Genomic DNA, 272,799 nt, shown 5'->3' with positions numbered 1-272,799 from the left:
GTCCTAACCTTGGGGTTGCACTTACTGCCTGGCTGTAGCTGCCTCCTGGAGAAGGAATTTGTCCTGTAGGATGCTTTTGTTCTGTTGTGAGAACCAGCCTGACTGCACATTTTTACTTCTCTGATGAAGTGTCAAGCAGTCTGTTTAGGACACAGGAGAAAATGCGTACAGTATCTCAGAATTCTGAGTATTGCAGGGGGTATGTTGCTCTCAAGAGTTGCCTGGGGAAGGCTGGAGTTGTTCTTTGCAGATTAGAGAAGTCTTTCTCCCACCCTTTTAGGAGCTGTAGAGGAATGACACTGATTGTCCTTAGGCTGGAGCCTGACCCAAGAGTAGGTGAATAGTTGTATTTTATTCTTTTTAAGATATTTTTTCCCCAATTCTGATGCAAATCCTGTTTCTTCAGAACTCCCTCAAATACCAGGAGAAGAAAGGTGAGTGATGATGAAGAAGCCATCCCTGAAAAGATCAGAGTTCCTGATCCCGTGAGCAGCTCTGAGAGCTCAGACAAAGAAGAGGATGAGAAAGAGAAAGCAAAAGCTGCAAACGGTAGGAGCGTTTCACCTCCCTGGAATGACAGAGTGGGATCAGAGGCTTGTGTAGGAACAGCCGGACTTGCTTGGGTAGAGAAAATGCTTATAAAGTGGTGGCTATTCCCTTGTGTTTAACTAGTTTAGCACCTCCTTCTCATGTGGAATTTCTGGGAGCACAGATGTCTGCTGGAGCTAGGAGAAATCTGTTGCAATTCACTGGGGAGGGATGAAGCATTGGGAACCTAATGCTGCCCACTGTGGGGCACCTTCTAGTTGGTCTCAGGTGTTTGTGGGCCAGGAAAGGAAGGCCTGACTGACAGATAAAGGAAGAATTTATTAGCTGGAAAGCCTTTGTCTTGAGGTTGGAATAGATCCCTGATGTAGCTGATGTGGCTCAAGTAGTGTAATAAAACCCTGTGTATCTGATATGTTTTGGCTTGGTCTCACTTGCTGTAGACTAGTCCTTGGGAACATTCAGATCTGGGCAGGTTCCTTGTCTTGGTGGTGGGAAGGATGGGGTGGAGGAGAGAAACACTTGCCTGTTGCAAGGACGGTGGTGATGGTGTTGGGGCAGATGTGGAGATGGGACCCTGCCCTCCCTGCGAACCAGAGGCTGTCCTGATGCGAGGGGTGCACTCACAGGATGTCTCTGTGGCTCTCTCCTATTCAGCAGTCGGCCTTCCCCTGGCCAGCAACTCGGGAGCGAATGTAGAAAGCAGTGAAGAGGATGACTCCTCATCAGAAGAGGAGACACCAACTGGAAAAGGTGCAGCTGCGGTAAGGCAGTTCTCTTGGCTTTGAAGGCTGATAGGACTCTGGGGTCAGGACTGTCCCAGGCTCATTAGGATGTGTAGAACTGTGGGCTGGAATTCATATCTAAATGACCCTCCTATGCTGGCATAAGCCGCCTATTAGATCTGTCCCCCAGGTGCTTCCCTAAAGAGCTCTATGGCTTGCCTGGCTGCCAGGTTGTTCTTTAAGGTATGTTACGTCCAGCTTAGCCCCTCATCTGTTTACAGGCTTCTAATTTCTTTTGTTCCCTGTAGGTGCCACCAGCTCTGGTGAGTGGCAAAGCTGCCACCAACTCCTTGCACTCTCCAAAAGTACCCACTGCCCCGGCAGGCAAAGCAGCCGTGCCCTCTGCTGCAAACAGAACTGTGGTCTCAAACAAGCAGCCTCCCAGTGCACCAGCTGCATCTCCAGCCAAAGCTGGGCAGAAACCGCTTGGTCCTGGGAAGCCTGGACATGCCACAACAGCCACGACCAGAGTAGGTCAAAGCAAAGCACTGGTATCGACCAAAGCACCAGAAAGCTCCAGCAGCAGCTCCTCGTCAGAGAGTGATGAGGAACAAGAGACACCGGCTGCAAAGGGCCCAGCTCCCAGAGTGGGTAAGGAGCCAGCAGAGTGTGGTCGATGCATGTGTGCTCCAGCTCCAGCTCCAGCATGGAATCAGACCTGAGCTGTGCTTTCAGCTTGTGCCTTTCAGCTCCCGTGCTGGAAAGCTCAGAGCGATGCTTGCTCCTAGGGGAGGCTGTGAGAATACTGCAGAAGAGCCAGCTCCAGAGCTCTGTGGGATGAAGCCAGCATGCCTGCTACCATTTCAAGCAGCAGATTCTGTGCTGAGATGTCTGTCTGGCAGCACCCAGCACTATGGAGTTGGAGATAAAAGCATAGCATATCTGGAGGAGATGCAGTACTAACACTGCAGATGCTTTGAGCTTTTTGGAGGGCACTGCAGCATCTTCTCTTTATATTCCCACTTGTAAAGTGATTGCTTTTTGGTTTTGAGGTCTTTAGGGAAATCTTACTGCTTTGAAGTGTGTGTGTGTTGGGAGAAGCTCTGAAAATGGTCCTTCCCTTGGCTCTTTTCCAGAGGAGCTCCAGCCATGCTAGGTACCTCTGCAGGGAGCTGTGTGTGGCTAGGCAGCTCCTGTAGGGTCAGAGGGTGGCCAGGAAGGATTTCCCATCTTTGCCTGCACTGGGGGGAGGTGTCTGTGGGCCAGTGTTTGGCTAGAGAAGCTGTTCCCAGCAGGCCACTGATGCTTTCAGCAGGGCTAGGCCCTCTTCCCTGCAAATCCCCTTCGTTCTCTCTGTGTCATGTTTTGTTTTCCTGACTTCAAAAGCCACATTAGCATCACGCTTGGGGAGCTCAGAGCAGGCAGCAGCTGTGACATCTCCTTCCTTGTGTTTCAGAGGCAAAGCAGGCAGCTGGGGCTTCTGAGAGCAGCAGTGAGGAATCAAGTGATGAGACATCCTCCGAGGAGGAGGTTGCAGCTCCAGTGGTCCAGGTAACCTCTCCAGGCCAGGTTCCTTGTCTCCAGGAAATCGCTTCCCTTCCCTTGAAGTAGAGAGGAAGTGCTGCAGTGCTGTATTCTGACAACACCCTCTTCCCTGGGTGTGTGAAATCTCCAAAGCCAAAGAAACATGCTGTGTGGCTGAGAGTCCCACTAACCCCTGCCAGCATCAACCATTCTGTCACTGTTCGTCTCAGTGCCTGAAGTTGAGGGTGATCGTTTGGTCTGTAGGAGGTGACTGGTGTGCAACTCCACAGATATAATGAGGCAACCCATGGAGAAAGTGGTTTGCTTCAAACACACCCCAGGCTGTGGATCTGAACAAGCCTGTCCTGGTCAAATTACCGAGGTAGCCTTCTTTAAAGCAAATTCCATGCAGTTACAGCTCTCAATGGGTTTCTTCTGAGATGTTAACTGGCTGATTCCCTTTTGTTCCCCCTGTCCCCAGGCAAAACCAGCTGTGAAAACAGTGCCGGTTAATACAGGGCCTGTGAAAAGTGTACCAGCTACTCCAGCATCTGTCAAGACGAATGCAGTGAGGCAGACAGCAGTGGCACCAACCCAGGCCAAACCTGCACCCACAACGGTTCCTACAACGGTTTCTGGGGCTGCAAAGCCCGATGACACATCAGAGAGCAGCGACTCATCAGACAGTGAAGATGAGGAACTTCCATCAGTAACCCAGGTGCGTCAGTCTGAACTTTTGTCTCTCTTTGCATGCCCCTCCAGGGCCAGGAATTGCAGTGAAAAGGAATTGTAAATGCATGTGATGTGTAGCAAGGTCATATTGGGGTGGGAGGCAAGAGGCAGGGGATGTTTAAAGGCACCTTGATGTCTTTGCTCCGAGTTCTATTCAAGCCATTGTTCCCTTCTTAAAAATAATAACAAAAAAGAAATTCATCAGTACTTTTAAATAAAAAAGCCACAGCAATTCTTTTGCCACCTGAAGAGGCAAATTGTCGTGGCTGAATTTGCCTCCCAGCTGTAAATTGCAATAAATAGTGTCTAATTTGTCAAACTGAAGCACAGCTCAGCTTCCCCACTGTGAAGAGTGCAGTGTGCCGCAATGCACCTCACTGGAGGGGACTGGTAGTATCACAGGCTGATGGAGAATTCCTGCTCTTGCTTTCCCATCTTGGGAGACCATCTCCACACAGCTAGATAAAAGGATGCCTTGTGTCCTGCCAGTTGCTAATCTTCCTTTAACATTCACCTATCCCAGGGGGCTCTGAAATCTCTTCCCTTGATTACAGTGTGAGCAAAATGAATTATGCTGCTGTGATATTTGCCTTCTCTCACTGTTCTTGTCTTGTCCAGACAAAGCCACCTCCAAAATCCTCCCAAGCAGTCCCGTCCCCAATGAAACCTACACCAGCAGCATCACTCTCCGGCAAAGCAGCTCCAGCAAAAACACTTCCCGTCTCCCAGGGGAAGCCAACAGCGAAGCCAACACCAAAGCCAGCAGTGCCACAGCAGGCCAAAACCACACCGGGAAGGACTGCTGCTCCCACAAAGCCTGCTGAAAGTGCAAAGCCAGTGGAGAGCTCTGACTCCTCAAGCAGTGAAGAGGAGGATCATCCTGTGCCTGTCAGCCAGAAGGTAGGTAATAATGTGTTCAACTCAGTGCCAAGGGATGGGATATGCAAAAAAATCGTTTATCCCTTAAAATGATGCTACTGATCTCCTTGAAACACCAGCAGCATGTTGTATCTGTGTCCCTTGGAGAGGACGATCTTTCTTTGTACTTGGAAACCTAGAGGAGGGGGGTAACCTTTTTGATACCAACTGTTTCACTCATGCTTTGCCCCTCAGAATGCCCCTCTGTAACCCTTGTGTGTGGGGTCACAGACAGCTTGGTCTTGGCTCTTCTGTGAGGACTTGTTTAGGACCTCTCTTGAGAGGACCATGAACTTAGTCTGGACTCAGGTGGCTGAACTTACAGAGAAGCAAATCCCTTTCTGGGAGCACCCTCAGGCATGTTGTACAGAGACGTTCTGCATTGACTCTTGAGCTGCAGGGCCCTGCAGAAACTGCCCTGAGAGCAGCATTTTGGAGATGGCAGCTATTATCTGCAAGGGAGGAAGGGAAGCCGGGGGCAGAGGCTCACGTGTCCTAGCAAGGAGGCTCTTTGTCACCACATCCTTTCACTATTGACAGGCAGAAGTCAGAGAGGCTCTGCATTTTTGTCTTCATAGCCTTGGTCTGCTAAGGTGGGTGGAGGGGGATGGAACTCTTAACAGTTGGCTCTATGCTGCTCTCTTCCTGCGTGATTCTATGTGAAGATTCAGTTCTGGGTGGCAGGAGCAGCTATTCTGATAGCTGTGCCATGGGGTCCTGCTGCAAGACTACCAAGACTCATCCACGTTAGAGTCCTAGGTGAAGGATGTGCTGGGATAGGTTTGTTTCTTCCAGGTGTTGATTGGAAGCTGGCAGCAGCAGGTAGCTGTCTCTCCAATGGTTATTTAACCACTTCAGCATCTTCCCTCTTGCAGGCTGGTGATTACCTCTCAACAGCCACAGTCAGCAAGGAAGAGCTTGTCATCGAGGAAGCTCTATTTTTGCCAAACAGGCTGTTTCTTCACATATAAGTAGCCTACAGGCAGAGACCACGAGTGAAGCCTGAAGATAAACCATTAGGCTTAGCTGTGTCCACAGTCCTGTCCTCCTAGTCAAACTCTTCTTAGCTCATCCTCACCATCTGCTACTTGGGCATATGCTAACCACTGACTTACTGTATCCTGCAACTTCCTCTGGCTTCTGTGCAAGATCCAAACAGATACAGAGCGTTGGAAGCTGCTTCATCTTTCCCTGTGGGGGTGGATTAGCACAATTAAAATGAACATCATGCTTAAATTGAACTGCTTAATTGGTATGTTTACCCCTGAAGATTCAGGAATATTTAGTCAAAGAAGTTGACAAGGTGTTTGCTTATTTGGGGATGGGGAAGGATGGTGATGGGGCACAGTCTATATTGATCTTAAAGATGCTGTGAGCTCCTTTTCTTTTGGAACTGTTAATTCTGCTCTGCTTCCTCTTTCCTGGATGTTTTGGATCAAAGATGGCACTCAAATCCTCTATGGACAGGCTTCAGCTTCTGCTTACCAGGACTGGGCATGAGATGCACATGTGTGTTTGGAACCTGTCTTTCTTTAGCATCCCAGGAAAACCTGTGCAGGCTGCACGGGTGGCAGCTGTGCCTGCAAGTCTTTCTCTTGGACCACAGGCCAAATCTCCCACCAGATGGAGAAGCTCTTTCCCTTCCTGAGCCCTGTCCTTGCTCCTATGCAGATAACAGTTGTACCTCTGCTGTGTCCTGGTGCTGGTACCCTGGTGGTGCACGGGCAGCAGTGGAGTGTGATTGTTACAGCATGCTCAGCGCACGTGGCTCAGTGTTGTTTCCCCTCTTGTCATGCAGCACTGCATGATGCAAATGGACCCAGTGGAGTGGCAGATGGGTTGTGCGGGCGCTGAGTCACTGCACTGAGCCACAGGCAGCTCAGGGGGCTGGAGAGGGAGCAGGAAAAATGATTTCCTCATGACTTTCCTTCTCCCTGAGTTACTTCAGTACCTGTGGCTCTGAAGTTGTCTGCCTGTGTTATCTGCTCCCTGGGCTCAGACTTAAACAGGAGATTTAGGTGGGGTATAAGGAAGAAGCTCTTCCCTGTGAGGGTGCTGAGGCGCTGGCACAGGGTGCCCAGAGAAGCTGTGGCTGCCCCATCCCTGGCAGTGCTCAAGGCCAGGTTGGACACAGGAGCTTGGAGCAAGCTGCTCCAGTGGAAGGGGTCCCTGCCTGAGCAGGGGTTTGGAACTGGATGAGCTTTAAGGTCCCTTCCAACACAAATTCTGTGAACTCAGCCATGCCGCTGGCTGTAATGGATGGGAACCTAGGTGGGAGCTGATTCCCGTTCATGACTGAGAGACAAAACAGAGTATGTTTTTGTCAGTGTGTTCAGTAGAGTATATATGTTTATGGAAAGAGGCAGGAAAACATAAGGGTGCAGTTGTCTTCTGACCTTTGCACTTGACAACAGGGAGATAATGAGAAACTGGACACCCCCACGAGTAAATGAGCTTCCATAAAGCTGACTGTTGTTTTCTAAGGGTATAAAAGCAGGATCCTCTTGTAGCCAAATCTAGAGCCTCACCTATGGGTGGATGCATGTGTGGGAATTTTCCCAGTTACCTGAGACTCTTGGCATCAGCTGCAGCAGGGCTTCCCAGCTTGAAGTGTGGGCCTGAGTGATGATTTGGTGGGAACTGGTGATGTGTTCCTCCTTAATCTCTGTTGTTTCTATGCAGGAATGATTTAATGCATTGCTAGTTTTCCTCTGTGCTTTACTTACATCTCTCTGATTTGCTTTATTGTCCTTATTCGCTACATATAGAGAGATAGATACTTGATTCGCTTTAGTGTGCTTGCCTGCTTTAGTGTGCTTGTCTGTTAAACTGCGCGTGTTACACGGTGAGTGTGTGGTGGTTTTGCTGATGTCTGTCAGCAGAACACTGGCCTGATCCCACCTGGGGCCATGCCATAGGATGTGACAGCTGTCAGCCATCCAGCAGTGAGCAGGCTGAGGTGGATGGAGGGACCTTGGCCTCCCCCCGAAATATCTGAGGAGTCCCAAGGCTGTGTAAAGCCCATGGTGGTTTCTCTGTGGATGCCGCTGTGTTCTTTCTGTGTCAGGATGCTTCTGCACAGCAGCTCTTTCCCAATCTCTTGCTAAGCTAGGAAATGAAGCAGCCCTTGTGCTTTGCATCCAGGTAGAGGGAGAAGTCAATCCCATTGCTACGAAGGTCTTAAAAGTGAGTGAGTGGGCTCTGATCTCTGTACACTTCTCCCTTGTGCTTGGGACGAGAGGGAGGGAAGCTTGAGCGTGTGGATCCTCATGTCTGCTTCAAGTAGTTCTCTCTCTTCAGCACTGCAAATCTGGCCTCTCTCCTGGAGCTAGTGACTCACTGGTACCAAAACAAAACAGACAAGTGAGGTTTGCAGTCCCCCCCTCCAAAGTGCTGGTGGAGGTTTTTGTTTCTCTAAGCAGAGTCAAAATGCGCTTGGCTTGTTCAGAGAGCTGTTCTGTAATGGGATAAACATGCAGATGCTGTTGTCTGTTTAGTGTTTGGCTTGGAGATGATAAACACTGCCCCAGTGGCAGCCCTCGGTAGGGCTGTGCCAGGAAGCACAGGAAGATCTGTCCTCCCAGGAAGCTGCTTGGCTGATGCTCTCAGATACCAGCCAGGAGCAGCCCCTGGCTGAGCTGGCACTGCTGAAGTGCTCCTGGACCTCTGCTGTGGGCTGAGAGGGTATGGCTGGGTTGGGAGAGGGGGTGGCACGGGCCATGCAGACAGGCAGGAGTCTCTCACCTTGCAGGAGTGTCGTGGCTGGAGATGGAGCACTGGAGCAAGCTGCCATCATGTGTGGGTTGGATGGGGTCTGCCTGCCCTGGCAAGCATGGTGTACTCTTTGGCAGAGCAGCCCGGAGATGAGCCATGAGTGGAGTAAACTGAGTGGGTGCAGAGCACTGCTTGAATATCAGCAGTGGTGAAGTTCCCAGATCCCTCTGCCACCACCAGCCCTCAGCAGTGTGCAGGAGGGGGTGCCTGCAGCCTTTGGGCCAAGCCAAAGGAGGAGCTGGGAACAGATCTTCTCACCTGGCAGTTGTGTATCTTGTGCTTTGATGGTCGTGGCTTCCCAGCACTGACACACTGCTTGAGGCACTGGCTCGTGGCCTGTTCTGGGACATCACAGTGTTGATGGGAGCTATAGAAAGGTACAGCCCAAGTGAGTTGCAGAGTGCTGTTGTCTGGAGAGGTCTCCAGTTTTAGACCTGTTGACAGATCGGTTTCCAGGGTGGATACTGGTCTGTCTCTGCCTGCCCTCTGTGTTCCCAAGTGCTTGTCACCCCTGTGTCTATGCTGAGCTCTCCAGCAGCTCTAGAATGGAGCTTCTCTCATCCTACCTCTGAATCTTGCAAGCAATTTAGCACAAGACTCCCCAGCTCTCACTGATTCTCCAAGCTGGGGGAAGGTCATGCTTAAATGATGATCTTGGGGTTGCAGTGCTTTTCCGGCCCTCAGGCTCCTGTTCAGTGTCTCAGCCTCAGTAAGGAACTGGTGTTATGAACACTGTGTGCTTGTGAGATAAAACACACTTGGGCTTCCTGTTCAAAAGCATATTGCTAAAGGAGGAGGTATGTGTCTTCAGCAGCTGCCTGAAGCCCCTTCCAATCTTGACAGGCCAGGGATGGAGTTAGTAACAGCTGTGTTAAGAGTAAAACAAAACCCAACTTGAGCTGAAACCGCATTTAAACTCCTGGATAATAACCTGCACTAATTCCCCATTTCTGGGCCCGTGTCTCTTTTTTGTTAAGAGGTTAACAGAACAGCCTGGGCCTGCTCCCAACCTGAGCCAGGCTCCTAAAGCAGCGGGAAGCACCTTGAAAAACCAGACCTCAGAAAGTGAGAGCAGTGACACTTCTGACAGTGAAGAGGAGGCCCCTGCAGCACGAACACAGCCTCTGCAATCTGGTGAGTCCCTGGTAGTGCCTGGGATGCCTCACCTGCATCCTCATGGGTTTCCTTTTGTCCCCTGCATGTGGAATGGCCCAGCTTGGTGTGATAGCTCCTGCTCTGGTCAGCCATGGAGAACAGCTCTTTCTGATGGTGACAATCTTTTATGCTTTCCTTGCAGTGAAAACCAATGCTGTGCCACAGCCAGCAAGTGTAAAGAAGGCACCAGCTCCAGCAGCAGCCCCAGCCCCAGCCCGTCCTCCTGTGGAGATCAGCGATGATTCCAGCGAAGAGTCAGATTCAGAGGAGGAAATAGTGCCCCCTTCTCAGGTAAGGAGTTGCTGACCCCTTGTGTGTGGGTCTCTGAACTCACGAGGTGGTAGCTGGTGAGTAATGAGAGGCATAGAGAGGAACCTTCCCACTGGCTGGATCAGTTTTCCTTGGTGGCATCTCTGGGTCTCAGTGACCTGGCTCTGGGCACGTGTCTCGACTGCAGCATGCTCACAGGATGAGGGAGCAGTGGAGGGTGTGAATGTTTGGGCAGGACCATGAGTAGATTCATGAGGCCAGGCCTCCTCTGGGACTCTGTCCCCTTTGCCCTGTGCTAGGGAGTTAGGTCGGAAAAGCAGCCAAATCCTTGCAGGCAGAGTCTTCTCATGAGCTGGGTAGTGCCAAGGCAACCTTCCCTCTGGTTCCTCCCAGTCCCTTGGTTGTGTGGTGTGGCTGGAGCTCTCTGGACTCCCCCTCTACAGCACTAGGGAGGCTGGAAGGATCTTCCCTGTAGCAGTATCACAGCGACCCTGCTGCCTTTCAGCTGGAGGAGCCAGACTTCTGCCTTGGAGAAGGGAGATTACCCCTTATCTGTGCTGAGGGCACTGCTATGTGTCGTGGAGCCAGTCCCAGCTCTCTCACCTGCATCTCTTCGTGTCACATCTTTTTGTGTCTCCATGCCAGTCTGCAGAGCAGTGGCTGAGGTGCCTCACTGTGAAGCTGTCTTGGGTCTCTCTGCACTTCTGCTGCAGTTTGAGCCTGAGGAAGAAACCATGCAAAGAAACACTGACTGAGGAACATGGCTACGTTCCTCTGTGGTGGTGGCTTGGCTGCTGCTCTGAGCCCAGGGCTTAGTGTCCAAGTGCTCTTCCTGTCCTGCACGTGTGTTCCCTGCCTGCCCAGCACCCTTGCTGAGAGATGCACTCCAGGAAACTTCCCTGTGTTTGCCTGATGCTGTGGCCAGGGGAAGGGCTGCTGGGCAGGCAGCCAGCCTCCCTGAGCACTGCTTGATTAAAGCCTGTTTATAGGGCGAAGCCTGTATAAAGTAATGCAGTTGCTGTAACTGGAGCTGTGTGCAGGACCGCTGTGAGCTCACGTCGCAGTGACGGCTCTGGGCACGGCAGAGCATTGCCTTCCCTGCTGAAGGCCAGATGTTGTGTGAGGGAAATGTCAGCCCACAAAGGCCCAGCTTGTCAGGGAGCGGGGAGGAGGGAGGGCTGCTCACGTAGCCTTGCTCGTAGCACAAACCAGGAGGCTGAGCACTCCTTCATCGCTCCTACTCCCTCCTCTGCTGGCATTTGTGTCTTGGACTTGATGTCAGTGTCTGATTTCCATGCCCCTGGCTCTTCTATTTTTAATCCCTCTTACATTTAGTGTGGAGGTTTCAAATGGGAGGCAACAAAATTGCTTCTTGTTAATGTGCTTTGTGCAATCTGTGACTTGCTTGTGGACCTGAAAGCAGATTTGCCTTGTGGTTGGTGTCTTTGCCTCTGTTGCCAGTTAACTCTCAGTGTGTGATTTCTAGAGTGTAGGAAACATCCTGGAGTCCAAGTGGCCACTTTGCAAAGTAGGGTTTACAAAAGCAGTCCTGCTGGTGTTGCAGTGGGTAGGGATCACGTCATGTTTTGCCTGCCTGCCTGCCCTCAGGATGAGTGTCTTTGGGGCACTGAGCTAATGCGGCAGCCTTGGTGCTGTGCTGAAACTGATGGAAGGGCTCAGGAGTTAGTGGTGGATTGGTCTCTTCTGTCTCTTTTCCCCTGCAAGCTGTGCTCTGTCCTGATTTTCTTTCTCACCTATTTTAGATTCTGCCCCAGCAGAACGTCAAAGCAGCCAAGGTTTCGAGTCCAGTGGCTGCTAAAGCTAATGCCACGCTGCCGCAAGAGAAGGGGACAGAAGCACCTCCTGCCCCTCCGGGTATCAGAGTGTCCATCAGCTCATGTAGCGATTCCTCAGATGAAGAGGTGGTAGCACAAAAGGTAATGACAGAGGAGACTGAAGTGGGGAGCTTCTGCTTCAGTCTGAGGCTGGTGTGGGTTTGTGGGGTGTGGGGAAGGGAGGTGCCCCGGTTTAACCACTGTTATCACACCATAAGGTAAGGCAGATGAGCAGAGGGTCACCCTGGTACCTTTTGTGTTCCTGCCTCCCAGCTGGCTGGTTGGTTTCTTCCTTCTTTTCTGATAGCAGTGCTCTGTACAGTCAGGAGTTGTCTGCTTTGCTACAGCTGCCTGCTTCATTTGTGGGCCAGGGGAGATGGAGAGTCTGTGCCCTGGATGAGAGATTCTTGGGCTGACCTTGACACAGACTGAAGCACTATTGCTGAAGAAGGGCTGAGGTGATCACAGCCCAGAGGAGATGGGCTTGTTCTTATAGTTGATGGGCATGAGGGGTTATTCCTCCTTCCAGATGCATTTCATCTTCCTCTCTCCAGGTCCCCATTGCTTCTAGCATAAAGCAAACGGTTCCGGTGGGGAAAGCTCCCCCAGCCAGTGCTGCCACACCACAGGCTGCTCCGCTCCTGGGAAGCCCCACGGTCAAGTCGAGCAAGCCAGGCCTGAAGCCAGCACAGCCCACCCACCTCAACCAGGCTGTGCAACCCACCCAGGAAGAGGAGTCCACGGACAGCAGTTCCTCAGACAGCAGCGATGAGGAGGCACCCAAGCAACCCCCCAAGCCTGGTCAGTTCTCCCAAGAAGATGCTCTCAGTGCTGCTGGCCAGGCCAGGCCAGGGTGGGGACAGTGTTTTGTTACCCTGTGGGAGGTGTTGTGTCACCTTCACATAGTGCTTGGAGAGCAGTTCTTCCTCTCCAGCTTTGTAAGACACTGCTTGCTTTGGAGGCAGAAGGCCTTTTGGTGGCAGTAACTGTGGTGGGGACGTGAGCTCAGCCCCAGGCAGCGGTGCTGGGTTTAATGGGATGAACTCTGCTCCTTCAGCAGGCTTGCTGCAGAAACCGGGGGGGACCCAGACAGCCCACAGCTCCTCCTCGGAGTCCAGTGAGGAGGAGGAGGAGGAGGAGGAGGAGGAGGAGGCGGCAGCAGCATCACAGGTATGGTAGTTGAGCAGAATGGGATCCTTTCAGGTCTTGCAACTGGATCCTAAGAAGCACAGAGAGAGGTTTGAATTCTGAGCCATAGCAAACAGGGTGCTGGGTGGGTTTCCCAGCACTGATACGGTGGCTCCCCAGTGCAGTGCTGTAAGCAGGGCCCTTTTGGTGAGTGCAGAGAGGCTTCTGAACCTGGAATGCTTCCCCAGGCTGCAGGATCTTGGCTCTGGGCTCACGGTGCCTTTCCTGGGGGAAGAGCATGGGAGAAGGTGGTGCCTTGCAAGGGTTAATCCAGGAGAACTGGTGCACAGTGCCAATAGCAGCAGGATTTCTTTCTCCACATTTATTTGTAACTTAACCCGTGTCCAAGCCATTAAATTCCCTTTGTAAGTAACGTGCGGGGCGTGCAGCACATCTGCAGTGCATTAGCTGTGCATGGGTGCATGCTAATGGCCAGGAGCCTCCCTCAAGCCTCATTTACTAGGCAAGAACAAAGAGGAGAACCTCTGGCCATCAGCTCTTGCTGCTTGGCAGCTCAGGCAGTGTCTGTCAGTGCTGGCCCCTCTCGTGGCAGCCCTGGCCTCTGTGCAGTGTTGACTGAGCAGTGCAAGGTCTCTCTGCGGGTGGCCGAAGGTGGGCTCTTCGCTTGGAGCATGGGAGCATCAGCAGCAGGGAGAGGTCTGAATGTCTGGTGTGTAGGATGTGACTCTTCAGTGTGTCTGTGCTGTTTCAGTCCCTCCTCACAGGCTATTCGGGCCCCTCCAGGACCCCAGCGACACCACAGACACCAAAGACTATTCCCCTCCAGCCTGTGGGCAAAGCAGGGCAAGGAAAAGCAGCCGTGACTGCTGCCAGCACCCACACCAGGGCCCCTGTGAAAGCAGCCCCAGCCAGCAGCTCTAGCAGTGACAGCAGTGACTCTGACACAGACGTGGACCAGGTGGCTACGAACCACAAAGCAGGTGGGTGTCCTTTGGCAAGGGCTGGACTCTGCCTGGCTGAGGAGCAAAGTGGTGCTGGCGCAGGAGGGTGACACTGGGACAGGGCCCTGCTCCCAGCATGTCTCCACTGCAGAGCCCAGCAGTGTGGAGCGCTGCTGCCGTCTGCTGGCTTCCCCTGGCCACAGCACAGCCCTCTCTGCCTCGAGTGCCCCTTTTGCAGGGCTCTCTGCTGTGTGCCTTGGCCTCTCCCAGTTCTGCTTTAACTGCAGTAATTAATGCAGTTAACGGGAGCGAGTAGGGCTCTCCCTGAAAGTGATACACACTGCATTGGTGTGCTGTGGTAGTGATGGCTTCTATGAAAGGTCCAACAGTCAAAGCTGTTGGCAGCTGTTGTCACCCACTTCCCTCACCAGATATTCAATTTCAGGCTGATACGCCTTTTCCTGACCCTGCTATAGCAGGATCTGCTTGTGAGGGGGAGGGCCAGATGCTCCTCTTCACATGCATGCTTCCATCCTCCAATAACCCTGTGGTCTATGGGAAGAATGCTCCCTGAGTTGCCTTCTCTCTATTGTCGATGTTTCTGCAGAGAACAACCGTCCTCCTCCAGGGCAGGAAGCCCCAGGAGCCTCCAACACAGAGACAGTGGCAAGAAAAATGGAGCCAGATCATGCCAGCCTCAAGCCTTCCCCAGCCAAGAAAGTCCTGCCTGTAAAAGAGAATGATGTTGGGGCAAAAGGTGCACAAATGACCCCAGCATCCATCCCACAGTCAAAGGAGTCAAACTTGGGGATTGAAACCGGGATTACTGGGGCCAAAGTTCCTTCAGTGCAAAACCCAGTGGAAGGGCTGGAAGGGAAGAAGAAGAAGAAAAAGGATAAAAAAGAAAAGAAGGAGAAGAAGAAGTCTTCCTCCACAGCAAACAAGGCTGCGAAACCAGCAAAGAGCAAAGAGAACAAGAAACAGAAAGCATCTCACAAGCGGAAACATCCAGAAGAGGATGGGGCTGTGGGGCAGCCCAAGGAGAAGAAGCAGAAAGTGCAAGCTAATGAAGAAGTAGCCAAAAAGAAAAAGAAGAAAGTAGCTGGTGAGCTGGGGAAGCTGCCAGGCAGCAAGGAAAAGAAAAAAGGAGCTAAAAGTAAGCATCTGGGGCTGCATTTGCAATAGGTTCTTGCATCTGTGCAAGAGCACCCACTTTCCCATTAGCTTCCTGCTTGCCTACTTCCCTTCTAGAATCATAAAATTGTTTAGGTTGGAAAAGACCTTTAAGATCATCAAGTCCAACTGTGAACCCAGCACTGCCAAGTCCAGCACTAAACCATGTCCCCAAGTGCCATATCTACACATTGTTATTTGTCCTAATATCCAGTGTAAACCTCCCCTGGTTGAGGGGGGTCATTTCCACTTGTCCTATTGCTTGTTACCTGGGATAAGAGACCTACATGCACCTCATTACAGCCTCCTGTCAGGCAGTTGGAGGGAATGAGAAGGTCCCCCTGAGCCTTCTCATCTCCAGACTGAACCCCTCAGGTCCCTCAGCCGTTCACACCCTCCCCATCACCCTTGTGCTCCAGGCCCTGCACCAGCTCTGTTCCCTTCTCTGACCCCGCTCCAGCACCTCAATATCTCTTGCAGTGAGGGGCCCAGAAATAAACACAGGATTCAAGGTGCAGCCTCACCAGTGCCCAGCACAGGGGGATGATCACTGCCCTGGCTCTGCTGGCCACGCTATTGCTGATACAAGCCACGATGCTGTTGGCCTTCTTGGCCACAAGCTGGCTCGTACTCAGCCTGCTGTCAGCCAGCACCCCTAGGTCACTTTACAGTGGGCAGCTTTCCAGCCACTCTTGGCCTATCTAAAGGCAATGCCAGGTTTTAACACCTCACTTCAGTGTTTTTCTGCAGGCTTAGCACCAGGTTGTGTCGTAGACAGCAAGCTGGGCTTTCCTACCTCTGTTCTGGGAGAGGTGTTGCTGGTTGTAAGCCACAAGGGCTGTGTTCTGCCCACTGCACTCTTTGTGGTGCCTTGCTCTGTGTCTGCAATGAAGAACAGCTCTGCTAACCCAGCTCCCTGCCCTGGCTCCTCTCTGGCAAACACCACACACTAACAGAGAGCTAAGGTGCAGCGTGGCTGGGGATGACAGGCAGAAGGTCCCTGCCACGCTGTGAGCATGGCAGAGGCAGCCCAGTGTTCATGTGTGCAGGGCTTCGTGTTAGTCAGAGCTTCTGAACACAGCCCCTTGCTGCCAGCCTCTTTAAACCATCAGCCTTGAAATCCATGCTGTTATCTGCTGTGTCATCCACTGCTGTTCCCTGCGGGGTAACAGTGCCCCTTCCTGGCCCTGCCTGAGCACTCTGTGTGCTGCAACGTGGTGAGAAGCTCAGTCGAGAGATTTGACTCAGGGCCATTACTGCTGCTTTCAGATCCCTGGAGAAAGAGGTGGATTGTTCCATCCTCCTGCTCGCTGCTCCCAGTTAAGAGTATTTCCTGCCCCTCTTGCCTGCATGTGCTCTGTAATAGTTTGCTGCCCTAATGCAAAGGCAGTTTTCTTTGCAGTGCAGAGTGCATTTGCAAACCAGAGCTGGTTCGTTGTTGGATCTTGTAGGCTTTAAAAGGCAAAGAGATAGAACGGGTGGGCCAGATCTGCTGGGGTTTCTGTTCCACAGAGCTGCAGCCCTTTGGAGGAGTCCCATTGTCCATCAGCTTTTGTGTGGGCTGTTGCCCCAGGTGAGCTGAGGCCTCTTGGAGCGGTTGTGCTGAGCTGAACTTTGTGTCCATCTGGTGCTAGCAGCTTCCCTTGCTCTGATTTCTGGTCCAGCTGCTCCAGCACTGAAGCAGTTACTCAGAGGGGGTGGGCAGCAGGAGGTGGAAGGAATGGAATCCTGTGTCATTCTGTGCACACATGTGCATGGATGGTGGGATCAAACCACTCTGGGCCAGAGGTATCACAGTATGTTAGAGATTGGAAGGGACCTCAAAAGATCATCTAGTCCAATCCCCCTGCCAGAGCAGGAACACCTAGATAAGGTTACACAGGAACGTGTCCAGGCGGGTTTTGAATGTCTCCAGAGAAGGAGACTCCACAACCTCCCTGGGCAGCCTGTTCCAGTGTTCCGTCACCCTCACTGAGAAGAAGTTTCTTCTCAAGTTTAAGTGGAACCTCTTGTGTTCCAGTTTGTACCCATTACCCCTTGTCCTTTCATTGTTTGCCACTGAGAAGAGCCTGGCTCCATCCTCGTGACACTCCCCCTTTATATATTTATATACACTAATAAGGTCACCCCTCAATCTCTTCTCCAAACTATAGAGACCCAGCTCCCTCAGTCTTTCCTCATAAGGGAGATGCTCCACTCCCTTCATCATCTTAGTTGCCCTGCGCTGGACTCTCTCCAGCAGGTCCCTGTCCTTCTTAAACTGAGGGGCCCAGAACTGGACACAATATTCCAGATGAGGTCTCACCAGGGCTGAGTAGAGGGGAAGGAGGACCTCTCTCGACCTACTAACCACCCCCCTTCTAATACACCCCAGGATGCCATTGGCCTTCTTGGCCACAAGGGCACAGTGTCGGCTCATGGTCACCCTGTCGTCCACCAGGACCCCCAGGTCCCTCTCCCCTACACTGCTCTCTAACAGGTCGTTCCCCAGCCTATACTGGAACCTGGGGTTGTTCCTGCCCAGATGCAGGACTCTACACTTTCCCTTGTTATATTTCATCAAGTTATTCCCCGCCCAGCTCTCCAGCCTGTCCAGGTCTCTCTGGATGGCAGCACAGCCTTCTGGCGTGTCGGCCACCCCTCCCAGCTTAGTGTCATCAGCAAACTTGCTGATAGTACACTCAATTCCCTCATCTAAATCATTGATGAATATAGTAAATAATACTGGTCCCAGTACCGACCCTTGAGGCACTCCACTAGATACAGGCCTCCAACTAGACTCCGCCCCATAGACTACAACTCTCTGGCTTCTCTCCTTCAGCCAGTTCACAGTCCACCTCACTACCCGATCATCCAGACCACACTTCCTCAATTTAGCCGCAAGGATGCTGTGGGAGACCGTGTCAAACGCTTTGCTGAAGTCAAGGTAGACCACATCCACCGCTCTACCATCATCCATCCACCGTGTTATTTCCTCATAAAAGGCTACGAGATTGGTCAAGCACGACTTCCCCTTGGTGAAGCCATGTTGACTGCCCCTCATAACCCTCTTATCCTTGATATGCCTTAAGATGGCACCAAGGATAAGGTGTTCCATCACTTTCCCAGGAACGGAGGTGAGGCTAACCGGTCTATAGTTACCCGGGTCCTCCTTCTTGCCCTTTTTGAAGACAGGAGTGACATTTGCTTTCCTCCAGTCCTCAGGCACCTCTCCCGTTTCCCAAGACTTGGTAAAGATGATGGAGAGCGGTCTAGCAATGACCTCAGCCAGTTCCCTCAGCACCCGCGGGTGCATCCCATCTGGACCCATGGATTTATGGATGTCCAGATTGCTCAACTGGTCTTTAACCCATTCCTCATCGACTAAGGCAGACCGCTCCGTTGACCTATCTTCATCCGGGGTCTCAGCGGTACAGGGCTCTTCAGGACTGCCTCCGGCAGAGTAGACAGAGACAAAGAAGGCATTCAGTAACTCTGCCATCTCTGTATCTTCTGTCACCAGGGCACCCGTCCCGTTCATCAGCGGGCCTACATTGCCTCTGGTGTTAGTTTTACCTGCCATGTATTTGAAAAAGCTCTTTCTGCTGTCCTTGACCCCTCTCGCCAGCTTTAATTCCAAGGAGGCCTTAGCCATCCTAGCAGCTTTCCTACATCCTCTAGCAGCAGCCTTATATTCCTCCCAAGTGGCCAGCCCCTCCTTCCATGACCTGTAAACTCTCCTCTTCCACTTGAGCATACCGAGCAATTCCCTATTTAGCCACGCAGGTCTCCTGACCCTCTTCCTCGACTTCCTACGTGTCGGGATGCTCCGATCTTGAGCTCGGAAAAAGCAGTCCTTGAACGTCAACCAACTATCTTGGGCCCCTTTCCCTTCAAGCAGCCTGGCCCACTGGATTTCCCCTAGCAATCGCTTGAAGAGGCCAAAGTTTGCCCTGCTAAAGTCCAGGGTTGCGATTCTACTTGTTATTCTACTGACCCTACCACACAAGATCCTGAATTCCACCATCTCGTGGTTGCTGCAACCAAGGCAGCCTTCAACCTTCACTGCTTCAACCAGACCCTCCTTGTTAGTGAGGATGAGATCCTGGTTGGCTCATCCACCCTTTGCATGAGGAAGTTATCACCCATACACGAGCGCTGCGGCTGGGTTGCTGAGCAGTCCTTCCAGCAAGCATCAGGGAAGTGAAAATCCCCCACGATGACCACGGCCTGTGACTGTGAGGCCGCTCTGTAGGAGAAGCAGCCCTGGGTGAGCTGCTCCATACCAGGGCTCTGCTGTCACCCAGTTCCTGCTCTGTAAAGCTTGCCGAGGTTTGATCAAACCCTTAGTGGGGATGCTCCTGCCACTCTGCTCCATCTCGGAGGCTCACAATACCAGAGTCCCTCTCATAATTGACTTCTCTTTCTCTCTCACAGAAAAAAAGACTGGAAAGGAAAAGAAGAAGGGCAAAAAGGTGCCTTCTGAAGGGGATGCTGCAGCAGATGGCTCTGCCGAGGTTCACAAGAAGAAAAAAAAGGTACGTGCAAGACCCTGATGTGTGGTACCACAGGGAGAGCTGTTCTGAACTGCACTTGGCATGATAGCATGCCAGGCTGCAGAGGAACAGCCTGGCTGGCAGGGCAGAGGAGGCTGCAGTTAGCTGTGGCTGTTCTTGAGTCACCATGACCTTTAGCTGGTTGGGATTGGGATGGCTGAAAGAAGGGCTTGTTCCTCTGTTGCTCCCTCAGGAAAGATCCCTTTCCCTGGAAGGGCCAAACCCAGGGGCCATTCTGGTGGCAGAGAATCTGCCCAAGGAAGAAGTGCTGCTCTTCAACTCTGTTCATCTAGTTCTCAGCAGAAACTGGACCTCTGAGCTTGGCAGGCTGCTGCCTTCCATCCCAAGGGCTAGGAAAGGGTGCAGAGGGAAACTATAGGATGTTCTCTGTAATGGATACGTCCCTGTGGAGATGGTAGCCAAGAAGGCTCCGTGGCTTGTGGCTTTGCTGTGTCCCTTATGTTTGTGGTGTGATGACACTGATTTATTTTATGCCCTTTTCCTTTTAAAAGAAGAAAACAGCTGAGCCTGAAGGATTGCGAGAAGGTGCATGGCCTGTGGGGACTGGCAGTGCCCCTGAATAGCAGTAGCCTTGGCCCAGGCTTGGGAAGACCATGTGCCCTCTGAATGCTCACTGAGTCAGCCTGGCCTTAGATCAGAGGGTCAGAGAGCGCAGCGATATAAGGAAAGTCCCACAGCAGCGTGCTGGCTTCTCAGGATGTGTTTGACCTCAACTCTTTAGCTGCTGAGAACTGGATTTCCAGCCTGAACCTTGCTGTCCTCTGCCATCAGCAGAGATAAGCAGCCTCTGGCACTGTCTGTCTGTCCTGCTAAGCACAGGGAGCTTGGCAAAGTAATGTGGTGATGTTGTAGGCACCTGGAAGTGGACCAGATGACTGCCTCCCTCTGCTCAGCTCTAAGACTGTTCTCCTCCTCCCCATCCCTAACTCTTAACTCCTCTCCCCAAAGGTACCACATCCCTGAGATTAAGGATTTATGGGTGAAGATCACACGGCAGAGAGCAAAAGGAAGCTCATCAGGAGAATTCCAGCCTTTTTCTTTTGTTTTAATAATAATTTATAACTTCTTTTAACTGTGACTGTTAGAGCAGAGCAGTGCAACTTTCTGCCTCCTCCTGCCCTGCTGGGGCCCAGAGACTTGGTTATCGCCCCTCACTCACAATGGCTCACGTGTTGCACAAGAACTGAACCCAAGGAGGCAGACTGACCAGAGCAGAGCCAGCTTGCATAAACTTTTTCCTCCTCGTTGACCCCCACCACCTCTTCCTCATCACAGAGCTATATTTTTAAGAGAAACTTTTCCCTTTTTCTGTTCTTTTCCTCTCCCTTCCTGTGATTTGTGCTGTCCTTTTTGCTACTATGGAAGAGGGCTCTTGGATTTACTTTTTATTCCAACGCTGATGGTTATTGTGTCCCTGGAGTTGCCAAGTTGGCCAAGACGGTGTCGTTTTATGTGGGTGGTTGGGTTTTTTTATGGAATACAGAAATAAAGAAAAGCAGGAGGTTTTGCTTCAGCTGGTTCAGGGAGAGGGAGGGGAGCAGGGCCGGGCAGTGATGGGCTCAGCCATCATCACCTGAGGATGCGGCAGGTACAGGAGCAGAGTCCAGCATCTATCCAGGTTTGTAGGCATCGCTTCATCCCCTGGGAACGAGTGACTGCTTTCTGCCAGCTCCTGAGGACAAGGGCTGTTGCTCCTCAACTTTGAACTGTGTGTTCTAGCACTGGTTTGTATGGGGGTTTTCCTTACTGGTTGGCACATCACCCACCCAGCCTGCTGCTCCCCTGCATCTTGTGTGGGCTGGGCCTGGTTCCTCTCTTCATTTCCAGCCATGGGGTTTAGGAGATGAGGACCAAAGGGCCTAGAGCCCCTTGGCTTCCTCCCTCCCAGGCTTTGCTGTGAGGGCAGAGAGCTCTGTCTGCTGCCCTCATACCCGTGCTGAGACTCACCTAAAGGGACCATGCTGGGGTGCAGGGGCACCCCAGTGTGCACTGAGATGGACCAGCTGCTGGGCCAGGAATGGGGCAAGGAATGTGTACAGCCCTGGGCGGAGGTACAGATGTCAAAGTGCCTTTGAATTGGTTTTTATTGGGATTAAAACAGTCCAGGACAGTGCAGGCGCAGCTCTGCTTGAGCTGCCCACGAGGGTCCTTATCCAGGGAGTTTATTGGAAATAATTAGCTTGTAAAGTCATTGATAAAGGAATTATCAGCTCTAGTCAGAAGAATTAAAAGCCCCTCTGGCTCCAGGGCCAGCTCTGCCCACTGTTCCCAGTGCTGAGGCTGCGCTCCAGCCTGGAGGCACAAGCTGAATATGAACATGAATCAAAGCCAAGCACTCCCCAGTCAAATCCCTCTATTCTTGCACTCTACCAGGGCTTCAACCTACGGGGGGCAGATAAGAAGCTGGTGGAGGTTGTTTTGCTGCTTTTAATGTTCATTCAGTGTAAGAAAGCATTAGTGGCTCGTTCAGCAGGGTGAGCTCTGTGCCTGTCGGGCTGCTGCGGGATGCCCATGAGCAAAAGGGAACAGGATTTATGGGTCTGACACTGTTGAAATCATTCTCCAGCCCCCTGTACCCACCTTGGGGGGATGCTGTGGCTCTGGCACTGGTGGCAGCTTGGCCCTGCAGCACAGGAAGGGGCACAACCAATGCCTTGAGGGGCAGGGGCACCCGCTGTTAATCGCCTTGGAAAGCAGTGTAAGAGCAGAAATGAAACAGAGCAAAGAGACTAAATGTGAGCTGGATGCTGGAGTCTGGACCAGCAACTGTGGCATCCTCTTCTAGTTGGCTGTGGGGGAAAGAGGGCAGGGAGTCAGTGGGATGGCTCCAGGACCTTCCAGAGCTGAGGCTGCTTTTGTTGTCTCCATCACAACCTCCATCTCCCCAGCACCTCTTTGATGCTCTTGGGGGTGGACATGGACCCCCCCATAGCCCCCTGCATCCTCTGCTGCAGCCCCCCCCCCACCCCAGGACTCACCTTTCTCTGCGCCCAGCCTGAGCATGTCCACCCCGGAGAACATCATCTCCTCCAGCTCCGGGGTGGTGCGGGGGGCAGCGGTGGCAGCGGCTGCAGGGAGAGGGCAGGATGTGGGTGCTGGGCCTTCCGAGGGCAGTGGGGCAGAGCCTGCACCCACACCATGAGCTGATGGAAGACCTTCACCCCACACCTCGAGCTGCAGCTCCCCAAGGTGAGCGCTGGGTTTAGGGACCCCTCCAGCCTTAATGTGGGATGCTCCCTACAGCTTGAGCACTCTCTGCCCTCTCTCAGCTCTCCCTATCCGCAACTAAAACAAGGAGCAGCATCCACGCAGGCTGCTCCCTGCTCTCCTTCCCCTCCCTGGCCACCTACCCTCGCAGTCCAGCTCTTCCCGGGTAGCAGTGCCCTCAATCCTGGTGCCGTTTTTGTAGGAGCACCAGCAGTAGCCGGTGGAGGCATTGCACTGCTTGGGCAGGAAGTCCCCGTTCTCATCGCACTGCGGCTGGAACCGGCCCGGATGCACACCCCCAGAACTGGCCTCCGCCTGGCACTTAGTTAGCACTAAGGGCAACAAGAACAAAGGGGAGATGCTGGAACCCCCCCAGCCCTTCTGCTGCCTGGGGTCTGCAGGAGCTTCCCATCCAGAGCAGTTAAATCCGATTTGGAAGGTGAAGAAGCCCCCACCACGGTGACCTGAAGCTCTGGGGCCAGCCCAGGAATGAGGATGTGGGGAGGTGCTGCAGCTTCTCTGACATTCACTCATCCCCAAAGCCCTACAAGCAGCAGCCCTGTGGTATCCCAAGCATCGCCAACCAGAGGTACCCCATGGAATGAAGGGGTCACCAAGGGACCTTGTGGCCAAGGGTGAGGGTTTGGTTGCCCTTGGGAAGCACCATGGTGGCACCTACAGGGGGTGGTTGTTCCCAAAGGGCCCGTCCCAACCCTTCCCAGCTCAGCAGCCCCCATCCCTGGTACCTTTCTTCGCTGGGATCTCCTTATGCTTCTCCTCTGGCTTGGGGTTCTTGGCCATTTCAAACAGCAGCCACTTGTGCATCCAGGACTCGAAGGACTGCAAGAGGGGGAGCAGCACATTAACCATCACAGGGTGAGAGCGGTGCACCAAGCTGCAGCTTGGACCAAGGGAGATCATAAGCATCACCAGCATCCGTGGAGGGAGAGTAACCCTGGCCTGGTTCAAGCGGGACTGGTGCGGACACCCCAGTCCCTGCACAGAGCAGTGTTCCTCAAGGGGATGCACTGACCTGCCAGTCCTCGAAAGTCATGGTGCTCTTCAGGCGCTTCAGGTTGTCCATCAGGCTGTCCTTCAGCTCCGGGAACATCTTCCTGGGGTCTGCTTGCTGCAGAGGGACCACCACAGTGAGACAGGGCAAAGAGGAACGAGGTGTGATGCATGCAGCTCTGCTGGTACCAGCCACACGGGCACCGCAGGAGGCCAGGAGCTCCCACCAGCTCTGAGCATCCCAACGGATCCCCAGACAAGCAGCGGAGGGGAAAGCTATGGGGTCGGTAGGGGCACCGGGGACCTTACCAGCAGCAGGTGCTTGACTTGGTCCTCGGTTTTGTTGCTGGCTGGGGCCATGGCCTCAAGGGAAAAGACAAAGGGACAGGGTGAGCACAAGGGCTGGCACTGAGCCCCGAGGGCAGCAGGCAGCAGCCACGCAGTGCTCAGCATCTCTTACCTTGTTGGCTGCAGAGGTGGCCAGGGGCAGGACCCTCATGACCATGGGGCTGTTCATCATGGCCATCTTCATCTGGTTCACCGGCTTGGCACCTGCCGAGGGAGGAGCAGTGTGAGGGGCGCCGGGGCCGGTGGTCCCCTCTCCCAGCCACCCTCCATCACCACCACAGTGGTGCCGTGGGGTTACGGACTGGCCGGCAGCTTCCTCTGCAGCGCCTCCAGCTGCAGGGTCTGCGAGGTCTTGGTCAGTTTGCTGATCTGCCCGTTCTGCTGGTACACGAAGTAGATGGTGACGGCCTGGCCAGCGATGAGCAGGGCCACCAGGATGGAGAGCGTGGAGAGGGCGGCTCTCCTGCCCAGCACAGACCTGCAGCACAGAGAGTCACAGACAGGACCTTAAAGATGATCCAGTTCCAACCCTTGCCATGACAGGGGGAGCACCAGCCCCCAGCAGCAGATGTGCTCACACCTCCTCATCACCATCACCATCACCATCACCTCCCAGGGGCTTTGCCACCAGCCAAGCACAAACTGGCCCCGTCGCGATGTGCAGAAGTGAAATCTCAGCGTGAAGGTCCCTCCTCCACACTGGGGAACCGAAAACCACCGCGGGGGGAGAGGGAGGAGGCACCAGTGGGGCACGGGGGATGTGGGGCCACGGCATCGCTCTGAGCATCTCCTTTTGCAATGATGGAGCCCCCTGAAGCCTTCCTGATGCCAGGGGGTAGAGGGCAGAGTGCACCTCAGTGTGAACAGCGGTGTCACTGCCGCCATAGCCCCCCATGCCAAGGCAAGGCAAAGCCAACGCCATGCAGCCGCTTGCAACGCTGCCGGACCCTGATGGGTGCAGCAGGGAGCCGCCGGTCCCCATGGGTGCTGCCCGGCTGCCGCAGGCAATGTCCGGAGCGGGACCCGCCGCCTCGATGTCTGCCTGGCGACCGGTGACGTCAGAGCTTCCGCGCTCCTGATTGGTTGGAAGTTTTGGGCGTGCCCCGGGGTGTGGGAGATGGGGCTGGCTGGGACATGGGGGTGGTGGGGACATGGGGGTGGCCCCACAGACTCGGTTGGGGTCTGGGTCTGCGCTGTGTCCCTGCCTGCCCCATAGCCGTGCTGTTCCCCTGTCCACCCCATAGCAATGTCATATCCCCATCGCCCCAGAGATACAGTGACCCCCTCAACCCCATAGCCACCCCATGCCCCTGCCCTCCCCACAGCCATGCTCCAGCTCCTTCCACCCCATAGCCACGCCACGGCCCCCTTCCTTGCACAGAGCCCCATAGCCACAGCATGACCCCAACTTTCTGCCCCACAGTCACTCTGTGCCCTCCTGGCCCAACCGTCGTGTCCACTGCATGGTCCACCCCACAGCCACGCAACACCCCCTCTGCCCCACATCCCCATCGCTCTGCCCTCCCCATGACCCCCATCTCCCCAAGCCCCCAGCACAGCACCTTTGGGTGCCCCCGACACTGAGCGTGCTGCTGCCGCGGTTGGAGATGAGGTCCCGCTGCTCGTCGGCCATGGCTGCTCCGCGCACCCCGATGGGCTCTGAGCACCCCGAGCGCTGCTGCGGGAAATACCCCAGCCCTCACCCTGCCCCGACACCCCCGGGGCGGGGGGGCAGGAGAAATCCCCATTGGCTGCCGGCACGGGCATCACTTGTTGCCAGGCAGACCTCAGCCCGGCAGGTCCCCGGTCCACAGATGATGCTGGATGCGGCTGCGAGCACCACAGTGAATCCATGGGGCGCCGCTTCCCACCCCATTGCCACTGATGGGTCACGGTGTCCGGCCTGGTGACAACCAGTGCCATGGGGCTGGCGGGCTCTGGGACCCCTGGGTGTGGGCAGGAGGTGGGATATGGGGTACAGGAGGTGGGATGGGGAGGCGGAAGGCAATGCGTGAGGAAGGAAGTGGGATGCAGAGTGCGATACCAGAGGCTGAGCAGGACCCTCCATGGGGTCCCTTTGTACCCTCTCGGGGCAGGGGGGCTTGGCCTGCACCTCTCTGGCTGCAGGGGTGATGATTAAAGGACCACTGAGTGTTTCCAAACCCCTCCTGCAGCAGCCCCCTTGCCCTATCTGCAATGGCTTCAGGGGTTGAACCCCCAAACCCAAGGGAGGAGAAACAGCCCCTCAAGGTGGGTGACCCCAAAGCATCAGTGGGAGTGAGGCATAGCCCACCCCACAGCCCCGTTAGTGCTATGTGTGCATTCCACCCCATAATGCTGATTGTAGGTGATTTTATACAGGACCTGGGGCACCCTGGGGCTGACACATCCCCAGGGCCAGCAATGAGCCTTAGGGCTTGGCCTTTCCGGGCACCCCATGCCCAGCACCAGGACCCAGCACAACCATGGCCAGGGCCCAGCAATGGCCTGGATGTCACTGGTTACCTGCAAACCTCCACACGGCCCCAGGGCTGGGAAGTGGCTGAGGACAGGGGGAGGACATGGGTGGGTTCCTTCAGCAGCTCCATCCCTTCTCCCAGTCAGTCCTGGATCCATCCATCGGGATGGCACAGCCAGCCCGGCAGTGTGCTGGGAGAGCGGGGTTAAGGAGTAACCTAAAAGCGACCTGCTCTAGTGCAAGGTGTCCCTGCACATGGCAGGGGTTGGAACTGGATGAGCTTTAAGGTCCCTTCCAACACAAACCAGTCCGGGATTGTATGAAAAGCATTTCCAAGGGGTGACGCAGGGTACCCCAGCAGATGCCCTGGAGGAGAAGCAGGCACTGGTGGAGGATGCTCCAGCAGCCTCCACACAGGGAAAGGACTTTGGTGCGCGGTCCCATCCCCATGCAACCCAGCAGGAAAGCACTGGGGCTGCCCAAGGGTGAAGGGGAATCACTTATCTGCTGCTTGTGCAGTGCTGCTGCATTCAGAAACCATCCCGAGGGGTTAAAGATAAAGGGGAGGGGACAAACTCACATCAACCCCTCCATAATCATTCCTCTCTCCGCCCTCTCTCAGCCCATGCTGGTACAGGGGGACTTGGGGAACAGGGTTTTCTCTCACAGCCTCAGCCCAGCTCCCTATAAGCCCCCCATGCCGGGCCCATGCTCCAGGCTCATCCCATGACCAGCCTGAGCCCTAAGGGGAACCAGGGAAAGTCTGAACAGCGAAACCCCGCAGTGATTTCATGGAGCAGGGCCTGACTCTGAAACCACAAACACAGGCACCGAACTGGCTGAGCGCCCCGAGCCCAGCACCGAATGAGCCCACACAGACATCACCATTGACTCCTTCAGTACTTCCCCTCAACCTGCCTGCACTGGCCATGGCATCCAGAGTGGTTTCTAAGCCAGTGAATGGATTTTCCTGGGAAAGCACGGGTGTTGTCACAGAGCAGCCTCCAGGCTGCTTTATCCCATTCCACAGCCTGCGGCTGGCACCCGCACCCGCACCAGCACAGACTCCTCACCACCCATCACCTCGGAGGCTTTGTCTCTGTGCACATCCTGTGCTGCCCGTGTAAAACCTGACAAGCACCATGAAGGGAGGCTGGGAACCGGCTGATTTTGGGGTGAGAAGCAGGCACCTGGAGCAATGTGCAGGCTCAGGGCTCAGCTCAGACCTGCTCATCCCCTAAGGACCTCGACCAGAGCCAGCAGAGCAATTATGGCAGGCAGGGAAGCAGAAACAACCCCAGGGGCATTCACGTGGAGCTGTTTGGAACCAGCCAAGCCCCCGTCCTGCAGCTCCCAGCCCACAGACCCTGCCTGTATGGTGGCTGGTGAGGACGTTCCCCACTGCCCATGCGGTGACAGCTCAGCAGCACAGGGGCAGCCCCTGGGCAAACCCAAGCGGGATGACTGAGCCGCAGGGCTCACCGGAGAGCACAGCCCGGTCTCCAGGGGTTTATAGGGCTGGGATATCCTGCATCCCACACAGCCCTGTGCCTGCGGCGGGGTGAGCATCCCATGATGCAGCTCCTCACCAAATCCCACACGGCATCCAGCTGGGACCAACACAAGCCATGAAACCCACCCACACGCTCAGCCAGGGGAGCCTTCCCCTCCAGACAGCCCCAGGACACATCCCACACCCAGCTCTGTGCTGGGCTCTCCGGTTTCCCTTCCTCATTCTCCAGCTCTCCCGGGGGTTTCACACGGGCACAGGGAGCTGTTTCTGATGCCAGGTTGGCTGAGGAATAACAGCTGCTTTTGCCATTACTTGTGAAGTGAGCCCAGGGAAACCCCTGCCCACGGCATGGTGAGGGTACGTGGATGGCAGAGCTCCTGCTTCCAAAGGGTAAAGGATAGGAAAGCAAATCCCCCATCCTGTACTGAGCAAAGCTCCTGCCCCCTGTGTGAGCCCCAGAAACCTCCCCAGGGGAGGATGCACCAAGCAAGGGGAGAGCTCTGGGTTCCTCCTGCCCCAGGTTAAACCCAAAGGTCCCATCTGGTTCTTCAACACCCTTCTCTCCAGAGCCAAGCAAGGCCAATGCCACCACAAGGCTCACCACCACTGTGACCTGACCCTGTGCCATGGTGGGAACCCACCAGCCAGATGAAAAGCCACTTCTTGCCCCACTGAGCAGACACCTTCCTATTTCCATGCCCATCCTTGGAAACAGCCTGGATAAACCCTGGGGTGGCTGTGCTCTGCCTTGTGGGCAGCAGGGGATGGAGGTGAGCAGGAACCACCTCAAACGACACCCAGAGGCAAGCAGGGTCTGTTAAACTCATACCAACCTGGGTGTTATATTCCTGTAGAGCTTTCCTAAGGTACCCTGTGAATGTCACCAGGGACAAAGTCACACACACCAGGACAGCAGCAGGTTTCACTGTAAGAGTGTATCTAACACTACTGCCTAGGGGTGTTAGTAGCAAGCAGCATCCTGCTCCCCTGCCCTGTTCCATCCTCAGCTCTGTGTTGGCTGAGCCACTGCTGGCTTCGTGTTTTCAGCACCTTCTCCACAGAGCTCAAGGAACACTTTAAGTACAGGAAAAGAGCAATTTGAATGGGAAATAGTGCACTTTTAGGACAGTGAGGGAAGTTTCCCCTCAGGTTTTCCATGGCCACATCTGAAAGTACAAATAAAACACTGTGGCTGTGCCAAGGGAAATGCTGGCTTGGGAGCATCAGCCCAGGCAGGGATATTTTTTTTCCACAGAAAAGGGAAGTCATGCATTAAGCAAGAGTTTGCAGCAACCCCAGCAGCAGGGAGCTTGCTTGCTCACAAGCCCTGCTTTCTTCTCCACAGCAAGGACACCTCCAAGAGACCATGACTCACCTCGAAACCAGGAGCATCCAAGTAGTTCTCCCTGTGAAGACCGAGGCACACCATGGCTTCAGATCAGACAGCCCGCTTTCCTGTGCTGTGGAACTCATCCCCTTTCACTGTGCCAGAGCTGGGGCTCAGCAAGTGAAGACCAAGCTTGACAGGAGCAACACAGCCTGGATCCAACCCAGGCGGAGGAACTGCACCAGAACAGACTGCTTTGAGAGCAGAGCACCTCCGACACCACCATCAGCCACAGCACCCCTCCTGGGAGGGAGGGGGGCTCAGGAGGAGCAGGCAGGCAAAGGAACCCCCTCCAAAGCATTTGGAGATGCAAAGGTGTGGGAAGGAGCCCACATGAAAGTGATGAGGTCCTCATGCCTTGGAATCATAGAATGGTTTGTGTTGGAAACGAACTAAAAGCACATCCAGCTCCAACCCCTGCGATGGGCAGGGACCCCTTCCACTGGAGCAGCTTGCTCCAAGCCCCTGTGTCCAACCTGGCCTTGAGCACTGCAGGGATGGGGCAGCCACAGCTCCTCTGGGCACCCTGTGCCAGCGCCTCACAGGGAAGATCTGAGGGGATGCTTTGTCCAAGAGCCCAGGACATCAGAACACTGCCGGTCAGTTTACCTTCACAGGTCACACACCAGCTATAAACTGCTCCTATTTGCCATGTAACTGCTAAGAACCCTTCAGTTTTTCAACCAGTTCTGATAAATAACCATCACTTAAACCTGACCACAAGTATTTCTGCACAGACATTCCTCCAGCTCATGAGCTCACTCACTGCCAAGAGCCCACAACCGAGGAGGCAAAGCTGGACGAGCTGTAGCTGCCTTGACACAAACCTGACCTACAGCACACTGCACTGTGAGACTGGGATTCATGACCAGACAAGTGCTGCTCTGTGCAAGGGTTGAGCTCACTACTGCACAGGAGGTGCAAATGACTTGCAAACGACAGTGTCAACTCTTCCTCAAGCTGTAGAAGCCACAGCTATTTTACCCACAGGCACACAGAACCCACCAATCTCAATCAGCACCTCTCAATACTGTATGCCTGTGAATCTTGGTCTAAGATTTTGCCACATCTGAGGAAGTGACAGGCACAGGAGCGGTTTCAAAGCCTAGAGAGCTACAACATTGGCAAAGGTGGATCTGGGCACTTATTCCAGGTGATGGCAGCACATTCCATGGAAGCAAACAGCAGGGCCTAAGAAGTAAGGAGTCATTTTCTTAAACACCCCTGGAAGTATAAATACATAAACAGAGCAGCCAAAGGAGCTGTAATTCCAGTGCTTTTAGAAGCCTTCTATGTATAATCAAGAGCACCTCCTCAGCAGCACCAACCATCCCCAGCCAAACCAACCCAGCCCCAAGAGCATGAGCCATTCGTGCATGTGATTAAACTGAAGCCACTCAACTTCTGAGCATGCCTCAATGAGAAACAGACAGTGGAGAAGAGATTTAAAAGAGAGTTTTAATAAGCAAAGGTGCAGCACTGTTCACAGACGACGTCCACGGCGACCACCCTTCCTGCGAGTGCTGTCAGAGGGGATGGGGGTGACATCCTCTGCAGGGAGAAGAAACAAAGAACCACACTGTTACCTTCCAGAGGTACCCCAAGAAACCAACTGGGCACAGCAGAGCCACCCAACCCCACCACACTCCCCGAGACCTGGTTTCAGCTGGGTTATTTGATTTAATTTCAATTACTAAATGTTCTCATCTCAACCCATGGGTTTTACCTTTTCATTCTCCCCATCCCACCGGGGGTGGAAGCAAGTGAGCAGCTGTGTGGTACTAGTTACCATCTAAGCTTAAACCACAACACCCCATGGCTATACCCGTTGGGTACAGAGGCCATGCACAGACAGAAAGCTATCCCTGAGCTCATCAAAGACTTTTAATGCTGCAGAAGCAAAAATCCCCCCTCTCCCATCCTACTTAAACTGAGCAGCCACAGCACTTCCAAAGAAACAGGGTGCTTGATGTACATTTTAGAGCAGCCAACACCACTGCTTCCCACAACTACCCAAAGCAAACTGGGACATTTCTTGAGCAGCTGGACCTCCACTAGTACTGACTCAGAGCATTAAACCGAGACCAGCACAGTATTTCCAGGTGACTGAACAGCTCTGGCACAAGCACTGCTCCAGCAGAGGACCATGAGCACCCTGCTGTGGATTTATCCTGCAGGGGTTTATCCTGCAGACAGAAACTTGTTTCTGAAGCCTGCTCACACCGCCTCCTGGTGAATCATACCCTGAAGAATCTGTTTAAATTAAATCACACCTTCAAGTGCCATCTGAGAGAGGCCAAGAAAAACATCCCAACGTTAAATCATCAAACCGAGTGGCACATGTGCCTGTAAAGCTCCTTTTACTAAAGAATCCCTCAAAACTGGTTTTCTTTTCTGAAGTAGCAAGGCTCTGAACCATAAAGGACACATCTAGGTACTGCTTTCTCCATCACTCACCAATGCGACCAATCTTCATCCCAGATCGGGCCAGAGCTCTCAGGGCTGACTGGGCACCAGGTCCGGGAGTCTTGGTCCTGGAGGAGAGAACCAGAACCAATAATCCCTTAAACGATCCATAAGTTGGACAGAGCTCACAAACAGCTAATGGTGTTAAAATCAGTTTCCCCACCCCAAAACATCCAGGTCCTCAGACCCAAATCATTCACAACCAACCACTAGACAGGCACTGCAGTGTCATTCCAAATTAACACGTCTCCAAACACCTTCCCATCCCAAATAAATAAGAGCACACCCCTGTGCCAGTCAACTGGAGAAGCCATTCAGAATGGGTGACATCAGCCAGGCACCACACAAAGCAACAGGCATCCTTTGGGGCAAGTCTGAAGTCAAGTTCCCAGACCGCAGTCACGTTACCAACTGAAGCAGCACGAACAAAGGCTGTGGGTCTGGTTCTAAGCCCATGCCACATCCTTTGGGAAAGCCAGGCCCAGCCAACACACCTATTTCCACCGGTAGCACGCAGCTTGATGTGCAGGGCAGTGATGCCCAGCTCCTTGCACCTCTGGGCAACATCCTGGGCTGCCAGCATAGCTGCGTAGGGAGAAGACTCATCTCTGTCTGCCTTCACCTTCATGCCGCCAGTCACCCTGCAGATGGTTTCCCTACAGAAGGCAAAGGGGAAGTTTAGGATAAAGCTCAAAGGCTTTGGTGGAACCTCGACCCAAATCTCATTTCTGTGTTCAAAACTGAAGGACCCAGGGTCTGCAGCAAGGCCACGGGTGGTCAATACTCACTTGCCAGAGAGGTCAGTCACGTGGACAAAAGTATCATTGAAGGAAGCAAAGATATGGCAGACACCAAACACGTTTTCTCCTTCAGCAACCTGAGGTCCCAAGCTGATGACCTGTTCTTCCTTCTTCTCCTTGCCCTTACGAGGTGCCATTTCTTAACAACAACAGAAGAGAAGTATGAGCATTTCTCAGCATCCTCCTTAAGGATTTTATTGAATTCCCTGCTACTGCAATCCTTTGTTACGACTGGCAAAACACAGGTAGCAGTGTGGGGTACAAGTGGGCTTACAAAACCCAAGGTTCCCACCTTTGCTGTATGCAGCCAGGGAGCCCACCACCCACAACTGTTCAGTGGGGTCCCTGCTGCTGCCCTTCAGAGCAGGAGGTACCTAGGCTGTGCTTCGTGCAACTGATGTCCCCAGAGCACTAGGGAGACCCTCTCCCTGATAACCAGCACTACTGAGCGCTTCCCCTTGCTTGTTCATGCCTATAGGAAAGGAAACACCTAACCAGACAATTATTAAAGACACAGGCACTGCCACAAAGCTCTGGCTCTGCAAACCTTTCAAGTACTAACTTGGGTTCTTCTATGTTATTGGTGTCCTGACCACATCCTTGCGACTAACCCAGGTACGTCTTCGCTCTGAAGCCCAAGCACTCAGCAGGGCTTGGCTGGGTGGCTCAGGAACCCGTGTATCTGCTCCCGAGTACAGGAAGATGGTTCCCTATTGCCCTCTCCTGCCTCATCCCAGCTACAACCAGCGCCTTGCACATGAGAAAACCCTGATGACTTCATTAAGGAACCCCATCCAAGCACGACCTACTTTCACCCACAGGCTTTAGCCCGATAGTGCTCTCTGCACAGCAATCTGCACTGAGCACCGACTGTTAAACCAAGGCTTACACAGGCACTCGGAGAGCCACATCCTCTTGCCTCAGTCAGCAAAAGGCTCCATGGACACCACAGCCATGAACCGCAGCGACACAACTGTGCAGGCGCGGTGACGCCAACACTGACCTCGGTGCGAGCAACCGGCTGCTCTCCAGCGCTCACCCGAGCCCGCATCAGGGGCAGCCCCAGCCGCTCAGGGCCCTCCCGCAGCCTCCACCGCGCACAGCCCAAGGTCATGGCCCGTGGCCAGGCCTCCCGCTCCTCCACTGCACCAGGCCCAGCCGCCCTTCACCATGCGCTGGAGCCCCGGAGCGCGCAGCTCCGCCAGCCCCCGGCTCGACCGCGGCCTAGCGCCCCGCTCCTTCGGGTGCGCTCCCCCGGCGCCATCCGCGCTGCCCTGCGGAGCCCCGGGCCCCAGGAGGCGGGCAGCAGGCGGGGAGCCCGCGGCGAGGAGCGGGCGGGCGGATGGCGGCGGATGCGCTCGACCCCTCTCTCACCTGCGCGTCTGCTCCGGCGGCCGCCGCTGCAAAGGAAGTGCTGCTCTCAGAAGCCGGAAGTCACCGCCGCTCACCCGGAAGTGATAGCGGGAAGCGGCAAGATGGGGCTGGGGAACGGCGTTTGCCAATCGCACGGGCAGGGCTTTGCCCCGCTCCCTGCCCCGCCGGTCCCGTGAAACCGTGACCGGCGATACCGAGGGCAAACCGGTCCGGTTGTCCTCCCCAAATACCTCCCGGTGCGGCCGCCTCCCGAAGGGTTCCTTCTCAAGATGGCGGCGGCCACGTTCCGATGTCCCTTCCCAAGATGGCGGCATCCTCCATCCTCCGCGTCCCTCCCAAAGATGGCGGCGGTGCGTGTGGTGCTGACAGAGCCCTTCTGGGAACGCTTCGGAAATGCAGGCCTGAACCGGTTTAAAAACAACGATGAAAACCACTGTAATGCCAGCACGCTGCCGCAGTATGCACTGACCGGGCTCAGCTAGGGCTGGGCTGCGGCACAAGCCTTTCCCCTTTGCTGTCAGGGTTCCAGGCAGCCGCTTGTCCCTGCTCTGAGCTCAGGCAGGAGCCCTGACAGCGAGGAGGTGTTTGCGATTTTCCCCATAAGGGGATGTACGTGGTGGGTTTAATACACAGAGCTCTGGAGTATTTTCTGTTAAGGAGCTAACGGGAGAGATTCCAACCCAGTCATTCCCTGTGGGCTCTGCAGCTGCGAGCGATGGTGCAGGGACTGCCCTCCCAGAGCAACCATCGGGAGATCTGTTCCGCCTCTCCAGCAAACAATATACATTCGCAACGTTTTACACTAAGGTTGTCCAGCAAGAGAATGTTTTCTGTTTCCAAGTGATTTTAAAAGCATTCAGGAGAGTAAGGATGGGAAACATCAAAGACCTCTGGAAAAAGGCAGACTGAACCAGACCTTACAGTGCTTGACTTTACATCCACTTCCCGGCCCTGGTGCTGCCCTGCTTCAGACGCCTCGCCCCTGTGCTCGGTGAGCTCGGTGCCACGTAGGTCTGGGTTGTGAGTGACAGCCTGGGAGCACGCCCATGGGTGCCTGCATGGGTGGGGAAAGCCGACAGGTTCCGATCTGCACCCAGGAGCTGCGATCAGCTGGTCCGCCCGCAGGGGAGCAGAGGTACCAGGGAGGCTCCTTATAATGGCCCCGTAGCAAGGCTGCACTGTCCAAAAGCCGGCAAACATCTGCAGCACCCCTGCTTGACTGACAGCATTTGCTGCTGCCCTGTGGGAAACTTCTGACCGCCTTCCCGCACCCATCAATCAGCTCCACAGCTCTGGGGTGCTGCATGTTTATAGGGGGGATCCCTGTATGAACAAGGCTGACGTCTTATGGGGTACCTTTTCCTTTTTCCGGCCAGGCATCGCAGGTCTCTGCAGGATGCAAAGCTCTCAGCTGCCACCAGGGAGAAGAGCTCCCTGCTCCCCGTGTGCTGCGCTTCTTCCCTAGGAAAGCTCTCTGTGCCCATCGTAACGCCTGGCTTGACCCCATGGGCCACCTTCACCTGCGCCTCTCTTCATTAGCAGACAGGGATCTTCCTGTTGAAATATTGAAAGAGAGGCTTTTAAAATATACATTGGCAGGAGCGCTGTAATTCCAGCCGGAGGCTCCAGTGACACAGCCCCTGGCCTGATCTGAAGGGAGGGGGAAGGAAGGAGTTAGCAGCAGGCGAGTGCTGCAGAGGTCACCCTGCATCAGGCCATGTGTGTGGCTGTGGGTGAGCCATCTGATAAGGAGTCTGGGGACGGTGAAGGGTGTGCGGGCAGCCTGGCCTCCTCCTCTCCCCAAGGAGCCACGTGTGCAGGGCAGGCTGCCTTGCACCAGCCTCAGATGTTCCCCAGGAACAGATGCGAGCCAGAGGCAAGGAAACAGGCAAGCATCCACTTATGGGGTAACAGGCTGAAATAACCAGATGAGCTTCTAAATAGAAACAACCCAACATTCAACATCCAATGCTGTCCACAGCCCCAGAGCAGCTGGGAGGCAGGCTGCTCCCAGTCCCTCCAGGCTCTGTGCGGGATGGGGCTTTCTCCAGTATCCAAGACAAATTCTTTCCTTTTACTTTGCCTTGTACCCGTCCTTGTGTGTGTGCCTGCAGAATGTGCCTAGGGCTCCAGTGCCAGCTCCAGCCAGGCTGTCCTAGCTGCTGCAGACACCACTGAGGACCTTCTCTGGCTGGGATGAGTTAAAAGGGAGGCACCCAGCAGGGGATGCAAGGATTGCATCCTCAGTCCTGGATGGGAAGGATGCTCAGGCCACGGTGGGGTCAGTGCCAGAGATTATGTGTATTTGCTTTGAGAAATCCCCCAGATTTAGTTCCTTAATGGGTAATTAACATTCCAGCTGCTCCTTGGTAATAGCCTCTCCAGCCCATGGGAAACCCACAGACACAGTGACGCTGCAGGCGGATTTCATAACTCAGCCAGTGACTAAACAGAAAGGGAGCTGGAGAAGCAAGGCAAATGGGAATGCTGCTCCTGACCTCTTCTCCTGCCTGGGCTGTGGCCCTGGTGTGAACTGGTCCTGCTGAGGGGTCAGTGGGAGGCAACTGGCCTGACCTGCAAAGGTCCCTGCTCTGGGCTTCCCACAACAGGAATTTTGTCTCTCTTCCCATGCCTGGGTTTTGTTCCCATGAACCACCAGACCAGTGGCCTTACTGGTGGCCTTGAAACAGAGACTGGAGCTGGAAGAGGTCAAAACTCTCCCCAACAGGCTGAACCCTTGCTGTCTACTTAGTATGGACCAGGGTCTGTGATCCTGGCTCTCAAACAGCTCTGGGCCCCTCGAAATGGCTTATTTCCTCTAGTAGCCCCAGCAAAAAGAAATTGGGGCCCCAAACGCAGCCATTCACAGGTAAAAAATAAAAAGAAGGAAAGCTTTTCCATTTGCTTTTAAGGCTGTTTTTAGTTCTGAAAGGCAGTTTGTGCATGCACACATGTAAAATGATGTGTCAGAAACAGGCGTAAGGAGATTAAAAAAGAAATCTCCAACGCTGAAGTTAAAGCACTTAAGGAATTGGCAGAGACTTCAAGAGCCGGTTTCTGGTCCTAATGAAGCCAGTGGAAGCGCTGCCATGGACTTCAAGGGGACCATAATTTGGCTGTAACTCAGTAGGGAGCTGAAAGTGTTGATTAATAAATTGGAGACAATGCGGAGGAAAGCCGCTAAACTTCTTTCTGACAGATGTGCAGAAGAAGAGCCTGGAAGCCGAGGCATGCAGGAAGAGAACTGGTTTCCTTTGTGTTTGCAAACAGAAGATAGGCAAGGGGAAAAGCCCTGCTACCTGATACTCATGTAAACTGCAGAGCTGCTATTAATAAATAGCAATGCCTTCCTGAGCAGCCTTCTGTTCATTCTTGGGAAAAAAAAATAAAAATGTAGTAGCAAAAGCCAAGCCAAGAATTCATCAAATTCCTTTTTCTCAGAAGTAACTCTTCAGTGGAAAAGTTTACAGCTGGAGATTGTGGATTCTGCAGATTGTCCTTGGAGTCTGGTGCGTGCCTTTGAATTACTCATTGCTGGCTTTTTGCTCGATGATTCGTGCATGAGCCTCCTGTGCTAGAGCTCCGACAGAGGTTAGCACGGCCTCAGAAAGCTCTTCCCACCACAGATCCATTTTCAGGCTGAGTTTGCAAATCATTCAAGGCTGAAGAAAAAAGCAATCCCTTTAATACCCTTTACAGCAGCTTGCAGCCGAAAAGCTTCCTGTTTGTCCCTTTTTGTTTTCTGAGCTTTCAAGTAACTTTGGCATAAGGAAAGATATTCTGAGATCTTCAGAGCAAAGGCTTGTGCGGGAAGTGAAATGTTTAAGGATAAGAAGTCTTCAATGAATGCTACAGAGCAGTTAGAAAACGTGCAGCCATCATTGTCTGCAACTCTTTGTGTCTCTTTCCCTATGACTTCCATTCTTCTTTGCTTTGTGTTGGTTTATTTGCTCATTTCATTTGATTGAAGTTGCTTCCTCGACTCCTGTTAAGTCAGAAGCTGTCCCAGAGCGCGCCACCAAAACCAAACCCAGCAGACGTTCTGCTATACCTCATCCCCATGGGTTGGACATGAAACTTGTCCCCATGGGCTGGACATGAGCCCTAATGGGGTCTTCTTCATGTACTGCATCCCTCCTCATGCAGGTGGTGAGGCAGACCTTGCTAGCTCTTGCTAGGCTCCCTTCCTCTGGACCAGAGCATGTCTCCACATGCTGGCAGAGCCCCTGGCAGCCTCCATGGGGAGAGCAGGGGCAGGAGATCTGAGCCACATTAAGCTCGTTTTTCCCCTTTCTGAGGAATGAAGGGAATTCGATGTGTGTTCATGCAGGTTGCAGGGCTGCCAGCTGGGACTCAGATGCGCACCTTGAGCTTGTCTTGAGGTGGAAGGGGCAAAAAGATGTGATGTACTGATGCTCTGAAATCACACCGGGTTCTGCGCATGGGGAGGAGGAAGGGGACAACCTCAGGCTTCAAAACCTGACACGAAGGACGCACTGAGACAAAGGTAAAAGGATTCTGTAGGAGGCATCAGCCTAACACCCCCGTTGCACCAAACACACTGCCTGGGCTTTACCCTTCAGGACACCTCATGGTGTTTGCCCCAGCGAAGAGCCGTGAGAGCAGGGACCTGTTGTGAGCATCGCGGGCCATCACTGTACACGCCCCATGCCCGGGGCATCAAAGGAGCCCTCCAGTCGGGGGATTATCGCACAGCCCATGGTCACCCCGTGTGCCCGGCACCACCGGGGCTGGACACGGCTCTCACCGCGGCTCAGCAGCCGGCAGCGGCGCCGGGCAGCCCCGGGGGTCCGCCCCCGCTGTGTGCGGGGCCGCATCCCGCACTCCCCGCCCTGCGTTCGGCCGGGCACTGAGCCCAAGCGCGAAGCTGCCGGGCCTGGGCCTGCCGGGGGCCGGCCGGGTCGGGCCGGGCCGGGCCGGGCCGGGCGGGGGGCGGTGCCTGGGCGGGACGCGCTCAGCGGGGCCGGGCCCGGCGGAGCCGAGCGGAGCGGGTGGCGGTGGCGGCCTGGCGGAGCGGTGCGGAGCGGAGCGGGCCCGGCCGGGCAGGCAGGTACGGGCCGACCGCGGCGGGAGCGCAGACAAAGGGCGGCCGGGCGGTAGCGCGGGCCGGGACCCGCCGGGCCTTGCACCGCCGCCGGGCTGGGGCGGAGAGCGGGGCCGGCGGGGGGACCGGGCCCCACCGCCCTCCTCACCCCCGAGCCCGGCTGTCCCGTCCCGTCCCGTCCCGTCCGGTGCCCGGCGGGAGGAGCCGGCCGGGGCCGCGCAGCGGGCGGGGAGCCGCCGAGGCCACGCCGCAGCACGGGCACCCGGGGCGTGGGGTGCGAGGCCTAAAGCGGCCCCGCTCCCGGGAGCGAACGCGGCGGGAGCCGGGAATCATAAAGGGCTGGAGGAGGTCAGGGCTGGTGGAGCGCGGCGTGGCTGGGCTCTGTTGAGCGCCGTATCTTCCCTCTGGGAGAGGTCCGTGGGTTTCCCCAGCCACCCGTGAGCTCTGGGCCTCTCACACATCGCTGGGTTTATTATTGCCCCCAAGCCTGTTGGGTTTTGCTGGCGATGGGGCAGCCGGTGATGCCCGGTGGTGTGAAAGCTGCACCAGCGTGGCCACCTTTGGGCATCACTGATAATGGGCTTTGCTTCCCTTAGAGGCTGGTGCTCGCTCCCAGCACCGCGGTCACATCCCAACAGCGGGGCTCTCTCCCTTCCCGCTGCCGCAGCACACCGTGGGGCTGGTGTTCTTCCCGCTGCCGGTGCTCGCAGGGCTGGGAAGCAGTGCCTTGCAATGCTCCTTTGTCAGCGACAGCCTCGAAGCAGCAGCTCTTCCTGCAGCAAAGCAGCATCTTTGTTGCTCCGGTCTCGGGAGTGTTTTGTACCGGTGCTGTGCTGGTGCAGACTGGGAGGTGAGCAGCCCCGTGCCTGCTGCTCCCGGCTGCACACAGGGACCGTGGCCGAGGAAGTCGTCCTTTTCCAAATAAAACAACGAGGACGGATTCAATAGGAAATAAGTTCCTTGCTTCTCAGTGAACTTGCTGTGGGTGGGGAAGAAGGAAATCAAACAATAGAGAAAATGTGCGGGGCTTTATAGAGCAGGAAAAACCCTTCAAATTCTCTGGTGGGGTGGCCGAGCATCTTCCCTTCACCCTTGTCAGCGTTCCTTTTTGGTAAGGACAGCAAAGGTGATGGCCAAGCTCATGTTTCCGAGCATCTGTGCATGGGTATGGAGAAGCCAGGACCTCCCGTGTTGCCATCCTGCTGGTCCCCAAGGCACCCAGGAGGGTCACCTTGCCCAGCCCTGGTGCGTGCCATGGTGCTGCAGCCCCCAGATCCCTCCTTCCCACCCAGGAGCTGCCGGCACAGGGCACAGATACTGACAGGAAAGCTCACACACGCAAACCCCTTCCCGCTTCCTGCGCCTTTGGGAAGCTGGCGGATCTGGTGTGGTTGTGTTTGGGTGGGGATGGAAAACCCATCCCATCCAAACAGGCTGTTTATTGCGGGTTGCTTTGGGTTTTTCCCCCCCTTTTGTTTCTGTGCTGCGCTGTCGGTACTCTAGAACAGGACACACTGAATGCACTGTTGGTGGTAATTTAAATAGAAGAAAAGGTGATGCCTTTTCTAAGTTAAAATTAGGCTGGAATGGAGAGGGAATGATTAATACCTTTTTCAGTAGCATGTCATGGTGAAGTATGGCACAGCCGAGTGTGTTCCTGCTGCAGAGTATCACTGGTGATGTCTGTCCCTCTTCACTTGCAGGCTTCTGTACCCAGGGTTGGTTTTGGGGGCATCTCTGAGTCTGTGCTGGAGGTGGAGGGCCATGGTCCCATCAGGTGTCCCATCTCAGGTAGTGGAGGTGGAGCTGCCTGCCCTCTTGGCTGTTTGTGCTGTGTGGCAGCATGATGGAGAGCTTTGCTTAAAATGGTCTTTTGTGGATTTCTGACTTGCAGATGTACCTTCTTGATTTGGGTTTTAGTTTTGGTTGTTGAGGTTGAGCCTGCTAGAATGAGGTTAGGACAGAGAAAGAAGCAAGATATTAAGCTCTTATATCTTGCGGTTGCTTCCTGGCCCCAGAGGACTGGGGTTCATCATCTCACTGATGTTTCCTGCCCTGCTCTGGAAGGTGCTTTAGGACCTCAGGATTGGAGACATTCAAGGCCAGGCTGGATGTGGTTCTGGTTAGCCTGGTCTAGTTGAAGATGTCCTGCTCATTGCAAGGGGTTGGAGCAGATGACCTTCGAAGGTCCCTTCCAACCCAAACCATTCTGTGAGTCTGTGACTGCCCTTGACTTCTTTGTGTGGGTTTGGCCTTGCTTTGTGCATTTTGCAATGTGCCATCATCACACATCACAGTGTGCCGGTGCCTTTGTAGCCTGAGACAGGGGAAGGAGGACTTGGATGGAGGGAAAGCATGATGCTGCTTTCTTGGAGGCCACCTCATAAAACCTCAGGACTCCGTCCCCAGCTGCCTGTTCTGTGCCCATCACTGGGTGCAGCGGAGCAGGCAGCCCTCAAACCGGGACCCCTGGAAGGGCTGGGTGAGTCACACAGCACGGCCGTGGGGAGAGGGCGGTCTGTAGCTTATGATTCATGTTGTTTTCCTGCAAAAGCCACCGACTGGAATGGCAGAGCCTGCAAAGAGGAATCAATATCGAGCCGTAAATCCCACACGTGACTGCCGGTGGTGGCAAGGAGGCTGAGGTTGGGAGCGCCTCGGTGCTGCGTCCTTCCCAAAAGCAGCAGGACCTTGCTGCAGCCCTTGCCCTTGGTGCTACCTTCCTGGAAGGATTTGGGAAGGTCAAGAGATCCTCACTGGGAGCTATCCTAGGAGGAGCTGCACTGGTATTAATGCCTGGAGTTCAGCCCTGCTGCTGATTTAGTTCAAAGCCATAGAGATGGAGGTTGTCTCAGGGGCTCTCTCCCCTGTTGTCCCACTTCTCCCAGGGAACCCAAAGTATCTTGGTAATCTCATCACTGATGCAAAGCAAGGAAGAAGGGTTTTCTTTCTGTCTCTGGGCATGTTGAGGGTTGGATGTACAGCGAGGGGTGTCCTTCTCTTCTCCTTCCGCTGCACGTGGAGATGTGGATCTTGTCCAATGGCTCTGCATATGGTCTGGAAGGATGGCAGCCCCTGCGTGTCCCTGCTGCTCCGGGTAGCATGCTGCTCTCTTGGCTCTGCTTCCCGTGCCTTGGCCTCAGCAAAACCCAAATGCTTTTCAGCTACTTGTCAGCATCTCACTGAGTATCCCCCTTCCTGACCACTGTTTGCTTCTTCACAGCCTTATACAGCCCTGCAGGGCTTGGAGCCTGGGGCGATGTTACCAGTGTGAAAAAAAGGGATGTGTTAGAAAGTGTCAACAGCACAGTCCTGAAATACGGCTGCAAAATGCTGTCAATGCCTGAGGTATAAACATAGAGCTCAGGCCATTTTATGTGTGCTCCAGCAGCCTGGGTTCATCCTTTGGCTGTGCTGGCCTCATGGATTTATGATGGAGAGTGGGATCAAGGCCGGGAGGGAAGGAGGCTATGCGTGGTACCTGGGATGGGGATTCTGTGCCTGATGGCTGAGTGGGGATATGGGAGCCCGCTTGAGCGAGTGGGAATATCCCCAGGTAGAGAGGCCAGGAATGGTGTGGTCCTCTGGCCTGGCTGGCTGGTAAGGTGTGAAGCAGCACATGTTATGGTGGTTTATTAGCTCTCACTGGCTGAAAGCACAACCTGGTGCATGAGGCCATGGGGTGGAGGTGTAGATGGGGCATCTAGGTTGGTTCCTTAAGCATTTGCTTTGCTTGGAAGCTCTGCATAGGAGGAGGAGAGGACAGGGCTGATGCTGTAGCCTGGGAGCAGGTAAACTAAAGCAACAGGCTTCCCATGGACATGCTGCTTGATCCATCCAGCCTCATACAGGGATCTGGAAAGAGGGGAGGCCAGAGGCAACTTGGGTGCCAGCAGCCCCGATGCTGCACTTGCAGGGTCAGATGTGGGCTTCACCATCAGTGAGCACTGCAGCCTCTGGTACTTTTTAAGGGTGGTGAAGTCTGCATGCAGAGGTAATGTCTGTTATTAGCCTAACTATTGCCTTTAGGAGAACACAGATGTGCTCTTGGGCCCGAGGAATGCCTGCACACCCAAAATGTGTCATTTATTCCAGCTCTGTCCATTGGTCTAATAAAGGATCTGACCTTCACTTGGCCCGGCCATGACCTCAGAGTGTGCTGGTCCTGGAGCATCCCGCCTCTGCATCCGCCTGTGCTTCCCAACCCTTCCCCAAAGGACTTGCCAGCCCGGGAGCCATCCCTGCAGCACATCAGGCAGTTACCTGGCTTCTCTTTCAGTACCTGCTCCAAGCACCTGGCCCCATGGGTGCGTTGGGCTCCTGGCAAACTGCAGGGAATCAGAGCTTGGCTGTGGCTCAGCAAAGCATCAGGCAGGATGGATGCAGGCTGGATCCTCAGGAGAGCCTGGGAGGAGGGGGCAGCTTGTGCCATGCTCCATCCTTGCAGGGTTAGGATGCAGGCACTGGGGGGTGGTTGCTCTCCATGAGCTGGTTCATGCTGTGGTTTTAGGGGTGCTGTTTGAAAAAGCACCGTTTTGGGGCTCATTTAAGTGCTTGGCAGGGCAGGCTGCACTCCCCAGAGCAGCTGGCAGTTCTTCTGTGGCAGGATGGATCTACTCTGCTTCCCACTTCGAATTCCCTGTAATGGGAAGCTGTCAAGAAAACAAAGCAGCTGGTTTGTCCCATGGGGCACACGGTGCTGCTGTAGCTGAGGGGGAGAATCACTGCTTCCCTGTGATCCAGCATCACCCTCTCAGCATCTCCCCAGGGGAAATCTGGCCAAGCAAAGTGTCACAGGCAGCAAAAGATGGTGTTGAGAGGTTTTCAGTCAGGGTTTTGTTGGGAAGGAGTCCTTGTGCGACCTGCAGTGAGAGCACAGGCTGCCATCCAGCACAGTGTAAAAACTGATACGACATTATTTCCCCCTTGTCCTTTTCCCTCTTAAAATACTTGGGATGCAGGCCCTGCTTGTCCAGAAATGCTCTTGGGCACTTGGAGAACCTCAGGAACCCACATGGCACATTTCAAAGCAGGAAAACCCGATTCATTGGGTGGATTTCCCCCTCCTTTCGAACCCACTTAAAATTCATGGGGAGTTTTGTCAGTAAGAACCTGTTTCAATTAAGGGACAAAAGAAACTCTCCTCGTTAAGCGCCTCTTTCAGTTAAGGATTGGGAGAATTCCCCCAGCTCCTTCCTCTGGAGGGAGGCTGTTCCCAAAGATTCAAGGGCACAAAAAGCCCGTGAGGAGGAGTCACCTCCAAAAAGCTCCTGCTGTTTTGGGGGGAGGCAGCAGCATGGCCCAAAACACAACCTGGTTACAGGGCGTTGGGGTGTTTGGTAGGGATGCTGTTGGGGAGCATCAGTGCCCAGCCAGCAGCCCTGGGACATAGGAAAGCTAATGACTGCTGCTAATTGCTGGCCTAATTAATGGAGGAGGCTGATTCATGCTGGGGTTTGGAGACGGGGGGAGTGTGGAGGGGTGCTGAGGACAAGGGGGATGGCAGCCACCGGTGCCCAAGGATCAGATATGGGGTGATGTCTCTGGGGGGTTCCTTGGTGGCTGCAGCACCTCAGGGCTGGGGAATGGGATTAGCAAGGGTAGGACCTGGGGAGTGGGGTTTAGGACATGGGGTTTGCCAGAGCTAGTCTTAAAAGCCCTGTCAGTCAGGCTTGCTGTGGGGAGAAGTTTTAATCATGGGCTTCCAGTAACCTCACCCGGTTCTTTGCGATTTGGGGTGGGTTTTATCGTTGTTTTGGGGTTATTTCTCCCCTAAAAAATCAGCAAATATTGGCAGCGATTTACCACACACCGAACGTTGCTTTTGCATCCCTCTGCAGGGAAAGAGCCATATTCAGGATTGTTTTTTTTTTAAGAAAACACGGGAAAAACATTACTTTTATCTCTTCAGTAAAACCAAAGTGCTCACGGGGCTTTCTGGGTGAAAACCAGCTCTTCCAGAGCAAGGGGCTTTGGCCAAAAATAACTTTTTCAATGTGAAGATCTTTGACCGCTTGCATTGGGCTCATTGTTTCTTTCTCAGAGGAGCCAGGCAGGTTGTGGGCAGCCGGAGACAGAGGTTTGTATCCAGAGGGAGCGAGGTGTCAAGGGGGTATTTGGTTCAGCAGCAGCAATCCAGGAGGATGCTCCAACCAGGTCTTAAAGTGCTGAGAAAAAGGAAGGATTTTCCTCCTTGAAATCCTCCTGGGGTGCAAACCCTCCAGACCTTGACTAAATCAGGATACATTTTCCCAATATTCCCTTGTGTTTGCTCTCATCCAGCCGAGCTGGGAGGGTTTGGGATGGGAGCAGTTGCCTGTTTCAGGTGCAGCTGCTGGGGCTGCCTGTGTCCTTGTTTGATTTTACACCTTTTGGGCACTGAGCAGACACAGGTGTCCTTAGGAGAGCAGCTCCGGGGCTGTCCCCGGCCAGCAGCAGGGTGTTTTTCTCCTTGGCATGTTGTAACTACTGTTTGCAAAGCACTTAAGCAGCCCGTGTAATCTACAGCTAAGACGTTCCTTATCTGGCATTATAAACCTGCCTGTGGTGCACGGGCAGCCTCGGGGAGAGTGGGCGGCCAGGGCGAGCTTGTTTCTGCTTGTTTCTGCCCTTCTGCTTGTTCTCCCCTCTCCACGTGCTCCCATCCCTCTCCCTGCCTGGACACCCTGGGTTTGCAGCCTGGTGGGAGGGATCTGGGTGCCCATACAGCTCATCCCTCCATCCATGTCTTGTTGGGGCCATCCTAAAGGCTCTCCCAGGCTCTCAGTAAATGGGCATCACCAGGAAAATCCCCTGGTTGGAGCTTTTGTGCTGGATTCCTCTCCCTGGGCTGCTGCACCAGGAAGCTGGGACCTGCTGCCTCCTGTGCTTTGGTACCAGTGTGCATCCTCCCATCACTGCGTACTGAAGCAAAGGAGTTCATCTCCCAATGATGCCTTCTCTTGGCCAGTGAATACAGCCCTGGCTGGGGAGGAAGGTGATGGGCACAGGGACAAGCAGCGGTCCTTTGCACCCTATGATGGCTCTTCTCCCATGCCAGCATTCCCAGCTCTTTGCTGTTTCCAGCCCAGGTTTGGATCACTGCTGTTCAGAGCTGATAAAGGCAGCGGTGCAGAGGTAGGTGCTTAAAGGCAGATTTTTCATGCCAGTTACTTCTTCATTTTCAAAGCAAGCTCCCCTGTCTTCAGCTCATAGTTGTCTCCTGAATAATATGATGGCATTAATCTCCTCTCTAAAGACATGCTTAGCTCAGTGGTTTTAGATCTGTAGCCCTCTAACTATTACCAGTGGAATGAAGGGGATTGCCTCTAGAGGGAACTTAAACCTATTAATAATAACAACAATTTGGCTGCCTTTTGTGCATCTCTTAAAGGTAGTTGTGATTCCTGGGGCTGCAGGGCACCAGTTAGTGATTGCTGAGGGTGCTGGTGAGGATTTGTGAGGTGTGGGAGGCACAGCAGGCATGGTGGGTAGAGCGCTGTCACCTTGCTGGGATCCTGGGTCCCAGCCTGGCTGAATTTAGATCTTCCAGTAGACTTTTACCATCAAATCCCAGCCTGGTTTGGGTTGAAGGGACCTTAAAGCTCCTCCAGCTCCAACCCCTGCCACGGGCAGGGACCCCTTCCACTGGAGCAGCTTGCTCCAAGCCCCTGTGTCCAACCTGGCCTTGAGCACTGCCAGGGATGGGGCAGCCACAGCTTCTCTGGGCACCCTGTGCCAGCGCCTCAGCACCCTCACAGGGAAGAGCTTCATCCTGATATCTAATCTTTGTGGCCTCCTTTGCGCTCACTCAAGCAGGTCCATGTCCCTCCTGTACTGAGGGCCCCAGAGCTGACCAAGTGGGAGATAAGCAGATGTGTCAGTGGGGCCAAGCTGGCTGTATGCACTGTGGTGGTCAGATATGGGAAGGGAGGCGTTGGAGCAAGCAGAAGAGATTGCAGATCGCTGAGCTGGGTGATGCAATTTAGCATCCTGAATCTAAATCCTCCTCCATCCAGGCTTAACCCCCCGGGCTGGCTTACGTGGGGAAGCGGAGCTGGAATGGGGATGATGAGGTGATAACCTAGCAGTGCTGGTGTGGGGCTCTCCCTGAGGGATGAGGAGCAGGGGTGCAGTGTTTAGGACGGGGCCCGATCTCTGTGGGTTGAATGTTGGAGCGTCTGTGAGCTACTGGAGTCAGGGATCAGACATGGGAGCTCTTGGGGTCTCTTCTCCATGCAGGTGGATGCTTGCTCCCTCCCTTACAGCCCTTTCCAAAGCGGTGCAAGGGAGATGTGCGTGCAGTTCCTTGCTGCGTCACAGCACGGGTTTGAGCTCGCCTCCCATCCCAGGGATGGGTTGGGACAGTTGATTTATCCGACAACTGGGACTTGTGAGCTGCCTCATGTTCACATCTTGCACCTGCAGCCGGACCTATTGCACCCTGATAAATCAAACCCTGCTGTGGCTGCCTCCTGGGACTGCCGACCCTTCCCTCTCCTCCGGATCTGCTTGCACTTCCTTGCTTATATTTAATCCTCCCATTGCATCCCTGCAAAATCTCACTGGAGGTTAAAGGAAGAGTGCTGCAAGCTGCTGACAGAGGTGGTTTTGTCCCCTCTAGTGCCCCTCTGGCTTTCTGGGGTACAGTGGTTCCCCAAGGAGTGTTTCTGGCCAATAGCTCTGAACAGGGGGAAGCTGCACCCCCCAAACCGTGTGTGGGAGTGGATGTAGCAAAGCTCTTCAACCATTTCCCCTTCCTCCTACAGCTGCCTTAGACTGAAGTGCTGATAGTAAAGGGCTTCCCTGGACACTGGTCCAGCCCTGCAGGGTGCTCCAAGCTCTGGCTGCACTGGGGAAGCCGATCGGATGCTGATTGTGTTTGTCAGGGCGGCCGGATTAAGAGCACTGTGGCTAAGCCTCCTCTCCAAACCTCTTCTTCAGTGGAGCCTGGACCGGGGCTCTGCTCAGAAACCCACCAGAAAAGAGCATTCTCTGGGCCTCTTTCTCCTGTGGTCGTTGGTGCGAGGCTGAGCAGCCCCTGTGTGATGGGAGCCTGCTGGTGCTGTGTGATGCTTCGGGGGGCCTGAGGTCTGTGTGTGGGACTCTGGCTGACATTTCCAGCCGGTGCCTTTTAAGTAAGCACCGTGGTTTTAAAAGGCACCTGAGCAGCCTCTAAAAACCAGGTTAAAAGGAAGTTTGACTCCTGCTGTCACCCTGCCAGCTCCTGTGGGCTTTCTTCTGTTTTACCATCGTGTTTGCTTTTTGTTTCAGAAAGGCTGTTGCTCTTGAGGGCTTGTTTTGTGCTCTTGGAACTAAACCTGCTAATGCAAACCCTCCCTGACCTGCTGTTGGCTCTCCCACCGCTAGCAGGGGTTTGCTGGGCAGCGTGGAACCAGCATCCATTCATAGAACCCCAGACTGGTTCGGGTTGAAGGGACCTTAAAGCTCATCCAGTTCCAAGCCCCTGCCACGGGCAGGGACCCCTTCCACTGGAGCAGCTTGCTCCAAGCCCCTGTGTCCAACCTGGCCTTGAGCACTGCCAGGGATGGGGCAGCCACAGCTTCTCTGGGCACCCTCACAGGGAAGAGCTTCTGCCTAAGAGCTCATTTAAATCTCCCTATGAGGATTGCTGACACAGGATTCACACGGGGAAAGCCCTGAGCTGGAGCATCCCCACCCCAGAGCATCCTCCCCATGGAGGCTTTTCTCTGCAGTGAACTGGCAGAGCAGGATTCCTGCTGCTTCCTGCCTCAGCACCGGGTTTGTGGGGCAGGATGCTGCCTGCCCTGGTCCCGGCTCACACGTGGCTGCTTCAGGGGTCCGATGCAGGCGTTGCTGTTGTGCTTTGACGTGGCAGACTCCCTCCCCAGGGAGAGCCAGTCAGTGTCTGCCTGGAGATGCTGTCTCAAAAGCCTCCTCATTAAGTACCGTAATTAAAAGCTTTTAGAAGAGAATGGACTAACGAAGCCCCCTTGGAAATGCCAGGTGATGTTGGTGTGGGGCCCCATTCCCATCTGCCGTGACTCATGGAGGGTGGTGCAAGGATGGACACATGGTCATGCCTGTCTGCCGCCATCTCCACCGCTTGGCATCAAAGCTGCTGGTTGTCACTTGCCCACCCATCGCCATGGAAATGTGTCTGCCAGCACCCACTGCTCCTGACAGATGAAAGGAACAGAGAGGGAGCGGGATGGCATGGGCAGGGTGCTTGAGAATGTGGTCTCAGCTCCCCACATCCCTAAGGTACCTGCGCAGGGAAGCCTCCCTAAAATCAAGTCCCATTGCGCTGCTTCTTTTGGACCTAGGGTCCAAAGCCCCAGTGGGATGTTCTCCTTGGGATACTGAAGGTCCAGCCCCACTGGAGGGAAGGAAGCTGTGAGCTGCATGCTCTTACAGTCCTGCCTGGAGATCACCCATGTGCACAAAGATAAATTACAAGTGAATAAATCCAGATCCCCACTGTACCCAGCATAGCTGGCAGTGAGGGATGCTGGTGGGTGCTGGTGGTGGAGGCTGGCAGTGTGCATGGGGCCTGGGTGAAGCAGCACGCTGCTGGCAGTGGGAAGTGGATCCTGAAGCAGGGTTTATGCAGGAAGGGCAGGGATGACAGGATTACCCTGCCAAGCCCCAGCCTGTAATCCACGGTACCCGCCACGTTTAATCCCGTTATGTGCCTGGCTGGTGTCTGTGGGGTGGGTGCAGTGGGGCACAGAGAGCTCTCCCTGGGGAGGAACAGAGGCTCCTGCCCTTGTCCCCAGCACTGATGGTGAGTTTGGGGACGAGCCACCGTACCAACACTTCTTCCTTAAGCACACCGGCTGCATCAGTGTGTGTGCCCTGGGTGACTTCACCCTCTGCAAGTAGTGCCCAATCCTTTTTGTTTGTTTCTTTCTTTTCTCTTTTGAAATGGGCTTTTCACAGGGAAAATAAATATTCCCAAGGTCCCTTTGGCTCCACGTGGCTGCTCCCATGTCCCCATCCCAGTGACCTTGGCTGGCGGCTCCTCGTGCTGGCTTTCTGCCTGTGTCCCTCCCTGCCCTTGGGTAGGGAGATGGGGCTCAGACCCCTCTCACCCCTGTTCTCCTCACCACACTGTGCCAACAGGAGGAGTGGGGCTGCTTCTCCACCTGCTTGGTGTGCTGGGGGCTCCTCTCCATAGCACCCCGGTGATGCTGCTGCGCTCCAGGCTCACACCACAGCCGGGGTCCCATGCACGTGTGTGCTGCTGTGCTCATGCCACCGCCAGGAGCTCACAGCACCCTCTCAGCAAGCCCTGCCACACAGCGAGAGATCTGCCATTGGTACCAGCACCATCCATCCCTACTCATCCCACCTCTCTCTTGCAGGGCGCTGTGTGGAGCCAGGACACCGGGAGCCACCATGTCCCCATGCCTGCTGCGACCTGCGCCGAGGCCGCCCGCCGCCCCTTAGTGCCGCTGCGGCCATGGTGCTGCTGCTGCTGCCACCGCTGCCACCACCACGGGGATTTCGGCTCGGCAAGGGGACTCTGGGCGCATCTGCCATGGTGACATGAATCGGGCAGCGAGGGACGCCAAAGCTGGAGGGGAGAGAGCCTGCCCGAGCGGCCCGCTAGTGGTTTAATTTATTAGGAGTACCCAGTTTGACTTTACCTGTTCTTTAGTGCGTTGCTCTTGCTTCTTCCCCTCCCCGGCACTCACAAGGGGAGGGGGTGAGCAGGGAGAGGAACCCCACCTCACCCCGCGGATGCAAGGATGACTGTGCTGGCCAGGGCCCGGCGCAGTGTCTGGCAGCTCTCCCCGCAGGTGGTGCTGCTCCTGCTCTTTGCCTTCTGCCTGCTCAGTGTTTTCGTCTCTGCTTATTATTTATATGGGTGGAAAAGGGGCTTGGAGCCCTCTGGGGACGCGGTGGGGCCGGACTGCGATGAGCCCAAGGTGGCCCCTTCCCGCTTGCTGCCACTGAAGACCCTCAAAGTGGCTGATTCCTCCCGCACGGACCCCTTGGTGCTGGTCTTTGTGGAGAGCCTCTACTCACAGCTCGGTCAGGAGATCGTGGCCATTCTGGAGTCGAGTCGCTTCAAATACAGGACAGAGATCGCCCCGGGGAAGGGGGACATGCCCACGCTGACCGACAAGGACCGGGGACGCTTTGCGCTCATCATCTATGAGAACATCCTCAAGTACGTCAATCTGGACGCCTGGAACCGGGAGCTGCTGGACAAGTACTGTGTGGAGTATGGCGTGGGCATCATCGGCTTCTTCAAGGTAAGGGGGTGCACAGGGTGAGCTGAGATAAGTATAAACCAGGGTGACTGTGGCGTCCCTGTAGGGACTTTGCCCTCCCCTTGCTGTCTGCAAGCAGCTTGAGATGGTGTGGAGCCAGCTCACAGCCTGGCATGGGCACAGGCTTCTAGTAGAGGGCACTATCTTAGCCCTCCCTGTGGAAGGGCTCTACAGCCCCTGGGTGTTTTGGGGGTAAAAACACACCTCTGGGATCATTCCATTGCTCTTAGCATCCCATTTCCCAGCTGCCTCCCCCCTTGCCATGGTCGGTGCCCCCAGTGAGCCCTTGCCTGCACAGCCAGTCTGGGCACTCGTTCCCAGTATCCCACCTCCTCTAGCTCCCATCTCCCCCATGCAGGCCAACGAGAACAGCCTGCTGAGCGCCCAGCTGAAGGGCTTCCCCCTCTTCCTCCACTCCAACCTGGCGCTGAAGGACTGCAGCATCAACCCCAAGTCTCCCCTGCTGTACATCACGCGCCCCAGCGAGGTGGAGAAGGGTGTGCTCCCCGGGGAGGACTGGACCGTCTTCCAGTCCAACCACTCCACCTACGAGCCCGTCCTCCTGGCCAAGACCAAGTCGGCCGAGTCCATCCCGCACATGAGCGTGGATGCAGCGCTGCACACCACCGTGATGCAGGACCTGGGCCTCCACGATGGGATCCAGAGGGTGCTTTTTGGCAACAACCTCAACTTCTGGCTGCACAAGCTGGTTTTTGTGGACTCTGTCTCCTTCCTGACGGGCAAGAGGCTCTCCCTGCCCCTCGACCGCTACATCCTGGTGGACATCGATGATATCTTTGTGGGCAAGGAGGGCACGCGCATGAAGGTGGAAGATGTCAAGGTGTGGATGTGATGGCCTGCCTGGGTGGGCAGGGGAGGGATGGGTGCTTGTGCCAGCTGCCGAATGTTCCAGGGATGAGCGTTCCTGCTCCCAGAGCATCCCTTCTCCTTCTGTGAAGCTTTCTGGGACATGGTTCCTCACCCTGGCATAGCAGCCATCCCAGTGGCCACATCCTGAGGACATCTTGCTTTGTCTCCCCCTCTCCCAGGCACTGTTTGACACACAGAATGAGCTGCGCACCCACATCCCGAACTTCACCTTCAACCTGGGATACTCAGGGAAATTCTTCCACACGGGTACGGAGGGTGAGGGCGTTGCTTTGCATATTGGGGCACAAACCGGTGCTCAGAGAGGCTGATGTTGGGGCTGCAGGGGTGTCCTTGGGCATCCCACCCTGCTGCACCCCATCAACTGGTCCACCAAGAGGGGCTCTGTGTGCCTGGTGGTGATGGTGAGTGTCACGCCCACAGGTACCGATGCTGAGGATGAAGGCGATGACCTGCTGCTGTCCTACGTGAGGGAGTTCTGGTGGTTCCCCCACATGTGGAGCCACATGCAGCCTCACCTCTTCCACAACCAGTCGGTGCTCGCCGAGCAGATGACCTTAAACAAGAAATTCGCTGTCGTGAGTAAGATGCTGCTGGTGGGGTTGCTTATGGTGGGGGGAGGATGGAGAAGTGGGGTGAAGCGGTGACCTGGGGGACAGTCTCTGCTTAGGGACCTGGTGGTGTTAAGTCATGTCCCCTGTGTTACAGCTGGCTGGGTAAATCCATTTATACACTAGTACCTGGAGCAAAAGGATGTATCTGCAGCAGCCAACTTGGTGCTGCGGCAGTGAGCTGCCCTGGTGGCTGTTCAGAGGGAAGCATCCCTTGTGCATTGCAGCCATGCCTCCCTGGCCAGCTCCATGGGGATGCAGAGCTCCAGTCCAGTGAGATGCAGGTTGGGTGCTCAGCCCAGTGTTGTTCAGTGCTGGGCAATGATGTGGGATCCTGGAGCAGTCAGTGGCTGTGTGCCAGGAAGCTCAGGCTGATGGAAACTCCCTCTGCAGGCCGAGCTGCAGGAGATAGGTTTGGTTCATAAAGGCAGGCTTTGACCTTCAGCTTGGTAAGGGGTTATCCATCCTTTTGGACTATCCCCTTTGTGATCCTAATAAAGTCAGCACTGAGACCAGATCATGCTGGGATCGACTGGTTTGCTCACAACTGTCTTGAACCCAAACGAGTAGAGCTAGGTTCATGGCCTAAGTGAGGGATCTTCAGGCTAACTTGAAATCATTGCCTGATAATTAAAGGTGCTTAATATGAGGGAGACCAGCCCACCCCTACTTGGGATGGGCAGTTTTCCAGCTCAATTTCTAGGCTGCTTTATAAACAATAGAAGCAGACTGGTATAAACCAATTTACATCTCCTCATGCTCTGCAGAAGAGCTTTGTTGCTCTTGTGGTGTTGTGGACAGCAGAAATGGCAGGGATGAGGATGGTCCACATGAAGTGGAGGAGCAAGTGTCCACCCATGTCTGCCCCTGGGCTGCCTTTCAAGGAGACAGCCCTGGTTAGGAGAGGATGGGTGGACACAGCCTTGCCCTGGTTGCTCCCCAGAGGCACAAATAGTTGGGAATGGGCAGTCCCTTGGGGTCAGGTTGGTTTGGGACGTTGTGGTTTTGGGGTCTCCACAGTCACCCACTTCCTGCTGTCTTCTCTACAGGAGCATGGCATCCCCACTGACATGGGATACGCTGTGGCCCCCCACCATTCAGGTGTGTACCCCGTCCATGTGCAGTTGTACGAAGCTTGGAAGCAGGTTTGGTCCATCAAAGTGACGAGCACAGAGGAGTACCCGCACCTGAAACCCGCTCGCTATCGCCGTGGCTTCATCCACAATGGCATCATGGTAGGTGGCCAGGCTCCACCTTCTCTCTTCTTGCCTCCTCCACCAAAAGGCAGAACCTCAGTAGGTGGGCATTGGGCAGCTTTGATTTGAGGAGGCTGTGCCCTCTGCTCATCCTGCATGGGGGAGGCTTACATGAGGACAGTTCTTGGCTCCTCCATGTGTTCACCTTCATCCCTTGTGGGTAGCAGGATTTAAGTTGAGGGTGCTGAGGGACAGTAGAGCTGGCCCTGACCCCTGAGGGGTTAAGGACTCCCTTTTTGTTTAGAAGGAGAAAGGGAGCCAGCCCTGCCTGCCCGAAGGAGGCAGTGTGACCAATTCACTACCTACTCCATCTGTATCTTTCTCCTGCCCAGGTACTCCCCCGGCAAACCTGCGGCCTCTTCACACACACCATCTTCTACAACGAATACCCTGGTGGCTCCAGTGAGCTGGACAAAATCATCAACGGGGGTGAACTGTTCCTGACCGTGCTCCTCAACCCCGTGAGTGCTGCAGAGAGACGTCTCTTGCAGAGCTGTTCCCCAGCACCACTGTGGGAGATGTCCCCCGTGTCCTCATCCAGGGTGGGAGCCGGTGCGTGGGACGGCTGCTGGTTGAGGTCCCACTAACCCCTGCTCCATCCTCTCTGCTTCAGATCAGCATCTTCATGACCCATCTGTCCAATTACGGCAACGACCGCCTGGGCTTGTACACCTTCAAGCACCTGGTCCGCTTCCTCAACTCCTGGACCAACCTGAAGCTGCAGACGCTGCCGCCGGTGCAGCTGGCACAGAAGTACTTCCAGATCTTCTCTGAGGAGAAGGACCCGCTGTGGCAGGTACCCCCCGTGCCTGGAATGGGGAGAGCAGCCACGTTTATTGTGCTGGGAGAGGGAAACAGGGTATATCTGGCCCTGGTTGGGGCAGGGGGTTGGAGTCAATGACCTCCTCAGGTGCCTTCCAGCGTGGGTTTCTCTCTGATCCTCTGGGTGGCAGGGCTCTGGGGGTGGTGCCAGGAAGGAGTTTGCTCCATAGATCTGGACATAAGCCTGGTCTTTTCCCTGCCTGCTGAGCACTGTGGCCTCCCTGTGTGTCTGTTGGGGCTGGAGGGGGCTGAGCAGTGGTGTGTGTGGTCCCATCCAGGCTGCCCTGTCTCTAATCTTCCCTCCTGTCTTTCAGGATCCCTGTGAAGACAAACGGCACAAAGACATTTGGTCCAAAGAAAAGACCTGTGACCGGTTCCCAAAGCTCCTCATCATTGGGCCTCAAAAAACAGGTACTTCCCTTCACCCTTGGTGCCATGAGCATGCCAGGGGGATTGCCAGGTTCTCCCACATTCCCAAAGAGCCTCTCAGCCCTTCTGCCGTGCGGCAGAGCTCAGAGGGAGGTTTGTCCCAAGTCATCTCTTGCTTTCTGTCTGTCCAAAGGAACAACTGCCCTTTATCTCTTCCTGGGGATGCACCCAGACCTGAGCAGCAACTACCCCAGCTCAGAGACCTTTGAGGAGATACAGTTCTTCAATGGACACAACTATCACAAGGGCATCGATTGGTAGGTTTCCACGCTGTGGGAGCTGAGCTGGGAACACCAGTTCCTTTGGGAACAGGAGCGGTGGTGCTGTGGGGTTTCCCATCAGCCTTGTACCTGCTTGGCTCTTGGCAGCTCTGGGTGCTGCAAGGTGGGATGAATCCCACGCGGGCTCTGCCCTGTGCCTTCAGGCCATCACATGGTTCATCCCTGAGGTGTTGTCTATGAGGCAAAGGCTGCTTGTCACGACTCAGAATTGCCCTTGGCAGAAGCCAGGCTTCTGTGCCTATGTTATCTCCTGCTTTTGGGGTCTGCCTGGGGAATCTGGAATGAGGCCTGGCTCTCTGGAATGGCTGGAGGGGATTGTGGAGCCCCAGGCAGTGTGTCAGACCTGGGGGGACTCTGTTTGGTACTGAGTGTTTGAGATATCACCTGCGAGGGCGGTTCTGGGGCATCTCATGGTGCCTGTCCGCCCGCCTCACACTGTGCCTCCCCAGGTACATGGAGTTCTTCCCCATCCCCTCCAACACCACCTCTGACTTCTACTTCGAGAAAAGTGCCAATTACTTTGACTCAGAAGTGGCTCCCCGGCGAGCTGCCGCCCTGCTCTCCAAGGCCAAAGTCATCACCATCCTCATCAACCCTGCAGATCGAGCCTACTCCTGGTATCAGGTGAGCTGCCCACCGCTGCCTCTCCTGCACTGTGGGCAGCCCCACGGGGTGGTGGGCAAGGGGATTCTATCAGCTTGGTTTGGCAGGGGGGATGGCTCTGGGTGCTGAATTTTCTGGTTGAACACCATCGCATGGTGGCCTGCAGTGCCTCGCGAGCAGCCCAGGATTGGGGTTGCCCTGGGACCAAACCTGCCTTGTTCCTGCCTGACAGCACCAGCGAGCTCACGACGACCCGGTTGCCCTGAAATACACCTTCCATGAGGTGATCACAGCAGGACCTGAGGCTGCTCCGAAGCTCCGGACCCTGCAGAACCGCTGCCTGGTGCCGGGCTGGTACGCCACACACATCGAGCGCTGGCTCAACAGCTACCACGCCAACCAGGTACGGGTGGGAGCACCCACTCCTATGGTGGCAGCACACTGGGGAGCACCCCTCACCAAGCAAGGATATGGGAGAAAGAGAGCTTGGGTCCAAAAACAGCTCCCATGGGAGCTGCTTTTCTTACACACTAAAAACCACAGGGAGGGAGGGTAAAAGTACTCAGAGAAGGAGCAGAGGGGAGATACTGTAGTGTGAGGTTGGTGATGGATGATGTCCTTGTGCTGGTCCTCTGCCAAAGCAGGGTTGAAAAGGAGCCCCGGGGTGAACGGTTGTGGGTGGTTCTGCAGGGTCACCCCCCATTCACCCGCCACTCTTGGCCACAGACCCCCCTGGGGCTGCCCTGTCTGGTGTCACCACAGCATCAGAGGACAAAAATAGCAGCAGAGCTGCCCATGGTTAAGCTGGCTGCAGGGGAAACGGGTGCTGGATGCCAGCCCTGCTGTGACCCGCTCACTGCAGCACTGCTGGCACTCTCCAGGCTCAGCCCCTGAATGATTTTTCCACTGTCACTTAGCCTTATAAAGTCTATTAGTTGGCTGCTGCTGGCGTAATTGCTGTAATGCAATCCTGGCTGGCTGCGGGTTAGGCAGCCCCGAGCTGAAGCTCTGATGTCCTGCATGGAACCTGGCCCTGGCTTTTATTTGCATTTCATTTTCAACACCCAGTGTAAGTGAGCACCAGAGCACATGAGCATCCAAAAGGGGACCCTGCACAGGCTGGTGGCGGGTTTGGCTTTGAGATGGCAAAAGGTGCAGTGGAGGTGGTGTTGTGCCCCAGGAGAGTAGGGCTGGGAGCCAGCAGCACCTCACTGCCGTGCCTTGCTCCTTGCAGATCCTGGTCCTGGATGGCAAGCTGCTCCGAACGGAGCCTGCCAGAGTGATGGAGACGGTCCAGAAGTTCCTCGGTGTGACCAACTTCATCGACTATCACAAGACCCTGGCGTGAGTCCTTCCCTGAGCTTCTCCTTGCCCTTGGTGCAGCCTCCAGCCCTGGGGCTCTCCACAGAGCTCTGCTGGTTTTGGTGAGAGCAGGGTTTCACCTGAGGCTGGAGCAGCAGCTCCTCATTGCTGCGACCTGCACCAGGGTAGCTGTCATCAGAAAACATCCAACAAGCACCCTGCTTTGCTGTGCTTACCCAGACACCGCAGCAGGGATGGTGGTGTCACACCAGGCAGCATGGGAGCAGGTCTGGGCTCTTGGAGCAGAGCTGAGGGATGCATTTGTGCTGCATGTGACAGTGTGGAGCCCTGGTACTCCATCTCCTCATGCCCACACTGCAGGGAGCAGCTCTTGCTGCTGGCAGCATGGCACCTCTGTGGATGTCACCTTGCTCTGAGCCTTCCAGACATTAAAGCCATTGTGGGAAGCAGGAGGCTCCAGAGCTCTTAGAAAAGTCATAATCTACCTCTGTGCAGGGCTTGTCTACACAGGTGGGTGCTGTGAGTCTGCACCCAGGTGCTGTGGGGCTCCTGAGGGCGTCCAGTGCTGAAAGTGCCACAGGAAATAATAACTAAACCTGTGTAGGCCCTTGTGCTCCCTCAGCGGGGCAGTGTGGTGATGAATGAACCTTGGTGGGCTGCTTACTGTGCAGCTGCACAGGGAACCTGCTGTACCAGGAGGTCAATAATGAGATGTTAGCTGGGATGTGGGTTTAAACGAGGTGGAGAAGTGCTCCTGCGAAGGCTTGGGAAGCAGAGGGGCTGTGGAAGGTGTGTGGGGCAAGAGGGGTGAGGCAGAGCTCTTGCTTCACAGGTTTGATCCAAAGAAAGGATTCTGGTGTCAGCTTCTGGATGGAGGGAAAACGAAATGCTTGGGGAAGAGCAAAGGGAGGAAGTACCCCGAGATGGATTCGGATGTGAGTATGCAGAAGGCCTCGTGGGATGGTCCCAAGCAGGGCCAGGGGGCTGTGCTGAGGCGATGGGCTTGGGGCTGGTCCCCTGACCCTCCTCTCTGTTCTCCTGTTGCAGTCACGCGCCTTCCTGCGGGACTATTACAGGGACCATAACATAGAGCTCTCCAAGCTCCTGTACAAGATGGGGCAGGCGCTGCCCACCTGGCTGCGGGAGGAGCTGCAGAGCACCAGGTAGCTGCTGCCCACCATGACCCAGCGATACCTGAGCAGGGATGGAGCCCTGCACCCAGCGGGACCTTCCTCAGCAATACCCAGCCTTGGAGGGGACCCCAGGAGGAGGCGGCTGCACTGGAGGCTGCCCAAGGCAGCCCGACTGCAGTCCCTGTGCTGCCACCTACCCCATAACCCTTTCTATTTCCTTTTATTTTCCCCTTCTAATTCCTGGACCTATCGGTGAGGTCCCTTCCTGCCCTACTCTGACACGGGGAAGTGGCACGAATTCCCCCTTTCTCAGCCCAAAATGGGCTTCAACTCCCTGGGCCGCAGGGCAGCAAAGAGCAGTCCCTCACCTCCTGGTCCGAGGGTGGAGGAGCCACTCTGGGCATGCTGGAGGTGACTTTGCTGAGCTGGAGCAGAAGAACGGAGCTGGTAGAGACCCGAAGCACAGAGGGACCCAAAGCCGCTCCTGCCACCAGTCCCACTGCACAAAACAGGAGAGTTTACTGGATTCCCCAACATCTCCTTAGAAAAGTGGATTTTTCTATGAAAGGTTCAGGCATGAATTCCTTCATCATCTCTGTTTGTTTTCAAGCTCCTCAACCTCTTGTTCTCCCTCCATGGGCAGCGTGATGGGACTGTGGCGGAGCAGGAGGCTGGTCTGGGTGTGCTGGTCCCAGTGTGCAGGTCCCAGTTTGAAGGTCCCGGTGTGCTCCTGTTCCCCACAGCCCACCCTCAGTCTTGTTCACTCGTGGTGTTTCCTGTGGTAAAGCCAAGCGGTGCCCAACGTCCCCTGGCACAGAGGAGAGCCGGATCTTGGGGACAGGGTAGACGCTGGGATAACGGCAGTCGGAAGGATGCTGAGAACTGCAAACCTCTTGAATATTAAAAACAAAAAGTATTTTAATAATGGGGGGGGGGGTTCATTTGGTTCTCATTTTGCAGGGGGTTGTTTTTCTTCAGTGCCAGAATTTGTACCGAAGCCCTGAGGGGTTCGTGTGGTCTCTTTGGTTGTTACACGTGACGTTGGACGAAGGTCAGTGCAGATACAGGGGATGGATTCCCAGCTGGAGATGCTGCTTTATGGTGGTGGTGCCATACAGAGCTGCATCCCTGTGTCCTGTCCCCTGGGGTTTGCTGCTGGGGATGCCAAATGAGACTGAGCCATCACAGGTTTACTGGGATAAGCACCCGAATTCCCCCTCGGATGGAGGGATGTGGGGTGGCAGCGGTTGCTGCTGGAGGTGGATGCGGTACCCGGGATGCTGCCCTTGGCTCCGGAGCAGGAGGAACATGATGTTTCACCCTCAGTGAGAGGGGTCCCACAGGCAGGGGGGGTTTCCACTGTCTTATTCCTGCAGGAGCCCCTGCAGCCATACATGGAGCCATTGTGGGGCTGTATCCCCTCTGTCCTCCGTGGGGTTGTACTGGGAGAAGCTCCCAGGTGCTGATGGGAGGTCCTGTTGAACCAACTGCTAATAAATGGGGGGGCTCTGGTTTTACTTGCTGATTGTTGCCTGTTTCTCCTCACTGGAATGATCACATCCTGCCCCCCCAGGGATCCCGTCTGCCTTTGGGGCCCATTGTGGGGGGATATCTGGGGAGGAAGGGGCAGCCCTCCATGCACGAGGTGGCAGCAGCTGTCTAGTCCTGAATCCTCCATGTTGCACGGCTGCCCATAGCCTCGTGTTCCTGGGATGGGGCCCGCATCCAGCGTGTGTTAGCATGCTGGTGTGCTACCACCGGCTGTGTTAACACTAGGGCAGGGATTTGGGGGGGTCCAAGGGGGGGGCTTCTCTCCCCCTGCCCCATGCACCAGTCCCTGCCTGCTGGCTCCCACAGCCCGGCCCCTGCTCAGTGCTGCAGGAAACGAAGATGGAGCCTAATTAATCCCAGCCGGCTCTGCCTGGACCTGTCCGGGTGACAAATGATGTGCAGTGCTGCAGGAGCCGCCGGGTGGACGAGAGGGGGCTGCGAGGGGAGAGCTGTGGAGCTGCCTGCCTGGACATGGGGGTGCAGCAGTCAGGCCATGCACCCTGTGCCCATCGCCCTCAGTTCCCAAGCCCCGGATGCCTTCCCCATCATCCCCATCCAGCCACAGTGATGTGCCCCAGGTGGGACCAGCTGCTGCCTGAGTTAACTGGTTGTTAATGGCAAGGAGGATAGTTCACCCCTTGTGATGGCCTCAAAGTGCCTGGAAGGATGAGGAGAGCTGTGAGTACGATGGGTTCCTCCTCCAGGTGCTCTGTGCTGGGTTCACAGCCTGCTGAAGCTCAACGTTTAAACCAAGCTTTGCAATGAGATCTGGTAGAAGGAGGGACAGGGCAAGGGGGAATCTATGATGGAAGAGGAAAGGTTTAGATTAGACATCAGGAAAACATTCTTCACTATAAAGGTGCTGAGGCGCTGGCACAGGGTGCCCAGAGAAGCTGTGGCTGCCCCATCCCTGGCAGTGCTCAAGGCCAGGTTGGACACAGGGGCTTGGAGCAAGCTGCTCCAGTGGAAGGGGTCCCTGCCCATGGCAGGGGTTGGAGCTGGAGGAGCTTTAAGGTCCCTTCAAGCCAAACGAGTCTGGGGTCCCATGAAATCAGAGTTGTTAGAAGATGTCTGTACCCTGGGTTTATGTTGGACAAATCCCACTGTGACCCTGCCCATCAAGGAGCCACCTCCCAGTCCTGCTCCTGCAAGGGGGTACCTGAAAGGGGCCGAGCCTGGCAAGCACGAACCTGTCCAAGACCTCAGCCCTGCAAAGCTAATGAGAGAGCCGGGAAGGGCCATAGAAACTGCCCTCACAGGGAGCCAGGGTGGGTTTGCACCCTATAAATGCTGGAGCTCCCCAAGAAAGGCATCCCCGGGCCAGATGCTGGAGGTTAAAACCAGATGATACAAATATTCCACCCTGCAGCAGGACTGGGGGAGCAAAACGGCTTTGTCTTCTTCCACAGCCCTTTGCTCCAGGATGGGGACCTCCTCCGGAGGATGCTGTCATGGAGGTGCGTGCTGGTGTGACACGAAGGGACCAGTACGGATGGGGATTGATGGGACCCTCATGGAAAGCCAAGTTTTGGGCCACCAAAAGCCTCTTGAGCCCCTGTGCTGTGCACTGGGGGGGGGGACAGTGGCCATGCCAGCCCCACCAAAGGGACGTGTCCCTTTGCATGCCCCTGAGCTGCTGGGATGCGACCTTGGCTCTCAGCCCTGGCACTTGCTGCATCCTTGTGGTGGGACCAGCGATCAGAGCAGGGACAATGCCCAGGCGGGGCAGTGGATGATGCAAGTCACCAAGCCCTTGAATGAGAGCCATGCAGAGTACTTCGAATGCCTCCTGTGATTTGGAAGTGCCATGTTTACACTTGGCAGTGCAGCAATGCTGAATCCTGGCGTCTGAAACACGCCAATGTGTTTTTATTGTGTGTTCATCTGCCCCTAGATTGCAAAGAGAGCTTTCTGTAGACGTTGTGTAAAGATTTATAGCTCTTGTTTCTGAAGCTACAAATGTATAGAATGTTTTCTATACGTTAGAAGACATTTATATACAAGATATTTATGACGCCTACCGCTGTAAATACCAATCACCCATTGAAATGTCACAGCCTAAACCAGAAATCGCAGGAGATGTAAAATAGGCTCGAAATGTCAAAGGACAGATGACAACAATATGTTTCTTCCATCCGGGAAAACTGTCTTATAACCAGTTTCCACTAATCCTGGCTTTCCGGTGGCTGCAGTTAACCCAGTTCTGGAGTGGGATTCCTTTAGGGAGATGTGATGGGCAGCGCTAGGCTGTAACCTCAGGGACTCCTGGGCCGATGCTGCCCTTTAGCATCCCCCTCATCCCAGCCCCATGTCCCCCCTCTCTCCCCACCCATCACCTCCTCCTGCCCCCCCGCTTCCCGCTGCCCTCCCACAAGATGCCTTTGTCCCTTCCCGCGCTGTTTGTTATTAGAACCATGTGTTGGAGCGGCTCCGAGCCCCTTCCCGGGGGTCCCCAGGCAGGGAAGCAGCAGGTTTCCCCACAGGGGGGTGAAATGGGGGGGCAGCTGCAGCTCCCCAAGGAACAGGACTCCCTAGGGACCTATTAGTGGCCTTCCCAAAGCCAAACGCATCAGTGTCAGCACTGAAGGGGTGTCCCAACGTGTTCTGCCTCCTAATGCGAGTGCTGCCGGCCGGCAGAGCTGCAGCAGCAGTGGAAAAAGATAGGGGCTGATAAGGTGGGTCTGGTTTAATAATGCAGGGGCCAGATGGGAGGCAGGAGGAGCAAGGCTGGGTGAGAGGCTCATGGCTGCTTTGGGATGAGGAAGGAATGGGAGGTGATGCTGAGCCCTGAAGAAAAGCAAAGGCAGGCGTTAAGCAGGGCTCTGGGTGCTGAGGGTGTCCAAGATGCGAGGGGTTCTATCTCCATTGGCAGCTTTTCATTCCTCAAGCTGTGTAAACGCAGATATGGCTGCTCTGGGCTGAGGCAGCAATAAGAATCATGCTGGTACCAGCACATTCCCACCACCGAGGGGCTGGCACTGCTGTGGAGGTGTAACTCAACCCACATGATATATAGTTTTCAACCATTTTAATGCTTTTCCTCCTCTTTTTAAGCCCTGCAGGGACTCAGTGCCGATTGTTCGCTGGTGTAAAGCTTGCTTTCAGGTTGCTGCTCACCTCTCCCCTGCCCACTGACCCCAAGCAGAGACCAAAGAGCTGCTGGAGCATCCCTAGGGAGCCATTGTCCGCATCCCTCCCTGGGACAACGCTTGTGGCTCCATTGCAGGGCGCTGGAGGAGCAGAGAGGGGAGGAACTGGGGATCCAGGGCTGCTGGAGGGGCTTTCCAGAGGTTTCCTGCTGCTGCACATCTGGGTTGAGTTTCACCGCCGGTCCCTCCCCGCGCATCGTGGGGCCGCTGCTGCCGGAGCCACTGGGGTTGGGGGGCTGAGAGGTGGATCCCAACACTGGGGCAGGCGGAGGAGGGTGTTCGGGGACATCTTCCCCCATTGCATGGGGGGGCTCAGCTCCCCTCTTCCCACCCCTTCCCTGCAGCCCAGCACCAGCCCTGCCGACCACCCAGCACGCAGCCACCGCTGGGACCCTCCAGCTCCTCGTCCTTCCGCCCGCCCGCACCCGGGATGCTTTCCCCCTCCTATCCCTTCCATCGCCTCCATCCTCCCCTACCCCGTGTCCTGCAGCAGAGAAGGGATGAGCTGGTCCTGTCCATGTGCAGTGCCATTGCCATGCACACACACGCTGCCCTGCAGCACACAGCCCCAGGGAAGATGCTCGGACTTTGCAGAGCGTTCCCCAAAACCCTCCAGCTCCCACTCAGCCCCAGCACAAAGAGGGGTGCTAGGGGTCCCCTGGCAATAAGGGGCCACCCCTTACTGCGGTCTGCACATCCCCAGCACCTCCTGCCCCTGCTATGGTCCATTCTCAGCCTGGCATTGGGGGGAACAGCAGCTCCCCCCTTGTATTGGCAGCATTGGGAGAGCAGTTCTGGGCTCCTCCTTGGCACGGATCCACAGCTATTGGCTCTGGTGAGGAGATGGAGAGTGCAGTGGTATTGCTGCCAGAGCTGCAGAGGATGTTCTAGAGGGGTCCCAGCTCTGCACCCCCAGCTGGGTGAGCAGGTTGTCCTCAGGAACCACTCCAGTACCAGCATGGGGTCCCATGGGCCAGGGCGGCACAGGGGGGACCCCCATTGGCGCAAAGGTGGGTGCAGTCCATGGGCACCTGGAGGTCTTCACGGGGGGGTTACATTGGGAAGGGGGAGAGAAGCATGGCAGTGAGCTGCTGTTGGGTGGGCCACACACATCCACATGGATATTTATAGAGGATGGGAGCGGAGCATCCATCCCCACGTGGCCGTGTGCCTCCCCAAAGCCATCCAGACCCAGCACAAATCCAAAGCCTCGGAATGAGCCAGAATAAATATTTTACGGTAAATTACCAAGGCTAATAATTATAAAAATCTGTACTTGTGACCCGGAGCCAGGAGAAGGTTTCCAAGCAGCTGGGGACCACATGGGTGACAGCCCCTGGCCGGGCTGATGGGCTCCTCCCTGCCCATGGGGAGCAGCAATGGGGTAGGGACCAGAGGGTGGGTGTCCTCCCCGGGTGCTGGGGTTACTGTGGGGTCTCTAAAGCCCCATGGAAGGAGCAGAGACAGGATTTCCCACACTGGATATTGCTGCTGGGGTTTGGGGAGGCTCTGGGAGCCCTTGCGGCTATTGTATTGCTGATGTACTCAGGGGAGGATGAAGGAGAGAGGAAGAGGAGGAGGCACAGCCCTGGCTGGCGATGGGGTGGGTTCAGAGGTGATTTTGGGGGTGCATCCCCATGGCTGCTGGGCTGGGCTGGTCCCTGATGGGATGTCTCAGGTCTGGCGACGTGCTTGGGGCTGGATGAGGCGCGTGCGGGGCGAACATCCCCATCCCTGCCTGGATGGGGACCGCAGCACAGGGAGGGACCTGGCACAGGGTGTGGGAAGCCCTTGCCATTTCTTTCCTCTTCTCCAAGCATTAGCTGGGAGGAGCACAGTGAGAGCATGGCATGGGCATCCCTCAGCCCTCCCTTCTCCTTGCAGACCCTGCTGTGACCATCCCCATCATGTCCCCATCACCGTGCCCACTGCCTTGGCCCCGTCTCCTTCCACATCAGTTTGACTTGAGCAGCCTGACCTCACTCATTGCTCCCCGCTTCCCCCAGCCTCTTTTCCTTCCTCCCTGCCCTGATTCATAGCAGAACACGGGCTGTGGTTCAGGGCAGACCTGGCTCTCCCTCGCACCGCTCCTCCGGACCATGACTCAGTCCACGGCGGCAGCATCCGCGGCTCCAGCCCCGCTTGGCTCCCTTCCCACCCGGCATGGCTTCAGCAACAATGGGGTTGGCCTTGACTGAGCTTACACAGAGCGACAGGCTCCCCCCACACCCGACCGGGCTTGGCTGAGCCAGGGAGGGAACAAAGGGGGGGGACCCATTGCTTGTCCCCAAAGGGAGGCTTGGATGTGTGTTGGTGAACGCTGAGCATCCCACCGGCACCCCCGTGGTGGTCCCACTCACCCTCTCCTTGTCCCCGGGGATGGGGATGCCCTGAATCACCGCAGGGCTTTGTTCTGCTCACAGGGGCACGCAGCTCCATCCATCCCCTTGTGCGTCCCCCGCATCCCCTGCCCTGTGCTCAGCCCTCCCTCCGTGTGCCTGCAGCGGGAGCCCTTGGCTGAGCGCGGCCCTTGGCTCCCAGCGATCAACAGGAAACGGGAGATGGATTTCTCGGCAAACTGGGCTTTCCATAAACAGTCTGAGGGGCCGACCCGCGACGGCGGGAGCGGTGCGGAGCCGGGGCCGGGCTCTCCAGCTGTTTATCACATTGCTCTGCTCCTGCTTCCTCCCCGGGCCCGCAGCTCAGGGCTCCTCTTCTCCCATGTGCAGATCAGACCCGACCCGCTCTGATGGGCTGCTGCCGTTCCCAACATAATGCGCTTGGGATGCTCGCGCTGGGCTGGCGGCATCCCATGGGTCTTGCGTCCCGCTCTGGATGTAAAGTGCCGGAATCCCACCCCAGATCTTAAACCCAGCTCCCTTTGGAGCACATAACCCAGCTCTCTGCCCCAGGCCAGCCGTCAGCTAACCAGACCTCACTGGCACACCAGCCTCCAATTCCTCAGCAATCAGGACTTAAGAAAATACAAGCTGACCCCCAGAGGTGAGACAGGCCTAGAGGGGGGGGGGGGAGACAGAGCTGGGCTCTCCGCCTGCTTCTCATTAGAGCAGCTTGTTCAGCTCCCCCATCCCAGCCTGGCGAGCTCAGCAGCTCTGGTATTTCCCAGTGATGGTTTGCCTGGCTCAAACAGCCACGAGATGAGAAAATGAGGACGGAGCATCCCTCCATCCACATGTCCATCCCTTCCAGAAGGACAGAGCTCCTCCATACCCGCGCACCCTTTACGACCCACACCGGCATCCCGGGGTGCTGCTCCTGACCCAAGAGGCAGCCCCGAGGGCTGCCCCATCCGCATCCCCATGCAAGGGACAGCAGGGGCTGTGTTTTCGGGTGGTGGGGTCAGCCAGCAGCACGGGCCCCCTTTGCTGAGCCGAACAAAGGGGCTTTCAGTTGGCTCGGGCTGGGGGAGCACGGCCCGTCTGGAAGCGAAGCCGCCTGCGTCAGAGCAGACGGCGGCAGGACCGGGGGGGTCTTCCAGAGGGCAGGAAAAGCGGCGGCTGCACGGAGCTGCTGGCGGGAGCTTTGCTGAGGCCAGACCCCAGGACCCTCATTCCCCAGCCCCAGGCTGCCTTTGGGGACAGGAGGGTGCTGGATGCACAGGGACACTGTCCTCACCCCATGGTGCCACCAGGATGCTCACGGTGCTGTCGGTTCATCCCACAAGCCAAGCAGCTCTGACAAACAGGCTATTTTTTGGCTCTGAAAGGCATAAAAAAGCCCCACGGAAAGGTGAGAGTGGGCACATAGAGGTTAAAGCAAAGAGCGAGAGAGCTGGCGCAACACCAATTCCAGCAGGTCGGAGGCAATGGCAAGTGCTAGCTCCTGGCTCCTCCCCATCGCACCAGGTACAGCCAAAACCTCCCCACAAGGGTCAACTGTGTGACCACCACAACACAGGCAGCTCTGTGCAGCCCCACAGGCACTGCGTGCGTGTCCTGGCACCGAAGCACACATCCTATTCCATGTGATGGATGAGCGGGAGAGCGCGTTTGCCTGCAGAGAGGGGATGCGGGCGGTGGGATGGGGTCGGGAGCAGGGCTGGCAGGGGAGGTGGGATGCTCGGGTATGGGGCTGGACAAAGAAGAACGCTGCTTGGAAACGGGCTTCAGTGGTCCAGGGCTGTGTTTGGGAGGCAAGCTGGTATGTGGGTGTGCTGGTGTGTGAGGACGCTGGGTTGGGGAGTGTGCTGAAACAGAAGGGTTTGATTTCTTGAAAGGGCTGTTCTGATCGCTTGGGATATAAAATGAAACGTTACCAAAGGGAAAACCAGCACGAGCTGTTCCTTCCCACCCTGAAAAATCCCCTCTTGCAGTCACATTTTTTGCTTGCTTGTTTGTTTTCCAGCCTGGGCACGAAGCTGTGCGTCAGGGGCTCACATGTCCCCGTGCCACGGCCCTGCTGCTGGGTGGGGATGGCCTTTAGGGAGCCACACTGCAGGGATGCTCCTGGCCAGGGATGCGCCGGTGTGGGATGACAGCGGTCGCATTCCCTGGTGTTTGGAGGAAGGAAGAAACCCCATGGATGTAGCTCCATGGTGCAACCAGCCAGTGTCTGATCCTGCAGTGAAGGATGCTCAGGGACCATGAGCTGGTATCCTCAGCCCTGCTTCCCAGTCCCCGGTGGGAGCAAGAAGATGGTTAGCACGTAAGGATGATCCAAGGGTGAATCGTGCCATTGCACCCAACTCCACGTGACAACGTGGTTGTGCAATGGGAAGCTCCTGCAGGATTTGCTTTTGCAATTGTAAATCAAACCAGCAGCTTGCCCGTGGCCAGCAATCCCAATGGAGGATGCTTCCAGCCACGCAGGGCTTCAGGGACTCCAGCCTGGACTCTCCATGGGCACGGGCACAGGCGAGGGCTGCAGGAGGTGGAGGTGCTAAGGCACGCGTGGGTCCCTGGCACAGCCCCTGCCTGCCCTGCCTGTCCCTGGGCAGCAGCCAACAAGGATTTGGATCCGTATCCCTATTCCCACTGAATTTACCCCTTCCATTCCCATTCTTTGTTCTTTCTGGTGGTATTTGGTTTGATTTGTCCCTGGTGAGGTGTTGGAGCCTGCAGGGCTGGAACCATCCCAGCTGCAGCCATTGCTATCCCATACCAGCCACCACATCCCCTGTGCAGCAATCCCCATGCAAGGGACACCCAGGGGTGCAGACACCAACACCCCCCTCCCCTTGGTATGGTGCTCATCCATCCTGCTCCAAGCATTGCCCCATCTGCACAACTTCCCAGCTCCGGGAATGCCCCGAGCCGCAGACCCCGCTGCTTGGAGACGTTTCACATTCCTCCCAACGCCAAAGGGATATTTTATCAGCGGGGCTCTTTTTTTTCCTGCAGACTATTTTCTTTTCATGAAAGCATTAAATGGCCTCAGAGATAAGGAGCAGATTTACAGCAGTTCACACCGAAGCAGCCAAGACACTGGCAAGGAAAAATGCCTCCCCTCGCACGCTCCCCACCCTGGCCGCTTCCTCTCATTCTCTCCCAATTCTCCTGACTCCCACGACAAGCTCGGCCTCCCCATCCCAGCTCTTCCTGCCCACAGCAGGGCTTGGACACGAGGTCACCCCCTGAGCCAGGGGCTGTGGCATGAGGAGGTGAGGGCACAGCCCCATTCGCCATCGCCCCAGGGATGCTCATGCTCACTGCCTGCATCCTGGGGCGATGCGGCCTCATGTCTGGCACAAGGCTGTGCAAAGCCTGCCTCACCTTAAAAGCGAGTCAGTCTCGAACTGGGTTGGTGTTAGTGTGGGTCTGGGTGAGACCTGCAAGCCCTCCCTTTCCCTACCCCAATAAAGCATCCCTTGTTCCGTCCCTGCTGCTGGGAGCGGATCCGCAAGCCAGCCTTGGGCTCATGGAGCTGTAATGTTTAACTTAACCAAAACCTGCAGTAAATTTTCCTTGCAGCCCCCAGTTTGCTGCAAGCTGCAGCTTTATGGGCTCTGAAGAGCTGTAAAGGCCTTTTACTGGATGTGCTTTTTATTTCAGATTAGAGTGGGACTGGATGCAAAGGATGGAGTTAGCAGGCACCGGGCATGGTGCAGGGATGGGGGGCTCAGGGACAGGCCCTGCAGCATGGACAATGTGTCCCTTCACCCTGGACAAGCTGGGCTGATGCCTTTCCCATCTCGGTCAGCCAAAAGCCCAAGGCCTGGGGAAGGGGAACCCGCTTTGAGAGCTCCCATGGCTGCCATGGCAGGGATGGGCTCCACTGAAAGGCCCCAGGGCTGAAGGGTGCCCCCAGTTTGGCAAAACCAAAGCACATCGGTGGTCCCCTCTGTCTCAAACCCTGCTTGAAGGTTCACCACCAGCTGATGTCCTCTCCTGCCCACCAGGTCGAAGTCAACCCCTCTTCAATGGGAGGAAGGGAGGGATGCAATGCCAGCGACCCAGACGTCCCCATCCCATGCTGAGGCGCCTGGTGGGCTCTGCAGGGAGCAGTGCCAGGCACCCTCTGTGCTACAGACCTGGAGGTGCCCCTTCCCTGCTTGTAAGAGTGTTGTCACCCTGTCTGCAGCCCCCATGGTCTGTCCCCAGGCTCCATGGAGGGAGACAGTGGGGAAAGGGGTGAGCAGCACAAGGATACCCAACATGGAGGTTTTCCATCCCTCCCCTCCCAGCACCTTGCCTGCTTTCTGCTCCCAGGGATGCTCCTGTGTCCTTGGGGTATAAGTAGGGAGGAACACACCACTAGCCCTCCTCAGCCCCTCTCTGCCACCCTTGCTCCATGGGACCATGGGGCTCTGCTGTGCCCCCAGGACAGGAGGGCTGTCGAGGGATGGCAGGACCAGTTCCCCACACTTCACCGCATGTCCCAAAACCAGGGACACCCCTCCCTAGCCTCGAGTTTGGGGATTGGATTCTCTATTGAACGGCTCCTGGTGAAACCAAGCAGTTTCCAGGCTGTGATTAAGGGATTCCCCCCCCCATAGGGAGGGGTGTTGGGGCAGAGGGGCCGCTTGCTGCTGCCTGCATCCCCTGGGGACATCCACCGTGCCCCATAGCCGAGCGTGGGGCTGTGCTCCCAGCCGCTGCGCGCGCTCGGAGAGCATCGGTGGTTAATGCCTTCAGCATGTATGAAATATCCCATATGCTGGGAAACAAAAGGGGCTCTGTGCTATTAAAGTTCCATTTCCCCACTCCCCTCCTCCCGCCCCTCTCCCCGCTGCTCACCCTGCCCTGAGCAGTGCGGCTGCACCAGGAGCAGGCAGCGAGACCCCCAGCTCCCGCCTGGGACCTTGGGGTCCGGGCATGGAGGGGGGAGCAGAGGCTTGATCCCCCCCCTCCAACCCCAGCTCATCCGGAGCACATGGAGAGCAGCGAGCGGTGCTTCCCCATGGGAGAAAAGGGAAGTGGAAAGAGGTGAGCGTGGCGAGCACGAGCATCCCGGGGTTGTACTGGGATCCGTGGCTGCCCCAGTGGGATGCTGGATGGGAATAGGGGGCAGAGTGGTGTTGCCCAGCATGAGCTCTGGAAACCAGGGTGAAGGAGCCTCACAGCAGAGCAGAGGGTGGATTGGGCTTCCATAGGACCCCTGTCTTGTTCTACCCACAACGGGGGCTGCCTTGGCTGCGCAGGACGCGGTGCTGCGGTGCCAGCATCCAGCCTGCTCTTGATGGGGTGGGATGGGGATCGAGGGGGGGGGGGAAGAGCCCTTTGCCCCAGGACCCCCTGGGGGGAGGATGAGCTCCTACAGGGGACAAGAAGAGGGACATCAGTGCTGGGATGGGGGCTTGGTGGCTCAGGAGGCAGCCCTGTGCCCTGGGGGCACCCCATCGCTATCCCCTCGCCTTTCCTCATGCCCGGACCCCTGGGGATGCATGGGGTTTGGTTCCCAGGTCCCACAGGGTTCCTGAAGGGGTTAAGAGAGGAGAGGAAGAGCAGAGAAAGAAAGGAGAGGGTTGGGAGAGCGCGGCTCGGCTCGGTCAGGGGCTGTTTGCACTGGCTTGGATGTGTCCTCGGCGTGTTTATTCCTACTGCACAAGCACTGCAGCCAGCGGGAGAGCCAGGCTGCTGAGCACGCTGCACACACACACACACACTGCTGTGCTCGTCATGCACAGCTCTATCCCAAAGTGCTTCCCACTCTTCTACCTCCTGCCCATCGCATGGGGAGCCCCCCAGTAGTGAGCCTTGGGGACCCCCCGAGCCCAGCTCTGTACTAACCAGGCTCCCAGCCTTGATGGGAGCAAACCTCATGTCCCAAGGCCACCAGCCTGCTGTGCTGCTGGGGCCAAGGCCTGGGAATGGGCATGTGCTGGGGTTTGGCTGCTTTCCTGGGCTGGAAAGAAAACACCCCCCTCTCTGGGATGCTCTTTGTTTCCCATGGACAAACCCAAGCCCTGCCCGTGGGGCTCGGAGGGGACAGACCCTGTGCTTGGGTGCACTCAGTCCCCATCTGTGCCGCTGAAACGTCCTTTATCCTGGTGGTCCCCAGGCTGTGTGCATCCAGCTCTTGTCTCGGGTCCCATCCTCTCTGGGAATAGAGCTGGAGACAAGGGACTAATGCAGGAATACTGGTGCAGGATCCAGTGGGAGCTGCTCCCCCTCTCTCAGCAGCACTGTCCTGTTCCCCATCCTCCTCCTCCAGCCTTGAGGGATGCATGGGGGGGGTTGGTCACAGGGCTGCTGGAGCTCAACAAACCTTACCCAAGCCGTCGGCTCTGCCAGTGCATGCATCCACACGGGGCAGGTCGTGTGCCGTGATCCCGGGGTCATGGCCCCTTGTTTGTCTGCTTGGAGGGAGCTGAGGGGCTCGGTGACGGCTGTGAAATCAGGCTCACGCTGCGCTATCCCATGGGATGGCCTGGGAAGCTCCTCAGCAGCCCCTGGAGCCCGGGGGACTGGGATGCTCCCATTGTCAATCACAGGCTGCCCCAGATGAGCAGGCGTTGCTCAGACCGGCTCGTCGAGCCCCTGTGGGGCTTTCTGCTTGGTTAATGTGAATGGGTCGTGCTTTATGTCTGCTGAGGCTGAGCTCCCTGGGGCAGGCTGAGACCTAAATCCACTGCAGGAAAAGCCCCATCCCTGCTGCAGGAGGCCGTCCTGCCCTCCCCACCCAGGCAGGTTTTGGCACAGCCAACAACAGGCGCCCCAAGAGCAGGGGGTGACCCCATTCCCACGGTGCTCTCTCCCAGCAGTGGGATTTTGTTGAACTGGGGAGCGTTCATCATCAGCCCCGGCAGATGCCCAATGGGATCGCTTGGGAAAGGTGTGAAGGTGCCAGATCCCTCTGGCATCTGCTGCAGCTCTGCAGGGAGAGCTGGGTGTGAGACCCACCGTACTGATGGCTGCATGATGGATAACGGAGCAGGGAAGTGCGGGAGCAGCCAGTGCCCATCTCACTGAGCCGGCTCACTCCAGCTTGTCCGGCTGTACCATGGTGTGAGCCTTCCTGCCCTGCCTCCTCCGGGATGGGAGCCTCAGCTCTGTGTGTCCCAGGGGCTGGAAGGAGCCCCCAGTTTATCTCTCAGCTCTCAGCTGGTTTATAATGGTAAGGATGGGCTTCTCCATCCCGGTGCCACCAGCCCAGGGGCTGCTCTTGAAGGCTGTTTTCTCCCTCAGACCTGGGTTTTGTTTCATTTGAGCTCTGAAGAGGCCAGGCTGCAGTTTCACCCCTGGCTTCCTGCAGCGGATCTGCAGGCAGGGCTCCAGATCACCGCCCTGTTTGCAGGGTCCCTGGGGATGCTCGCCCACCTCGGTGGCACCTTGGGGTTGGGGTCCCACAGCAGGACCGAAAACTGCACCGGGAAGGGCTCTAGGCAGCTGTGACAGCAGGGCTGGGGCTGTCCTCATCCCGGGAATGCAGCAGCTGAAGCTGGAGTCAGGGTCCAAGATAAGCAAAGGCCAGGACAGGCTGGGACCTGCCCTCTTCGGGAGGATGGGAAGAGGTAATTGCCTTCTGAATCCAGCCAGAAGGGTTGAGCAGGGTCAGTGTCGCTGGGGTGGAGTGCACAGGCTGATGCTCAATGGATGTAAATCCCTGTGGACCATCCGGGTTTGCTGGATTTCCCCCCAGCCTCGGGTTATGAAGTGGGCTGAGCAGTGGCCCAGGGCCTGCGTGAGGGATCATGCAGTGGTGCAAAGGGATGCAGAGCAACGGAAGAGATGCTGAGCAGCTCCTGCAGCCCCATCCTTGCTTCCAGCGTGGGCTGGAGGAGGGAGGGAGGACATGGTCCAGCTGTCCGGATGCCACTGTCCTCCTCTTCCCTTGCTCTGCTCACTGCTCAATCACAGCAACTCCTCCGGTGCCCCGCATCCCCCGTGCTATCCAGGCTGTTCCTCCTGCTGCTTCTCCCACCAGCCACGGGCACGGGATGGGGGCACCTCTCGGTATGGAGAGGGGATGGGGGCACAGCTACCGCATGCGGGACGGGCAGCCCGTGTCCCCGCAGGCAGGCCGGGGACGGCGCGGGTTGCCTGGGGACAGGCACTCAGGAATGTTGTTTTTTCCATCCCGGTTTCCGTCAAGGTAGTAAATCAGCGCTGCAAAGGGCTTTTGTTTCCCTCACTCAGCACGCTGCTGGCTGCTGTGCCTGCCAGCCCCTGTCTCGCCTGCCGGAGCCAGGATGAAGCCAGCCTTGCCCACACTCCTCTGGGGTCAGGGTCCACCCTGGTTCAGTGAGGCTGGGGACCTGTGATGCCAAGGGACGCAATCACATCACATCCCAGCTTCCTTGTGCCCCTTCCATGGGCACTGGATCCATGGGGAGAGCCCTCAGCCATCCCGCACCACACAGCCGCATCGCTCCCATTGCCATCCCTTCCATGCTGGAAGCAGTCCCTCTCTCCCATGGAAGATGCTGGGGTGGCACCAAGCTGGACCCAGCCCTGCAGGGCTTTAGGGTTCAGGTGTGGGGTTCACAGGGCTTGCTGTGCCTCCCCCATCACACAGCTCAGCAGCAGGTCCTGGCCAGGTACCCAGGGAGCTTGGGGGGGGATATTGGGTTGCAGAAGATGGGAGGGTGATTGGGCAGAGGATGGCCCAGGCATGGCTCTAAATGCCACTGGGTGAGGGCTACACAGCACAGACCTCTCCTGTATCAGCTCAGGAGGCAGCTCTCCCTTAAAGAAACACAGGGTCCCCCGGTATGTGCAGTTGCCCTTTGGGGATGGCACTGACCCAAGCTCCTTGCCCCACCATGGAATGGGGAAGGTGCCCATCTCCCCTGGGGGTACGCTCAGCTGCTGGCACCGGGAAGGTGCAAAGATCCCCTGATGTACATACATTGCTGCTGGGCTATTTTGGAACGGGACAGAGCCGATCTTGTGACCGGAGCTGGGGACTGCAAATCTGGTCAGCAGGGTCCTGCCTGAGTGACAGCGACCCGCTGCCTGACCGGGGGGAAACCCGAGAGCCCCCGCTGTGCCGGGACAGCTTTCCCTCCCCTTCCCATCCCCATCCCGCCTGGCTCGATGGTGATGCAAACCGAGGATGTGGCTCGGGGTGACGGGGTGCATATCTAACCCCCTATTCTATGGCATCCCTATGGCTGCCCTGGAGCTGCACCCCATTATCCTGCATTGGTGCCACCTCCTGTGCTGTGGGGTCCCCCATGCGGGTGCTGGGAGCAGATGGAGATGGAGGCTTCCATCAGACCCCGTCTCCCCCGGGCTCTGCAGCCTGGATGCCAGCGACGCCTGCCAAAAATACTTGTGTGGGACGTGGAAAGTTAACTTTGGTTTCCCTCCTCTCCATAGCGGGGGGGTGCAGGGTGTGAGGAAGGCAGGCAGGGGGCTGTGCATCACCCGCCGGCGAGTGGGCAGGGAAAGGAACGGAGCAGAAGGTCTTCCCGCTGCCGGATTTCAGCACCTTGTGAATTGAAGGGGATTTTCATCATCATCACCATCATCATTATTAATATTATTATTATTGTTGTTATTATTCCTTCCCTTGGCACCATTTTGTAGCTTCTTGTATGGACTCGCTGCTGCTGGGGAGGATGAGGTGCTTGCTGGGGTGCAGCTGCTTGCTGGAGCTGTGAGCCTGCACTAATGCCCAATGCCAGCATCCTTTGCTGTTTAGTTTGGTGCTGCGCTCTTGAAATGGTCCCCAAAACAACCCTCACACCCCTTTACAGCCTCGTTTGTGGGTGGTTATCGCAGCTGGGGTTCGGGGGTATGGCTGGAGATGCTGCTCCTCTTCACTGGTGCAATGGTGTACCCCATCCTACCCGGCTGGTTGTAGGATCAGCCCTGCAGCTTCTGCGGGAGATGCCTGTTACTCATGAATATTCCCTTCCTGTGCTGCCTGTGGAGCACAAGAGCCGTGTCCTGGAGGGAAGGCGGCACTCGTTCCCCTCCTCATCCCCCTCCTCATTCCCCGCTGCAGTGCCGGGCTCAGACTGGCCCCAGGGAGGCAGCAGACGCGTGATTCCATGTTCCGGTAGCGTGGGAGGCCCCATCCCTGCAGTGTGTCCTCAGGGAACACCGCTGCTCCCGTCTCACCAAGGAGGGGTTTGCCCAGGGAGTGCCGGGATCCTGGGTGTCCTCCCCTGGGATATGCCCATCTGTGCTTCCCAAGAGGATAGGGGTGGCTGTGGAAGGTGGTTTTGGGGTGGTACAGGCTTGCCCAGCAAGCCGACAATGCAGCTCTGAGGTAGGATGGATTGGAATCGTGCTGCCTGAGAAGCCTTGTCCCTAAGGACGGGGCAAGGAGGTGGGAGTGGGGAAGCAGCAGAGCCGCTCCAAGAGCATCTCTGCTGACCCAGGCCGGGCTGGGGCCATTTGCAGCCGCTTTCTCTTTGTCCTCATTTGAGATAAGCCAGCTCCCTCCAGCTTCCACAACTTGCCCTGTTTCTAAGGGAAGATGTGGGTGGCTTCCCGCGACTATTGGGGAATTACATAAAGAGCAGGGTGAGATTACTCTTTCAGAGAGGAGCACTGAAATGTTCCCCCCAGGATCTCCCTGCAAATCCGTGCTGAGTAACTGCGGCAGAGGAAGGATTTCTGAAAGGGCAGAAGATTTCCTTTGGGAATCCTCCAGAAAATGCAGCCTTGTGTTTGGGAAGTGCCTGAGTGCCTGTTCAGCAGCAAAGCTGCTTCCAAACTGCCTTTGCCTCCAACAGGATGGGAAAGTGTTGTAGCAGGATGCATTCCTGCCTCAGCTCAACCTGTGGCATGGACCTAGGGTGTTTTCTTGTTCATAGAATCATAGAATCAGAACGGTTTGGGTTGGAAAGGACATTGAGATCATCCAGTTCCAACCCCCTGCCGTGAGCAGGAACACCTCACACCACACCATATAGCCCAAGACTCCATCCAACCTGGCCTAGAACGCTGTCAGGGATGGGGCATTTACCACTCCTTTGGGCAAGCTGTTCCAGTGCCTCATCACTCTCCCAGTAAACTTCCCTATATCCAACCTGAACTTCCCCTGTTCAAGTTTAAACCCATTTCCCTTTTGTCCTGTCACTGCAGTCCCTGATGAAGAGGACTATAGCAACGTTGCACCCAGAAGCCTTGCAATAACTCAGGGAGGAGCTTGGGTTGAGCAGAAACCTCTTCTCCTCTGGTAGCTGTGTTGGGAATCCCAGCATGGTTCATGCGCTCTGTGGGTCTCCCCCATCAGCGATTCCCAGCGGATGCTCCCCTAGATCTCAGCGCTGCACTGAGCAGGGCTGGTGACACTGCGGAGCACTCACAGCACAGGAGTGTGCTGTGACCCGTATCCTGTCCTGGGAGCGATGACATCCCTGTCTCCCAGCTGGTACCTCTCCTCTCGGCTGTGTCGCTGCGTGCTGTCAGTGAGCAGGATTTACGCTGGGCACAAGGGAAGCCAGTCTGTCTGCGCTTGTCCCGGTGCCGCCTGAGTCACTCCATGGTTAGGGACAGGTTTGTTGGCTGGATACTGGGAGCTGGATCCAGCAGGATGCAGGTGGGAGCCATCGGGCTAACCCTGAATGCTCCCACCTCATAAGCAGCAGCGGCCCCCAGTGCTGGCAACCAACTGGGGTGTCTGCACAAGCTGCACAAGCAAAGGGAGCTGGGCACAGGGATCCAGCCCTGGGTGCTGTCCCTGGGATGAGGATGCTGGGGTGGGGGGCATTGCCAAGTGAGCATCTCAGGGGATTCTTCCTCATGGATCCCAGGCTGGGGATGTCAGAAGCCACCTGACTGGCTGTGTCCAGAAGAAATCAGTGCATGTACAAGCATCCTCAATGCTCCCTCTTCCCATTGCACAGGTCCTTGGACACTGCACCTCTGCCTGCCTGGAAAAGAGAAATCCCTGCAAAATCCTCCTTGCTGCGGGCTTTCCTCTGGGCAGATCCCTGCCTCTGGATCTCCAAAAGCTGCCTGCTCCCGTGGCATCGGGCCTGGTCCTCCTGCCTGCAAGAGGAGTAAAGCCCCGAGCACGCGTCCATCTTCCCTCTGGGATGCTGCCCATGGTCTGAAGGATGCTGCCGGGGAGGAGCCACCTCCCTGGCCATGCAGAGCAGGTTTGAAAGTGCCAGTGCAAGAAAGCAGCAGCGATGCTGAAGGCGAGGATCCCGCAGCCCTGCCTGCACTCCCAGCCCGGCCAGGTTGCACATGACCCCTGTGTCTGTGGCACAGCAGAGGGGGACACCCAGGGGGATGCTGGCTGCTGGCAGGAGATGGGGAGCAGAGGGGTGCAGAGATGCCATCAGCTCCGGGATGCTCCTGCCTCCGAGCCGGTTGAGCATGAGGGACTGATGGGACCACAGGGAGGGAAGCCCGAGGAGCTCAATGGGGACACGATGGGTCCCATGTTGGATGGCAGCAGCCTGCCCTTGGTGGCTGAACCTGCAGCCCCCCCAAAATGCCCCAGCTCTGCCCCAGGGGTGCCCACTGCAGCAACCAGCCCCACAACCACCCCCAGCCAGGAGTGGAAAGTGGTGAAGATCCAACGGGTCCTCATCCAGCCCGCCAGCGAGCCGAGGAAAGCGGGTAAGAGAAACCCCCTTTGGCCATGCCCCCCATCCCAAAGAGCACTGCATGCTCCTGGCACGGCGCTGGGAACACCCAGCTCTTCCCAAAGCAGGACCTCTGCTGGGTTCGAGGTCCCAGGCTCCCGGCTGAGCCCTGGGACTGTTTTAGCTTGAGATGATCTCTGTGGCCTTAAAAATAGGAGGAATCTGTGGCTTTTCTCGGGAGGGGGGTGGGAAGGCAGCGGGAGGGTTCCTGCAGTCTCCAAGAACTCAACTGAACCCAGAGTGGGGCACGGATGGGGTGGGATTCCCGACCCTCACCCTGGCCATGGGGCTTGGGAGGACCCCATCGAAAGAGGGTGACCAGAGCCAGCTCCTGGGGTGCTGCATGGGACAGGGACTCCTCTCCCTGTTCCGCTGGGGTGGGAATGAGCAAGCATTCATTACATGGCTTGGAGCCATCTCTCTTTCAGGCCCTGGGTTAACAACTAAGCACTTTATTTCGGGCTGGTTGCTCCCTACAATGCTCTCTGCCATCGCAGCCCTGTTTCACAGCCGCTCCTCTCCACCCGTGACTGTCGCTTCAGCCGCAGTGACACAAATACAGGCACATACCCGGTGTTCCTGTGGCTGCTCCCATGCCTGGACCATCCCCCCCGTGCCAGACCCATCCCCTTACAGGCACCAGACCCATTTTCACACCCTGCTTCCACCCTTCTGTCTATTTTGCTCCAGCCCAGCTGTTATCTCGGCTGCCATGCGGCGCCGGGGCCGGTGTGTCACTGTCCCCATGGGATGCTGTATCGGATGCGGCTGCTCTGCTCACAGCCTGCTTTTCCCCAAGCAACCCCCATCACAGGGAGGGATGGGGATGCTCGACACGAACCTGGTGCCCAAAATCCATCCCCTGCCTTTCTGTGGTGTCAGACCCCCTCAAAACCCAGCAGCTCCCTGCATGGGAGAAGGGCTGTGAAGCGCAGCCAAGCTTTTTGGCTCGCTGCTGCCCCAGCAGCTCCCTTTGCCGTCCGAGTGTTGTGTTTCAGGGCTCAGCACACAAACCAGATGGATCCAAATAGTCTTCCCATTGCTCACTGTGCGCTGGGATGGCAGGTCTGCGGTGGGGAAAGGTCAGGCCCGACCGTGTCCAGGCTCAGCGTTTTCCTACCCCTCGCCTCCATCCAGCGCGTTTGCTGCCAGCCTGGAATTTTAAAGTAACTCCACAGGTTTGTTGGAAAGAGTGTGTCCCGTTTCCTCCCCCTCCGAAGTGAGATCACCACCAGGCGCTGCCTGCGGCACCCGTCACACTTTCCAGAGCCTCCGGGCAGGAGATCACTGAGGGTCCGGAGCGCTGGGAGCAGGGATGGGATCTCCCCAAACCCCTACGGGGTTGGAAAGGAGAGGTTTGGTTCAGAGCAGGGATGGCAGCAGGGGAGGGAGGGAAGGGAAGGGAATGTCCCCATGCAACATCAGCTCAAGGCGTCAGCACCGGGGCTGCCTCTGCAGCAGGGTGCTTGCAGGAGCACCCATGGGGTGTGCTAGGGATTTGCTTCTCTTCTCCATACGTGGCTGAGAACAAGAAGCCCCACTCCGTGTCAGAGAAAGAGGCGCATCCGTCTGCACCCGGCATGGTGCAGGGGTGGCCCTGAGAGCTGGGAGCCAAGCAGGTGCCCCCCGAGCAGTGCAGACCCACCCAGGCGGGTCCCGTGTGCCCCTTTGGTCCCCATCCAGCAGCCCAAGGCCAGGCTGGCTGCTCCCAAACATCCGGCACAGCGGCTCGGGCTGGTTGGCACCTCTCGGGGCAGGCTGGGGAGCGCAGGAGCCCCGGGTAGAGGCAGGGACGGGAAGATGCAGGAGGCAGGACTGGTTTCTCTGTCTGGTGTGCAAATACACGGCCCGGTTTGCTCCCCGGGGGCTGCCGGGCCAGCGCCAGTCTCCCCCAAAACCAGAAAAGCACAAAAAAAGCAAAGAGGGGCAGGAAGAAAGGAAATTAGGCAAAAAAAAATGAAGCCAAGAGCTCATGCTGTGGTGTGGATAGGCAGGGAAGGGAGCGAGGCTGGTCCCATCTGCAGCAGCACCCAGGAGCTCTGCAGGGCGGTGAAGCAGGGGGTGATGCCGGCTCCACACCCGCGGCTCTGGTCCCCTTGTCACAGGGAGCAGAGCACCCCTGGTAGAGGGCTCTTGGTCCCAGGGTGTCCCCAAGGTGGTGACAGCAGTGCTGGGGTTTTGCCCTGCTCCAAATGCCCCAAACCCTTTATGCAGTGGGGCAACTGGCAGCAAGGGGAGGCCCTGCTGCTGCCCTGCCAGTGCCTGAAACGTGGCGAGCTGCAGGTCCCCAGCAATGCCAGGAGGAGGGAATAGGGTGAGGACTGGGAAAGGGGAATGCACAGGACTGGGAAAGGGAAATGCCCCAGAATGGGATGAGGGGAATGCACAAGGCTGGGAAAGGGGGTTTCCCCGGATGGGATAAGGGGGGTGCCCCAGCATGGGATGAAGGGAATGTACAGGGCCGGGAAAGGGGGTGTCCCAGGATGGGATAAGGAGGGTGCCCCTCATGGGGGTCAGAGCCTGCCCGGGCTGGGTAAGGGATGCTCCGGGTGCTCTCACCCGGCAGCCGGCTCAGGGCAGACCCTCCCGGGCCGGGCAGCGGCGGAGCCGGTGCCGCCGGGGAGGGGGGACCCGTCCCGTCCCGTCCCGTCCGGGCAGGGGCAGGACCAGCGGGACCCGCCGCCACCCCCGGCCCCTGCCCCCGCCCGCCGCCACCCCCCCCCCCCCGGGCCCGCTCCGAGGGCGGAGCTGCCGCAACTTTCCTGCCCGCAGCCTCCTCCCCGGTGCAGTCGGGCTGCGAGGGGCGGCGGCGGCACCGGCACCGCGGGTAGGGCCGGGGCCGGGGCCGGGGCTGCGGGGCTGGGGGGGGCGAGGGGTGCCCGTATGGAAGCGGGGAGCAGGTGGGAGCGCAGGGGGGGGGGTGCTGGGATCTGGGGATGTCCGGGGGTGCCGGCGGCGGGCAGTGCATGGGGGTGCATTGGGGGGGGTGCACGGAGGGTGCACGGGGGTCCCGGAGTGCACGTCCAGACCCCCCCTTGGGTGCTGATGGTGGGCGAAGGGCAGGCGAGTGGAGCCGCGGGGAGAGGAGGGCAGAGCAGGGTCCTTCTCTATAGGTGAGCCTGGCGGGGGTCGGTTCCCCCTGCCCACACCTGGGGGTCCGGCGTGGGGGGCACAGCGGGGGGATGCGAAGGGGCGTAGGGGTCTCCCCCGGGGCTCAGCTCCCAGCTCTGCAGAGCGTCTTCCCATTGCACTGTCCCCTGTCCCCAGTGACGGGGGACGTGATCTCCCTTGGCTGTGCCACCCTGCGCTGGAGACACGAGGTCTGTCCCTCCGGCTTGGCACAGCCAGCGGGATGGATCCCTTACGGGTTGTGCAAGGGACAGGAGAAGGCCCCGTTTCATCCCGCTCCGTCCAGCCGATCCGGATGACCTTCTCTGGCCAGGCCACTGCCTCTGGCTTGTGGCACCAGCCCGGTGGGGCTGTCACCCTGCAGCCCGGGATGTGTCACAGCGAGACCGAGCACTGATGGGGTAGAACTCACTTGCCAGGAGGGATGGGGTCCTGCGGTACCCGGCCATGGGATGTGCTGGCTCTGCTGCCCTCAGGATGGATGATGGCAGGGCAGCCCGGAGGAGATCTGCCCAGCTCCAGCCTCCTTCTGCAGAGCTGAAAGCTTAATTTAGGCTGTCTGGGGGAAGGTGCTGCCTCTGCTTTTGCAATAGCAGCAGCCTCTTCTTCCCCAGCACAGCTATAGCAGGGCTGGGGCTGCTCCTTGGGCTTGGCATGCCCCGGGGGGGCAATGGGGCTGGGGCAGGGGCAGCCAGCCCCCATTAACTCCCCCCAGTGCCTGAATGGGAGCAGGAGATGGGAGCCGCAGGACTACTTTAGCAGGATTTGGGTGCTGAGCAAAGCAGGGGCACGGCTGTGAGCCTTTGGGGAGGCAAAGAGCTCCAAATCCAGCAAAGCCCTCGTGAGCAGAGCACAGGGAAAACTTGCAACCACATCGGGTTTTCTCGCTGTGCCAGATGTTATCACTGGCAAAGGCACCCATGAAGAGAGGCCCCAGCACGGTGCATCCTGCCAGGCGGGAGAGGTTGCTCCCACCACAGCACCCACTGCTTCAGATGGAGGCTTCCAGGCCAGCACAGATAGAAACTTCGTGAAGGTTTTATATCTGGAGTACAGGAGGGTTGGAAGCTGGGAATGAGGCGGAAAATGGTCCTGGTTTTACCCATATGTTTGAATGGGATCTGTTCCTAGCTGGCTCGGCTGCCTGCCTGCGCTACCCTCCTTGTTTTCCTAGCAGCAGATTCTTCGGGATAACTCTGGGAGCTGGAGGGAAGCGCAGATTTCAATGTGTGTGAATTAGTGTGCCTTGCAAAAGCCCTGCACAGCTGTAGTTGGGGCAGAAGGCCAGTTGGCTTCTCTGCCAAACAACCTGATTCCATTTCCTCGGTGTCCAAAGCCCTCAGTGTTTGGGTGAAAACACTGGATTCCCCCTCTCCAGCACTGCTGGCTGTAGATGTGTGTGTGAGTCCATGGCAGGGGATGACACGGAGGCCTGTGTCCCTCTGGAGATGCGGTTTGTCTTTGTTTAATCCTTGGGTTTGCCAGTGGGATTTGGCCAGCAAAAGGCACCGTTTGGGATCACCCACAGCAGCCCGAGAAGTGCTGGAAAAGTGGGAGAAGCACTCCTGGCTATGGAAGGTGGCTGCTGCACTGCGTGAAGGTGGATCTGGGGGTTCTGGTCCATGCTCTGCACGGCAATGGGCAGCCCTGGGGCTGGCGGGTTGTCCAGTGGGACATCCTCAGCATCACCCTGTGAGCTGGCCAAGGTGGGCTGCAGCGTTGGGATGGATGCAGCCATGAGCATCCAAACCAGGAGCAGGGTAGGGATAGAGCCCAACCTGAAGGTTCACAGCCTGTTGCATCCCACCGGCCCCACCAGGACTCTGGTACCTCTTGGCTTCTCCATACAAGGACTCAGCACCGTGGCCTGTGCTCACAGCCACCCACTGCAAGGTGACAGCTTCCAAATCACTGCTTTTCTTCTTGTGACATCCCAGCCACATCAAGACCAGCAATGGACATTGAATCTGCCAGCACAGAGAGCCCTGGAGCATCTCCTTTCCCTACAGCTTGGAGCCAAATCCTCACCCCATTCCAGCTCTTGGAGTCCACGGCAGGGCAGGATGGGCCACAGGCAGGGCCTAATACATCGTTCACCATCCTTTGGGGTCAGATGGTGCTTTCAGCCTTTGCTGGCTGGACTTCAGATGCTCTGCAGTGGCGCTGTGCAGGGAAACCCATCCTTTGCATGGAAAGCTGGGCTGGAAGGGTTTTTTTCCCCCTCATCTAGCCAGGAGGGGAGAGCAACAAAAATGCTTTTCATCACCTTCGTCATCCTCGCTCTGGAGGGGAAAGCACAGAAGGTGCTGCGAGAAGGGTGACTGACAGCTTGGTAAGAAGCTGTTAAGCCCCGCACTTGGGGGATGTTGCTGGAAGTCACCTTTGGAGCAACAGGAAACCTACGGAGCAAGTGCCTGTATAAATATATAGATAGGGATCTAAAGGCCCCTCTGGCTGGAGCTGAAGTGCGCAGGGGCTGTTGGCTCAGCTCACATGTGCTGGGAGCCCAGGGGCCTTGCGGGAAACATGGAGCATCTCCTTCCCTGGAATCCCTGGACCGCAGAGGACTCCCAGTGCAGGGATGCAGCAGTGGAGAGGGCTGGTGGGACTGGATTCATTGTTCTTGGATGAAGCTGGGACATTTGGAGAGGGGAGACGTTTCCTTCCCGAAGGGTGGTGAGCTGGTGTGAGGCGTGGGAAGGAAGGAAGGAGGAGTGGAAGAGCGCAAGAAGAACCAGTCACCCTTTGGATTTTGGACTGGACTCGCGTTAATGGGCGGAAGCCAGTTTCCAGTGCCTTGGCTGCACATAACTGCTGTCACCTCCTCCCTGTGCTCCTTGGGCTGCCTTCAGCCCCGCAACCCTCCTCCTGCTCCTCAGCATCTCCATGTTCTTAGTGTGTTCAGTTCCTTCCTGTCTGGGACTGGGGGAAGCACCCATCCAGAGTCTGTCTGGGAGTCCCTGCATGGCTTGGGATGCTGGGGAAGGAGGAAGGGATGTTCCCTGTGGCCAGGAGGGGTGCTTCCAGGGACTGGGTCCCTCAGGCTATGGTGGGAGATGGCTAAAGGCTTTCACACCAGGTTGAATAACCTAATCCCATCGCTCAGCCTGGAGCAGAGAGGGGATGGTATGTCACCCCTGGTCAATAGATGATGAGCCCCATTTGCAGTGGTACCTGCAGCGCCGGTTGCAGGGTCTGTCCGTCTGTCTGTGCAGCTGAGCAGGCAGGGCGGTGTGCAGGGTGTGCTCTGTAATTTCCTGGCCTGCCGGAGGAGTCGGTGCTCTCCATCCGTGCGATAAAAGTTGGGTGTGAAGAGCAATTCTTATCCCCGTTTAGTATCCTGAGGGATTCAGTTCCAGCAGGCTCAGGTGGAGCATCCCGGGAATGGTGGGTACCAGGAGGGCAGGGGCAGAGGAGCTGCTGGAATTGCATGGAGGATAGGGGATTGTGAGATGATGCTGGGAATGGATGCCAGGCAGGGAATTTTAGGCGGGGGGGCTCCCACTCTGCAGCACACCCTGGCCCAGAGGGATGGGAGAACAGGGATGGGGGTACCTGGGAGCGAAGTCTGTGGGACAAATCCCGGCTATACACTACTGTATCCGGCGGCCTGTCCAGACAGGAACAGGCTGGCCAAGAGCTGAATCATCCCTCCAGCATGGAGGAGATCCCCCAGGGGCCCTCGGTTGCTGTTAAAAGGCAGTAGCAAGAGCGAGAGGCAGCGAAATGGCTCCGCTGAGATCTCGCCTTCTTAGGCGGCCCGGGCCTCGGAGGAAGCGGGATGCTGGGCTCGGAGCACGCAGGCTGCAGACAGCTGGAGCCTGTGGCTGCTTTCTCAACGGCTCCTTGGCCCTGGTTCTGCTCCGCTTCGGAGATAAAGGCGGCGAGGGCGACCCCATGGAGCAGGAGCCGCGGCGCTGGCCGCCCTCCAGCCAGCCCGCCCGGAGGAAGCCGCGGCCCCGCTCTGTGCCGCCGCCAAAGCAAATAGGAACGGGGCGTTAAACAATGCCGGGCGCTAAAGGGGATGCTGCTGCTGCTGCTGCGGGCCGGCTCCTCGGCTCTCATTGCCTCTCCTTGCCTCTCCAGGGTAGAGTTGCCATTGGCATCTCTGCCTCTCCTCCTCCGTGCCCAGCCAACCCCCTCCTATTCGGCAGCCTGAATGCTTCATCCACCCTCATCCTCCTCCTCTCCAGTGAGGCAAGGCCGTCGTGCATGCCTTAGCGATGCTGGGATCAGGGCAGAGACTTGCTGGGTGCAGAAGGAGGTGGGAGGGATGAAGGGTGAGGAAGAGGAGATGCCCAGCTTGCACAGCCCTCTTGCTTTACCGTGGGCTCGCTGGAAGGATTTGGCTTAGTCATCCATCCCTTCCCTCGCTGGTAGGCTGAGCCACCGCTGAAAATATCCTGGAAGGCTCCCAAGCGGCACAGAAGGCAAGAAAATGAGAAACACATGAAGGAAGGGAATAAAGGAAGAGTTGGGAAGGGAAGGGGCCCTCACCACCCACCTCCCTGCCGGGACCGGAGCGGGGACACCCCATCCCAGCCATCCCAGCAGCGCCTTTGAGGAGGGGGCTGCACCCTTGGTGGGCACTGGGGCGATGCTGATGCTCCCAAGCAGTGGGCTCGGCAGGGCCGGGAATGCTGCCCTTCCCACGGGCGAGATCGTAGGAAATGGCTCACCCTGAGAAAATGTGTTCCCGGCAGCTCCACATCCTTTTGGCCTTTGGGAAGGGCTGGTGCCATGACCTTTCGGCCAGCACACGAGAAGCACAGCGGTACTCCTGCTGCTCACTGCGCGGCTTTCACCGGGCTTGGGACACTTCGCTTTTAGCGCTTACATAGGCCCTCAAGCCATGAGGTTGGCTCCTTGCGTGTGTCCGGCGGGTCAGGTTCTGCACAGCCTCTGTCAGCTGCTGCCATCTCGTGTTGCTCCTTAAATCCGTCCCCAAATGGGGCTGGCCACCAGCCTTGCCATGAGGTGATGGTGGGATGGCATCTCCCCGCTGGTGCTGGGTTTGCTTTCCTGCCTGCTCCGGGTTGAGAGTGCCGGGAGTAGGGGCGAGGGGCTGGTAAGGGGGACACGCACTGGCCCCTTCCCTGCCTGTTGCCTCTTCGAGCCGGGGGCCAAAACCGTGTGAGCTGCAACATGAGACGTGCTGGAGCCCTGGTAGAAATTCCTTTCCCATGGGGTCACTGCGGTGGGTGCACAGAGCCCAGCTGAAATACAGGGTGGGAAGGGAGGAAAGGTCCTGAGTGCCCCTGAGCTTTGCTGTCTGTTCCCCCGGTGTGCAGAGCTGCAGCTCAGCATCTCAGTGAGGGCTGCAGCGGGTTCCCATCACCCCTGGATTGTGATATTCCTGTGTACCCCAGCCCCGGAGCATCCCCCTGTTGTCAGGGAAGGGGTTGGGGTGCTGGGGGATACCTGGAGGAAGGGCTGCGGGTCCTGGCTGGGGAGGGCTGAGACCCGCATTCCCTCTTAGTCCCCCCTTAACCCTTTATCCCCTCTGCCCAGGTCTGTCCCGCAGCGCCAGCCTCTCCGAGAAGGAGCTGAAGGAGGCGAAGGCGCGGAGCCGGCGGATCGCGGCGCAGCTCACCACGGCGCCGGGCCCCAGCTCCAAGGGCGTCCTGCTCTTCAACCGCCGCAAGCAGCGCGTCGACGGGCTCTCTGGGGCCGGGCATGCCGCGGGGCAGCCGCTGAGCCCCCCGCCCCGGCCGGCAGCCATGGAGGAGGGCGAGGGGCAGGGGGTGAAGCTGGAGCCGGGCACCCCATCAGGCGGGCTGCAGGCAAATGCGTCCCCATGCAGGGATCCGCCGGCTGAAGCCCAGCAGGTCCCGCTTAGCATCTACCTGAAGGAGAACATGACATCGGCTGCCACCAACGGCGTGCAGGAGCGGGCGGCCGGCGGGATGGAGAGCGGGGCAGGGGCGCTCGGGGATGCGGCAGCCCCTGCGGGGCCGAGCACGGCGGCTCTTGGCCTGCCGCGGAGCCCCGAGGAGGGGAAGGATGGCGAGGTGCCCGGCGAGGTGCCCAGCGCGCCAGCAGGGACAGCCACAGGGACAGCATCCCCTGCCGGCCAGCAGCACAACGGGGCTCAGGGCCGGCAGTACTATGAGGTCCATCTCACCCTGGCCAAGCCCAATCCGGTGAAGAACCGAACAGCCAGACCCTTCGGCACCCAGGCATCCCCCACCAGCAGCCAGCCCGCAGAGGGACCCCCCGCCACCGAGGTGCCCCCACCACCCACCTATGCAGAGACCCTGAGCAGCCCCCCGCCTCTCACCCGTGTCCGCTCACCCCCTGCCTATTCAGCCCTGTATCCCCCGCAGGAGCAGAAGATGCTGCCAGCCCCCCCCATGGGCTGTGGGGGGAGCGGGCCGAACCCCCTGCCTAAAACAGGGATCCTGGAGCAGTCGGCTGCCCGGAGAACCGGCAAGAAGCCCATGTTCACCTTTGTTGAGAAGCCGAAGCTGGGTCCCAACCCCTTTCTGCTGGACCTGGTTCAAAGCGCGGACAGCAGGAAGAAGCAGAAGGAGCAGGGGGAGCCCGGTGCTGAGGATGAGCCCTTTGCCCTCGGGGCTGAAGCTGCCAACTTCGTCCCCAACAGCACGGCCCGGGGCGGGCAGCAGCTCCTGCCGGCGGATGATGCTCCAGCCTGGTCCTCCTGCCTCAAGTCTCCCACCATCAAGCCCAAGCCGAAGCCGCAGCCCAGCCACAACCTCACTGAAGCGAGAGGGAAGGGAGCCGAGCTCTTTGCCCGCCGGCAGTCCAGGATGGAGAAGTTCATCGTCAACGCTCCCTCGCAGCCCGAGCTGCTGCGGTCCCCGTCACCCACCATGTCCCTGCCTCCCTCCTGGAAGTACGATGCCAGCGCTTGCCTGTCACCCATGATCTCCAGACACCCCCCCAAGAGTCCCTCCAGATCCTCCAAAACCCCCCCAACATCTCTGTACAGCGGCAACCTGATGGAGAATGAGGTCTCCCAGAAGGAGCTGGAGATCTCCAAGCACCAGCCCTACCAGCTCCAGCCTTCACTCTTCATCCTCTCTCCATCCAAGTCACCAACAAGGTCCATGCCCCAGGAGATGCCTCCACCCAGACCCTCTCTTCCCGATGCCTATCCCTACTCACAGCAAGCCTCCTGCCCGACCTCTCCATTGCCTCCTTCCCCTGTTTGGCATCCCTCTGCCATGTCCAGCTCTGGCCAAACCACCTCCAGCCCCTTCCCTGGTCCCGGAGCCCCGGCCGAGGTGCTGCTGGCCTCCCCATGCCGCCTGCTGCCGCCTCGGGCAAAGGCAGGATTCCAGGCACCCCGGCCCTCCTACTCCACCAGGAATGCCGGCATCGAGCCCCAGGTGTGGAAACCTTCTTTGTATTACAAGTAATGGTGGCGGAGAGGAAAATACGGGAGTTTTGGGCTGCTCTCCTAACGGCGCACGGGGGGTGCCAAAAGCTGAACCAACCACTAAAAGGAGGGGAAAAAGACATAGAAGTAGCTGGGAGGCTGCAGTGCTGGGACAGTGGTGAGACAGGCGCTGCCGAGCTCCGGTGTAATGGGAGCAGCGGGGTCCTGGGAAGGTGGCAGAGGTCGGGGTGTAAAGCCCGCAGGATTCCAAAGAGCCATCGGGAGCCTGCCCATCCCATGGGGCCGCCGGCACTTTCTCTCTTCTCTTGCCTGGAAACTGTATGAAGCATCGCAACTCTGGCTGCGTCCACCCTTCCCTCGCCTCCTGCCTTTCCAGCTCTCGCAGCCTGGCTCTGCCCGCTCACCCGCAGCCTCTCTCTCCTGCCGGCTCCTATCGCCTCCTACCAAAGCAAACCCGGAGGGCACACACCGCCTTTCCGCCTCACTGTGCCTGCTCCTGTCTCTGTCGCTGCTCCTTCGGGATCTATCCTCGTTTGCTTCCACGCCGCGGAGGAAGAGCCACATCCCCGGGGGAGCAGCGGAGCCCCATGGTGCTGGGACCGGGATGCTGCGGGGTCCCTGTGCAGCCGGGAGCCAGGGATGTGCCGCGCAGAGGCAGGGTGCTGGGTGATGCTCAGCCCCTGGTCCAGCCGTGCCTCTGCCCATCCCTCGCTCCCACTGCGCTCCCTGCGGTACTGAGCTGCCTTTCGACTGTGCTTTCATTTCTCTTGTGTTTTCCGTTGTTTCCCCCTCTTTCTGAATACACTCTGCGCTGTCAGACCTGGCTCTTCTCTTTCCTGCCGGCTGGGGAGCAGCTCCTGGGTGATGGTCCTGGACGAGGCTTTAGGATGCTGCAGGTAGCGAGAGGTCCTGGGTCATACTTTGGTCCAGGATCATTGCTTGCAGGCTCAGCCTGCTCCTGGGATGATGAGGAGTACAGAGACATCTTCGGGGAGCCCTCGCAGGGGATGCAATGCATGAAGCCTGCCCTGCACCAATCCTGCCCTTGTCTCTCTTCTCTTTCCCCTTCACCCCCCCAGCATTAACCCGCTCTTTGTCCCTCCAGGAAAGGCGAACATCCCTCCCCGCATCACCCACATGGACCCCGCGGCTGGCGCGGCGCACGGGCAGCCTGGACGGCTGGGCCAGCCCTGCCTCTGTGCCCGAGCTGGACGAGGGACCCCCCATGTCCCCTCCGTGGAGCGAGCGGTCGCTGTCGCCGCTGCGGCAGGAGGCCGACCCCCGGGCCAGCCGGCAGATGCAGGCGCGGCTCGCCAGGAACATCATCAACGCCGCCCGGAGGAAGAGCTCCTCTCCCAAAGCCCTGGGGCCGGAGGGCTCCCGGCCCTTCACCCCCATCCCCGCCGGCCCCCCCAGCCTGCCCCAGTCCCCGCGGCCGGCACGGATGGAGGGGTGCCGAGCCCCGGCTCTGCAGGCTGCCGGCAGCGGCATGGGGAGCCCCTCAACCACCCGCAAGAGCCCCCTGCGCTCACCCCGGGCTGAGAGCCCCCAGTTCTGTGCGTCCCCCGGGATGCCCCGAGCCCCATGGGCCGAGGGTCGCCGGCTCCTGCTGCCGCCCAGCACGGCCCCGTGCCCCGTCCCGGGGCTGTCCCCCAGCCCCAAGAGCCCGCTGCCATCCCCCGTGGTGGGCGCACGGGCCGTGGCCAAGCGCTGCACCTCCCGGTCCCCGACGGACTCGGACGTCTCCCTTGACTCCGAGGACTCGGGGACCAAGAGCCCCGGCATCCACAGCTTCAACCTCTGCCCGCGGGGCTGGACCGGCAGCATAAGGATGAAGGCGGGGGGGCTGCCCTCGGGGGCCCCTTGCACCTCCTAAACCAGCCAGCCCCAGCCAGGCCGCCCTCTCCCCAGCCCCACCAGCACCGGGACTGGCCCCACCGGGCACACATCAACCCTCGGGGCTCAGGTCCCCCAATCCCGGTGTCCCCTCTCCCCTGTGGGGCTGCCGAGGCCCCTCATCGTGCCAGCGGGGTCGGGTGTCTCCTGCCTACCGTCGGCCCAGGGCCACGCTCTATTTTTACACCTTAACCTTTCGGGGCAGGACTGCGTGGTCAGCAGCAGAGCGGGAGCAGGGGGAGCACAGCCCTTCCCCACTGCAGCCTATGCCCCATAGCCAGGATGGGGATGGGCTCTGTGGTCCACTGTCCCCATGCAAAGGTGTCACCAAGGGTGTCACAACAGCTTCGCTTTCCTGGGGTGGCTGTGCCCCCTCTGCCAGCCTGGTTCCAATTGAAACCAGATTTGGGGCAAGAAAAGTTAGGTTTTTACTCCAGCCCCCCCCTACCCCCCCCAGTTCTTTATTTCTTTTGGTTTTACTTTTAACTCTTCCCCAAAGAAATTCCCCCAAATCCTTCCCTGGTGACCAAAAAGAGAGCCAAAGATATTTATTGCCACATCAAGGTGCCCTAAGACCCTGCCCAGGCAAAGAGGCTTAGCCCCATCCTATACTCAGTCACTGTCCCTATCCCCAGCCTCTGTCAATCCCTGTCCCCATCCCTGTGGGATGGAGGGACACACTGGGACCTGTGGGCACTGGGGCAGAGGGGGATGTGGGTCTATGGGGGCTGAAGGAAGCGGTACAGGTTGCAGAGGGTTTGGAAGAGGTGCGGGTGCAGGAGGTGATGATGAGAGTGTCTTGGGGACACGGTGTCCCCATGGGGAGCCCTGCAAGGGGCTGGGGGCAGGCAGAGGCCCCTGAGGGCAGCAGTGCCAGAGGGAGGTTCGGGATGGGTGATGGGGACAGGAGGCTGTCAGGGTGGACACAGAGGCAGAGCCTGGGCAGAGCAGTGGTGCCCAGGGAGGGCAATGGGTGCCCAAAGCACTTGTCCCCAGCCAAGGGTGAGCAGGAGCTGGTTGGGTATCAGGAGATGCTACAGCAGGGACCAACGGTACCCACACACTGCATACGGCCTTGGTGCTCATGAGACAGGCACCAAGAAAGGATGCGTTTGTGCTGCGGGGGCTCTGCCATGGGAGTCCTTGTCACCCGTTCCCTTTCTCCAGGACATGTTATGAGAGACAGCCCATCCCTGCTCCCATCCCTGCAGCTGGTCCTGCTCAGGAAACAGCTCCCATTGCTTCACCAGCCACAACCCGCCTTTGCCACACACATGTATACCCAACATGGAAATAAACTGCCGTTATCCCACCGGCCTGGCTCTGGTCTGTTCCGAGGTGGCCTGCACACATGTGGCACATGGTCACCTCCTGCTGCTGCTGCTGCATGGACACCATCCCAGTCCCCAAGGGCCAGCCCTGCTCCATGCAGGGTGATAGGATCCTGGTCCCCAAGGGCCAGCCCTGCTCCATGCAGGGTGACAGATCCCTGTCCCCAAGGATCATCCCTGCTCCATGCAGGGTGACAGATCCCTATCCCCAAGGATCATCCCTGCTCCATGCAGGGTGACAGATCCCTGTCCCCAAGGATCATCCCTGCTCCATGCAGGGTGACAGATCCCTGTCCCCAAGGATCATCCCTGCTCCATGCAGGGTGACAGATCCCTGTCCCCAGGGGCCATCCCTGCTCCATGCAGGGTGACAGATCCCTGTCCCCAAGGATCATCCCTGCTCCATGCAGGGTGACAGATCCCTGTCCCCAAGGATCATCCCTGCTCCGCCCCCTTTCTCAGCCAGAAATAGCTGCTGTCCCTCGCTGGACCTTGGCATCTGGTCTTTAGCCCAGCACGGGTTGGGGCGAGCAGCAGGAGCCCTGGGGCGTCCCAGAGGACCAGCTGGGGCCACCAAGCACTGGTGACAACAGCTTGGCCTCAGCCTCATCCCCAGTGCAGCAGGAGAGCATCTTTGGTGTCCAACGCCAGGGACATCCCCCTGGCCAGGTAAGGGAGGTGAGGACCCACGCTGGGGTCAGCGGATGGGTGGGTGCTTGGGGACACCCCAGTCTTAGTGGTGGGCTCATCACCACCATGGGTCAGGGCATGGTGTCCCCAGAGTGGGTGCCCGGTACACGGCTCCCGGCTGTGTGCCCAGCTCCGGCAGGGGCAGGGCCATGGCTGAAAATAGCTCTGCTGGAGCAGAGGTGCTGGTGGGGGGGGGCAGCCAGGGCCCTGCTCGGCTGCAGGCTGTGGGTGCTGCTCCCAGGGGGCTCAGGGCATGAGGACACCGGCTCAGTGTGGGCAAGCAGGGCACTTTCTGCCCTATAGAAAGGCAACAGGCAGAGGCTGAAGGGCAGCACGCTTTGAATGTTCTCCTGCATCCAGTAACTGAATGGAGAACCGAATAGGAGTGATGCTACCCAGGGGGGATGCTTAGGGATGATGCTGCCCATGGGGGATGCTCAGGGGTGATGCTGCCCAGGGGGGATGCTCAGGGATGAAGCTGGCCAGGGGGGATGCTCAGCCAATCCTGACCTCTCCCCATGGAATGCCTGGGGCTGATGCATCCCCATGCTTGGTGCCACCCCAGGGCTGCCTCTCTCTTCCAGGATCCATCCCCCTCGCACAGAGCTGCCCCAGGAGCACAGCAGCAAGTAATGGCCATCATGGGACCAGGCCCTGAGGATGGTAAGGGGGTGCTGGGGGTGCTGACCTCCCTGCTCAGGGGCCAGACCCAGCTCTGGTTGAGGTCCCGCAGGGTCTCTGTGCCACTACAGCCCCAAGGGGCAGCCATTGCATGTTGAGGGCTGGAGGGGTCCATGCATGGGGGTGGGAGGAGCTGTCAGAGCCCCTGGAGCTGAGGTGACTCCCGGATAACTCCCCACACTGGTCCCTGGCACAGCTCCGGGTGCAGGCACAGCAGCAGGGACCCCAGGGATGGGACACCGCTGTCCCTGCACCAGGCACGGGGGTCCCCAGCCCTGCAGCAGCCTCATCTGTGGCTGTGTTCTCCCCTGGCCCTCCCCAGAGCCCCGGCTGGACCTGGGCAAGAAGATGAGCACCACGCGGGACCTGATGATAGAGGAGCTCTCCCTGCCCCACAACCGCGGGTCCCGGCTCTTCCAGCAGCGCCAGCGCCGGATGCAGCGCTTCACCTTTGAGACCCTCGGCAGCCACAGGGAGGTGGGTCTGCGGCTCAGCCCCAGCTCCCACCGGGACAGCCCTTTCCCAGCAGGGAGGCGATTCCTGGTGTGGTCAGGGGAGGTCTCAGCCATGCAGTTACATTGAGATGAAGGGAGAGGCTTGGTGGGATGGGTATGGAGATGGGCAAGGCTGAGCATCCACACAAGAGCAAGGGGATGGCACCAGTCCCTCTGTGCATCACTAACCCCTCTCCTCACCTCCTGCAGCTCCCAGGGCCAGGCGGCTCACACCGCACAGAGAGAGGTGACAGTGAGGGAGCAGCAAATGAGTGGACGGTGAGTTGGTGAAGGAGGCTCCAAGATGCTTTCAGCAACCTCTTGAGTCCCAACCAGGGCAAGGGGAGCTCCTTGTGCCCATTGACTCTCCCCTCTGCAGGCAGGGGAGGATGCTGGGGGCCAGCAGAGGTACCACTCCGAGCTCCACGTGGCAGCATCGCCCCAGGGCGGCCCCCCTGAAGTGCCCAAGAAGACAGAGAAAGTCCTGCAGATGAGTAAAATCCTCAACCCCGATTCTCTGGCCCCAGGTAAATGGCACCTGCACCCCAGAGCTGACACCGCTGTCAGCTCACACTGAGGGGCTGCAGGCAGCGAGCACCAAACCCCTTATATATAGAAATACATACCAGGTGTATCTGTTATATGTTCATACTCCTGTATCCACATCAGCCCCTGTCATCTCTCACCCTGCACAGGGTACTCAGGTCCCCTCAAAGAAGTCCCCCCGGAGAAGTTCAATGTCACTGCCATCCCCAAGGGCTACCGATCCCCATGGCACGGCCTCCTCGGTGACAAGGACAATGCTGTGCTCGGCGAGTACCAGCCACCCATGAGACTCTTCCAGTGGGACTTCAGGAGCTTCAACAGGTAACACTGGCCAAGGAGCAGGCACCAGCATCCTGTCTGTCCCTACCTCAGGAAGCACCTTGCATCCTGCCAGGGGAATGCAATGTTCCATCCCGTCCTTATACAGCACTCTGTGGCTCCTCTGCACAGCCTCCAGCAGCTCCCCACATCTCCTATTAGCCCCACCACTGTGTTAGTGAAGCTTCATCTCACTGGGTAACCTCAGGGATGAAACCTGGGAGGACTCATTCCCATGCACATGGTCCTGGAGAAGGAATCGCTGCTGTTCCAGGCAGGCTCAGCTCTGGGCTGGGTGGAGGAATGGCACAGATAGTGCCAAGTCTCTCTCATAATGTCACTAAGGTATCCAAGCAGCTGCTGGAAGTGGTGGGGGGATAAGGTTAATCTTCCCACAAAGTGCTAAGAGGTCACCAGATTCCTTCCAAACACCTGCTTGAGATTGAAGTCTTCAGGCCAGGGAGGTCCTGCTGGCTCAGCCTGGCAAGATCCATGCTTTCAATGGAGTATGGAAGGCTGCTGCCTCCTTGCACCTCCAAATCACATTGGGGTAGAGTTTGGGACCCTGGATTATCTCCTTTCTGGGAAGGTGCTTGGTGGGGACCCAGGAGATGGAGATCTGGTGGTAGCAAAGCCTCAGCAGCCCAAGGTAGGATAAAGACAAGTGAGTTTTTAAGCTGAACATCATCCCAGGGAATCTGCAAACTGAGGTCCTGGCTCTCCTCCTTCCCTAAAGCTTCTTCCATGAGGATGACAGTATGTTATCCTTGCTGGCATGGCCAAAGTCACATTCCAATAGGCAAATTCCCACTGGAGCTGCCTTCCAGGGCACAGCACTGCTCCCTGTCACACCATCATCTGCCATGGTGCTGGGCCTCTGCAGGAAGCAGCTTCCCTTAGCCCACAGTCAAGCTGTATCCAAGTTGAGGGGGACACAACTGTTGGGCTTTGAGTGCTTGGCAGAAGGAGCTGTTGGGAACTACAACCCCTCTGCATGGGAATGGTGTCCCAAAGGGCAGAGATCTCGGCTGGTGGAGCTGAGATGGCACTGCCACCATCCCTCTGCTGCTCTTCTCTCCCTCAGCCCTGGGGCTGTGCTGTGTGGTGTGGCAAGGGGCACAGCACAAGGCTGCTGCATGCTCATTCCCTCTGCATTTCCCCTTCCACACCAGTGAGTACTGCAATGCACTGGTCTGCAATGGAGTGGGGCTGAGGGAAAGAGGGATAACAGAAGGGACAAGCAAAGGGGCTGCAAGAGCTGTTCCCTCAGGTTTTCCTTCCCAGAAGCTTCCCTGGAGCAGTAACATCCAAGGAGGTGCCGTAGGGGGAGAACAAGGAGCTGCTGCACACACTGAGCTCTTTTATTCAACATTTACCCATGTTCCTGCCTCGGGATTTATTTATGGATGGGGACTGAAGCAAGGGCATGGTTCTGAATAATGCTTTCCCCTGTTCTGTTTCTCCCTTCTCACATGCTGCCTTTCTATTTAAAGTCTTGAACTGTTATTTAATACAGATGGATGCTAATTTAACACCAAGCCTCTTGCCACCTCCTCTAATTCTTCACTGAGGCATGAAGTTTCAGAGAGCCAATCTGCTTTTAACTGGGCTTTTCATGATCTTCCAAGCTGCTGGCTTTTAAATCACTTCTCACTTCATCAAATACCAAACTGCAGAAAAACAAGCTTTTGAGGACAAATCTTCTAAGAGGGAAGCCAGTGGTGTTGCCCAAAGCGAGGTGAATCCCAGCTCAGCTCACCCAGGTCACAGGGCACGTTCACCATCTCAACAGCAACTGTGTTAAAGCAGACTTCAAGTCTGGTTGAAGTTGGGATTTATTCAGGCTGTGATGTGAGGACACTGTGCTAAATTGCACTGCCTTAAGAGAGAGTAAACCCAAGCTTTGGAAATGACTGTCATTTCCCAGAAGAGAGAAAGTTCCTGGAACAAACCTCCCTCTTTTACCTTTCCCCCCTTTATTTCTCTTCTGTTGCAAAACAGTGCCACGTTACTCATGTTCAAGCAGCGCTTCCCAAAGCAAATATTCCCAGCTCTGCCTCATTGATAGCTCAGCCTCCATGTGCTGCTCCAAAACCAACATTCTTGGCTTCTCAGAGGCTGTCACTCTCTTCCCAAATCCCTTTCCACATTTCTCCACAAAGGGATGACAGCTCTTGCCCCCGCACTGCTCCTCCTGTTAAGTCATTGTTGAAGAGAAGCTGTCCCAAAAGGCTACCTAGAGCCAAGGCCAAGAGAGAGGCAGTTGCCTGCACACATGCTAGAGTCATCAGGAGGCAGCACTATTGGCCTCAGCCCTCCGCAGAACACTTTAGCTGTGGACAAGTCACTTCCTAAAGACCAGAGGGTTTGTTGCCATCACTTGCTCTCTTAATCTAACCCCTTTCACACATAGCTCATCTCTACTGCTGGTGGTGGAGCCCATCAAGAGACTACAGTGAAGGTAACAACACACTTCCTCCCTCCCATTCCACAACCACTCAGGCACCAAACCCCACTCTGGCTTGCTGAATCTTGAGCTTAGGTAGGCTCTGTACAAGAGAAGCATCTCCCTGGGCTGGCAGAGGCTCTAACCGCATCCTGGGGATGAAGAGAAGGGTTATCACTTTCTACAGGCCTTGAGAGATTACTGCTGGGCTCAGTTACTAAATCCAGACCTGCTTTTTCTCTCACCTTTACTACTCACGATCCCTCCTTGTAACATGCTAAATCTGCTGCTTCTCCACTGCAGGACTCCAGCCCCATTTGACAAAACACAGCTCAGTGACCTGTTCTTTGTGCCTGCCACGGAGCTGGACAACCTGAGCGCTCTGGAGGTGATTGACCACAGGCGTAACTTCAACAGGGTGCCGCAAGGCTGGGTGCGGATTCTACCGGAGAGCGACGAGCTGTAGCACACGTGCTCCCTTCCCCATCACCATGGATGCTTCTCTCGCTAGACTCAAGCACACTTCGCACTGTAGGGGAAGAGAGGAGTAAGTGTTCTCCATGAAAGCCAAGCTGGTGGTCTCTGGTTGTTGCCTTCTTCAGCAGGATTTGAACAAGTTCAAGGCCAGGACCATTTTGAACCCCCCTTGTACCCGCCACTGACACAAGGGCAGCCAAGCTCTCACCATTAACACAATTCCATACAAAACATCCTGTACAGCCTGTCCTCATGGAAAATGGCAGGAGCACTGGCTGCATTCACACCAAGGTGTCCCACTGCTGCTGCACTGACACACAAGACCTGCTCCAACAGATGGAGAAATTCCATCTTCAGGACAACTCTACATCTGTCATTCCGGTCAGGACAGCAAGAGGAGGTGATAATTGAAGAGCAGCAGCAAAACAAGTCACCAGAAGCATTGGCATGTTAAAAGCTGTTACCCAGGGCTTGGCTGGCCAACAGAAACAAATGAGGAACTGGAAATCTGCCTGTTCACTAGCACAGCACAACCAGGGTATATGGGAGAGGAACACGCTGGAAACTTGTGCCCTCTTTTCCATAAGCTTCTGGCTGGCACTTGGCAGCTGATATTTTCCCCTTCTCACTGCTATCTGCATGCCTTGCTTAAACATCTCAACTCTTTGATTGACTTATGCCAGATTTGCTTCCAATCCAGTCAGTAAGGATCAGGCCCTGCCTGGAATCACTGCACTGCAGAACTGCACCAATCTGAAGACATTGCCAGGGTATTTCAGTAACTTCTGCATCAGCAAGAGGGAAAATGAGCACAGCCACAACTCCAGAGCAAGCACAGGCTTCCCTCTGAATGTGAGCACCAGCAGTGACACACAGTGGGACACACAGCTACCAACAGGCTACAGGACAGGCATCGGAACATCTGGAAAGCCCTGCTCATTACTAACAAGGATCTCTAACTTGAAATGCTTCCATCAGGTTCTTAATGTTACCTTTATTTTATCTTCCAAAAGCAGGAACATCAGCATAAATGTTTTTTCTTCCACCACCATGGTTGAACTGGGCAAGTAAATTTGCTGGTAAAAAAAACAGTTAACAGCTGCCTCAGGTGTACGTGTGGTGCTGTGCACATCCCACAGAGGGAGTCTGCTGCCACAACACACCATTCAGGTAGGAAACTTTAACTGAAGGGAAATGGAAAATGCAACTGGAAAGCAAAAAGGTCCTTTCCTTAAACATTAAAATCTTGTGATGATCAAGGGCTGTTCCAAACTCCTCTCTCTCCGATTTGTCCATTAGCTGTAGAACCTCTGTACCCCTGGGGACCTGGCTGGAAGTAATAAATGAATTGTGACAACGTAAAGCCTGTTTGCATTCCAGATCTGCCTGCTCAGCACTCACAGCTCTGAGGGCAAATTGGGGCCAGAGCAGTGACAAAGGCTGCAGCCCCTCCTCATGCACCAGCAGGCTCCTTCCTGGCCTCCAACACTGCCCTGGAAGGGCTCTTACAGAAGCTAAACCAGTAACTTGTGCTCAGAGCCCAGGTTTTTCTCCAGAGGAAGCCAACCACGACAGTGGTACCACCTCCCAGAGCCTGGCAGCACCAGTGGCATCACTCAGGGCAGGAGGTAACACCTACTGTCATTGCCCACTCTCCCCCCTGGCTTTGGCAGCAGCCAAATACAACTCCCAGGTCCTCAGACACTGTCTCCACCAAGCAGGGTCTAAGCAAAAGGTTGAAAAATCCAAGCATTTTAATGTATTTTTTTAAAAACCAAGCAAATGAAGCTTCAAAACAGGTCCCATCATGTGTTGTGTACAGAAAGATGTCCACAGATCCACTGCACGAACACAGCTGACATACAGATGCACCACCCAGAGGCTGCTCGCATGACCTAATCTTATCTTGCTCAAGATGTGCAGGATTAGAAGTGAAGCATGAAAAAGGGGTTGGTTTGGGTTTTTTTTTTAAGCCAGAAGTCAAAAAAAAGAAAAGAAGGGGGAAAATTATGTGGCAATAGTAAGGCAAAGCCCATGGGTTTGGCACATCCAATACCCTTGTTTTCTGGCTCTTATTCAGTGTTTAATACCTCATTAGTCATTAGTTACTGACAGAGAAGAGTCTGGTTACCTTTACACAGTCCATGGTGTTCAGACTGAGGACATCAGATGGGCTTCAAAAGGGCTCGGTTTTGTTTCTTCCAGAAGTTTATTTAAAAGTGTGCAAACGGGATACATGAGAGCACAGTCATTCTGGGACACCTGATCCACAGATCCCTGACAGCCCTTCTGTCTGCCCCTTCTCCCCCTAAACCCCCCACCCCTCAACACTACATGAAAGATCTGGGATGTATCCACGATCTGATTAGCTAGCAGAGACACGGAGCTCAGCCTGCCCAACGTTTGCAAGCAGGGAAATAAGGCTGCTCTAGCTCACCCACAGCTCGACATATGGTGCTATCATGGTAACTAGAAAATAACATTTACTTCAAGGACGAGGGTGGCAGGAGGTGCTAGGGGTTGCTGTGCTTCCCTGCATGAGCACCCATCCTCTGGGGATCTTGAGATGGGTAGTGAATGGGGCCTGGGGCTCGCATGAAGGGAGGTGGTGGCCCCATGGCATGGAACATGTGTGGACCGAAACCTGCAGAAACAAAGTTGGCAGTTTCAGACAAACAGAACAAGCAACACATGTATCACTGCTTGAAAGTGCCACCAGAAAACAGCTGGCTTACAGCTGTGCCTCAGAAACGTGCATTTCTCCTGTGACTCCTCAAATCCCCAAACTCCTTCCCCTCTATCCGGTCCAACTGGGGGCAATCCTCACCCAACACACATCCTTCCTCCCAGATTAAAGCTGGTGGGAGGACTGGACAGATGTCTGTCATGCCAATCGAATGCTTTCTACTGAAGCATAGAGTAAACCAAATACATCCACAAGAGTCTGATGTCCCACAAAACAAAAGGGTCTCCAGATAGATACATACACACAGCCAAACACAGGCTGGCATTCAACCAGTTGCAAAATTACCCTTTGAAGTTCAAGTTAATGTGGCATTTACACAGCCAGCAAAAGCACTGAGGAGGTCTCAGTACCAGGAACAGGGATCCCTGACATGCCTGAGAATTTGCAAGTGAATACATACAATGACAGGCAGCTCAGTTTAATTAAACTGTGCTGACAGCTCATTTTAGGTCATCAGTTTACACTGCATGATCAGGGATGAGGAAACTCGACTCGGGGCATGCATCAGTGTGAGGGAAGAGCAGAACAAGGAGGACTTGATCATCTAACCCCCACTTGAAGGGGAAACACAAGTACCTGGAGGTGGTGGTGGAGCAATGCCAGGAGGAGGAGGCAAGGCAATGTTAACCACGGCTGGAGGACCACTTGGAGGTAGGTTGAAGTAATTTGCAGAAGCCTCCTCTTCTGCAGCTGGAGGAGGGGGGAGAGCTGCACAAAAAGTACATGGTGGTTATGGAAAATCTCTTAATCAAGATATGCAGAGGCGTGTGCCTTCAGACAGAGATAGGCACAAGCAGCTCTTCCACAAGGACAAAGTGATACTACTATTGCATGTATGAAACAGAGCAATAAGGACTGCACTCAAACTACAGTCACCATTTTCCTTCACCCAAAATGAGCTTTGCTTTTTCCATCATATGACACTCAGTGGGTAAGGAAGGCATTAACCATGTGTGGGTTGCCAGTACCTCAGACCTAAGTAACTTGAATTCAGCTTTACCTTTTCACTCATCACACAAAAGAACTCTTATCATCAAGAATTTACTTCTAGACAAAGCTCGCCTCTCAATCCCAGCTGGATCTGCTGCAAACCTACTGTAGGTAACTGCTCTGGGCTCACCAGTGCCTCTACTGCGGTGAACTCTGCTACTGCTCCCTGAGGTTTAGCTCCAGCCTCTCTCAGGTCAGCGTAAGCATTTCAGAGATGTAAACACTCCTTTACCTCCAGGGAGTCCTGGAACTGGCTCCAGCTTTATCCCAGATTCTGTAGTGCCTTCTTTGTCCTTATCTTTTCCTCTTGCTGCCTGGGACCTAAAAACCAGACAAATGTTTGAGAACAAGGATGAGAAAAAGCAAGATAAGCAGATATTCACACCACAGTAGTTTCACATTATCTAATCCAGACCCATTGCTTTAGGCCAAAGATGAAAAATTCACAGCCCATCAGAGACACCTGGTACAGAGTGTGCTAACAGTGCTTAAAGGAGACAATGAGAAACAAAACTACAGAAACTCATCCATAACCTTCTACCAGGAAATCCCTTACACAATTTGTGTCACCTCCAACCCAGATCCCACTGTTAAAAGAAAACCAAACCGTAAGAGGACCCTGACTATTTACAGATCAGTACTTACTCGAGGGTAACACCCAACCCTGCTCTTCACGGCTGCATAACTGAGTGAAGAACCTTGCGGCAGAATCCTCAAGGTTTCCTCGCCCTCACTCACCTTCCCCATTTGACATTGAGCCTGCGGCCGTTCACGATGAGCTTGTTGAAGGATTTCTCAGCAGCCACTTCTGCCGCTTGGCGGGTGGCAAACTGGATGAAGGCGCATTGCTGCCTCTGCACCACCGTGATCGTTCGGATCTCCCCAAACTGGTAGAAGTGATTTCTGTGTGGGGAAAAAATGAGTGTTATGAAAGGTCACTCCTTCCAGCCACAGGGCACACAGCACTGTACATCTCATCATGTGCCAAAACAGTTATGCTTAGATCCTTTCTTTTCTCCATCACTAGTTCAGAGTAACCATTAGAAATCAAGTCTCTTATCCCTCTATAAAATTATGGAGCAATAAAAACTCTGCAGCAGCTTTTCTCAGGAGCTAGAGAGGCTATGGGACCTTCTTGTACCAAGTGTAGCACAGTATCCCCAACAGCTCAGGATGACTCATCTTTATAGAGAGAAATTTTAAACAAAGCATCTGAAATGTGCCTGTTTACTGTGCCTCACTAAGCTGGCACTCCTCTGCACTTTCCCACCAACCAGTTCCTCATTAAGGAAAACTGAAAAGCAGATTGACTTTTTCCCCTTCCAAGAGATTTTATCACATGGAGATGAGCAGTTATCAAAGCTTCAAATACCAAGTCAAGGGCAATACAAATTCACCACCGCACCTGAGATCTGATTCAGTGATGGTATCTCCAAGCCCTCCAACATACAGTGTAGTGATAGTCTTGTCATCAGGGGGGTCCAGACGAGGCATGGTGGATGCTCGCTTCAGGAGTTTATCAGCCACGGGATCATTAATTCCATAGTAACGATCTTTGATGTTCTGATCAGCCAGAGGATCATCTGGATCTGTAGGTTTCTCATGTCTAAGGTTCAGCAAACAAACATCACTCACAGTCACATCACATTAAAATTACTGTAACTGCTCTCTTCCCTCTGGTCACTTACATGTTAACCCCATTCACACAAACATTGCCAAAAAGAACAAAAAGCCACAAGAGCTTAAACTGAGCCAGGACTGCCTCAAGTTGTGAATGAATGGCACTTCTGATAGCTCAGTGCTCAACACTACACAATATAACAGCTGGCTTTCAAATGGCCTCTTGTTCGAAGACAAAGATCTCTGATTGAGGGGACTGACACCACAAAAGGAAAAAATGAACTATGCAAGAGCAGAGCTGCAGTCGCTGCTTCAGCAAAGCACTGCAAGGTCACACAGCTGATCCCTCACAAACCAACTCGCCACAACAAAGATTCATCCACTGGTGCTACGGCCCAACTAAACCCAAGTTTCACACTGACCCCAGTCAGAGTGTTATATCTGCAGCACTCCCTGTTCTTTTACCCCAAGGGGAGCTGTATCTGACAGTGGTTAACATATTAAGTGTTTAAGATGCCTCTGTACCTGTAGGGACACTCTTCTCCTCTCTTGCACTCTCCTTTTACCCAAAAGGAACAGATGTGAGGACGGTTACGTTTGTAATAAGGAGTGGTCCGAGCCAGCTTCAGCAGCATGTCACTGGTAGACGTAGCTTTTCCCAGCGCACCAACTGGCCTAGTGCCATCAGAATTGGATATCTAAACAGTAGTTCAAATACAAATAATTATGTATAAAACACCATTGAAAACTCATGCACAGAATAAGACTAAGCAAATGATTTTAAGATAAGCTAGGTCATTCCTCTCTTATATACATCAACACAGAAAAAGCATGACTATAACTACACTCTCTTACCTCTCGTTCCATGTTCTGGGTGTAGTATTCTTTATTGACATCAGATTTAGGCATTTCATCTTTAAGGGACAGTCCTGCATCCCGCACTTGAATAGGCAAACCTGGAATGAAACAAACCAAACAAAAATAAATCCTTATGAAGCACAAGCTGAAAGAGCAGAAAGTTACTGCAACCTGCACACACCAGAGATAACTTGTGTAACAGCTCAAGCAGACCATGCTGCCCCTGAGCCTCAGCAGAGATGTAACCATCAAGACTTGCTCTTCTCAAAGACCATCCAGAGACATGCACACAGTGAGACATTGCACCAGCATTCGTTTCAGAGGCAAGCAGCTCCTTCTCTTAGTTCAGAGGCTAGAGGAGCAAGCAGCTCTTTCTCTTAGTTCACATTTTTGGTACACACCATATTCCAGGTCAAGCAGACAGGTCTGACAGACGTTCTTCAGCTTGCTGCACGTTTGGCACACTTCTGTCTTCTTGAAGCGCATGCGAACACCAGGGCACCAGCGGAACACCGTGAAAGGCCTGGCACAAATCTAACAACAGGAAGTCAACACCTGTATCACTATCATAGATTCAGACCTTAAATATTTGTTTGTATTTGGTGCCTTACTTGGACAGGAGTAAGTTTTAGGAAGATTTTCTATCTTGATGTTTTTTGATTCATTACAATAACCTGAATGATAAAAGCAGATTGACTCAAAAGGAGAAAGAAATTCCCCTCCATTCCAGGTGAGGTCAGTATCGAGCTATCATAGATAGATAACCAGTTATCTATTACAGATAAATCGGTCACCAGCTCAGCAGCAAGCCCAATGAGAGGTTATGAGGTTTCTGATCCAGAAGACAATTACTGCTCTCTATCTTATCTGGGGGAACGATGCATTTGCTTCCACTGCATGTATAGTTTTTGGAAGGAAAGCAGGATTCCAACACATAATTTCTCCCTGCCACAGATGACAGCTGATAGAAGGAGCAAACCACTCCTTTAATTTCTCAGTCAAAATAACACCAAATGTTTCTTGCTCTCTCAGAAATACTCTTGGCTTATATCTTAAGACAGCTAACACAATCACCACATAGCCATGAACAACACATTCACAACAAAACCTAAACTCGTTATTTATGCTCCACTCATGAGTGAAAACAAACTTCAGGAGAAAACATGAGATCATCTAAACCACTGAAATACCTTCAAATCTAGTATAACAATATTTGTAATACCTAATTCTGATTAACATGAATCAATCCTAAGTCTGTCTGAGCACCCTTTCATAATTTTGCTATTTTAAGGCTGTCTAACAAAGCACCCATAGACTGACCTCAAGATTTATGTAGTTACATAAATGCTCTAAGTTGTTACCCCAGATAAGCCAATGGTTTTCTTAACATCAAAATATATTATTCCAAGATGTGTGCCAGTTTTGACATCCTTTCTTCAAAAGACAACAAACATACCTTGCATTCTTTTCCATATTTTTCTTTGGTCTGAAATACAATCAAAACCAGAAAAAAAAAATATCATCAGTTTGACATAAACCATGAAACACATCACTGAGGTTACAGCACAGGGTTTTTTCCCCTCATGCTGCATTTTGACTCACCCATCCCTATGTTTTGGGTTTCCACCTTGGCAGGAAAACAGGACCAAAAAATATAGTTAAAAACCTCTCCATCAATTTTTTATTTAGAATCATTCATTAATGAATTCATTAAATGTAAAATCAGAAAGCCGACCATACCCTGGGCTGCATCAAAAGCAGCATGGCCATTAGGTCAAATGAGGTGATCCTGCCTCTCTACTCTGCTCTCATGAGACCTCACTTGGAGTATTGTGCACAGTTCTGGTGTCCTCAACATAAAAAGGACATGGAACTGTTGGAACAAGTCCAGAGGAGGCCACGAGAATGATCAGGGACTGGAGCACCTCCCATATGAAGACAGGCTGAGAAAGTTGGGGCTGTTCAGCCTGGAGAAGAGAAGGCTGCGTGGAGACCTCATAGCAGCCTTCCAGTATCTGAAGGGGGCCTATAGGGATGCTGAGGATGGACTCTTCATTAGGGACTGTAGTGATAGGACAAGGGGTAATGGGTTAAAACTTAGACAGGGGAAGTTCAGATTGGATATAAGGAAAAAGTTCTTTACTGTAAGGGTGATGAGCCACTGGAATGGGTTCCCAAAGGAAGCTGGGAATGCTCCATCCCTGGCAGTGTTCAAGGCCAAGTGGGACAGAGCCTTGGGTGACATGGGTTTAGTGCGAAGTGTCCCTCCCCACAGCAGCAGGTTTGAACTTGATGATCTTAAGATCCTTTCCAATTCTAACTATTCTATGAAAAGCACAGCAAGGTCTCACCTCAAGCATTACTGAAAGGTGAGAATGCAACAGAACTTTTAAGCAAAGACGATGCTACAGGAAATAAGGCCATGAAAGGAAGCAGGCTTTGCCATGACACCTATACCAGCAGTGGGGTTGTGCCTCACAAAAACATCACCATCTCTCTCAGCAAACATCATAGCATCTCTCAGCAAATGATCAGGGAACATCGTATGAACATAATTCAAATGCAGCTAAACTGAGCACAGAGAAAAGCAACACAAACGGACTGACTCATCCTGCATGGGGGAAATCAAGGAAAACAAACAGGGATTTCAATCACTCCTAGGAGCCTTCATAAAAGAGTTTCACTTTATTTTTACAGGTGTATATTCTTCTTCAGCTTCTACAGGTTTCAGAAGCTGTGCTCAGCTATTTACTATGTCAACAGCTCATGGTTCTCCACAACACACTATTTACCAGAGCTTTGTGTTCTAGTATTTTCTGCACTCCAGACATTGGACTGTATCATCTTGCTGTCCTTTTTTGACTGACTTACTCCTAAACTGCACATCAACATTGCTGGAACCAAATCCTGTTGAGCAAAACCAACTAATGACAAACGCACATCAACATCAGCATCTCCTCCTGTAGCCAGGCTTATTTTAGTCCCCAGACCCCAAAAGTTCCAGGGCCATAACACAGAAAAGGAGGTCAAACAGGCACATACCATTCGAATATATGGGTTTTCTCCAAGACATGTCTGGCACAGAATAGGGAAGTCCTAAATTAAGCAAAAAAGAAGGAAAATCAGGATTTTGCAGCAAAGTCTATAATCACAACAGCATTCAAAACACACTTTGTGAACAATGCGGTGGAGTTAAAACCAATCAGACCATCGGAAGAGCTGCAAGCCACGACCCAAGGCCCATATGACAGAACCATGACCCATGGGCTATTCTGGTTCGAAGTAAAACATAAAACAAAGACCGAGAAAGCAGATCCCAGCGATCTCAAATCTCCAGCCCTGCCCGCAGCACATGTCACCACCCCCGTTACTCCCGTGCCCATTGTTTGCACTGGGCCCACCCAGGAAAGGCCCCATCTCTATAGAACGCCCCACTGGCACACGACGGGCCCAGCCAGGCCCTCCCCAGATGCCGGACACCCCAAACCCCGCCAGGGCCCAGGCAGCGGTGTGGGCAGCACGTCCGCTTTCCCAGCCACTGGAGGGCCTGGCAGCGGCACCAGCCCCCACCCCTCCCCGGCAGCGGAGGGCCCCGGCACTCACCGCGTCCTCCCAGTTCTGCCGGTTGTAGGTGTTGGAGCCCAGCGATGTGGACATGGCGGCGGCGCTGCCTCAGCGGGCCCGCGCTCCGCCTCCACCCGGGCCGGGCGGAAGTGACGCCACTTCCGCTAGAGAGCTGCCAATCAGAGAGCTGAGCGAAAAGGGCGCGGTGGGCGAAACCATCGGGATCAGATGGCAGGGGTGGCGGGAAGAAACCACTGGGAAGAGACCATTGGGAAGAGGGGTGGGGGCGCTTAGCCTTAATAACCCTTATTTATTTAATACTTTTCAGTATTAAATCCATGTAAAAACCAGCGCAAAGGATCCGAGAGCCACGTTTGCTTTATTGAAGGTCACTACACGACGTCAAGCAGTAAGGCAACAGGCGCCTATGGGGAAGGGGTGAGTGCTCCGGGGAGCAGGGACACGCCGACACCTATGAAGTCCTAAGGGAAGGGAGAGAACAACTCACGGAGCTCACGGAACAGCACAGACATCGCCCCTCGTGTTAGTGTTCTCTGCCTGCAAGCACCAGCACAGCCCCCCATCATGTCCCAAACGTAGTGGCTACTGCAGAGGAGTGGTGGCCAAACGGGAAGTGCTGTGTCTGGATGGGTTAAGCCACAGAAGGCGCTAGCACTAGACATTAACTACCTACTACAAGTGTTCAACTCATGCTGTACATCTGTGCGTATCCTACGCGAGGTTGTAAACGTGAGGCCCCGGTGTGCCGCAGCAGGCTTCTGGTGCTAAGGGAGATATTTTTGGGGTGCAGCACCACCCGAAACCTAAAGCTGGAAGCTTCACCCTGCCATGCCGTGCAGAGGATGTGCAGCTCCAGGCCAGCAGCATTCAAGCCTGCTCCAGCACATCAAAGCCCATCAGGAAGGTTTAAGAGGGTGGGTGTTGGAATTGGGAATGCTCTGCAGGTAGAGCGATCGCACCCACTTGCACCAAGCTATGCAGCTACTGGTAATTCTGTGTCCTGGATACTCTGCTCTTAATTACCGATTTGAGCTGGGACCACAGCCAAACGGCAGCCTGGATAAATTACCTGATGGTACAGTGTCTGCTGGTTCATGTGGAACTGTCTGTTACACCTCCCTCCCACACACTCTAACTGGAGAAACAGCCAACAGCCCCTGTAGCTCCCTGTACATCAGATCTAACCTTAACACTCCAGGTTTCACTGACTGCTACCCTGTTAACACTTGTTTTCTCTGGAGCATCCTAGCCTCAGTCTGGAGCTGCAGCAGAACCCAAATTCCCAGCTCGCAGCACATCATGGTGCCACATCCACCTGCAGCACAGCGAGCTGGCAGCAGGCTCAGTTACCAGTCAGATCCATGGACTCTACAGTACACACTATTTGGGGTTTAAAGGCAAACTGATCATTTCCTTTGTGAAAAGGCATCTATCACCTTGACTAAGCAAGCTACATACACCAGAGAGGTTGGGTGGTATGTCCCAGTTCTCCACAGCTGAGGTATCCTATGAGAAAGGAGAAAACCAAATGCATCGTGCTGCTGCCAGTAACTCACCAGTAATGCAGCAGACACAGCCACCTCTTAAAACGTTTGTTTGGGAAGGGCATAACTGTGTGAAAAGGAAGCTGTTCACTACTGAACATTCGGCTTGTGGGCTGACACGAAATAAAAACAGAAATATGGGTTCTTTTCTGTCAATAAACCCAAATTCGGCCAGGTGTAGTGCAAATCTGGAGAAAGCAAGATGCTTCTCTGTGCTGAAACACGTGCTGCAAGTTAAACTAGCCTGTGGCGGCGTGGGGAAGCAGAGCAGTAGTTAGTGGGCACTAGGACAAGAAGAGAGAACAAACCATCCCAAACCACGGCACCCTCAGCCAGCTCCTCGCAGCCCGGTGGGGCCCGTGGCACACACCACACATCACAAGGGAGCTCTCGCAGGACGTTCCACCCGGTGCTCTCTTCACCGTGATGCGACACCCTGTCCTGCGGCCAGCAGGGAGCGCCGGTGGCAGGGCCTATGGGAGCACCGGTCCGAGGCTGAGCTCCACGTGGTGGGTGAGCCAGATGACCTCAGAGCTGTAATCGGCTTCCTCGCTGGGCCGGATGGGAGCAGCGAGGTTTTTAAACTCGTGCTTCATCTTGAAACTCACGATCACTTCACCCTCTTCTTTCTGCGGGGTGACCTTGATGAAAACTCCGACCTTGTTGGCTTTTCTGAAGGCAATGACGCTGCAAGGCAGAACACAATGGAAGGCTGGGTCAGCCAAGGTCTCACACCATTGTTCTGAGAGATTTATTCTGACAACAAGAGAGATGCTTAGTTTATGGCCGAATATGTCCTGTTAGCACAGCTGCCCTTGGTTCTAGCTTCTTAACTCCACAGGATCCCCCTGCCCCACAAACATCAGTATCTGCCTTTCTGTTGACACATGTGTCGAACAGAACACCCTGCTTTGGCTCTGGGAGTTCTGTCTGTGGCTCTGCCCCAGGAAAGAGCCATAGCATACAGCTCAAGTTGCTCTGTAAGAGGCTGCAGACCACATTCCATTTTGGAGGCTGAAAGCAACTGTCTCACACCCTACTGAGGAGTTCTCATTACTACAGTGAACCCCCTGCTTGCGAGGAAGAGGATTAGACACAGTATTCCAGGAGAGAATTAGTGCCACCACCAATAACAAGTGCTCTAACAGCACACTTTGCCTCAAAGGGAACAAATGTCTCCTAAGTAGTCCAAACCACACCTCTGAACCCTCCCAAAAGGCACCACCAGCACAAAAACCTGGAAAAAAACCCAAACAAAACATCTCCCAGAGGAGAGTGAGTTACTTGGTTTAAATACCAGGTTTTATGGAACAGGATTCCCACAGGACAAACAACACTCACTCAGGGTCATCCTGGAAGTCTTGAGGCTCTGCCAGCTCATCATATTCTGCTGCAGCATCTTTGCCAGCCAGAATAAGCTCCTTGGGAGGAACTGCCACCTGAAACAGAACATGAAGAGAAGCTTTTCAGCTCTGAGCACCACCTACAGTGTGAGCAGGAGAGAGCCCTCCCCTTCCAAGGGCTTCTTTACCACGGTTTAACAGAAAACTGATTCTTCCTCAGCTCTCCTCTGCTTCAGAGGTTACCTCTCTACCAGTGAAATCATGCATTTCTCCCTCAGGTTCTGGATCTCGATGAGGAAGCAGTTTCAAACTACTTTTATGAGCTAATGATTTGAATGACTGATTGACAATCATTCAAGCTCCAAGGAGGAAAATGCAACACAGTCCAGCAGGGACTGAAGGCCCTGTGAAAAATGTGATCGGGGAAGAATAAATGGGAGTGCTAAGCTTTGGGCTCCCACAGCAGGAGGGTACAATACCTTGGCAGTGCTGTTGATGTTGTCAGGGTCCCCCTCCTCGCACTCCAGCAGCGTGACGTGTGTGACGTTCTCCACTGGATTAGTCAGAGTCAGGAGGACTTGGCTCTCCTGGGGAGATTCAGGAATCAAATATTCTAAAGTTCATAGTCACTGTTAGCACCTCCATCTCCTGTGACTGATCAACAGCTTCAAAAATCCCATACACTCAAGGGATGGACAGCAAACACCCCCAGTCTGTAAGAAAGGTGCCAATGCCACACAGCACTCTTCCTTAATGTAAGAAATACACATCTTTGAAATGCAGCCAAGGTTTCAACTCTACACTTTCTATTCTTCAGATATTGACATGTGCCTGTGATGCCAGACGTCACACTGTGCAGGGATAAGTACAAGCAGCGTTATTCTGACCAGTCCCTTCAACCCTGCTCACTCTCTACATGGAGTTAATGAAGCCCTCAGGGAACAGCCGTCACACCGTGTCATCTTTCAAACAGATCCCACATCCACACCTCCCAGTTAAAAGATCTATGGAAAAACTACTGACCTTCATGTAGCGCAGGTTGGGAATAGACATGATTCTCACTTCAGGGATATAGTTACTACAAAAAGAACAAAGCAAATGATCATGATGGACTCTGTCGCTGTCTATAACTTCTCAAAGTAGAGGGATGTATTCACATGCATCCATCTCACTCATTCAATGCTGTTAGAGCTTAGCTGATATTAAAAACTAAAATGAAGTGCCCTTTTGCTATATTAACCACATCCTATAAATTCCTGCTGCTGTCTGGTGCTGGCACAGCATGCAATCTCTTTTCTTTAGCAGACCAGGAAGCAAACCTATTACAGATATCTAAATGTATTTTAAAAGGGGATTATACCACCGTAAGAGAAAACACAACCACGCAGAGGTCAATTCAAGAGCACATGAAATGAAAATGAAACTAGAAGGCATTAACTAAGCACAGACAGGCAGTTGTTCTCCCCAGTCCCTGTGTCTTACTTACACAGCAACCAGCTGGATCTTGAATTTGATAGATGTAGGATTGAATTCCGGTTTGCTCAGGTTATGTTCACAACTCTACAGAGACAAAGAGATTTTAGTCATCACCAGAAGACAGTGTGCAGTCATGCACTGAAGAATGAGAGCTCCAAACACACTGCCACTAGCCAGGACACTACCCAGCCTCTAACACAACGCACATAAAAACTACCTTGGGACACATGTAGCCAAGTTACAGACGCTCCAAAAATGTCACACCCAGCACTATCTGTGCAATGTCAGGAACATGGCATTTGCCTTAAAACCACTTGGATGCTCACTGATTGCAGGACGAATGCACAAGTACTTGTAAGCCCTTTGATACATGCTTCAGAATCCATTAAAAAATCAAAGAGTTAGAACTCAAGACTGATTTCCTCCTAAGGTCCTCATTGATATACAGGCTCAGCTTGACATGACTCACTTCTGAGAAAATACTCTGCATTTGCAAAGCATTCTGCATCTTAAATACTTACAAGATTGCTCTATTACTCTGGGAACTGGATAAATCCAGTGAAACCACTGAGAATGCAAGCAGCTCTTTAAAGACCATGTAGTAAGCCAGCAGCAGAACTTGAATTTAATTCTTGCCTGTCTTCACTTCCCAGCTCTCTGCTTTTATTCTCTGAAAGACCCCCTTTCTGCCTTCACCCTAAGGACATCTGCAGTATTCTGCACTCTCTCTCACTAATAAGTTGTTTACTGACTTTTGTCTTTAATAATAGCAGAAATATTTTAATCCTGAGTGTACTGGCAGCCCTCTACAATTCCCTGGCAGAGCACACAGACCTTTGTGTAAACCCACTGTGTGTCTTTATGCATCTTTGCACAATGTTATCCCCCTTTCACAATCTTCATCACGTCAGAGACGTGACGACCTCCCTCATCTCCTAGTGCTGTTACCATGAATTCGGTTGGGAACTTCCAACAACCAGAAGTATTTGAGCAGTTTCTTTTGAGAAGAAATACACATCTCCCACAAGCCAAGTTGTGTGAGCCAGGAAAAAAGGCACTTCTTTGTGTTCAATTACCCACCCGACAGCGCAGCGAGCGTTTGATGAGGAGGTGCTTGTGACGAGGGTAGAGCTGGGAGGCGCAGATGGGCTGGAAGTCAGGCTGCAGCAGGCGCTGGCGGAGGGTGGTCACTGAGTGCACAACAAAGCCAGGCAAATCAATGTCTCAGGCACTGAAACCTGAGCTACAACCTACACAGGTGGCCTAAAAGCAAGTGTCACACACTATGTAGACATGCTACAATCTCTAAGAAACTCAATTTCACCTACACCAAATAATCCAGAAGCCATTGGAAAGTATCAGTTTCCAGCAGTGAACAGACGGAAGGTAAGAGCTGTATAAAGGACTGTCCTGATTGGGTACATTAACACAGGACCAGTGTCAGCCCAGGAGAAATGAGGGATGCTCATCTCTATTCAAAGCTCAGCTGGAATGGAAACAGAATTTGGAAACCATCTGGAAAAGAAGTTCTTTCCCTGCCAAGGGCAAATGAGTTTTTGTTGCTTTGTTACCCTCACAGCTGGGTGCTGCATGAGTACAATACACAGCTCCTCAGCAAGGAGTTTGCGTAACTCAGACTCGGGCATAGAATTATCGACTACCTAGTTCCCAAGGCAAGGAATTCCCAGCAGCCAGCATTTCCCGTGGATTTCTCCCCCAAAACAGGCTGCTCACTGTTCCCAGTGTCTAAGAGGCAGTGAGCCACCTGGCAGCCTTTTCCTCTCTGTAGGGAATCACGAAAGTTGTCTTCTTTACCAGCATCATCCTCTCACAATGCTGATGGTCTCATGAGAAAAAGAGACCAAGATGACCTACCACTTCCCATAAACCTTTCATGAATTAACGCTGGTGGACTCTGTAGGCCTGCAAGATGACCAAGAATGTCTGTCCTACTTAGAGCCACCTCAGCAGGAAGTCCACTTTGCTTCCTGTACCTGCTGTTTTATCCCATTCACTCTCAAGTGTCACTGGTCAATTTAACACTGGCTGGTTAAACCATGAGCCAATAACTGAGCTCAACCATGAGCTAAATAACTGGCAAGTGTACACAAGCTGGCCCTAGCTGTGTCAAAGCAATGCGCAATTGTTACTTAACAGGTCAGGTTTGGTTCCAGCTCCCCAGCAGCTCAGCTACTCCTTATTTCCTGCTATTATGTGAAAAAGGATGTCAGCTCTTTTCTCCATCCAAAAGCTGACACTTCACATGCAGAGAAATTAAGATTAGCAAGAAAAGGAAACAACTGTTAAAAGGCCTGATGTATTTGGCTCCAGGATTTCCACGTACAGCATGAAGCTGAGGCTGCATTCAAAGTTACCATTTAAAAAGGCACAAATTTCCCACCATTTCTATCCCAGCATAAAAACTACTACAATTTCAAGACATTAGGAACCCTACAGGCCAGTTTCCAAGCACTGCCCACGTTATATAATGCAACATGGCAGAATATTAAGGTGACAGAATAATGTGTTACCTTCTGTCAGATTGATTGGTCTTGTGTAGTAATCCTCAGGAAGAGGTTCCACTTCTTCCACTGCATCGGCTGGCTCAATCTTGATCTCCTTCTGGTCCTCTCCTTCTTTCAGGCTGAAATAAAGTGAGGGACAACTTGGTCATAAAATACAGCATGTGTGCCCTGACAGCATTGTAATACAGAAGGCAGCGAGAGCTGAGACTATGAGACAACAGTAACTGCACAAGGATGTGAGCAGTCACTTGTTTCTCTGAGGAGAAAGAAAATCACCCGGAGCTGCTGCACAGAGGATTTGATATAGCTCTACTGCTCCAAAGAGAGCTCCTCTCACTGCTGTCTGCTAATGTGTTAGCATCTTTCTGAACTTGCTTTATTGCTCCCTCCCTATGCCTCCTACCCAACCCTGAGACTCACGAGAGTCCAGCGAGGGCACTGATGGGTGCACCGGGCCTCTGGCGTTGCAGCCTGGTTCCAAGGCCGTATTTGTCCTAGAAGGAAAAAAGGAGCCATCAGCTTTGGGTCTGCTTCCTGCCAGCACAAAAAGACCTATTGCAAACTCATCCTGCATGGCAAGCACAGGGAGACAAGCAAAGGAAAGCAAAAAGGGAAAGATATTCAGTGCTTCCCAAGATACTTTTCTTCCTGCTCAAACGTTAGTGAGGAGAAAACAATTATCACTGCACTGCAGATGGGGAGAGACAGATGTGTGTGGCCAGCTCTTACAGAGCTTTTACTCTTTCTTTAAATCACCAGCCTGCACTACTGACACCATTTTCCCTTGATCTAGTCTTCAGAGACTAGATGTCTCTGAATATGCATCAGATGTCTCTGAAGTACTGCATGTCAAGTAGTCCAGAATAAGAGCTCAAGTGCCAAAAGAATGGGGTTGACACGGGTATGAATCCATCTGAAATGCTCTCTGTAGAACTACCAGAAGCAGCTGGAAGGTTCAGCCTCCTACAAGCCTTGTTATCTACAGGTGTTTCTCAGCAAGCACTACCAATCGGCAGGAATAGTTGAGCTACTCCTCAGCTTTCTACAGCTGATCTGTATGCAGAATGCTTGGAGGCAGAAATCTTCCTTTTGGGCAGGACTGAAAACCTGCATTCTCACCAAATAGGAAGTGTAAGCATTAGCCTATCCTCTTGCTTTTTCAAAGATCAGAAGATTAATGTTAGTACCATTTGCCTCAGGCAGGCAGACAGCTGTGTCCCAGCCAAGCTTTGTGATGGACTACTCTTCAACTGTACATTACTTACCCAAATTCCCTGTTTGTAAAGTAACAATAGATTTTTGGGTTTGCAACCAACGTGACCCTCTAATGAGTCAGCCTTCATGTACGTTTGTTCTAGGCACATCCAGGTCAGGGGCCCTGAGGCAGGGTGAAGAGTGGGATCAGTCTCTCCCCTTCACTAGGTACCAGGAGAGCTTTAACACCAGCAGAAACCGTGAAAAGACTTACCACTACGTGTATAGTGTGTTGCTGTGGAGAGCCCCCAAAATAGCAGCAGGTAGCAACGGAGACAAAAAATGCAGCCATAAGACAGAAGCAAGGGCACAGAGCAAGCACAGTTAATTAAGAAGTAGCAAGCATATGCAGTCACCCAGCTAAACAAAGTAAGCAGTTACCTGCAAGTTACAATAAACAAGTCATTCAAGCCACAATCAAGTCTTAAGGTTAATTTCAGTTGAGACTTCATGCAGAGAAGTGCCAGACAATCCTGAGCTAATGGTTACTGAGCTATGGTATGCAACTGTACTAAGAAAGGGCTACCACTGGGATTGTCAATGGCTGCACTGCATTTCACTGCTGGGTAACATACTCCTTCACATGGCAAGTGTTAACCCTTTCGCATTATCAGAGAGGACTATTAGAGAGAGAGGCAGTGTAATACACAATAAATAATGGGTGTAAACCTACTTGTCCTTAAAGAGACCCATGTGCCCTAGCTCATTTTCTCCACATTGTTCTCAATTACAAAGAACTGAGCAGCCCTATTGTTCTACCAGCTATGTAATTTTCCATGCTGAGGCTGCTGTGCATCACTTGTCCTGCTCTGTGAGCACAGTGCTCCCTGCTCACCGAGAAGGCCAGGGGCATGTAGTTTCGGCGTCGCACCAGTTTCTTCCGGTCCCGCTCGATCTTTTCCTTCTGAGCCAACTGCTGATAGTACTCAACCAGTTTGTTAATCTGGAGGGATGAAAGAGAAAAGAAACCCAGTGAAAGGGGAACAAAGCCAGATGAGCTGCAGTATTTGCTTGTGAAAAAGCTGGGCTGGGGTTCCTGCTACTTGTTTTGCTCTGTTCCTAGTGCTCTACTCTGAAAGACAGACATTAAACAAGCCTGTGTGTCCTAACGTGTCTTAACCCATGCTTAACTCACCCTCTGTGTGTGAGGATTCTCTGGCTCCTGCCAGCCACCACTAGCTGCAAGAGAAAGAGAGAAAACAAGGTCCTCAGGAGATTTCCAGACTCCACACAGAAATCACATCTAACACCCAACTACCTCAGTTTTATTCATGAAATGACATTCCCCGTTTTGTTACAATTACCACTGCAATTCTGTAAGTTCACACCTGCACAAATATACACCTCTGAAAGCTTTTCACAGGCAGGTTTGGGCTGAAGGAGCTTCAGCAGCTTTTATACTGTGTTTTTAAACAACTGATGTTTGAGAGATACTCAGGAGAGCAGCACCTAGGAGTTACTTTAGCAGCAGGAACATGAGTTAACAAGAATGGTCTCTTGTTACTGGCTGCCCATGTCTCTGCATCTTCAGCTCCCAGTCTTCAGTCACATCAACACTGGAAGTCAGAGGATCTGCTTGGTCTACTCAGCCCTGCTTCTAGAGCCTAACAGATATTTTCTGCACGTCTTATGCGCCAAGAAATAGATGAAAGCTTGTTCCAGTGCTGCCATGAAAGAAAAACCAACTACAAACACTGACTCGCAACTCTGGAGTAAGCTTAAGAGAACAAAAGTGATGGAAAATAAATTAGATGTTTATGCTGTCAGACTGAGTGGCTTCAAAGAGTCTGCAGGTACATAAACAAGACCTCAGCTGTGAGGAGAGTGCACCAACTGAAAAGCCCCTTTTTTGACAGCTTTCTCACTAGTCAGGCAACACAAGGGTGGAAATGGGTCATGTATTCCATTAACTCAGCTCTTCAGACTTCAGCAACAAACTGTTTTCCTGTGAATTTCCAACTGTGACTCCAAACCTAGGCAGATACTGCATGTATCATGTAATACATGTCTTTGACTGTCACTTACCGACAGACTTATCAGCCATGCCAACGTCCCGGGAAGTCCAGCGGCAAAATCCACAGGCCAAGTAATAAGCTTTCTTCATGGTAGTCTTGGCTGGGTCATCAGGGAGTGGAGCAGGAATGCTGGTGGCCCGGGTGGAAAGGGTGTGCATACAGCAGGGGCAGTCAAAGCAGTTAGCACACCTGTAAGGAGGAAGGTCTATTAAACAGTGCTCTGACAAGGGTCAGGAAAACGCTCTAAGCAAGCAAATCAGGATTAAACCAACAGACTTCTCATTTATGCAACAGCATTAGGGCAACAGAGCCATCAAACAGAACAGGGATGGTTCAGAGTAGATGATCTTTAAGGTCCCGTCCAACCCAAACCATTCTCTGAGTCTATAAAATACTGGGTGATACTAAAATGTGTTATGAGAACGGGAGAAGGAACTGTTTAAAACAGTAAGCCTTGATGAAAATAAAGCTAAAGCAAGCTTACCTGTTCTTTTTCAGCTTGGCTTCAGCTGAAGGCATGTTTTCCAGGCAGCTGGGGCAGTAGTGAGAGTCCACCTGATAAAGCAGAGGGCCACATCACACTTCCTGGCACACATTTGTCTAAGGCAGCAGCATGCTGGCAGCAGCCTGAAACTCCGCCACACTATGTAATAGGGCTTTGTGTCTGCCAGCAGACAGGGGAAGCCAGGAAGGACTTCAGACGCTTTTTGGTATCTGAAATCTTAACCTGTCTCAGCCAGATCTGAACCTTCAATAATGTTCCTTAAGTCAGGATAGAATAAACTATTCCATTTAGTAAATGGGAAAAGGACAACTGAGTGTTGACCTTCTGCAGTGCTCAGAATTCCATGCAGGAAACAACAGGTTTTAATGTGCTTTTTTTCCTTTTATATCTACACTTACTCTACCTTTGTAGTTAGACCGGTCAGATACACACATATGTCTATGTGCTGTCATAAACTGATTTTGTAAAACAACACTAACAAGAAGAGGGCCTCTTCTTGAAGGGGAGAGTGAACCAACCATTAAACATGGCAGTGCACAGTGACTACACCGGTCACGCTACAGCAAAATCATGACGGATGCAGTGTGGTGACAAATCTATTTTCTACTCCTTGGAGGCTCTATCATTTCCGAAGAGATCTCCTCGGATATCCGGGTTGCAGAGTCATTCCCTCCAGGCTTTTCAAATCTACTGTAATTTCTTAATTCACACAGGCTTCTACAGAATGAGCTGTACTGATTTGATTATGGTGATGGGAGAAGTCACAGGAGCAGCCATAGGTTCCAGGCTTGCACAAAAGCAGTGCCCCATGCACCAGACCATTGCTCCAGCCTGATGATCACCTACAGGCTCCAGCCATTCCTGGCCAAAGAACTAACCCTCCACAGCAGAAATCCCGCTGTAGGGCACAAGCTTGTCCTGATGTTGATAAACTCGCATCACCCTTACGCCTGACACCACTGTCGTAACGAGCACGCTGCTTTGTCATGAGCATGGGCTTTGTTAGACCGCTGCGAACGCAGCCACATCCGGCAAGCCCAGGGGCCCGGCCGAGAGCAGCTCCCTCCGTGCAGCCCGAACCCGGGAGCGGGGCTCCGTGCTGGAAGCTGCCGACCCTGCCCGGTCATCACCTCAGGCCGAGACCACAGCGGGGTGTGAGGCAGTGGGTGCCCCTGCCCTACCCGGGGGGGGGGTCAATGGGGATGTGTGTGTGGGAAGGGGGTCCCGCTGCCCCGGCTGAGACCCACAGAGGAGGAGGGGGCAGAGGGGGGGGTCCCGCTGCCCCAGTAGGGCCTCATAAAGGGGCCGCTCCCACTCAGCCGGGCCCTACACCGGCAGGGGGGCACATGTCCTGCGAGGGGAAGTCTCCTCTCAGCCAATCACAGCCCGTACTCCGCCGACGGACAGAGCGCGAAGCCAATCCCAAGCAAGGCACCGCCCCTTCGGTCCTCCACGGCCAATCACCCCCGCCGTATGCAGGCACCCTCACCCGCGCTACAAACCAATAGCAAAGCAGACTGCGAGTGAGCAGCAGAACAGCTACCCAATCGGTGAGCGCAGAGAGCTCAACGTTCCTCCCTCGTCACGCCCCATGCCTACGGTGCGGCCCGGCCCGGCCCGCCGTTACCTCGTGCGAGACGCACTCGAGGGAGCGGAGCTGGCGGCAGTACCGGCAGAAGTACAGCTGCGACAGCGGGGCGCGCAGCTCCTTCTCGCCGCGCACCAGGTACAGCACCCGCTCCGACTGCAGCAGCGACGCCATCTTCGCACCGGAGCGGCCGCCGCCGCCGCTGACGCTGCGCGTACGTCACCGCCATACGTCACCGCGCCGCCCCGCCCACGCGACCCCGGCGCGCCCTGCTGGGCACGGCGGGTGTGGGTGCGATGGGTCCTAAAGGGGGTCCGCAGAGCGCGGTCATTGCGGGGGGAGCGGGGCGAGGGCTGACAGCACGGGGTGATTCACCCGTTCGGAAGCCGATGGTGCAGTCACCGTCCCTGGAGGTGTTCACACACCGTGTAGATGAGCCCCTCAGTGCCATGGGTTAGTGTTGGCCTCGGCAGTGCTGAGGAACTGGACTTACCTTAAAGGTCTTTTGCAGCCTGGTTGGTTCTGTGATTCTATAGTCCTAACACACTCTCCTGTGTGCTACCCGATTCCCTCTGCTGTGCTTCTGTCACTGTCCGCAAGGCACCCTCTGAACACACAAGGCACCAGACTTGCTCATCCTCTTGACTTCCGTGGTCCCGACAAAACCAAACATCCCCGTGTAGTGGGACCAGCAGATAGGTGTGACGAGTATGGATGCTGCGCTTTGTGTTCGCAGGGCAGAGCTTGCAGCTGCAAACCACCTCCTCTCTGCTCCTCAGCATGCTGCCAAGCACCCAGCATGGCCTTGGGCTTCAGCTTCACTTCCTCATCCCCACCCTGACCCTGCACAGTGCCTGGTGTCAGCCCACGGCCTCCAGAGGAAACCCCTGCCCATGAGGATCTGCTGCCACTTCATGATAAAACCCCGCATGCTTTTTATCCAGCAGCAGCAGCCGGAGGGGGATGTGCTGTTGGGAAGAGGCCGCTCCCAGGGTTCGGGGTTGCTGCATGCCCAGAGGCCAGGGGTGTCTGAGGGCACAGGGTAATGGTTTCTGCCACCAGGAATCCATCAGGTTTCCCTGGGAAAGGCAGGGTGAAGAGTGCAGTGTGAGGATCCCACGGTGGGTGACACCGGGATTGTATCCCAGCAGGAAAATCAGAGCATCCTGGGGCCAGCCAGGAATAGCTGCTGCTGGTTCTGCCCTTCAGCATCACTTGCGGAGCAGAATATTCCACTGGGCAGCAGAAACGCCATTCCCATCCAGCGGGATGAGGTCTGTTGCCTCCCAGAGATGCTCTCTGCCCTCTCTGCCTGTGTCTCTAAATCAACCCTGCCCCAAAGCCCTGGGGAGCGCTGCCCGCACCTTGCTGTGCGGGTCTATGGAGGCTCTCCCTATGGTTTGGCTGTTCCCTTTTGCTAAGGCAGGTGGGTGCTTGTGACCCCACTGATGGTGAGGCAGGAGGATGGGGCAGGGGAAAAGCCCTTTGTAACGCTGTGAGATGTCCCCACGGTGCCTCCCGGGCACCTGAGACCCTCGAGTTCGTCTCCAAAGGGTCCCTCCCGCTGGGACCCCGTGCTGGGGGATGCTGAGCTGGAGCTCCGGCTTTATCCTGGCACAGGCAGAAGATCCGCCCTCCCTTCCTTCCTTCCCCTTCCCCTCCTCTCCTCTCCTCTCCCGCCGGCCCCCTTCCCCTGCCGCCCCTCGCAGGCCGGGCCGGGCCGGGCCGGGCGGGGCCAAGCGGAGGCTTCTTCCCCGGCGGGGATCCTGCCGCTGCCGCCGCAACCGGACGCGGACCCGGACCCGGAGCAGGGCAGCGCCGCAGGTAGGGGGCAACGGGCAGGACGGGCGGTGCTGATGCTGCCTCCTTCTCCTCTTCCTCCCCGCTGTGCCGGAGCCTGGCGGGGGTGCGGGCTGTACGGGGGGGGCTCAGCGCGGTCGTGACCCCCAGCCCCTCATCCCCGAGCCCCGCTGCTAATGAAGCCACTAACTCCGTGACTCAGCACGAGGGGATGTGTGTGGGGGGGGTCCCCACGAAGCGGGGGGGCTCCGGCCACGCTGCTCCCGCTGCTTCCCCACCCGCGAGTGACCAGCGGGATGCCTGGTTTGTGGCTTTGCTTTATCAGCTCCTTTAACAACGGTAACAATTAACAGGGAAGTTTTTCCCTGGGCTTTTATCCAGCTGCATCAGAGCACGCTGCAAATCCCGGGAGCATGCTGTAAATCCTTCTCCAAGGAGGCTTTTGCTCTTGAAAGAGACCAGGGCTGAGGCTGGATGTGGGTGTAGGGGTCTCCCCAGAGAGCAGTGGGTGCTCAGAGCAATGGTGGGGTGTTTCTGCCTATGGGAGGGATGGAGAGTGCTTCCCCATCACCCCTCTACCTCTCGCTTGCAGGATGGACCTCCCTGACCCCGTAAGTCCTGCTGCCCTCCCCAAGCACATCCTGGACATCTGGGTCATCATCCTGATCATCCTGGCCACCATCCTTGTCATGACAGCTCTGGTGCTCTGCCCGGCCACTGCCGTCATCATCTACCGGGTACGGACTCACCCCACGCGCAATGGCATCGTGTGAGGTGGAGGCGATGAGGGACAGCCCACAGCCATGGGATCCTGTGCTGGGGACCTCACAAAGCCCAGTGGAGCACCCAAAGAGCTGGGGAGAGCCGGGCAAGAGCTGGAGTCGGCCAGCACCCGGATGCCTGCCCCTGTGCGTGGCTCTTCCACTGCCTCCTATTTACCTACCGAGCTCCTGGGGACTGTCAAGGGGATGGTGGCCTGCGTACCAGCCAGGAGATGTGTGACTTTGTGAACCTGTCCAGCTAGAAATGACTCGCTCCCATGAGGCAGCCTGGCTGGTCTCACCTTCGCTGGTGACCCATTTCCTCCCAGGCAAGCAGCAAGGTGTGGAAATGCCCAGCAAAGCTGTTTCTCCTTTGGAGTCCCAGCCATCAGGGTGGTTGGGAAAGAAGGGTCAAAGCAAGATGGATGTGGCTTCTGACTGAGCATTGGGAGACTCAGCTAAAAGCATCGGTGACAGAGCCCAGCCTGGCTGTGCAGCAGACAGGCAGCTGGGACCAGTTTCTCTTCTATCAGATACCTGCTGGAACTGTAGGAAAACCCTGTGGGGTGCTTGGTTCCCCTGGGTCTCATGGGGCAGAGGAGCATGGGCAGCTCCTGCCCACACAATGGCTGTGCTTTGTGCCCTGCTGATGGTGAGGGGCTCCACACAGTGTGACTGACCCCACTGGGAGGGTCTGTGCCGCTGTCTGGGAGAGCAAAGCAGAGGGGTTTGTGCCAGGCAGTGGCAAAGACCATGTAAGCTCTTACACTGCCTCTTGCTATGAAATAAATGGACTTTATTCTACACGTGGTGGTGTTACGTGGCTCTATCCACACTACAACGGTGTCTGTGCACAGGAGCTGAGATGCTTTACAGCCTCTCCAGAACCTGTCCCCATGCTGACCTCCTGCCCTGCATTGGCGCAAGGTCCCTGGGGTTCTTGCCCAGCCTTTGAGTGGCTGCAGCCCCATGCTCCGGGGGTGCAAACTGGAATCTGGCTTTGATAGTGGCAGCAGCCATCAGAGAGGGAGTGGGAAGGATCCCCAGGGATTGTCTGGCTGCTCGTGTCCCACTCGGTGACCAGCATCACATCCCGGGCGCTGGCGCGTGGCTGCAGTCCTGCATCCTGGGGCTGGGACGGCATCGCGGTGACTCACGGCGAGAAAGGTCACTCATAACGAGATGACTCAGGCTGGGCTGTGGTGATGCTGGTGGGAACAGGCTAAATCCCATTTTCTCTGCTGGAAAAAGCAATAATCCGGCGGTGTTAGAAACCCTGCATCCCATCCCTGTGTGGCTTGATCTGAGCAGCTTTGCTTTAGGTGCTGGGGCTGGAGGGGCAGGCGATTCCCAGGGAAGCAGGACCTGGAGAGGAAGCCCAGGATGGGGATGCAGCCCCAAGGGATCATAAGGGCCTACACAGGAGCCATGGGCTGCGGTTGTGCAGGGCGGCTCGGACACGTATTCCTTGCCTGTCCCACAAACACGTCTCTGTCTCTCTTCCCCTTCTCAAGTTGCAGGGTTTGAGGCAAATAACCGGAGTTATTTTCCTGTTGTTCCCCCCCTCCCTCCCGCCCTGGCTCGATGCCGTGGCAGCAGCTGGAGGAGATTATGGCTGTGCTGGGAGGGAGCAGCCCCAGCTCTGCCTCCCCACCACGTTCCACCCCGGGGCCCCTTCCCTGGGGACACATCGGGTGCGGGGACAGCCAGCGGTGCCTGGCACCGGGAACCGGAGCTGAGCTCCTTGGCTATGAAAGCAGTAGGGAAGGAACCACAGATACTGGAGTGGTTTGAGGAGGAAGCCTGGTTTGGAGCAAAACATCCAAGGAAAAGCACGCACCTCCGCTCTGTCCCTGCAGCCATACCCAGTGGCTGTTGCCACCTCTCCGTGCCCTCTTGTCATTAGCAGTCGGGGGGGATAAGAGGTTTCCTTTCCCGGCAGGAGTTTTCTGGGAAGCATCAAGCTCGTGGCAAACGTTTCCAGGAAAGGCATTGCAAAGCCTTGGAAAGACAGGTTTGTCCATGACAAAAACTGCACAGAGCAAAATGAGTGCAGGGAGAAGCCAGGACACTGTGAAAGCATGAAAATAGAGCTGTGGATTTAGACTGGTACGCACTGCTGGGAATTCCTCCTTGAGGACTGAGCAAGATAAGCAAATCCCCCTGTGGCCCTGGCTCCGGTGCCTGAACAGTGCTGGAGCTTGGAGGCAGTGCTTGCTGAGGAGAACTGCCATTTGCCACACAGAAAAAGCAGGTCCTGCAGTGGTGATGCTGCAGCAGGCAGGCACTACATGGTGTGGGTGATTCAGCATCCACTGGGATGCTGTGGGAGGTGAATGCTGGTGGCCCTGGCGGGAGGAGGTGATAGAGGATGCTCTCACTGGTGCTTCTAGAGTTGGAAGGGACCTTAAAGCTCATCCAGTTCCAATCCCCTGCCACGGGCAGGGACACCTTCCACTAGAGCAGCTTGCTCCAAGCCATCCTCCAAAGGGCGATGGGCACCGTGCAGTGCCTGCGGGAGCACAGGGACTGGGGCAGGGTGACCAGGGCTGGATGAGCTGCGGAGCCGGTTCCATGCAGGAAGCCTGGTGCTGGGGGAGCTGCAAAGCTTGTTTTGCTTTCGCCTGCTGCCGCACACCTAGAACAAAAGCTCAGAGGTTGCCCTGGGCCTGATGCTGGGCTGCCAGAACAAAGCAACGCTGCTGTCAGCCGGGGGATGCTGCCCAAGCACCCCAGTGCCATCCCTGGCACTATCCCCATCACTCCACTTGGATCCGGGGCACCCCAGCAGCCATCTGTGGTCCTCACATTCCCTGTACTCCTCACCATGGCCCTGCAGCCTGGCGCAAGGTCTCTGCACCCCTATCCTGTGGCTGGGGGACAGCGGGGAGGCCGGTGGCAGCGGCAGCGCAGTGACCAGGGGCTGGCCTCCTGCCCCGGGCTCCTGCCAAACATCTGCAGCAGGCGGGGGCCGGCTCCAGGCAGGCTCTGGTGGAAAACATCCGGGATGGGAGGTTCAGGCTAGGTCAGCCTGCACAGCGACCTGCTGGGAGGGATGGGGGACCCCATCCTGCACGCTGGAGCGGCATCCTGTGCTCAGATGGGCTTGCTGGAGCCCCCAGCTCCCTCAGCTCTCCCATGCTGATGTGCCAAGGGTCCCTGTGAAGCTCAGTGATGGGGTTCATCAACTGTGGCTCATTAAATCCTGCCCCATTCCCCACCTCCATGGAGGCTGATTCGGCACCAGGACCCAAGGAGAGGGGGTTTGGAGAAATGGGTTCCTTACGATGTTGATTTCAGAATCACAGTGCAGGAGTGGCTCAGCCTTTCCCTGCACGTCGCAGGCATCAGGGACACATGGAAGGGACACAACCACACTGTGCCACCACTGCTCCCTCCAGCCCCCAAGTCCCTGGTAACCACAGCAAAGCCACCAAAGCCCCACGCAGGCAATTAGGGGATATATTAGATATAATTAGTGTTGCTGCTCCCATGGTGGGAACCAGCAGGGCAGGGAGTGCAGCCCCCAGCAGCTCCCTGGCTCTGCCCCAGCTCTGGGTGGGAGCACAGCACAAGAGCCAGGCTCACACCAGTCCCTGTTGGGGCAGGATGCAGCGAGGTGAAAGCAGCCTGTTGGCCAGGAGCTGCAGCCCCATGGATCCATGGCCCCAGAGAGCTGGGAAGTGGATGGGGAGGGTCGAGCACCTGGTTTTGGCAAGGAGCTGCATGTCTTCACTCATGGCCACATCCATGAGGTGTGATGGGAGCATCCCTGCAGCCAGGATAGCTGTTGATGCATTGTGCTGGGCTCTGGTGAGAGGGCTTTGCCTGGACCTGGGTGAGCATCACACATGTGGGGACCAATGCTGGGGCAGGGCTGAGCTGCCTCACCAGTAGCAGTGCATGTTTAAAGCACTGGGAAACGCTGCCCTTGATAGAAGGACGTGCAGCTCCATGGGTTCCCTGTGTGTGTGTGTGTGATGTACCTGACCCGAAGCCCTCCCACACCAGCCAAGGCTGCACTCGGAGCCTGATAACATCAGCCTTTCCCAGGACATGGCGTTCCGTGGAAAGAATGGGAGATAGTTCCCAGCCTCCCCATAGCCCATGGCTTGGCTCCACTTCCCTGCTGGCATCTCCTGCAGCTCCGTGACAGCTCCCTGACAGGGCTGACCCTGCTTTTGAGTAAAGCCAAACCTCGTGTGGCATCCCTGTCCCCCTGGGGCCACTCTGTCCTGCCTCCATTGCAGGCCTGATTCTATCCCAAACCGCAGCCCCAGCTCCCCTCCGGCCAATTAATTGTCCCAATAAACAGCTTTACTGTGGGATTTGGGGGAATTTACACCTCCCCACGGTTATTTCCCTTGGAGCCAGCCCAGGGTAAATGTTTGTATTCCCTGGGGTATGCAAACAAAGCCCTGGAAACTCCTGCCCTATGGGGACACCAGGGGCTAACAGACAGTGGTGGCCATAGCGGGGTCACTGTGGGGCTGTGATCCCCCAGCCCTTGGGGAGGGGACCCCACTCCAGGGCTGCTTCTTGAGCACCCTAATTTTGCTGGGCTGTAAAGGGTCCAGCCATGGGAGGGGAAGGATCCTGGACCCCATCCCTGACTCCCCAAGGAGGCTGCTGGGTTCCCCATCTCCCCGGGTGCCCGCTCCCTTCTCTATGTGCCCTGTGCAGGGTGAAGACAACACCTGGCACCTCTTCCACCCTGAGCGGGTTTCAATCCCCAGCTCCCTGGCTCCTATAACACACTGCACATACCCTGAGCTCTATCTCTATCTATCTATCATCTATCTATCTATCTATCTCCATCATCTATATCTCTATCATCTATAAATCTATCTATAAATCTGTCATCTATATATCTGTATCTCTATCATCTATAAATCTATCTATAAATCTGTCATCTATATCTCTGTATCTCATCTATAAATCTATCTATAAATCTGTCATCTATATCTGTATCTATCTGTATCTCTATCATCTATAAATCTATCTATAAATCTGTCATCTATATCTCTATCTGTATCTCTATCATCTATACATCTATCTATCATCTATCTGTATCTCTATCATCTCTATCTATCATCTATCATCTATTGATCTGTCGGTCTATCAAACTATCTATTATCTATCTATATCTGTATATCATCTCTATCTCTATTATCTATCTATCTGTTGATCTGTCAATCTATCATCTATCTGTATCTCTATCATCTCTATCTCTATCATCTATCTATCTATCTATCTATCTATCTATCTATCTATCTATCTATCTATCTATCTATCATCTATAAATCTATCTATCATCTATAAATCTATCTATCTATCTATCTATCTATCTATCTATCTATCTATCTATCTAATCTATCTACCTACCTACCTACCTACCTACCTACCTACCTACCTGATCTCCCTGCCCCGTGTGCCGTTACCGGACACTCACGGTTACGGCACCCCCGGTCCCCCCCGCCCCGGCTCCGAGCCCGTCCCCGGCCGCACACGGTTAACGCAGCCGGGGCGCGTCCTTCCTGCCGGCGATTGGCTCCCCCCGCTCAGCCCAGCAGCTATTTCCCGGCTCTCGGGCTCGGAGGTGGCAGAAGGCGGCAGGGAGAGGGGGGGTTTGGGTCTGTCCGCGTCCCCCCCCCCCGGCGCTGTGAGCAGGGGGCCCGCACCCCACACCCGCCCCACACATGGGGGGCTGGCTCCGCAGCGCATGGATTTTGCCCCTGTTCTTGGCTGGGCTCGTCCAGCCGGGACAGGGGCAGGAGAAGGAGAAGGTAAGAGGAGAGGGGGGACCCCTAAGGGGGGTTTTGGGGATGGGGGCTGGATGTGGTACCCTGGGGACCCTCCTGTCCCCAAGGCTTCCTGCAGAGGTCCCAGGGGACTCGGTGGTTCTGTGACGCCCCCCCCCAATCCCGGTGCTTGGATCACGGGGTGTTTTTCTCCAAGCTATCTCTTGGGAATTGCTGTCCTAAGGTTGGGGGCAGAGGGGACAGAGCCTGGTCCCCTCCCCAGTGACCCCCACAGGGGCAGAGCAGGGGGCTGTTGATCCGTGCAGTGTCCAGGGGGGTGCACCCATGTTTGGGGGTGCAGGCACCCCTGTGTCCTCACACTGCAGCAGGCAGGGAGCAGTGGTCGCTGTCCCCCTCTGGTCCCCACAACCTCCCTGACACTGGTGGGAGAAGCAGAGCCCCACCACCAGATCCATTCAGCCCTGTGGAAGCTGAGCTGCCGGGGCAGAGCCCCCGTGACTTCATCTGTTGCCAGGTCCCAAAATAGCCCCTTGGTGCCACTTGGGTGAGCCTGGGTTCCCTGATGGGAACAGGACACGGGACCCCTGGGTTAACCCCTGCTGTGCCACAAGCAGAGGCTGCTCCACACCCTTCCCTGCTTGGGTCTGATCCATCCCTGATCCCTCCCTTGCCTGGGCACGGCTTGGCCACAGCACAGCAGCGGGTGCTGCTCTGGGGCACCCTAAAGGGTGCATGCAGGGGTGCTGGGGTGCTGCTCCCCCATGGCCCCAGGGAGGCTGGGGCTGCTTTGTCCCCAAGCCAGCTTGAGCTGTTTTCCAGCCTCTCGCCTTCCTGCCTGGCTGTGGCCAGATAAACATCCCTCCAGCTGCAGCTGGCCGCGGATGCTCAAGCCAGCCTGTCCATCACCGTGACCTTGGCTCGCTGGAGCCTGCCTGCTGCCAGTGGTATTTGGGGCAGGAGAGACAACACTGGCAGCTGCCAACTCAGCCAGGACCAGGGATGGACCCACTGCTCCAGTGAGCATGGGTGGCCGTGGGGCTGGAGCCCCCTGCTCCATCCATGGGATGCTCCTTGCCCGCAGGTGAAATGCTACGGCTCGGTGCAGGGCACCATCTACGACTACGGGGCCCTGACCATCGATGGGGACGAGTATATTCCGTTTAGGAATTACGCAGGGAAGATGGTGCTCTTCGTCAACGTGGCCACGTACTGAGGCCTCACCCTGCAGTATCTCGGTAAGGCTCCTGTGGGGTATGGGCACACCAAGGGACAAGGCAGGCGGCAGCAGCCAAGCGTGTAGCGTAGTCCGTCCTGCTCCCCTCCTAACCCAGCCCTGGCTCTGTTTGCCTGCAGAACTGAATGCACTACAAAATGAGCTGGGGCCCTACGGGCTCGTAGTCCTGGGCTTCCCCTCCAACCAATTTGGGAAGCAGGAACCCGGCCAGAACTCAGAGATCCTCCCTGCGCTGAAGTGAGTACTGGGGTAGGGGCTGTGGCCCCCAAAGCACAGGGCTTGGGGCTCCCCACCACCGCTGTGCAGCACCAAGCTGCCTGTTGCGGGATGCTCACCCTCCCCTTGCAGGTATGTCCGGCCAGGTGGTGGCTTCGTCCCCAATTTCCAGCTCTTCCAGAAAGGGGACGTGAATGGGGCCAAGGAGCAGAAGGTCTTCACCTTCCTGAAGGTGGGTGCATGGCAAAGAAACCCAGGCTCTGCATCCAGGTTGGGTTTTGAGGGGGACAGGACACTGATGCTCTGGCTCCCATTGCAGAACGCCTGTCCCCCGGTGGCAGAGGAGTTTGGGAACCCCAAGAACCTCTTCTGGGAGCCCCTGCGGAACCACGACATCAAGTGGAACTTTGAGAAGTTCCTGGTGGGCCCCAATGGCGTGCCCGTGATGCGCTGGTACCACCGCGCCAACATCGCCGTCGTGAAGAACGACATCATCGCCTACATGAGGGAGCTGCAGGAGCAGGGCCAGTAGAGGCTGGGGCTGCTGGCTTGAGGGGTGCTTCTCCCCTCTGCTGGCATCTCCATGGCTGCTTTGGGGCTGGCTCCCCATCCCATCCCATCATACATCCAGCCAAATGCTGTCTCCTCCATCACCGTTATCTCTGACAGTCCCAATGGCAGAGACCTCGGTGATGGGAAGGGGACATTCCCAATAACCCATATCCCACCCCAGCAGTGGCATCTCCTCCTGGCCCCCAGCTTTCCCGCTGCTCCATCACCCCGCATTGCCGGACAGCAGGAGGATGCAGGGGCCGCTGCCCCTGGAGTTGAGGACCACGTCTCCATGAAGGCTCGGCCCGAAAGCCCCTGGCACGGGGCGGGCCAGGCCTGATCCCACCGAGCACGGAGCAGCTCTTCAGTGCATTCAAGCTGCCCGTGGTGCCGGTGCAGAGACGCGCTCCTCTCCCGGTCAGGGGAAGCTGGCCCCTCGTCCCCAGCACAGAAATGCCAAATAAAGGCTCTGCAAATGTGCAACCCCACTTCTTGACCAGGGATCGGGGGGGAGAGTAGGGGGCACAATGGCCAGGCTGGGGGTAGCAGTAGGGAGGGCTGGCTCCCAGCTGGATGAATGCCTGAAGAGGGATTTATCATCACAGGATAGCATCTGGGGACAGGATGTGTGCTGGTGCAGAGCAAAAGGGGCTGGGAGAAGGAGCATGCCAGGGTGCCTGGCTCCTGCTGTCATGCATGTGACAGCCACGCTCACACAAATAGGGCTGGTTATTTTTTTCCTCTCCCCTTCCAGCCTTGTTTTCCTGGAGCAGAGTCTGGAAACCAAGGCCATTGCTGCGGGGGGGGAAGGCAGAAGGGGAAGTACAGGAGGGGGGAGTTCCCTGCCCTGACAAAGGAAAGGGGAAGGCAGGAGGCTGAGCCCAGCACCCAGAGGGAGATGGGGAACACGCACTTGGGGCAATAGATGCTGGGGTGCCCATGCAAGGGTTGGATTCCCCTTGTTCTGCCCCTATGGCTACACCTGAGCCCTGGCATCCCTCTTGGTGCCCACACTGAGGCTGCCCCAGGGGAAGCAGCTTTTGGGATAAAACCAGAGAGACTCAGCTCCACTTCAGTCCTTAAATAAATACAAAGACACCAACCACCCCCAGGCCGGGCCATGGCTGTGGCAGGCACCCGCCTGTGAGCATGGGCTCTCCCAGCGCTGGGAGCATCCCTGCCAGCACCCATTCCTCCAGGGGCCGGACCGAAGCCCCTGGACCACAGCAGCTCCTGGGAAACGCCGGCTCCTCTTCCCTGAAGACCTGGCTTGGGGCTACAGCACTGCCAGGCCTGACGCCTCGTGGGGAAAGGGATGGGCGCAGGGCGCTGACCCCACCGTGCTGGCACCTCCGATCCCTCCTTAACGCTCTCCTGCAGGGATGCACTGAGGAGCTGTGCACGTTCACTGCGTGTCCATGCACAGGGAGAGGCAGCCGGAGGAAGCTCCTAGATACATACACACGGGCACACACACAAACCCTACTCCTCCTCTGCTGGTAGCGCAGCACAGCCGGGGCTTGGCGTTAGGGCAGTCTGGGACCTGCCTGTTCTGAAAGATAAGAGGGGTGGTATGGGGTGAGCACAGCTCTGCATGCCCAGGTAAGCCCATAGGAGGGATGCAGTTATGGAATAGCCGTTATCCCAAGTATTGATTGCCACAACCCCATGGGCTACTGCAAGTCTTCAGTGGCAAATGTTCCAGGATTGCCCGTGTTCAAGGTGAGGTTGGAGACAGCCTTAGGAAGGATCCGGTGTGAGGCGTTCCTGCCCATGACAAGGGGGTTGGAACTGGATGATCTTAAGGTCCTTTCCAACCCAAACCATTCTGTGATTCAGATGCTGCAGGGTTGGTTCAGGGGATGCAGCAGGGACCAACCCCAAATCAGAATCAGCCCCTCAAGCTGAACAGAGGGGTGGAAATGAACACTGCCTGGAAAGCTGTCTCCCCCTATCCCTCTCCCAAGCATTGAGCCAACCACCCATGGTCCCAAGGTGAAGGACAGGTTCTGAGCCTTACCCAAGTCCTTGGGGAGCTGTTTCACCCCAGCCACTGCTTGGGCGTTCTGGCTGCGAGCCATGGCACAGGGTGGGTGCCAGGGGTACTCGGGCTGCAGGAGGAGATGAACAGGAGCAGTTACCAGGGATGCGGAGCATGAAGCCGCACTGTCCGACTGCTGGGACATGAGGAGGAGGAAGGCAGCTGGGCCTTCACATGCCAACAAGCACCCATGTGCTCAGTGACTTGGTTGCTCAGCAGTGAGCTTCAGAGCCCCTCACACAGGACCCGCTGCTCCCCCCGTGCTGGCACAGGCAGGCACTCACCGGGGAGAAGTGCTGGAAGTTCTGTCCCGGTGTGTGCTCTCCTGGCATTGCCGGCGGGTACCGGATCTGCTGCCACTCCTCGAAGCCGTGGTACATGGGGTGAGCCACGGGGGAGCTGTACTGATAGGGGTACATGGGGCAGGAAGGGCCCAGCGGCCCCTGCAGCGGCTCAGGGTGCAGCCTCTCTCCAGATGCCTGTGAGGAGCCAGGAGAGATGGTGAGGAGATCTCCAAGGGCAGCCCACCACCATCACCCAGCTTGGAGCTGCACCTCTAGCAGAGGTAAGAGGCTGGGGCAGGCCTGAAGCCCCCAGCCCCTCACCTAAGAAGGGTTTTTGCCCCATCCCCACCTGTTTGTGCTGTTTCAGCAGCTTCTTCAGCTTCTCCTTCTCCTCTTTTTCCCTCTGGCAGTCATCCTTGGAAGCTCGCAGCTGAGAGCAAGGGGGGGTTTAGTGCAGAGCCCACCCTGCCAACCCCAGTGTCTGTAGGACAAGGGTTGCTGCAATGCCCTGCAGAAAGGTGTGTGTGCCCCCAGATGCCCAGGAGAGGGGGAGAAGGAAGAGACAAGTGAGGTGCTCTGACAGCATCAATCAGCAGCAAAATCAGCCCTCAGCCACTGCTCTGTTAGTACAGGGGCTGTGATACTGGGGACACATCCAAGTGGGACACGCAGCTCCCAGTTGCACCCAGCACTGCTCACCTGGTTGTTGGAGATAACCAACTGCTTCTGCAGCTTTTCCAGCTGCTGCTTCAGCTCTTCCTTCTCCTCATTCATCCTCTCCCTGTCACTCCGCTCCCGCTGGAAGTCCTCCTCGAAGATCTTCACCTGGTGGGAGGGAGCGATGTGGGTGCATCTGCTGAGGGCAGACATCTCCACAAGCACCCCCATCACCGTGCTACCATCCCCAACCCCATCAGCTACACCAAGCCCCAGACAACGGGCTAGCACAATGGCCAACTGCTCTGGTCCCCTCCCAGCTGAATGCCTGGAGGATGCTGAGTTTGGTCCCCTGCTTCCCACCACCACAGCACTGACACACACCAGGCTGCTCCTGGCCACACCAGGCTCTTTGCCAGGGAGGTCCAGGACATGTAGCTCCCTCCCTGCCTCCAGTGACTCCGTGTCCTGCCCTACCTGCTGCTTGAGCAGCTCGTTCTGGGTCAGCAGCTCCTGTGATGGCACCTTCCCCGCTGTCTCCATGGCACTGGCAAAGATGGGTGGTGGAGAGGCCTGGACATTCAGGGCCTCCTCTAGTGCCTAGAGAGGACGATAAGCAGGGAGGGGGGGTGTCAGAGTAAAGCACTGTGCCTATGACATCTTTGGGGGGCCATGAGCACATGGGACTACAGACCCCCCCCAAATCCCCTTTGCTGGGAGCGTGGAGTGATGTGGTGGGCACTGACATGAGCCCCTGCTTGGGCAAGGAGCTGGATAGGAGGTGGTTGTTGATCAGGGCCAGTTTGGGATTTAAGATTGAAAAGGCTGGAGAACATGAAACACATTGCTTTCAGCAAAGGGCTCTGGCCTGGCTCTCACCTTGTTCAGCCTCTGGATCTCCTTTTCCTGGTATTCCCGCTGCCTGGTGACCGGAGCCAACTGTTCCTGCAGGAACCGCATCCTCTGCTGCAGGTCCCTCACCTCCATGGACAGCCTCTCCTTCTCTGCCTGCAGGACCCAGGGGGGGAGATCAGCCAGGGCCATAGGGCCAGCAGCTCCCTGCCACCCTTCCCACAGGACTCACCTCCTCTGTTTCGATCCGGGACTTGGCCAGCAGCAGCTTGCGGTCAAAATCCCTTTGCTTTTGCTCCCGCTCCGACTCCAGCTCAGTCAGTGCCCTGCGCGCCTCGGCCAGCTCCTGGTGCAGGTCCGTGACCTGCCGGGAGGGAGCAGGGATGTTGGCTGCCTGCAGGAGCCACACTGGGGGAGAAGGAGGCACAGAAAGCCCCAAACCTTCCCCTGCATCCAGCAGAGATGTGCCTCCAGCACCCAAGCCCTACCTTCTGCTCATACTTCTGCTTCATGGCTCTGAAGTGCTGATCCCATTGCTTATTCACTTCCAGCAGCTGCAGGGAGAGAGGAATGGCTGAAGAGGAGCCCAACCCCTGCCTCCAGCCAGCCATGGTAGTGCCCAGCAGCCTCCCATTGCAAAAGCACCTTGTGGAGGTGCTGGATGGAGATCCCAGCTCCAACAGCGCTTCCCTGCAGCTCCACAGCCCTGCCCCGGGTGCTGCCCCAGCACTGCCCACTCCCTGGTCCTCACCTCCCTGCGCTGGTGCTCCAGGATCTTCACCTTCTTCTCCTTGGCCTCCATCTCTCCTCTGCCCGGCGCCTTCTCCACCATGGCCCCGCTCTGCTGGACGCGCACGGGGGGGACCCTCAGGGCTTTTGTGGAGGCTGTGCCCGAGGCCAGCTAAACTTGAGCCTCCCACCACCTTCCCATCCCCTTGAGAGTCCTACTGGTCACACTGGGACAGACTGGGAGCTCGATCAGAATGAGGCCACCTTTGCTGATGTGTCAGCGGGCTGGGCTCCCTGCCTCCTTCCCTGCCCTCCCTGAGGGCAATGCTGTCTCCTCACCTGCTGCTGCTCCGCAGCTTCCCTCTTCCCACCATCCTGGCTGCCCAGTGTCACCATCCTCCGGAGCTCCTGGTTCTCACACCTGTGGGCAGGCAGGGATGGGTCAGTGGGAAGAAGCACTCAAAGCAGCCCTGTCCTCTTCCTCACCTCCCACCCTCACCTCAGCTTCTCCAGCGCCTGGTTTCTCTGCTCCAGGTCCCGCTCCAACTTGGTTCGCAGCTCCTTGTTCTCACTGTGCAGGGTCTCACACAGTGTCTGGAGGGTGAATATCAGCAGCATGAGGACCTTGGCCAGCCCCAGGAGCCCTCCTGGCCACATACCAAGCGCTGGCATGGAGCTGGTGGACAGGAGGGGGCTTGGTGGCATTAAATCAACCCCTAAAGGGGAAAACCCCCCTGAAGAGCCCATCCAGCTCTCACCCACCTGCAGGAACGATGTTCTCTGCTCGTTCTTGTGCACCTTGGAGGCCAGGCGCTTGAGCTCGGAGGCCATGTAGCCCATGCGCATGAAGACTTGGTCCTTGCTGGCCTCCTTGGCACAGCCACTCAGCGTGCTCTCCAGCTGCTGCAGCTGGGGCAGCAGGTTGGCATCCTCATTCGGTGGCTGCTCCAAGTCCTGGGGATAGGATGAAGCACAAGATCAGTTTAAGGAGCATTGCAAAGTCCCCTCTTGGCACATCAGCCTCGACTCCCACTCACGGCTGTGGCAGGGGCCAGCACCAAGACACTGCAATAGCTCTTGGTACGCAGGACTCAACTCCTCCTGGCCAATGCAAACAGGGATGTGCAACAAGAGCATGTCCCTGCTGCTACAGGCACTGTGCAGTACTGATGTTTGTCCCCCTTGGGCTCCCCATCCCTCCTCCCCTCCCTTCCAGCATGCACAAAAAGCCAGAGCAGGTTAAGTGTCAGCCAGGGGAACATTCAGATGGCTCCAAATGGAGCACATGCACATGCCTTGGCTAGGCAAACCATGTCAGCAATGATGGGGCTGGGTGACCTGGTCCTCCCACCTGGTGCAGGAGCCAGGAGATGGGCGTCAGAGCACTTCTGGGTCATCACAACCCTTCCTCTAACTGTCATGGGGCATCTGGAGATGGGTGTCCCCATGCCCAGGCAGCCTGGCCTAGGTACCCAGCAGCCCTTGCCCTTGGAGGGCAGCCTGCACATCGCTCCCTCTCCCTGCCTCGGCCAGGGGAGTGGTACATTTACCCCTCCAAATCCCACAGGCACCACTCACCGCTCTCCCACTCTCCTGGGGAAACCCCTGCACTTCCACAGGAACGACCTCAAAGTCTGAAGAGGATCCCTGCAATGGAAGGCAGCCAGGTCAGGTCTCCTTGGGGAATGGCAGCCCAGGATGCCCACCGCACGGTGACAAGGGGGAACACAGCAAGGAAGTTGACTCCTCCTTTCTAGAGGCTAAAGGCTGCCTCCTTTTGCTTTAACTAGATGGAGCCTTTCCCTCTGGCCGTGCCAGCTCTCACATTCACCACACTCACATTTGGGGAAGATTTCCGTGCTTCCACATCCGGCTGGGCACTGCCTGGGACAGCCTGCGTGGAGCTGGGAGCAGGGCCAATGGCTGCAGAGAGGGGAGAGGATGGAGCCATGAGCCTTCTGGAGAGCAGCGCCTCTCCCTGCTTGCACAGAGATGCAGACAGCAGACACCCCATGGATGGTTTCTACCCCAGTCATGACCGCCTTCTTCACACTCTCTCCCTTCCCCTGCACCCAGGACACTGAGCCTGCAGGTTACTCCTCCTCTGTGAGCCTTTTGTCTCCTACCTCCAGTTTCCACCAGGTCCTCCAAAGAAGATGCTATCAGCATTTTGTTGTCCTTCACAAGATCCTCTGCCTTCTGCCTCAGCTTGGATGCCTCCATCTGGGACTCCTCCAGCAGCTCTCCTGTTGTGGGCAACAGAAGGATGCTCACCCACCTTCCCTAAGTACCTGCCCTGCAGCACCCACCAACGCCAAGAAGCCCCCTGCTTTGGTGAAGTGCCTTCATCATCCAGAAACAATTTATGTTGGCCAAATCCAATGACAAAGCTCTTATCAGGGGCTCCCTGGCTGCAGAGTCTCCCATGCTGACTCACAGAGCACTTGTCACAGGAGGCAGAAGGGCAGTGCTGCATCTCCCAGAGCTCTCCTCTGCCTCCCATAAGAGACAAATTTAAGCCTAGGCTGTGGACCTAGAGGTCCAGCTTGCCCATACTGGGATCTAGCACCAGCAATGCAATCCTCTCCACACCAGCGTGTCCCAGTCCCAGGTAGGGCCATGGTGACATGATAGGAATCACAAGGCAGGTGGAAATTCAGCTGCAGAAGTGGGACTCAAAAGCAGAAGCTGGGTCACGAGACCAAAAGCAAAACCAGGGGTGAGTGGGGGAAGGCAGCAAAGGAGGAGAAAGGGGGAGGCATGATTCAGCTGCAGTGTTTCAATGCCAGCACCAAGTCCCTGCACTAAGCACCCAACGCTGGGGTCTTTGAGCAGGGAAAAACCCCATACCCAACAGGGGTTGCAGAAAGAAGAGCTTCCATCAGAAGCAGAATAGATCCCAGCATCTGTGACCTGCCACTGCAGGGCTCCAAGGAGCTAACCTTGCTCCATCACTTGCCTTCCCCCCCCCAAGCCATTTATCCCACCATAAAGCATCTCAGAAGTTCAGCAAAAGCCTTGCTCCCTTTGCACCCCTGTGTGAAAAAGCCTGGATCCATCCTGCTGGATCCTCAAGGATGGGGACAGCTTTACTGCACCCCAGTGGCAAGACTCCCAGCTTCTTCTAGCTTCCTACACAGAGCAAGAAACCCCCAGGCTCGGTGGGCACGGGCTGAGCTGCCCCAAAGGCAAACCCCATCCCCATCCACGCAGCAGTTACCGATGGACTTGATCCCCTGCATCTTCTCCTTCAGCCGGGTGTTCTCCTCCACCAGCCGCTCAAAGGCTGAGGCTCCATTCTCCTCCGAGCCCCCACCAGGGTCGTAGATGCGGTAGGGGCCTCTCCCTTCCATGCCCGCCATTCAGTCACCTACCTCCGAGCCGGGCATCCCTGCAAGGCAATGGGGCACAGTGTCACCTTCCCCTGGCTCCAGACAGCACCGTGGTCCCCTGGTCCCAACCCTGGGGGGGCTTTGGGTGCCATGGAAGTGCCTTACTGCTCACCAGCAGAGAAGTGACCCAGGTGAAGGCAGTTCCCCTCCAGCCCTGCTCAGGGTGAACGTGCTGGGGTGACTCACAGCCATGAGAAGTGTCATGCGAGGAGGCATCACCAGCAGCCACGTTCAGGGCTGGCTCTCACCCCTATGGGGTTTGGGAGTCCCAGAGGAGGTTAAGTCCCCTGCTGCATCCCAGGAGGGATGGAGACCCAGCCCTGGAGCATCTATCTGCACCAGCGTGGACCTGGGCACTGCCAGCAGGGCATCCTGCTCATCACGGGGTATTTTTTGGGGCTGGCTGGGGAGGGACTGTGTTTGCAGCTCCAAAAGCCTTCAATGCAGCTGGTGGGTGCTTTGGGCAGCACCAAAGGGGATGAGCCCCAGCAGTCGGGCAGGGACATGCTCTGCCCCCTGGATCAGCCAGGAAAATCAGCTGCCAATGGCACAGCTTCCCGATTCCAGCATGGGAACAGCCACACTGGGAGCAAAGTACAAGGAGAGCAAACACCTGCAAGCAGCGTGCTGTCTGCCCTTTGAATTCCTTGTGCTTGAGAGTGGCCTAAGGCCTCCCCATCACCGAGGTGTGGGCAGAACCAGGTCTCACCCATCTCCTGGGGCTGATAAGCTGTGAATTATCTCCCTTGATGACAGCCTGTTATAAAGAGGAGCAGCGCAGCAGCTGAGACAGCCCCGGGGGGTGATGCCACATGGACCACAGGATGCCCACGGGAACCCCCATGTGCTCTTCCACCAGCCAAGGGGAAGGGGGCTAGCCCATACCCTGAACTATCTCACCATCACACTAATGCTCATGCCAGGAGCGATCCAGGCTCATCACTGGTTTAGGTGACCTGCCAAGGAGCAGCAGGGACTTTCCAGATGACAACTGTTACCTGGCAGCATCCCCATCTGGAGCGACAGCACCCGCCTTGGCAGCAGGTAATTACACCTGGCCTCACAGCATGTTTTGGGGCCATGCATCTGCTGTGGGGGTCTCACCATCCTCCTGCTCTGTGGGTGCTGCCAAGCCCCTCATTGTCTGTGGTCCACATGGGGAGCTCCAGCCCCATCCAGCTGCAGCCCAGGCTGAGCAGGGGCTATTTCTGGAGCCCACAGCAGCTGACAGGAAGCTGCAGAAGCAGCTCCTATGCTGGGGGTCCTGGTGTGGGCAGCATCACCACAGCTGGTATGAAATCCCCCCCAGCCTCCCAGCATGCGATGGGGAGCTACCAGTGGGCAGGATGGAGCCCAGCATGGTGGCGCACACATGGTCCAGGGACATGATGGCATCTCCACTGCAGAGAAGTCATAGAACGGGTTGGAAGGGACCTTAAAGCTCACCCAGCTCCAACCCCCTGCTATGGGCAGGGACCTTCCACTAGAGCAGCTTGCTCCAAGCCCTGTCCAACTGGTCGCAGTACCGGATGGGGACAGTGTCATAGGCAGGCTGGGGACCTGAGCCTGCTTCTCAACGGAGCCTGGACACCACGTGCTGCTCCAGATCCCAAACATGGGGCTCTGGGAGGAGCGGGTTAGCAAAGCAATCCTGCAGTGAGCATCCTGTGGGACATCCATGTCCTCCACTGGGATGAACCCAGGTGTGGGCCAGGGAAGATGGGGACAAGCTGCCCTCTCCTGTGGTATCCCAAAATCCCAAACCCTGTTTGCTCGCACTCCAGACCCCAAACCAGGAGGTTTTCTGCCTTTCCCACAGCACACATGAAACATCCTCTGCTCCTGCATCAAACACTCAAACCTGAGCCACCTGCACCAACCACCTTGCTGACCAGCAGAGCTCTCTCCTTCCAGTCAATGGAGCCACCAAACGCCTCCTCTGTTCCTAATTCTCAAGGTTTTAACAAGGGTTTTCCTACCCAAGGTCTGTACCCAACAGGGAGGTAACAGCAGGGGGGCCACGGGAGCTGCTTTCAGCAGCAGCCAGGGAGTGGAACTGCGCTATCTCCAGCTGACAGCAGCACAGACCAGCCACAATTCATCACCAAACAAGACCCAGCAAGAGGGAAGGGTTTCTGCAGCATCACTGCTGGAGTCAAGGAGGGTTTGCTCATCGTCAAGGAACAGCCTCATTTCTGCAAGGAGACTGAGCTGTCACCTTGGGGACAGGACCCTGGACCAGGTCGCTGCTCCCAGTCCTGGTTTGGTTTTTCCTTAAGAGTTCTGAAAGGTGAAATTTGCAGTGAAAAATCTCATGTTCCAGTAAGACACCAGGAGAGGAGAGAGAGGCCTTCAGACCTGCTCCTGATGGTGGTCAGAAACACGGAGCAAACCTGACTACCACAAACCCCACAAGAACCCACTGAACCACCAGAAAATGCTTCTCTTTTTATCAATCAACAGTCTCTAAGCTACTCTGACAGCATTGCACAGCCCTGGGGGTTGAGGACCAGCCATGGAGCATGGCTACAGCTCACAGGCTCCATGCCCAGCCACCGGCAGAGGCTGCCGGACACCATGGATGCAGGCAGGGCACCGAGACCTAGAGGTAGTAAATTCTTATGACAACTCAGCAGATGGAGAGGGTGAGAGAGCCAGTGGGCAGGGGAGACCCCCAGGCGAGGATGAAAGCAGGGGGGTATTTAAATCACTGCGCTATGGCTTGAGAGCGAGCCTGGAACAGTGCTGCCACGGCCAGGCACTGTCACCCAGGAGGATGTGCATCACCGCCATGGCCACCAGCATCACAACCATCGCACCAACCATATAGAGCCAGCAGAAGGAAATGATTCCTGCTTTGAAATGATCAACAAGGATACAAAGGCAGAGGATGTGAATCCTGCACAGCGACTGGGCTGGCCCCTCTGGAGGGCTGCTTACAGTGATGAGATGAGCCCCAGGGTGCGGACCACCCTCTGAAGCCACAGGCTTGGCAGCCCAGCCATTCCCATCCCATGATACATGGTGGGGGCTCAGCCCAGCTCAAACAGTGGGGTTTTCCTTACCCCAGTGTGCAACATTCCCAGGAAGCCCATCCCAGCCAGGACTGCACAAAGTGAAAGCAAATCCCCACAACCCTCTTCCTCAAAGGAAAAGCAAAAGCCACTCGGACTCTGTATTTTCTGAGTGCTCATTCTGGTGGAATGTGGCAGAAAGCCACAGCGCTCAGCCTGGTTTCTTTTCCTCTTGAGAGCTTCAGCAACTCCCCGGAGCAGGAACAACCCCTCCTGAGCTGCTGGTCTGGTCTCAATTTCAGGGAAGCAAAAGCAGAGCTGGTTTTAGGAGGAAGCAATAATAAGGAGACCTTCTGGGGCACTGCAGTCTGCTGGGCTGGGAGTAATAAACGAGGAGGAAAGCAGGCACTGCAAGGCTCAGGTCTCAAAGGGAAAAGTCTGCACATCTGCTTGAAGCATTCTTCTTCCCAGCCTGGCTAGCTGCAGAGAGGGTGGGAAGGCAGAGAGCCCCATCTGAAATGCAGCAGATGTTACAGATGTCCTCCAGCCACAAATCCCACCCTTGCCTGAAAACACAGCTCCTGCAGAGGCTCCTGCTTCCGGAGGCTGCTCACAAGGGAAATAAAGCATTTCCCTGCTCGGAGCCAGGTTTACAAACACAGGCAACCACACAGAGCTGCAGGACTCCTCACCAGGGGTCCCAACCCCAGGGCAGGCAGGACAAGCAGACAGACTTGGTGGTGGTGCTGCCCTGGGCAAGAGAGTGGTGCTTTATGCAAGACCCTGTCTTCTGCTTCAAAGACATCTTGCTTTATGCTGCCTGCTCTGCTTCTTCCCCCTGCACCATGGCTGTTCTTCACAGCACTCAGAAGCAGAGCAAGGCAATGGCCACCCCTTTCCTTGCAGCTCCAGCACAACCCAACCTAGGGCGCATCAGCCAAGCGGCAGCAGACAGTGGCACCACAAAGCTCCACCAGCAAAGCCACCTCTGCCACCCAAAACCAGACTCTCACTGTTGCTTTAAAACAAAACCCGCAGTGCCACCAGAGCAGATGGGTCAGCTTCCTCCACCCACAAGTGTTTTGTACCAGCTGCTGGCAAGCCACGACCCACGGCCCCGTGCTAAATAGGTCTGTTTGGTGTAGGTCAGGTCGAAAGGGCATCGTGGGATTTCTTGCAGAGCCAGGAATGATGCCAAAGGCTGCAAAGAGCCTCTCCTCTTCTTGTTTACTTCATCTGGCCATAGAGCACACAAGGCCAGGCCAGGCTGGAGCCTCCCTGCTTCCATAATCCATCCCAGTGCCCAAAGTCCAGTCCCTCGGCTCCTTTGCCAGCACTCTCCATAAAATGTGCCCTCCAAAAGCGCTTGTGGCAGCAGAACAGCTCTTACCCAAGCAGCTGGAAATAACAAGCTGAAGGGGAAAGGTTGTATTTGCCTCTTTGATACCGGGAGCAACCCATGCCCAGGGGCAAAGAGGAACAGGACAGCCAGATCCCCACCATGTCCCATCGGGAGCTATCCTCACCCAAAAGCAGGGCTGCCAATCAGCATCCTTTCTTCCCCTTTGCCCTCAGTACAAACCTTAGCCTGGAATTGAGGGAGGGGAGATGGGGAGCAAGCTGTGCACCAAAGGAGGAAGGGAGGGGGGTTAGGATGCCGCCATTCCCTCTGTGGCTATTCCAGCCTTTGGATCCGCATCCCATATGCGGAGCAGCGGCAGGATGGGGAAGAAGCACTCAAAGCGGAAGGAAAACAGGAGCTCCGTGTCGCTGCCCAGCAGCGGTCCGAAGGCAGATGCGTGGGCCCGGGGGAAGGCCGGGGTTGTGCAAGGCTGAACGAGGGCAGAGCCCACCCGCGGTTTCGGCCCCGGGGTACCAGGGGGCCGGTACCGCCCGGACCGGGAGGAGACAGGCGGGGATATCCCTCCCCAGCACCTCCCCACCGCGGTGACCCCAGGCTCCCACACCCCCAGCCCGCCCCTTGGGGAGCGGCCACAGGAGCCGGCAGCCCCTGCCCTGCGAGGGGGGAAACTGCGGCACGATAACGACTATCGCGATCCCCGGGCCTGCCCCGGAGCCGATCCTCGGGGGACAGCACAGCCCCAGAACCCTCCGGCGCGACCAGGAGCCCCAGAACCATCCGGATACAACCAACACGCAGCCCCGAGCCCCCACCACCGGTACCCTTCGCTGTACCCGGCGCAACCCTCTCTGGTGCCCAATTAGACCCCACTGCCCTATGCAGGCCCCGGAGGGCTCCGTGCTCACCTGCCCGTGCACCCCGCAACGGATCCGCTCCCGGTGCCCGCCCGGAGGAACCGGGGGACAGCGGAGGCGCGGTGGGAACGCCCCCGGGAAATTCCCATCCTGACGGACGGGCGCGGTAGCCAATCAGCGCGGAGCAGAGGTGATATAAAGGGGAGCGCGGAGGGGAAGGTGCACTGTCATGGCGGACTGGGTGCGTGCTGTTGGGGTCCGCTCTGAAGGGCTCCGCGGGGGCTCCGCGGACCCGCCCGGCACAGGGCGACGGAGGGAGCCCGGCTGGCTGCCCCTCAGGCGGGGTTTCCGCTCGCTGGGCAGCGGCAGGCCCGAGCGCTGCGGCTTATCGAGAGACAAAATGGCGGGGCTGAGGACAGGGCAGGGCCCGGCGGGGTGCAGCCGGGTTGGGGTGCGGAGCGGAGGCCGGGCCGGGCGCTCCCTCAGCACCGGGGGGCTTCCCTAGGGAGAGACCTTCCCTCGGCAGGGAGAATTCCCCCCGTGTGCGGGTCTGCGTTAGTGTTCCACAAGGAAATAACCCCCGGCCGGAGCGGTTGTCAGCAGGGATCCTGCGCTGTGCTGCGGGTTTGGGTGGTATGCGTTCAGGAACAATACAGCAAGAACCACAGGGATGACTTTGGGTTTATGGAGGTCTTCAGGACTCTGCTCTATAGCTAGCCGATTCTTGTGTTAGTTTTGCCAAAAGGAATGTATTATATATATAGTAATGATACACATATATATTTATGTGTGTATATATATCTATAAAGCAAAAAAGCGCCAAACCAGTAGCAAAGGAACTTGGCTGTAAGCAAACATGCTGCTGCTCTCTGCCTGTACTCCTGACATTGCCTCCTTACGTGACTGCTGCTGGGATCACAGAGGTGGTGGTTATCCTGTTTCCAGCTCTCCCAGTCCCGGTATTCCTGCTCAGCTCTCGTCACCTGGTTCCACTGCTTCTGGGTGATGTGATGTTGTAAAAATGAAAACCAAAATAACCCAAACCCCTTTCCCTGTCTGCTCTTCAACCGAGACCATCACCCTGGCAGCTCAGAGGGTGCTGAGATCCCGACGTGCTCTTTGGCTCTGCTTATGTCTGATGTCTCAACGGGGGACAAAACAACAGGACCCCACACAGGCAGCATCTTCCCTTTTGTTCCCCAAAGAGCTCATTTCACCCCAGCAGCCCAGTGCTCTTCTGTAAACCCTCATAAAACCTGGCTTCAGAGCTAAACTCAGTCCCACAGAACCAGACAGCATCTTGTTCATGAGATAATGCCTCAGCTCGCACTGCAATAGCCAAACCCTGTTGTCTCTGTGAGGAGAGAAGGCAGAGTGGTGCGGTTCAGCTTTACAGCACTGAAAAGCTGCCTGCCCCTCGCTCCGCCTTGGCCATGCTCACACGGATAAAAGCATCGTGGTACTCACCCGGCTGGGTCACGGAGGGGCTTGGGCCATGGGAGCCCTTTGGGCAAGGCTCTCTCCGGCTGCGATCCCCAAAGGCACAGGAAGGGAGGCCCAGCTGAGCTTACTTTTAGGCATGGAGAAGGGGAATTCCCCAGGATGGAGGTCCCAGACAGCCTCAGCGTGGTTTTGAGAGGGAGCCAGGCGCCGCTTAGAGGGCTCTCCTGTGCCGTTCATTCCAAGGCTGCCGGGCCCTGTCGGGTTTAGTCAGCAAAAGGAGGGAGCAGGGGGTTCTGTCACGGAGGCTGTGATTCACTTGTGGACAATGGGAGAGCCTGCTTACATCATGCTCCTCACCTGGTTTGTGAGTGGCTTCTTTGGCTTAGCAAACACACTGTGCGACTTCAGACAGGCACTGTTATTGTTCCATGCCTCTTTCCTTCCCATTCTCCTCTTATCTCTGGAATTAGAACAGGACGTGGCCTCCCAGGGATGTTGGGAAGAACTGGCTCTGCTGGTGGAGCCGGAGAGGCGATGGAATGCCACGGTTGCAGGTAGTCCTTGGAAACCAGCCATTAAAACAGCTGATGGTCAGAACGAAGGGATAAACCCCAAGCATTGAAGTGTTTCTGTGATTCCAGCTCCTCATCAGCAGGAGTTGTACCTGGCAGGAGGTTCGGTCTGTGCTTGCTGGGTGCGAATTGCGAGGCCTGAAGAACACACTGTGTTAGTGCAGCTGATGTGGGTGGCAGGAGCATAGGGGTGCTTGGCAGGAAGGATCTGGGACCTTGGTACCCATAGAGGGGCTCAGTAAATGCCGTGCTCTCACCCAGAGCCTCTCCAGCCAACTGCTCTTTGTGTTTATACCTGAGGTCACCCACTTGGGCTGGTCCAAACCTCACTGTGAAACCCAAAGGAACCGTTGGTCCTTCCTCATTCCTTCAGTCCCACTGGGCTCTCTGGGGAGAAGACTCACCTGACAGCAGCACTGATTCACAGGCACGCCTGCCTGGCTGCGAGGATGTGTTCAAAGCTGACACTCTTACATACTTTCACATACTAGAGGGATTTTTTGGCACGGAGGGTGGGTTCGGCACCTTAAGCAGAGGCTCATTCACATGGAGGCATCCTGGTTGCTTCTGTGTTTGTGGCTGTGCTGTAGGAAATGGGGTGAGGAGCACAATCTGTGAATGGAGGTGATGGAGCTCTCCTGCCCTCCGCTCCGGCTTGTTTCAGATCAGGTCTAGCATTCCTCAGGTTGACCCCACTTAGGGATGAGCAGGATGAGCCTTGTGCACTCCCAGTGTTGCAGATCCCTAGTGGAAGTGTCCCAGCTGCCCCAGTAAATCCACCTGCCCTCAGTGCTGTGGGGTGAACAGAGACACTGGAAGCACGATGGGATGGCTGCCACAGGTGTCTGTGCTAGGGAGCTGGCCCTGGAGCAAGGTGGGAGCAGCTGGTTCATGGGGTGCCTCTTGGCATCAGCAGTGGGTTTTACTGGGGGCCTGCTGCTTGTGCCGCGCTGGTCGGATGCATCCTGGTGCTCCGCAGCGGAGGGAAGCAGAAGGGCATCAGTGACGCTGTGAGCGCAGGGAGGAAGCTCCGGCCGCAGGAGGGGATTTCCAGCACATTGTGATCTGCTGCCTATGCAAATCAGGAGCTCACGTTAACCTGGCAGGATGGGAGGGCTCTGGGATGGAGGGCAGGGAGGGAGCCTGCAGAGGGAAGGGAGCGAGGCAGGGAGCGCGATAGGCAAGGGGTCAGCGGAGGGATGGAGAAAGGGAGCGATCTGCGCTGCCTTCGCAGGGGTTGGACTCGCACCATGGCTTTCCAGGGCTGCTTTGGCTTTGCTGGGTTTCACCTTCCACTGAGCCAGAGCTCCCTGGGCCCTCTGCCTCTGATAAGAGATCAAGGGCTCACTCAGTGTCACCTGCACCTCAGGAGGAGATCCCCACCTTCTGCCTTCTTCCACGGCCTCTCCATGGTGCAGCCCCACAATGAATACGCCAGGAACTGTGGGAGCTGGATCCAGGAGTGCTCAGAGGATTTCCTGACATGCCTTAAGCTGTGACTTATTTGGAGTCCCAATTTCTAATATCTGGAACAGCCCCAAAGGGGATTTCCCCCTCTTCCTCTCTCCCCTGCTCATGTCTCACTCAGTTGCAATGCCTGAGGAAAGGGCTGGCCAGCAGTCATCATATCCTGGAAAGCTGGCTCCTGGGATGGCAGTGTGGGGACAGGATGCCCAGTGGATGTGAGGGGCAAAGCTGCTCCTTCCTCCTTCGGCTTGGGAACGGGAAGAGCTGAAGAAGGAATCTGTGCCGGCTCCCAAGGCTCAGGGCTGGGATTCTCCACTCTGGGTGGGATGGAAGCGGATCATTGATGTTTTAGCATCTACACCAGCATCTCTTCACCAGATGTGGCTCCTCCCAGGGTCTCGTAGTGAAAAGGATCCGCAGTGGCCCCTGGAGCTGACTCAGAGGGAGAGGCCTGGCCCTGTGCACACCAAACACGGGCTCAGGGGCTTTTGGGGATGTTGCAACCTGTGAAATCCGGTGCTGGCTGTGCCTGGAAGCGAGCCCTTGCCCCCAGCACTGCCGGTCAGTGTGCACACAGCCGGGGCCTGGGGTGCGGGTCCCAGACCCTGGCAGCAGCTTCACTGCCTGAAGGCTGAATGAAGGGTGGCCAGCTCGCCCTGCCTGCAGCAGGGTACACTGACTGTCCCAGAGCCTTGCTAAGGTGACAGGCCACGTGTAACCTCCTGGCTGCCGCTCCTCTGTGCTTCACATTGGGTTTCTTCCACTCCTTTGTGCTTCTCCATGTCCCACAGCATGTCTTAGTGCTGCCAGGCCCAGTTTCCCTCCTGGGTCTTCTGCAGTCCTAAAGTAACACCCCTGCCCAGTGCCAGTTCCTTCCTCATGGCTGCTTCTATCCAGAGCATCTCATTTCTCTGGGCCTGGCATGGAATCCTCAGGCTCTCCAGCACGGGAAGGCAGCAGGAGATGCATTTACTATGATGCATGGCACCAAACAGTGTGACTCTGGTATCTTGTTCTTATCATAGGAACAGCTGGCAATGGGTGCCAGGGAAATTCCTGGCCTTGGGACTGGTGTGCTGGGATCAGCCAGGCTTCCCCGAGGGGCTGCCTGGTCTCACTGGTGTTCCTGTCCCAGTCACAGGCTTATAGCAGTCATGGTACAGCCATTAACCTCACTGGAGTGCCTGTGCCTGTGCCCAGGGGAATACTCATACATAGCCCAGGAACAGTGCTTTTGGCAATAGGAAGGAGGCAGGATGATGACTTATGTTTTGTAGCAGATTTCCCTCCCCTTGCTCTGAAGGAGTAGAGCTCCATTGCCTTGAATCTGCCTTTCCCTGATGCCTCCTGAGTCCCGAAGCATCTTGGATGTTGCAGCTGTGCCCCTGAAAGCATCATTCCCATCTGCAGGGACTGCTCCCTGTGGTTGCTGTGCCATGCAGCACAGCCTCACACCCCTGCTGTGACACTGAGAGCTGCAGGAAGAGGTGGCAGATGAAGATCAGGGGTAATATCCTGCCTTCAAAGCATCTGCAGCAGGTTCCTGGCCACGCAGGAGACTCATAGGCTGCTGTGGACGTGGGATGGGTTCAAGCCCCCCCGATGCTGCCTGTTCCTACTTACAACAGCAAGGCAGAGGAACCCAAATCGCTATGGGAGAGGGTGAAAAAGCTTCAGGCAGGCTGTTTTCCTCCAAGAAAGGTGATTTTGGTACAAGGTAATGCTTTACAGGAAGGCATCAAGGGTATTTCAGTGGGATAACACCCAGCTGAGGTTTTCCAGCTTCCCTGTTTTGCCTCTGCATGTTGGTGCTTCTTGACCTCAGCTGGTTTTGAAGCGCTATGATAATATTGTGTTATTATTCCTAACGCTGCTTTGATATCTTGAAGATGAAGCTTTCCTCACCCAGCTGTTCCGAGGAACGCTCGGGCATTCAGGGCTTTTTGTTCCCACTTGGAAACAATTGAAAGTGCTGGAATTTCCCACTTTTGGAAATTCCAGTTCTTCTCTCCTGGGCGCTGGGGGCAGTGCAGACATCAACTGGGGGTGTAGCCTCTATGGCATGTGTGTTTCAACTCTCGCTTCAGCAGCTTGAAAGCACAGGAAACGGCGTGCGAGGACAGATGGATGCCATCGAGCCCGATTTGTATCTCTGGTTGATGAAAGCATCATCCACACAACGGCACGAACCCTGCCAGGGGTTTTCAGAGCCATGAAGTGAAGCTCTCAGTGAAATCCCTGCTCTGCTGCCAGCCCCATATGAATTTCCAGCCCCTTCCTCACGGCAGGGAATGCTGCAGTGTTGTTCGAAGGGCATTCGGGGTCCCTGAGCAAGGAGGCACTGAGACTCCTCAGCACAGGCTCAATCTCCCCCAAACCTACCCCAATAAATCAACTGCTCTCACCCCATAGTCAGCAACAGTAAGGTTTTATTTATGAGATCTAAACTTGTCTTTTCCATCTGGGTAACTTCCAGGGTTAGTGGCATGTTGGGTATGCATTATTGTGCACATCTCCCTACCCAGAGCCCTCTGCTCCCCTCCCCGAGACCCCCCTTGCAATGTGGTGCCGCTTTCATCCTCTGCAGGGAGCCCAGTGTCCCCCGAACCCCCCGAAGCTGCAGTGACATCAAGGCAGTGGGTGCGTGCGTGCTGGCTCAGACACGAAGAAGGGGCTCCTGCAGCCACCTAGTCCTCCCCTCCGCACAGGGCCAGCAGAGCCGTGCGGTAGTCACCGGAGGTGTCCTTCTGCAAGAGGGAGACCCACGTCAGAGAACTGGGAAAGCCCAGGTCAAGGCATGGGGAAGGAGTATTTCCATGCCACATGCATCTGTGCAGCAGTGGAAGATGTCAGCACATCCCCTTTACAGCCAGAGATGCCAACACTGGAGCTGGTTGGGGTCCTTCTCCCTCCCCAGGTGATGCTCTGCCCCTGTGCCACTCACAGCTATGGATCCTATAGGACCAGGACCCAACCAGACAAGGTGACAAACCAGGGATGGATGCCCGTGTGCCCTCACCTCAATCATGCGGTGCAGAGATTTGTCGAACAGGTCCATGAACTCGCCCCGGATGTTGAGCAGGTCAATCTCGCTCCGGGAAACCATGATGCGGGTGAGGGTCCTCTCATCCGTGCCAGCACCCTGCAAACGGGAGCTTCAGCAAGTAACCCCAGAGGGACTGGGGCTCGGGGACCCTCTGGGCATCTCCAGCACAGCCCAAACTGGAGACTGGGTCCAGAGGAGAGCCACAAAAGTCATCAGAGGGCTGGAGCACCTTGCCTATAGAAAAGGCTGAGAGTTGGGTTGTTTAGCCTGGAGAAAAGAAGGGTCTGGGGAAACATTATTGCAGCCTTTCAGTACTTAAAGGGAACTTACAAGATAGGGACAGACTTTTTAGCAGGGCCCGTATCGATAGGAAAAGGGGTGTTTTAGTTTTAAACTAAAAGAGGGGAGATTTAGACTAAATATAAGGAAGAAAGTTTTGCAATGAGGGTGGTTCAACACTGGCACTGGCTGCCCAGAGAGGCAGTAGATGCCCCGTCCCTGGAAACATTCAAGGCCAGGTTGGATGGGACTCTGAAGGTGTCCCTGCTTATGGCAAGGGGGTTGGAATTAGATGATCTCTAAAGGTCCCTTCCAACCCAAACCATTCTGTGATTCTCTGATGTCTCCTCAGACACGTGCTGAACTTGCTGCTGACAAAACACAAGGCCAGAAAGCTGATGGGGTATTGGTTTGAGCTCAGCCCTGCCCTGCTCCCTCAGGGATGGACAAACCCCATCACTGCCATGGGGTTAAATCAGAGATTCCCAAATGGTGCCTGCCCTGCACAGCCCCCTCCCGCAGCTCAGCCCCAGGAGAGCCCATCTGCACCTTCATGGACTTGTAGAGCTTGTCAGCGAAGAAGGCCGGCTTGTTCTTCACACTCCGCACTGCAACACACAGAGGGGAGAGAAGGTGAGCTCCTGGCTTGGGACACCAAGGGGACACAGCACAGCACAGAGCTGTGCCACCCACTGGGTCAGCTGCAAGCCTTCCTTGGTGCAAGGGTGCAGGCTTGGCCCCATAGGACACCCTCATCCCATGCCACACTGTGAGCATCCATGGCCCAAAGGCAGCAGGAATGTGCTGTCACGTTGCCTTGGCAGAGGCAGGCGAAGGGCTTGCAGCTCTCAGGGGCTCCCTGATGGAGCATCCTCTGGGCACTGACCGATGGCCAGGAAGGCATCCCTCACGTCTCCAGACATCCGCTTCCTGATGGCGTGCTCCACGTCGTGGTTGGTCAGCTTGATGAACTCCTGGAACACTGGAGGTGGGCAGAGGAAAAGGTCACTGCTGAGCGGCTCCATCCCTGCCCTGCGCACCCGGGAGACTTGAGCCTCAACCGAAGACCCCAAATACAACACCATGCCATCTCCTCCCACTGCTCAACCTCAGCCCTGGGGAGATCCCAATCTGCTGCCCAGGAGTCCCATCCAGCCCAAAGGAAAGCACTTGTGTTGCAGCGGAAGGTCCAGCATCAGTGGAGGAGCGTGGTCCTACCTCTGCGGAGATGGGGGTAGCTGCGGGTGCAGAGGATGCTGAGGAAGCGGGTCTCCAGGGAGTCACTGGAGTCGTTGCTGGACACATCAGCAAGTTTCTGGGAGAGCAACCGAGAGTGAAGAGGGAGGCAGGGGAATGGGCATAGCAGAGAGGGACAAAGACATGAAACAGCTCTTGCTGGGACAACCGGCCCTGAACACCCTATTGCAAAGGGAGCAGCCTCTTATGAGCAGGGAAATAGTGTGTGTGTGTGGGGGTATTCTGAAAAAACAAGAAACAAAAAAACCCCAATCCCCCCCAAATCCCTTTGCAATGCTCATGGATCAGGTTTCCATCTTTCTTTTGGGGAGGCTGTTTTGAGGGTGACCAGTATTACACAGGGAATTCAGAGCTGCCACACGCAGGAGCCACCCTCCAACCTGAACAACAGCAGTGCTGCCCATGGGTGAGACGGCTGCTGCAGGGCTCAGCAGAGAGGCTGTACTCCACATCCATCAGGATACTGCAGTAGAATTCCCCAGTTCCCACTTAGGGTGGACCAGGGAAGCCAGCCCAGAGCCCCACAGTGCCAGGAACATGGGTCCTGCATGCATGCTGCATGTCCCCAGCCCTCCTAAGAGCAGGAAGGTGGCTATGTCTCTCCTGCCCAGTGTACAGGGCAGTGCCCTCATGCAAGTCCCATCTGTCCCCTTGTCACCCATTCTGATGCAAGGACCCTGGAGCCCCAAGCAAACAAACACAAATGTGGTCAGAGGAGCCAGTATATGGGGCTGCTATTCCCAGCTCCAGCTCTGCACCCAAGGGCTGCAGCATCCCCTCAAACATAGAGAAGGCTGAGGAGTGAAAGGGCAGGCACTCACCAGGGTCTCAGCAACGACCTGGTGGAGAGAAAGAGAGAGACAGGAAGACAACGGGGTCAGAAGATGCTGCTCAACCTTTATCCTTCCCTGACAAAGCAAGGGAAATCTAGCAGAATCCTCTAAAATGACCTGTCCAGCTCCCCTGCTTCCCTGGGAGTGGACCTGATCTTAGGACCTTTGTCTTCCTCCAGTTTGGCCTCTACACCACTAATTGGGGTGGTCTTTGGCCAGACAAAGTGAGCCTCACACATCTAGGGCTTGGGTACCAGCCTGTTCCTCCTTCGGGAGCATCCTTGCCTGGCCCCTGACTCACACCAGGGAGTGTGCAGTGCACAGGAGGCAGGAGGAAGGAAAGGGCAGTTTCCCGGCTGCCTTGTCCCTGTGTGTGTCATCCCTGGCTCTCTCTTTCTCTGTGAGCAGCAGTGCATGCAGCAGGATGCAGGCAGCGCAGCATCCGCTCCCTCTGCCGGCAGCATCCCTGATGGGAGAGCTGGGAGCGTGCCTTGAGCAAGCAGCGCTGGCACAGGACAGCCGAGCGAGAGCTCAGGTTTGGCTCTGCACCAAGCTTCCCCGTTTGGAAGAGACTCGTGCCAAAGGGGCAGGAGGCCAAGTGCACAGCCCCAAGGTCACAGATCTCCTGGCAATGGGGCCTCAGCTCCCCCCTGCATCATTTCTGGCTGCTCGGCCTTCCCCTTCCAGCCCTGGCTCAGCACAGCCCAGTAAAGATGAGGCAATGGTTATGGGGCTGGCAGGGTGAAAACTAGCTTAGACTTCAGTGCTTCCCCATGAGCAACAAAGAGGTGTGTGGCTCCTGCACACCAGCCCAAAGCTGCCTTCGAAGCTCAAGTGCCACATTGCAGCATCAGTGTGTGTTACTGGACCCCAGAGTGGCAGCTCTGCACAAAGAATGGTGCAGTCCCCAGCTGGGAGCTCCCACTGCTGCTCTCATGGTCTGCAGCTCCCCCATGCATGGTGCAGCAGAGCCCAGGGCATCAGCAACCAGGCCCTGGCATCTCCCCTGCAGCTTGCAAACACCCTGCCCCAGCAGCATTCGCTTCCCTGAGGATGCCATTTCCAGACCAGGGGATGCAACATCCTCATTTGTTCTATGCAGAGCCTGTCACAGCACTGCCAGCACGGGGCTTACCTTAGCATCTTCATGTGCCTGGGTGAGGTTCTCTGGTCCTTCATCACGGTTGCCCTGTGTTCAACACAAAAATCATGGAGCAGATGAGAGGACATCTCCTGGAAGAGCCCCAGGCAAGGGGATGGCAGCAGCACTGCCCAGCCAGGCAGTGATGCTCTGTCTCCTCCATAGCCACCATCCATGGCAGGGAGGGGACAGTCCCCAGGGAGAGCCACCCTTACCAGAGCCAGGGAGACGAGAATCCTCTTGAAGTGCCCTGATGTGTCAGAGCTCAGGTCATCTTCCAGTTGCTTGTTGTAGGCTGTGGAGAAGGCGGATGTCTGAGTGCTGCTCCCTCCCTGCAGCTCTGCTTCCCCCCACCAGTGCCTGGCTCATCCCCATGTGGCCTCCTTCCAGCCTCTGTATGGATGAGGCAGATGCCTCCATCTGGTATGTCCAGGGCTGGAGAAGGGGTAAACCCAGCAGCTCGAATGCCCTGGGCATGTGCACAGCCTCTTGCTCCAGGTGCTCCCAAGGGGAAGGGATCAGTGAGAGAGAAGATATCAGTGGCAGAGCTGGGATATGTCACTGTGACATGGAGAGAGGCCAGGACCAGTGCTCTGCTGGGGGTGAATGCCCATAGAGCCTGTTCAAAACCATGGGCTCTGGGGGGGGGAAGAGGCTGGGGATTTAACCCAGCTCGCAGCTCATGTTTCCCTAGGGAGAAGGGGCCATGGGTGGAAAGGAAAGAGAAGTGCACAGTATGGGAGCATGAGAAATCACAGGATGGATTTGAGGGCTCTTGTTGGCACCATCCCAGGTTTCCACTTCTCTTTCATAAGGTGTTGGACCTGCAAAGAGCTGCTCTTGCCTGGAGGCACTAAAAGACCTTCACAGCACCAAGCTGTGCACCCAGAGACAAGACTTGTACCCCAGGCTCTGGAAGGGCTCTGTACAGTGTTAAACAGGGCCTGTGCCCAGGACCTGGGTGCTCCCCGTGTCCCTCCTGTGCCGTACCCTCCTGGTATGCCTCGTTGATAGCCTTGATCTCCTGGTTGTTCCGTGTGGCCATGATCTCGATGAGGACGCTCTCATCTGTGCCAGCGCCCTGGAAGAGAGCAGCGTGATGGGATGCTGTGGGTGCCAGCACTGGACAAGGCCACAGCAGCATCACCCCAGCACGCCAGGCAAGGAGGTGCTGCTCTGACCCCAGGGCTACGATGTGCCAAAACCCCATGTCCGGCAAATAACCACAGTGGCTGGTAGGAACCAGCAATGGAGCATCGCAGTGTGGTACCAACTGGTGTGACTGGTGGACAGTGGTGCACACTGGTTTGCCCCTGCCCTGGGCTTTCCTGTAGCTGCCTGTGCCTGGCAGGGCACTGCTCCCACCACAAAGCAGGGATGCTCTGTAAAGCATCTACGAGCTCGGCAGAAGGTACTGGGCTGCAAAGAGGCCAAACTGGGCTCCCACTGGGTCTGGAGTGCAAAGCAGGTCTATATCCTGGTGCTTTCTGCTCTCCTTCTGCACAGGAGATGAGAGCCTGGGGACCCATGAAGCTGGGGTACACTCACAGCCCTGGGCCACTGACAGAGCAGGTACAGCCACAGCAAAAGCCACCCCATCCTCATGTACTGAGGCCAATGCCAGCAGCAGTTACCTCCACAGCCTTCCTCAGCTGCTTGGCATCGTACTGCGCTGGTGTGAGCATGAGCCCCAGGATCAGCTTGGCCAAGCTGCCCGAGAGCTCAGACTTCAGGTCTGCCATCAGGTCCTGTGAAAGCATTCGAGGGTTCAGCCCCAGCTCCTTGCACAGGGATGGAGGAGCAGAGGTAACACCAGGGAGGAAACAGGGGAGGGCAGTGTGGAGGGGGGGAAACATCTGGGAATACCCATGGGGTGCTTTAAGGTCACATTTTGGGGTGGCTCTGGAGTACTCTGTGTGGCAGTGAAGCGAAGGGGAATGGACCCCCTCCCCTGGGGCTGGTGGTGCACCCCAGAGCAGGAGCTGCTATGACAACTTGGTCTTCCTTGAGGAAGTGATGCCAAGGGCAGATCTCAGTGTGGGATGGGGCAGGATGCAGGCAGAGGGAAGGAGCAGGGTGGGAGGGGAATCCAGCAGTACCCTGCCATAGTGAGCCTTGTAAGCCTTTAGGATCTGCTGCCTCTGGGCATTGCTCCTTTGTGTCAGCACCTCGATGATGGCCCCTTCATCCGTGCCTGCAATGACAGCAGTGATGCTGGGGAGAGCAGAGAGGCCACAGCCACCTTGTGTCACCCCTGACCATGGGCACATCACCATCCCTGTGCCAGCAAACTGGGGCTATGGGGAAGGGAGAGCTCCCACAGCTCCAAAACCATTCTGATTCCCCTGGGGCTTTCACACAGGGTGGTTTTCAGCTCCTGGAGCTGTTGAGGAGCAGCAGGAAGGGGCTGGGAGCATGGTCCCTACTTACCCAGGCCCTTCATTGCCTTCCTCAGCACCTGAGCATCCCCATCATCATTGAAGCTTCCCGTGGGCTGCACGGTTCCTCGCAGCTGTGGATGCACAGAGGGGTTTGGGTTCATCCCTGAGCTGGGACGGAGGCAGGGATGGAGAGAGGGAGGGAAGGTGCCACCAGGCAAGCGGAGGCCAAAGCAGGTCGTGTGTTAGTGCAAGCACCTGGGGCTCAGTGAGGGTGTCCCACCACTGTCACCCCTTCCATCCAGGGGCAAACCATAGCCAGGCCAGCAGAGAGAAGACAGCAGCAGACAGTCCCTGAGCCTTGGTGTCCTGCTCAGTGTTATACCCACCTCCCCTAGCACTGGGACACATGAGTTAAGAGCCAGAAGAGGAGTCACTGAAAGAGTGCCTGCTCCTGCCCTGCAATTGTACCCTCCTGCATCCTTACATCTCCCCCTGTGCACTAGGGCTCAGGGTGTCCTTTCTGTGCATCCTAAATCACCCTTCTGTGGGTGCCTCCAGCCACATGCAGGGTGCCAGCTCCCCATGGCACGGCTGCGTCCCAGCCAGCCCTGGGGAGCAGGAGGTCTCTGGTGGGCACCGGAGCAGGGCTGAACGTGCTGCACTGCACAGACATGCGAGGAAAGGAGGCCTCAGAGAGAAGAGGGGGTTAGTGGAGCCGGTGGGGGACAGCCAGCCCTGCCGGGTTACATCCCACCAACCTCATGCCCCAAACCAAACAGTATTGATAGAAGCCACAGAGCAAGAGGCAGAGCGGAGGTGTGGGGCTGGCCGTGCCCCAGGGCAGAGAGGAGCAGCTCCAAGCTGGCGGGGAGCAGAGAGGGGGTCCGGGGGGTGCTGACCTCCACTTTGGCCACCGCACTAAGCTCCCACATCCGATAGGCCACCTGCGCCGCCTCGGGGAAGAACTCACCTGCGGCACTGCAATGGGAGGGCAAGGACAGGGCACAGTGAGCTGGGGGGGCCCGTGTCCCACCAGCAGCCACCCCCCCGCTCAGCCCCTCCAGGAGGGGTGTTTGGTACCGCATGGGTGCTTGCTGTGGGGCTGGGTGGGAATGGGGGGAAGAATGGGTGGTAAATCCCAACCATCCCCACTGGAGCATCCTCTCTACAGGTCTCTGCCTTGCTGGGCTGCCATGTGCTGGCAGGACCATGGCATTGTGGTTGGCCATAAAGAGGGGCCATAGGGCCCCTGTACCAATCTGCTGCCACTGTGGGTGCTGCTATCCAGATGCTCTGACCCCCAGGTCTGTACCCAGCACCAAGGGGATGAAGATGGACAAAGACGGTGATGGGTGATCTTACTCATCGTCCCCTCCGCACAGCTTCAGCAGTGCCTTCTTGTACTCCCCGGAGGTATCCTCCTGGAAAGAGAGAAGGAGATGGAGAACCATGCATCAGGGAGGGTCAAGGTAATGCCATGGGATGGGTGTGTTGGCGAAGGGTTTCCCCATCCTTGGAGATGGACACCCAGCACAGGAAGCTGGGGACGGGTTTCAGCCCTCCCACGGGTGCTGGCATCAAGAGGGAGCTGGCAGTTGCTTGGAGGGTGACTGGGGACCCCCAGCACTTACCTTTATCATGTTGTAGAGAGATTTCTCGTACTTGGTCCTGAACACCTCCCGGATGTCCAGCATGTCGATCTCGCTGCGGGACACCATGATGCGGATCAGCGTGTTGTCTCTTGTGCCCAGCCCCTGCAATGGAGGAGTCCCTCCATCAAGCTTGGTGTGACCAAGCAACCCTGCTCAGCCCATCACATTTAGGAGCCTTTATCAGATCTATACCCAGCCCTGAGTCTAAAGGAATAGCTCCTTCGAAGGGAAACCCAGGTCACAGATCCTGTCTTCATGGTCCTGCATCACCATGTCCTCCAGCAGCACCCTGTGGCAAGGGGACCCCCTGGAGAAGGGATGATCCACTGATCTGCTCACCTTCATGGCCTTGTAGAGCCTTTCAGCAAAGTACTCTGCAGTGCTTCTGACACACTTCACTGTGGGGAAATGGAGGCACAGTGAGGGATGCTGAACAGGTACCACATTCAGCACCCAGCTTCAACCCAGCAGTGGGGATGCTGAACAGGTACCACATTCAGCACCCAGCTTCAACCCAGCAGTGGGGATGCAGAATGGGTACCACATTCACCACCCAGCTTCAACTCAGCAGTGGGGATGCTAAACAGGTACCACATTCACCACCCAGCTTCAACCCAGCAGTGGGGATGCAGAACAGGTACCACATTCAGCACCCAGCTTCAACCCAGCAGTGGGGATGCAGAATGGGTACCACATTCAGCACCCAGCTTCAACCCAGCAGTGGGGATGCTAAACAGGTACCACATTCACCACCCAGCTTCAACCCAGCAGTGGGGATGCAGAACAGGTACCACATTCAGCACCCAGCTTCAACCCAGCAGTGGGGATGCAGAATGGGTACCACATTCAGCACCCAGCTTCAACCCAGCAGTGGGGATGCTGAACAGGTACCACATTCCGCATCCCCACTCACCCCAAAGAAGCCTTCCTGAGCTCCCTGAAGCTGGGTACAGCCACAACCACAACCCCGCTGGCTCTTGCACTGGGTCCTCCCACGCCAGCAAGGCCGGTGGTGTGTTTTCCCAGCGCTCCCCACACCAGTGCTGACTTACCCACAGCCAGCATCAGCTTCTCAAAGTCACCAGAGAGCTCTCCCCGGATGCTCCTCTCGATTGGCTTCCCAGAAATCTTCAGGTACTCATCAAAGACTGTGGGATGAGAGCGGGATGAGGCCTGCAGAAGCTGCCCAGATCCCTTCAAGCCCAACCCCAAGCTTGCAGGAGATGCTCACCCAGGCGGAGGTGCTGCTTGCTTCGCCGGCCAAGGATGTAGATGAATTGGGCCTCATCCGTGCCCCATTTCAGCTCACCAGCTTCCAGCAGGTCCTTGTGGGATGGGGAAGGCAGCAGAGCCTGAGTCAGGGTGCTGCCTTCATGGGGCTCTGCCCAAGCAGGGGTGCCCTTGATGCCCATCCGCCTTTTGCTGTCTGGATGTGCCACCAGCCCCATCCCTGCCTGCCCATCCCAGCAACCTGCCAACCTCACCTTGGCATCCTGCTCCACCAGGTCCTCGCTCACCACATCATCCTCCTCCCTGGCTCCCTGTGGGACAGCAGTGGGCTCAGCCCTGCTGGGTGCAGGCACCATCACCTACAGATGCTGGTCAGATGGACATACCTGGAGCAGAACGACGAGCATCTTCTTGAAGTGGCCTGAGGTGTCTCCAACAATGTCAGCCTCCAGGTCTCTCTCATAGGCTGGTGGAAGAGGGAGAAGTCAGGTTTGAAGAGCTGGATCCCCTCATCTCTGCCCCTTGCCCTGGCCCAAGGGGACACAGGGCAGCCCCTGGCCCTCCCCAGCCCTCACCATCTTTGTAGGCAGCCACCAGGTCATGGATCTCCTGGTTGGTGCGGGAGGCGAGGATCTCAATGAGGCACTTCTCATCCGTGCCAACACCCTGTGGGCACAGACACAGCCCCATGAGCAGTGGGGACAGCCAGGGTGTCCTCGGAGGGGCCCTGGGGGGGCTGCCCACCCCTTACCGCTAAGGCATCTTTGATCTCTTTGGCATCACTGTAAGGCGGGGGCCGCATCAGGCTCACGATCAGCCGCTCAAACTTCCCTGTCAGCTCGTACTTGAGGTCTGCAATGAGGTCCTGGTGGAGGGGGATAAAGGGGATGGGGGACACTTTGCTCCACAGCATCTCTGAATGGGTCCAGGGAGCTGTGGGTCTCTGTGTGGGGTGGTTGGTGGCAGCCACAGCCACCTGCAGTGGGTGCAAGGACCAGGGAGTGCTTCTGCTGTTACCTTCCCATACTGGGACTTGTAGGCTTGGCAGATCTCCACTCGCTGCTTGTTGTTTCTGGATGTGATGAGGTCGAGGATGGCCTCCTTGTCACTGCCTGTGGGGACAGCCAGCAGTCACACCTAACCCCATAGCTGGGGCTATGGCTGGGCTCATCATAGCCCTCCTGCCCCAAAGAAGCCCCAGGCTGCTTCTGACTTGGGGCTGGGAGGAGAAGCGGAACTGAGCTGGCTCCAGGGAGGAAAGGGGAACCAGGAGAGGTCCTGGCATACTGCTAAAGCAGGCAGCTGAGAGGAGAGGCAATGCAGGATACCAAGTCAGCTGAATGAACAGGGGATATATAGGGTACAAGTCTGGAGGAGCATCCATACCAAATCCCTTCATGGCATTGTACAAGGCCTCTGCATCTTGGCTGGCATCAAAGCCTGGGAATTCCTTCACTGACCCCCTGTAGACCTAAGGCAAAGGAGGAGAGAAGAGAAGGTGAAAGGGGAAGGAGAAGCCTCTGGTGGGGTGGGGAAGAAGTTGAAGCCGAACAGGAATGAGGTCAGATCCATTCCTGCTCGTGCTGCCTGAAAGCAAAGCTGAGCCTCAAACATAAACACTTGTTCTCATTTGTTTGCTTTCCTGTTTGCTTTCCCTGTCCTCTAACTTGTTTGTGTCAGGTCATGGAGTACGTACACAGCCTTCCCTCCCTGTCTGCTGGCATTGCTCTTTGGGCTCTGTGTTTAAGCTGGATACAATCCTCCCCCTGCACCAGCAAGAACCAGAGAGTTTGAAGGCAAGGCAAGGGAAGGCATCCAAGGACCAGGATAATCCCCCTGCAGCGCAGCGGTGCTGAAGGGAGTTATCAGGGCTGGATTCAGAACAATGAAGGAAGTCATTTTCCACCGCCTGTTGTGAGCAGGGAAACCCTCTGGATGCTGAGGATGCCCAAGCCCTGCATGGCCTCAAGGCAAGGAGATACAGGCACAAAATCACTGTGGGCTGCTAACTAACAGAGCTGCCAACAGCCTGTCCTGTCCCATCACCCTGCAGGGCCCAGGCTGGTCTGAGGGGTCAGAGCAGTGATCCTTGATAAAGACTTCCAGGAGCCTGAGAAAAGCCAGGGATTGCCATGACCCACTTCTGTGTGCCCCTCTGCACCTCCAGGCTGCACAATGGGGGTCCCAGGAGTGATGCCCACACGCAGCTTCTCCCCAGGTCAGCTTTGCCCAGGGGAGCCTGGGCTCAGGCTCTGCATGGGACCAGCCCCAACCCTGGGTGGAGGCTGATTTGAAACCAGGCTCAGTCGGGGCTCTCAGCTGTGTCAGCACCCTGGAACGGTGACCATGCTCCAACCATGTACCTACACCTCCATGGGATCACCTACTTAGGGTATGCTGCAGGGCTTGCATCTCCAGGAGCTGTACAGAGGCCCAGGGCTGTTGCCAGCACAGGCATGTAAAGCTAATGTGTCCCCAGAGATGATGGGCATCAGGCAGGCAGCACCAGCATCCTTGACCCAGTACCTCCAAGAATGAACTGAATGGGATGGACACAGGCAGCTCTATATCCATCGCTGCCCTGGGTCCCACCCCAACGCCACAGCACAACAGCATCACTGCATATCTCATCCAACACCTTCAGAAAGAGCCCAGCCATTGTACTCCCTTCTTCCAGAGAGAAACCAGTCCAGGCTGGGCACATCCCACAGGATGGAGCTCCTCTTTCAGGAGGAGCTGCTGGCACCCGTATCCCATATGGTGGGAACCACATCAGGCAAGAGGAGACGCTACCCTTCGATGGCACAGGACGGATCGTATTGCAGGTGATTCATCGGGAGCGCTGGATTTAGCCATGCTTCCCAGCAGCTCCCGGACCCTCCTGGCTCAGTGCGAGCTGCTGCCCACATGGACCTCGCAGGAATGGAACTAAGCAGCTGCAGGGCAAAGGAGCTGCCTGGAGGCAGCAGGAGGGGACAAGGGTGGTGATGGGGAGGCAAGATGTTGGTTAGGTGGTAACAGGAACAGGGCTGTGTTCCTGCCTCCTGAGCTATCAAATTGCAGTGCTGTCATGGTGGGGAAACTGAGGCAGGAGCTCATTGCTCTGCATCGCCCAACGCTCCTTGAACTCATGGGGGAATGAGCCCCATGGAAGTGCAGAAACACCCCTGGGGAGGGCAAGCGCATCCCGCTTGCTGCACCCTCCTCACATTCCAACCCCCTTCCCAAATCGGGCCTCGCTTCCCCTCCTCCAGCCTCTGAGTCATCCCAGCCTGCCCAGGACCTCCCAGCTAAAAATAAGCCAGGCTGGGGCCGGGAGGGTGGAAGCAGAATTCCCAGCGTGGCTGCACGCTGTCCCACCGCACGGCTGCTGGGGGTCCTGGACCCCCATCGGGGTGATGCTCACCCACACCGTGCCTCGGTTTCCCCATCCAGAGCCAACCAACCCTTGAGCTGGGCAGGAAGCTGCGGGTAATGGCGCTCGAGGCAATGATTCCTTCATTTCCCGAGGGAATGGAAACCAGAGCCTGGCTCCAGCAGTGAAAGCAGGCTGTGCACATGGGCTCCTCCCCTGCCTAGCACACTACCCGCAGGCAGGCTGCACCCCATCAGCCGCAGCTGCCCACCAAGGCAGGGTTTTCCTCTCAATCCAAGATGTTTTCCTGGCTGGAGGGATCACCTGCTCACCCGGCTGCCACGTTGCATCAGGCTTGTCGAGGGGGAGAAATCCAGACGGAGCAGGAGAGGCCAAGGCAGGGTTGCATGCCTTGCAGCAGGCTCGGGTGAGATTTCCCTCCAGTGCAATCCCAAATCCCCAGTGCAGTGTCTGTCCTCCACTTCCCACAGTCCTGCTTCTCTCCCCCATCCCACTGTGGTCCCAAAAGGATTTTTGCTCCTCACTGTCCCTGCTCTCCCCACCAGCACTTCCCCATCTGCATCACGTCCAGACAGCACTGGTTGGAGAGGCAGGAATATAAACAGCCTCTGAGCAGCACTGTGCTCCAAGCACGTCTCACTCAGCCCTGCTGCATGATGGAGATGCTGCCCCAGCTCTGGGGTCACCCATCCCCAGCGTGTGTGCATCACCCTTACCTTTCCTTTAGGTGCCATGGCTTCCCAAGCTGGAAATCACTCGAGTGAGGGCAAGGAGGAGCTGTGGGGTGGAACAGAGAAGCCAACATGAGCCAAAGTCCCCTCTCCATGGGCTGTGTTAGTTAAGGGAGGCTTTGCTCCCTCCCTTGGGTGCTGCTGCCGTCCATCACTGTGGGTGTGCTACCCACGGGGTAGGTGATGGATGGGTGCTGCTGGGGAGGCTCGAGGATGCTGTCACCAGGTCCTTTGGTACCCGGCACTGAGCTGGGGACACCAGGGATCAGGAGCAGCAGAGATGGGCCCCGTGCTGCTTCCTGCCAGCGCACAGAGAAACCAGGAGGGGAAGAAAGTGCTGAATAGGTGGAAATGGGCAAAGCATCCTCTGCAGGGCTGGCCCTCCTCACTGCACCCCTTAACGCTCCCCCTGCTGCCCCCACAAACCCTGGGACCAGCCCAGCTTCTTCAGTGCTCAGGATGCTCAGTGCTGGGCAGCCCCTGCAGGTTGCCACCAGCTTTAATCTGAGTTCCTGTGCACTGAATCAAGGCCACCATCAAACCCCACGCACCCGGCGCAGCTCAGGAAACAGCCGTGTTTCCAGAGTAACTCACAGGTTGTTTTCTAACAAACACCAGCACCATTTATAGCTGCAAGCCTCCTGTGGCCTGGGCCCTCCTCACCCTCCCAAGGTCCCCAGACAGTGCAGTTGCTCTGAGAAAGCTGAGGGAGGGAGAGAAGCAGCTGGAAAATGGAGCCCGGCCATGAATGAACCAGTGAGCGTCAGCTGAGCTCCAGCCATGAGGCACGGCCCTTCCTTGCTAGTGCTGGGCTCTGAGACACGTTGCAGGGAAGCTCAAGGCACAGCAGGGCTGCCCTGGGGGGATTTCTGCCCCTTTCTGCCCCCAGGAGACCTTGGCTTCATACAGCAAGTAGGGGAAACGATCTGAACTCCCATGGCTTGGCTCTCCATCCCTTTGAGAGCACCCATGGTGGGGGAGACCCACCCCTGCAGCCATCCCTATGGCCCGGTCACCCTGCTCTGGTGCAGGAAGTCTTTTGACACCCACAAGCACCCTTCAGGGGGGAGGAAGTGTTGCAGAGAACCAGAGCTGCCTTCACCCCCTTTCCCCTTTTCAGGCTGTGAGTCTTGGCTCATCCCCCTGCCTGAGGGAGAGCCCCCCGCATGCCCCATGCGCAGCAGGGCTGCACTGCGGCCGGGCAGGGATCCCAGCCCCTGGCCCTTATAGGCTTTAATGGCACTCAGGTGCCTGGGTACCTTCCATGGAGCAGAGAGAGCCCTGCAAGGCACAGCCCGCACCCTCCATGCATGCGGCAGTGGGGCTGAGACCGCACAACTCATCCCAGCAATGGTGGAGGATCACCTGCCACACCCAGCCCCAGCCCGTCCCTATCCCCACTGCAGTGCCTGGGGAGCAGCCCCCCTCTTGCTTTGCCAGCACCCGATCCGAGGGGGATGCCCAGACACATCCATGGGGATGCCTGGAGGCTGCAGACCCCATCATGGGGGATACCTGCCCCCCTACCCAAATGATGGAGAGGTTTAGAGTACGAGGGTGCCACAAGAAGCCCTAAATGATGTGCACAGCCCATCCCCTTTGCAGAACAACCCACCCTTACCAAGAAGCCTCTATCCCCCCAGCAGTGTGCACCCCAACAGCCTCTCCATAGCCCCACCATGGCTTTGGGTTCAGAGTTTCAACCCAGGAGCCCAGCAGCTATTTCTGCAGCCCTGGCCGGGCTTCCCCAGTGTGACTGCTTGCGGTGGAGGCCACGACACACCCAGTGCCCCGCTGTACTGCCCATGGGGCGGAAAGGGAGCTTCCCTGGGTTAAAAAAGCAGCATCCATCCTCCCTGTGAGGCAGGGGAGATCCCCAAGTCCCCTGCCGCCCTTCCCTGCCAACAAGTACCAAGAAGCACTGCTGGGGTGCCATTTGCCAATGCAAAACTCAGTGGGTACCAAACCAGGGGCATCCCGGTGGGTACCAAACCAGGGGCATCCTCTCCCCCGAGCCCAGCCCCGACCCCTGCGCGGAAGGACGGGTGTTTCTGCCGCACCGGGGCACAGACAAAGCCACATCCCGGCCAGGACACACCCATGTCCCCGCACCAACACCAGCACCCACCCAAAGCCCACCCTGCGGCACCGCAGCCCCGAGATTTGGTTAAAAACAACGGATTTTCGTCGAAAGAAAACAAAGACCCGCCCCGCAGCAACCCCTGGGGGGGGGGGGAAGCCTCCGCTTGCGCGGCTCCACGCCCGGGGCCAGGGCGCGCTCCCCGTCCCATAGCACCGCGGTACCTTAGCACCGGACCGCTCTCAGGGAGCCGCAGCACCCGCATCTCCCCCCCCGCACACTCACAAGCGGCACCGGGGCCTGTCCGGGTGCTCCTGCGGGACCGCGCGTCCGGTCCCTGCTCCCCTGCGCGCTGTCCTTGGCGAGCGGCGGCTTCCTCCAGACCTCGCGTCACTGCTCACGAGCCCTCCAGTCCCCGCCTGCCGCGGCACCGCGGTGAGGGCCGCGCTCACATCACCCCCCCCCCGCCCCGGCTCCGCCCGGCTGGGTGCCCACAGCGCGGGGGGACCCCGGTGTCACCGGGCACAAGAGCCCCACCGGTGCGGGCAGGGGCTGTGTGCCCGTGGTGGGGATGCAGTGCAAGGGGGTAGCGGTGACTGCGCTTCAGCTGCGGAGGTGGCATCCCTTCTGTACCCCTCACCCTGGTTTCTTGGGGTGCGGGGTGCTCATGGGGTGCTCCTGCCTGCAGACACCTCCACTCGCACCACATCACCCCTTTCCTTGGTTATGGCTGGGGAAAGTCCATCCCTGACTCCCTCTGCAAAAGCCAAACGGAAGGATGTTGCCCCGCAGGGACCTGTGCTAACCAGGGCTCTCCATGGGGCAGAAGCGGAGTTGAAGAGGGGCAGTTGCTGTCGTCCATTCCCCCCAACCTTCCCTCTGTGCTGCAGACACAGGGATGAGAAGAGCTTGCAGCACAGGCACGGGTGGGGATGCAGGGTGAGTCTTTGAGATGTTCCTGGCAGACTATACCTCTACCTGCCATGCCCTCAAGCCATTTCCATCCCTACCGCACCCAGGTTAAGCTGGCTCCTTCTTTATCACCATCCTTTACCCCAGACAGCACAGAAGCTGCAGCAAGGCTGGAAGAGATAGTGGGGCTGACCCTGGAGCCATGGGCAGCAGTGTCTGTGCCCTGGCTGGTGCCAGCAGGAGCAGATAAAACCAAGGATGCCCTTGGGAGTTTGAAGGTTGCTGACATATTTCAGGCATCCAAGCCCTGCTGATACCCTCTGACTAGAGCATCAATCTGGGGCTGCAAGGCAGCCGAGCTGCTCAGCCCTGCCTGTCCTGGGCAGCAGGGACCCCAGGCTGGATGTGACATGCTCGGTGCCACTGCTCCTCCGTACCCTGTTGTTCCCTTGGGCTGACGTTGGTGTCTGGAGACCTCTCTCACATGAGACAGCGTGGGTGACAAGCACAGCTTTGTTCACCCTGCACTGCAATGCAGGGCAAGAGCCCTGCTCTCCTCCTGCTGCCCCTGCTGTGTCATGGTGGGCTGAGCACCCTACCCCAGGGGTGCTAACACAGCAGGCCACAGGGTTCATGGGGATACGGGGCAACCAAAGCCCATACATACAAGATACAGCCAAAATAGGGCAACCTCATAGTTAAAGCATCCACTATGCTTTAGATAATCTAGAGCCACCTTTGCTGTGATCCTGCACAGCTGATGTCCTCTTCCTCTGCTCCTGCTCATTGCAAGCTGAGGGCTAGAGGATGTGCTGAACCACATCACAACCTAAGAGCATTTTGTCCCCAAATACTCAGCCTCAGTGCTGTATACAATAAAATCCAACTTTGAGCCTACCCCAGAACACCAGCTTCCAGCCTCTCCTGAAAACCCAGCCTTAGTTCTCTTCTCCTAAGGTACTTAAAACCAGCCAGACTACACCATCACATCCCATATATCCTCTCACTGCTAGGAGCAACACTATAGAAAAGCTCTGCTGGGGTCTGAGGGCCCTTATATGCCTTATTGGCCCTGATCAGCCTCACCTGAAGCCCTTACCCAGCCAACCCTGGGCCTCTATTTAAGCCCAGCCCTGGACCCACCTCAGCCTCTGTTTGTATTTTACTGCTCAGCCTCTGCATGCTGCACCTTAGGGAGGAGGTCCTGTGTTAGGAATGGTATTTATGGAGGAGCATCCAGGTTTTGCTGCTTCCATTGCAATCATTCCTATTCCTAAGACAGGAGATGTAGACTTTGGATGTTTAGATGGAGCAGATGCTTGGGCTAAGAGCTGCAGTCCTGTTCCTAGGACAAGGCTGAGTGGGTCAGTGATGGGTGGTGGTGCTGCCTGCTCTGCTGTGAGCTGCATTTGGGTGATTGAGGGCTTCTTTATCTAATGCTGCAATGGGGCTGTGACAGGGGGTGGGCAGAATCTGGGTGTTAGTGTCCAAACAGTGGGGAAGTGCAGGGTCTGTGCTCCTCTGCCTTGCTGCAGTCAGTTCATGGATCTGCTCATCTCTTTCTATGTTCCCTGTATGTCTGGGTACAGCTGCAGGTGCATGCACCCCTGCATCCTGGCTGTGCTTCTGCTCCTCTCTGCCTGGATTGTGACTAAAACCTGCTCCACAGATTGAGATGAGGGAATGGGGGCAGAGGGAGGTGGTTCCCCCTTCCACGCTTTGCCCTATCAGTTAAACCCCTCAGTGATGCCCCTGAGCCCATTAGCATTGCAGGCTCGTGGGGATGGTTTGGAAGGCATTGTGGGAAACATATTTCTGCATAGATTCCCCATTGTGCAGCCCAGAGTGGTGGTCAGTGGGGGGGGGGGGGAGCAGGGCTCTCCCATAAGGGATTTGAGGGGAGAGTGTGGCTGGGGCTGCCTGGTGCTCACCATCACCTCGCAGAAGGAGCTGTTTGCCATAAGGATTGCTGGAGTAAGTAGTTGCTTTGCAGAATAAGGGGAAATCATCAGGGTGAGATGCCCTGGGTGGGACTGGTGGTGGGGAGTGGGTGCTGCAGGGGTGGGAAGGCAGCCTCAGTTGGCCTGTCCCTGAGCAGCAGCTCTTCAGCCCCTGGAGAAACAGCAGTTGTCCTGAAGGTTGGGATTCCCTATGCTACAAGGGCTTACAGCATCCCATGCTGTGGCTCAGGGTGCTGGGTACTGCCCCAGAGTGGTCCATGTCCCTCGCCAGGCTCACTGCACAGCCCTATGACCTCCAGTGCTGCTGGGATGTGCTGGTTTCCAGGGGGTCCCTGGCCCTGTAGGTAGCAGGTTACAGGATTTGCAGCACGGACTTTGCTTTGCTGCAGGGAAACTGGAGGTCCCAGCAGCACTGTGTGGATGTAGAGACATGCAGCCCCCTTTCTGCAGCGCTTGGAGCTCCTGGGGAAGGTTGGGGGGGAGGCACACAGATCCCAGGTGTGCTGTACCAGCACATCACTTGTCTGATGCACTAATACTGCACTATTGAGTTTCTGCTGGGCTGACATCTCCATCAGTGACAAGTAAGCCACAGCATTGCTGTACAGGCTGATGGCCCAGGGAGACCAGTCCCTGTCTGAGCTGTGCCATTGACACAGTTATTGGTGCTGTGGGGGCATCTTCAGCTGAGCAGATGGGTCTTATCTGGTGCACATCGAGGCCAACAGCTGCTCAAGAGCAGCTCATCTTCCACCCCTCCTTCTCTGGCCCTGTTTCTGCATTTCAAATAGTGTCAGTGTTGAAGCTGGGGACAATGCTGGCTGTGTCCCTGCTTAGGGATGCTGCTGGAGCAATAGGAGTTGTTGAGCTGGCAGGGGACAGGCAGGTGTCCTCGTCCCTTTGCACCATAGCACAAATTGGAGCCCAGCAAGCCCTAATCATGCATTTATCCACTTCTGATTGTGATAAGAGTAACACAGCCACTTTAGCCCAGTCTTACTCCAAAATGGGCTCATTTTCTGTCACAGAAAACAGGCAGCATCCAGGGAGTCTGGAAATCACTGTGTGAATGGTGGGAGCTGCAAGGGAAATGGTCATGGTTTGAGTCTTATACTGGGGGCAGCATCCTCCTCACTCCCGCTGTTCCCCTGTCCCGCAGGTGCCGTGTTGGGGTTGGCTGCTCTCTGTTCCAAGGATGCTTTCCCGCAGGAAGCAGATCCCGGCTGCCTCAGAGCGCTCCATCCTTCACCGCTGCCTCTCCACCGTGAGAGAGTAGGAGTAGGGAGTAGGGAGCACGCTGAGGGCTGGTGTCTACATCCTGGCAGGGGAGGTGGCTAAAACCAGCTCCGGCCCCAGCATCGTCCTCTCTTTCCTGATTGCAGCCATGGTGTCCGCTCTGGCAGGGCTGTGCTACACTGAGTGTGGGGCCTGTGTGCCTATCTGTACAGCTACGTGACAGTGGGTGAGCTGTGGGCATTCATCGCTGGGTGGAACCTGCTGCTGTCTTATGTCATTGGTACGAGGCCCCTCTGATCCCCCTACCTTTGCTGGGTGTCATTCCCAGACCCCATGGAGCCATCACCTCTCCCCAGGTACTGCCAGTGTTGCCCAGGCCTGGAGCGCTACCTTTGACCAGCTCCTCGGCAAGAAGATGGGGAGGTTTTTGGGTGCTCACGCAGCCATGAGCTCTATGGGGCTGGCAGAGCACCCGGATGCCTTTGCTGCTGGCCTGGTGGTGCTGCTAGCAGGTAGGGTGCTGCCCCCTGTGCCATCCTCCATCATGCAGGATGAGCTCTTCACCCCACCTTCAGGATGGTGCTGATCCCTCTGAGGCTTTGCTATTTCCCTGAGCAAAGAATGGGGAATACAATGGGGATCTGGGGAAATCTGCAGATCCTTCTGACTCTGTCACTGTTCCCCTCTTTCCACCCTCTCCAGTAGTGTCTACCCTGGCTTGGTGTCATCCAGGATGCTCAGCCACTTTCACTCTTCTTGTCCCCAGGGCTTCTTTCCTTCAGAGTGAAGGAGTCCACCACAGTCAACAAAGTTTTCACAGCTCTCAACAGGCTTGTCCTGCTCTTTGTCACACTGAGTGGCTTCATCAAAGGTGACCTGAGCAACTGGAAGCTCAGGGAGGATGACGTGCCATGGGCAGCTGGGTATGAGATCCGATCTCCCTGTGCTGCCTACAGAGGGTGGTGGGGATGGATGGGTCATCCCCCAACACCCAAAACCCACCCCCCACCCCCAAACAAACAACCAACATGCTGCTCGGTTGATGCTGGTTGAATGGACTGTTCTGCCTGATACCCCCATTGCACTGACCCCTCTGCGCTGCCTGCCTCTTCCTCCTCCCAGGAACCAGTCTGTGGCTGGCAACATGACCAGTGCCTTTGGGGTGGGAGGCTTCATGCCCTATGGTTTCAATGGGACCCTGGCTGGAGCCTCTACCTGTTTCTATGCCTTCGTTGGGTTTGACTGCATCGCTACCATGGGTAAGTGAGATGGGGAGAGGTGCTGGTGGGACCCTGCCCTGCAGGCTGGGGTCCATGGCAGTGATTCTCCCTGCAGAAGCTAGTGTAGGGCTGGGAATGGGCACATTCCTGGCTCTGTTGCTCTTTCCTGTCCTCTGTGCTCAAAGGAGGATCTGTAAGAGTCCATGTGGCATGACTGGGCTAATCCCAAAGCATGTCCCCATAATCCTGGAGCCCAGGAGCTCTATGTCCTTGAGAGAAGGCCTCTGTGTCCCTTCTCTCCTGGGGGGATATATGGGATATGCTCTCCAGCCTGAGCTGGCTCTTAGCATGCCATGCACATTGAATGAGCATCTGTTTTTACAGCTGAGCTTGTCCTCCCCCAGGGGAAGAAGTGAGGAACCCACTCATGGGAGATCCATCCCCATGGGCATCGTCCTCTCCCTCCTCATCTGCTTCCTGGCGTACTTTGGGGTGTCCGCTGCCCTCACCCTGATGATGCCCTACTACCTCCTGGACACCATGAGCCCGCTCCCAGTGGCTTTTGAGTACATTGGCTGGAGCAGTGCAAAGCACGCTGTGGCCGTGGGGTCACTGTGTGCCCTGACAACCAGGTGAGGGGAGTCCTCTGATGGCAGCTCTGTGCCTCAGGGCAAGGTTCACTGGAGCTGTAACACATCCAGAAGCTATTTCCAGTCCCTTCCCACTGCCCTGCTTGGCCAAAATCCCTCAGCCCTTCCTCACAAGTCCTGTTGCTCCCATCCTGGTCCCTCCTCACCAGCAATATACCCCTTGTCATGCTGCTTTTAGCCCCAAAGGAAGCGGTTAGGTGTTTGGTGGCACCGTGGCTGCAGGAGCAGGCTGGGGTGTCTTGGTGTGCACGGGGCTCTCCATGACCTGTGGATATCACTTCCCTGATACTGGTCCTCATCTGATGGGGAGGCAGGTGATGGATTTGTTCTTGAGAAGGTCATGGCCACACAGATGAACTGGAGCTCCCTTTCCACACAAGAAGGAGCAAAAGGCAGGATGGCACCTCCTGGATTCCTGCTCTCTTCTCCTCCCTTCTCTGCAGTGTCTTGGGCTCCACGTTCCCCATGCCACGGATCCTGTATGCAATGGCTTGAGATGGGCTCCTCTTCAAACCTCTGGCCAAAGTGAGTTGCCATCAGTGCCCAGTGGTGGCAACGCTGGTGTCTGGAGCAGTGGCAGGTGAGTGACTGCGTTACCCCTTACCCATAGCAGGGCTTGGTGGGTGTTCTCTTCCAGCAGGATAACACAGACCCCCCTAGCTTGCTGGTAGCTGTTGGAGCAATATCTCTATACACAGAGAGAGCTCTCCTCACTGTGGGTGAGGATATTTGGCCTTGGGTTCAGCCTCTCTGAGCTACCACGCAGGAGGTGGCAGGATGCTTTGCACCGGAGACCAAAGCATCACCAGCTCATCGAGGTGCTTGAGTTGCAGCGGGCATTGGGGGATATGGGAGAGCAGAGGGCACAGCTGAGATGGGCACAGCAGCAGTGCTGACAGCTCTGCTGGGAGGCTGAAAAGGGCTTCTCATCCCTCAGCATTCCTGGCCCTCCTCTTTGACCTAAAAGCCCTGATTGACATGATGTCCATCGGCACACTGCTGGCTTACTCTCTGGTGGCTGGCTGTGTGCTGCTGCTCAGGTGAGTGCTGGGGACAGGGCTCACCCAGCCTCTGATGTTGGCAATACCTGGGACATCCAACACTGCTCCTCAGGTATCGGCCTGGATCCAACACTAAGGACACTCCTGCAGGGAAGGCCCTGGCTGTGCAGCTATGGTGGGACCATCTTGTCCATCCACCCTCGCATCCCACCCCATGTTCCTCCTCTGCAGTGGCCTGGGCTCTGACAGCCATAGGTACGCCCTAGAGGGATGGATGGGGTTTATGGGGAGCCAGCGTGGGGTAACCACAGGGCATTGCTGCTGTAGCACAGGCTGGCAGGCTCCTGCTCGCTGTAAACCATCCCGCAGCAGGATCCGTCTGGCTCCCTCCTGCCCTCTCCTGACTGCAGCACAACTGCTGCCCCAATGGGACCTTTGGAAACCTGCTCCCTCCTGGAGGGAAAAGCTAAACCCACCATGGCAAAGCTCCCAGCCCCTTGTCCTTCCCACCGCGGCAGCATGGGTGAGGGATGGGATCAGCATGGGGAAGCGTTGTCCTCACACTGCTGCGGTCCCTCTGCAGCCACCCTGGTGTGTGCTGTGAGCTGGGTGAGCACCATGGGGCTGCAGTGCATCACTGCCCTGGCTCTGCCTCTCCTGGGGATCCTGGTGGCAGCCCTGCTCATCTGGAGGCAGCCTCAGAGCCGGGAGAGAGCATCCTTCATGGTGAGCACACAGCCCGGCCTCAGGGACCTGCGGGATGGAGAGCAGGGAAGTGCCACAGCCCCCTGGGGAAAGGGTTACATTGCATGTGGGCTGTGTGTTCTCTCTGCTGAGGTCAGGCAGACCCTCACTGCATCCACAATGTGCTGTACTGGTCTTGGGGTTTTGCATAGGGACCATGCCTGGTTCTTCCCCACCGTGTTCCACAGGCCAAAGGGGGACCTCCTGCAGCCCCAACTGAGCCCACTGCCTGTTGCTCAAATCAGAGCTGCTCCTCAGTAAAAGGATACCCGGTCTTGACACCCTGGGTTGGTTTTGCCAGTGCTTTACTGCCTCCCCCCTCAAACCCTGCAGTACCTCCTGTCCCATCAACCAAACCCTCCAGAGCACCCCTCTCCAGCATAGGCTGTGGTCCTAGCTCATCTCTCTAAGCCTCACACCTTTCTCCCACCTCTTGGCAACTTACCTAAAGCTGCAAAGAGCTGAACTTGACTGTGAAACCTCTGTCTGGTCCATCTCTGTGAATTCATGACCCCATTCCCTTGTACTTGGTCCCTGCAGGTTCCCTGCCTACCCTTCCTGCCGCTTCTCAGCATCACCATCAGCAGCATCCTCATGGCCCGGCTCAATGTGGGTGCCTGGCTGTGGTACCTGCTCTGGATGGCCATTGGTAAGCCTGGATGCCCTCCACATCCCAGAGCTGGTAGCAACCTCTTTTAGTGAAGCCTTGGTTTGAGAGCCAGTGGCGCTAATGCTGTCTGCAGAGTGGTGGAGGGCAGATGGAGGAGATGCTGAACTTTGATATCAAAGGGTGGTGGGAACACTCTGTCCTCTGATATGGGGCCCAAAGGGAAGGGGTGATTACACTGTGTTTGGGAGGGGAGGGAAAAGACAGGCTCTCCACCCTGTTCTGCCCATTCCCAGGCTTCCTTATTTACTTTGGCTCCGGGATCCGGCACAGCGCTGAGAGCCACCAGCCTGAAGGGGCAGCTCCAGGGGATGCAATGGGAAGCACGGGCAGGGAAGTGGCCTTGGAGCCCTGCAGGACTGTGCAGTGCCTGTCTGCTCCGGGGCAATAAAAGGGGGGGAGATGGTCCCTGAGTGCCCGGCTCCCTCCACCCTGTGCCCGGGGGGCAGAGAGATCCTTTGGGCTCAAGTCACATCCTCCAGAGCCTGGTGAGCATCCCCTGAGCAACCTGAATCCTCATGGTGAGCCCGCTGCCAAAGGAGGATAAAGCAAACAAGCCTTTGCTGCTGTTACTGCCTTGTGGGTTAACTTTCTGTGCCTTTGGAACTTCTCCCTGCAGCCTCCCAATTGCCCTCTGCCCCTTGCACACCCCAGCCCTTCAGTTGCTCACAGCAGAGCAGGAGGCTTCTAAGTGCTGCCCTGATCTGCCTGTCTCTCCAAGGCACTGCTTGGGTCAGCTTTTCCCCTCCTTGTGGTGGTGCAAGTGCCTTTCTGGGCTCATTTATTCCTCCTCCTCAGTTCCCAGGGCTCCCCTTTCCCAGAGCCAGGCACATTCCTCCAGGTCCCACGCAGCATCTGCCTTGAGGGCACTGGGACATGGTACCAGGTGCCCCGAGCAGGGTGCCAGACCCCACCAGCCTCGTCTCCCTTTGCCAGGAGATCCTGCCCCCTTCAATCACAGCTAGGCAGGGTTTGCCTCTCCATTTCCTCTGCTTTGATGCTCCAGCACCTGCTGCATCCCTGAGGATGCTGTGCAAAGATGGAGCCATCCATTCCCAGAGCCATGGGGGTGCCTGGGGCAGTAGGTGCCCTGGGGGGGGACATGACTCTGACACAACAGGCACCCCCATTTCCTACTGTTGATGGTTAGGGTAAGAGCCAGACCCCACATCCCTGCTGCCTTCCTGGCTGCCTCGTTCAGCTGCTGTTTCCCTGGTATGGATCAGCACAAAGGACGGAAGCAGCAGTTGCTGTGGCCCTGCCAGCTTGGCAGGAATGGGAGGGTTGGGGTCTGCTCTGTGCAGGAGCCCATTGAAATGAATGAAATGAGGGAAGGAGCAGGAAAAGGGGGACCAACAGTAGGGGCTACCTTACTGTGGTTTTATGGCGCCTGCTCCCACCCCTCCCCATGTTCCCCTTAGCCCTGCTGTGAGATGCTCCTGCCCCATCCCCAAACCCACCAACATGGGGTTCTGAGCCTGCTGCTTCTTACAGACTTGTAATTGTTACAGCCAGTGGCACATGGGCCTGGTGCACGTCCACACACACAAACACACCAGGGCTCGACAGCCCCCGGAGCAGTGCCCATCCCACTGTGCTCATGCACCCAGTGCAAAGTGCTTGTGTGCATCCAGCCCCGCTGGCAGCATCTTCCCAATGGGGATGTGCTGGCTTGGAGCAGGGAGGGATGTGACCCACTGATGCCTGCTCCTCCTTGGGAGGATGCTCTGCTCCCCAGATGTGCACCTCTGGGCATGCAGCCTCTGCCTGGCTTTGGGGGAAAAGATGGCACTGATGGTGGTGGTGCTGCTGATGTGTAGTGGGGACAGGAGGCCTTGGTGTCTGTGTGGCAGTGACTGGGGGAAGGCCTGGGATGGAGGAGTGATTCCCTGGGAGCTGTTTGCTGGAGATGGAGGAGGTGAGGAGGGTATCGGTGGGAGGGCCAGGTTGGCATGGTCTATAGCAGGGGCAGTGCTGGAGGTGGCAGATATACCCAGCTGCACCCATTCTGTGGCTCAGACCTGGGCTTGGCCACCTCCTTCCCCAGGAGTGAGGTACCTTACCACCACCATACCCCCAGTGCTCTCCTCAGCTTCCCTGTGCTCATCCCTATCCCAGTGACCGCCTCATCTTCCTCCTCACGCCCCCAAGCAGCACTGATGCTGGTCATGCTCAGAGGCAAGCACTGGCTTGGATCCAGCCCAATCTGTGTGTCCTGGCTGACCCCTTTTACCCCTAGAAAGCCTCCCACCAGAGGAAGGGGTGCAGGGATGGCACAGGGGGGGTTGCCAGGGTGCCCCGCATGGGCTGGGGAAAGGCAGGCACAAGTGTCCTGTGAAATGCTCCATTGCCCTTGGTTGGATGGGGCCAGCCTGGGGGCCTGCCCCGGCAGTGGGGCACTTGTGAGAGCAGCCCTGGGCTCTGTGCTACGTGGTGATGAGGGGCACCTCGCCGGCAGCGATGGGGAATGGGGAGCCGTCCCCTCCGTTGAGCACGCGGTACAGCAGCTCCTCCTTCTCGCGGTGTGCCTGCTCCCGTAGCTGGGCCTCCTTCTCCGGGGCTCCACGAGCAGCCAGGAGCTCCTCTGAGAGCTGCCTGTGGGGAAACAGCATCTGTGAATGGCACCGTGGGCTCTCCCGATGTCCCCAGTGCCGCCGGGGTGCACGGAACCAGCGCTCACCTCGCCATGAGCAAGTGATTCTGGGTGCGCACTTGCAGGTCCTCATTCTCCTGCTGCAGAGTCTTCACCTTCTCCTCCAGCAGAAGGTTCTTCTCTGCCTGGAAGTGGGCATGAGGATGAGGAGGGAGGCAGAAAGTGATGGCATTGCAGCCGCATCCCCTCCCTGCTCAAAGGGAGGAGCCAGGCTCCATGCACCTCCTCTTTAGCTGCACCTTCTGCATGGGATTCAGGTGGGAAGAGACGATGGAAAGAGCAAAACCCACTTGTGACCCCCCCTTCCTTTCAACCCACCACGGTCTCCAGGTTCAGCAGCTTCTTGTCCAGCCCATGGATGTGCTCATTCTTCATCTCGATGACAAAGTGCAGGCTCTCCAGCTCCTGCTCCCAGAAGGGGCTGGGGCTCCCGTGTTCCTACAGAACACAGGGCATGGGCAGCTGTAGGGTGGGCACTGGGGTATCTGCCATGGTTCATACATGTTTCACCCATCACTTGTGTTCAAGAGACCCCAACAGCCCACGCACATCCCAGGGATGGGGCTTTGCTCCCCACTTCAGCTGCCCTGTGCCCTCCCCAGCATCTCAGGGTCCATCCGAGAAGCTTTGGACCCCAGAGGCAGATCCCCTCCCTGCCACCCCTCTCTGCACCTCAATGTGCTTCTTGTAGTCTGTGCTCATGAGGGACTCCTCCACCCGCTTCATCCTGTCCTGGAAGGACTTCAGCTGGGACTTCAGTGCCTGGATCGTCTCCTAGGGCAGCCAGGGAAGAAGCAAGGTGGGAGACATCTGTGATTCGTTCCTAAGCAGAGCTGGGCTCTGGCATCCCATAGCCCCAGGGCTGGAGGAGACCGCATGGTCCCCAGGACCAAGCTGACCACTGAGGAGCTTGGGGCACCATGGCAGAGGAGCAGACGGTCCTCAAGCCCTCCACAAACACCCCCTCCCCAGGGATTTCCCCACAGGTACCTGTAGGGCTGCCTGGGACCTGTGGTGGGATTCTGCCAGCAGCAGCTTCTCCTCCTCGTGTGCTCTCTGGAGCTCTGCAGGGGGAACGTGAACCAAGTGTCCCTGGTGTGGGGACACCAGGGCAAGGAGCCCCAAGGAGCCATGGAGCTGGGGGGGAACACAGTATTGGGGTGAGCCCTGCTGCCCCAGCACGCACCTTGCAGGGTCTCCGTGTGCTCTCTCCTCAAGGCATCAAACTGCTCCTTCAGCTCCAGGTCTTTTCCCTTTTCCACCTGGGAAGCAGGGAGATGACAAACCCCACCTGTATGACCCGGTGTGAAGGATGCTGTGGCCCTCCCAGCCGCCTGTGCCTCATTGCTAGACCAGCACCATTCCAGGCCTCCTATCCCCTTCCTTCTCCCTAGAACAGGAGTTCTCAGCCCAACACATTCCTGGTCCATGACTGATGCCTGGAAATTCCTGGCTGGCCACATGCTCCCTGCCCAGCTGCCGTCCCCAGCAACACCCACATATTTGACTGACCTGGATGTCACCATCCTGGGTGATTCCCTTGGTGCCTTCCCATCTGGCATCATGCAGCCGCTCCTCCTCATCCTCCTCCTGACCTTGGAGGAGTCTTGTACTCTCTGCCCGCTCCTCCGGCAGCGCTGCCTTCTCCTTCCCATCCTCAGGCAAGAGGGTGGCATTGCCTGCAATGCAAATGTGGCTGGAATGGTGCTGGCTGCATCCTGCTAACTGGGCTGCTTGGATGCCCTGGCCTGGGTTCAGCCCCTGTCCTCTTCCCACTGGACAAATACCTGCCCCCCATCTCACTGGTGAAAACTAGCACTAATTGGGATGCTGCTGAAAGATTCAGGAGGACACAGCTCATTAGGGGACAACCGGGCTGCCTGAGAGGATGGGATGCCTCATCTCTGGGATGCCATCCTCTCTGGATACCATCATCTCTGGATGCCATCCTCTCTGGGATGCCTTATCTCTGGGATGCCATCCTCTCTGGATACCATCACCTCTGGATGCCATCATCTCTGGGATGCCATCGTATCTGCCCACTTGCACCAGTGCCACGTGGAGGCTGCAGCCGCCATCCCCATCCTCCCCAGTGCAGGCTGGCCACCCTGTGGTCCATCCTAATGCTTTATTAATACCACAATAGGAAAGCACATCAGGGGGAAGGAGACACACATCTTCTCACCGTGCTCTGTCGTCAGGGCCGTGAGCTCCTGGGATGCAGGTCCCCTCTGCTGCTGGGCTTTTAGCTGTCTCTAAGAGAGAGAAGGGGCTGGAGCAAGGGGGACAAAGCAGGGCACAAGACACCCTGCAGCAGGCACCTTGTGCTGGGCATGCTTAAGCCCTCCTAAAACACGGGTGCTCGAGCAGTAGAGGTCCCTCCCTGCCCTCTGACAGCCCCCAGAATCCATGGATGCCTGGCAGGCAGCCCCTAGCTGTTTCCCTTCATCCCGAATGCTTCCCAACCCGGCATAGAAAAAAAACCCCAAAGGATGCTCACAACCCCCCTGACATGGTGCTGGTGAGAAATAGGGTCCAGCAGCAAAACATTTGGTGGGGAAGAGCAGGCAGCACTCATCCTGGCTGTGGCTATGGTGCTTCCTTGCCGCCTTCCTCCTGCCCTGACCCTGCTGCCTTGGGATGCTCAGGGTCAGCCTGGTCCCTGGCATCCCAAACAAGCCGATGCTTTACACAGCCAGGCTTTGGCCCGGGAGTGAGCCGTGAAAACACCATAAACCAGAGGCACTGCGGGCCCTGCGCAGGGCTGGCAGCGGCACAGGCAATGACCTCAGGAGCACAGGAATGTGCTGCTCGGGCCCCCGAGCTCCCACACGCTCCCATTGCAGCCGGGGGCTGATAGAACCCAGGGCCGGGAGCTGCTCTGTGCGATGCCTTCCAGCCCTGCGCTGGGTTAAGTCCCTTGGAGGGGAGGAGGAGGAGAAGGAAAGAGACGTGGATGTATTTCTATGTGTTACTGGGAGATAGAAGCAAATCTCGCCTGCTCTTGCAGCTCGGCCCCCCCAGTGCAGGGTGGACCTTGCCCCTGATGCCCATCATTGCGTCATGCTTCTGGGTAGGGGTGCGGATGCATTGTGGACAAGGGAATGCACCTGCAGATATAGTGCTGCTCTCCAGCACCCAACAAAGCAGCCTCTAAGAACACCGGTCCCTAACAAAACCAGCCCTGCAGCCTTCAGGAGCTTGGATCAATACAGACCACATTGGGAGCCTGCTTTGGGAAAACCGCGGGGGAAAGCAAACAGGTCCCTGCCTCTGCTCCCCTGCAGCTCCCCTCCTGAAGCCGGGGGGAAGTGCAGTTGCCAGAGAGGCTCAAGAAGACTCCGAGCCTCTGGGAAGCTCAGCTTTATCTTCCCTTCTATGGCGTGAGAGCTGCGGTGTTGAACACAGCCCAGGCAGTGGGATAAGGAGGAACCAGATAGTCGGGATTCACAGAGCTTGTTCTCACTCCCGATGCAGCTTGCCCTGCAAACGTTGGTCACCCCAGGATGCTGCTGAGCTCCGGGGTCTCCATCCTCCTCCCTCACCCATCTCCTGGTAATGTGCATCCCCCTGCTATTTAATGTACCCCGTGTCCCATCCTGGGTTTTGGGGTCTGGAGAGTGTGGATGGGGCAGTTGTGGCTCTGCAAACCTGGGAGCATCACAGCAACCTCAAACACCTCAGGTTTTACTGCTAGAAAGCACGGGCTGTGCGAGGGGACTGTCCATGGGATGAACATGGAGACACCCTTCCTACCTCTAGGAGCTGCTGCAGTAGTGTCCTGAGCTAGTTTCACTCAATTCTCCTTTGGGATGAGAGCTCCAAAGCCAGGTGAAAAGCAAAATATGGCTGTAAACGGAAACCCAGCAGCACCTTCCACTGCCACCTCCAGAGCAGCACATGGCACCCACATCTCTGGTGTCACCTGTGCATTGTGGAGAGCTGGGAGCCAGTCCCAGTATCCACTATGAAAGCAGCAGGTTGGGAGTTGCTCCATCTGGAATGGCTTTGGCCCAGGGAAGAAGCAGTCTGGAACATCCCTCAGGTGCAGGGCATCGGCAGCACCGCTTATCCTGTAAAGTCTCATCATGGAAACCTCTGGCTTTGGGGAGGCTCATGCCAAGAAATACCTTCCAGCTATAAAAAAGAAGACCTACATTCTTAAAACTAAACATTTCTAATGGTGTGGAGCAGAGCTGTTTATGGATGGATGAACTGGGATTTCCAGCAGCACCTGAGGCATCCCAAAAGATGCCAGTGGTGGGGAGGTCCCGCACAGAGGCAGCTGCAGCCTCTGCTTCAGCTTTCAGCATGAGGTGGGGTTTTGCACTGTGTTTTTCTTCCTCCTTTCCTGTTTTACAAGTGTGTTAAGCAACGAAACCCTGCAACAACAAACGAAATCACACAGAGGCAGGAAATGAGCATTTAAATCCCAACTCTGCTCCTGGGCTTCAGGTTCTGCTTTGTGGCCCTGGAGAAGAGGGCCAGGATTTGGTCTGTGACCCTATAGAACCTCCCCAGGACCTGCAGCAGATGCTCAGTGCTGTCACAGCAACGCTGGCTCAGGTCTGTGGGCCCTGCCTTTGACTCTGCTGCTGGTTTTCTTCTATTGAGGTTGTGTTACGAGATAACCATCGCCTCTTGTACAGTCAGATCCGTGCCGCAGACTGTGTACGAAGCCTTCATGCCATGGGCAGCCCTGAGTTTTGCATCCTGACCTTTCCCTGGCTCCTGCTGCTACATATAGTTCCTATATCTCCAAAATGAATTCACCCCAGCACTGGAAGGCGGCCAAAGCTCAGCCCTGATCCTTTGGGAAGGAGTCTCAGCCTTTCTCACGCTGGGAGCGTGACTGAAGGGCAAGTGCTGGTGATGGGTGGCCAAGTGTGGATGGAGATGGAGGGGAGGGGACTTGCAGGGACAGTGCCTGCAGCTTGGGGCCGGGCTTTGTCCATGGCATCTTCTCCTGTGCCTCCTTATCGCCCTGCAGACCAGTGATGGGAAGGAGGATGCTGCCAAGCCACCTCCCCCAGGGCACACATCAGTGCCTGCTATGAAATCCACCACCAGATCCAGCTCAGCATGGGCTCCCCAAGGTCACCTCCAACCTGGGACCGGCCCCAAAGCCTCTGCAGCCCCCAGCCCCATGATGTCTTTTCCTATTATCCATGGTGCAAACTGGGCTGTGCATGGCAGGGGATTGGAAGTGGATGACCTTAAGGTCCTTTCCAACCCAAATCATTCTATGGTTCCATGCACACCCGGGTCTGCCTGGGTTTGATGGTTCCCCCATCCACAAACAACCCCATGGGACCACCTCTGCAAGTCCACCCATCAGCAGTGGGAGGATGAAAGTCTCCCACCTGCCTTTTGGTACCCAGGATGTGAGGACATGTGCGGGAGCAACTTGATGCCTGCCCTCACCCCTTGGTACCATAAAGGAGATTTTCAGTGCTGCTTTGGGGATTAACTTGTGACTTAGCCACAGCATCAGGGCTGTTTTATGGGGCACAAACTGCAGTGAGCAGCGCCTCAAGGCTCAGCACAGGAGCTGGGGAGCTGGCGAGGGCAGGAAGGGAGGTGTCTGCGGGCAAGTGACTGACTTCAATTTCCTCCTTTCAGTTCTCCGCACCTGCAGCCTCGGGGCTGCTGTTTTCTGCCTGCACCGTGCCCCTTCTCACAGTCACAAACCAGCCCACAAGTGTCTGATCCCATGACAGAGAGAACAGTGTTTGGGGTTTGTTTGTAACTTCTATGCTATGGAGAAGCAGCCAAGGCTGCAAGTGCTGTAAATAAAGGCACTTGCTGGCTGCGGGGCTGTGCAAGCTCCACTCCTGCTCCCCCACACATCCCAGCAGTGGGCTGTGCTTTAGACACATGGACCCGGGCAACCGAGCTCTTGCAGCTGCCTCTGCAAAGGGCTGTCCATGTAGGGGGGAACACCAGCACTATGGGGCCTTTCCAGCTTTCCTCCTGCCCCTGCCACCCTCCAGCCATCACTGACACCAGTTACACACAGCACAATCTCATGAACGCCTCCCAAGGCTTATGGCAAAGTGAGAACACATCAAAAAAGAGTAATAATAAGCAGTGGATAATTTCTAGACCTTAAATCACAAGAGGTCTTCAGTGCAGAGCAATGCACTGATATCTGCTGGGGACTCAGAATCCCCCTGAAGAAGTGTTGCCTTCAGCACAAAGGGGGACCTGGCATGAGAGGGGGAACAACTTTTGGGCAAGGGAGGATGCTGTGGGAGAGTGGCAGAGGATGGGGGAACCCATCCCTCTCCTATACGGGACCAGAATTTCCAACAGGCGCTGTCACCCCCGTTTAGCATGGGTGATGTGGGGGGTCCAGCCCAGAGGGGTGCAGCACAGGCGGCTGCAACTCCCACTGTACCCGATGGGATACCCACAGCCCGTTATAACCACGCCACCCCCCCACACCCCCCACCCCGCACACCTCCCACCCGCAGCAGTGCAAGCGGAGCTCCACGCACCCCCCATCCCCACGCGAACCCCAGCTCCACGCAAACCCCCCCGCCCCTCGCAAGCCCCGACCCCAGGCAAAGCCCACCCCAAGCCCAGCTCCGCAGCCGCTACCTGGCCACCGACGGGGCAGCAGCGCAGGGCGCTGCCGGTGCAGCCCATGGGGCTCAGCCGCGGGGCGCGGAGCGCAGCATCCCCGGAGAGCGGATTCCGCTGCCCGGCGGGACCGGACGGAACGGGACGGAACGGGACGGACGGGACGGGATGGGACGGAACGGGACGGGACGGGATGGGACGGGACGAGCCGCCCCAGCTGGCAGGCAGGGAAAAAAATACAGAATAAATAAATAATTAATAATAATAAAAAAGTCTCCGCAGCTGCTCGCAGGCAGCGCCGGGAGAGGGTGCTCTGCACCCCCGAGCCAAGGGCAGGGCCCCCGGAGGCAGCCCGCCCGCCCCCGGGGCTGGCCATGGGCATCCGGCAGGGTGCTCCGGCGGCTCTCCGAGCCCTCCAATCCTCGGGGTGCTTCGTTCCAAGGTGGAAGGATCCCCCGTCCTGCGGGTTGGTCTGTCCATGGGGTCCCCTGCACTGAGGATGCTCCATCCGGGGTAAGGGAAAGGGGGAGCAGGGCCTTGCGCTGGAGTTGGGGTTCAGCTGGAGCAGGGCAGCCTCATGGTACTTCCTTGGTGAACCCACACGAGCCACATGGGAGAGGGGCAAAGTCAGGATCCATCCTGGCTTTTGCCATCACCCAGTGAGGTTTAAGCTTGTCCTGGGGTGGTTGTGTAAAAGTGGTGGCTTTGGGGTGCTTTATTCTACAGGGGTAGCTGTGCTGGCTGGAGGGGGCTTTCACTGTGGTCCATACTGCTTGGGGGGCTGCATCCTGCCTAACCCCCTCTTGAGCATCCCAAACACCCCACATACTGCGCCTGGAGCCAGGGTGCTCTTTTCCAGGAGGAAACCTTGCACTTTGGAAATGGGTCCTGGAGAGGCAGGAAAACACACGGATTTGAAAGTGTCCTGTCTAGGGCTTAACAGGAGGAAAGGCAGGCTCCTCCGAATGTTTTGGTGCTGATGATATTCTTTAAATACCATGAAAGAACAGGCATTTCTAAATGAACACACATCCTGGCCTGAAATAAAGACCAGTGCCACCCAACACTGCTGCAACAGGAGTGTTTCACCCCGGTCACGAGGCTGTGCCCCTATGGAAACACTGCCAGTTTTGGTCAACAAGTTTCTATCCTAACATTTTCCACGTATCCCCTGGGATTAGTCCAAGCAGGCTGCGGGCCCAGGGGCTGCCAGCACTGCTGGTGCTTCCCTGCTGCTCCTCCTGCCCACACGGCAAGGGAGCGGAGGTGTGTGGCTGCCCCATCACGTGTGATGTGGAGGTGTTCTTTCTGCCCTGGTAACCCTGGGACTGGAGTGGGTAAGTTGTGAAACATCACTTGGGATGTCTCACCCTTAGGATAGGAGGGTGGGGAAGGTGAGGGGCAGGCCCCAAGCCTCCTGGGGACTGGTGGGACCAGTTGGCTTCATGCTCTTGGGTAGGTGCTGCTTAACCTGGGTGAAGTTTGGTGAGTCACAGCGGCTTCCTGGCATCGGCTCCCACCCCTCAGAAACCACCACAAGCGTCTCTGTTCTTATCTCTCCCAGCACTTCACACATGGGGCAAGTCTCCTTCCCTGCCTGAGAGTGCTTATTTGGGCTGAGTAGCCGGTTTGTGGGATAAAAAGCTCAACAAGGTGCTGGTCTCCACCTCTTCAGGGGTAATGAAAAATCCTGGTCCAGACTCGGGAGCTGAAGGCGTGCAGGGGCAGGCACAAAGCACATGCGTATTCCAGGCTGAATCTGCATCGCTGGGGCCATGGCTGCGAACAGAAGCAGCTGTGTGGGCAGCTGAGGAGGAGCCTGCCCAGCTGCCATCACATCCTGCTGGTGCACCAAGGCGCAGCAGCTTGCCACTTGTGAGCGTGGTCATTTCTGGTTCTAACTGTGGGGCACCGATGGGGTGCACTGGAATGCGCAAAGCAGGGCTCTGGGTAGGGTTTCTCTTGCTAATGGTGGAGAAAAACCAGAGGGTTTGGTCACATTAGGCTAAGGCAGGAAGCCAGCAAGGCAGAGATGGAGCTTGGGGATGTGCAGTGAGCACATCCTCATCCCTAAGTGCTCCATACCCCGTGCTGCTGCTGCAGGCTCTGTTTTGCTGTGCTCACCATGGCAGCTCCAACCCTACATTTATATAAATCACTAACTTTTGGAGAAGAGCCCGCACCAAATGATGTTACATGCTTCCTTCAGCCCACAGGAGCATCTATGTGGCTGCCTGCCTGAGGCCATGCCTGTGCTGCCCCCAAACTCCCTTATTTTAGCTTGATTTTAGCAATTCCTTGGTTTCTCCCATCTTTTCTATGCAGGCTGCATGGGATGTGTCCTTGCTGCTGAGATCTCCCACCTCAGCCCTGCTTCATCTTCTTCTGCCCCAATACACTGATAACTTGTACCAGGGCAGCACTTAAACAGCCAGAAACTTTTGTGTCCAGCTGCTTTGGAGCAGAGCAGGGGCTTTCCAGGGCATTGTAAGGATGGGATTCATGGCTGCAACAACTCATCCCCTTCTCCAGAGCCTGGGGATCTGCGGAGCACCTGGGGCTGAGGAGGCTTGCAGAGGGTTGGAGGTGATGGGACCATGACAGCGAGGGGATTTCTCCCCATTCAAAGACAAGGAAGCAGAAGCAGCTTGTGGCAGCCCCACCGGGGGCAGCTTTGTCTTGTTCTGAAGTTTGCCCTGATGACTCTTTTGGTGTTATCACCACCTCTCCCAAGGATGCTGGAGATATCTCAAGGGCTTTGTCTGGAGAAGGGAGCTTAGGAGCGTTTATCTCACGCCAAGCTGAATTGCCATAAATGGGATAACAGCTGGCCAAGCGTCCAGTTAATTTGTACCAATGGTCATTTAAAGTGTTTGCCAAAGCTTATGGATAAGAGAAGTATTCATGCAAGCTGTTAAAGCGTCTCCTTTCTCTCTCCAGTTCCAGCTGGTAAGGACTGGGTGGGATAGGGTGGGTACAAGGCAGTGCGGATGCCAGCACATGGGATATCCAACTGGGACCCTGCTTGGTCTCTGTGGTCCCATGAATGCAACGGGACCATTCATTTTAAATTTTGTTTCTTTTATTATTTAACCCAAACTGGGAAAAAAAAAGGGGGAGAAGATTTTGCTGGGAGGTTTTGGGGTGATGCAGAGCCAAGGCAGCGGAGAGAAGGTGGTCTGTGGTTGTATCCTTCACCCTGCTCATTGTTTGCAGTCTGTTTGCTTTTGTCAAATAGAACTCACAAAGTCATCAACTCATCTGTGCTTGCTGCTTCCCTTCAATGCAAATTGAAGATGTTGAGCCAGATCTGCTGAGACCTCATGACTGGGGCTTTGCATGCAAGAGACAGCTCAGAGAACTGTTTGAACTGCAGAGGATCTTGCATGTGTTGGAAAAAGAGACATCACAGACTCTTCTGGTGGGGATCTGGGTCATGCATGCTTCTGCCTTGAGGTAGAGCAGCTATTTCAAGTCGTTCCTGTGCCTGCCTCTGTTTTTCCAAGCACTAAGGTGTGGGTTAACCTGTCTTTACAGTCCTTTATTCTCTTTTTTTCCCCCCACAGCAAAACGGAGGGGGGAAGGATGGGAATGTGGGAGTGAAACCTTCACCCACACTGGTTGTGAGAAGAAGGAAAGCATGTGATGCTGGGGGCTGGAGGCAAGGGGCTCTTCCCTCTGGCTCCAAACATGATGCTTTGGCCATGCCCATGCCTCTCCCCTATCCCTGTCCCTGTCCCCGTCCCCGGCTGCTTTGGGGCCTCAAAGTGAAAACTAATCCCAAGGAATAACTTTCGGCCCTGCTCCCAAGTGGGAGGATCCAGGCTATTTATTCCTCACCCTTAAGCCTCCGCAGTGGCTCAGCGGCACAGTTGTTGCTGCCGGTGCAGGGTGGGCAGCAGCATCCGTCACGGTCCCTGCCTGCTCCCTGCCCTGCCTGCACGCTCCCAGCCGGCCTCGCTGCTAAATAAGGATGAAAGGCTAAAAATAGCGCTGGCTTGGACAAGCCAGGCAAGCCTTCCCAAGGCTGGGAATGATATGGGGAGGCCAGCCAGTGTCAGCGTGCGAGGGGGAGCAGAGCTGCCTATGGGGAAGAGTCCCACAAATGGGTTCTAACCGTGCTGTGGTGGAGGTGGTGGGAGGTCTGAGACCTTCCACACTCACGTTGTCCATGCTCAGTGCCCATTCCAGCTTTCCACAGGGAAAAAAACCCACATCTGTTCACCAGCATATATGGGAAAAGCCACCCTCCTGTGCTGTCTGTGATGGCGGTGTACCCGTGGGGCCATTCCAGCATGATGGGGGTTTGGGGCAGCTCTGGCTTCAAAATGAGCACTGAAGGGGGAGCATGGAAGAGAAGAGCATTAAATCTGAGATTTTGGATAGAAGGTTGGTGAGTGCTGTGGCAAACTGCCCAGCCATGGGCCACTCAATCCCAGGGTGCTCCCACCCCTTGCAGCACACACCATCGGGTCTGGGGGCTCCGATATCTGTGCCGAGAGTTGGGGGGATATGAAGCGGTGGGAGGCGGTACCGACCCTTTGCATCCACCGAGGCTGGCGGTGGATGTCGCTGGGTGCCTGGGAAAGCGCAGCTTCCCGTCCCAGCATCCCGGCGAATCCAGTCCTGCGCTTGGGAACAGAACCAGGGAAGGGAAGGGGGGGAAAAAAAAAAGGGAAAAGAGGAAGGGAAAATCTGAGCGTGCACAGGGGGAGGGCACGGAACGGGAGGTGGAGCAGCAGTCCCACCGCTCCCCTTCCGCGGCTGCCCCCGCCGGCCTCTGCTCTCTCCTCTCTCCTCCATCCCGCCCCGCTTCGCTTCCCCGCCGGCCGGTCCAGCTCTGCGTTGTCGGGATGCGGATGTCGGCGCTATCGCTATCGCTGCTGCTGCTGCTGTGCGCGGTGCAGCTTTGTGCTGCCGCGCTCGGCGGCTCCCACCCGCAGCTGCTGGTGGAGCGGAGCGGGTCCCGCAGGCTGGGCAAGGTGAGAGACCCCCGGCCCCGCTTCTTGGGGGGGGGGATGCGGGGAGCAGCCCCAGCGGTGCGGGGTGCGGGAGAGCTGTTGCGCTCCGTCCTGGTGCGTTTTACAAGGGGACAACAGCGCTTTGGGGAGTCTCGTCCTTCTGCAAGGTCGATTTGGGGTGCGCGGCTGGGCTGGGGGTGATGGGATCCCATGGAGCTGACCGCGTGGGGGACGACGACGACTGTGGCTGCAGGTTTGGGGTGAGCCCCAGAGGGGATTTCAGCGCTGCCGAACTGTTTGGAACCAGAACGGTTTCGGGCCCAGCGGCCTCTTCCTTTGGCTGAGCTTCCCAGCCCCTCGGGTTTCATCCCTCCTCTCCGTGAGGATTTTCCGGCTCACCAGCTCGGGCTGCTGCCTTCTCGTTCCCACGCAGCTCTGGGCCGGGCTCATCAACAGGCGCTGGTTAAGATACAGCTGATTAAAACGCATGACTCTCACACGGTGAGAAGGGGAACCTCTTTTACTTATTTTCCAGGAAAGCTGATGTTGCCCCGGTTAGGAAGGCTGGAGGGTCTCTGTGTCACAGCACTGCGTTAGCTCCTATGGGGTCTCTTTACCTGTAGATCTGTGGGTGGGGGTCTCCCAGCTCTTGCTAAACATCAGGGCGCAGCCTGCCCCTTGTCCTGGCTTGCCCTCATCCCCGTCCTGCCCTGGGCTGGTGAGCAGGATGCAGGATGAGCTCCTGCCTGCAGTGCCCGCTGGGGCTGCCGCCTGGCACCAGGTAATTCAGCCTCCACCGGTTCTGTGGCTGCTGAGCAGGCAGGGAAAGCCCCACGGCATGGAGACACGGGCTGCCCAGGCCAAACCGGCTCGGGATGCCTCCTCCATCCCTGCCAGGAAAGCATCTGCCATTAGGCTGGAGCCTGCTCCAGGAGGGAGCTGGAGCTGGTCTCTTGCAGCAGGTTCAGGGGTGGGTATTGCAGGAGGGTGCTGGCATCCCCCTGTGTTGGAGCTTGGGCTGTGGGAGCAGCGGGCTCTGGTGATGTTGCCAGTGATGGCTGGAGAGGCTGGTGGCACTCGGAGGAAACAAGGGAGATCTCCCAGCATGGCTCCCAGCCCACCCAGAACACACAAGTGGTGTCCCTCCTCTCTGGGTTACATCCCCTGCATGTGGGTTTTCATTATCCCACAGGACAATGCTGCTTCCCTGGCTCATTTAAACTGAAGCAGCTCAGGAGCAGGGACAAACCTGGCTTGTCTGTCCCCTAAGCATGAGTGGAGATGGAAACGTTCAGCCATGTTTAAAACACAGCCTGTGAGCGTGATTCCTGCTCCTGCATAGAACTAGGTGGCTGGAGCTGGTGGATGAGGGCTTGCAACAGCCAGGCTGAGCTAGGAGGTTGTGCGAGCCCCACGGCAACCCCAAGCCACAGCATCCCGCTGGTTGGCCACCCTGCTCTTGTTCCCCCTTGCTCCGTTGCCTTTGCTCTCACACACCTTGCTCCGTGCCATTGGCTTCTCGCCTTGTTCGTGTACAAAGTGTTTGGAGGCTGAGCTGAGGCACGTTTGGAGATTGCAGCCTGGGAACCCCATTTAGGTGTGAAATACATGCAATAGGGCTGGACCGGGAGCTTCTGCGATGCCCTCAGGCTCAGAGAGGCGAGAGTGTGATAAATGAAGAGGGAAATGCTCATTTGGCATTCCAAGGGTGGCTGAAGGTCATTTTCTGGCTGTGTTTGTGAGTAATGTTTCAGGGGGTCAAGGCTCCAGCACTGGGGGCCCCTGCAAACCCAGGTCAGGCCTCACCTTGGCTCTAACTCCTCCCATCCCTCGGTGCTGCAGGTTGGTGGCTTTGCCTGGGAGAACTGCGGTGACAAGAGGGACCCCGTGGTGCTGCAGAGCCTCTCCGTGGCACCCGACCCCATCAGCATCCCGGGGAGCCTGCGGGTCAGCGCGGCCGTCAAGAGCGGCAAGACCATGGCCTCCCCTCTGAAGGTGCGTGATGGAGATGCTGCCGCAGGATGAGCTTCCCGAAACCACCGGCAGCTGGGAAATGCCCAGCAGTGGGTATGGGAATGAGGCATGGAACGGTGCAGGGCTGAGCACATCGGGGTCTGTAAGCCAGAATGGGGCAACGGGCACAAGGAGATCCACAGTGGGAGCAGACAGCCCAGTGAGAAGCTCCCAACTTTATCCCAGTGGGACAAACCACCTGAGCTGTGTCATGCCCTGGGTGTAATGACTCAGGGAGGGAAAGGGCACCCTGGGTGCTCCCAATGGTCACTGTAACACTCGTTTTTGGGTGGCCGGGCTCAGCTGCTCCCCTCCATGGACAAGCCACGGCCCTGCTGTAGGAGCCCTGGGTGCCCTGCACTGCTTTTAGGGCACCTTTTGGAATGAGACGGGACAAGTCGCTGCCCAAGGTGCATGAGGTGTCTTGAGCAATGCCACGGTGCATGTTTGGGGCTGGGGCCACTGGGAGCATGCTGTGGTTTTGGGGTAGGGCGTGAAGGAGGTGGGAAGGAGCGGGGCTGAGAGGTGTTTGCTCAAGAGGTCAAGGTGAGGTTGGAGGAAGAGAAACCTGCAGGCAGAGAGGAACTGAAAACAGGAGGGGAGACAGGAGGGCTCGTGGTGGCCCCATGGACACCCCAAAGAGTTGCATGAGCAGGAGGTGAAGGAGAGGGCTGGGGAGGGGGCAGGCTGGAGGAGCCATAGGTGCTCGTGCTGCCTGTACCAGTGCTCAACACCTTCCCTCCAGGCTGTGCTGGTGGTGGAGAAGGCGCTGGGAGACCTCTGGATCCAATTACCCTGCATTGACCAGCTGGGCAGCTGCACCTACAACGATGTCTGCACCATCCTGGATGAGCTCATCCCACCCGGCACAACGTGCCCAGAGCCCCTGCTCACCTATGGCATCCCTTGCCACTGCCCCTTCAAAGCGGTATGTTGGTGTGATGATGGGAACCACCGTGCCCTTTGGTGTGGGGCTGGGGGGCTCAGCTGATGTCTTCCCTCCATGTCCCCTCTCTCCATAGGGCTCTTACTCGCTGCCAGCCAGTGACTTCATCCTGCCCGACATGGAGCTGCCTTCCTGGATGACCAACGGCAACTACCGCGTGCGGGCGGTTGTCAGCAGCGGTGGGGAGGAGCTGGGCTGTGTCAAGCTGGCCTTCTCCCTGCAGTCCCAGTGAGGGGCAGCGGACCTCCTTCTGCTCCCCACCCTCTTGTCCCCTTTCCATCCCACCCCGTTGCACCCCAACCCATCCCCGGGAGGTGCATCCCTCCTGCTGCCAGGAGGAGGCAGCTCCATACCCCTGCTCTGTGCTCCTCTGGCTGTCCTGTCCCCAACCCCAACCCCAGGGTGTCCCCTGCACCACACAGGGTGGCCTTGGAGCCTAACCCCTTTCAGCATGACCTGGGGGTACTTGTCTTATACCTGGTTTCTCTTTTCCTTAACCCCATTAGGGTAATTTTAGACAGAAACATTCCAGGGAAAAGCAATATATCTTGGAGCAGTCCCTGGGGAGGAGGGAGCGTTCACAAGTGCTGGGGCAGGCTGGAGGGATGCAGGATTAGCTGTTGCTGCTTGCCCCTACCACCTCTGGCCGGGGCTGGTTTAGTCCCTACAAAACAGGGCTGTTCTGCAGAAGTGTCCCCAGAATGGGGACCAAGGGCAAGTCCCCCTCATCTCATTTTGCCACTGGGACTGAGCTGAAGCATCACACTGTCCTGGGACCATCCTTCCAGTGCACCACACATGGAGCAGGATCCTGGACATGGGATGGACTGAGATGACCATGAAGACCAGCAGCCTGGTTCCTATCTGGGGGCCTTGCAGCCCATCTCCTGGCTGTGGCTGGGTGCTGAGGTATGGGCAGGCAGCATCCTTCTTGCCTGCAGCTCCTGCCTGCCCATGCCAGGTCCCATGAGGCAGAGGCACAGGTGACTCACCAGCCACCCTCATCCCTCGCTGTTCCTGCCTGCTTGCATTATGTAGCCTCTCTGTAGTCTTCCTCCAAGCACTTTTATATGCCTTAACTACTGCCAGGCTGCCCTGGCGGGAGGTCCTCTGCCACGCAGATGTTCTCCCATCACCTTTCTGTGCCCTCAACTCGCTTTGCTTCATCCTGCTGCTGGGTCCAATGGGGTTGTTTTGCCTGGAGAGGCACTAACCCTCTCGCCCTGCTCCCCACTGTCACGCAGTGCCTGTGCCAGGGCCGCATCCTCCTTTTGGGCAGGTTCTTAATAAATCTTTTTATCAGGAGGCGGCGCTGGTGCTTTTTGGTGCTGGGGGTGATCTGGGGGTGACCTGGGGGTGACATTTGTTTGCCTTGAAATAGCAGGGATGTGGTTTTGAGCATGTGGGGAAAGCAAAAGCAGTGTTGGGGCCGGGATGGGGGCAGCAGTGGAGGATGCTGTGGCCAGAAGAACTGAGTGTGAGCAGCCCTGAGGCTGGCTCCTGTGTGAGGGACACATGGGATCTGCAGGCGCTGCTTTTGGACACGAGGATTCACTCCCTGTCCCCCTGGGTGTCTCTGGGGTGTTGCTTGCCTCAGTGACCCTCTCCCCAGCCTGCCTTGCTCTGTGGGGTTTAGAATCAGAATGATAGAGCAGCTCCTGGATTGGACCTCGAAAGATCCAATCCAGCCTTTTTGGGGGGGAAAGGGAGCCTAGGTGAGGTTATTTAGCACCCTGTGCAGCTGCATATGGAAAACCTGCAGTGAGCGGCACCCTGCCATGCCATAGGATCCTAGGTTCACAGGATACTCTGGGTTGGAAGCTGGGGGATGCTCCTCGGTGCCCACTCGCGGAGGGATTCAGCGCTCCCCCATCCGTAGCTGCGCACCCGCAGTCCCCGCAGCGCCCACCAGGAGGCGCTGCCGTGCGCCCAACGAGCCGGCCCCGGCGGCGCTGCCGCTCCCCTCGCCCCGCCCCTCGCCTTCACCGCTCTCCGTGCGCAGGAGCGGGCGCTGCGGTCAGCTGATCCGGCTGTCACGTGACGAGGGAGCGGCCCGGCGGGGGCCCCGCGGTGCGGGGCGGAGCGGAGGCGAGGTACGGGACCGGGACCGGGACCATGGGGCCGGTATCGGAGGCTGCCGGCCCGCGGGTGGGCGCTGCCAGCATGCGGGTGCTCAGGGATGCGCGGAGGGGGGCCGGCAGCCCGCGGCGTGCGCAGGGATGCATGGGGGGGAACCGGCGTCCCGCACGTGTGCGGGGGTCCCGGGGGTGCGGGCATCCCGAAGGGGTTCTCCCGGGTGCAGCAGCGAGCTGGGGAGGTTGGGTGCTCTGATAGCGCTCAAGGGGTCGCTGGCAGGCCTGCAGGGTGTGTAGGGGGGTGCTGGCACCTTGCATGGGTGTGCAGGGGTCGCTGGGGTGCTGGCAGCAAGTGTGGGTGCTCAGGTGTGTAGAAGTGCGCTGCAGCCTGCATGGGAGCCGGTGGTCCATGTATGTGACTGTGTGTGTGTGTGCTCAGAGCCTGTGCGGATGTAGGGGCTGCCGGCAGCTTGCAGGGGTGCCTCAGGGTGCCCAGAGCTGACATGAGTGTGTGGGTCCTGCATGGGTGCTGTGTGGCACTGTGGACAGGGTGAGGTGCAGGGAGCCCTGTGCTCTGCAGGGTGCAGACATGCTGCTTTATGAGGGTGCAAGGCTGTGGGACCAGGAGGTTTGTGCCAAGCAGGCTCCTTTGTATCACACTGGATGGGTTACAAGCAGTGTGATGGGGAGTTCTGTCCTGCAGCTCATTTGTGGAGGGTTTTGTGTCGCAGCCCTTGCTCAGCTGGGCAGAGCTGTCGGGGTCAGCAGCGAGTTCCATCTTGCTTTTGACTTGTGGTGTGGGGTTGTCAGTCTAAAGGACAAGTTGCTGTCACTTCCCTGCCCCAGCCTTCCTGGGTGCTTCACTCAGCACAATGAAACAGCTCATGTGCATAGGGAGTAAAAATGCACATGGAAGTGGCCAAGGAGTTTGGTTTAAAGTGGAAACCGAATGTGGCCGCTCCTGTCTTTGCTCTTTGTAATGGTGAGAAAACGTTGTGGGGTTTTGCTTCAGTTTGAAGCGTTTGTTGGGTGGATGAGACAAGTTTTGCAGCTTGACTGCGGGGGAGCCAAGTGCTCGCACCCTGCTGCTATGCAACCTTTAATCCAGACACAAGGCAAGTCATGATGAGTGCGCTTCCCTGGCTCTTCAAAGCAAAAAGCTTGTGGGAAAAGAAAAACAAACCACGAGGAGCCATCAGGCAGATTGATGCGACTGGGTTTTATCTGAGAGCATCGCTGTTGAGTACTTCACATAATGCACAGACCGTCTCCAGGGAGGTGTATCCGTGCCTGACCCAACCCTGGCACCCCTCTGCCTGCTGCCCTTCCCCACTGCCATTCCCTAATGCTTCGCAAAGCCTCCCAAGTCTCTCCCCTGCTCCTCTGGCTCGTCACCCATGACAAAGAGCATCTAACGCTTTCCTTGTATAAACTAACACCGCCGCTCTTCCCATCCCTGTCTCACCCTGCCCGCGGGTTCAGGACATGATTGCAGGAGGGAGGAGGCAGGCGGGAGTGCTGCCGGTGCTGCCCTCAGCCGCGGGCAGGCTCAGCGCTGTGGGGAGCCCGGTGCTGCGCAGGATGGAGCAGCCCTGCCTGGTGCTGCAGGAAATAAAGCAGCGTCCTGTGGGTGCTGGCGTGACCTGGCGGGTGCTGGAGGAGCCTCTGGCAGGAAACGAGCCCGTTTGCGGTAGTATTTCCCTGCTGCTTCTGCTTGGCTCCAGCCTGGCTCCCCCCATCAGCACAGGGGGACTGGGACTGCTGGGGCATGACACCCCAGAGGAGCCCTGGGGCAGGGACTGAGCACCAGGCCGTGGGGCAGGAGCCTGGTAGATGATTTCCCTGCCTCTGGTGCTGAGTGCTGCTTGGGGCTGGAGGAAGCAGAGGCTCTTTATGGGAGGCTGTGCAGAAGCAGCAGGAGCTCTTCAGGGCAGGTGTGGGAATTAAACCAGCTGAAGGCAGGAGGCTTCCTTGAAATGTCCTTGGTGGGTGCTTCTGGCTTGCAGGACTCTGCTGGGGTGTTCCCTGGAGCAAGAGCTTAACCCATGACAGTTATGCAGGTGCCTCATCCCGGGAAGCCCATGATGCACCTCTGTGGTTGGGAAACCTTGGGAGTGGGTGGTTTGCACCCGGGCTGCGCTCCTGCCTGATGGAGCACACAGTATCACAGTATCACAGTATGTTAGAGATTGGAAGGGACCTCAAAAGATCATCTAGTCCAATCCCCCTGCCGGAGCAGGAACACCTAGATAAGGTTACACAGGAACGTGTCCAGGCGGGTTTTGAATGTCTCCAAAGAAGGAGACTCCACAGCCTCCCTGGGCAGCCTGTTCCAGTGTTCTGTCACCCTCACTGAGAAGAAGTTTCTTCTCAGGTTTAAGTGGAACCTCTTGTGTTCCAGTTTGTACCCATTGCCCCTTGTCCTATCATTGTTTGCCACTGAGAAGAGCCTGGCTCCATCCTCGTGACACTCCCCCTTTATATATTTATATACACTAATAAGGTCACCCCTCAATCTCCTCTTCTCCAAACTATAGAGACCCAGCTCCCTCAGTCTTTCCTCATAAGGGAGATGCTCCACTCCCTTCATCATCTTAGTTGCCCTGCGCTGGACTCTCTCCAGCAGGTCCCTGTCCTTAAACTGAGGGGCCCAGAACTGGACAACAATCAGTGCTTTTAATTCTTTTAAATAAAAAGTCTCTAATTAAAAAAAAAAAGTTGGGAAACGTTCCCTTCCTGTCCATTCTCTTGACAGCTCCAGTGCCAAGTCCCAGGGCTGCCAGCATGTCCCCCCTGCCTGTGGCTGTGTTGTCACACTCACCACCCTTAGAGCAGGGGGACACGGGGACACTTACCTGACATAAAGTAGGTTGCATCCAGGCCCTTCCTGCAGGATCCTGAGCCTGTCTTTGCTGGGTGTGCCCAAACCAGGGGCACAGGCCTGCAGGAAGAGCCGGTGGGAATGCACCGTGCACCCTTGACCTTAGGACATGCCAGCTCCCTGATTGCCTGGGCGGGAGCACCTTGCTCTATAAAAGCCCTGGAGGAGACCTTGCTCCGGCAGCACGAGCTGCTCTCTGCACCATGGCTGACCCCAAGGAGCCTGCCAAGGGGGGCATTGAGCTGGGCACCCCTAATGCTGCCCCCTCCACAGGGACCATGTCCACCCGGCGCCTCCGCAGCGAGGACTACAACGACTACAGCTCCACGGATGTGACACCGGAGGGGAGCCCCCCCAGCGGCATCAATGGGTTTGCTCACCCTGAGTCCTACCAGCGCTTCGGGGAGACCAATGGGACCACGTGAGTGATGCTTCCCTCCTGGCCAGCACATGGAGAGGGTGGAGGAGGTGATGGTGGCTCCTTGTTGGCTTTGCTGGAGGGTGATGGCTTTATGGGGAATCCTCCTGGGGATAGCGAGGGTAGAGTTGTGGTCCTGACTCCATGCACCAAGGGAGCAGCTGCCCCAGTGTCACTGCTCTCCAGTAAAGCTGGGCTTGGCAGCAGCGGGCAGAGTTCAGTGCTTTTCCCAATCCATGTTGGTTCAGTGGGGAGCTGTGTTGAGCAAACATCATATCCAGCTTCAGAGGACAGGTGGGTGTATTGCAGCCATGCCCTGGGGGCTTTCTTCCCATTATGCACCCAGGTGGGCAGAGGATGCTGCCTCTGACCCCTTCAACTCAGAGACTCTTGTGCTAAGCTCATGGGTTCTGCCTTGGAGCTGGTTTTGCAAATACCCACCCAAAATCTGTTTGTCTGAGTCTTTGTCTCCAGTCCTTCCTCAGTCCCACTGGGCTCAGGGGGCAGGATCTGGATCTCTGTGTGTGTTTCCTGCAGCAGCTCAGAGCTGCTGGACCCTGAGCAGGATGAACTGGGGGCTGAGGCTGTGCAAGGTCTGGGTGTGGGCATCTGCCAGTGGTCATCTCTGCATCTTCTCTCGCTCAGGTGGTACCAGACCCTGATCCATCTCCTGAAGGGGAATGTTGGCACGGGGCTGCTGGGGCTGCCTCTGGCAGTGAAGAACGCTGGCATCCTGGTAAGGCAGCGCTCAGCTCTGCTGTGTGGGTGCTCGTGGGGCAGTGATCTCAGGGCGCTGGGCAGCTTGCGTGGCTGGTGTTAGGGCTGGGATGCTGCTTGGTGCTCGGTTTCTTGTGAGCTTTTGCAGCCTGGGCTCTGTGGTTTGCCTTGTTTGCTGCAGAGACTGCTCGGGTGGCATCTCCTCACCCTGCTCATGGCAGGTTCAGTGCAGCCTCAGCCTTGGTTTGTCTCAGTCAGTGTGCTGAGCGTGCTCCTGAGGGTTCTACAAGCACAGCGTGCACGTGAGGAGCCCCATCGCTCAGTGGTTAAGGCTGGTGATGGGGGATGGCACCGTGCTGCCCTCTGTGGGGTTTCATGTGTGCTGGCCCAGCCTCAGAGCCCTGTTGAGATCAGTGGATCTGATGTGGCTTTGCTGCTTGAGGGCTGAGGTTGCTCTTGGAGGTCAAACAGCAGCCCCAGCCACTGTCACATCTCCCTCTGGCTTCCATCCCAGTGCTCAGTTCCACCATGTCTGTGTTATGCCCCAACTGCCCCCCATGTGAGAGGCAGGGGGCACCCCACTGTTCTGCTCCGGGTTTCCTTGCCCAGCAGTGCAGCGTTCCCATTGCTCAGATTGAAAAATCAAGGAATTGAAAGGGAAAACTTCCTTCCTCTGCCTGTACCATGATCTCTGTCACCTGTGTAATGGGATGTGCAAGACAGTTTGAAAACCAAGCCTGGAAGCGCTTTGCTACACCCAGACTGCCCCAACTTGCTGCTTTTGCATCATTCCTGCCTAGCTCTGGCTCTCTGCCGGGTCCTGGGGGGCTGGTTCCTGGGAGCAGCACCTGAGCAATGGTTCAGCCTCCAGCGATGTTTTGGCTTACTGAGCCTGCGGAGTTAAGTCAAACGCGTTGTGCAGCTCTGCCTTTGGCCATCAGAGTGCAGCCTTGCCCCTCTTTTCCCTGCAGCTGGGTCCTCTGAGCCTGCTGGTGATGGGAGTCGTGGCTGTGCACTGCATGGGCATCCTGGTGAAGTGCGCCCATCACTTCTGCTACAGGTAAGGAGCAACCCCCCTCCTTGGCACCACTGCTCCCACCGTTCTTTTCTTCCCAAGGAGTCCTGTGGAGCCTCCCAGCAGCAAGTTCCCTGTGTTGAAACCTCAGCTGGGAATTGCTGCTGGGCTTTTCACAGGAGCTGTTTACCCATTCATGTCCTGGGAACCAGCAGACAGGGCTGATGAGAGATCTCTCTTTCTTTGGGCAGGTTCCAGAAGCAGTTTGTGGACTATGGAGGTGCCATGATGTATGGGCTGGAATCGACTCCCAGCGCGTGGCTGCGGACACATGCCATCTGGGGAAGGTACCTGTTCCCCTGCTCAAGGCATGGGGCTTGTCTTTAAGTGCAGCTGGGACAGAAGAGCCGCTGGTCTCTGAGCTGTGTCAGCAGATGAGCACCAGGGCCTCATAACGTTTTATGTCACACCTTCCCTTGATGCTTGATGTCTCTCAAGGGGTAACATTGGGGTCTTTGCCGGAGTCCTGTCCCCAACCAATTGTGGCTTATACTAAAGGAGGGGGAGAAGTAAGTCTCTGCTGCATAACAAAGGAATAAATAACATGTATTGCATTGCTGGCACTGAGGGTAACCAATAGCTGCTGCTGGGGGTGCCACCAGCCCTGTGGTTTCCCACATCACATCATACAGGTCGTAGCACATCAGATGCTGGACACATTCAGCTCTTCCTGTGTTTGAAGGGAATTGTCTCCAGCTATGACAATTCAGCAGCAGACTGGAGATGCTAAACCTAAGGAGGAGACTTTTCTCCTGAGGCTGATCTTGACTCTTTGGAGGGGATGAGAGGGGGAGACCAGAGAGCCTGAGGTCCATGAGGTTAGATGGTGATCAGTCCAAATCATCGAAGAGAGGGGAGCTGATGCCCTTACCTGCACACCCGAACCTCTGGAGAGAGCAGCTTTGCTGCAGTGTTCACGTCAGCCCCAAGCAGCCCGAGTGTGCTCTCATTTCTGCATGGCCTGGTTAACAAATGGTCTCTTTTTCTTCTCTAGGCGCTTGGTGGGACTTTTCCTGATCATCACTCAGCTGGGCTTCTGCTGCGTGTACTTTGTCTTTCTGGCTGACAACCTGAAGCAGGTTAGGTTTACTCCTTCCTTTGGGAACAAGGGGAAGGCGAGAGGGTGTGTGGAGGTGTTTGGGTTATTCTTAGCTCCTGTGTCACAGCTCTGCTCTCCACTAAAGGTCTGGTTTCCATAACTGATGCTGCTCAGGAAGGTATTGCCCGGGTGTTCTGAAGGAGCAGAGGTTTTCCTGTTCAAACAGGGCAGGTTTTTCTGGGGAGCCCTGTGGCTTTGTTCTGTGTGCAGAGGCACTGGAAACATCCGTGTCCCGAGGGGAAGCAGGGGCTGTTCCTAATGAGGGAAGACAAGAGAGAGGTGACACAGGGGACACCACCTGTGATGTCCTGCCCACCTCAGTTAATTGCTGTATTGATACTCTGTGTAGGTGGGTGACGTATGGATACCAGGACCTGTTGTCAACCCCTCTTCTCCCTTTCCTGCATCCGTTTGCATTCCAGTTTCTTTCCTCATCCCATGGCTCTGGAACTTAATTACAACTTTAGGGGAAGAGTTTCCTTCTGCCAGGAGGAAATAAACAGGAACTCTGAACCGCTTGGCTCCTGGGCTGAAAGAAACTGGGAATGAGGAATCCCTGTTCCCAGCCTCCAGCATCTCAGTGCCTCACAAGTGCTGCTCAGCGTTGTTACCCTTTGTGCTCCTGCTCTGCTGCAGCAGGGGTCTGGTTGCTCCCATGGCTGGGAAACCCCTTGGCTTTGGGTTTGGAATGCATGGGGAGTGTTGCTTGTTTCTTTCTGTGGTGCGGGCTGGTGTGTGAGATGGGAGTGATGGTGCGGGGGGCACCTCAGGTGAGATCATTGCTGCTGTGCTGGGCAGAGCTTTGGGTTGGAAAATGGCTTTGGAGCAAGCCGTGGAGAGGCAGGGCAAGGCTGGGGCTCTGTGCTGCCCTCTCCCATGGAGAATGCTGATATGTGCAGGAGCTCTTTAGCCTTTCCTCTGGGGCAGGACATGGTCCAGAGCAGGTTAAATTAGTTGGCAGGTAGTCCTTGTACCCAAACCAGCTTGGTTGTGATTGTATTGATGATCCACAGTGTGCCCATGGTCCTGGGAGGGATGGCTCAGCCACCTGGTTCCTGGGGCAGAACTCTTTCTAGAGGTGAGCACATAGCATGGAGTGCCTATGAGAATGCCAGACCCAAGGAAAGGATGATTTCCTATGAAGAAAGCAAAGTTGGGGGCCAGCAGTAGCTTCCAGATATCTTCGAGTGGGAACAGGGAACTGAGTGACTGAAGGGGTTTGTGCAATGTGGTGAAGCAAGAGGAAAAGGACCTTTGAGGAAATGGCACTTAGTGTCTCCTTCCTCTCTTCTCAACTGGCCTTGTGGGCAGCACAAACCAACCTCTGCCCTCGGTGCACTCGGCTGCCAGGTTCACGTGCTCAGGCAGGTTTTGCTGTCTCAGCTCAGATGCCGTGGCTAATCCCACCTCTGATCCTAGTGAGGTAAGAGGCGTTTGCTTTGGATCTACTTCAGCCTGCGTTGCTCTGGTTTTAATCAACTCGCTGTGCTTGAAAGTGAGCCTGTGGGGTAGCATTCTGACCCACTGGGATGGGCTGCCAGAATCCTTTCACACCTGCACAGTGGGTTTCATCCAGCTTGCCTCTGCTTCCCCAGGTCATATCTGCAGCAAATGGGACCACCAATGACTGCAGCTTGAACAGGACAGTGGTCATGACCCCCACCATGGACTCAAGGCTGTACATGCTGTCCCTCCTGCCTTTTGTGGTGCTGCTCACGTTCATCCAGAATCTCAAAGTCCTGTCCATCTTCTCCATGCTGGCCAACGTGGCCATGCTTGGCAGCCTCATTGTGATCTACCAGTACATTGTCAGGGTAAGTGTGTCTCTGTCCCTCTGTCGTTTCTGTGCTGTCCTGTGTTTTGGGAGGTGAAGGGAACTCAACAAGAGGTGTTTGCACACTGTGGGATGATGCTCGTTCCCATGGCCAAAGTGGTTACCCTCTGCTCCGCAGGGTTTTCCCTGTGGCATGGGGCTGTGTTGGGGAGCGATGGGAGCGAGCCAGGTCCTCCCCGTGCTCCCTGTATCTGAACTCTGCATGGGCTCTTTTCCAGGACATTCCTGATCCCAGTGGCCTGCCTCTAGCAGCAGCCTGGAAGACTTACCCTCTGTTTTTTGGCACTGCGATCTTTGCCTTCGAAGGCATCGGGGTGGTAAGTCTTGGCGTGTGGCAACGGGGCTGCCTGCACAGGAGGCTCAGCCCATGCTTGGGCTTGCCACAGCCCCTGTGTTGCAGCTGTACTTGCAGATGAACTCCTCTGACAGTAGCCCAAAATCTGGATGATGCTGTCAGCTTTAGCCTCCAGGCTATCTCCTGGGTCAAACCCTGTTGCTGGAGGAGCACATACTCCAAACCTCAGGAGGTTGGTTGCTGCTTTGAAGGTGGCTGTATCTGGCAGTAGATAGGGCTCTGCTGGGAATCACACTGACAGCTGCCTTGGGCTCTGCTGGCTGCCCTGCAGACAAGGGATCATCCTGAGCCTTGTTACCAGGCTGGATCCTAAAGCTCCCTAAGTGGGAGGCCAAAAAGCGTGACACAGAGAAGTGGGATCGGTTCCTTCCCACCCTGCTGTGGAGGCTTCGAGACCACCCTTCAGCAGCCGTGTGGCCCCAGCCTGCTGTGGGGCTGGGTTTGCATAATACATACAAGATGCTGTAAATAGACTGCTGTGTCTGTGTTAAAAAGCTGGCTGGCTGGGTGGGTGGGGAGCTGAATGGCTCCTGGAGCTGTCGTGGGCTGTTTCCGGGAGCTCCCTTCAAAGGGGGAGAAACGTTTTCATCTCTCAATATAAGCTTGACTGTAAACGCAGGGCTGGAGAGGGCCCACTCCATTACAGGGGGAGTGTTTACTGAATGCTGTGCCCGGGACAGAGGGCCCTTGCTGGCGGTGAGGCACGAATGCTCTCTTCCTTGTGTGATTTGGGAGAGGAGAAGCAAATGAAAGCTTCTCTGATCCTGCCTCCTCACCAGCTCTGCTGCTGTGTCTGTCCTTGAAGTCCTGCCACCCAAGGACAGCTATAAAAATGTTTGCTGAAGTCTTATATTGGAAAGCAAGTGTCAGTAGTAGAGAGGTGAGGGACTTGCTCCTGTCCTTCCTTTTTTATTGTCCTGTTTGGTTGAAATGTGTCCAAACTTGATAGAACAGGAGAAAGCGTCTTGGTCTCTCCAGGTCTATGGGTAAAGTAAGACAATGTAACATGATGGGCCTGTCCCTGTGGGCATGGCTGGGCTGTTTTGGAGTGCAGAGTGGAATGCAGCCAAGGTATGGGGTGGACGGTGTCGCCCCAAGATGCCAGGTACTAATGGGCACAGCTCCTGCCAAAGGGAGGGAGCAGGTCCCTTACTTAAGGCAAGGGCATGAGTGATCCCACTGGAGATTTGCCATGCCAAGTGTGAAGGTCTCAAATGGGAACACAGAAATCAGATCCCCAGTACATGGGCTTTTTCAGCTGGGTTCCATGTGTGACCATCCCATCCCCTTGGCCATGGGGCTGCCCCTTCTCCTTTCTGGGGCTGAGGGCTATAGAGGAACTGGGGCATCATGCTGCTCTGTTGTCATCCTCCTCCTCCTCCTCCTTCTCCTCTCCCAGGTGCTGCCTCTGGAAAACAAGATGAAGAACCCCCGTCAGTTCCCAGTCATCCTCTATGTGGGGATGACCATTGTCACCATCCTGTACATCAGCCTGAGCGTCCTGGGGTACCTGCGCTTTGGGGCAGACATTCAGGCCAGCATAACACTCAACCTGCCCAACTGCTGGTGAGTCCCCATGGGGGGTGCAGGGTCAAGGGTAAGGAGAAAGGGGGGTGAGGGAACAGCAGGGGACATCGTTCCTTAGGAGAAATGATCCGAGTGAGCTTTGGAAAGGATCAACCGTGCTGTATTCAAGCTGTCCAAAGGAGCTTGACAAGGGTTGTCTGATGTATAGGGTGAAGAGAGGCTCATTGCTGCGGCATCTGAGCTTGGTCTTGGCCCTGCAGCTCAGGCTGCTTCCCTGGGGTCCCTGGTGGTCCCTTTCTGGGTAGATGCAGCTCCTGCCTTTTTATTGGAGCTTTGGGGCATCTTTTCTGGGGCTAAGCAGTGCTCTGGCTGGGAGATGTTGAACACAGCCCCTGTGCAGCCGTAGTAAAAGGTGGTTGATCTGTGCATTGATCTGTGATCTCTTCCCCAAATGGAGAACTTGGAGAACTACCCCAAAGCTGGGAGCTCCCAGAGGGGGTGAGATGTGACGTCTCCACGTGTGGGCTGGGATCTGTGTTTGCAGCCCTGGGGCTCAAACTCCCACTCCTGGGCTCCACATTGTGACTGGATGCGGCTCATCTGGAGCCAACACTTTGCCTATGAGCTCTGGTGCCATGAGGTTACCCCTTCCTTACTGTGCGTGCCAAGCTCTGCAGCTCCCCAGACCTGTCTTGAGATGCTGGAAATACACATGGCCTGACCCTGTACCTGCTGTAACCTGGAGGGGTTCTCTCCTCTCTTGCTGGTGGCTCTTGCAGCAACTGGCTGGGCTTTGTGCTGGGCTGTCCCTGGGGCTGAGTGGTTGTTCAGTGTCACAGCTCCATATTCATCCCAGAGGAGAGGTTTTCTTGCCTTTGGGACAAGAAGTGTGGAGCATACAAGTACTGAGAATAAATGCCTTTTCCAGCTTGTTCCACCTGGGATTATGTGAGGCAATCCTGAAAAACCCATCTCTGTTGCTGCTTACAACACACTGCTTTGGGGTGCATGTGGGGCAGGATGTGGTGCTGACAGGCAAGGAGGAACTGGAGAAAAGCTCTGCAGAGGTTCCACTTGCATGGCAGCACCTCCTGCACGTGGTGTGGAGCTGGGGCTGCGGGTTGGCTTTGATGCCAGGAGGTTTCTTGGAAAGCCATCCTGCAGCAGCAGGGTTTGCCTGGGAGCATCCGAGTTCAACAGTTCCTCTTTGATGTCTCTGCTGCCTTGAAATCCTGCAAGAAACCAGAGTGAGACTTGGATCTGGGGGTGCCTGTCCCCCTCCCCAGCCCATCTCCTCTGCTGTTAGCATCTGCCCATCACCTTGCACCGTGCCTCGCTGCCTCTTCCCCATTGCTGAAGTAGATTTGGGCAGGACTGTCATTGTGAGTCACTGCTGGGCTTCCATGTGCTGACCATGTAGAGCAGTGCAGCTGGAGCTCTGGAGAAAGCAAGCATTTAAAGAAATAGAGCCTGGTTTTGCTTTAGTTATTGCTAGGAGGGTTTATTTCCCTTTGAGTGCACAGACTCTCATTCGTGCTGGGTCTGTGTAGTGACTGAACTGCTGCGTGTTGGTGTGGCTGAAGGTCCTGCTCTTGCTGGAGCTCTGCCAGGTCCCTCCTGTCAGTGGGGAGGGATGGGGCTGGTAGGAAACCTTGCCTGTGTTGTAGGGAGATCTGGGTCCCACCATTCCAGCACAGTAGGGGTGAATCCAGTCCTTTCAGCAAGCTGAAGGGAAGTGTGAAGGGGATGAAGTGCTGCTGCTTCTCCTGAAGGTGGAAAGCAGGTCAGACCCAGGCCTTGGGCTCTGCAGGGCACCACGTCATGGCACAGACTAACGACATCTGCTGCCCTGTAATGCTGCATGGGGGGGGACGACTTCTGTGAGAAATCTCAGCTTTCTTTGCTCTAAAAGATGATGTTCCCTTAGAAAGAGGGTAATGGGGTTTCTGTGACTTGCCAGGCTGTGGGAAGCTCCTAGTTCAAATGCGTGTTTCTAGGAGCATCCATGCTTTCTGTCAAAGGACTTTTCTGGAAACCAAACCAAACCCCACCTGCAGGTGATGGGTGAAGACTTTGCTCTTGAAGCCCATCCTGCTTTGCCTGTGGGTTTCTTTCCCAGCAGCAACGGTGTTGGGCTGCAGAAGCTGGCTGTAAGGGCTGTTGGTGAGAAGTCCTGAGGTTTGCCTGCAGTGATGGAAACCAAATGAGGACCATGGCACAGATGCTGCATCCTTCCTTGGCTGTAGCCATTGCCCGGAGGTCTCTAGAGCAGATTTGATGAGCGTGTCAGGAATCATTGTGTTACAGGGTGCAGAAGGGCTTTTCCAGCCTCATTTCTCCATAACCGCAGCTTCCCCAAATAAGGAGCATGTCGGTTCCCAGTACCCAGCAATAACCACAGCTTCCACAACACTGCACTGCTGTGCAGAAATCCCTCCTCACATCCTCACAAGCGTTGCTTCACCGCATCTGCTGAAGAGTGAAGAAATGCTCTAGTGAGGAGGAAGATGTTTGGTTGCATATAACCAGTTGAAGGTAGGTGATGACAGAGCTTGTGGTCCAAGGAGTGTATGCCATTTCTTGCAGCTTGTTGGAATGGCTTGGTGTGGCCATCTGGGTTAGGCAAGTAGTTGCTGGGGTTAGCAGAGCAGTGCCTCTCCAGGGCCTTGCATGGAGCTCAAGCTTGAGTTTGAGCTCTTTCTCCTCTTGGTATGTAGAATGCCCTTTGAGCTTGTCATGGTTCCTGATGGGTAGGTTCAGTAGCCAACCTTCCTCTGTAACTTTTTTAATAACAACTGTTAATCGTGGATTGCCCTGGAACACTTTATGGTTTTACAGCATCAGTTTGCTGAAAATACAGCTTGAAGATATGCAGGTGTGGGGTAGAGGTGGCTCAAGTCACATGTGGCTATCTGGGCGCACTCTGGACTCTCAAGGTAGCTTTGTCTTTACTTTGCTTATGGAACCACAGGGCAAATTTAGCTTAGGGAGGGCACTGTCCACCAGAGATATTGATTCCACCCTCCTGCTCAAAGCAGGGCCAAGTTAAATATTGAATATCAGGCCCTTGATCTGGTACTTAACTACCCTTTTGGGATGCGGCTCCATCCTGTTGCCACTGGTTCTTCTGCTGGGCAACTTCTAAAAGAGCCTGTCTCTGTCTTCTCCATGCCTTCCTTATAGGTAGCTGAAGACAGCAATAACATCCTCTGTGACATTCTCTTCATGCTGAATGAGCCCAGGTCTTGCAGCATCTCCTTGTGTATCATGTGCTCCAGCCACAGCTATCTTAGTAGCCTCCATTCAACTTGCTTTGTTAGGAATCTCAAGACTGGACATGGTACTCAAGATTTGGCTTCACAAGCTCCTAATGAGAGTAATCCTTAACCTGCTGGCTATGCTTTTGTTACCATAGCCTGGTATGTGATTGGCCTTAATCACTGCAAGGTCCTGCTGCTGGCTCATGGTCAGTTTGCTGCCCACCAGGTCCTATTCTGGCCAGATGGGAAGCTGGGCCCCTGCCTTTCCTATGTGTGGGACTTTGTGTTTGCTTTTGAACTTTGCCTCTGTTTAGGTCCTGCTCCAGGGTCAGTCCTTCCCTCCAATTCAGTCTTGTTGGGAGCTTGCTGACAGTGTGCTCTGGGTTGCTGAGAGCTCATCCAGGTGCACTGATGAAGATATATCTATGATTGCCCCTTAGCAAATCCCCAGTGGCTGTTCACCCTGTACAATATGTGCCTGGAAATGGATGTCAGAAGGACTTAGCCCATACTTTTCTGGAGATAAGGTGAGGCTGATTAGCCTGTAGCTTCCCTCATTCTCCTTGAAGGCAGATATGATTCTTCTTCCCAGGTAACAGGACCTCTCTCTGATTACCCTGCTCTTTTGTAGATGATAAAATGACTTCAGGCTGATGTTGGGCACAATCTTTAATACATCTGATGTGGTCCCATTCACTTAGGTGATCCCTACCTCCATCCCCTGTGGCTGTGGGAAATGTTTGACTGCACCAGACTCTGCCACTAATGTTCAGAGTTGTCTTGCATGTGAATACTTCTCTGTTTTGAGGCTGCTGTTGTACCAGCTGGATGCTGAGAACCAACATACAGAGGGGCACTGGCTTGGGCCCAAAGAAGTTAAAGGGAGCCAGATACATTCTCAGCTTGGATCCACTTCCTATTTACCCAAGTGGTATGGGCAGGACCCGTGTTTCCTGCTTGGTCAGCATGTCTTGCACTGGGGAATGGGTAGGACCATATATGAGGTAACTGGATCACACTCCTCTTTTGGAGAGGCTTTTTCACCTGCTGGGGAGCTGAGGAAGGAGACTGGGCCGGGAGGTGGCTTTTTGGCCACCTGCGACTGGCTTTGTCCTGCAGCTACGCTTATCCACTGCTGCATTGCTGTAGGATGTGGGACACGGTGAGATCAGAGTCAGGGTGAGCCTGAGGTGCTGTTTGCAGCTTGTCTGCACTCTGCCTTCCTTCTGCTCAGCCCAGACTGCTCTTTTAGCTGTCTTCCCCCAGACACATATCATGCACCATGCCCGAAATACCCGCTCTTTCTGTTTTATGGAGGAGATCCAGTTGCAGGTGGTGGTGATGTTTGTATCCCATTTGCTCTGTAAGCCCAGACTTATCCCAGTGGTTCTGTCCTCTTCCCCCTCCTCAGAAGCCAAGCAGTAATCAAAATCGGTGAAATATTCATGGCTGCAGCTAAGCCTCTTTGAAGATACTCTTCATCTCCTGTTATAACAGAATTCCGGTTCTAACCAGCATCCCGCTGGTTACAAATAGGAGAAAAGGAAGCTTTTTTCTTCTTTCAGCTCAGAGGCTGGATGGAGCTCAAGGTGAGGAATCTCTGGGAATAGCTGCAACTTCATTCTGGGTCACTGGCTAAAATCAGGATTGCAGGCTCTTGCCAGTACCAGCGCTAGTGGGTATTTAGGTGTTGTCTGCAGGGAGCAATCATGAAGAAGGCCACCGTGTGCCACTGCAGACCTTGCAGAGTGCAGCCTGCCCGAGTGGAGAGGATGGGGCACGGCTACACAGGGAGCAAGGTACCAGGAGGTCTTATTTTGTGCAGCCAAGGGCAGTGTGGCAACGTGAGCATCTAGAAATGTAGGTTTCTACTTGTTGAGGATCAAGTTTGGCTCCTGGTCCCTTGGCCATCTTTGCCTGTGCCTTGGAATGAGTCAGGAGCAGGACAGTGGTTTCCCGTGGTTGGTTGGTTGGTTATTTGTTCTGTTTTTCAAAGAACTCTCAATACCTGTGTCCATGAGTTTTCCCAAGGGGAAGCAGCGCTTGAGAGGCTGCAGGCCCAGCTCCTGGCCTGATGCTTCCTTACACCAAGACTAAAAGCCTGTGATTAGGTATAGGGGCATGTGTTGCTGTGGCTTGGAGGTTGTGCTGTCTCCTTGAAATCTCTTGCCCAAAAAGGGGTCTATGGAGTTGAATTCATCACCCTTGATTTTCTAGGAGGCTGTTCAGGAGGGGAAAACCATTCTCACACAGAAGTCCTTGTTGGCTGAGCATTCGCCTTCTGGTTTCTGCTGTTGATGCCGCAGAGGCTGGAGCACAGCGTGTCTCACTGGGTCTCCTCCATCTCATTTGCAGGCTGTACCAAGCTGTCAAGCTGCTCTTCTCCTTTGGGATTTTCATCACCTATGCTGTGCAGTTCTATGTGCCTGCTGAGATCATCATTCCCCCCCTCGTCGCCCGGGTGTCGGAGCGCTGGGGCTGGCTGGTCAACCTGCTCCTCAGGGTGGCCCTGGTTGGCGTGACCTGTGAGTACAAAGCAGCTCGTCTGAGTTCCCCTGGGAGGATGTGGGACCTCCTTCCTGCTGTGGGTTGGTGGTGCCAAGAGCTTTCACCCCTTGCCTTGCTGCCTCTGGCCCTGCTGCTAGAGCCCTCACTGCAGGGAGTCTCCTGGACCTTGCGAATGGAAGCCAGTGGGCCAAAGTGGCCTCCAAGTAGTTGCAGCAGTGGTCCTCTGCCCGCTCTATATGGGACTGATCTTCTCAGTGGAGGAGGAAGCTTTCCACATCATTTGGTGCCTGCAGTGAGGCTCTGGTGGAGCAAGCCGCTGGGCTTGAGCCTGGTGGACATTTGGAAAAGGTAGGGAGCAAATCAGGTGCAGAAGGATTTGATTTTAGCTGCCTTTGTTTCCTGAAGGCTAAATCCTTGCTGTTGTCAGCACAGCTGAGAGGCTTGACTGAGCTCCCTGGTGTCATCTGCTGAAAAAGAGCTTTTCTCAATGGCTTGATGCTGCTGATGCACCAGAGTTGAGTGTCAGGGACTTTCCCTGCATCTTAGCTGGCTTTGGTTTGGGTTTGAGAGGAGTGTGATGCTAACTACAGAGCACTGGAGCTGGCTGAGAGCAGCGTGCTGCTGGTTTCTGGGTGTTCACTAATGATGGGCCAGAAGTTCTGTGTTGACAGAGGTGGGTAAAGCCCCATCTCCTCTGTGCTGAGTTCCTGAAGCACCTTCTGTCCCAGTGCCTGCAGCTGGAGGGACAGTGCAGGGATGAAATCCTGCTCTGACCACCCTAGTGCTGTGGCTGGGCTTGGAGCCTCTCTTGGAGGGTGTTGGATTTTGTGTGGCCAGGGAAGTGAAGGCTTGGAGCAGAGGGATGGCTTCAGGCACTGGCAGTGGCTGTACCCTCCTGTCTTGGTGTTGGTGGAGGGATGCTGGTTCCTTAGTACCTCCTCCCCTTACCCTTCCCTGTAAGAGATGTCTGTGCCTGTTGCTGAGGATAAAAGCAATTAGGGGGGTTGCATGAATATTCATCAGCTGAATGCGTGGCCGCAGAACAAGCCTGCATCGTGGCTTTGGCTTCCAAAGAGAGGATGCAATTTGGTGTCTTTTAAGCTTAGACTTCAAAACCAGCACTCTTAAAACCCCTTTGAATTAATACCTGTGGAAAGCACGACCGTTGCCCCGGAGGCTGTGGGCTGCAGCTGGTGCTTCAGCCATGCCTCATTTAGAGGGGGGTTAATAGTTTTGTTTGCTTCCAGTCCAAAGAGCAGTGTGGGGTGGGCTGAGGATGCTGCTGGTGTCGGCTGCTCTGCTCTCCCTGCAGGATGCTGGAGCAGGGATGCTGCTTGCAGCAGAGACCTGGCAGAGCCCTCCTTTGGCCCTGTGCAGGGCTGAACACTGGGGTAGACTTCCTCTAGGTCAGCTTAGTGGGGGCCTTTGCTGCTGTCCCCCAAGGCGGAGGGGAGGTTTGTCTCTAGGCTTATCCAGATGACAGCAGGGCTGGAGTGTGGTGTTGTGTCTATGCCTGCTGTCAGCCTCCCAGGCTTTCCATCTCCTGCGGTGCTATGGGTGATCTTTGGCTCAGGGAGGCTCCAACATCCTGTAGCTGATTGCCAGGGTGAAACCAAACCCCTCTAGTAAGGAGCCCTGAGATGTCCTTTCTCCACCGAGGGAGTAGCTGCCATGTTTCTAGGTGTCTCCTATTTCTAAGCAGAAATAAACCAATATTTGATTAAATACTGAAGTCTGCTTTGCTTGCAGAGGATGCTCTGCAAAGCCCTGGTTGTCTTCTCCTCAGGCTCTGTTTGACTCAAAAGCAGCAGTGATGCTCTCGAGTGCTGAGGTTGCCTGGGATGAGGAGCTTGCTCAGTGTGTGGTGCTAAAGGGCATTGTGGTGGCGGCTGTGGGCTGGTTGGAAGGAGAAGGCACCATCCCTCTGTCCTCCCCTGGCCCCAGAGGGAGCAGAGTTTGCCCCATAAGTGCTGAGCTCTCAGAAGTCTCCCGGGGGATTTTCCTTGGCTGCAGATTTTACCTAACAAATGTTCTCCCCGGGGCTGTGCCGTGGGCGCTCTGCTGCTGGAGCAGCTCTAAACACATGCAAACCACACCGATGTATTCGGGGTGGGGGGAGAGGGATTTTTCTTCCCTTCTTCTGCTTTTATGGGGTTTTTGAGGCTTTACAGCTCCCCAGGTGTGGGGGGCAGGAGTCCTGGCTTTAACAGGGGGCTGGGGATGCTGGGGCTGCTCTTCTGCCAGCAGTATGTTTGCTGGGGCACCCATCCTGCTCAGCCCTGGAGCTCACTGGTGCCCAGGGTGACAGGAAGGGTTTGGCCTGCATGCTGTGCTTCATTAACTCAGTGCAATGGCTCAATTGCTTGTTGAGGAGGAGAAAATATGTGTGACCCCATCTTCAAAGCTCTTGTGTCAGGGAGAGGGGCAGAGGGAGGATTCAAGCACATCCCTGCAGTGGGGTTTTGCTTACTTTCGATCAGAGAAGGAGGGTCTGGGCCCTCTGGGAGTCATCAATGCTAACGGGATGTCTGCTCCTTCTCCAGGCGTCCTGGCCATCCTCATCCCACGCCTGGACATCGTCATCTCACTGGTGGGCTCCGTCAGCAGCAGCGCCCTGGCTCTCATCTTCCCCCCGCTGCTGGAGATCGCCACCTACTACTCCGAAGGCATGCACCCCATTGTCATCGCCAAGGACATCATCATCAGCCTCTTTGGCTTCGTGGGCTTTGTGGTGGGGACATACGAGGCGCTGGTGGAGCTGGCAGCGCCTGTGGCCGCCGTGGTGAACACCACCAGTGCCATGGTGCAGTGAGGGTCCCCTGCCCGCCCGGGTACCACTCTGGGAGATGCTGGTCTCCTGGGAACGGTCTCCCCTCTCCTCACGCTGGGGTTGGTCTGCGAGAGGGGGGACAGGGCTGCACCCCCCCAGCAGGAGGGTCCTGTGCTGGGCTCTGGCAGTGGAGGTGGGATCTGGGCTGGGGCAGGTGATAGAGCAAAGCAGCCCCCTCCTCCCCTGTAAATAGTCGCTTTTGGAGGGGAGCAATCCCGGGGATGTGGATTTTGATCATATATTTTATTCTGGAATCCCACCCTTTCTGATTATCCCCCACCCCTTCAGGCAGGGTGGGAACGGGGACTGCTCGGTTTTGTGCCAGTTTGGTTACTGTTGTTTTGTTTCTTTCCCTGAGCACTTTATTTTCACAGCAACAGAGAAACCTCAGCTCAGGTTGGAGAGCGTGGAGCTGCCTCCTCACCCTGTGGGGAGTGTGGGCAGAGCCTGAGGCATGGAGCATCCCGGGCACCCCAGCTCTCCTGTGCTGGGATCCCCACTCATGGGCATTGGCTCCTGCTCTGTTTCCAGCTGCCTCAGGGGCTGGAGCTGAGCACTGGGCACATCCGTGGCATGGGAGGGTTTGCTGAATCCATCCCATGCTTTCAGTAGAAACACTTCTTTTTCCTCACGTAACGCACAAGTCCAAGGCTTTTGGAAGCATTAGAGAGCCAAGGCATGTGGGGAGCAAATGGGCTTTGCCACAAGGAAGGTCCAAGCTGGTTGCCTTCAGCTGGAAGTCCTTTCCCTGTGTGGGATGGGGTGTCCTCAGGGGTCACCACTTACTGCCTGCACACCACTAAAACACATCGCCTTGTTCACAGTGCACACGTCACCTGTGGCTGCAGGCTGATACTGAATGTCAAATCACACTCAAAACCCTTATTAGTTTTACTGCCTTTACATCCTCTGCCTCTGCCCCAGCTCCTGTCTTCTAGTAGGACGCAGCTCTCCAGTGCTTCTCCCTGTGCTCCTGTTGCTTCTTGCATTGTGGCTGGTGCATGCCTGGGGGGCGGTCCCCATTATGCTGCTGCTTTCCTTCCTCAGTGAGCCCAGCTTCCTCCCTAGGGAGTTTCATTGCCTTTCTGCTGGATTTCTTTGTTTCTAAGACAAGAGAGCAAATGCATCCTCCATGCATGTCTTCTAGCAGTGCAAAGAGGTTTTGGCTGAGCCACCCCTCTGTAACCCTGTGCTTGGCCAAACTCCTCCCTTCCAACACAGCATCTTCCCACACTGGCAGCGTGGTGGCTTCCTTTGGAAAGCCTTTATCCCTTCATCCTGCCACAGCCGTGTCTTTCTGGGGGTGTGAATATAGCACTGCCAGGCTGCATTCCCATCTTTGGTGGAGGATGAGTGAGGCTTGGGGTTATTTTTGGTGTCTAACCCACTTCTGGGAGGAGAAGGCTGTGCTGAGCAGCATCCCTGCAGCCTGCCTCCACGGTGTGTGGTGTTTCAGTGTCTTGCACTGTCCCCTTTGCTGGTCCTGCTTTGGGTGCCCTGTGTCAGGGTAGGTCTGTGCCATGCTGCTGCTCCTTTTCCAGCCCCTCACCTGCTCAACTGCATCTCTCAGGGCTCACTTTGTCCCCTCAAAGTCTGTGTTGGTGAAGGTTTCAGCATGCTCTGGCATCGCTTGGTCATGAGCAGAGCAAAGCTTTAAGTCAAACCCTCCCTCTGGAGCAAACACTCAGGTCTGGGAGGGGGCTCCAGGCACGCCACGGACAGAAGTGCAATATTTACATCCATCACTGCATCCTGACCCTGGTGTGGCCATTGGGGTTAGGTTTGGGTGCAGAAATGTCACCCTTGGCAAAGCAGGGGACATTTGATGCTTGCCCCCTCCTGTTGGACACATCCTGGGGCACGGCTGTGGCCCAAGGGCCTGTTCTCAGCCTGGCACAGGGCATCAGTGGATTTGCTGGCATCCTGGCATCCAAACTCACTTTGCACTCAGTGGTGAAGGCCTCATTGGCAAGGACACTGGGATATCACTGCAGCATTAAATGGGTTTTGCAATTCTTCACTTTATGAGGGTGTTCAGGGGCTGTTTGGAGATGGGGCCAGACGTGCTGGTGGGGCACATGGTGTGAAGGGCTCTGCTGAGCCAGGAGGACCTGGCACAGGACCCAGTGGACACCAACACTTGACACTTGCATATCGTAGGCTGCTCTGTAACCACAGAACTTGTAGATATAGAAATGATCAGTGTACATGTCTCGTGCCTATGGGTATTGTCAGCGTACAGTGTGTGCAGCTGCCCAGTGGAAGAGCTGGTGCTGCACCTGAATCATCTATCTTACTTTAATCAATAAATATGATTTATTTTTTATGTGGAAACGTGCTGGGGTGTGAGATGGGCAGAACTGCCTGGCAGAGCCTGGGCCATGATAGCATCCAGCATCGGGGGCTGGAGCATCTTCAGGTCCTTTACAACCCTAACGGTTCTGTGATTCTAGATAAGCGTGGTTTATCCTCATGCTGCTGAATAAGTCATGCCACTGTGGTGTGTCCTTAGTGGGCAACGTCTTGAAGCATGCGGGGTAATGGGGAATGTGGGCCTGGGAGGGGGTCTTCAAGTCAAGAAGTTGCATGGAAAAAGCCACAAGCTCACAAGCCCATCCTGCAGAGTGAAGCTGGGTTGGGGACCTGCACAAGTGCAGCCAATTGCTCCTTGCCCTGGTTCTAATGTGGGATTAACCCCAGCTGTGGTCGGGTAATGGAGCTGGGGGTGGGAGGTTTGACCACTGCAGGTGATGCTCGTCCTGCAGCAGTAGTTGAGGCAGGAGAGGGGCTGTCCTGCCATTCTCTTCTCGCCCTCTCTGTGTGATGAGCCCCTTCAAGCCAGCAGGTAGGATGTTGTGGTATCCTTGGGGTATTTAGGGGAGCGGGGTGAATCCCAGTGCTGCTTCAGCAGGAATGCAAGGAGGAATGGTTTCTGATTTATTCTGGTCTGGAAAGAATGAGCAAAAAGGAGGTTTTTCATGTTTTTTCTCATGGGAGCAACTAATGAAGGACAGGAGAACCGGGGCTGCATGAATTTACCATGGAGGCTGTCTCACCCTGTTGGCTGTGTGTGCTTGGCTGCCATGGGGCAAGAACGTGGTTTCCCTCTTGGCTGGGAAGAGGTCTGTGTGCAGACCTCTGTGTGCACCCAAATAGTGGTTTGGGGCTCCCAGATGATGCTCTGGTCCTTATGAGCATGAAATTGTGCAATCTCCCCTCCTGCTCTGTGTGTGTTAGTGCTCTGAGGTGTTCTAATCCTACTGCTTGTATGATACACCTAGTAGTTGCCTGCTCTTCTGCCCTGGCATGGGGCTGGCCCTGAGGGGTCCCCAGGGTTGGGACAGTTCCCCCTCACCAGTCACTGATGGGGTTGCTTGGCACTAATCTTGGAAACAGATGGATAATGCTCTCCAGTTGACAGTGAACCCTATCTTGGTACTTTGAAGGGACTGCTGGTGTCCAAAAGCTGCTATTCCCTGTACAGCCCCTGGCTGGAGCTGGGCAGGGATGTCCTATTCACAAGGAAATCCCCAAGTTATCGGATAAGATCAGGAGTAAAAAAAATCCAAACTCTTTTAATACTTTCCAAAAACCAACGACAAAAAGAGTTACATCAACCAACCGACCAAAGGAAACCTCTCACAGAGCAACGATGCATTTCCAAGCACAAGGACACGGGCAAACCCACGCTCGGTGCCCCGGCTCAGCCATGTGGTGCTGGTCAGTCTTTCTGGGGTACACCAGGGAGCCCCAGCTGGGCGGCAGGAGCATGTTCTGCTGTGTTCAGCACGGGACCATGACAGCCATGGGACATGTCTGTGCTTGCATCCTCAAGGCAGGGTCTCCCTTATACCCATGGGCACAGCCTGCCTGGGCAGGGGTCGTGCTTTGCTGCTGCACTAATCTGAGTCTGTGGGTGGTCCCTGGTGGGGTGAAGCTTCTTGCTTGTTTTTAATACAGAATTGGGCTTTATTTTTGTGTCTTTTTCCTTTTTTCTTGGACTTCCATTGGCCAAGTGAGGGATGTGCTGATGGGACCAGCTGCACTGCGCTCCCTCATCTCTCTCCCTACATCAGGGAGCAGACATGGAAGAGGGTTTGCACCAGCTGATCCATTCCACCGGGCAAACTGTTGGCTTGATGCAAGCCCTCGGAGCCAGAGCAGGGTAGCTGTGCAAGCCCACGTGGGGCATTCCCAGGCTGTGCATCACCAGTCCTTTTGCACCTTCTCCACCATGACTGCTGCCATACCTGCAGTGCTTGCCCTCCTCCTCCTCCTCCTCATCCCTGCAGCCAGGGAGCCTGAGGTGGGAGGAGGTGGCATGCTGTGGTCCTGCATGGTACCCGAGGAAGTCCCCTTGGCAAGGAGGCAGGTTAGTCATTGGCATCCCAGGAGCATCCTCTGTGTCCAGGCAGTGGCTGGAGCATTTCCCCTCCATTTGCAGCGGGAGCACAATGTGGGGAAAGATCCAGCCAAATGACACCCCAGCCATGCGCGAGGAGATGCTGCAAAGTGTGTGGGGGATACATGAAACCCCCTTGAGCAGCATGGACCAGCCCCCTGCACACTGTTCTGCACGGAGATGCGCTTCTCATCCCGAGCGTGAGCCCCCTGTTAAAACATCACCTCCTCACAGCTCCCGTAGTCGCTCTCCACCATGTCAGAGCCCTCATAGTTGGGGGGTGGAAGGGGCTGTGCTCGGATGCTGGGCTGGTGGCCCACCTCACAGTCTGCATATGAGGGCTGGGCCACGCTCAGGCGCATGCTCACCCGCTTGTACCCGGGGTCGGGCTGGTACGGGACACCCTCGCCCTGCACCAGTTGCGCTGGGTAGTAGCTGATGGCCGTGTATTCGTTCTGGCACTGGGAGGCTCCCATGTCCACGGGGCCGAGCGGCAGGAAGTCCTCCAGGTTCTGGTTGCTGTAGCGGGGCGGGATGGGAGCCCGCTTGTTGCTCTGGTCCAGCGGGAAGGGGAAGCCTCCATAAAGAGCAACCGGTTCCGTGTCTGCTGGTGGAGGAGGAGGTGGGGGAAGAGGAGGGTGGGAGGAGGATGCTGGGGGGCCTTGAATGATCTCGTAGTGGGAGTACTCCTGCACGTCGGATGACAGGTACCGAGGGGGCCAGTAGGTTGTTTCTGCTGGGTAGACTGGAATAAAAGAGAGTTGTGTGAGCTGCAGTTCAAGCTGTTGTTTTCCCTCTCCTGCTACTAACTTCTGTAGACTGAGCCTGCAGGAGATGTGGGGACAGGGGAGTTGTGATTGCTGCTTTGGGAATCAAGGGGACTGCTGTGCTGAAGCAGTGTTCCACCAGCCTCCAGCCACCCACTACTCTGGCATCCAAGACACACTTATCGTGCCATTCGCATGCAAGAAGCATGCATGATGAAGGGATGGGGCAGAGGAAGTGATCCATTGGATCTCTCCTTTCCCTGTCGTTACTCTTGTGACCCCTCTTCTAACAATATACATTGGTGATGAATTCCTGCATGGAGAGAAAGCAGTAACCTTGCTGTCTAGAACCACACAAGGGTGTGATTCCTCTGCCTAGGAACTGATGAAAATACCTCCACAAAAACTCACACTGACATTTAGGATCTTATTTTTTTTCTTCTTAACTTAATAATTCTCTTTTATGGGGTCTTTTGACCCAGGATGTGTGGGAATCCAGGCTCTGCATTAATGTTTCCCCTGCTTATTGCATATGAGATTGAGGAGATTAAAACTGAAAACTGGGATGTACTGGTGAGCTGGGAGGGAGGAGCCAATAGAGGATCCTACAGCAGGGCTTGGGCACCATTTGCCTGTGCTTTTGCCTGGCTTTAACCACCACTGTTGGTCCCTCATCCTTGCAAACCTTAGACCCACTTCAAAGGGGAAAAGGGATGTGTAAAGAGTAACAGAAATCAGTGCTACTGACCCATCTCCTCCCTGGCCCAAGTGCACTTGATGAAGGACTCGTTGTCGGAGTTGGAAGGGGGTGCAGCGGGGGGCAGGTTGGGTGCCACACTGCACACGATGGTACCCCGGTGCTTCGGGGCATTGGCCGAGTTGAAGGTGACGAATTCGGGGGTGCTGGTGGGTTTGCGCTGCTCCGGTGTGCCCCGGTCCAGGTTGTTGTGCGCTGCATCGCTGAGGATGTTGAGCTCGATGGGCGGCACGGCTTGGGTGCCCACACCTACGCTCTTGGAGAACTCGCTTTTGGAGAGCAGGTCGGGGTCCTCCCTTGCCACGGGCTTGTGTGCCTTGGCCCGGTGGCGATAGCGCTTGCGGATGAGCACGAAGGCCACGGCCAGGATGGCCACCCCCAGCACACCGGCCACAATCTCTGCTATCTCCTCAGGGCCCACTGCCCATTGCGTGGGCACGATGGCCGGGGTGATGATGGGCTGCGTGCAGTAGTCCCCCTGGTAATCGGATGGGCAGATGCAGTGCACCGAACCCTGGGTGCTCACACAGCGCCCGGAGTTTCTGCATGGGTTGTCTTGGCATTCCTCGGCCAGCTTCTCGCACCTGCAGGGAGGAGATGGAGACAGCCAATGTCAGCAGTTAGAACTGTGGTATCCTGTTCAGGAGTCTGACTTATACCAGCTAAGGATGCTCCATCCTTGTCTGCTCTCCTTCCCTAGGTTCGTGCTACCTGTCTCTCCTGGCAGAGGACTGTGATGCTGGAGTATAAAATGATGCTTTTCAGGAGAATATGTTTGACAGATGGTTCAGTTTTTCAGTCATATGCAACAAATTAAAATGGGGGTACCCTGCCTCAGAGGAGTATTTGGACATCCTAGGGATAACACTGCATAGAGAGATGCTCTTATCCTTTTAAATTAGGGAGCACAGGGTCACTCCGAGGTGTGCTAACCTCTTACGATGTCTCATATGTCCTTCAAGCTCTGGGGTCTCAGGATGATCTGTGAGTGTTTGCAGGTTGCAGCAAACAGTTGGGGAAAATCTATCCTGAGAAGTGGTGATGGGCACCCTTGTTGGAGAGGCTTTGGCATCTTATGGAGCTGCAGAACTGGGACTGAATTTCTGACTCTGTCCTGCTTCACCCCACACAACCTGAAAGTTCCTAAAAGTACAGGGAACCTTTCCTTCCAACAGTGATGATTTCCACCTGCTAGGGGGAATATGCAATGCTCTGTTGGCTTTCCTTCCTTTTTATCTTGTTACTGAGCAAACTCTGCGAGGTTTGGGTTCCTCTTTCTAAGTGTTTTTGGGATGTGCGAGCTGCGCTGCAACACTGCAGGCTGAGGGTAGGCAACCGGGGATTTTAGGTATCACACTGCCACCTAATGCCCAGTTTTTAGTGGAGCACATGCTTTTAGTTCAAGAGCTGCAGAAATAATCTGCGCCTCTGCACTGATTCAAAGGACCAGTGTTCATCCTGCGTAAACGAGGCAGAGGGATGAGCTAGATGTGATGCTGTTTGAGACTGTGTTGCGCATCCCTCATCATGCTGGGCTAGAGGCAGGACAGGGCGCTTGGAGGGGCAATCAGAGCATCTGTGAGGAGAAGAGAGTCGTCTTTTTTCCCCTCCTGATCAGAGGAGATGGGCACAGACGGGCAGTGACCGCTTGATGGCAGAGCTGTTTATGTCCCGGTCTGTTCAGTTCTGCCTTCATAGACACTTCCTTGCTCCAGTGCTCAGCTACGTGCAATTTGCATCCCAGTGTCTGGACCCGATGAGCTCCAGAAATGTGCAATGGTTGTTGATAGAGGTCATATTTACACCCATCCCAAAGCCTTCCTGGACCTTACCTTTCGCCCAGGTACCAGTCAGGGCAGTGGCAGGAGTACCCCGTGGCAGAGAGGGTGCAGGTTCCTCCATGCAGGCAGGGCTTGGACTCGCAGGGGCTGTCCCCGAGCTCACAGCGCTCACCAGAGAACAGCCCAGGGCAGATGCAGGTGTAACCTGGAGAGGGTGAGAAAGTGCCGTATAGAGACCATATCCGATGGGAGAACTAGCAAGAACAGGAGGAGCAGTGCCTGGTGCTGATGGCACACACAGAGGGCTCAGTCTGGCTACCTAAGCATGGGTACTTGTTGCTGCAGAAGGTGCTGTAGGGCACCCGAGCCATGGTGGGTACATTATAGGACCTGAAGTGGTTACTGGAGTCTAGGTTACCACTTTGAGGCAATGTAGTGGCACTAGAGAGCTATTTAAGCAACAAGTCAACCCTGTCCTCTCCTGACACACACCCTTTCCTACCAGGGGTGCATTCAGGGCACAGCTTTAATGCATGGAGAAGCTAGGGGACAGATTCAGCTTAAAAGCAAGGGGAGCCTGGCTGGCTGATTCATGGTTTCTGACTCTGCTAAATGCAATCCTCTGTACCTTATTGTTCTCTGAAGCGTTTAGTCCTGTGAGTTCGCGTGGTGTGAAGTGCCTGTCTCAACATGTCAGGTTTCTCTTGCCTACAGGAGGTGCCTGCTCACAGCCAGAGAGAAACCCTGCATAGCCGGGGACTCAGAGGGGGCTGCTGCTGTTTGCCTTTTTGGCTGCTGTTTAACGTAGCCCTAAGCATGGGAATGTCCCTGGCTGTGCTGAGCTCCTGCTAATTGCTCAGCTGGTGGTGCCACACGGGAAGTTCAGGGTTTCCACCTTACAGCATGCTTGAAAAGTGCTATTCATCGACAGGTTAAACATCCCTGCTTTAGAGAGCAGGTTTCCACGTGTGTTAGCGGTTGTACAAGGGATGTGCCGATGTTCGTGCAGCAGGTGCTGGACTTTGCCTATGGGGCTGTGTGTGCCCAAACACGTGTTCCCATGTGCAGGGGTTCACTCGTGTTGGCCCCTGTGGTCCTGAGCGCTGTGGTTGATGTGGTGCTGGTCTGGCTTTGACCCCTCCTGCATGGATGCATTCTCATGCGGCCACGTGGCGCACCCGGGCTCTCCTGCACGGATGTGTCTTTTCCTGTGCAGATAATCCCACGCCTGAGATCCCTGTGCAGAGCTTTGCATAACCTTGTGCTGTGTGCCAGTGGTCCAAAGGAGTGAGCCTGCAGTGCTCACAGACTGAATGTCCCTTGAGCATCCCTCCCCTTCCCTGCAGCAGTGCCCTGCGTGTTTCTGCCTGGGACCATGTCCCATGGGCTCTTTCCTGGGCAGCTGGGCCATCTGTAGAAGTTGATCAGCTTGGAAGGAAACTATGTAAAGAGCACTGGATGGTTATTAGATTCCTATTGAGGGACTGATTTCCTTGTCTTCGCTCCCATTGTACACTCTACAAAGCAAGAGATGCTTTGACTTAGAGCAGAGAAGAGTTTTCACTTTACAGGCTTTGAGTCCCTTCCATCCCAGCCAGAGGGGATTTCAGTGCCGAGGGTCTGCAGGCTAAGGTGAGGTGTGATGCCAGCCAGGCTAACTGTTCAGTAGAGATGTACCTCGTGCCAAACAAGTTCACCTGAACCAGGCAGCTGCTGAGTCGACAGGGCTGGGAATCTTGTTCCCAGAGGCTGCGGGCAGAGCAGGAGGAGGTGTGCTCCCTCCTCTGTCCTCGCTTGCTCGCCCAGGCAGGGTGTGGGATTTGGCAATGGACCCAAAGAGCACAGAGCTCCAGGAGGAGCTTCTGCCCCATGCAGCAGCCTGGTAGACACCCCTCTGCCCCGAGGAAGGGCCAAGGTGCACACAGTGTCCATCTTGGTAGACCCTCTGATGCAGCTGGCTGCGGGGAGCCCACCTGGTGGGAAGAATGGGGCAGTGATGAGGTTGTCTTGGGCAGAGCCTGGTATCAAACTTCTGTTGAGCGTATGCACCCTGTGTTAGCCTGAGACTCTTGGATTTGAGCTTATGGTTTTCCCATATCCCTTCCCATAGCCCTGGGGAGTCACTGTCTGCAGTGGGAATAGACCAAGATCTTGTCTTATTTCTGCCCAGATACCATCGCTGCATGATCCCATCTTGCCTGATCCCAGCTTTGCTAAAGGCTCCTTAAGCAAAGAGGATGCAGAGCGGTGGGTGGAATTTCTATTTGCATCTGAGTTTTGGCAGCGCTGTGCTCTCTTAGGTCATGCACACGCCTTAGAAACACCTTCCTGCCCTCCAGGCCATGGTCCCATTGGTGAGAGCCAAAATCCTGTATCCCCCAACTGCTGCTGCTCTGAGTCAGCTATCACTTGAGGTCCCCCTGGAACTCTGATTCATTCTCCTTGTAAGGAACAGGTTACATCTTCCCCTCCCCTCACTACTTATTGCCCTCCCATTGCTCTGTGTGGGATGATCACATACCTCCTCCATGAGTTTCGGAGCACATCCCATTGTTGAGGCAAGGGTTGCTGCTGCAGGCACCGGTGGGGGAGCAACACTGCTTTATCCCCACCTCCTCCACGACTTCCTTTGATTGTCCTTTCCCGGGCAAGAGAACCACTTCTCTGCCATTGATTGCAACCACGTCCAGGCAGCCCCTGAACCCCCACATGACTCTCTGGGACTGGGGTGAGTGCCGGAGGCCCCCAAAAAGCAGGTCTCGTCTGCCCCGGGACACACTGCAGGCTGCTGGCAGCTGGAGAGAGGCGTTTCCAAGGCCATCAATGAGCAGGCGGATGGACGTGTTCTTCACCTCCAGGAACACCGAGTGCCACTCGCCATCGCTCACAAAACGTGAGGAGGAGAGGTTCCCGGTGTAGTTTCCCTGGCAGCTGTACCCAAGCTGAGGCACTCCATTGACCATCTGCAAAACACATCCCAGAAGCTACAGTTAGCTGTGATACAAGTACCTGTCTTCATAGAGGCTTTCAGCACTTCTGTGTTCCCCTCTCTCCCTGCCTGAGCATCGAGAGTCAAGATGAATCCCAACTTTCAGACTCCAAGAATAGCCAGCTGCCCAGATCAGCTGCCTTCACTCATATTAAGCTATGCATGGGTCAGTTAAAGCCTGTTTAAGTGACTGCAACCTCCTTTATGTTGCAAAACACCTTCATCTCTTCGGCAATTTCACCCACGGTCCTTCCATGCATCCTTTGGCCAGTGTGCAAGGAGGGAAGCTGATCTTTCCAGATAACAAGGCTCAGAGCTATGTGATCATAGTCCTGCTTGCCCCTTCTCCTCCCTTCTTGAGCCTGATCAGAGCCCCAGTATTGAGACGATTCATCACCAGTCACAGATGGACTCTTGTTCTGGGCCACATGGTTTTTATTCTGTTCTCACTGTCTTGTTAGTAGTGGGGAAGGTGCTGGAGCAGTTGCCCCTTTGGCATGGATGAGGGTGCTGAAAGGACATCATTGAGGAGGAGCACTGGCAGCTGTTTCTGGAGGAAGCAAGGAAGAATTGAGAGGCAGAGAAAGGAATTACTGTTGTCTCTGCTCCTGACCAGCATGCTAGAAAGCCAAGCCAAAGCCGCTGATAGGTATTGCAATCTTATCCTTGATCTCCAGTAGATAGGAGGGAGACGAGATGTTCAGCTGCTGAAAGTGAACCACACCACCGACTTCTGCCTTAAACTGGGGCATCAGAAATTCTTATATGTGACCCAAGATTAATCTTTAAAACTCATATGGAGGAAGAAAAAATGAAAGGTTATGAAAGGTTTTGTTTCAGGGTGAAGTCAGGGGTAAATCTCTCTTTCACTTTTTTCTCCCCACTGCTTTGTTGATAAAACCTCTCTCTTACAGAAGCCAAGAGCGTTTGGAGAAGGAGAAAAGAGGTGGAATAAAGCATTCGTGGAAAACCTGCAGAGCTTGCTATGTAACATCAAGCAATTAATCCCAGGCAAAAGATCTCCTTGGGGGTATTAGAGTCAACGAGGAGCGGTGATGCTTGGTAGAGGCTAGGAGGAGTGGTTATGTGCTACACTGAACTCTAGGGCAACCTATGTATGATATGATGGGGCTGCTCTGGAGGGGTCAAAAGCAGAGCAGGACAACAGTTAGCTCTTAAAGAAGAGCATGACATAAATAAATCCCTCTTGGAGAAGAGAGCAACTGCTGAAGGGAGGAAGAATCATGTGCAGCTGGCACATGCCATGGAAGGGCCCCAGGGCAACATGTGTGTAAATCTCTTTGCACAATTGGCAAGCACACCGGAGAGCTTTGTCACTTCTCTTTATCTGGAGGAACATGATTTCACTTCAGATGGGTCTATAGATTGGGCTTATCAATTTCTGGGGCTGGGAGACAGCTGAGAACTCGATTCCCTGCAGCAAGAACTGACAGGTTGCCAAGTCTTTCCCAGCTTGCCTGGTTTGCCATCCTCTTCCTGCAATCTTACTTCTGCACGTGAGGAGAGCTCAGTGATTGGAAGGGTGATGGGATGCATGGCCTTGGTAGAACTCGTCCTCTTTACCAGATCTACAAAACATCAGTTCTGATTCTGTCAAAGCTTTGGTTCGTGACTGGAGTACCACAGCCTACAAAGCTTACAGTCTTGAGGGATTCCTTCAGTATCTTTCAGGCCTGATGGTCTAGAAAAGGTCTGAACTCTGATATATTGTAAATAAAGTAAGTCAGGGAAGAAATAATTCACAGGCAGCTTTCTGGTGAGACTTTTTGAATGCTTCCTATTGAAAAGCTTGTGGAGACATCTGGGTACAGATCACGGACACACTGAACTCCACCAGTAATGACTCTTTTCTCCATTGACTCTGTGTGTTAGGTCTGGCTCAGTAGAGCTTGCTGCCATGTCAACCTTTCTGAGCACCACCTGGAGTTCTGGGCTCCTGCTGAACTGCTTGGTGACTCTCCTTCCCAACGATGGGATAGAAAGCTAAAGACCCTTCTGGAGATGTTTTTCTCACCAGCCCTTTACAATACAGCTTAAAGTCACGCTTGGAGGGTACAGGATACAGGGGTGATGTTTCTCTTCTCTTCTGTACAGCTCCCTGTCTGAGTCTTTTATAACAGCAGAAATAAAAGTATTTCATTCTCCTGTGAGAAGGGATGAGGGAATTCAGGGCCAGTGTGAACAATTCCAGGTAGGTTACAGTGTGTATAACTCAATGTGATTAGTCTCAGAGACAAATCTCTGTAAGCTGGTAAGTATGTCCTATGACCTTGGTCTCCAGTTAGTCTGAATTTAATTGATGAGGAATACACAAAACCCCTATTCTTTAGTCATCTGCTTCTTTCCTCCTGTTGCCAAAGTGGAAGAGGGAGATGATCTTTGAATGCTGGATAGACTCAGTGTGCAGAGAGGGAGAGAGCAATCAGACTGAAATGTTCCTGGCTCTGCAGGTGTCTTAAACAGTAAAACCACCTGAAGCAAGTGGTTGAAAAGAGTGGGGAGTGAGAAATGACATTTAAGGCTCCTGTTTTGTCTGTTCTGTCCATTATTGTAAAGGACCTTTAATTTGAGGTCCACTCGATTAGATACATGACCTGACTGGCATACGCTCTGATGCAGGTAAAGGCTGGTAGTGATATTCCCAATCTCAGAATTCACCTGCGCCCTCCTCATCTCTCCCCTGTTACCCTAAGCCTCTAGTCCAATGTGCCTGCCTCCTCTGTTTTGGACTGTGGGCTGGCAGACAGTCTGTGTGTTCAGTGGGGGTTTGACTTCATTCCTAAGGCTTGGGAAGGAAGTTTGCCTTTTGCTATAGTGAAAGCAGACTGGTCTGGGAAAAATTCCACCTGGTAAATTCTTTGCCCTTAGAGGTGTGATAAGAGAGAAGGATGGAGAAGCAAACTGTAAGGAAAGATGATGATGTAGATTTATGATATTGGTGTATGCTGCCTTGACACCAGAGACTAGCACATGCATTCACAGATGTAAAAAAGATTCACTAGTTGTAGTTGCAGCGATTGCTGAACTGTGCTTGGTTCTCACTTGGTCTTCCCAAATCTCATATTTTAGCTACATGAATTACTAAGGGTACATATTATTGCATCTTTTCCTCTGTGATTCCCTTCTCTGAAAGAGTAAGGTTTTCTACACTTCACATTGCAGTACATACCTCCAAAGTGGCATGGTCAGTCCCATTAGCATAGAACACGACAGCGTGCAGCTGGTGGGTCTTCAGGCGAAAATGTATGTGCCAGGAGCCAATGTGTGAGTGCTGGTACCAAATGTAGCTGTGGCCCCCAAACCTCACAGCTGTTCCTGTAAGGAGAATGAGTGAAAGGTCTCACCTTTGTCATGCTTTGACACTATGGACTCTATCAAGCCTTGCCTCTTTTCCCAGCTTGACATCGTAACTGTCCAGGAACAGCCCCATCCACAGCTACCCAGGTACTGCTGCACTGCATCTCCTGCAGCTCCCATTTGGAACTCCCTGTATTTAATCTGTGTACTCAACCGTAAAACAATCCTGCAATAGCAGCCTGGCTATTTCTGTCCTATAGCACCGTCAAGGTGCTCTCAATGTGGTCTACAACACCCTTGAATTCTATGGTATTCCCTACCATTCCTGCCCAAGTAATGCTAACCTCTGTTCCTGCTCCCTCCTTTTACTTTTTAAAGTATACTAGAGTGAATATAACAAATATGCTTTATCTGGCTTTCCTTGAATCTGTCAGTCCGTGCTTTGTTGAACCTACAACAACACAGGAGCCCAGAGATCACTGAGCTTCATTACCTGCTAGGTATGAGTGACTTTTCCCAATGAGATAGATGCTGCTGCTACAGGAGATTAATTTAAAACAAAACAAAAATCTACATGAAACTTTCAAGCTCTAAGAGTCTAGGTTTGTCTTCGAAATTGCAGGCAGAGTTATTAGTCATTGGGCAACTTGGAAAGCCCATGTGCTCTATAGTGTACTGAAGGAAAACACAGTATGTCCAGGTTTATAGGGCAGGACAGAAGCAGGAAGGGTTGCTCACCATTGCAAGAGCAGATTTGCTCCAAGCTGTGCCGTGGGGTGAGAACGCTGAGTCGGGCAGTGCTGTAAGTAGACATCATGCCTGGATCCAGCTGAATGGTTTCCTTGCAGACACGGTGGGCGCAGTCTGACCCATGGCACGGCACATGAATCGCTTTCTTCATCCGAAGACCAACAAGTTGGTCCATCTCCCCAGCTGACACAGTGATCTTATTAGCGAGGACCCGAGGCTCATACAAGGAGCCGTGTGGCTCTCCAACAGCCAAGAGCAGGTCCACTCCATCAGAGGTAGCTGCAGGCTGTAAGCTGGCCATGTGGATGTTCTGGCGCCGGGTGACAAGGATGTTTCCCAGAAATCTCTGCAGGTTGCGCCAGTGGTCACCCACAAACTCCTCAGGGGAGAGATGTCGGAAGTGTAGAACCACCGCCTTGTCCAAGGCCTCCTGCGTGAAGCACCACACGTGGACGTTGACGCTGGTGGTGGCTGTGAACGTACCATCACTGACTGTCACGTTCAGGAGATAGTGGCCATGGGGAAGCTTGTCCCCAGCAATGATCTTCCCATCTGCAGCCCCAACAGAGAAGAGTCCCTTCTGGGGCACTTCTGCCACCAAAGTGTACACGAGCGTGTCATGGGGGTCTCGGTCTGTGGCATGGATCTTGCCCAGAACACCACCTCGGAAAGCTTCCTCGTTGGTGGTGATGAATATTTCCAGGGGAAGGGCTGAGGGGGCATACTGACTCTGCTCAGTCACTTGGATGTTTATAAATGCAGATGAGGACAGGGGGGGGATACCACTGTCAGAGACCTGTCAAGAAGAACAGAAGGATCCATTATAGCCACATGCTGACTTACTGTCACCTCACCTGACTGAATGGGCTGATAAGGTCTTGTGAAGGAAGACTGCCCTGCAGGTAGCAGTGGGTGGAAGCTGTCAGGCAGAGAGCTGGGAATGGAGAAGGAAGGGAAATACTGGCAGCATTGTTGGACCTCTGCCTGGAGATGGCCCCAGGGAAAGTCCTTCCAGCATGAAGACTGACTGAGACCTTCTGTTAGTGGTGGGGTCGCACTCCTTTCTGTGTGTGCTCGTCATTAGCTCAGGCACACCTGAGCAGTTCTGATTCCCTGAGGATTAATCATCTTTAGAGACATTGCCAACCTTTGGGGATCCACCCGAAACCGAGTATTCAAAGCTACAAAGCAGTTACACACATCAACACATTTGCTCACCTTCTGTACTATCTAAACCCATCTCCCACCTGTGACAGTATCTGTCTAGCATGAGTCAAGGAGCCTCAAAATAGCAAATGTGAATAATCAGATTATAGAATAAGTTTCTCCCTAATCTTAGGCAGTTGGTGGTTGAGATTTATAATCCAGTAGTACCTAGCTCTTAGAACAACTACTATTACTGAAGAAGTATGTGTTTTACATGTTGTTATCCTTTTGTTTTGCTACTATTCTGATAACACTGAAAAATAATTCCCTCTGGAACAGTAGAAATCCTCTTTGAAGAGGAATTTAAACTTAAGTGACAAGGATAATTGGAGAAAGTTTGTAGGACCAGATCCAGGTCTCGCTTTAAGCTGGAAATTGCTAGAATGATGCTGGGAAAAGCATCTAAGAAAACTGACAGCGTATTTCTCATTATCGCATTATCTGATTTTATCAATGCAGAAGCTGCCCCCTGCTTCTTGTGGGTAAACTGTGTGGAGAAATGAGCTCTGAGGCTGGTTCCAAGCTGCATAATTTGTGCCTGGATTGGATTTCTCCAAAGCCAGCAATGTTTCCATCCAGCTGTGTGATCCTAATTTTGTTACTACTTAATCTAGCTGGGGGATCCAGATACCAGGACAGCAAAGCAGGCTCTACCTGGACTTGTAGTAGGTACTGTTCCTTTATTTTTCTGTTCAGGACAGATGACGTTACCAGCAGACCATTTTGGGTGACATCAAAGGCCTTCCCGTCGTTGCCCTGGGTGATCTGGAATGAGTATGGTGGTCCATTTTCTGGGGAGTCTCTGTCGCTCATAATCAGCTCCAGGACACTGGTACCCACCGGAGCATTCTCCTGAAATAGGGAAAGATGTTAGTGAAGGAAAGCAAGCAAAGAGAAAAGAACCCACATGGAAACAAATCCTACACCCCGTGTGCATCTCTCTGTTACACACAGACTTGAGACTCTTGCCAGCAATGGCAGAGACCTGGTGGTGGCAAGTAACTGCCTTTCATAGCATTACCTATGTGGCAGCTAAGCATAGACAGTTGAACTGATGTCCTTTCTTTCCCCTTGAGTCATGCCAGCAGAAGTACAGATGAAAGCACGTTTTGTCTTTCTTTCTGAGTACATATAGTTAACCTTGAGTCAAAGTGACAACTGGGCAGCATCTCACAGACATGATGGTGCTTGACCATGGGCTTGGGCCTGCTCTTTATGTTGTGGTGTAGACATGGTCAATTGAAAGGGAGAAAGGGGCTGCAGGTCAGGCTTGGAAAGTGTGAAAATCTCTACACTCTCTGCACTGAAAGGACAGGAAGTGTCTGAAACTACTGGAAAGAGAAAACTGCATCTGTTGGCAGAATACCTGCCCCTGCAGATGCTACCAGTTCTTTGTGGCAATAAGCACAAAGCAACGGCATGATTTATCACTGTCTCACCCCTCTGCATTCCACACAAGAGTACCTTACTACCCTGAGATGGACTGGGAGAGCAAACCACCTCCTGGCTTACCTGCACCACCACACTGTAGTTGAGCTGGAAGAACCGGGGAGGGTTGTCATTGACATCAGACACATGGACACGCACAGCAACATCACTGAACTGGGCAGGGTGGCCGTTATCCATGGCTCGAACAGTTAGGGAATAACTGGGGATCTAGAAGATTTGTAGTGCATGATTACTTGGAGAAATGGAGGAATGGTGTTTTTTTTAATGCTGATTTACTCTGCTGCAGCTTGTGAAATGCTTGAGGCCATGCATTGCACCATGACAATAGCTTTGCCCTTGGCTAAGGCTCTGCATCCATAAATCTCAAAGCACTTTGGAAAAGAAAATCAGCCTTGCCACAGTTTTGCAGAGAAGAAAAACAACTTGCCAAAGATGGATGAGACCAAGCTGGGTAAACATCTGTCAATAGTGGTTTGAGCTGCTACTGTTTTATGAATGAGAGATTGTCCAGATGATCTTTCCATCTCTTACACATACCTGTTTTCTGTAATGCTCTGATGCAGGGAAAAACGGAAACTAACCATGCTGGTTTCCAGTTTGGGGCTGACTCTCACCCAACCAGCTTGAAGTACCAGTGGAGCAAACCAAAGCCCAGAGTTGTGACCACTGAAGGCTGTATTGCCTTCCCCAAAGCCCAGCCTTCCTACAGCAATATCTATGAGTCTAGAAAATGAACGAATGAAAGGCTTGTCTTCTGCTTACAGTATTATGAATAGATCATTCACAAAACGAGGTAACTGAATACACTTTGCTCCCTCAGTCTTTTGGGGCACATGTGTTTTAGCCTTCCTGTTCTCATTCTGTTGAACTCACCTCCTCTCTGTCCAGATGCTTGGCAATGCTGATTTGCCCGCTTTTGGGCTGAATGGCAAAGTGTCCCAGGGGGTTCCCTTCCACAATTGAGTATGTGATCTGATTGTTCATTGCTCCATCCAAGTCATCAGCTGACACCTGTTAGGAGAAAAAAAACTAGGATCCTTGGCAAAATAAGTCCTTGCCACGGAGGGATGGGAGTAGGATCCCCCTTGTCATTTAAGGATGTTGGTTTGAGCTTGTCTCCAAGAGGAAGAAGGAAGTTGGTTTACGTAAGTGTCATTCATTAGGTTTTCTTTTTCAAGAATAAACTCAGCTACACCAAGGAAAAGTAAAGCTCAAAAGAAAAGTAAATAATGCACAGCACAAGTAAAACAATAGGTAAAGGTTCGTGATCATACCGTGAGGATGATTTCTCCAACTGCAACATCCTCCCGGATATCAGCAAAGTAAGAGTCTTGAATGAACTCTGGTGCATGGTCATTGATGTCGGTTATGTTGATCACCACCATGGTCACATCACTGAGAGAAGCTGAGCCCTTCCTCGTGCCCTCAATGGATAAGTAATACTCATGACTGGCTTCAAAGTCCAAGCTCCCATTTATGTATAAGGCACCTGTGTTGGCAGATGGAAGGAAAAGGACAGAAGATACTTTGAATGAATGGCACATAAGGTTTCTTGGAATACTGGAGATATATTGAGATGAATGTCAAGCTGCCAGCTGAGAAGGTGATGCCTAACTTTGACCTCTTCTGGTTAAGTCAGAATACTAAGAGTCATGGCATCCCACAATACAAACTCTAATTGAACTGATTCTGTCATAACCTGCCTCACTCTGGTATCAAGCGAAAGAAACTTTGATTCTGGAATGTCTACAAAAATCTGGGTTGGAAGAGATCTGGGACAAAATAGGGTGACAGTCCAACAGTGCTATTGAAAGCTGTGACCAGGGCTGTAGTAGACAATCACTCAACTGTGCCATAGGTAGGATGAAAAGTTGTGCGATGTAGATGCAGAGTTGTACAGGAGAAAAAGGTGTGGAATGAGATGCTGTGATTTGTGAGGCTAGAGATGCAGCATTGAAAGAAGGTTTTTAATATCAAAAAAATGAAGAAGAACGTGCACTGAAGACATAAAGCAGAAGTGACAAAAAAGAAGCAGGTGACAGAATGTGCGTGTGTGTTTTGATGCTTTCCTGGGTTCAGCACTGAAACCGTCACAAACCTATTATCTGGAAATGATATTGTTCTGTGTCTGGTAAGATGTACAAACTAATAAGAAGATTGTTGTGGAAATATTAGCAAGAACCTTGGGGGCAGAGAAGCTGAGGGAGGTGCTGTGGATGAGGTTGTTGCAGCCAAGGGCAGAGGGCCATTGAAGATGCAGCCAAGGACTTGTTTTAGGGAGCTAACATTGGCCTATAGATAACAGCTCTTGTCAGACTGCTGTGCAAACAGAGCAGTGCTTTATTTGGCTAGTAAACCTGGCTCAGCACCTGCTCGTGATTAACAGATTGGGATTATCCACATTCATTGAGCACTACCTAATAAAGCTGCCTGTTAACCTGGGCTACAGGTTCCTCGTGGGACCAAGATGGAGAGGCTTTAAAATAAAATCACCTTCTCCTACATTTTGAAATGGAAAATTTTCCCTCTCCAGTTCTCCATGTATTCCTCATTCCCATGGACCTGTTTCGTGTTTCAGACATATAACAAGACTCTTCCCATTAATTTCAGTAAGATTTGGGTCACTCCCTAAGTGACTTAGCTGACAAAATGTAGAGTAGAAGACTGTATTCCCTACCCTTGTGGTTGGCAGAGGCAGAGAAGAGCAGACGTGCAAGCCAAAAGGAGAAGAACCAGAGAAGACACATACAAAGATAGACTTTGATGTTGGGTCAACCTGTACCTTGCTTAGGCATGAGATTCTTACCTGTGTTTGAGTTGAGCTGGAATTTCCCGTGATCATTGCCATTCACAATTTCATACTTGATCTCTGTGTTTTCTGCATTGTCCCTTGTCAAGGCTGACAAATTCAGCACCTCTGTACCCACAGCCACATCTTCTTTTACCATGGCCACATATTCAGGGGCCAGGAAAACAGGCAGATACTCATTTAGATCCACAACAGAGACAGTGACAGTGCCGAGAGCAGAGAGGGGCTCCGGGGTGCCCCGGTCGGTAGCGCAGACTGTTAGCTCAAATGCTGAGTGCTGCGAATCCTTCAGAGGCTTTTCCAGACGGATGACCCCTGTGGTTTCCTCAATTGAAAAGTGTCCATTGGCAGAGTCAGACAGAGAATAGACCACCTCAGCATTGAGACCTGGAAGGATAGGGGACAGGCTGCATTAATTCATGGGTAGGAATGCTGATGGGTTTATATATTTATTTTTAATCTATTAGGACTATGTGCACTTAATGGCCTTAAATTCCTAGGGAAAATGGAGGCTGTATGAACATCAGGTTTGTCCCTGTCCACTTGTAGGTTCAGACATCTAGCCACCCTGACCATCATCCACCAGTATCATCTGTATGCATTTCATGGTGCTTCCCATTTTTAATTTCCTTGATTTTAAGCATAATTTCCCCTTATATCTGCTTCCAAAGCAGATAAATAGGATCTTGCTTCTCTGTCACTGTAAAGTCAGTCTCTGCTGGAGAGGTTTACTGAAAGTTCCTTTTTTAGGAGCCTTACCTATGATTCTGAGTATCCTTTTGTCTTCACAAGGACCTCTCCATCCATATAATTTACATTAACCAGGTTTAAAGCTCCTTTTTCCTTATGATGCTCATTCTCGATATCCATCTTTACTAAAGCTTCTGTCCAGTTTGGGTTCCAGACAAACTGTGTGTGACAGTTTGCAATGTAGATCAGTTACAGTCACTGAGCATGTGCTCAGTCTGTCTTCGCATGTTTCTACAGATATTGTACTACCTACAGGGTCAAAGAAGTGCTGATGCCAGCCTGCTATTCAAGAACATGTCAGCAGTGAGATGCAGGCACATCTTTGCCAAGATTCAATCATCTATGCCCATCGCTGTAGCCCTTCCCTAGGTTTCAAAAGTTTCTATTCAGGATGAAAGATGAACTCTACTAAAAAGTAAATCCTGTTCTGACTCACCTTCATCAAGGTCTCTGGCAGCAACCACGGCAATGGGTGTCTTTGTTGTGGTGTTGTCAAAAACAGCCACAGCACAGTGACTAGGGAAGAATTTTGGTGCATTGTCATTCGTGTCCTCTACAATCAGTGTTATATCTGCCTGGCAGGAACGGCCTCCACCATCAGTCGCTTTGGCAACAAGATGGTACACAGGTTTCTGTTCACGGTCCAGAGGTGCAGATGTGGTCAGCTCCCCTGTTGGAAAGAATAGGAGATGGTCTTGTCTCCTGCAACTGCAGCCACAGCCTAGGAGAGCTCAGAGAGGTTCAAGCATGCTCCCTCCCTGGCTGAACCGTGGGAGACAAGAGGCAGGGTTTGAGCACCGTTTGTAATCCAGCTAATAGCAGTGATGTGTCCACACCACGTTGCTTGGGGCTATTCGCGGATCACTGCCAGCCACTGCCCTGGCAGGGCTTGGCATGGGGAGTCCTGCAAGTTGGGCTGAGCTTCATGCAAGAGATGCCGTCATGGGATAAAAGTGCTCCTATATAAATTGTACTTCTAAATGCCTTTACAAACCCCACTGCACTAAGCTTTCTGCAATGGAATGAACCCCAAGTGATCTCTAGAATGATCATGATGTCTCTTTGGGCAAATATACTGTCCAAGAAATGACGAAATGTTTCTTAAGAGTTCAGAACTCGTATCTTTGGTTCAGGCCAAATGCTTGCTGATCTCTCCTCCTTGAGACCTGGCTGTTAGCAACAGTGTCAGCCCTTCATTTTAACAGTGCCAATATTTGTAAAGAAAGCCAGCTCCCTCTCCTCTATACCATATTGCAAGAAACCTGCCTGTTTGCCATTCCATCCTAGCTTGGAAGACCTGGAATGAGCAGTCCTTTTGTCTGCTCAAGAGGAGGTAAGTGTTGAGCCAGTCTTGGGAGTGGGTGAGGAAGAGGATATAAGCATCCTTTGCCCTGCTCTCACCTGTATGTGGGCCCAGCCGGAACTCCTCTGCACCAGGGCCATGGAGGCTGTATGTTATCTGGGCATTGCTGCCGACGTCTGGGTCAGTTGCTGATATCTTCAAAATGAAAAGACCCGGCAGAGCATCTTCAGAGACTCTCCCAGTGTAGAATATCTGGTAAGGACAAAGCTGTCATTGGCTTCTGAGCCATCTCCAAAATACCTTCATCCCATATAGCAGGGAACGGACTAGCAGAAGCTTTGCAGAGAAGGATGAACCATGTGGTTTATAGGGGAACACAGTGTGCTGGCTGCTGGGGTGTGGACCTGGACCAGTGAGCTCATTTCACACAAGCCTTTGAATCTCCTTTGGGAAGTAACCACATCTGTTCTTTCTCACCATGGGTAACATCCATACCAGCGATCAGCTCTCTACAGTAACAGAACTCCTGATGGGAATCTCTCAGCTAAGCAGGATATAAAACTCAGTAATTTACATGCCCCTACCCAGGAGGCTTCCTGGCATTGTTTATCTCCAAAAATTACCCTTCATAATGCTTAGGTGCTCACTTACTGCTGGCAAACATGCTTGGAGGCTAGATTTAATGTTCTCACTTGACATTCAGCTTAATTAAAATTGCTAAGTATAATCAAAGCAACAGGATCGTGTGAGAAGCATTATGACAAGCTCTTAACATGCTCTTATTGTTCTTTCTTCCTTGCGACTGTGTTCTCTCCTTCCCAGACGCTCCCCTTGTGCCCCCAGTGTCCCAGGACATGTGTCTTACCTGGCCACACTCAGGGCTGTTGTCATTGATATCCAGAACAAAAATTTCTACTTCAGTGGTAGCCTGAAATTTCCCATCAGAGGCCATAACCTTGAGGAGGTATTTCTCTGTATCTTCTCTGTCCAGAGGCTTCTTGGAAGAAATTGTCCATTCTCCCTCTATTTGGTTAACTGCGAACTGCCCCAGTATATCTCCATCTAGAAGGAGACAGGAGGGGAGGAAAAGAGGTGTTTGAAGTGCTGAAAATCAGAAGCGGTAAGGAAAGGGGATATAGATGTGTCCACTGCTGGTCCCGTAGGAGATGTGGAGGGCCTGCAATGGTGAGACTGAATGGGCACTGGTGTTGTATCAGGCTGGTGAGGAGCATTTAGTCTTCCTCGCTGCACAGCTGAGAAACACCCTGCCTGTTTGTTAATCACTATCTGCATATTATACTGGAAGGAGGAAACAACTCCTGATGGTAAAAATGTCTCTGTAATGTTCTGCACACCTGCATATTCATTGCTTCGAAACCACATTGTCTCACCTTCCTAAAGAGTGTCAGTCTTTCTTGGTGCATGCTCCTAAAGGGATCTGAGAGTTGCAAATACCCTGCAGACATTGGTTGAATCTCACTGTTACAGTACTGTGTGTAGTTGTACTTCCTTTTAACCTACAGATGTATTTAACATATAGCTAAGCTTTCTGGGGCTACTTTTTCATTCTATAACAGCCAAATGATGAGAGACAGGGAAATCCAGACTAGGCAGGCTCTCTGGTCCACCAGATTCAAGCTGCCCCTACTTATGTGACACAGAGCAGATTTCAAATGGGCAGGTGTTGGCCCTGGAGAATCCTTCTCTTCTGGCAAGGATCTGGTGTCCTCTGCTGAACCCATGCCATTGCGCAGAAGGAGGGAGCACATTAGGTGATGGGAGGCAACAAAGGGAGTTGGCTGCAGGGCTTGTTTGTGTTAGACTTTGAAGGGCCTTGTACATCAGGGTAAATTAAATTCACCCTCTTTCTGCTTTCATTTACACTGTGGTGATGAGGTGGTGAAACTGGAGGCACAATGAGACCTCTGCTAGCTCTACCTCTGATGCTGGGACACTCCAGCCTATGCTCAGATTTAGTTTCTGTGTATTTGAAATCAATGCGTATGAGCAACAGGGAGCTAGGCTCTGTATTCACCATGTCCTTTCTTTTGCTGCTGTGCTATACTGCAGTTGTATTTATGTTTGTGGGTAGAGTTTGACCTGTGCTTATAAGTACCTAGTAGAGGGAGCACATGCTATTCGCCACTAACATAAGCGTGCATTCTCTCAGGTTTAAAGTAGTTGGAAGTTACTACTACTTGTAAGATGGCAGAAATGCAAATACATAAATGGATTGAATATTTCCCCCCAAAGGCCTGTAAATAGCTAGGCATGCCATAAACCAATTGAAAGTACCAGCATTCTTCCTCTGTTTTGGATGGTTACAGTAATAGATAACAGGCTGCAGCATGATCTGGCTAAGTACTTTGACCCTGAAGAGTCTGCATTCGAGTCTGAATGAACATTTTAATTTGAAATATCTGTTCCAGTTCTGAGAAAGACCCTTTGGGGTCAAAAAGTACCATAAATTCAAGCTTCTACTTGTGCAGATGCACAACAAACATTCCAGTGTAACTTTGTTGTTGTTTTGCAGCAGTGGTTAGTTTTAGCTGGCACAACTGATGTTTCAGGGATGCAAGAGTCATCTTTTAGTATTTCTCATTAGCCAAAGCCATCACTAAGATTGACATGACAGTTTCAAATATCCATGAGTATGCAGAGTGGTTAACTTCAGCCTTCTGAGGTCTACTTGTTCATTAAGTCAGTGTCAAAGTGGCTTCACAGGAAAGACATTTAATACCAGAAAGTTATAAGCATCCTATGTGCATATATATATAGTTATTAAGAAATAAAGGCAGGCTGCACATGTGTGGTGTGTAAACTGACTGCACCTTCTGCAGGAGAAAAAGCTGGGTCAAAGAACTTACATACAGATCACAGTATCTATGTCAGAAAAACCTTCTTTTCTGCTGTACCACCGCTTCTGTCTTTCCAACAGGTATTACAATTACACCACCTTAATTATTCCTCTGTTAAGAAAGTGTAAATAAATGTATTTACAGTACTGTGTAATTACTTACACATATTCATTTATTTATTTCCAACTAAATAGGACGATTCAGTGGTGAGATACTTACTATAATGATAATTCCACCCACTGCAGTTAATTACTACAGAGTTTTGAATACCCCAGCCTCATTTAACTGTCATGAACTCATGATAGAGTTCAGGCTTAATCTCCTGCTTCTGATGTCAGTGTAACACTCTTTCCTTGTCTATATTCTGTCAGACAAGGTATCAAATCCTTGCTCTGACCTGATACTCTATTCTTCATCACTCACTATTTAAAGCCAGGTACAACTCACCAGTTATGTAGCATGTGACCCTGCGGTTGTGCTCAGAGATGTCTGCATCGATGGTACTCAGTGTGACAACCACTTGCCCTGGCTCTGCGTTCTCGATTACCGATCCTTTATAGAAGTCTGAGGTGAACTGTGGAGCGTTATCATTGTCATCAGAGACAGTGACCTCCACCAGGGTTTGGGAAGACAGCTGGACTTTCCTGCCATGGTCAGTGGCCACCACATAAAACCGATAGATGTCCTGATCTTCACAGTCCAGCTCTTTCAGTGTGGTGATCCACCCGCTCTCACCATCAATGGTGAAGAGTCCTCGGAGGTTGCCAGATTCTGCTTCCAGACTGTAGGTCACTTGTCCATCACTTCCCATGTCCTGATCGATAGCTGTCACCTGAATCACTGTGGTTCCTGATGGCATGTTCTCCATGACAAAGGCTTTGTAGGGATCTGCCTCAAAAACAGGTCTGTTGTCATTGACATCCTGCACTTGGATGTTCACAGAGACCAGAGAGACCAGCTCCGTCTCCTGATGTGAGCAGTGAGCCATAACATCAATCTGGTACCACTTGGTGGTCTCATGATCCATGGCCTTTTTGACTTTCAAAGCTCCTGTTTGTTCATCCAGTGTGAATACCTCATCCTTGTTGCTTTCTGTAGTGGTTCCCTTCACCAGGCTGTATATGATGGGATCCTCTGCAAAAGCTTTGACTGACCCAATTTCTGATCCCTCTGGAAGATCCTCAGATGCAGAGAATGTATAAAGGGGCTCAGAAAATCGTGGCAATGTCACTTCCCTGGGGACAATCTGAAGATTCACTGGGACAAGGGAGTTCCAGTGAGGGGGTCTGCCATCTTCAGCTTTCACCTTGAAGTTAAAGGCTCTGTTTTCTAAACCAACAAGGCTCTCCTTGACCTTAACAACCCCAGTGGCAGCATTGATCTCTACGAGGTCTTCTGCAACATCTTCCACAGAGTCAACGGAGTAAATGACATCTGCGTTTGCACCTTCATCAGCATCATAAGCCAGTACCTGGATGACAGGGGAGCCTTTACTTACGTTGGACTGGATGGACAGTGTGTATTCAGAGGCTTTGAAGCGAGGTGGGTTGTCATTCTCATCTGTAAGGATTATTTTGACTGTGCAGAACGCCACCTTCCCACCTCCATCCTTAGCCATGACTTTAATGGCAATAACTCTCTCTGTTGAATTTTCCCTGTCCAGTTTTTGAAGGGTGGAAATACAGCCTTTATTGTCTATGGAGAACTTCTCATGGGCAAGTTTATTTATGATGGTATAGTCTATGGTGCCATATGGGCCACCGTCTGGGTCAATAGCCAGCAGCTCTATCACTTTGGTACCTATCTCAGCATTTTCTGCCAGCTCTGCCTCGTACACATTCTGCCGAAAAGAGGGGCTGTATTTGTTGGCATTGGTGGTGTTGATGTACACAGGCACAGTGCTCTTGAAAACTCCATCTGAAGCAGAAACTCTGAGGTTGTAAGAGGATTCCAAGTCCTTTTTGCAGCGATTGAACATGGATATTATTCCTGAAGTGCTGTTGATAGTGAAATGCCTATTGTCATTGCCTGAAAGTATCACATACTCCAGCCGGTTGGTGTCTCCACTGTCGGGGTCGAGAGCCTGGACTTTTATCACAATGTGCCCACATGTAGCCATTTCACTTATCTTGGCTTCATACTGAAGCTGGCTGAACTCAGGGGGGTTGTCATTGATGTCTGTCACATCTATGATCACCAGGGCGTCGCTGCTAAGTGGAGGATTCCCATGATCTGCAGCTCTTACTTTCACGCGAAACTGCTGATTTTTTTCATAATCAAGTGGTTGAGCTGTTGTTATTTGACCTGTGCTGGCATCAATATTGAAGAACTTGGTAGCATCTGAACCATCATCCAAGATCTGATAGGAAACCACTTTGTTTCTGCCTGAATCCTTATCAGAAGCAAAGAGCTGGATAACAGGGGTTTGTGCTGGCAAACTCTCTGAGACAGACGCTGTGTAGATGACCTGCGAAAATATGGGGGGGTTGTCATTAATGTCCTCTACCTCCACTTCTACTCTGGCTTCTGAATAGGATCCTACTGCGGTGTCTGTGGCTCTAACTGTGAACGAGTGTTTTGTCTCTAGCTCATAGTCCAGCTGGCCTGTGACAGTGAGGACACCAGTCTTGAAGTCAGTGCTAAACAGTTTCAGGGAGTCTTCTTCCACAATGTTGTAGATGAGGCGCAAGCCCTCAGGGCTGCGAGCCTGCATGTGGAGGATGGATGTGTACAGGGGGATGTTTTCGGGCACCTTCACTCGGTAGTACAAGCTTTGGAACAGAGGGTTGGATTTGTTCCTCACACTGATCACAACCTCCTCTTCAGCATGGAGGGGAGGCTCGCCTTTGTCCTTAGCAATGACTCGGAGGTTGTATTTATTTAAAGCTTGATAATCAAGAGGCTTCTTAAGTGAGATGTCTCCTAGGTAGGGGTCAATCCGAAAGTATTTGTAGTCCTCTGCAAGTGAGTAGGTAATGGCTCCGTTATCCCCTATGTCTTTGTCTGTGGCTGACACCTGAAAAAGTACATCACCTGGCTCTGTGCCGTCCTGCACCGAGGTGTAATACGGCACGTTCTCAAACTGCGGTGGGTTGTCATTGACATCCTCTACATAAACCTTGACTGTGGCTTGGGACACTCTTGGTGGTTTCCTGTTGTCCTTCACTTCCACAGCTACCTCATGCATGTCTTGTGTTTCACGGTCAAATTTGACACCTTTGGTTTGGAGTACTCCAGATGCCTGGATCATTTTGAATCTTTCCTTCCCATTCAAAAGTGAATAGAAAAGTGGTTCATTTAGCTGATATCCCTTGACCCCAAGAATGGTGAGAGTCTTTTCATCGGTAGAGTTCTCCATCACAGTCACTGTATATACTTCTTGATCAAATTTTAAGCCTGTACCTTGCGCTTGAGTTAAATTCAGCTTAACCAGAGCAGTACTTTTATATAAGCCATCACCAGCTCTGACTGTGAGTTCCCGATAGCTTCCCAGGCCAGTAGCATTCAGAATGGAGATAAGACCTGTCAGTGGGTGAATATAGAAAGCATTATCAAGGTTCCCTTCCACGATGCTGTAGGTCACCTCTGAATCTGCATCTGTTGCCTGCACTGACAAAAGGTCCATCCCTGAGTGGGCAGGTAGCAAGACAGAAAGCTCATAAGTGTCTTTGAGAAAGACTGGAGGTGAATCATTCACATCTTTAACATGGATTGTGACCTTGGCTGGCTTGGATGCAAATAAGCTGGGACTTCCACTGTCATGTGCATGTACACTGAAGTGGAAAACTGGGGTGAGTTCATAGTCTATGTCAGCACGACTGGTCAGTGTCCCTGTGCTGGGATCTACTGTGAAATATTTCAGTGCCTCCGGTTCCAAAATCTCATAGACCAGCAAAGCATTGGAGTCTTGATCAGCATCTGTTGCATGGGTCACGAGGGGAGCATTGCTTTCATCCAGAACCATGCTTTGTGATGGAGCATTCTCCATGATCCAGCCAACGAAAGAAGGTTTAACAAAGATGGGCACATTGTCATTCTCATCTATGACATAAATAAGTACCACTGTGTCCATAAATGCTCCAGCCATGTTGGTGCCACGGACTTTCAACTGGTAAAAAGATACCTGCTCAAAATCTAAGCTCTTCTGAGTGGAAATAAGGCCGGACTGATAGTTCATGGAGAACACTCCATCTCCATTTCCATCTTTTATTTCATAGCTGACTGGTGACAAGCTTGTGGCTGAAACCTGGATAAGAGGAGAGCCAACAGCAGTGGATTCACTGATCTCTGTGATGTATTCGGCCTCTGGAAATTTTGGAGGGGTCCGATCAGAGGGTCGGATGCGGACATGTACTGTAGCAGAATCTTTAAGCTGGGGGAACCCCTGATCTTCTGCCTTTGCAATAAGAGTAAATCGCTCCTGCCTGGATGGGTCCAGTTTCTGGGCAACTGTAATAATTCCAGAATATGGGTCGATGCTAAAGAAACCTTCCCCATTACCTGCAAGAAGAGAAATTACAAAGTGAAGAATGTAGACACCCTATTGGCTTTGTTTTTTCTGCACTTCTTTTCCACAAATGCTCCTGCCTTCAGACCTAATTAACATCTGCTACTTTCACTGGGAGACAACAATCTTCATTAATTTCTAAATAATTTTAATTCTAAGAACAATGAACCCATTGAGATCTATGCGATAACTTTCAATTCAATCAAAATGTAAATTAGAGATAAATACCCTTCTAATTTGAGCATATTTAGTGGTGGCAGAGCATGTATTGAAGCTTTTACCTCGTGTGTAGAACATGGTAGCCCAGACTGTACTAGTTCTTTCAAGCCCTGTCATGCTTATAATTACCAATACTTCAGGAGCAATTAAATTCCTCAGTCCTTGATCTAAATTGCAGTGAGAAAGATGGAGCAAAGGATGGCTTGTCTCCTGTAAAGAATTTGCTTGCTAAACAGGCAGTGTGGCACAGCCATAAACATTTTCTTAACCTTTAGAATGAATGATAAAATACTTGCCCACTGAGCTTGTATGACCCAAAACCACCACCAGCCAGTGCCGAGAGGATGCTTAGCATGCCTCAAGAATGTATTTCTTGGTAGAAATGGTGGAAGTGATGATGACTCTTGTGGGAATTGGAGTGCTTTTGTCTAACAACTCAATAGGGATCCCTCCCTCAGTTCCCATGGATGAGAAGAGAGGATTTTAAGTTGTTCTAACTCATCACTTTTTTTTCTTAGAATAGTGACTCAACATGCAACTGTATTCTCAAAGAAATATGCTAGTAATATTCCATAATATGAAAATTACATGCTCTATATTTTCTTTAGGATAGCAAGAAAATCACATTGAGAACTGTTCATTGCAACAGTTAGAGAAAGGTGGTCAACTGTCTGGCCACCTACTAGGGCATGAAAATGCAGGCATATTCATAGCCTAAACAGTCTTGTTGCATGGCTCTCACCTGCCTGAAGGGAGTAGTGGATTTCAGCATTGGCTCCTTGGTCCTGATCCAGGGCTCTGACTTGTATAACCTCTGTGCCCACCACTGCTGAGTCCAGGACTTCTGCTTCGTAATGGATGCTGCTGAACTGCGGAGGGTGGAGGTTGCTGTTCTCCACATGGATGGTGACTCGAACAAAGTTCCTCTTGATGGGGACCTCCTGGTCTCGTACCTGAAGGACAGAGGAAGAGCAGGTACGGTCATACTTAAGAGTAGTAGCCTTGCCTGAACAGGCTTCCAGGTAGCTCATCAGGACTTACAGAGAGTGGTGTTTTCCCTTGGAAGGGAATGAGCCTGTAAGTTTCAGCACAAACACTCGACTTGAAACCAAGCATTAACCATTACTCACTGCACTTTCCTGTAGAAGAATGCTGTGGCTCTCCAAGGAAATCAGCAGGCGAAGAGCTCAGCACTTGGTTAGAGGGAAGCAGGGTGTTACCTAAATTCATCCAGGCTGGTTCCGTAGTAAAGGTTAACACCCTGCTTTCCTCTTCCCTGTTCCTCTAGACAAATCCTCCCTCAAAGACTACAACCAGTTCTAATTTCTCCAGCGACCCATATATCCCGGCCAAGCTGATGGACTCAGCAGGGTGTGCCTAGGACTCACCATCACTGTTAGGGTGTGCTGAGACACAGGATGGGAACTGAAGCCTTCTGCTGTTGTGAGGGCCCCGCTACTCGGATCCAACTGGAAAAGTCTTGTGCTTTTGGGGTCCATGCTGCCATGGATGGTGTAGATGAGCCCCTTGCCTTTATCCTTGTCTGTTGCACTGACTTGAAGGATTTCCCTCCCTGAGGGGGTATCCTCAGGAATCCTTACTTCGTAATGGCTCTCCAGGAACTGGGGACGGTGCTGGTTGATGTCAATCACATGGATAAATGCCTGTAGGGGAGACAGTATGATGAGAGCAGCAGAGACATAGGAGCAACCTGACTTATTGCAGCCATGTAAAATCTCAGCTACCAGTTCCTCTTGGGTGTAGCTGTGCTCTTGTAACCATCACAGCTTTCTAACTCTTGGGGCTTTGCCATGCATGGTGACTGGGAACCTTTTTGTCCTTCTCCCCATGGAACGCCTGCTGTGCTTTCCCTTAGTGAGTTTCACTTTGCTTCCTCTCATTTTTTAATCTCTCCAGTCTGGCAAGCCATTCAGACTGAACGTGCCTGCACTTGGCATCACAGCCTGCCATGAAAAGTAGCAGTTGCTCAGTGGTGGTGCCAGCTTTGCTGGCTGGTGCCTCCACACCAGCCCTCATTAATTACACACCATAGAGCTGGCAGAGAGGGGGGGGTGTTTGGTAAAGGCAGCACATGGAGAAGTTATGCAGAAGCAAAGTTTGTCATCTATAATTTTTAGCCAAATCTTCCCCTTTGTGTTTAACAGCAAACCCTGTGACTGGCCAGGCTGAATGCTGCCTGCAAAGTCGCCTAGTTTCTTCTGTTCGGTCTCCTACCCTGACTGTCCTGACACCCCTAGTGATGTGCTCCCTGCATCTTAGGAAGTCCCAACCAACTGTAATAATTTGCTTCCTTTGGCAAACCTGAACATGCCATGGGTGTTTTGTACAAGCAGGTTTTCTGACATCTGCTAGCAGGCTTGAGTGCCAAAATAAATGTAGGGATGAAATGCAAGGTGGCAGGGAATGCACACCGGGCAAGGTGGGGCTTTGTTTGTTTATTTGGAACAATACTTGAAGATAGTGGAGATAGATAGCCGTCCGTTAGCATTGGGTTTCAGAGGAATGGTAGTGTTCCTCACTCATCATCCCTGCAAACCTCCGCAGTGAATTCCCACGATAAGCGTCACTGACGGGTGACTCACGTTCTATGTCTTCCTGTGCAGTGAGGGCTGGAGTCTTGGCTGCTGCTTGTGTGTGGAGAAAATGGTTGGTGAAAGATCAAGCCCTGAATATCCCTCCCGAGGGTAGGTAAAGATGGGCACATCTCAGCAGCTATTTTAGCTGGGGCTTAGAGACATGCCTGGCAGCAAAGAGCTTCCTTCCACCAGTGCTTGCTTTTCATGTGGCAACTCAGAGGACACAACAGCGTCTCTTCAGCTCCACCACTTGGCCCCTGGACCTTGATGCTGATATGTTATCAATGTTCCATGCACTGGAGCAGCACAGGGGAGGGCCTGATGTTGCCTCTTGCAGATGTGTCTGTGCTGGCTTTATGCATGTGGGCAAGTTCCAGGAACACCCCTGACATGGTACCATGGACCCAAGTCTGATCTAACTGCATATTCATTTTCCTTACATCTCAGCATGTTATCCCAACCATGTTATGAATCAGCCTGAGCTAGTGAGAGCAAGCTGAGGTCTAGGAATGTGAATAGCCACCCCAGCTTGGCTGGTGGTGTGGATGTGCCCTTGTGTGCTGGCTCTGATCAGCAAGAAAGGTGCAGGCTTTCCTAGGTCATTTGTGTTTCCAGCAACATAAAAACAAAATCTTAGCTTGGTACTAAGGAAAGATTTGTGTCACTGTGTAATACAAGATCATAGTGTAAGGAGATTCTTGTGCCTGACTCTGAGCTCCAGAGCCCAGCAGAGCCAGAAGAAAGATTCCCTTTGGCATATACTTACTCTAAATGGGGTCTCTACTAAAGAACAAGCTTTACCTGCGTTTTGATGGTAGTGGACCCATCAGTGACTTCTACTGTCAGGTTATAGCTTGACTTCTTCCTTGCATCGAGGGGTCTTGCAATGACCATGCTGCCTGTACTTTTCTCAATGTCAAAATCCATGTCATCATCACCACCTGCGATAAGGGAGAAACGAGAAAAGGAAACAGGGGAGCAATTACAGTTATATTTCTGTCTGGAGCAAGCTGCAGGTGGAAGGGATTCTAGGAGCTGCCTGGAGATCTGAAGGATGAGGATTTCCCCTCCAGACACCATACACAAACCAAATAAGGAGCTCAAGCCCAGACACGGATGCGTGGCATGCCAGGCAATACACTTTGAATGGGGATATGTAGGCATTCACTCTAGCTGTACTTCTTTGGCCACAGCTAGGCTGGGAACAGTGCATAGAAGTTTTCCCAAATCTGGAAACTCAATATGAAATGTGATAGATGGATACAGGAGACAGGGAAGATATGGACAAGCTGTACAAAGAGGTAGTCACAGATGGTGACAAAGGAGTACAAAAGGGAAGGTGAGTGAAGTAGGGATATTGAGGAGGAGAAGCGGCAAGGATGCACATATGCGTATGATATCCTGGCCAGATTTACAACAGGCATATTTGATCATTGATTTATTTGCACAAGGTCTCCAGCTATGCAGCATCACATGGATCGGGACCTGTAGTGCTGAACAATGATCTTGCTGGCTTCTAACTCAAGGTCACGCTGTGGGCATACCAGCGATGGTCTTCATTGGCACAGTTGGGTACCTGGGAGCTACCTGAAGAAGCCCAGTACTGGAACAGTTGGGCAGGCAGAAGGTGCTTCCAGGGTGAGCAGAGCATGTTGCCTCCAACCCAGATGGCTGCATAGTGCAGGGAACCACAGGCCTGAGCAGCTCAGCAGCAGAAGGCTGTTCCTCACACTACTGCTGTTCAGCCCTGGCATGGGAGCTCCTTTCTCATGCCTCGCTTGCTCATGGCCTGTTATTCTCTATTGCATGTGAAATGTGTTCTGAGATATGGAGAAGCAGAAGCAGTTTTCTGTATTTATCTCAGGTCTCAACTTCTCCCTTCCCAGCTATTGGATGTTCTGGATTCTGTTTTATTCTCTTACCAGCTGGGAAAATCTTGGATGGTTGTTAAATCACATATTGCAGTGGTTTCCAGGCTTCTGGACTACCATTTTCCTGCTTGGAAGGAGATAGAAAGAAGCAGAGACAGGAAAAGAAAGACCCATGGATGCCCTTCCCTGAGAAAAAAGAGAGATGGTCCCTTTGCATAGTGCTGAAGGAGAGAGATTAAGATGCTGATGATGCACTATCAGCCTCAGTGACAGAGCCTTTGTGCTCTGGGAAAGGTGAGCTTTTGAAAGGGATGTGAAGGGTGCTGGACCTCTGCATCACCTTCTTGGTGATGCTTTGCTTCTCTAGCAGAGAAAATGAAATCCTGTTCTCTTCCACCGGTACAGTAACAAAGACAGCCATGAGTAGCGCTTGGTGCACTGGGAATTGGCAAAGATGAGTTTGAGCACACAGGGAAGCATTCAGCAGGGAAACGATGGGATATTGTTCAAAGGAATATACCGTTAGCTCTGCAAACCCAAGCAGACACTGCTAATACCAGATAAGCCTTGCACTGATGTTGTCTGCTCCTTGTAGCACTGTATCTCTTGTTGCTTAATTGTATTTATACACCATTATCCTTCCCCAGCACAGTAACAGGAAAAGCTGTTCACTCACTCAATTACAGCCTTGTCTGACGGGGCAAGCCCTGCAGGCAGTGTCAGGGAAAGGCTATGCGAGGCAGACTGGGGCACCACTTCAAAACACCAAATTACATGAGCACAACTGGCCTTCATTCGTAGGAGCTCTGCACGTGTGCTGCCTGATGAGTCCTCTGGGGTGACAGCTCACGTCCCCTCTGCCCCAGCATCCTGTGTATTACAGGAGGCCCTAGAGCTGCTTCATGTTTCATGTCTAAGTCATCCCTTGGGATGCTGTGAAGTGGAAGCGAGAGCCCCACCATTTAGCTTAGACCACTTTGTTGAGGAGTCCTTTCCTTTTGGCTCCCTGCTCAGACTATGGGATGGGGCATAGCTGCAATAGCTAGATACCTGACTCCTCGCAGGTTGTTTTACCACAAGCAATAGTGTTACTTGATTCCCAGGAGGAGCTGGGACTGGCATGCCTTGCCTTTCATGTGACACTGGAGAACACCTCAAACACTGGCAAGTCCCACAATGTCATTCAAAGAGTGTGTTAGATAACTGCCCTTGGCAGGAGCAGCTTTATCTATGGTTGTTGAAGCCTTTTGGTGTCTGTGAGAAATCTTTCCCTGTAGCTCACCTGCACCTAAAGCAGACAGCTTCATTAGCTCGGGCGTGTGAGTGCTGAAAGCCAAAGGGAGCTGGGGCAAAGCCTGCCAGACACCGCTGCCCTGGTTTCATTTCTGTGTCTCACCTGTGATATTAAACCACACTTGGCTGGGGCCCATTTCAATGCTGATCACTCCCACCATATGGTTTACAGGATCAGTTTCCATCACGGCAAAGTTAAAATGGGGTTCATCGAAAGCTAGGGGCTCCGAGGAAGGGCCGGGCCGGGCAACCCAGCTGATGTGAAGCCGCACATGGGAGGACAGTGGTGGGCTGCCGCCGTCTGTTGCCTTGACCTGCCGGGAAATGCACATGCAGTCAGGATTTAGCCCATAGGAAGCTGCTTCTCCCACCCACCAGGAGTTTCAGATCTGAGCGTGGCCAAAACCCCACAAAACACATCCGGACCCAGTGGCTCATGCCCTGGCTGATTCCAAGGTAGAGCCATGCAACCAAATTCCTCTTGATCATCAAGCAGAGCTGCCAAGCTCAATCCACAGCAGAGACCTGGATCACAAGTCTTGCTACAAGGACCCACAGAGTGTGGGAGGGCTTTAAACCTGTATCCAAGCCCCATGGCCTGATCAGGCTGCCAAATGGAGGCAGCACTGAAACCCAAAGACAGTTCAGGTCTAGGTCAACATCCATAGGGGATCATGGATCATTGTGCTCATCTCTGAGTAGGCTGGACAGTTAATTTTAAGCTTATCTTCCATTCTTAATAGCTTCTTACTTTCTGTATTTCACACAACTCCCTCCTAGTTTCTTTCTCTGTAACCCAAGTCTCTAAGCTCTCCTCCCACTGCTGCATTTTCTCCATCTCTTTCCTTTTGTAGTCTCTGTTTCTCCAGCCTTTCCTCTCCCTCTCCACCCATTTCTTCCCAGTGTGTCTCTCCCTGTTTCCCCCTCCTCTCACCGTGAGTATGTTGTATTCAGAGGCAGGGAAAGCTTTCCTGGAGGACACCATGCCAGTTGTGGGGTTGATGGTGAATATCCCTTCCTCCTCCTCCTCGATGGTGTAGGTGATCTGGCTGTTCTGGCCCTGGTCACGGTCGGAAGCAATCAGCCTGTACACCGGCAGTGGTGTCTCTGAGGCATCTCTCTCGGGGAGCTGCACCATGAAGAGCTTGTGGGGGAAACTGGGAGGGCTGTCATTGGCATCCAGGACTTGTATCACGACTCTGCTGGTGGACTTCAGGGCTGGCTCGCCATTGTCAGATACAGCAACCTGCCAGCAAGGAAAGGAATTAGGTGACAGAGCTCTTTGTCATTACCTAGGACACGAGCAGCCTTCACCCTGATGGGCAATGACTAAGGGGTTTTGTGTGGATCTGCGTTTGTACTGCAACATTTTCAGAGCCATTGCTCCTCTCTATAGGGTGAAATCTGATGGCTGTGGCTGGCATCAAGGCTTGTGCATACACAGGGAGATGTGAATGCAGGGGTCCTGCTTGCAGTTGCTCTGGGCAGTGGGTCAGATCGGTCACTAGGGGTCACATAGCTGAAAACGTGTACAGCAATGGCTTGGCAAGTTATCACCCATCCTTAATTCGCTGTGCCTGTTGCATTGCACAGAGAAATATATTATCCTCAATCATCCTGATAGACTGAAACATCTCAAGATGCCCCTAATGTAAAAGTGCACATCTTGAAGTAGTGAAAGATGGAGGTTGGTAATACAGAGCTACACAGCATTATCTGATACAATGAGATAAATGAGGGTGGATTTCTCTGGCTTGCTCTTTCCCCATTAACTTATTATCTGTCCTGCTAGAGGACAATTCCAATCCTCTTCCTGCATTCCCACAGCTTCCAGAACAGGCCTTTTGCTCCAGTCTTCAGTAAGGAAATAATAAACCCCGCAGTACTGCTGCAGCTGTCTCTTAGGGCAACACACACCATTTAATTAAGTTTCCCAGCAGTTGGGAGCTGATGGGATGAGATTCTTTCTCTGTGCTCCAACTTGCAAGGAAAGCTCTTTGAGGACTTAATACACTTGTAGGTAAATAAAGCTAATTACAATCATCATTACCCACCTCTAGGATATGTTCAGCCTTGTATTCTCGATCCAGCTGCCGTGAAGTTGTAGAAATCAGACCTGCCAACAAAGAAACCCTTTGAGCTCCAAGAGTCAGCGTCCGAGGAAAGCCAGGGCTCATCAAATCCCTGCATGCCCCACATCAGCCTGCCCGCCTGTCCTGGTCCAGGCTCACTCTGTGATCAGAGGAGAAAGACAGATACCCCCAGAGGGCAGGTTGTCCACTTCCAGCATGAATCCCTATGTGGAGGCCCTCCTTTGATTACAGACACCACAGAGGACAGAGGACACCTACAAGGTGCCTGCATCAGTTGAGGCTTGTCAAGGCATTTGGTGAGAAAGGCTGCAGGAGTGTGAAAACAAACCTTTTCTTATGCCTCTAAGTAAGAAACATTCAGCAGGCACTGGCACAACTTTGGCCTCTCAACAAGTCTCGACTCCTATTTTCCCTCTGTTGAACCTTGCTCTTTGTAGTTTATGGTGTTTTGACAAAAGCTTGTTTTCTGTCTAGGGAAATACCCTCTATTCTACTGCTAGAACAAATTCATTCAGGCTAAAAATAAGGCACACAGTCAGTAATAATGCTGGTATATTATCTAAGCCTTGCTGAGAGACAGGATGAATCCTCTAACAGCTGCAAGATTGTGAGGGATTTCTGAAAATACACATTAGTTTAACCACGGGGAATAGGTTGGATGCAGGAGGCAGAAACTGTGACTATAATAAGCTAGAGTTTAGGCAGAATCACTGTAATTGCCTCTTTTTGGCCTGTCAATGTCTAAGCTGAGTAAATGGAAGGGTGGAAAGGATGGAGCTGAGGCTCGTTTCCATGTCTGGTTTGATAATAGTCCTTATCAAGTGCTTTGACTCTTCCCCTCTGGGGAAAAGCAGCTCTGGACCATTTTCACAACTGCTTTACAAACGATGGAAATCTTATATATAATGCATGATTTTCTGACAGTCAAGGCTGACACCTGTGAGTGTTTCTATCTGTTCTCTGCATCTCCTGCTCCCAATGGTTGCTGTTATTGTGGTGTTTATTCCTCACAAAGGGAAGTCCTGCTTCCTCATACAAACAAGAGGCAGGGTGAATTTTACTGACCACCACCAGCAATGACAGAGGCTCTGGGAAAACCTTTGCATGGGGGCAGTGCTGTTAGCACGCGCACTTGTGCATCCTGGGACTTGTAAATCAGAGTTGCATGAACCCATCTTAACTCTTATTTCTGGTCCAAAGCCATAAAGTTTTAATTAATAGCATTGCTTCAGTTTTACCATACTTTGGCGTGTTGCTGTCTGAGCATGATAGGCAGGGGAAAACTTCAAATGGCTGCAGGAAACATTGGGCAGCTGAAGGAGGGAGCAAGGAGCAGCTGCTTGGAACAAGACTATTGTTAACCGTTTCCACTTGTTCTCTGGGATTATTCTTATTTGGCACTGACCTCTGCACTAAACACTTATTTGATGCCTTTACAATCATAAATCAACACCCTTTAATGTGTTATAACAAGATAATTTGAAAGACTCTGTTTGCATGTATGTCATAGGGTTTTTTTCTTCTCCCTTATCTTCCTTCTGACATCTTGGCAGATGAAGAGGACTTGGCCATGGCCTGAGAGCACACTGGCTGGGTAGCTTTTATACCTCTCCTGGGCTCACTGGGGGCTGTAGGGCTCCCATAGCACCAAACATCTTGATATTCATGGCAACGCTCTCAAAGAAGGAATTGCAGTAGTGGTTTGCTGAGATCTCTGATGCTGCTGCCCACATTGCTGATAGTTTGGGTAGGATAGGGGAGCAAAGCCTAAAATTCCAGCTACCTTCTGGGGGGTCATAATTTTGGCCTACCAAGCCCATAGGACACATAGCTAGGTATTCCCAACAAAGCCACCCAACACCTGCATTCACACTGGGGATATTTCTGGTCTTACTGGATTGCAAAATTCAGTTGCAACAGACTAATAGTAACTAAACCAAGTTTGCACTTGGTTTCTGCGCGCCAGCTGATAGAAAGTAACTTAAACCACTCTAAAGTGATTATTTGGATTTGCCTGGCCACACCTTGAAATCCTTTAATGACCTAATGATAAAAAATGAAAGAAAACAGGATTGTAGCTGAGCTTTCTAGAGCTGGAGAAGAATGACTGTGGTGAAGGGAGGTAAATGGACATTAATGGCTGTCTTCAGTGTCTGTGTCACTGAAGATGCTCAGGTCTTCTGGGGAGTATGAGCTGACTCTACTCCCTATCATAGATCCCATATCCCAGTTAGGAGCCTTTCCAGATGGCATTTCTGGGTTTAGCTTCATATCTGTTGAGCCACAAGTGAAAGGGTTGGCTTCTCCTCCTGACCCCTGGCAAACCCTCTCTGTCCCTTCCCCTGTGTCTAGTCGCAGCTCCCAGTTCCCCTCTCCAGAGCCAGTTACTGCTCTGCCTTGAGACCAGAAAGCTCTTGTGGTTAACAGTTAATCACTGTAATTCCAGTACGGAGCCGTGGTGCTGCACGGCTGCCAAGATGCACAAACTGGCAGCAGTGTTCACATGGCAGCCGAGCACCCTGAGATGGGGAGACGGGGATCGGACGTGGTGCTCGAGAGAAGCCAGCTGGAGTTAATGCTGCTTCGATATACACCCTGTGAAGCCAGAGGGCTAGAATGGGAAACTGTTATTAACGGACAACTGCCGTAAGCTTTCATGGCCTAGGGAAACAGTTCCTTGGTTCTTTCTGGTGCCCCTTACAAGGACCTGGGAAAAGCACATTTAGTTTTTAACTAGAGTGTTTTGTGTGTGCATGTGTGTGAGTTATCAGTACATCCTCTGCCCCTCTGGAAAACACCAGCCATCCCATCCCATGGAACCTGTGATCAAGTGTGTGTCCTTTGTGTTCTTGTATATGGCCTTGAAGGTTTCTGCTGAATCCTATAGAGACTGAACAAAACCATCAAAGGTCCTAATTGCACTTGGCCAATTAGCCAAGCTCTGCATTCACCTGAAGGTCCAGAAACCTTCTGTTGCTTGCGTACAGACAGGCACAAACTCTGGTCTGGCAGCCTATCTGCACACAGCAATGGGAAAGGATTGTCTGCAATCCTCCCGCTTGCTGCCTGGAAAGGGGAGAGAGGAAAGCTGGTCGTGTTGGAACAGGAGCAGCAGAATTAACAGTGCATTGTTGTCAGGGAACAAAAAAATAATAATAACTTCTGCTGGCAAGAGGAGGGCTGGGGTGGAGGTTGCTGGCCCCCTGCCCTCGCTGCGGGGAGGAAAATCTAAGATAGTTAAAATAGCCAGAATCAGGTTTGCAGGCGCTGGGGCTTTCACAGGAGCCTGAGAAGGGAAGAGGTTATTCTCCTGAAATCCTCCTTCTGCTGTCTCACTGTTGTTTCCATTTCGACTTCTCTTTTCTTCCCTTACTACTTCCCCTCTTGTTCTGACCCTGCTTTGCACTACTGCATGATCAGCTAGAGCCTGTGGTACGCTGGCAGTGAAACGACCCCTCAGACTTATAGAGCAGGCTGTGCCTGGATGTCCTTCCATGCAGAGAAATGCAGGGAACAGTCATCCTGGGGAACCCCAAGGACACTGACACAGCAGAGAAGCACCAGAAGAACAAGCACTAGATAAGGTCTGGAGATGAATAGTCCCAAGGTAAAAGGATTCTCCAAGCAGCCTTTCAGAGGGATGAATGGCTTCATCCTGGCTCCTCCTGCCACAGCCTCACAATTCTTATCCATCCTGTCTCCACTGGAATCCCCCTTCACATCAGAGACTGCAAATCCTGTGCAAAACAAGCTGAAAACCTTTCAAGCAAAAGAATACCCTAAACTCTGCTATCTGCCCATCTCTCCATGTATCTACCTATCTCTCTGTCTCCCACAAACACTGCTCTGCACCAGCTGCCAGGCAGGGCTGGAGAGATTCCATTGCCGATGGCAGAAGGCTTTCATCTCACTGCGCAGTTTTATTCCCTCTTCTTATTATCCTTTCATTTATTTTCCCTCTTTTTCTCCACCCTCTTTAAGGAACTGAGAGCTGGAAGAGCTTGGAGCCCTTCTGTGGTAGTTCAGGGATGCTGGAGGAGCCAAGCCCTGATGAAGGACAGTTATCACAGCCATCCATGTCTACCCTGCAAGGTCTCAGGAGGAGAAGTCAAGGGGCCTTGCTGGTTATGTCTCCGCTGGCCCATCCACCCCTTTGTTGTGAGATAATGGCTTAGACACAGAACAAGCTGGCTCCAGGATCAGAAATACGTTACTTGCAATAGTGTGGCACTGTGCCCTGAATAATTATCCAGGGCTATTCGGCGGGGTTATTCTGGGTGTAGACGTGCCTGTTGTAACAGTAAATCAGGACCTTAATTCCTATTAGCGCACAGAATGAGAACAAGCTTCCTCCTCCTCTCCCCCTGCCAGGAGTGCCCTGCCTAGGAAAGACTTGGAATGACCTCTGGCCCTCCTGTGCTCTGGCTTATTTGAGTGCCAGTGTGACTTATTTGTCCTTTGATCGTGGTGTGGTACAGAAGAAGAGGAGAGGTCTTGATCACAGCCTTTTCTGCCTTCAGGAGCCTTCCTTCTGACCTGGGTGCTGAAGGAACTCCTGCCATATGCAGAGTATCCTGTCCTTTGCTCACATTGTGTGACCAAGAGCAGCAGCCTCTGCTCTGCAGTTTCCTCTTGAAACCTCAAGTTTTATCACTGAATAATGGGACAGAGATTCAGCTTCATCGCAGATAAGCAGCTCTGCCTCCTCGCAATCTTTTTGCTGTCATAGGATTTGGGATTGACCACAGGAAGAGTATTGGCAATCTGGATCATATAGATCTCTGGCATTTCAAGAACTGAAATGTCTCTGGGTCTTTTTGTGATCCTTTCCTCTAGGTAGTGAAAAAAGAGACACATTTATTGCATTCGAAAAACGAAGGTCATATCCCAGCTAAAACTACAGTAAAAGATCAGTGATGTAGTAGCACTGCAGTGCTCAAATACTTGCAATGTTTTCTCTCTTCTCTCGTTCAAATGTAAGTCATTCGATTTGCACTGCACTGAGATAACCCTGTTTTGAGTACAAGACTGCACTGATGTGAATGACTGTGAACTGAAAGTCCGGCAGTTCATCTTCCAATGCTGCAGTACCAGGATGACCCCAAAGATTACATTTTTGTTCTACTTAGTTTATGCCAATGTTTGCAGGTAATTATTTGTTCTTTTGGGTGACATGCAAGTAAAACAATGGATAACTGACTCCTCATCAGGCTTGGAAGCAGGTCCTTAAACAACCTCCAAGCGGAGGGTTTAGAGACCTCCAGCAACTGTCCAAGAGATAAGATCAGCTCATGGGACTGACAAACTTATCACTCTTCACATGCAAATTGCTTGCTGTAAAGAGAGATGGATAGGAGATAATTCATGAGAGAGCTGTTTTTTGTCTAAAATGGGAACGAAAGTGTTGGCTTAGAGGTGAAGTGTCTCATTAGCAAATGTTCAGATTTTGCCAGTATTATTTATTTTACAGTAAAACAGGACAGCTTTGGAGTGTGGCTTTGTAGGGCTGCATTCACATTGGGGTGAAAGGCCTAGAACATAGAGAGGGCTGAATTTCCTGCAGGGTGCCTGGGTGCAAGCTGGAGCCCAGCAAATGAGGGCAGCTAGCTGCCCTCATAGCTGTTCCTGCTCCACATCCCATTTACAAGTAAGTGGTCTTCTAAAATAGGGCTTCTGAAGGCACCTCTCCATAGGACCTTGCATTTGTGAAAGTTGTCCATGGGGCTGAGTTGTGCATAGTTGTTTGGACTATGTAGGAATGCTGTATGCAAAGCAATTCCCTCACCTGGCTAAAAAGCATCTAACAGTGTAGATCACTACAGCTGGGGGTAGCAGTGGTCACAGATGAGATCTCCAGATTGACTTATATGGTACCATGTAGAGATACCCTATGAATCTCTTGCAACCAAAAGGATGCCTGTTTTTCAGAGTAATAATGGCTTTCTAAACTTCCCCCTGTTTAGGATGTAGAGGACTAGCTGTAGAGGACTGCCAGGGTGACTACACCACAAGTAACACATAATTGAGAATGCACTAGCCTTTTTCAATACATCCAGCTCCTTTCTCATCTGAGAGCAGGCTTCCATCCCGCTGCAGTAGGTGAACTGCTTTTATCATCTACAGGAGATCAAAGTCATGCAATTAATCCTCTCCCATACACAGGCTCTGTGCCCTCCCTTCCTTCTCCAAGGAGCTGATGGCGTGAAGGGCTTGGCATAGCTTTCCTTGCCAGACTGGCCCAATGTCAGCTCTGCTAGGGTAGTTTGAGGAAGCTGTTTACACAAAACATCAGCCGGTTTTTGATGGCTCTGAAAGATCTGCTAATTAATCCTCAGATGAAAGATACAGTCTAGGAAGATGGCACAAGAGGCTTACTACGCTTACTACATTAATAGTGCTGGAGAACGGGTGGAGCCTTTAAATGCAGTGGGATTCATTTTTATTAATCCTGGCTTGGTCTGTCTCTGGAACAGATAGTCACCTCCAGAAGGGTGTTTCTTGGCTCAGGCTTGGCAATAGGGCAGTTGTTTATAAAGGGGAAGATTAAAAGTGACTGCTTGGTTCTGCTTAGGGCTTTGAAAGGAGCACATTTGTGTCATTCTAAAAGCCATCTGGAGGCACATACCATCCCTAAGGTTGAGGGTTTCAATCCTTAGCCTCCCCAGACAGTGTATTTGGATACTGGGACTTTTGCTGTTGAAGGAAGGTGTGACAAAGGCAGCTGTGTGGGCTGTTCATATTGAATATGTAACATCCTCTGGGCACTTGGAAACCTCAAAAACAGATGCTGAGTTGTGTCAGTCTTACCTGTAATGAGGTTAATGGTGAAGAGTCCTTGAGGATTTCCAGTTAGGATGTGAAAAGTCAGTTTCCCCTCTGAGCTAGAGTCTGGATCTAAGGCATCAAGTTGAAGGACTGATGTGTTTGGTGGGGAATTCTCCATTACAGATGCATAGAAGACAGGTCTAGACATCTGAGGTGGGTTGTCATTGGTATCAGTGACCTCAATATAGATTTCAGTCACAGAACTCAGAGGAACTGTTCCCAGGTCAAGAGCTAGCACCGTCAACCAGTAGTGAGATGTTCCTTCTCGGTCGAGTGGTCCTATGGTCCGGATGGTGCCTAGAAAAATGACAGTGCTTGTGAGGGATTTAAGGAACTCAGACCACTTTGTCCTTGATGCCAGACCAGTCTACTTCCCGGTCTGGCACCAACCTTGTATGGCTGTGAGATTGTGTGGAAGAGAGGGGGTTTGCTTGTGTTGAGGGTCATTTGGTACACAAGTGAAAGGGAAGACCTTGGTATTTTGTGGGAAGATAGACACTGATTTTCCATTATTTTAGGGAGACAAACCCTGCTTGCTTCTCCCCAGATACAGGGATGTACATTGTACATCCCTGCACAAGCAAGAAGGATTTGAATGCATAGAACTTTGTCCTGTTGGGTCAAAAAGCCAAACACAGCATGTAGATTAAGCCTTTAAGGTACATCATTAAACTAAGTTGTCATTACCTGTGTCCTTTTCAATGCGGAAGACAGACATGCCAGTGCCCTCTCGGAGGAAATATTGAACTTCTCCATCTTTCCCCTTATCGATATCTTTTGCTGTGACCATCATCACTGATGTGCCCTCAGGGCTGTTCTCCTGCACCCAGCCTTTGAAGACAAAGGAGGCGAAGCGTGGTGGGTGCAAGTTCTCATTGACATCAATGATGTTCACCTCCAGATGGCAGAGGGAAGAGCGAGAGAAGGGCTTTCCACCGTCACTGACCTGCACGGTTAGATTGTAAGAGTTCTTCTTCTCATAGTCCAGCTCCTTCTCCAACCGGAGTGCCCCGGTCAGCTTATCCACATGAAACATCATCTCCTCATCATTAATGAGGCTGTACCTCACCTCTCCCCCAGAACCAGCATCTGGGTCAAAAGCCTCCAGAAACAGGAGAATGGTTCCCACTGGCAGGTCCTCTGGGGCTTTCACACTATTGAGGGCTGGGAGGCATTGCGGGGTGTTGTCATTTACATCCTCCAGAGTCACAGTGAGATCCGTAACAGAGAATAGCTGGTAGCCTGTCTTGGGCTGGTCCCTAGCTTCTATTTTCAGCACATAGCAAGGCCACGATTCTCTGTCCAGGGCACCTGTAACTGTCACTTCCCCAGTGACACTGTTAATGGCAAACTTATCAGTGGGGGTTAGGAGAGAATATTTTACTCTCCCATTGTCATCTGTATCAGCATCTTCTGCTTTCAGTTGAGCTATTGTTGTCCCTGTTGTTACATGTTCTGGTATTGCCACCCAGTAGGCACCTTGTGGGAATTTAGGAGTGTTATCATTGGTATCCAACACATTCACAGCCAAAAGTTTCCAAGATGATTTTTGTGGTGTGCCAAGGTCGTATACAGTAATGTTAAGAATGTAGAAGCTGGTTCGTTCATGATCTAGAGGAGAAAGGACTTGAAGGAGACCGAGTTCCAGGTCAATGGTAAAGCAACTGTCATCATTTCCATCTGAGATTACATAGACCAGTTTACCATTAAAACCAGTATCAGGATCAGTAGCTGAAAGGTCAGCAATGGTTGAGTTGATGGGAACAGTCTCTATGATATCAATAGATCGTGGAAAGCTATCATCAAACTTTGGAGCGTTATGGTTGATAAGGTGCAAGTTCAGAGATGTTTCATCATCCTGCCCATGGCCTTGAGACTGAGACTCAATGGAGTGTATGATAGTTTCTGTCAGCTGTTTCAAGACTCCTGTTTCTTCACACTGCATTTTGACAGGGAGACCTTGGTTGACCACAGTGATATTTACAGATGTTGGCAAAGCATAGTTCTCTCCATCTGTTGCAGTGATTTTCAAAGAGTAGAAAAGTGGCTGTTCAGAAGGAAGATCTTGCAGAGATATTCTAAGGGATATTACTCCAGAGACAGGATTCAGTTCAAAATGCTGTAACTCATTACCAGACTTGATTTCGTATTTGATATGCTGCAGCTCATCACTGTCAATTGCAGAGACTGTGGCCACGGGGTTCCCAATGGGAAAGTCCCGTGGGATGGTGCCACTGCAGCTTGCCTTCTCAAACACTGGAGCATTGTCATTGACATTGCTCAGCATGAGGGATACATACACCTCTGTTTCATGGCGGAAAGGTGAGCCCCAATCTGATGCCCACACTCGCAGATGATACCATCTCTGCATCAACTCATAGTCCATTGACTTGGAGGTGGAAATGATGCCAGAATAGGGGTCAATGACAAAGGGAACTGATTTCTGATTGGCTATGGTATAGGTGACAAAGCCATTATCTCCTCCATCTTCATCTGTAGCCCTTACTGTTAATACACTGGTACCAGGAGGAACATTTTCATCAAAGGCCCCCTGGTACGAAGACTGACTAAAACTTGGAGCATGATTGTTGCAGTCGGTGATGTCAATGAGAACAGACGTGGATGCATGACTATTAACGGTTGTAACTTCAAGTTTAAAATGAGACTGCTCATGGAAGTCCATTGCCCTGACTGTAGTTATCAGTCCAGTGTGAGGATTGATTTTAAAGCTCGTGCTGTCAGGAGTAGGTCTTAAAATATATTTAAGATTTGGGAAGACTGGTGTTATCTTTACCATAACAACTTGGCTTCCAGCTGGGGAAAATTCACTGAGCTGGACCCGGTACACTTCTTTCTCAAACCTGGCAGAGACATACTTGGAGGGAGGTATATGGATAACTCTAATAGGAGAGAACAATGGTGGCTTGCTCTTGTCCTTGGCTTGCAGACTGAGGTTGAAACCAAACGGGTAAAGCAGCCAGTTGATCTCTTTGGTTGACACAATCATGAATTCAGTGCTTCCAAAGTAGGATTTGATGGCTTTGAAATGTCTTCCTGGATCTCCATCCACAAAATCAACTGAATCTACCCCTGCTTCTGAGTCACCACTTTCTACAGACAGAGTGGCATAGACAAAGTCTTCAGCTGAGTCAGGCGGTATCAGTTTCACTGCAGAGATAGAGGGGGGTTTCCTGGCAGATGGTTCCACCTGGATCATGAGACTAGCCAAGTTCCCAAAGCCATTCCCCTCCGTGATCTTTCTCATTCTGTCCACAGCCAAAACCTGCAGGTGGTGCCTGCCTCGATGGGTGCTGTTCAGCCTACCTGTGGTCATAACTGCTCCTGTGGTGGGGTGGACAGTGAATAGGTCAGACTTGGTGTTGAGGGCATAGTAGAACTCAGCATTCTGGCCAGCATCAGCATCAGTGGCACTGAGTGTGCTGACCACTGTTTTCAGAGGAGTGTCTTCTCTTATGGACACTTTGTAGGAGGGGGGTGAAAAGAGAGGTTTCAAGTCATTTCTGTCCAGAATGTGGATCAAGACCTTGGCCCAGGCTTCATAAGCAAAGGTGCCCTCTGTGGCCTTGATTATTAACATATAACTGTCTTTGACCTCCCGGTTTAAAAGTGCTGTGTTGCTGCTCCTGGTTCTTATTCTCAAGAAGCAGAAATCCCCAATCACGTGCTCCTCTGTTTTAAAGAGACCAGTGCTATCTCCAGAGGCTATTCTGTATCTGATGTCCCATTCAGGGTCTGTCTTGTAAATACCCATTTTGACATAGCTCTCCACATAGGTCTTGGGGGCTGAATTCTCATAGATGGTGGCATTGTAGAAGAAGTGGGTGAAGTGCAGAGGGGAAGTCTTGCCTTTCTCACAGCTTGACTTGTGGACCACACAGTGCATCAGGAAAACAGCAAAACTCAGGAAGTACCTCCTGGTGGTGACTTCCATGGTGTGGTGTCTCCTTGGGTCCTGCAAATGTCAAAGGAAGAGCATTGGTAATTTTTATTAAGGGTGGTGTGTTAGACAAAAAGTCCCCATGAGCTGAGCATCACCTCCCTGCTCTCTCTACCCCAACCTTTGCTGATACAGTTGTTAGCTCAGCTCTTCTTCCCTCTATCCCAGTGAGAGATCTGTCCCTGCACATCTCCATGCTTGCTCAGATCCATTCACTTTTTCTCCTTCAGTTTTTACCCTTGTAGAGAGCAAAATGTGAAGAACCATGCAAAATGCTCCGATCAGGCTGATGAACGGTCTCTCCCTCCATTCTGCCTTTTCCCCTGTCAAAGAGCATATTTGAACTCTCCACCCACAATCCAAACCTCATGTCTGTTTTGTTTCTCCATCCTCCCTTCTCCATCTTAACATCCCTCTTCACACAAGTTCTTGCAAAGTATTTTCAAGAGTCAGTATACAAACTGTGATTTGATGTCTCTCCCCATGGCTTGTTTTCCCTTTCCTCTCCCCCTGCTACAGCAATCAGTTCTTCCCCAGCACAGGTGCCCTCCTATGTTGTACAAATTCCTTCTGAATGGCCAGCTTTACAATGTGGCCTTTTTGACAGCTTTAGCTCAGGTCCTAGTCAAGTTATATCCCAGTTACTGTAAAGTTCTTCTAATTCACAGGTCTGACCCCAGCTGCCTCCTCTGTGCTTAAAGAGCACATTTCTAGCAAGACACTTTGACCATGTCACCCTCAGCCATTGAGTAATCTCTTTGGTTCCTCCCTTCTCACGGCAAAGCCCCAGGGTCAGGATTCCTGCAGAGGATCTGCCACCCATGACCACCTGCCACCAGCTCCCTTCTCTGATGTCTCCTGAACATCTGCGGCTCCATGATTTATCTGTCTGAACAAGGTGTATCAAAGAAGGAACTGGGGAGCACCTACGTGATTAACAAGGATGTAACTTTATTAGTGAGCTCAGCAGAGCTTGTTAAAGGATCAAGGCCTGTTCTTTTTAAAATCTAAGTGTGTGCTGCTGTGTGTGCATTTAGGGGTTGAAACCAGGGATAAGCTAAATATAGGTGCATATATTTCCCCTAGATATCCCAGGAGATTTTTATCTAGAACTGTTTCTTCCTCTTTTGAATTTAAATTACATATCAAGTACCTGCCAGTCACTTGGCACATTCCTAATTGAAACAGGGAAGACTTGTTTTTCCAGACACTTTTTCAAGACTCATCTCTTTAAAAGCCAGAACTAGTTCAATTTATAAATCAAGCTGAATGTTAGGGAGAAATTGTTGGAGTCTATCTAACAATATGTGTCATGTTCTCTCACTGAGATATCTAATTAGCAATAAGTACTGCAAATCCTTTTTCTCTTGGTGCATCGGTACCAACCATCCTGTGAGCTCTCTGTTATGGTCATTACTTTTGGAAACAAATGGTTAGAAGCTGAAGTGAAACTACCAGAATTTATAGAGAAGTCAACTCAATTTGGACTCGACAAAATTCAGGCTTGTTCTTTTCTATGACAGAATTTCACTTCTAGGAAATACAACGTAGTCTCAAATGCACAGCAAATGAAAGAAAATCTTGGAGGACAGGGCTAGGTGATCCAGAAAGGCATGTGGTTCTTTCTGAGAAGTTGAAAACCATGTTCTTAAAAGCTCTGCTTGTTACTTAACAGCGCTTAGGAGCTTTGCAGCATGTAGGGACTTGCCTAGAGCTGCTCCCTTCCAACATTTTCAACTGCTGAACCTGGAAAGAAGACGTATGCGTGCTGCGTGCGCGTGTGTCTACTAGACTGTGGAGCAGGAAAAGTCACATACAATTTAGAGCAGAATAAGACAGCAGAATAAAACAGCAACAAAACCCAGTGTTGTTCCATAACAGCAGAATTAATGAAGCCGATCGCTTTGTATCTGGGCTAATTGACTTTTTAATTGAATTGTACTGAAATGGCAATGTGAACTCATCTCTTATAAGACATCAGAAAACCCACAAGGCAGAGACGTTATGAACTTCATAACCACAAGAAAAGCTGAAGCTAGAGCACATACCTTCTCGGGCACCAGCAATTCAATATGGGAGGATAACCTTGAGCAAGGAGTAGGTTTTCTGGCATTTAACAAGATGCAAACTTTCTTCTGAATCTCTCCTGGAATGTCCTTAACCTCACTCTTGCCTATAGATTTCCTGACATCTAAGAAAAGCTTTACTTACATTGCTGTTTTTTCCTCTGTAGGGGCATAAGCAGAGTTTTACTCTGTCCAGCTAATTACTTTGCAAAACCTGTCATGACTTCATATTTCTGAGAGCTTTGCTCTCAATTACAAGCTGGGCTGAAAGCAATCAATGGCTTCAGCAGTTATTATGAGGGATGGAGAGTAACTATGCACATGGGGCAGAAGCCTCATTTCCTCTGGAAATGGTCTGAAACTTCGAAAGGCACAGTCAGACTTAGGGAGAGTTTTCTAGAAGGCATCACTGTCAGCTTTTACAGTCTAATAGCTTCTCTCTGAGGTGGGACCCATGTCCAAAGCCCTAACACTAGCAAGGAGAGCCTGTTGTGTCCCCTGATACAGACTGGCTGTGCTCTGAGATGTTATTTAATCACCTTTATTACTGCATGTGCTTCTGCTTGGATAATTTCTGTATCAATATTACTGTGAAATTCTACTGCTGACTGAGCAGTTCCACACAAGCCCATGTTTGTGCTCTCTTATTTTATCCTTTGATAAAAGAATGAAATAGAGAGGGTTGTTTACACTAGCTTCCTTCAAGAGTTTTCCTGATGATAGCTGAGTGTCCTGAGGAGAGCCTGCAAATTCTCACTCTAGGACTAGAATCCATCACCTATTGCTTGTAGCCTGGAATTTCTTCTTTAGTAGGTTGCACTGGGAAAATACGACACACTGCATGTCTTGCTTCTCTTGCTCCATCATGGCTTTAATGTAAAAGTAATAGATCTCCCAGGAGATAACTCTACTGCCTCTACTCTATCTCCTGCTTCTGGGATCATTCACACTGGATTCACAATGCAAAACCATCCAGAAGTGGGACTGGGACATTTCCAGAGGCCGTAGTGAAGCTCAACAGGAAAATTGGGCACAGCGCTCTCAACAGGGGGGAAATCTGCTCAACTACTGCCTTGGCTTAGCTCCATAGAAAGCCCCATTGGAACAGCCCCAGAAAGTGACAGTAACGAACTAGTAGAGATAGGGTGGGTTTCTATGACTCTTGTCAAGCTGTGTATAACATGAAATCAGCATAAAATCAATTTACTAGCCCTTAAAATCCCAGATGAAGATGGCTCCCAAGTTCAAGGGCCCTTGCAATGGAGTTCAAAGATCTCCATGTTGAAACTGGGTGAAATCAACTGCATCTGTGATGGATTATTCATGTAGATTAAGATAAGTATTTTGCCTGTTTTTCTGAGCTGTGCTACTCCAGGTCCTTGTGCTCAGAGTAAAGAGTGCATGATCCATGGGACCCATGGCAAGGGGCATACCCTTCAGTTCTGGGCTGCCAGATGTGTTGGAGAAAGGCCATTGGTGGGATGCAGTGGGGAAGGTAAGGCACGCTCCCGACTGAGGGAAATACCAGAGCCTCATTATGTGGTGATTCAGCCTCTCCTCCTAATCACCAGACGAGGATCAGAGAGCCTTGAGGGGCTTCGCTTTCAGCCCTGTAGATGCAAACTCGCCGCAAAAAGAGTAAACACTGTGTCTATCTCCAATCGGAGCCCAAGCGCGTGTCTAAATTTAACATCCAAATTGTGATCCTCTGTCAAAGACATGCCCAAATCTGTTAGTTTGAAATGAAGGAACAAACATAGCATTGAGGTTCAAAGTGTGTGCGTGGGGAGGTGGTGGAGATGGGGGATTTGAGGGGGTCGGTGCAGGGTACCTACTCCATCCGCTTGGGATGTGCGGCTGGGGCATGACTATGGGGAAGGGTCCTCTGGAGGGTCCTCCTTCGGATCTCCTGTGGTGTGCAGGCTGCTCTGTTTGTCATGGATATGGCAGAAAAGAGCTGCAGCCTGCCAGGAACCAGGTGTGGCCCCAGCCGCACCTTTTGATTCCCTTCAAGAGGAGCATTTAAAAGCAGTAAAAACCCAAAACACAAAACAAAGTGAGCTGAGTGCACCAAGAGCAGCATTCCCCTCGCTAGCTGTGGTGGGGGTTTAGCCCAAAGTTCTGAGATCAGAACATGAGAGAAAAATAGTCATTTTCATGGGAAAATAAAGACAACTCTTCCCTTATTGCTCTTTCATCAGCACACATCCCAAACTCTCTTTCTTCCTCTTTCTTTCTCTCTTGCTCCTCCCTCCCCTTTTTCTCCCTTTTTTTCTTCACTACAGGAAACACTTTCTCCCCAGGACAGGTACTGATCAAAACCACCCCCAAACACATCAATGTCTTTGAGTAAGAGCTGGGGAGGAGAGTGGAGATGCACTTGGTTAGTTGAATTATCAATGATATGGAAGTTTAATGGTAGGTCTGAATTTCAGTGGTCACTGGGGAATAGACAGAGAGCAAAGAACATAAATCATGTAAGATGGTGGGTGCAAGGCTTTGGGAAAGTGAATGGGAGTTGGGGCTCTCTCTTCTCCTAGCTTAGGTGGTAGTTGAGCAGAAGGGGTTCGGCTGTAGCTGGGGCAGTATCCTTACAATTGCTTGCCAAATAGGATCAATCAGGAAACATTCCTAATGTTAGAAAGTCACAGATTAAAAAGCACACTCCTTGTACAGGTGTTGAGCCATGTCTGTGAGACGTTTTGATTCCCAGCACTGAAATAACTCATGTACACCCTGCATGGAGGCTGGGCTGCTTGGCTGGTATTTGTCCTCTTCTCTGCTGTCCCTTTCCAAGCAATGGGATCGAGCTTTTCCCATCACCTCGTCAGTGTTTTTTTGAATGAGGTGCTGAATCCAGGCTAGCAGCTAGCATTTTCCGTGGAGATCCTCCTCCTGCATTCAGTTGTGCAGTCTCTGATTGGTTTTGCAGCAAAACAAGAAACACATCCTGGAGGAACTTCAGAAAGCCAGAAAACTAATGAAAAGAGCCCTTGAAGTTATGATGTTTCCTTTCTCAACGTCTCAGGGTTTCCCAGTGTCTGTGGATGGTTTTCTTAAGGCTGGTGTTGCAGAACTGTGTTTTACACCAGCCTGCTTGGGGGCTGTGTAAGTGTGGGTACAGCTTTTTGCTGGACTTGCAGATTCCACCAGGGCGCAGTTGGGCTGTTCCTTCCCCATCTCCACTTTCCCATCTCCAAATGGCTTGGACAGACCTTTGGAAGTTGTTTCCAAATTGCTGGACAGCCTGGAGCAAGGTGGCTGATCATGTCAAACCTGGAGCGCGTGCCTTTTACAACCAAGGTCTGCCCTTGCTCCAAGTGACCTGGGAAACGCTACTGCTGTCACGCAGCGAGTGGCCCATGGGCAGTGCATGGACCCTGCAGTGAAATGATTTCATGGTTCAGCTCCATTCCTGGTGGTAAAGTGTCTGCGTGGTGATGGGGTGGGCTGTACCAGGGGCTTCTCAGCTGCAGGGAAACTGCTCATGGGATTAATGAGTGTCATGGTGGTGTCAAGGTGGTGAGTGGGGCAGTGACTCTTGCTTGGGCTGCTCAGTGTGGCAGGGAATCACATATATGGCTCTGAGCAGGATGGATACAGTCCTATGAGAACCACTGAGATGTTTCTTTTATCATATGCCAGCTAGGCAGCTTTAAACCTGGGGAACTTGGGCTGGCAGCATCTAAGAAGTGTTGGAGGAATAGAGACTCTCTTGAAGGAGTTTGGGAGAAGCCTGTGGGTCATTGACTTGTGTAGGGCAATCTGGACCCGGCAAGGTGCTGGGACACCCTTTTTCTCTATCCAGGCTGTGCTGCTACAGCCATTAGTAAAAACCACTTTCCCTGGGTCTAATCTGCCACAGCCAGTGGACCTATGAGGGGTCCTGCTGGCACCACTGCTCAGGGATGATAGCAGGAACATGGTGGGATACTGTCCCTATTGAGGTGAAGGCAGATGTGCCAGATGTGATTTAGTTGAGTGTAAGAGGAGAGAGTGGGATGGTCTTCCCCATGGGAAGGGTGCTGGAAAGTATTTAGTTACTCTGATGTCCAACTCGTCCTTTCCCCATACAGCTGAATGCTCTTGCCACCTTTGTCACTGTGCCAGTTGTTCACAAGTTGGATGCTCAGATCCAGACTGGCTCTAAATGCACCTTCCTCCAGGACATCTTATGGTGGCCTCCTCCAGCTGCTCTACCTGCTGCCCTGGTTTGCTCCTCCACTGGGGCACTCAGGTGCTATGTATCAGTACCTCTGAGCCCTCCTCTGTCCATGAGCAAAGCTTCATGTATGTGAAGCCAAAGACTTTCTCTTGTCAGCTTTCCACCCGTGATGTGCATTTCTGTCCAATGATCTGACAACCCCAGGGAGAGCCTGGTTTTGTACTGCTGCCAACACCTAAGCCTGGCTCAGGTATGTCACATAGCTGGGATTTCTCTGTCACTGTTGTAAGCCTTCTGGAGCTCATCTGTTAGGCACAGGAGAACTTGAACAGGCTTGAATTCCTCATAGAGTTGTAAGGGTCAGTGATCTTTATCTGCCTTGGCATTGCGACATCATTCTAGAGCAAGAGTTAATCATTCAGTTCCACAACTTGGAGCCCTCAGTAGGGGTCTGGGGTTATGGGAGGAGGCCTGAGGGGTGAGTGCAGTCCCCACTGCCTTGCTGCTGGCTCCTGTCACAGAGAAAAGTGTGACAGGGAGGTTGACTTCCTTGTGCCAAGGGCAGGGGGAAGCATCCTCCTGCATTATTCCTAATCCCCTTCCTCTGTTTTCCCCCCAGAAGATCAGCTGCTTTTCCCTCCTCACTGATCACTTCCTGCACTCCCCAGTTATCAGCAGCAAGGGAGTAAAACTCTCCTGTGGTCCAGAAGCTGCCATTGCACAGATAACCAGGGAGGTGTTGCAGGGTGGTGGCTATCTCGTTGGCCAAGCACAGCAGGCAGGGCAACCAGGAGACAAGGAGGAAACAGCGTACCCCACTGATGGCTCTAGTGGGAACAGGGTACCTGCTCCTTGTGAAAAGAAACAGCCCTTGGGGCTGGAGATGGGAAGTGCTCGGTGGTAAGAAGTCTCCATGGGAGCTGCTCACATTGCAGGATGCGAGGGATCCAGGGGCTGGGCACCACAGTGCAGGACCCCAAACATGTTGGCACAAGAACCTGCTGCAGCGTGCAAAGCACCCATGTGAGCACATCCCACCTCTGCTGCTGCCCGGACTGTGCACCTCTCTCCTGGGATTCAGCTCCCATGGAAGCTGTTAGTGCCAAAGGCCACATACCTCAGTCACTGCAAACTAGCTGGCCCAGCAGGTATGCCGTGACCATCAGCACAGCCTGCGAGAGCCCACAAGGGATCCTGGGCTCTTTCTTGATTGCTTTCTCCTGCCAAAACTCATACTGAGCCTTTCTCATTTTCCTCATGCTTGGGATGCAAATTATCTTGCATTGATAATCATTGCCCTGTCTGTAGACTGCTGAGGGAAGCTGGCGTGTGGGATCACATTATCAGTCTTCCCTGCTGCCTTTAGGATTCACTGGCCAGTTTTAGCCAAATTTAACCAGATAGGTAAAGACTTAAAAGGAGTTAGGTTTGCACAAGCTTCTGAAAAGCATCAGGAGAGAGGAGAGAAATCTAAATTAGGACTCCCAGCTGGAAGAAAAGGCTCTAATGTGAGCCCAACCCGATTATTAGACATCAGAGAATCCACACAAGAGAGAGTGCCCCAGGCAACCAAGCTTCATGAGTTCTGCTGCTCGCAAAACAGCTGTTTATTTAGGTGCTGCAAAGCCTGCAAGATCTTTTCTGGGATCCCAGAAAACTCCCATCTGACCCACCAGAACTATGAACCCAGGCTGGGCTCAGCTCCCACCCGAGGGGACCAGCTCTGCCCGGTGTTTGAAGGGGCTCTAACCCTGAGCTCTTTGACCCTGTAAGTTCTCATCCACACCTTAACTCAACCTGGATGTTTGCAATGAGGACACTGGCTACATCACCTGAGTGCTGGTAGTCTTCTGATGCCCTTTCTATGCTTCCCTGTGGGGATGTTGTGGTTTAAACCCCAGCCAGTAACTAAGTACCACACAGCTACTCAGCCTCTCCTTCTGCTCTTCCATGTAGAATACATGTTATCCTATGGTCAGTCAGGTTTGGTGGGAGGGAGTCCAAGAGCATCTTGGCACGAAGGGCTGGGTGAGGGCCCATGTGCCCTGCTGGATGCAGGTGAGGAGCTCTGGCACCCAGTAGGATATGGACCTCTTGACTTGTCTGCCCTGCAGCACAGCCCTGGCCACTGTGCCTCCTCCCTCACCTTTTCCTCTCCTGCCAGGCAATTCTCATTCACCCACAGACCTGTCCCTGCACTGGTATGAAGATCTTCTCGTCCCCATGCCCAGTACCCTGCTGGTCTTTCCCTTCTGGTGCCTGAAGGTGAGTACGGAGAACAGCTTTCCACTCTGCCTACAGCCTCCTTCTCTCTGTTGCCATCTGTCTGCCTTTTGCTGCTCCTTCCCATCCCTCTCCTGTGTTCAGAGGCAGTGTAAGGACACAGAGGACAGAGATGAATGAGATGCTCAGGGCATGATCCTCCCCTGTAAAAGGATGGCTGGTTGGGATGCCAGTAGCTGTGCTGCAGAAATCCCCTGTATCAAAGGGATACCTGCAAGCTCCCAAACCTGCCTGCCCTTGGGAAACCTGCCTGCAGCAGCCCACCTTCTGCTATACCCACCGCTGATGCAAAGCCAGCCTGTGGCCTGGGGAGCTCAAGGTTTCACCAGAGAAAAGATTAACTCCCGAGACAGGCATGTTTGCCCAGCCTGGCCTCATTGCCACAGCGTGTCCTTGTCAGCTCTCATTATTTCCCCAGTACAAGGTGCTACCTCCAGCTCTGGACTGTCTGCTGGAAATACACTTCTGAAAGCTCTCACCACTGCAACACCTCTGTGGAGCAGGCAGGGGTGCATGGGTGCTGCTTGCAGCCCCTGAGACAATCAGATACCAGGCTGGGCACACAATGTCCCTGTCAACCTGAGCATATGGAGCATCTATTCATGGCATTACTGGCATATCCCAGGCTGCCTGAGTCACAGCATCTATCCAAGGTACAACCTGCTCAGTCCAAAATAGTCCCACAACATACATCAAAATAGCTACACTTGGCCATCCCGCATGGCCAGTTCTGATTGCTTAGGAGGAACACAAGAAACAAGGCACATGTAATGCGCTCCTTCTCACACTCTCCAGCATCATTGGAAGTACATGGTGGTTCTTGCTTGGGCTGTTGCTTTTCACACCTCCACTGGAGCTATCCATCCCAAGTGGATCGAACCTTGTTTGAAGCCAAGTACACTTTTGGCCTCTGCAATATCCTGTGGCAATGTGTTCCAGAATTTAATTATGCCCTCTGTGTGGAAAAGGAGAAAAAACCCAAACTTCCTTTGGTTTGTTTCAAACCTGCTGCTGGTTCATTTCTGAGCTACAAACCTTCCTCACAGCCCGCGCAGCCTGCCCCTCCCTGGAGCTCCTGCTTCCAAGAATTAGGAAAGTTTCTTTGCTAATAAACCAGTACCTGCCCCATTGCCAAGGAAAAAAAGTGTGGTTGAGAGGAAAAATGGCTTGCTCAGCACATCAGCTTGCTAATAGACAATGGAGCATCGGTGTTGCCAACCCAGTTTAAAAGGGAAGAAAAAGGCTGAGGGTGTTTAATTCTCTTACGCTTGTGCACGGCAGAGAAGAAAGCCCACTGCTGCTCGAGGTGCAGCTGCACTTGCGTACTCCACACGTGGCAAAAACACAAAGTGAGGCGTGCAGAGCAGGGAATGCCATTTCTGTAGCACGGAGGTAGCTGGAACGATCCTCTAGGACTTGCCTTGGAGCAGTTGGCAGGAGCGTAGGATGCAAAATGCATTAGTTTCTAACAGATGTTTGATTCCAGGTGTTACTCCTCCTTTGAACTCTCCCTTCGTACATGAGCGGTGCTTGTTTGTTTGCAGGGCTGGGAGACGCACTGGGTTCTGAGAGTTAGGATTTGAAATGCATTTGTGCAGCAAGCTGTAGCTATGGGAAAGGCTCGGAAGGGGAGCAGATCCCTTTGCAGGCAGAGTGGTTCAGCTCGCTTTTGCTACGTTACAGAGCACATTAGGGTACAACAAGAACACGGGGAGAAGGAGAGACTGAAGCCCCTGGCTGGGTTAGAAACCTCTTGCATGCTCAGACCCTCAGGAACCCCAATCTCTTATCAGACAGGCGGATGTCCCTGAACTGTTCCGATAAGGCAAGGTGCGCTGAGCATTAGGCGGCGATAAGGGTGCACAATACCAAGCACAGTGATTTTTACCTCCCCGAATACTGAGACAGCCCAGCCTTCCTCAGCAGCCCGATACAGACTGTTTGCTTTCCGTCCTGAGGCCGTGATAACCTCCCAGGTCTCTCTAGCTGACAGCCTGGAGGGCTTTGGCAGCTCTGTATGCATCCCATGCCCGCTCTTTGCCATTCTGAGTGCTGGACCAGCGCACACAGTAGGCTACATGTCCTCCTGCCTGCATCCGGGGCACCCTGGGCAAAAAGGAACCCATTGGCACAGCCCTGCCTGCCCCAGCAAAACCTGCCCAGCTCTGGCCACCGCACAACCCGGGCTTCCATGAGTCCTGGCAAATCTCAGCCCTTCACAGCAGCAAAACCAAGTGAGCACCAGCTCCTCCTAAGAGTTATGCCCGAAGCAACCCCTGTCGTGTGGCAGCTGATCTTTGCCCCTCTGGAGCACTGCACTCCACCAGGTCTGCTTCTAATTCCCCTGTGAGGCTCATTAGTTGGTAACTGCTGTTTGGAAGGGCCCTGCTCGCTCCAAGTGCCCAGGCCTCCCTCCCTCCTGTATTTTCATGTCTTTCATCGCTGCACACGCATGCTGGAGATAATTCCTGCATGCCCTGAACTGGGATGGGATTTGCTCTGGGATCTCATCTTTTGCCATCAGACACCAGAGGGTGAACAAAGCTGCACCGGTGCAAATACGCACACCTTTACATACATGCTCCTGTGTGGAGCAAGGATGGTGGTTCTCAGTTCAGCTCCCTGGCTCTCCTGTGTGTTGTGGAGCAGGACCAGGGCAGACAACAAGCTCTTGCCTGGGAATGCAGGGATGCAGGGCTGGGGAAATACCAACACCCTGGCTATACTCAGGCATCCCCAACTGGATTAATAGGGAACACAGAGACAGAGCTTGGAATGGCACCGCCTCACCCCAGTTAGTGCAGTTGTACCAACAACCGAGCCTACAGCCGGACGCCATCACTGCTCCTGCAGCAGCACATCCATTGACTCCAACACGAGCATGATCCCTGCAGAAATCTGGCCCCATTCAGACACCTGGAGTGTGTCTCTATTCAGTCCCTCCTCACCTGCCTTGCTCAACAACGTGGATTTTTGCCTTTGCTACCTGGAGCCCACCCACTCCAGGTAGCGCAAACTGGCTGCAGCATGATAAAGTTTCCCAGCTAAAACCAGATGCAAATACAGATGAAGCTTTTCCTGTCTCCTTCTACAACCTCCCAGGAGGGAGAAAGAGATGAAAGGCTCTCCCTTTGCATCCCAAACCCGTATCTTTAGGATAACTCTGTTTCCAGCAAGTTACTCACATGCAAAAGCAGTTTCACGACTAAATCTCTGCATCCTCCATGCCTTCCTCCATCCATGCTGTACAGACTGCTCCCTGAGTCATTTCAACTTCCCACACCAGCCAGCAGCGTGCCTTACCTGTTGCAACAGGAGAGAGACCTCTCCTGAAGTTTACTGCCTCTCTGCTCTCACGGCTGAAAACCCTCTCCCGCAGCAGCGCCTTGCCGCCTGCCGGGGGTCCATGGTGCTTGTAAATCAGAGGAGCGGGCTCGGAGAAATCCCTGCAGGAAGGGGTTTTGGTGGCTGGAGCTCCGGCAGCACAGGTTGAGAGCAGCCAGGGAGAAAGTTGCAGGAGGTGGAACTCCCTCCCTGAAGAGCCAGCCCTTCCGTGACGGACTGGAGGAGGAGGAAGAGGAGAGGCATCGCCCGCTCCCTCGCTGGAGAAGTGAACTTGTGTGTGTGTGTGTGTATGTCAGAGCTGGGCAAGGACCCAAGCCTTAGAGCCAAATAATTGCAGAGCGTTTTACTGTTAGATTAACTCGTACTGCCATCAAATCCAACTCAACTTGGGGGGGGGAAGAGGTAGGGCAGAATATGTCAGGTAAATCCCTCCAACACACCTGAAAAACCCAAAGGTTGTTTTTAACTAGCTGCCAGGTGGGTGTTGCAAGGAGGGATGGGGAGAAGGGGGTGGGGGAAACCTGAATCTGCCCTCGGAGCAGCTGCATGCGGAGAAGCACTTTGAAGGTTGTTGTTGTTTGTATTGGGGAGCCCCCAGAAACCCCAGCTCCTGCCAACAAGCCCCCGGGGTGCTCGGCACTGAACAGAGGATGGAAAAGTGGTCCCTGTCCTGAAAAGGCAAGAGGCAGAGAAAAGAGAGGGAGGCAGCAGGGAGAGATGACAGCATATAGAGACCAGACGTTGTACTGGGCTTTGGGGGATTCTTCGTGGTAAAGAGCATCCCGACACTGCGGGTGTTGGTCAGGGATGGATGGAGAGGAAGGGACGTGGACCCTTCTGTGGGTGTTCCTTGTCACATCCTCTAGAGCATGGGCAGTCTGTGGGCATCTTCAGTCCCCTTTGTCCCAATCCCCCTCCCTCTCCCCTCCTTCTTTCCCCCCCAACCTTTAGATTGTGATGGGGTTTGGGCAGATACAGGGGTAGGTCTCAATGTGGGAAATGAATGCTCAGGGTTAGGTGAAGTTTTTCACCCTTCTGGTGTGTTTTGACAGAGGAAATTGCCAGAAAGCTTTCTGTACAGTTTTAGGAAAACAGATCCAAGTAAATATGGAAATAGGACAGTTTTAACTTTAAACAGTCTGAATAGGTGTCTAACTGCTCCTTTTGTGCAAGGGACAATGATGGAAGTGAGCACATCGATTAGCATCCCTTTTGAGAAGGAGTGATTGGTGCAGACTTGCACCGTGGTAGTCACCAGTGAAGCCCCCAGGACAGCAGGTTGTGCATCCTCCAGCCACACAGACAGCTTCAAACGGAACTCGTCCCAAACTAGACACTGCCAAATTAAATCACAGGACACCAGTCCATGGGAAAATCCATATGATTTCATGGTGCACATCCAGAAAGATGTGAAGAGGTTGATCCATGTTATATTGGCCTATTCGGAGGCAAGAGGAATCTGGTAAATTTACCAAAAAATACAGTTTTGATTGAATCAAAATTGTTCAGCATTTTAGATTAAAGCTAGTGAATGGTTTGTACCAAGAATGAGAGAAGAAATTTGCACAGCAAGGTCAGACTGAATGATCTTCCTGGGGTCACCCTGGGACAGTGCTGAGTTGGGAATTGATTTGCTGGCTTTTGTACTACAGATGTTCATGCTGGGTGCTCTCCTCATAGCATCTTAGCAATCATCTTAAAGGACTCTGATTTCAAGCTC

General features: G+C 54.3%; 17 protein-coding genes and 1 long non-coding RNA gene across 28 annotated transcripts in view; 9 read left to right on the top strand and 9 right to left on the bottom strand.

The window, feature by feature from the left end:
* TCOF1 (treacle ribosome biogenesis factor 1) overlaps positions 1-20,693 on the top strand; it is a 22,440-nt gene extending 1,747 nt beyond the window's left edge. The window contains exons 3-18 of the mRNA XM_061360088.1: positions 407-549; positions 1,204-1,310; positions 1,580-1,922; positions 2,728-2,822; positions 3,277-3,513; positions 4,146-4,427; positions 9,197-9,353; positions 9,517-9,665; positions 11,408-11,581; positions 12,034-12,280; positions 12,540-12,649; positions 13,380-13,608; positions 14,177-14,725; positions 19,159-19,259; positions 19,790-19,823; positions 20,247-20,693. Coding sequence (XP_061216072.1) covers positions 407-549; positions 1,204-1,310; positions 1,580-1,922; positions 2,728-2,822; positions 3,277-3,513; positions 4,146-4,427; positions 9,197-9,353; positions 9,517-9,665; positions 11,408-11,581; positions 12,034-12,280; positions 12,540-12,649; positions 13,380-13,608; positions 14,177-14,725; positions 19,159-19,259; positions 19,790-19,823; positions 20,247-20,281 — 2,992 coding nt within the window. The 3' untranslated portion in view covers positions 20,282-20,693. The remainder of the gene's footprint in view (positions 1-406; positions 550-1,203; positions 1,311-1,579; positions 1,923-2,727; positions 2,823-3,276; positions 3,514-4,145; positions 4,428-9,196; positions 9,354-9,516; positions 9,666-11,407; positions 11,582-12,033; positions 12,281-12,539; positions 12,650-13,379; positions 13,609-14,176; positions 14,726-19,158; positions 19,260-19,789; positions 19,824-20,246) is intronic.
* A 1,017-nt stretch (positions 20,694-21,710) lies between these two features.
* CD74 (CD74 molecule) lies at positions 21,711-25,562 on the bottom strand. 3 transcript variants are annotated; one of them, XM_061360139.1, is made up of 9 exons: positions 25,427-25,562; positions 24,167-24,342; positions 23,977-24,068; positions 23,826-23,879; positions 23,539-23,634; positions 23,252-23,345; positions 22,649-22,837; positions 22,277-22,366; positions 21,711-22,087 (listed from the first exon to the last, which is right to left on the bottom strand). In XM_061360139.1, exons 1-9 carry the CDS (start codon positions 25,495-25,497, stop codon positions 22,080-22,082), a joined length of 870 nt encoding a protein of 289 aa, XP_061216123.1. In that variant the 5' UTR covers positions 25,498-25,562; the 3' UTR covers positions 21,711-22,079. The 3 variants fall into 3 exon arrangements, with proteins under 3 accessions (XP_061216123.1, XP_061216124.1, XP_061216126.1); XM_061360140.1 differs by lacking the exon at positions 22,277-22,366; XM_061360142.1 differs by lacking the exon at positions 22,649-22,837.
* A 5,100-nt stretch (positions 25,563-30,662) lies between these two features.
* Positions 30,663-34,012, bottom strand: RPS14 (ribosomal protein S14). Its single transcript, XM_061360087.1, has 5 exons — positions 33,863-34,012; positions 32,477-32,627; positions 32,183-32,344; positions 31,680-31,756; positions 30,663-30,773 (listed from the first exon to the last, which is right to left on the bottom strand). The coding sequence occupies exons 2-5, from the start codon at positions 32,623-32,625 to the stop codon at positions 30,706-30,708; spliced, it is 456 nt and encodes a 151-aa protein (XP_061216071.1). The 5' UTR covers positions 32,626-32,627; positions 33,863-34,012; the 3' UTR covers positions 30,663-30,705.
* Positions 34,013-38,828: 4,816 nt separating this feature from the next.
* NDST1 (N-deacetylase and N-sulfotransferase 1) lies at positions 38,829-60,032 on the top strand. 2 transcript variants are annotated; one of them, XM_061360085.1, is made up of 15 exons: positions 38,829-38,933; positions 50,255-51,151; positions 51,528-52,010; positions 52,219-52,306; positions 52,481-52,635; positions 53,718-53,903; positions 54,257-54,385; positions 54,538-54,720; positions 55,061-55,157; positions 55,309-55,432; positions 55,906-56,080; positions 56,292-56,462; positions 57,294-57,403; positions 58,215-58,317; positions 58,430-60,032. In XM_061360085.1, the coding sequence occupies exons 2-15, from the start codon at positions 50,642-50,644 to the stop codon at positions 58,547-58,549; spliced, it is 2,634 nt and encodes an 877-aa protein (XP_061216069.1). In that variant the 5' UTR covers positions 38,829-38,933; positions 50,255-50,641; the 3' UTR covers positions 58,550-60,032. The 2 variants fall into 2 exon arrangements, with proteins under 2 accessions (XP_061216069.1, XP_061216070.1); XM_061360086.1 differs by lacking the exon at positions 51,528-52,010.
* A 17,555-nt stretch (positions 60,033-77,587) lies between these two features.
* Positions 77,588-91,674, top strand: SYNPO (synaptopodin). Its single transcript, XM_061360084.1, has 3 exons — positions 77,588-78,145; positions 86,812-88,652; positions 89,769-91,674. The coding sequence occupies exons 1-3, from the start codon at positions 77,710-77,712 to the stop codon at positions 90,537-90,539; spliced, it is 3,048 nt and encodes a 1,015-aa protein (XP_061216068.1). The 5' UTR covers positions 77,588-77,709; the 3' UTR covers positions 90,540-91,674.
* A 1,409-nt stretch (positions 91,675-93,083) lies between these two features.
* On the top strand, positions 93,084-98,905 carry MYOZ3 (myozenin 3). Its single transcript, XM_061360081.1, has 6 exons — positions 93,084-93,243; positions 93,584-93,738; positions 93,966-94,034; positions 94,135-94,282; positions 94,451-94,622; positions 97,369-98,905. Exons 1-6 carry the CDS (start codon positions 93,099-93,101, stop codon positions 97,529-97,531), a joined length of 852 nt encoding a protein of 283 aa, XP_061216065.1. The 5' UTR covers positions 93,084-93,098; the 3' UTR covers positions 97,532-98,905.
* Positions 98,906-99,730: 825 nt separating this feature from the next.
* RBM22 (RNA binding motif protein 22) lies at positions 99,731-107,492 on the bottom strand. The gene is made up of 11 exons (XM_061360080.1): positions 107,360-107,492; positions 106,799-106,852; positions 105,213-105,242; positions 104,158-104,290; positions 103,754-103,854; positions 103,424-103,596; positions 102,684-102,884; positions 102,017-102,181; positions 101,511-101,599; positions 100,865-100,996; positions 99,731-100,186 (listed from the first exon to the last, which is right to left on the bottom strand). The coding sequence occupies exons 1-11, from the start codon at positions 107,411-107,413 to the stop codon at positions 100,056-100,058; spliced, it is 1,263 nt and encodes a 420-aa protein (XP_061216064.1). The 5' UTR covers positions 107,414-107,492; the 3' UTR covers positions 99,731-100,055.
* Positions 107,493-107,680: 188 nt separating this feature from the next.
* On the bottom strand, positions 107,681-119,834 carry DCTN4 (dynactin subunit 4). Of its 2 annotated transcripts, XM_061360078.1 has the most exons (14): positions 119,631-119,834; positions 117,983-118,053; positions 117,509-117,687; positions 116,619-116,662; positions 116,319-116,426; positions 115,698-115,718; positions 114,650-114,723; positions 114,236-114,348; positions 112,785-112,894; positions 111,715-111,788; positions 111,252-111,306; positions 110,708-110,815; positions 110,227-110,324; positions 107,681-109,572 (listed from the first exon to the last, which is right to left on the bottom strand). In XM_061360078.1, the coding sequence occupies exons 1-14, from the start codon at positions 119,763-119,765 to the stop codon at positions 109,359-109,361; spliced, it is 1,404 nt and encodes a 467-aa protein (XP_061216062.1). In that variant the 5' UTR covers positions 119,766-119,834; the 3' UTR covers positions 107,681-109,358. The 2 variants fall into 2 exon arrangements, with proteins under 2 accessions (XP_061216062.1, XP_061216063.1); XM_061360079.1 differs by lacking the exon at positions 115,698-115,718.
* A 575-nt stretch (positions 119,835-120,409) lies between these two features.
* SMIM3 (small integral membrane protein 3) lies at positions 120,410-122,956 on the top strand. Of its 2 annotated transcripts, none has more exons than XM_061360072.1 (2): positions 120,410-120,865; positions 121,984-122,956. In XM_061360072.1, exons 1-2 carry the CDS (start codon positions 120,555-120,557, stop codon positions 122,162-122,164), a joined length of 492 nt encoding a protein of 163 aa, XP_061216056.1. In that variant the 5' UTR covers positions 120,410-120,554; the 3' UTR covers positions 122,165-122,956. The 2 variants fall into 2 exon arrangements, with proteins under 2 accessions (XP_061216056.1, XP_061216057.1); XM_061360073.1 differs by lacking the exon at positions 120,410-120,865 and adding an exon at positions 121,391-121,415.
* On the bottom strand, positions 122,916-124,749 carry LOC133215817 (uncharacterized). The gene is made up of 2 exons (XR_009726500.1): positions 124,270-124,749; positions 122,916-123,393 (listed from the first exon to the last, which is right to left on the bottom strand). It is a non-coding gene; the product is annotated as an uncharacterized LOC133215817 (long non-coding RNA).
* A 2,945-nt stretch (positions 124,750-127,694) lies between these two features.
* Positions 127,695-130,399, top strand: GPX3 (glutathione peroxidase 3). The gene is made up of 5 exons (XM_061360071.1): positions 127,695-127,938; positions 128,996-129,149; positions 129,268-129,385; positions 129,497-129,596; positions 129,684-130,399. The coding sequence occupies exons 1-5, from the start codon at positions 127,852-127,854 to the stop codon at positions 129,894-129,896; spliced, it is 672 nt and encodes a 223-aa protein (XP_061216055.1). The 5' UTR covers positions 127,695-127,851; the 3' UTR covers positions 129,897-130,399.
* A 583-nt stretch (positions 130,400-130,982) lies between these two features.
* On the bottom strand, positions 130,983-144,712 carry TNIP1 (TNFAIP3 interacting protein 1). Of its 4 annotated transcripts, none has more exons than XM_061360075.1 (18): positions 144,570-144,712; positions 137,700-137,870; positions 136,606-136,725; positions 136,320-136,402; positions 136,058-136,126; positions 135,242-135,433; positions 134,979-135,073; positions 134,819-134,900; positions 134,502-134,594; positions 134,239-134,304; positions 133,983-134,114; positions 133,778-133,906; positions 133,376-133,498; positions 132,941-133,066; positions 132,591-132,671; positions 132,242-132,436; positions 131,937-132,027; positions 130,983-131,468 (listed from the first exon to the last, which is right to left on the bottom strand). In XM_061360075.1, the coding sequence occupies exons 2-18, from the start codon at positions 137,839-137,841 to the stop codon at positions 131,443-131,445; spliced, it is 1,845 nt and encodes a 614-aa protein (XP_061216059.1). In that variant the 5' UTR covers positions 137,842-137,870; positions 144,570-144,712; the 3' UTR covers positions 130,983-131,442. The 4 variants fall into 4 exon arrangements, with proteins under 4 accessions (XP_061216059.1, XP_061216058.1, XP_061216060.1 ...); XM_061360074.1 differs by lacking the exon at positions 144,570-144,712 and adding an exon at positions 143,154-143,214; XM_061360076.1 differs by lacking the exon at positions 144,570-144,712 and adding an exon at positions 143,154-143,214 and having other exon boundaries at positions 134,502-134,591.
* Positions 144,713-148,996: 4,284 nt separating this feature from the next.
* ANXA6 (annexin A6) lies at positions 148,997-165,027 on the bottom strand. 2 transcript variants are annotated; one of them, XM_061360068.1, is made up of 26 exons: positions 164,876-165,027; positions 162,496-162,556; positions 159,790-159,874; positions 159,421-159,515; positions 159,155-159,268; positions 158,979-159,069; positions 158,790-158,869; positions 158,658-158,714; positions 158,405-158,498; positions 158,226-158,321; positions 157,513-157,571; positions 157,153-157,275; positions 156,884-156,942; positions 156,421-156,499; positions 155,571-155,652; positions 155,240-155,334; positions 154,775-154,888; positions 154,131-154,221; positions 153,356-153,435; positions 153,135-153,188; positions 151,988-152,005; positions 151,128-151,224; positions 150,796-150,891; positions 150,459-150,517; positions 149,604-149,726; positions 148,997-149,331 (listed from the first exon to the last, which is right to left on the bottom strand). In XM_061360068.1, exons 2-26 carry the CDS (start codon positions 162,511-162,513, stop codon positions 149,272-149,274), a joined length of 2,019 nt encoding a protein of 672 aa, XP_061216052.1. In that variant the 5' UTR covers positions 162,514-162,556; positions 164,876-165,027; the 3' UTR covers positions 148,997-149,271. The 2 variants fall into 2 exon arrangements, with proteins under 2 accessions (XP_061216052.1, XP_061216053.1); XM_061360069.1 differs by lacking the exon at positions 151,988-152,005.
* Positions 163,255-173,372, top strand: LOC133215935 (cationic amino acid transporter 2-like). Its single transcript, XM_061360314.1, is given in 14 exon segments — positions 163,255-163,266; positions 168,587-168,890; positions 168,893-168,979; positions 169,056-169,211; positions 169,466-169,622; positions 169,822-169,958; positions 170,324-170,346; positions 170,349-170,551; positions 171,013-171,149; positions 171,507-171,609; positions 171,683-171,825; positions 172,154-172,296; positions 172,855-172,963; positions 173,218-173,372. Coding segments are annotated over 14 exon segments (1,869 nt in total).
* A 2,024-nt stretch (positions 173,373-175,396) lies between these two features.
* CCDC69 (coiled-coil domain containing 69) lies at positions 175,397-182,331 on the bottom strand. Its single transcript, XM_061360067.1, has 9 exons — positions 182,238-182,331; positions 177,820-177,889; positions 177,147-177,313; positions 176,821-176,896; positions 176,625-176,698; positions 176,307-176,408; positions 175,949-176,072; positions 175,662-175,755; positions 175,397-175,576 (listed from the first exon to the last, which is right to left on the bottom strand). The coding sequence occupies exons 1-9, from the start codon at positions 182,283-182,285 to the stop codon at positions 175,408-175,410; spliced, it is 924 nt and encodes a 307-aa protein (XP_061216051.1). The 5' UTR covers positions 182,286-182,331; the 3' UTR covers positions 175,397-175,407.
* A 4,582-nt stretch (positions 182,332-186,913) lies between these two features.
* Positions 186,914-191,444, top strand: GM2A (ganglioside GM2 activator). Its single transcript, XM_061360066.1, has 4 exons — positions 186,914-187,201; positions 189,023-189,175; positions 189,939-190,121; positions 190,216-191,444. Exons 1-4 carry the CDS (start codon positions 187,073-187,075, stop codon positions 190,369-190,371), a joined length of 621 nt encoding a protein of 206 aa, XP_061216050.1. The 5' UTR covers positions 186,914-187,072; the 3' UTR covers positions 190,372-191,444.
* A 3,675-nt stretch (positions 191,445-195,119) lies between these two features.
* Positions 195,120-210,866, top strand: LOC133215811 (proton-coupled amino acid transporter 1-like). 2 transcript variants are annotated; one of them, XM_061360064.1, is made up of 10 exons: positions 195,130-195,516; positions 196,159-196,249; positions 197,202-197,290; positions 197,497-197,592; positions 198,300-198,384; positions 200,000-200,218; positions 200,457-200,555; positions 201,993-202,159; positions 207,736-207,905; positions 210,432-210,866. In XM_061360064.1, the coding sequence occupies exons 1-10, from the start codon at positions 195,299-195,301 to the stop codon at positions 210,698-210,700; spliced, it is 1,503 nt and encodes a 500-aa protein (XP_061216048.1). In that variant the 5' UTR covers positions 195,130-195,298; the 3' UTR covers positions 210,701-210,866. The 2 variants fall into 2 exon arrangements, with proteins under 2 accessions (XP_061216049.1, XP_061216048.1); XM_061360065.1 differs by lacking the exons at positions 207,736-207,905; positions 210,432-210,866 and adding an exon at positions 205,304-205,612 and having other exon boundaries at positions 195,120-195,516.
* A 3,547-nt stretch (positions 210,867-214,413) lies between these two features.
* On the bottom strand, positions 214,414-271,350 carry FAT2 (FAT atypical cadherin 2). Its single transcript, XM_061360063.1, has 24 exons — positions 271,038-271,350; positions 255,950-259,235; positions 255,245-255,559; positions 248,399-248,460; positions 247,279-247,590; positions 246,448-246,658; positions 243,982-244,121; positions 241,972-242,247; positions 241,326-241,536; positions 236,305-240,357; positions 233,865-234,061; positions 233,098-233,251; positions 232,133-232,366; positions 230,944-231,333; positions 229,412-229,626; positions 229,011-229,148; positions 228,201-228,344; positions 227,343-227,540; positions 225,471-226,278; positions 224,605-224,750; positions 220,947-221,388; positions 218,477-218,630; positions 216,636-217,228; positions 214,414-215,865 (listed from the first exon to the last, which is right to left on the bottom strand). The coding sequence occupies exons 2-24, from the start codon at positions 259,212-259,214 to the stop codon at positions 215,333-215,335; spliced, it is 13,191 nt and encodes a 4,396-aa protein (XP_061216047.1). The 5' UTR covers positions 259,215-259,235; positions 271,038-271,350; the 3' UTR covers positions 214,414-215,332.
* Between the last annotated feature and the right edge of the window lie 1,449 nt (positions 271,351-272,799).

The sequence above is a fragment of the Neopsephotus bourkii genome, unplaced genomic scaffold, assembly GCF_033783945.1.
Source record: "Neopsephotus bourkii isolate Nb327-2 ecotype Australia unplaced genomic scaffold, CSIRO-AGI_Nbou_v1 NB_1016, whole genome shotgun sequence".
NCBI lineage: Eukaryota > Metazoa > Chordata > Aves > Psittaciformes > Psittacidae > Neopsephotus > Neopsephotus bourkii.
The sequence above is the reverse complement of the archived record's forward strand: the minus strand, read 5'-3'. Positions and strand labels throughout refer to the sequence as shown.

Excerpts from the sequence above, each read along its gene's own strand:
- GM2A (XM_061360066.1), top strand. The coding sequence starts at position 187,073 with ATGCGGATGTCGGCGCTATCGCTATCGCTGCTGCTGCTGCTGTGCGCG. Across the intron at positions 187,202-189,022 it reads GGTCCCGCAGGCTGGGCAAG|GTTGGTGGCTTTGCCTGGGA; the intron begins GTGAGAGACCCC and ends TCGGTGCTGCAG. Across the intron at positions 189,176-189,938 it reads CCATGGCCTCCCCTCTGAAG|GCTGTGCTGGTGGTGGAGAA; the intron begins GTGCGTGATGGA and ends CCTTCCCTCCAG.
- RBM22 (XM_061360080.1), bottom strand. The coding sequence starts at position 107,413 with ATGTCCACATCGCTGGGCTCCAACACCTACAACCGGCAGAACTGGGAG. Across the intron at positions 103,855-104,157 it reads TCTGCTTGACCTGGAATATG|GTTTGCCTATTCAAGTGCGG; the intron begins GTGTGTACCAAA and ends GTTTCATTCCAG. Across the intron at positions 102,182-102,683 it reads ATCACTGAATCAGATCTCAG|AAATCACTTCTACCAGTTTG; the intron begins GTGCGGTGGTGA and ends TTCCCCACACAG.
- SYNPO (XM_061360084.1), top strand. The coding sequence starts at position 77,710 with ATGCTGAAGGCGAGGATCCCGCAGCCCTGCCTGCACTCCCAGCCCGGC. Across the intron at positions 78,146-86,811 it reads CAGCGAGCCGAGGAAAGCGG|GTCTGTCCCGCAGCGCCAGC; the intron begins GTAAGAGAAACC and ends CCCTCTGCCCAG. Across the intron at positions 88,653-89,768 it reads ATGCCGGCATCGAGCCCCAG|GAAAGGCGAACATCCCTCCC; the intron begins GTGTGGAAACCT and ends TTGTCCCTCCAG.
- SMIM3 (XM_061360072.1), top strand. The coding sequence starts at position 120,555 with ATGTGCTGTTGGGAAGAGGCCGCTCCCAGGGTTCGGGGTTGCTGCATG. Across the intron at positions 120,866-121,983 it reads TTCCCATCCAGCGGGATGAG|GATGGACCTCCCTGACCCCG; the intron begins GTCTGTTGCCTC and ends TCTCGCTTGCAG.
- NDST1 (XM_061360085.1), top strand. The coding sequence starts at position 50,642 with ATGACTGTGCTGGCCAGGGCCCGGCGCAGTGTCTGGCAGCTCTCCCCG. Across the intron at positions 51,152-51,527 it reads GCATCATCGGCTTCTTCAAG|GCCAACGAGAACAGCCTGCT; the intron begins GTAAGGGGGTGC and ends TCCCCCATGCAG. Across the intron at positions 55,158-55,308 it reads CATTGGGCCTCAAAAAACAG|GAACAACTGCCCTTTATCTC; the intron begins GTACTTCCCTTC and ends GTCTGTCCAAAG.
- RPS14 (XM_061360087.1), bottom strand. The coding sequence starts at position 32,625 with ATGGCACCTCGTAAGGGCAAGGAGAAGAAGGAAGAACAGGTCATCAGC. Across the intron at positions 32,345-32,476 it reads GTGACTGACCTCTCTGGCAA|GGAAACCATCTGCAGGGTGA; the intron begins GTGAGTATTGAC and ends TGCCTTCTGTAG. Across the intron at positions 30,774-31,679 it reads GATGAAGATTGGTCGCATTG|AGGATGTCACCCCCATCCCC; the intron begins GTGAGTGATGGA and ends TTCTCCCTGCAG.
- MYOZ3 (XM_061360081.1), top strand. The coding sequence starts at position 93,099 with ATGGAATGCCTGGGGCTGATGCATCCCCATGCTTGGTGCCACCCCAGG. Across the intron at positions 93,244-93,583 it reads GGGACCAGGCCCTGAGGATG|AGCCCCGGCTGGACCTGGGC; the intron begins GTAAGGGGGTGC and ends GGCCCTCCCCAG. Across the intron at positions 93,739-93,965 it reads CCCTCGGCAGCCACAGGGAG|CTCCCAGGGCCAGGCGGCTC; the intron begins GTGGGTCTGCGG and ends CACCTCCTGCAG.
- CD74 (XM_061360139.1), bottom strand. The coding sequence starts at position 25,497 with ATGGCCGACGAGCAGCGGGACCTCATCTCCAACCGCGGCAGCAGCACG. Across the intron at positions 23,880-23,976 it reads CCACCTCTGCAGCCAACAAG|GCCATGGCCCCAGCCAGCAA; the intron begins GTAAGAGATGCT and ends TTTTCCCTTGAG. Across the intron at positions 22,838-23,251 it reads GGAGATCCCAGCGAAGAAAG|TGCTAACTAAGTGCCAGGCG; the intron begins GTACCAGGGATG and ends TGTTGCCCTTAG.
- DCTN4 (XM_061360078.1), bottom strand. The coding sequence starts at position 119,765 with ATGGCGTCGCTGCTGCAGTCGGAGCGGGTGCTGTACCTGGTGCGCGGC. Across the intron at positions 116,663-117,508 it reads CATGGCTGATAAGTCTGTCG|CTAGTGGTGGCTGGCAGGAG; the intron begins GTAAGTGACAGT and ends TTTCTCTTGCAG. Across the intron at positions 114,724-115,697 it reads AACACACTATACACGTAGTG|GACAAATACGGCCTTGGAAC; the intron begins GTAAGTCTTTTC and ends TTTTCCTTCTAG.
- FAT2 (XM_061360063.1), bottom strand. The coding sequence starts at position 259,214 with ATGGAAGTCACCACCAGGAGGTACTTCCTGAGTTTTGCTGTTTTCCTG. Across the intron at positions 247,591-248,398 it reads AGGCTGAACATATCCTAGAG|GTTGCTGTATCTGACAATGG; the intron begins GTGGGTAATGAT and ends CCTTGCTGGCAG. Across the intron at positions 233,252-233,864 it reads ACAGCCCTGAGTGTGGCCAG|ATATTCTACACTGGGAGAGT; the intron begins GTAAGACACATG and ends TGTCCTTACCAG.
- ANXA6 (XM_061360068.1), bottom strand. Across the intron at positions 158,715-158,789 it reads TGCTCGTCGTTCTGCTCCAG|GGAGCCAGGGAGGAGGATGA; the intron begins GTATGTCCATCT and ends GCTGTCCCACAG. Across the intron at positions 149,727-150,458 it reads AGCTCTACAAGTCCATGAAG|GGTGCTGGCACGGATGAGAG; the intron begins GTGCAGATGGGC and ends TCCCGTTTGCAG.
- CCDC69 (XM_061360067.1), bottom strand. The coding sequence starts at position 182,285 with ATGGGCTGCACCGGCAGCGCCCTGCGCTGCTGCCCCGTCGGTGGCCAG. Across the intron at positions 176,073-176,306 it reads ACTACAAGAAGCACATTGAG|GAACACGGGAGCCCCAGCCC; the intron begins GTGCAGAGAGGG and ends TGTGTTCTGTAG. Across the intron at positions 175,756-175,948 it reads GAACCTGGAGACCGTGGTGG|AGAAGAACCTTCTGCTGGAG; the intron begins GTTGAAAGGAAG and ends ACTTCCAGGCAG.
- LOC133215811 (XM_061360064.1), top strand. The coding sequence starts at position 195,299 with ATGGCTGACCCCAAGGAGCCTGCCAAGGGGGGCATTGAGCTGGGCACC. Across the intron at positions 196,250-197,201 it reads TGAAGAACGCTGGCATCCTG|CTGGGTCCTCTGAGCCTGCT; the intron begins GTAAGGCAGCGC and ends TTTTCCCTGCAG. Across the intron at positions 200,219-200,456 it reads TCTACCAGTACATTGTCAGG|GACATTCCTGATCCCAGTGG; the intron begins GTAAGTGTGTCT and ends GCTCTTTTCCAG.
- TNIP1 (XM_061360075.1), bottom strand. The coding sequence starts at position 137,841 with ATGGCGGGCATGGAAGGGAGAGGCCCCTACCGCATCTACGACCCTGGT. Across the intron at positions 135,434-136,057 it reads CCCAGGAGAGTGGGAGAGCG|GACTTGGAGCAGCCACCGAA; the intron begins GTGAGTGGTGCC and ends TCCTATCCCCAG. Across the intron at positions 134,115-134,238 it reads AGCAGAAGTATGAGCAGAAG|GTCACGGACCTGCACCAGGA; the intron begins GTAGGGCTTGGG and ends CCCTCCCGGCAG.